This window comes from Trachypithecus francoisi, unplaced genomic scaffold, assembly GCF_009764315.1.
Source record: "Trachypithecus francoisi isolate TF-2019V2 unplaced genomic scaffold, Tfra_2.0 Contig01603, whole genome shotgun sequence".
NCBI lineage: Eukaryota > Metazoa > Chordata > Mammalia > Primates > Cercopithecidae > Trachypithecus > Trachypithecus francoisi.
The window spans coordinates 27,500-273,461 of record NW_022681445.1 but is presented as its reverse complement, the minus strand read 5'-3'; the positions used below and the strand labels follow the sequence as shown (position 1 = coordinate 273,461).

Here is a 245,962-nt window from a genome sequence, read left to right as displayed (position 1 = left end):
AAATTTCTAAATAGAAACAATTGAACAAATTATGTCACAGAAACTCTAAAGAATATCATTCTGCCATTAAAAGTGGAAGATTTTGCCAGGTGTGGTGGCTCCTGTAATCCCAGCACCTTGGGAGGCCAAGGTGGGTGGATCACTGGAGGTCAGGAGTTCCAGACCAGCCTGGCCAACATGGTGAAACCCCATCTCTACTAAAAATACAAAAATTAGCCGGGCATGGTGGCATGTGCCCGTAATCCCAGCTACTCGGGAGGCTGAGGCAAGAGAATCACTTGAACCCAGAGGTGGAGGTTACAGTGAGACAAGATCGCACCACTGTATCCAGCCTGGTTAACAGAGTGAGACTCCATCTCAAAAAAAAAAAAAAAAAAAAAGAGGATTTTGAAGCACCTATGGATGTAGGCCGATGCTATTAGATGAAAAAGATTCAAATCATATTATCCTCAGAATAAAATTATGCCATATAATTATACATGGGGCCATGGGAAAACACAAATACAAAAGAAATAGGTGGAAATTTCAAAGTAACAGGATGATGCAGAGTTTCTTTCTTAAATTTTATTATCATTCATTCACTCATTTCCTCCCCTGCTCCTCTCCTGGACACAGCCACCATCATTTCTTGCTGGGATGATGGCAACCACTTCCTAACTGGTCTTCATGCTCTTCTTCCCCTGTTCAGCCACAGTCTATTCTCAACACAGCCAGAGTCATCATGGAAATCACAGGTTGGATCTTGTCACTTTTCTGCTCAGAAGTCTCCAATGGCTTCCCATCTCACATAGAGTGAAAAAAGAAGAGTTCTTACAGCAGCCTGTATGACCATGGACAAGCTGAATGTTGTTTTCATCCTGACATCATCTCATTCTGCACTCTTCCTTGCTCGCTCTGCTCCAGCCACACTAGTCTCCTTGCTCTTCTACAAATGTCCTGGGACGCTCCTACCTCTAAGTCTTTGGACTCACTCTTGCCTCTGCCTAGAAGGCTCTTCTGCAAGATAGGTTCTTTGCTCAAACAACTTCCTGACCATGCTATTTAAATTTGCAACACTCTGACATCCACATATTATATCCTCCTCTCTCCTTCATAACAAGTATTACCATCTACTATATCACGTTTCACTTATTTATTTTATTGTCTGACTCCTAGAGTATAATCTCTATGGAAGCAAGACCTTCTATCTGTTTGGTTTACTGCAATATCCTCAGCAGCCCCTAAAGAGTGCCAAGCATATATAGTAAATGATCAATATTTATTGGTGAAATGAAGGAACAAATTTACTAAATGTTTTTCAAGGGCCTGTTATTTTTAAGACCCTGTGCTGAGTGCTAGAAATATAGTAGTGATACTAAAAATATAGTAATAAACAAAAGAAAGGCTTATTTTTTGTTTTGTTTTATTTTAGGGACAGGGTCTCACTGTGTCATCCAGGCTGGAATGCAGTGGTGCAATCATACCTCACTACAGCTTCAACCTCCTGATCTCAAGCCATCCTCCAGCTTCAGCTTCCTGAGTAGCTAGGACTACAGGTATGCTCCACGATGCCAAGCTGACTTTTTTTTTTTTTTTTTTTTTTTTAGAAACTAGGTCTCACTATATTGCCCAATCTGGTACCAAACTCCTGGCCTCAAGCAATTCTCCCACCTTGGCTTCCCAAAGTGCTGGGATTACAGGTGCGGGCCAACATGCCTAGCCCAAGAAGAAGTTTTAATATCATGGGACTTACAAGACAGTGGAGGAAGACAAACAATAGGAAAGAAGAGAGAGAGGAAAGGAGGGAGGGAGGGAGGAAGGAAGGAGAAAACTAGCAACAGTGGTAAGATCTATGAAGGTGCGAGCCAGGTGAGGTGACAGACCACATAGTTAAGGGGTCTAACTTCAATGAAGTTATGTGAAAGACATGCAAAAAGCATTTCAGGCAAAACAGCAAAGGCCCTGAGACTGAGAAGATAGGAGAAAGTTTAGTAAATTTATAGAAACAGAAAGACCACCAATGTAGCTAGAAAAAGGCTATGAAGAAGTGACAGCAGAAGCAGAGAGCCAGGTCCTGTAGGCCCTTTAAGTCAGGGAAAATTGTTTGGATGTTGTTGTAAACACAACGAAAAAAATTGCTAAAGGTTTTTTAAGCAGAGGAATGACAAGGCTGTTATAATATTGTTCGTGAAGTTTTGGACTAAAGTCACCAGAGTCCTGGATTACTCAAATTGCAATATGACAACTAGCATTCTGCCTCATGTGTTGCAGGCAGACGTTAATGACAGTTGATTTCTTTCTTATTCTAAATATCACTTAGTACATATCACCAACTGACCTAGGTGAGGGAATACCTTTATTATTACCACCTTTTGTAGTTTTAACATGCTGAATGTTTTAAAATGGTTTTTATTCAATGCTTATAATAAAATTGAGATACTGAACATTCTGTTCCTAAAAAACCATTTATCCTTAAAAAGGTTTTTGATTGATTTCTTCCCAACAAGCTCTGTGCATTAACTCAAACTCAATCTGCACCGGAGACTCTATGTGTGTGCAAATGAGAGTTGAAATGTGAATCTCCAAGGAGCAAGCTTGGCCCTTGTTGATATGTAAAAATTTCCTCCAGAGCATTTGTGACAAATCCACTCTAGCATTCTCCTAGATGTACTCCTAGGCAGCTTTGGAAGGTACACAGAGATAGGTTCCTTTCATCTCAAATGAATTCTCCAAAGGCTAAGTTCTATGTCTTTAGGAGAAATGAAAAATACCAAATATTCATGTGTGTTTATTTAATGAAATTAGCTAAGAAAAAATAGGATGGGTTTCTGTGTTAAATAAAATCTCCTAATATTCAACAGTTTAAAGGAAACTTTAGACTCTTTAGTTACAGACATTACTGGGGAAAGGCAATAATTCCATCTAGAACTGTATCTATAGCAGCATTTCTTTCCAAATAAATTTTTATTAAATATCCCCATTAAAAAATGAAACGTAGACTTCCAGTTGAATGTAGGAGACTCGGATGTAGATCCGCTCACCCTCTCACACAAAAAAGCTAAAAATATATTTTTTGAAAGGTATAAGCCCACATAGACAAAAATAATGAACCTCCTACTAGAAGCAAACTGAAATACTCTGTAGAATACCAGAAAGACTTAGGATTTGGAAGCTCTAGGTAACAGTAAATGTCAGAATGCATGATAAAGCTACAAGTGCTGGCAAGGATGTGGAGAAAAGGGAACCCTTACACACTGTTGGTGGGGATGCAAATTAGTACAGCCATTATGGCAAACAGTATGGAAGTTCCTTAAAAAATTAAAACTAGAACTACCATATGATCCAGCAATCCCACTACTGAGTATATACGCAAAGGAAATGAAATGAGTATATTGAAGAGATATCTACACTCCCATGTTTATTGCAGTACTGTTCACAGTAGCCAAGATGTAGAATCAACCCAAACATCCATCAAGGCAGGAATCATGTGGTATATATACACAAGGGAAAATTATTTAGCCTTAAAAAATAATGAAATTCTGTTACGTGTGACAACATGGATGAACCTGGAGCACATTATGTTAAGTGAAATAAGCCAGACAACAAAAAGATAAATACTGCATGATGTCACTCCGGTGAAATCTCAAAAGTGGTTCTCATAGAAGTAGAGAGTAGAATAGTGGCTGCCAGAGACTGGGGGGTGGGGAAATATAGGGAGAGGTTGTTCAAAGGATACATAATTACAGTTAGATGGAAGGAATTAATTTGAAAGATCTATTGTACAGCAAGGTGACTGTAGTTAATGATGATTTATTATGTTCTTGAAAAATGCAAGGAGAGTGAATGTTAAGTGCTCTCCCCACAAAAAATAACTGCATGAGGTAACGCAATCATTAATTAGTGAGATTTAACCATTCCATAATGTGTATATATACTTCAAAATATCATGTTGTACATGATAAATACACACAGTGTTGTCAAATCTTAAAAAAATTAAAAAGAATGCATCATAGAGTCAAAACCAAGGTGATTGCTTAAAACTCTCTCACTACTCATAGGCAGGACCACAAAGATTTTGTTCTCTGGAGAAAGTAACCTGCAGACTTTTCGGTTGCAGGGACTGAACAGAGAGGGTGAGGGTAATCATGGGGCTGAACACAGGTAGATTTCAGGGAGGTCTGCCAACTGAACTGAGGGGATGCCCCAGCCTGGACATCCAGGACTTAGAGTCACCATACTTAATGTTTGCCTAAGAAAGCACTCAGACCAACTGGATTCAAATCCACGCTGCCAGTTGCTAGCTAAATGATCATGAATGAAATCATTATCTCTTCAAGCCTCAGGTCTCTTACCTGTAAAGTAGAGATAATAATATGTATCCGAGTTGTTGTGATAATTAAATTAGATAATATAAATAAAGTATTTAGTACATGTTTGGCACATTATACATAATAAATGGTAGCAAGCATTATTAGTAAAGAGCAGGGTCTAGAATCCTTTCTGAAGGACTTGAAACTACCATTAAGTATATGTAAACTGACTTCTTTTTTTTTTTTTTTTTTTTTTTTTTTTTGAGGCGGAGTCTAGCTCTGTCGCCCGGACTGGAGTGCAGTGGCCGGATCTCAGCTCACTGCAAGCTCCGCCTCCCGGGTTCACGCCATTCTCCTGCCTCAGCATCCCGAGTAGCTGGGACTACAGGCGCCTGCCACCTCGCCCGGCTAGTTTTTGTATTTTTAGTAGAGACGGGGTTTCACTGTGTTAGCCAGGATGGTCTCGATCTCCTGACCTCGTGATCCGCCCGTCTCGGCCTCCCAAAGTGCTGGGATTACAGGCTTGAGCCACCGCGCCCGGCCAACTGACTTCTTTCTTTACATTATTTTCTAACAGATTACTATAGAAGTATAACCTGAAGTCTTCAGTAAGTCACAGGTTACAATCACGTTTGGTCAGGAGAACATTCGAGAATGGGCTCTGAAGTTAGACAAAATTGACTATTTCTGGGTCTTGCAATTACTAATGTGATCTGGACAAGTCACGTGTTTCTCACCTGTGAAGTTGGAATAGCAATAACTATGTGCAAGATTGTTGCGAGGATTGGCCATAAAGCAGGCATGCCCCAGCAGAGTGCCTAGGACATAGTGGGTGTCAACAAACAGAAGCCATTTTCACTATGATTATTATTAGGCCAAAAAAAAGTATAAATGCCAATTGAAATCTGATCAACTTTGGAATAAATATGCTTTGGGCTATTTTTGCCATTCATCAAATATCACTGGGGTGGGAGGGTTGTCTGACTGTTATCCAAGTACTGGGATTCCACTGACTTCTAAATCAATTTGGAAATTAACACAGTGTACTTCTAAATGGTAAACTATACGTCTTTTTTTGTCTAGGACATTTGCCGACATTTCAGCCAAACTGGCAGGGAAAATGATACTCAATATTTTAGGTAGCTTTTTACACTGGGATTTTAACTTATGCAGTTTTTCTTTCTCTGTAAAGTGGAGTTTCTGGCCAGAATTAATTAGAACAGCACTTTTGTGGCTTGTACCATGGACACTCATCTTCATTTCTTGGACTCTGAGCCTCAATTTCTCATTCAAGTGGAGAAAGCATATAACAAGAATATGGTGAGTAGTATTTTTCATCTCATAATCAATGGAGAAGTAAAAACTATTATATTTAAATTCTCTGAAAATACTGGAAAATATTGCACTTTCAACAATATTTTGTAGGATATTTTAGTTACTTTATCAATGGTATATATTTTAAAAGCTTAGAACATATTATAAATTCATGGCTTTGCCACGGATTCTTATGTTCAGTTACCTTCTAATTGAACCAATTAACAAAACAAAATACACATTCAAATGAAACATGTATCTAAACCATTTAGGAATAACTAAAATTATAGATCAGGTTTTCTTTCACTGATCACAAATCATGGTAATGCTTTTGTGGTGCTCATTTCCGGGCTCACTTTGGTGTGTTTATTAAAGCACAGTATTGTCAGATCACAGGGAGTATCTCATTTTCATTTTCATATCTCCAATTCTAAAGGGAATTAAATTATCCAATTAAGCTGTTAATAAAAAGACTCCTACAGAATAAACTGCAGGCTACCAATGGCATTTTCAATTTTCATTGTGCTGTGTTCAAAAGCAATTTTCTAAATCAAAAGAACTCAAAGTTACTGCCCCGTACTTCACTTTATAAGGTGTGACTGGGAATGCTCCCTGAGAACTAAACCCATTTGTTCTTCATTCTGGGCACATAGCTAGACTACATGTCCCAGCCTCCTCTGCAGTTAGATTTAGCCAATGGAATATGAGCAGAAGTAATGTAGGCAACTTCAAGGACTATCGCAAATCTTTCACTCAATATCTTCCATGGCCTTTTTCCCTCCACTGGCTTCTTATAGATGAGCATACTTCAATCATGTGTTGAAAATGGCAGAACCATAATATGGAAGGAGACTGGGTCCCTGAGTCACCAGTTAGAGGAGAGAAACTCACTGATAATTAATACCCATTGTGTGTGTAATGAAAACAAGAAATAAATTGGGTTAAGCCATTGAGATTATCTGTTTCTACAGCTAGTGTGATCTTCATTTAAAAAAAAAGCAAGTGAACTTGGGGCGCATGCAAATATCTTAAACCTAATTGGAAATAGCCTCTTGCAAATTTTGATCAGGTCCACTTAGATACATATCTAACACTGTCATTTATGTGCATCTTTCCTTGTGCCACTTCCCTATACACAAAAATTCTCATTTCATGGATCAGCTCAGAAACTAGAATAAACTCTCCAAGAAGGGCACAACAGGCCATGCTCAGCGCTTATGACCCACAATCTCTGTGCCCTGTGATGTCCATTTCCTGTACATGATGATGGTATGAGCTATGACATAGAAGGGCTGACTGGGATCCTACAAACCAGTACTTTTCCAGATCTTAGAACATATCAGTGCCAGAAAGGTGTTTAAAATAATCAACAGGGACTCAATTTGCACTGTCAGCATAACCCTAAAAGACACCACAGAGAAATCAGTATAAATTCTATTGTACGCCTCTGGATTTGTCTGAACTCAGGGAGGCAGTCAGGCATGCAGAGTCCCATACCACTCAGTCATTGTCTAACGGTCACCAGACACTTCCAGTTCTCTGAAAGTACACTGGGCAAAGAGGCTCCAGTAGCATGAGGGTAGCCATCCTAGAGAGTCAAAGCAATTAGAAAAAAAAGCAGAGCGAAGATGAGGTAAGGGCACCCAGTAAAAGGAATTTGCTGGGATCTGTGCAGAGGAAACACCAAAGTATCCACCAGACAAAAGCTGAATAATTCTTTCTCTGTGTTCCAAACCACAATCTGATTGACTTATATATCATAATCACTCAGTGGGGTTATTGAAACAGTTTATATATCCATCTCCCATGTTAGACCAGACTGTTCACTGAAGCCCAGACACTGTATATTATCCACCTAAATATAGCTAGTTTGGTGATTTAAATATGAGTGCTCAGTTACTGTGTGCTGAATGAATAACTATAAATCGACTGGATTGTTAAAGAATGATGATAACACAGAGATTCTTTGATTGATAGTAACTGTGATGTTCATTGTCACTTTTGTGAGATCAGCTCTATCCCCTATCACCGTTGATAATTTCCTCAGAGGCATCTCTTTCTCTATAGAAATATTATTACAAAGGCAATAAACCATATCTGCTGACTTACATTCTGGAAGAAATATAATGACAACCTCATAAATGCTTTCTTGTCTATGGAGAAAGTTACTGCATTCAAATCCCACTTTCTAAGCCAAGAAAGCTAGTATAGTATAGTTATTGTACACTTTATTGGCAAATGTTGTGTAAAACAGGATGGAATAGGTTAACAGATCTAATAGATTTTAATATTTTTAAAAAAGAAAGACACAGAAAGCCTTCAACCAACTTTTTATTGTCCTTAAAATGATTGTTTACATCGTTTCATGAGTAGAAGAAAATACAACCAGTCTCACATAACCATTTAGATATAAAACGTATAATCCAAGAACATCTTTCTTCAAACCAGTAGGACACTGTCATTGGTGATGAGAATGTTGTTATATGAAGCAATCGTATATTCTTCCATAATTTAATATGCAACTGAGGCATTATGTTAAATGTATCAAGGAAGAAGCCTATCAAATGCTAAGTGATTATAGAAATACTGATTGAATAAATGTATTTAGAAATGGGATAATCTAAGGGATAGAGGTTAATCCACAGGTCAGTAGACCAAAGCCCAAAGACTACATTTCCTTCCTGTGGGATACTTTACAAGAGATTTCAGGCTTCTCCACTTCTCTGGCACAAGCATAATCTGTCTGGCAAGCCATAGTTCCTAGCTGCTTCTTAGTGATGCTCCAGGGCTAAATAAGATAAAATTTATGTGCTATGCTGAAGCTCCATTGAGGCAAGGCACTAAATAAACTTCAGGATAATTTATGAATCGTGTGTTTGCATTAGTGACGTCCAAGTCCATCTCATAAAATGAATAAATGAGAACAGGAGGCCAATGCTGAGCACTTAGTGAAAAGCTCAGTATACTTTACTTTGGGCAATGGTGATGAGCCCAAATAAAACCACTTTATATCTAAAATAATTTTTTACTAATCCAGGAGATTTTCACAAACACAAAAACCCTAACTCCTTCCAATGCCCAGACAATAGTTCATGGCAGAACATCTGGTGTGTGAATCAGAGAACTGTATTATAGCAGCCCTAGTCTGGTATCTAATATCTAATATCCTTTTAATTTACCATAATTTTTTTAAAAACTTTATGGCTCTACTCCAGTGAATGTGCTTAGCAAGGAATGCCAAAATCCTGTCTTCTCTTCAGAGTCACATCCATAGGCCAGCTTCTCCCTACTTTTTTCTTTCCAGTTGCATTTTACCTTTCTCTTTCTACCACTTAATCAGTGTCTGTTAATCTTAGCAATCTGTATCTAAGAGAAAGGACAATGAGAATGTAATTGGAAGAGTTAAACATGAGCATATATTTGGAAATTCAATCCTTCCAATTGTTCTAGCTAGTAGTGATGATTTGGTATTGCTGCTTTTGGTTTGTTGTTTTGTTTTGCTTTGCTTTGCTTTGTTTTAGTAATGGACATCCTACCTACAATTTTCAGTAAAACAGTTACAGCAAGTAAAGTGAATCAGGATAAGGTAAGCTTCTTATCTAGAAACTGTGAGGGCCCCAACTAATCACCGACCACTTTTGCTAAACCAACAAGTGACTTAATTTCTGTTTCCAAAGCCATAATTCTATGCTTTTATCAAACACTTTCTCTGACCTGCAGGAATGTGTTTGTTTGGAGTTTCTAAAGGAAATCTAGAAGGAAAACACTATTCATATAAGCATGACAAACCTCAGCTGATTTTAAACACCGAAGTGCAGGAATAAAACAGAGTATGTTATATGTCTATAAACTAAGTCAGAATGCTTCCTCCAGAGAAAAGACACATACATTCCCAACCTAATACTGCTTCTTTTTAGAAATACAAACTAAGGTCACATTAAGCCAGGTTAAGAGGAGGAGAAGGTAGCTGCCCTTCACAAGTTTATCCATTCAGAGAGGAAGAAGTCAAGGGGAAAATCGCTCTCCTCTGACTAATGCAGTGTAATTGTTTCCTCATGATGGTGCCCCTCCATTTTTCTCCCTTCAAACGTTCCCATGGCTACAAAAGGACATGACACACACACACACACACACACACACACACATATATATATATTTTTTAAAGAATCACAAATCGCAGGGACACAAAATGGCTTCCTGTGGTTAATCTGAATTTGTCATTTTGCTTTTGAGATTTTCCTATTGGCCCACTTAACCCAGCACCTCATGTATAATGAATAATGTAAAGGGGGTATGGGGATGCCTATTTTAAGAAACCAAAAATGCCAGGTAACAACTTTAAGGCCATTACAATTTTATCCTACACACACACACACACACACACACTCACTAATAAGAAAGGAGTTCACTTAGAAGGATAATGCTCTAAGGATAAAACACATAGTACTGTTCTTTCTCATAACTCTTTAGATGACTTGAAGAGTAAAAATTATGTTTATTTGGACTATGCAGGGAATTTTAAATTAAATTAATAAATTCCAGAATGTCATCAAGAAATGTTTAAAAAGAATTTTTTTAAAGAGAGGTAACATTAAGCTGAAACAGAAGGGCACATTTCTCCCTCCTCAATGTGATGTTTGTTCCTTTGCACTAAAGGGAAGTGAAAGTCGTATGTTCCTAATGGGGAATCAGAAAATGTTTTCTCAATGTCTGCTCATTTCAAAACAGTACAATGCACACATATGAAGCTAATGAAACAAACAAGAATTAGACTTAAAAAAGTGTCTAGCAGACAATCACTGCAGTTCATACAGATTGGACAAAATTTTGGAGATTTCATCTCCTAGTTTCCCTGCTGTTCTGTAACCAGGAGGTTTTACTTCTTCTGGGATCTAAAGATATATCCTCATTCCCTTTTTTCTATTTAATAAACTCAAATCCGTTACCTAGTAGCCTTTCTGCCAGCTTTGTTCATGCTGACTGAACAGGGCAATCTGCTACATCAGATGCAAGCTGTGAGACACGTTTCATTCAATAGACTCCAAAGCTGAAGGCAAGAACTTCATCAAAAATTGTAAAATGGAGATCAATGTATTTCTAATTTAACTACCTTAGAGTTGAGGAATGCTGGTAATTACTGTCCATAAAAACTTGCACTGCATTCCATAGAGCAGCAAGCCCTCCCAGGTGTTCATGCACATGTCTTCATCGAGAGGCTACAAGTTTAATAGATTGAACTTTTAATGGATACATCAATTTAGGCTTCCCACAAAGCGATAGATTGAAATGGTATGTACCACATACCATTTATTATGTGTTAACTGTGGCTAACACACTAAAATGGACAATAGCAACAATTTAGCAGATAGCATTTTAACAAAAGTAGCCTAGGGATTTATTTTTGTTGGTTTGATTTTCTAAAAACACATACTTGGTTCATGCTTGTATTCCATTTTATAAGCCCTACAACTTTGAACGGATGCTGTCTAGATCCAAGCAGGTCACCTACCCAAATAATGAAAATGCACTAAAAATGAAAGTCTCCAGGCCTAAAGCAATGGGCGATGAAGGCTCAGTGCAGCCTCTGCTGGCACTGTGCAACTGTCTCAGGATGCCATAAACCAGCGTCCCAGCTACCAGAGTCGGCAGGAGTCCATGCCTCTGTTCATCGTGGAATTGGGTGGACAGTTAAACGCTTTCTGGAATTCTTCAAAGTTACTAATTGCACCATTGACCCTGAAAAAAGGTATGTCAAAGCATATGTCATACAATTCTTGCACATCAACAGGTTCTGTATAAAACTATAGCAGAATATCGCTAAAAAGAATGTTGGCATTCTTTTAATCTGTTTACAGGGAGACAACTAAAGCCCAAAATGATTAAGTAAATTTCCAAAAACAAAGAACAGACTAGAACCAGCATCTCCTGAATGCCAAGCAAATGCCCCATTACTCTTCCAACAGTCTTCAAATTCTTATAAAACTGTATTGTCACCAATATTAGTTTTTCTAACTTTTTAAAAACTTATGGAAAATATAACTGACATAAAGTATACAAAATATTACATGTAGAACTTGACAGTTTTTTGTGTGTATGTGCCCGTATTACTACCTGCCAGATCAAGACATTCCAGCACCCAGTAGGCTCCCGCCTGTTCCATACCAACAGCATCTCCAAAGATAACTGCTATTCTGACTTCTATTGCCATAGCTTTGCCTGATTTTGAACTTCATGTGAATGGAATCCACAGTATGTACTGTTTGGTCTTTGACTTCTTTCACTGAATATAATGTCTGTAAGAGTCATCCATGTTGTTGCATTTCCCGCTATTTTTAAAGAATTCATTCAATCTACAAAAACATTTTCTCTGAATTAGTGTTAGGTATGGAAGCTCATAGTTGCCCAGAATTTGATTAATGCAACAATCAATGAATGAATGGTATCTAGTTATTACTGATGAGTAATTCTTCACTGGAGTTAGCTCCAATATATCACATTCTTATAGGCTTCCAACTACAGTAAAGACTGGATTCCTGCTCAGTACTTTGATTGTAGCTGTCTTTTGGAAGTGATACTGCCGTTGTGTGATTTCTGCTGCACTCAAAATCTACAGTTACTGCAGACCTCAGTAACAAGCCAGCACACACACAGAAAAACTTCCCCCCTTCATCTATCTTACTCAACTCCATGTTCAAAGGGTTGACTAGAGACTCAGCATTCTCAGTCACTATTTCTTCCCTAATGACTTTGTTACCTACGGGCATTTGAATAAATGTAATGCACTATATCCAAAAAATCCTCATAACCGCTTGTGTTTTAGCTGAATATATGGGTAGGGATGTATATTTCATAGTGTGATTCACCCTAGGCAAGTGTTAAAGATGGAATATAGCTGATAATTAGTAAGCATACACTGTAAAATTCAACATTACAGGCAACTAGTTAAAGGAAATCAGTTTCTGAAAACTTTTATCTGTTGAGTAATTAATCTACTGTGTGGTTTCATCGGCACCATTTGTCAGTGGGAACACATTTTAGTACATTCGAGACCGTCAGCCTTCATGACAGTTTAGCCCAGTGGCGGAGAAATTTCCAACACACTGATTAGATTTTTATGCTAGTGGGTATTTATAATAAATTTCTGAAGCATTTCTAAGGCAAGATCTTAGGAATAAGATTTTAAAATATAGAAGAAATTTTAGATGGCTTTCTTGCAATATGCTAATGGATTCATTTAAACATTAAATATAAAGATATCCAGATATAATGTCCTAAACAAAGAATGAATACATTAAATTATTATGGTTTTTGCATTCTCATCATACTTATCTTTCCCCTACTACAGAAAATTGCTGTCAACCTACAGGACTGAGTACAGGGTGAGTAATATTAACTTTAATTTTATTTGTACTTAATGTTTTATACATTCTGACAAATAAGACTGTAATTCATAATCCTCTTCCCTTTTGTATAAGCTACTGTTTCAAATATGATCCAAAGTGTAAGCCAAAATGTAGACTCTCTAACTCTAGATATAAATTATAATTGCTAAATAATACTATCTATCTCCTTTGTGTTCAGAGCTATTTAGAAAGTGGCCTCATTCATGTTTGCTGGTTGACTGTGTGAAAGAACAAGAGGTATTAAAGGGGATATTCTTTACAACAAAATAAACCAGAGCTCTAGGTGTTTTAAGGCAGAGTACATCAAATCTCATCCTTGCCTAAGACAATCAAGGCTATTTTTTTAGACCAAAACAGTAAGCAGTTGAGTAAGTCCAGTAATGCAGTTTACTGAGACTCTTTCAAAAACTGGAAGATAATGCGATGTAATACTAAAGCTATGATTTGGATTCTAAATTACCTCTGGAGTCTTGTATAGTCTCATTGGCATTTAATGTAGCACTAGACTAGAGATATGTACAAGTACCTACCAGCAGAAATTCAGGTGAGAGAGTGCTGACTAAACCAGCTTACTAGTAATGAAAGAAGATACTTAGTTTCTGTGTGGCCAGATATTTTTTGGCTGCAAAATGGAAATCATACAGTTCACAATATGCGATTTTTTTCAGATCACCTATCTGGTAGAGCCCTTGGATGGCTGGGTGGGGGAGAAAGGGGGGAGACGCACTGTTAAAAACTGCCGTCACCCATTTGCCCATTTACCTAAACTGAGGGGGACTGTGAGCACCAATTTGGACTTGTTCTCGGGCAGCTTCTGGTCTGTAGGAATTGCACCTCACCTAGAAGACAAAAGCATCCCAACAAATGAGCTTTCATTCCAATTATGTATTTTCTATGTCTTAAATGCTCCAAATGATACTGAAGAATCATTTTAGAATCAATGGATGACAAACAGTTTTAGCAGCTCAGATAAAAGCGTCATTGGTAATAACATCTATTATTCTGACCCCAGAGTAGAAGGTTTTAGCAATGTGAATAATTTCACAATTTGAGTAAGTGAGAAAGGTTTTCAGACAAGTGCTTTAAATCAAGAGAATCGTATATGTGCCCAGGAATCGACTAGGGTATTCATTCAATGAATTAATGTTTGAAATGGTCCTCCTCAAATGTAACCATACTCATTCAAATCAATAAAATGAATCAGCCACCCATTATTGAGGATGGTGATGAGAAGTTAGTAGTCTGCCCCTGAGTGCCTTGCTCGCCTCACCCTAGTCTGGGCCTAGGATTGATGTACACTTCTCCGTCTCCTTTGAAGTGGGCATGGCAATATGGCTTGTTCTGGCCAATGAAGTGTGAGCAGAAGCAGAAGTAATATATGTTACTTCCTGGCAGAAGCTTTAAAACCTGACAGAAGTTTTAAGAGCCTTAAGAACAATTTAAGATGCTACACTAACGGCCAGTGCACATGTGCACATATCCTTATCTTTCTTTTCTACTTCTGTGTTATCCACAGAAGCACATGCCAAGATACAGACCCTAACACCCAAGTTTTGTGTTTGTTTGTTTTGACATGGAGTCTGGCTCTGTCACCCAGGATGGAGTGCAATGGCACAATCTGGCTCACTGCAACCTCCACCTCCTGGTTTCAAGCGATTCTCCTGCCTCAGCCTCCCAAGTAGCTGGGATTACAGGTGCACACCACCAAGCCCAGCTAATTTTTGTATTTTTTTTATTATACTTTAAATTCTGGGGTACATGTGCAGAACGTGCAGGTTTGTTACATAGGTATACAAGTGCCATGGTGATTTGCTGCACCCGTCATCTACATGAGGTATTTCTCCTAATGCTATCCCTCCCCTAGTCCCCCACCCCCTGACAGGCCCTGGTGTGTGATGTTCCCCTCCCTGTGTCCATGTGTTCTCATTGTTCAACTCCCATTTATGAGTGAGAAAATGTGGTGTTTGGTTTTCTGTTCTTGTGTTAGTTTGCTGAGAATGATGGCTTCCAGCTTCATCCAAGTCCCTGCAAAGAACATGAGCTCATTCTTCTATATGGCTGCACAGTATTTCATGGTGTGTATGTGCCACATTTTCTTTATCCAGTCTATCATTGATGGGCCTTTGGACTGGTTCCCAGTCTTTGCTACTGTGAACAGTGCCGCAATAAACATACGTGTGCATGGCATCTTTATAGTAGAATGATTTATAATCCTTTGGGTATATACCCAGTAATGGGATTGCTGGGTCAAATGGTATTTCTGGTTCTAGATCCTTGAGGAATCCAGTTTCAGTTTCTGCATATGGTGAGCCAGTTTTCTCAACACCATTTATTAAACAGGGAATCATTTCCCCATTGCTTGTTTTTGTTGAAGGTGTAAGGAAGGGGTCCAGTTGCAGTTTTCTGCATATGGCTAGCCAGTTTTCCCAACACAATTTATTAAATACAGAATATTTTCCACATTGCTTGTGTGTGTCAGGTTTGTCAAAGATCAGATGGTGATAGATGTGTGGTGTTATTTCTGAGGCCTCCGTTCTGTTCTGTTGGTCTATATATCTGTTTTGGTAGCAGTACCATGCTGTTTTGGTCACTGTAGCCTTGCAGTAAAGTTTAAAGTCGGTAGTGTGATGCCTCCAGCTTCGTTCTTTTTGCTTAGGATTGTCTTGGCTATATGGGCTCTTTTGGTTCCCTATGAAGTTTAACGTACTTTTTTCCAATTCTGTGAAGAAAGTCAATGGTAGCTTGATGGGATAGCATTGAATCTCTACATTACTTTGGGCAGTATGGCCATTTTCACAATATTGATTCTTCCTATCCGTGAGCATGGAATGTTTTTCCGTTTGTTTGTGTTCTCTCTTATTTCCTTGAGCAGTAGTTAGTAGTTCTCCTTGAAGAGGTCCTTCACATCCCTTGTAAGTTGGATTCCTAGGTATTTTATTCTATTAGTGGCAATTGGGAATGGGAGTTCACTCATGATTTGGCTCTCTGTTTGTCTGTTATTGGTGTACAGGAATGCTTGTGATTTTTGCACACTGATTTAGTATCCTGAGACTTTGCTGAAGTTGCTTATCAGCTTAAGGAGATTTTGGGCTGAGACGACGGGGTTTTCTTAATATACAATTATGTCATCTGCAAACAGAGACAATTTGACTTCCTCTCTTCCTATCTATCTGAATACCCTTTATTCTTTCTCTTGCCCGATTGCCCTGGCCAGAACTTCCAACACTATGTTGAATAGAGTGGTGAGAGAAGGTATCCGTGTCTGATGCTGGTTTTCAAAGGGAATGCTTCCAGTTTTTGCCCATTCAGTATGATATTGGCTGTGAGTTTGTCAAAAATAGCTCTTATTATTTTGAGATACGTTCCATCAATACCTAGTTTATTGAGATTTTTTAGCATCAAGGGGTGTTGAATTTTGTCGAATGCCTTTTCTGCATCTGTTAAGATAATTGTGTGATTTTTGTCATTGGTTCTGTGTATGTGATGGATTGTGTTTATTGATTTGCATATGCTGAACCAGCCTTGCATCCCAGGTATGAAGCCAACATAAGCTTTTTGATGTGCTGCTGGATTTGGTTTGCCAGTATTTTGTTGAGTATTTTCGCATCGATGTTCATCAGGGATACTGACCTAAAATTTTCTTTTTCTGTTGTGCCTCTGCCAGGTTTTGGTATCAGCATGATAACTGGCCTCATAAAATAAGTTAGGAAGGATTCCCTCTCTTTCTGTTGTTTGGAATAGTTTCAGAAGGAATGGTACCAGCTCCTCCTTGTACCTCTGATAGAATCTGGCTGTGAAGCCGTCTCATCCTGGACTTTTTTTGGTTGGTAGGCTATTAATTGCTGCCTCAATTTCAGAGCCTATTATTGGTCTATTCAGGGACTCAACTTCTTCCTGGTTTAGTCTTGGGAGGGTGTATGTGTCCAGGAATTTATCCATTTCTTCTAGATTTTCTAGTTTATTTGGATAGAGGTGTTTATAGTATTCTCTGATGGTAGTTTGTATTTCTGTGGGATCGATGGTGATATCCCCCTTATCATTTTTTATTGCATCTATTTGATTCTTCTCTCTTTTATTCTTCATTAGTCTGGCTAGTGGTCTATTTTGTTGATCTTTTCAAAAAACCAGCTCCTGGATGCACTGATTTTTTGAAGGGGTTTTTGTGTCTCTATCTCCTTCAGTTCTGCTCCAATCTTAGTTATTTCTTGCCTTCTGCTAGCTTTTGAATGTGTTTGCTCTTGTTTCTCTAGTTCTTATAATTGTGATGTTAGAGTGTCAATTTTAGATCTTCCTGTTTTTCTTGTGGGCATTTAGTGCTATAAATTTCTCTCTACACACTGCTTCAAATGTGTCCCAGAGATTCCGGTACGTTGTGTCTTTGTTCTCATTAGTTTCAAAGAACATTTTTATTTCTGCCTTCATTCATTTTGTTACTTACCTAATAGTCATTCAGGAGCAGGTTGTTCAGTTTCCATGTAGTTGCAGAGTTTTGAGTGAGTTTCTTAATCCTGAGTTCTAATTTGTTTGCACTGTGGTCTGAGAGATTGTTTGTTATGATTTTTGTTCTTTTGCATTTGCTAAGAAGTGTTTTACTTCCAACTATGTGGTCAGTTTTGGAATAAGTGCGATGTGGTGCTGAGAAGAATGTATATTCTGTTGATTTGGGATGTAGAGTTCTGTAGATGCCTATTAGGTCCACTTGGTCCAGAGCTGAGTTCAAGTTCTGGATATCCTTGTTACTTCTGTCTCGTTGATCTGTCTAGTGTTGACAGTGGGGTGTTCAAGTCTCCCACTGTTATTGTGTGGGAGTCTAAGTCTCTTTGTAGGTCTCTAAGAACTTGCTTTATGAATCTGGGTACATATACATATAGGATAGTTAGTTTAGGATAGTTAGCTCTTCTTGTTGCATTGATCCCTTTACCATTATGTAATGCTCTTCTTTGTCTCTTTTGATCTTTGTTGGTTTAAAGTCTGTTTTATCAGAGACTAGGATTGCAACCTCTGCTTTTTTGTTTGTTTTTTTGCTTTCCATTTTCTTGGTAGACCTTCCTCCATCCCTTTATTTTGAGCTTATGTGTGTCTCTGCATGTGAGATGGGTCTCCTGAATACAGCACACTGATGGGTCTTGACTCTTTATCCAATTTGTCAGTCTGTCTTTCTTAATTGGGGCATTTAGCCCCTTTATATTTAAGGTCAATATTGTTATCTGTGAATTTGATCCTGTCATTATGATGCTACCTGGATATTTTGTCGATTACTTGATGCAGTTTCTTCATAGTGTTGATGGTCTTTACAATTTGGTATGTTTTTGCAGTGGCTGGTACCAATAGTAGTGCCTCCTTCAAGAGTTCTTGTAAGGCCGGCCTGGTGGTGACAAAATCTCAGCCTTTGCTTGTCTGTAAAGGATTTTATTTCTCCTTTACTTATGAAGTTTAGTTTGGCTGGATATGAAATTGTGGGTTGAAAATTCTTTCTTTTGAGATTGTTGAATATTCGCCCCCTCTCTCTTCTGGCTTGTAGCGTTTCTGGAGAGAGATCCACTGTTAGTCTGATGGGCTTCCCTTGTGGGTAACTCGACCTGTCTCTCTGGCTGCCCTTAACATTTTTCCTTCCTTTCACCTTGATGAATCCGATGATTATGTGTCTTGCAGTTGCTCTTCTCGAGGAGTACCTTTGTGGCGTTCTCTGTGTTTCCTGAATTTGAATGTGGGCCTGCCTCACTAGGTTGGGGAAGTTCTCCTGGATAATATCCTGCAGAGTGTTTTCCAACTTGGTTCCATTCTCTCCATCACTTTGAGGTACACCAATCAAATGTAGATTTGATCTTTTCACATGGTACCATATTTCTTGGAAGCTTTGTTCATTTCTTTTCACTCCTTTTTCTCTAATCTTGTCTTCTCGTTTTATTTCATTGAGTTGATCTTCAATCTCTGACGTCCTTTCTTCCACTTGATCAATTTGGCTGTTGATACTTGTGTATGCTTCACAAAGTTCTCGTGCTGTCTTTTTTAGCTCCATCAGGTCATTTATGTTCTTCTTCTCTAAACTGGTTATACTAGTTAGCAATTCATTTAACCTGTTTTCAAGGTTCTTAGCTTCCTTGCATTGGGTTAGAACAAGCTCCTTTAGCTCGCAGCAGTTTGTTACCCACCTTCTGAAGCCTACTTCTATCAATTCATCAAAATCATTCTCCGTCCAGTTTTGTTCCCTTGCTGATGAGGAGTTGTGATCCTCTGAAGGAGAAGAGGCATTCTGGTTTTTGGAATTTTCAGCCTTTTTGCACTGGTTTCTCCCCATCTTCGCGGATTTTCAGGCTCCTCTGCTGCAGGTCTGCTGGAGTTTGCTGGAGGTCCTCTCCAGACCGTTTGCCTGGGTATCACCAGCAAAGGCTACGATTGCTGCCTGTTCCTTCCTCTGGAAGCTTTGTCCACAGAGGGGCACCTGCCAGATGCCAGTGAGAGCTATCCCTGTATGAGATGTCTGTCGGCCCCTACTGGGACTTGTCTCCCAGTCAGGATACATGGGAGTCAGGGACCCACTTGAGGAGGCAGTCTGACCCTTAGCAGAGCTTGACCGCTGCACTGGCTGTCAGACAGGGACGTTTAAATCTGCTGAAGCTGTGGCCACAGCTGCCCTTTCCCCCACATGCTCTGTCCCAGGGAGATGGGGGTTTTATTTATAATTCCCTGACTGGGGCTGCTGCCTTTTTTTCAGAGATGCCCTGCCTAGAGAGGCAGTCTGGTCACAGTGGCCTTGCTGAGTGCTGTGAGCTCTGCCTAGTTCAAACTTCCCAGTGGCTTTGTTTATACTGTGAGGGTAAAACTGCCTACTCAAGCCTCAGCAATGGCAGACGCCCCTCCCAACTGTAAGCTTAAGCATCCCAGGTCAACCTCAGACTGCTGTGCTAACAGTGACAATTTCAAGCCAGTGGATCTTAGCTTGCTGTGCTCCATGGGTGTGGGACCTGCCAAGCCCTGTACTGCAGGGAATCTCCTGGTGTGCCAGTTGCGAAGACTGTGGGAAATGCACAGTATCTGGGCTGCAGTGCACTGTTCCTCCTGGTACAGTCTCTCATGGCTGCCCTTGGCTAGGAACGGGACATCCCCTGACCTCTTGTGCTTCTGGGGTGAAGCAATGTCCCACCCTGCTTCGGCTTGCCCTCTGTGGGCTGCACCCACTGTCCAACCAGTCCCAGTGAGATGAACCAGGTACCTCAGTTGGAAATGCAGAAATCACCCACCTTCTGTGTCAGTCTCACTGGGAGCTGCAGACCAGAGCTGTTCCTATTAGGCCATCTTGCCTAATTTTTGTTTTTTTTTTTGGCGAGACGGGGTTTTGCCATGTTGGCCAGGCTGGTCTCAAACTCCTGACCTCAGGCGATCCACCCATCTCGGCCTCCCAAAGTGCTGGGATTACAGGCTGTGCCCAGCCCAAAACCCAACTTCTTGAGTAAAAACTACAAGAGCCCCACTGCTGACTCATGTTGGACATGGAGACTGAACAAGAAATAGACTTTTATTGTGTTGTTTCTGCAGCATAACCTACTTTATCCTGCCTTGCCATATGACTTGAGATATGATATGGTCTTAAAGTATGAATTAAACTAGGACACATAAATATGGAAAAAATATTCTAAGTGGAGGGGGAAATGAAGCAAAGATATGTTTGAGGGGAAAGAGAACAAGACATTCAGCTAGGCTGGAGTATATGGTGCATAACGGGCAGCAGTGGGAGAGGAAGGACAGTGTCAGGTTTCTGAAGTCCTGAGCAGCTGGCCAGAGTGTTTAAACTATATTTAAAAGTCATTCTTGAGTAGGAATATAATAAAATCCAGATTTTTAAAAAGATTTATCTAGCAGGGGTGTACAATGGAAGGAAGAAATGAGAGACTAGTTAGATTATTTATAGATACCAGGAAGAATGGATATCCACTAAATAAGCAGAAAATAGAACGGAAAGAAGTAGAAGGATTAGAAGAATATCTGAGAAAAATGAGAGGTCTCAGCAACTGCAGGGATATAGAAAGCAGGAAAGGTGATATGATGTTGTTGCTTTTGATGAAGATAAACCACCAGTCACATTGGTTCTGAGTTTGACTTTGAATATGTTTTGTAATGTGATTCCTTAATTTCCTCAGAAGCTGGCTAATGTGAAGTAGTTTCTGGCATTTGATTTTGCCTCTGTTCTTATATTATTTATTCTTATATTCTTACACTATAATATAGTATTGTCTTTGCTTAATATATCACTTAAGAGACTTCTGAAAACACATTATGCCTGCTACTGTTTTCTTACTACCTTCCCAGGAAGGGAAGTAATTTTACTCCTTATAAGCAGACTTACTTTAAAGTGCAAAAGATTGCAAAATCTCCTCATTCTGTCAGTGGGAAAAGATCCAAGATAGATAAATTTCTCACCAGTGATATAAAATAGCTGTCCACTCCCCGCCCCCCCCCCCCCACCAAATCTCTTTCGTTTAAAATAAATCAGATATAGTTTGGTATTAAATCAGATATAGTTTGGTATTATATCTGGAAACATTTCAGAATTATAAGTAACATCACTATCAATTAGTTTATTTTTTCTACAAAGAGATATTGTGGGCTAGGATGTAAATAGTAAGAACTGATAGATCACTGTACTTTGTCCTCTAGAGCAGGGTTAGCAAACTTTTTCTGGAAAGAGACAGATGATGGTAAAGATTTTAGGCTTTGAAGACTATAAGGTCCCTGTTTCAGCTATTCAACTCTGCCACTGTAGCACAAAACCAGCTACAGATCATGAATAAATGAAGCAATGTGGCTGCTTTCCAATAAAACATTATTTACAAAAACAGCAGGCCATATTTGGCCCTAGTTTGCCAATCCCAACTCTAGAAAGTTCTATCTATGAAAACTAAAATTCTTGAACATTTGGAGAGCAGTTAAGTACTCAACTGCATGGTAATGAAAGTAAGTGTAAAAGGAGTTGAAGATAAAAGAAAATAATAAGGACTGGAGTCCTTGGGAAGAGTTTACAGAAGATGTGGAGGTAATGGAACTCAACATGGATCCTGAAGGATGAAGCTTACATTGAATAATCTTACACTGAATAATCATCTGAGGGGGAAGAGTATAGAAGGAGAATCAGAAGCAAAGCCAAAGAGACAGTAATGGGCATGACATTGTAGGGTAGAAGTGAGGATACTTTCCCCATTAAGGCTGAGTTTTTTTCTCACCCAATGGAGTTATGGGAACTTGAATTGGATTGGGTGGAGTTGGATCATACTGAAAAAATTTGGGAAGCCAGATGGAGGTGTTTGGCTTCAATGTGGTAGGCATTTGGGAGCCACTGTAGTTCTTTCAAGCAGGTTGGTAATGAAATAAAAGTGGGATTTCAATGGTATGTAAAACAGTGGTTAAAAAAAAAAAAGCTGAAGTCAGATTAACATTCCATAAGGCTGTTGGGATAATCCAGAGTAGAGGATATTAAGATTATGCCTATATATGATGAGATAGGGTAATGGGGATGCTATGGACTAAATGTTTCTGTCCCCCAAAATTCTTATGTTGAAGCCCTAATCAATGTGATGGTATTAGGAGTTGGGCCTTTGGGAGGCAACTAAATCATGAGGGTGGAGCCCTCATGAATGGGATTAGTACCCTTATAAGAGGCCAGAGAGCTAGCTAGCTCTTTCCACCGTGTGAGGACACAGAGAAAAATTGGCAGTGTGCAACCCAGAAGAAAGCCCTCACCAGAACTCGATCCCACTAGCACTCTGATCTGAGACTTCCAGCCTCCAGAACTGTGATAAATTTGTTATTTATAAGCCACCTAGTCTATGACACTTTTACACTTTGTTATTGTTATAGCAGCCCAAACTGTCTAAAACAGGAGAGAAGATGTTGAATCTGAAAAGCACTTAAACGTATAAAACATCGAGAAGAACTAGAAGATGGCCAAATAGGAACAGCGCCGGTCTGTAGCTCCCAGCTAAATCAACGCAGAAAGTGGGTGATTTCTGCATTGCTAAGTGAGGTACCCAGTTCATCTCATTGGCACTGGTTGGACAGTGGGTGCAGGCCACAGAAGGCGAGCCTAAGCAGGGTCTGGTGTCACCTTACCCAGGAGGTGCAAGGGGTCAGGGAATTTTCTCCCCTACCCAAGGGAAGGTATGAGGGACTGAGCCTGAGGAACCGTGTACTCCAGTCCACATACTGCACTTTTCTCATGGTCTTCACAACCTGCAGAACAGGAGATTCCCTCCGGTGCCTACCCCACCAGGGCCCTGGGTTTCAAGCACAAAACTGGGCGGCCGTTTGGGCAGACCCTGAACTAGCTGCAGGAGTTTTTTTGTTGTTCTTGTTTTTCTGTGTGTGTGGTTTTTTTGTTTGTTTGTTTTGATACCCCAGTGGTGGTGGGAACGCCAGCAAGACAGAACCATTCATTCCCGTCAAAAGGGGTGCTGAAGCCAGGGAGCCAAGTGGTCTGGCTTGGTGGGCCCCAACCCCACAGAGCCCAGCAACCTAAGATCCACTGGCTTGAAATTCTCACCGCCAGTACAGCAGCAGTCTAAGATCGACCTGGGACGCTCGAGCTTGGTGGGAGAAGGGGCATCCCCCATTGCTGAGGCTTGAGTAGGTGGTTTTACCCTCACAGTGTAAACAAAGCCACTGGGAAGTTCGAACTGGGAGGAGCCCACCACAGCTCAGCAAAGCCACGGTAGCCAGACTTGCAGATGTCACCTCTCTGGGCAGGGCATCTCTGAAAAAAAGGCAACAGCCCCAGTCAGGGTATTATAGATAAAACCCCCATACCTCTAGGACAGAGCACCTGGGGGAAGGGGCGGCTGTGGGCACAGCTTCAGCAGACTTACACGTCCCTGCCTGACAGTTCTGAAGAGAGCAGCAGATCTCCCAGCACAGCGTTCGAGCTCTGCTAAAGGTCAGACTGCCTCAAGTGGCTCCCTGACCCCTGTGTATCCTGACTGGGAGACACCTCCCAGTAGGGGCCGACAGACACCTCGTACAGGAGAGCTCTGGCTGGCATCTGGCAGGTGCCCCTCTGGGACAAAGCTTCCGGAGGAAAGAACAGGCAGCAATTTTTGCTGTTCTGCAGCCTCTGCTGGTGATACCCAGGCAAACAGGGTCTGGAGTAGACCTCCAGCAGACCTGCAGCAGAGGAGCCTGTCTGTAAGAAGGAAAACTAACAAACAGAAAGGAATAGCACGTCCACTAAAATACCCCATCCGGAGGTCACCAACATCAAAGACCAGAGGTAGATAAATCCACAAAGATGCGGAGAAACTAGCACAAAATGGCTAAAAATTCCAAAAACCAGAACACCTCCTCGCCGGCAAGGGAACAAAACTGGACGGAGAATGATTTTGATGAGTTGATAGAAGTAGGCTTCAGAAGGTGGGTAATAACAAACTGCTCCAAGCTAAAGGAGCTTGTTCTAACCCAATGCAAGGAAGCTAAGAACCTTGAAAACAGGTTAAATGAATTGCTAACTAGAATAACCAGTTTAGAGAAGAACATAAATGACCTGATGGAGCTAAAAAAGACAGCACGAGAACTTTGTGAAGCATACACAAGTATCAACAGCCAAATTGATCAAGTGGAAGAAAGGACGTCAGAGATTGAAGATCAACTCAATGAAATAAAACCAGAAGACAAGATTAGAGAAAAAGGAGTGAAAAGACCAAATCTACGTCTTATTGCTGTACCTAAAAGTGACAGGGAGAATGAAACCAAGTTGGAAAACACTCTTCAGGATATCATCCAGGAGAACTTCCCCTCCCTAGCAAGACAGGCCCACATTCAAATTCAGGAAATACAGAGAACACCACTAAGATACTGCTCGAGAAGAGCAACCCAAGACACGTAATAGTCAGATTCACCAAGGTTGAAAGGAAGGAAAAAGTGTGAAGGGCAGCCAGAGAGAAAGGTCGGGTTACCCACAAAGGGAAGCCCATCAGACTAACAGAGGATATCTAGGCAGAAACTCTACAAGCCAGAAGAGAGTGGGGGCCAATACGCAACATTCTCAAAGGAAAGAATTTTCAACCAGGAATTTCATATCCAGCCAAACTAAGCTTCATAAGTGAAAGAGAAATAAAATCCTTTACAGACAAGCAAAGGCTGAGAGATTTTGTCACCACCAGGCCTGCCCTACAAGAGCTCCTGAAGGAAGCACTAAACATAGAAAGGAACAACTGGTACCAGCCACTGCAAAAACATACCAAATTGAAAACATACCAAATTGTAAAGACCATCAACACTATGAAGAAACTGCATCAACTAATGGGCAAAATAACCAGCTGGCATCATAATGACAGGGTCAAATTCACACACAATAATACTAACCTTGAATGTAAATGGGCTAAATGATCCAATTAAAAGACCCAGACTGGCAAACTGGAAAAAGTCAAGATCAAGACCCATCGGTGTACCGTATTCAGGAGACCCATCTCACGTGCAGAGACACACATAGGCTCAAAATAAAGGTATGGAGGCATATTTACCAAGCAAATGGAAAGGAAAAAGCAGAAGTGGCAATCCTAATCTCTGATAAAACAGACTTTAAATGAAGAAAGATCAAAAGAGACAAAGAAGAGCATTACATAATGGTAAAGGTGTCAACACAACAAGAAGAACTAACTATCCTAAATATATATATGCACACAATACAGAGCACCCAGAGTCATAAAGCAAGTTCTTAGAGGCCTGCACAAAGACTTAGACTCTCACACAATAATAGTGGGAGACTTTACACCCCACTGTCAATATTAGATAAACCAGACAGAAAATTAACAAAGATATTCAGAACTTGAACTCAGCTCTGGACCAAGTAGACCTAACAGGCAATCTACAGAACTCTACACCCCAAATCAACAGGATATACATTCTTAGCACCTCATTGCACTTATTGTAAAATTGATCACATAATTTGAAGTAAAACACTTCTTAGCAAATGCAAAAGAAAATCATAACAATCTCTCAGACCACAGTGCAATCATATTAGAACTCAGGATTAAGAAACTCACTCAAAACCACACAGCTACATGGAAACTGAACAACCTACTCCTGAATGAATACTGGGTAAATAACAAAATGAAGGCAGAAATAAAGATGTTCTTTGAAACCAATGAGAACAAAGATACAATGTACCAGAATCTCTGGGACACATTTAAAGCCGTGTGTAGAGAGAAATTTATAGCACTAAATGCCCACAAGAGAAAACGGGAAAGATCTAAAATGACATCCTAACATCACAATTAAAAGAACTAGAGAAGCAAGAGCAAACACATTCAAAAGCTAGCAGAAGACAAGAAATAACCAAGATCAGAGCAGAACTTTAGGAGATGATAGACACATGAAAACCCCTTCAAAAAAAATCAATGCATCCAGGAGCTGTTTTTTTTAAAAAGATCAACCAAATAGATGGACCACTAGCCAGACTAATAAAGAATAAAAGAGAAGAATCAAATAAATGCAATAAAAAATGATAAAGGGGATATCACCACTGATTCCACAGAAATACAAACACCTCTCTACAAATAAACTAGAAAATCTAGAAAAATGGATAAATTCCTGGACACATACACCCTCCCAAGACTAAACCAGGAAGAAGTTGAATCCCTGAATAGACCAATAACAAGTTCTGAAATTGAGGCAGTAATTAATAGCCTACCAACCAAAAAAAGTCCAGGACCAGACGGATTCACAGCTGAATTCTACCAGAGGTACAAAGAGGAGCTGGTACCATTCCTTCTGAAACTATTCCAAACAATAGAAACAGAGGGAATCCTCCCTAACTCATTTTATGAGGCCAGCATCATCCTGATACCAAAACCTGGCAGAGGCACAACAAAAAAAGAAAATTTTCAGGCCAATATCCCTGATGAACATCGATGCAAAAATCCCCAATCAAATACTGGCAAACCAAATCCAGCAGCACATCAAAAAGCTTATCCACCATGATCAAGCTGGCTTCATATCTGGGATGCAAGAATGTTTTAACATATGCAAATCAATAAACATAATCCATCACATAAACAGAACCAATGACAAAAACCACACGATTATCTCAATAGATGCAGAAAAGGCCTTTGGCAAAATTCAACACCCCTTGATGCTAAAAACTCTCAGTAAACTGGGTATTGATGGAACATATCTCAAAATAATAAGAGCTATTTTTGACAAACTCACAGCCAATATCATACTGAATGGGCAAAAACTGGAAGCATTCCCTTTGAAAACCAGCATCAGATACGGATGCCCTCTCTCACTACTCCTATTCAACATAGTGTTGGAAGTTCTGGCCAGGGCAATCGGGCAAGAGAAAGAAATAAAGCGTATTCAGATAGGAAGAGAGGAAGTCAAATTGTCTCTGTTTGCAGATGACATGATTGTATATTAAGAAAACCCCGTCGTCTCAGCCCAAAATCTCCTTAAGCTGATAAGCAACTTCAGCAAAGTCTCAGGATACTAAATCAGTGTGCAAAAATCACAAGCATTCCTGTACACCAATAACAAGACAAACAGAGAGCCAAATCATGAGTGAACTCCCATTCCCAATTGCCACTAATAGAATAAAATACCTAGGAATCCAACTTACAAAGGATGTGAAGGACCTCTTCAAGGAGAACTACTAACTACTGCTCAAGGAAATAAGAGAGAACACAAACAAACGGAAAAACATTCCATGCTCACGGATAGGAAGAATCAATATTGTGAAAATGGCCATACTGCCCAAAGTAATTTAGAGATTCAATGCTATCCCCATCAAGCTACCATTGACTTTCTTCACAGAATTGGAAAAAAGTACGTTAAACTTCATAGGGAACCAAAAAGAGCCCATATAGCCAAGACAATCCTAAGCAAAAAGAACGAAGCTGGAGGCATCACACTACCTGACTTTAAACTTTACTGCAAGGCTACAGTGACCAAAACAGCATGGTACTGCTACCAAAACAGATATATAGACCAACAGAACAGAACAGAGCCCTCAGAAATAATACCACACATCTACTACCATCTGATCTTTGACAAACCTGACAAAAACAAGTAATGGGGAAATGATTCCCTGTTTAATAAATGGTGTTGAGAAAACTGGCTCACCATATGCAGAAAACAAACTGGATCCCTTCCTTATACCTGATACAAAAATTAAGATAGATTAAAGACTTAAACAAACGTAAGACCTAACGCCACAAAAATCCTAGAAGAAAACCTGGGCAATACCATTCAGAACAGAGGCTTGGGCAAAGACTTCATGTCCAAAACACCAAAAGCAATGGCAACAAAAACCAAAATTGACAAATGGAATCTAATTAAACTAAAGAACTTCTGCACAGTCGAAGAAACTATCACCAGAGTGAAGAGGCACCCTACAGAATGGGAGAAAATTTTTGCAATCTATCCATTTGACAAAGGGCTAATATCCAGAATCTACAAAGAACTGAAACAAATTTACAAGAAAAAAACGAACAACCCCATCAAAAAGTGGGCAAAGGATATGAACAGACACTTCTCAAAAGAAGACATTTATGCAGCCAACAAACATATGGAAAAATGCTCATTATCACTGGCCATTAGAGAAATGCAAATCAAAACCACTATGAGATACCACCTCATGCCTATTAGAAAAGTCAGGAAACAACAGATGCTGGAGAGGATGTAAAGAAATAGGAATGCTTTTACACTGTTGTGGCAGTGTAAATTAGTTCAACCATTGTGGAAGACAGTATGGCAATTCCTCAAGGATCTAGAACCAGCAATCTCATTTGACCCAGCAATCCCATTTGACCCAGCAATCCCATTACTGGGTATATACCCAAAGGATTTTAAGTCATTCTACTGTAAAGATGCCACGTACCCGTATGTTTATGGCAGCACTGTTCACAATAGCAAAGACTTGGCACCAACCCAAATGTCCATCAATGACAGACTGGATAAAGAAAATGTGGCACATATACACCATGGAATACTATGCAGCCATAACAAAGAATGAGTTCATGTTCTTTGCAGGGACATGGATGAAGCTGGAAACTATCATTCTCAGCAAATGATCACAAGAACAGAAAACCAAACCCCGCATGTTCTCACTCATGAGTGGTAGTTGAACAATGAAAACACATGGACACAGGGAGGGGAACATCACACACTAGGGCCTGTTGGAGGGTTGGGGGCTAGACGAGGTATAGCATTAGGAGAAATACGTAATGTAGGTGACATACCTAATATAGGTGACGGGTTGATGGGTGCAGCAAACCACCATAGCACATGTATACCTATGTAACAAAAGTGCACATTCTGCACGTGTACACCAAAACTTAAAGTATAATTTTTAAAAAAGTATGAAACATCTGGCTTCTGGAATACATGTTATAAAAATGAGGACAGATGCATCAAATAAGACGTAAGAATCCAGGCTTTCTAACCAGGAAGATCTAAATATGGGATGAGATGATAGACACAGGAAGACTAAAAGGTCATGTTGTTGACTAGAGTTTGTTGACATTAGGATGCTAAATAATTTATTTAGTTTTTTTATATTAGCTTTAAGAAATAAAAGACCCCCAGGCAAGCAAGAATCCTTTGACCAAAGTGAATTATAGAAGACTTGTGTGAGAATGAGCTTACTTAGCAGTGAAAGCAAAGACTTAGGAACAAAAGGTTGTACTGATGAAAATTTTTGTCTAGCTTTGAGCATACACATACACATTTGCCCACTGTGAGGCCATTCATTAGAAAACCTTTATTGACCCATCCATGACTTCTTTGAAAAGGTTGCCTGTATGTTTATGACATGAACCAGTGTAACAACTAATAAAGATTGGCACTTGCCTCATTAGCCAGAGACTCAAACTCAGAAGTGTGCTGTATTTCATGCACATCTTCCTTTCAATTTCTGCTCCAAGAGCCTGTTAAACTCACAAAAGAGTGACATGACTCTCCTTGCCTTTGTTCTTTTTCAGCTCTAGGGGTCTCTGCATATGCATTAGACAGTTGGGAACATGACCCTGAGGGTCCCCCACAGGCTGAGAGTGGTGGCATAAAGTCAGCAAATGAGGCAAAGGAGAAGCAATATAGGAAAGGGCAGGCCCGTGAAAGCCAAAGAACAAGTTATTAGAAATGGTTACAAATAGTATCAAACACATTAAGAAATCAAGATACATTGAGGAACTATCAAATGAATTACCGCAGGGCTAGTAACTCATTTGATTTAAAAAATACCAATACACCTTGATTCAATCAGTTAATTATGTACTATAGAACGTTAAGAAGGTGAGATTTACCCTAAAAATAATCAGCAAGATAAAACTTTTGCTAAAAATCAAAGTCATACCATTAAACTTTTTGAAATCTTTGATCAAGGGAGCAAACTCAAGTCCTGCATCTCATCCCTGATGCCCATTCCTCCGTCTACTCACATGAGCATAACTCAGGAAGAAGAGCTGGTTGTTGGTGAATGTGATGCCTGGTAGAAGAGGTTCCTCAACTCCCTGCCTTCTGTCATTTATCCATTTCCTGTAAGCCTGGTGAGAGAAGAAGAAGAGATGAGTCTCTGCAATGGTGGGTTTTTCTCTTTTCTCATCTAGCATAGGAATAGTAATATCTACTCCTGCCACATGCAAAATGCATCATGTCAAAATTTTCTTTAAGAAAAGAAACACCTGGAAACACAAGTCCATGTCCTATTGCTTACCAGTGAGGCAGGTACACCTGCAGAAAGGCCTTATGCTCAATGTATACCAAAGCAGCTGGACCAAAGCGTTCAGATATTAAACAACTCTTGGGGAAAAAAAGCTGTTCTTTCTCTTCATACCAGGGGACAAACAAATCTAATACAATGGCAAGGCCCCATGGCAATACATTTTGGGGTCTGCATATCACCTTTTTTCATTTTATCACATAAGAGAAAAACTGTCATCTTCTAGTGCCCTCATTTTATAAAATAAAGTATATTTCAACTAGAATATAGGAAGGATATAACTGGGAATAACAGTCTGGTCATTAAATTGAATGCATTTAGCTTTATGAAATCTTTCTGCATTATCCTTATGCTTCTTATTTGACCACAAACTAGTGGATGATGAAAACGTGATTATGAACTGTCACTTGGCCCAGTGTATGAGAACCACTGCCCTCTGGTCATAATTTAGAAGTTGGATGTTTTCAGAGAAATTGATAGGAGGACTACAGAAACACCTGTACTCAGGAAAACAAATGAACCTAGCCCCAAGGAGATTGCTGTAGCATGCTTCGATCTGATGGTGAATGTATTTTCTAACAGCTATTCTTTAAATACATGATTCTTAATAAATATTATTCTTTAGGGTGACTTTACACCCCAAAAAGAAAGAAATAGAGTTCTATTTATATAATAGGGTCAATAGGAAGACACACTTCTATTTACAGAAATTCCATAATATCTAACTCCTCAAGAACATGGCTGCGGTATGAACTGAGGGACACCATATGGTGTTTTATGGCTTGATTTTTAGAACCACAGCAAATGTAGCAGTGCATACCCTAAAAGCTTCCCGCAGGCCTCCATTATCAGCAATATTTTCTCCAGGGTCCTCTTCCCCTTGACCTAACAGAAAGAAAAAAGGAAAAAAAAAAAATGAGTGTTTCATGCTCAACTATCATTCAGCAAGGGGCATGAGTATTATAGCAAGAAAAGTATCATATTGTAAAGAGAAAATCACATCCAATAAATCAGAGGTAGGCATAATATATTGTAAGATGGCCCACTATCCTCAGCAAGGTGCTCCTGAATATAATACTTTCTATTTTATTATGCTACACACTTCTTTGTCACCTACTTCTTCATTCTAACCAATCTAGCCAGCTCCAATAAAATGTTAACAATATTCTGAGTGACTCTGGTTTAATGGGAAAAAATAGGAATGTCAATACACAGGTTACTTTCTCTGATTAACTCACATAATTTCAGTATTCTTCTCATTGTGCTGTGTTTCCAAAAATTTACCATCCACACAGGAACAAGATTTCATAGACCAACTATCATCATTTTACCTTCAGCAATTTCCATGAAAAATTAAAAGGAAAGTGGTTCTCTCAGGGAACAAAAATCAAACAGAAGGAGTGCAGATCACAAGGTTGAGGTCTGCAATATGTATGACAACCAGCCAAGCATGGTAAAGAAATTATTCCAAATATTCAAGATTGTTTCTTAAAACTTTAAATGAGCTAGGACAAAAATATTCTAAACTAATACAGCCCACAAGCCAAATCCAACCTGCTCCTTGTTTTTGTACAGGCTGCAAGGTAAGACCGGATTTTACCTACTTCAACAACTGGGGAAAAATCAAAAGAAGAAGAATATTTTGTGGCACATGAAAATTATATGAAATACAAGTTTTGGTGTTCCTAAATCAAGTTTTATTGGGACACAGTCATGCCCACTCATATATGTATTGTCTATAGTTGCTCTCTTCCTACAGTGGCAGAATTAAATATTGTAACAAGACCATACGCCCCACAAAGCCTAATTTTTTTACTATCTGGCCCTTTACAGAAAAGTCTTTCAACTCTTGTGTAATAGGCAGAATAATGGCCTCCCAAAGATATCTGCGTCCTAATCCCTGGAATCTGTGAATATGTTACCTTATTCACTGCAAAGAAAGATTCAAGCACAGAGGAATGGTCCCTACAAAATGAAGCTGGAAAAATAAAGCATGGCAAAGGAGACTTACATGAGGTGATTAAGTTAAGGATCTTGAGATGCAGACTTTATCCTGGATTGTCCAGGTGGACCCAGTGTAATTACAAAAGTCCTTACAAAAGGAAAAGGGAGGCAGGAGAGAGAGTGTCAGAGTGATGCAACATGAGAAGACTCCACTGGCCATTGCTGGCTTTGAAAAAGGAAGGGGCCATGAGCTAAGGAATGTGGGCAGCCTCTAAAAGCTAGAAAAGGCAAGGAAGCAGATACTCCCCTACAACCTCTAGAAAGGAATGTGGCCCTGCTGACACTTTGATTTTAGGCCACTGAGATCCATGTCAGACTTCTGACATACAGAACTGTATGCTAATAAATTTATGTTCTTTTAAGCTACTAAGTTTATAGTAACTTGTTATAGCAAGCAGCAGAAAATTAACATACCTTGCTTGAAACTTTCAAGCCATGGATCTTACCAACTCTTTACTTTTTAGCTAGCCCAGTCACCCAGGTATCAAGCAATATCAAGGAATAAAAATAAATCTTTGGAAAATATTATTCACTGTAATCACTCAGGACCCTCCTAGCTTCAGTATACAAAAGCTATCATTCCTGCTTTATGTATATTCTTTGTTATCCACAATCCTATGAGGTAAGTGCTAATTACCACCATCCTTGCTCAACAAATGAGGATCTAAAGCTCAGAGTGTGTAGCAGATGTCAATATCCCACCAGATCCCCTTTTCTACCTAAACTGTACACCCATTCCCACAACTGCCAACAGCCAGATCAGCCTTAGCTTATGGAAGTCACCTCATCTGGAGACTGCTGGGAGGTTATAACCCACCTTCCAGTAATTGACTGATGTGCAGTTTAAACAGCCCAGTACCTGGGCTGAACAATTTCTGTGGTGCACTTCGTGCTCCAGAATCCTCTGTGGAATCAGGGTGAGGCTAAACATTTCCTGAAACCAACAGGTTTCCCTCATTCCATTATAGGTTTTTCCTGAAACTACTTTCTGAATAAATCACTGACCTAGGCTGGCTGCAGTGGCTCACACCTGTAATCCCGCACTTTGGGAGGCTGAGGCGTGCAGATTGCCTGAGGTCAGCGGTTCGAGACCAGCCTGGCCAACACGGGGAAACCCCGTATCTACTAAAAATACAAAAATTAGCCAGGCGTGGTGGCTGGTGCCTGTAATCCCAGCTACTGGGAAGGCTGAGGCAGAAGAATCGCTTGAACCAGGGAGGCAGAGGTTGCAGTGAACCGGGATCACACCACTGCACTCCAGCCTGGGTGACACAGCGAGACACTGTCTCAAAAAAAAATCAGTGACCTAAGGAACCCCTTCTTGGGCTCTGCTTCTAGTGAACCTAAGTCAGAGTGATGAAGTAAACTGCTCGCATGTCACTGGGATTCAAACCCAAGCAGTCTTCTGTCTCCAGAGCCTTTGCTTCCTAATATGCTACCTTCTCAAGTCCTAATTCCTCTTGGCTCTTGAAGATTATGATTATATCCACTCCTGCTTAAATTTAATCTCCTTCCTTTTACTCTGAGGTTTTTGTGTGTGTGTGTGTGTGTGTGTGTTTTGCGACAGGGTCTCTCTCTCTGTCACCCAGACTAGAGTGCAGTGGTTTGATCATATCTCACTATAGGGTACAAGCAATTCTTCCACTTCAGTCTCCTGAGTAGCTGGGACTACAGGCATGCACCACTACACCCAGCTGATTTTTTTTAAAATTTTCTGTAGAGACAGGGTCTCCGTATGTTGCCCAGGCTGGTATCAAACTCCTTGGTTCAAGTGATCCTCCCACCTTGGCCTTCCAAAGTGTTTAGAATACAGGCATGGGTCACTATGCCCAGCCATTCAGTCTAAGCTTTATATCTAAAATAGAGCCTTTTGGAGCAGCCTCATCCCTCTGGCTCCTTGAACTCTGGTCTGCCTCAGTAGACCACATGGCCCTAGGTTGGACTCTCAAGACTCAACAGCTACAAAAAGGAACAACAACAACAAAAGACTCAACAGCTGCTGACAGTCTGCATCTGTAGTGCCCCATCTGAGCTCCCCCGAATTCATTACAAAGCAAGATTTAGGCACAAAGGAATGGCTCCTATAAATGAAGCCAGAAAAATAAGCATGGCCCTTATATCCACAAAGGAAGCCACCTACTCTCTTGTGGGAATGAAACTGAAGCTGTTTTCTGATGGTTAAGTGGATTTATGCTAAGACAGGCATGCCCTTTCTATCGTCCTTGTGACAGAGGTACACATTTGTCAGAATTAAGTTTCAATCTCTGACACTTTGGCCAAAATGAATGGTAAAGAGCAGTCCACCCGCACATCACCCAGATATAAAATGAATTTAAAATAAGAACCTGAGCATGATATAGGGGAAGGAGTATGGACTTTGGAGTCGTACAGACATAAACTCTAATCTAGACTCTAACATGGGTTTTAATCTCTTTGAACCTCAGTTTAATTTCTTTGAACCTCATATGTAAAACGTGTACACTTAATAATATCTCTATCTCTCAGGGCTAGTATGGGGGTACATTTGTTTCAATTAAGTGAAAAGTTTCATCTTCGTGCCTGTATATAATAATCAAAAGGAAATATAATTCCCTTCCCCCAAGAAAACTGTTCTATTTTGGGGGGAGGGGCTTAACTCAAAAATCTTTGGCTTTGTTTTTTCCTGGGATAAGGTACTAATGAGCATGTCACAAAGGATCAGGAATATTAACTATCTTTCATTGATCACTTGCTTTGTCGCATTGCTTTGCTCATTTAATTCTTACAACAAATCAATGAGTTCAGAAACATTGACCATTTCACAGATGAAGATGCTGAGACTCAGGAACATTAAGTAACTTGCCCAAGTTCATAAAACTAGTTGAACCTAGATTTGGACCCATGTCTGACTCTAGAACCCTTTCCTGCTATGCTTTTCTTGAAGCAACATATACTCCAGATAAATTTTCACAGTGTGAAAACCCCTGCACTATATGGAGATACACAGAAGCACCCATTTTAGTTCTTCTCATGTCACAGTTGTAGATATTTAAAATATATAGGTAGAGAAATGGCTGTCCAGGACTGATAAAAGAGCTAGACACAATTCACGGTTACTGACTCTGGTTTCTCTGCCTGAATGAGCAGTGGTCTCACTTGGGCTGAGCATGGTTTAAGAACCAGGAGAACCAAGTCAGTGTTTATAAACATTCCCTTTAAGAGAAGCACATGGATTTTTACCTAAATTCATCTACAAGTATAATAGATTTGAGGCATAGCAAGGATTGAGGTATTTTTCCAGCCCTAGCAATATATCAGGACAAAGTTCATGCCTGGTTAAGGGATGACCAGGCCCCAACCCCAAAGATTCTGATTCAGTAGGTATGGGGTAGGACTCAAGAATGTTCCCAGGGAAGACAGATGCTGTTGATCTTGTAAATACGCTTTGAGAACCAATGGTTTAAAGCAAGCTAATGTCCAAATGAGGAAAAATGAACCACAAGGTGCCCCCTTAGCCACAGTTGTACTCACATTTAAGCCAGCTTTCTTCCAATAATAGTTGCTATACTGGTTAATCATGCACTTTGTTTTTTCCTTAAACTTTTCTTCTGATTCAGTAGACCACCAAGGATCCAGGTTTCCATTTTTATCATATTTTCTACCTAGCAAAAAAAAAAAAAAAAAAAAGTTCGAAGACATTTGTGTTATTTATGGAAAGTAAATTCATCTTCCCTTTCCCTCACCTCGACAAGCCTTCAAGAAACAGTCATAACAGCAGGAACTCGCTTCCTGAGATCAGCTCCTGCATTCTCTCCAATGTCACAGGTTAATTGTAAAAAGGGTGAAAAGGATAAAGACAATTGAAGAAGTGCTTTCCTTCTAAGGAACAAAGAGCACCTTAAAAATGAGATTCATCAATTTATTACATATACTAGTCTTATCCAATCTTGGATTCTGTGTCTTCACCTGATTTGACCCAAAATGTTCACTGGATTATGAAATAAATGGCTTCATTCAGAAAGCCCATGGAGGCAATCAGAGCATTACTACCAGTGAAATTCCAAACGATCCATAGGAATAGCCCCAGTGAGTCATCCATACTGTGCGATCATAGACCCTGACTCAGCCCTATGAGAACCTATTTCCTCCAAGTTGCCAGGAGCCGAAAGACACATAAAACCTCTGTTATGAATCATTCCACAGCCACTAGTGTGGATAGAAGACCCATCTGTCCTGCTTAGACAAGGAAGATTGCTGTAAAAAGAAAACTTGGAATAAGACTGAAAATCTCCAAAACATAACGGGAAGAAAGATTATACATGCTTTCTTGCTATGTGCTCACTCTTCATTTTCTCTACATCCTTTGAAACAAAATTGGATGCTGCTAGACTGTCTTCTGTATTCAAGGTTACTATGAGAATCAGAGGCATCGTTTAAATTTTATTACACAGCTTACAAAAAAGTCCCCTAAGTAAAGCTGTTAATTGGAACAATCCAAAACTCTTCAGCAAGGCCAGATACTACTAACACCACCCCCTGGGATAGTATGGAGTCACTGTCCTCTACCCACTAACCAACCAATCATTAAATAGGTACCGGGCACGTACTTATATGTGCAATGCACTGTTCTAAGCATTGGTTACAGAGTGAAATTGCCACCATTAGATTCAGTCCTTTGAGAAAGACTCCAGAAGTTCTCCAGAAGGTTCTGGGGAGGAACTGTACTTAAATTTCCTATCAAGAGGCCCAGAATGAAGAAAGGACTATTAGCTTTTGTTTCTTAGCTAAGACTCTCATCTCAGATAAACCAAACACCCAAAGGCAGAAAGTCTAGCTCTGCAGAGTCAGATAACTACAAGTCAGCCACATTTTAACAGAGAAGGGAAGACCAGGGGAGCAAAAAATCTAGGTGATTAAGGAAGGGCTAGTGGGAGTACAGGAAGACTTTTCTAGAAGAGCCAGAGGGTCTCTGGCCCTGGGGTAGACATCCAGGAAAGGATGTTAGAGATACTACAGGGATGGAAGAAAGAGGTCCCCTTCTATATAACGTTGCCTTAGGACAGCTGGTTCCTGAGACTGCCTGTAAATCATTGTGTGGGTGTGGATGTGACAGTCATTTGCTACTAATCCATAAGTTTCAGAGATTTCATGTGGCCTTCCAATAATACTCCAAAGTTAAAGGAGAAGAGTGCTGATCAACAATGATGAGGACTCTCAAAGTAAGCCATTTCTTTAGTTTATGTCATATTCTGCTTTTTCCTTTTGTTTAAATGTCATCAGGATACAAAGTATATACTATTACATAGATTATTAGGAAAGTATAGACTTTAAAATAATCAGAATAGGCTGGGCGTGGTAGCTCACACCTGTAATCCCAGCACTTTGGGAAGCCTAGGTGGGCAGATCACGAGGTCAGGAGATCAAGACCATCCTGGCCAACATGGTGAAACCCTATCTCTACTAAAAATACAAAAAATTAGCTGGGCATAGTGGCACATGCCTGTAATCCCAGCTACTCGGGAAGCTGAGGCAGGAGAATCACTTAAACCCGGGAGGCTGAGGTTGCAGTGAGCCAAACTCGCGCCACTGCACTCCAGCCTGGCGACAGAGCTAGAGTCCGTCTCAATAAGGATAATAATAATAATAATAATCAGAATATAAGCCAGTGTAGAGAAAAATAGAGATTAAGCATTGCATAATTTTCGAAATCGTAAAAGGGAACCAGTCAGACAAGCTCCAGAGTCCTAACTCAACAAGTCCTAACTTGGCAGCATGTATAATCGTCGTTGGAGCAGAGCTTGCTCCTCCAGGGAGAATACCTCAAGACGATGAATAAATGACAAAGGGAGAAGCTATAAATCAATCCCTGTAACTATTGTGGCAGCTACAGCAATCCTGATCTAAATGCAAAGCTAATTTTATTGAAATTACAAGGCTGCTTTTTAAAGTCTACCCCGATCACCAATGGGAACAATTGTTTATTTATTGCAAGCCATCACAGCAAGACATGAGGAAAAGTTTTCAATCAGCAATCATATTGCTTTGGATAATCTTCAAGCTATGATGCTGCTGCTATGCAAAGACAATCATAACAATTAACATCCATATAGTCAACATTATTATAAAAGCAGCAGCTTAGAAAATGAACCAGTACTTACCATTATTATCAAATCCATGTGTAAATTCATGTCCAACAATTACTCCTATAGCACCATAACTCAGAGATCTGTGGCATAAATACATAATTTGGAGACAATTACAAGCATGAATCTCAGAGCATAATCCTTTAATTTTTTCAATTAAACTGCTTTTTCAAGATAAACTGCTTTCTAGTCAACCATGGTAATAACAATCTAATAACCATACCCAAAAGCTGTAAAAAATCTAAACATACCTTCCAATTGAAATAGACAAAGAAAATATAAATTCTAACATTGTCATTATGACCACATATGAACCTTAGTGCCCTACTCTGTGAAATTAGGGATGTGAAAGATATGATTTCTAAAGTCCCTTTCAGCCTTAAGATTTCTATGGTTTTATATCTGCTGTAGCTATATATTTATGAACACCTAAAACGGGGCAGAAAAGATCCTGTCAGTAAATATATAATTTATTTTTTATCTGGAAACTTGCTGAGAAGTCACTATAATCTTAGAAGTTAAACTGTTTTCCAAATGTAGTCATAAAAAAAGGAACAGAGTAGAGATTAAAAGGGATCACTCTATTTTCAAAGGTAGTCACGTTCCTCTTTCTGTTGTAGACAAGATGACAACTGAATAGCAAAGATTTGAAAAAGGTGCCACTTTATTTCTCTTCACCTCGGAAGAAATATGTGGTAGATTATCTATTTCTCTTCACCTCGGAAGAGGCATGTGGTAGATTATCTATAAAACGCACCACCAACAATTCTACCTACCCCTGAATGCATATATCCCCTCCTCCCATCAAGAGGCAATCTGTTTCCCTCTGCTTAAATTTGGACTGGCCTTAGGGCTTGCTATGACCAACAGAATGCAGTGGAAGGGGTCAGGTATGACTTCTGGGTCTAGGCCTTAAGAAAGTAGCTTCCATTTTCCACCTTCTTGGAAGTCACCTGCAAAGAAGTTCAACTACCCAGCTAGAGGGAATGAGGCCAAATGAAGAAAGGGAGAAACCCCAGAAGTTGAGAGACTCCAAAGGAAGAGAGAGAGGCCCTGCCATGTCCCAGCCACAAGAGCCAGCCCAACTGGGGCACAGACAGGTGAGTGAAGTCGCCTTAGTTCCTCCAGCCCTCGTTAAGTGACCCCGGCCAGCACCATACAAAGCAGAGACCAGCTGTCTCAACTCAGTCCTGCCCAAATTACAGAATCATGAGCTAATAAATGGTTGCTTGGTGGTGCTTTGTTACATAGCAAAGCATATTAAGAATATATGAAGAAATCAATAATGGGGTTTCCATATATGTGCCTGGGATTTTCTCTCTCAAATATAAGTTCTATTGAGGCCACTCCCTTAGCTACTTGTTCATTGCTAAATCCTCTATACTTTGTGCAGAGTAAGAAAGTAACAATGATTTAACTAATTGATTAGTTAACTTTACCATCTCATGCAAGTGACAGATCTATATGTATCTTAATTTAGTCATTTAACCTGTGGATGAGAATTACACACCACTTAGAATCCTTATTGTGAAGATTCTTCATGAGATTTGCAATAATGCTAAAAATATCTCACAGGTAGTTCCTGACATGCAACATCAAAGTCACCCAGCAAATAGATAGGACCCATAACTGGAAGGAATGGAAATTTTTAAAGTGGCATGTTATTACAGGACATAATGATCCTTACCATGCTAATTGTTTGTCTCAACTACACCCAAGGAAGTGGTGTAAGATTTAATTTTTCCCCTTGGTGGTAATTCTTTCCTTTGTTATTTCTTTCCTGTAAGGTAATTTGCATTTGAAAAAAAATGCTTCCTACTGTTTTTCCATCATTGCAAACCTTCATTAAAGAAGTAAGAGTGAAATTATGCATTTCAATCATAGAGCTATCATAGCAGTGTGGGACAAACTTGTAATTTTACATAGTGTTAATTTTTGAGGCAGTAGCTATCAGTGTGCAGATTGCAACATTTAGTTTTTCCAGATCTCTCAGCTCTGAGAATAAGTACTTGGTCCTCTACAACCCTCAGTCAATGCTGTTGACTGGATGAATTGAAGGCATGAACAATGGAAGCTTATAGAAATTGCTGTGCAATGAATGTCCTTTAAGAGGGGCTGCTCCAACAAGCTTCCTATTTGCAAAAGGTAATAGAGAATTTAGAAAATGATTGAATCATTGTAAGTTTCAATTGTCAGTTACTTAATCACCATCCTTTGGACAAGAGACAAAGAAAAAGTAATTTTATATGACTAAGCCTGACAATAATAATATTTCATAATATTAGATTCATGTCCTCTATTTTATCAATGAAGAGTATTTAAATTAGCATGTCATTGGCCAGGTGTGGTGGCTCACGCCTGTAATCCCAGCACTTCAGGAGGCTGAGACGGGCGGATTACCTGGGGTCGGGAGTTCGAGACCAGCCTGACCAACATGGAGAAACCCCGTGTCTATTAGCCGGGCATGGTGGTGCATGCCTGTAATCCCAGTTACTTGGGAGACTGAGGCAGGAGAATCGCTTGAACCCAGGAGGCGGAGGTTGCAGTGAGATCACGCCATTGCATTCCAGCCTGGGCAACAAGAGCAAAACTCCATCTCATAAATAAATAAATAAGCATAAAAAAATAAACTCTCCCTTTTAAAACGCAACCGTGACTGGCTGGCCAGAAACTGGAAGATTTCTTGCATTGAAGATCTAGTCTTCCAAAAATCAAATAGAGAAGACACCACTTTTACTACCTACTCAGTTTCTCTTTTGTTCTTATTACTCAGTGGGTTTAACATATGCACACAGATTTGCTGTCAACAACAAAACAACTATTCTGCTGTCTAGATTAACCATGATCTCACACTGTTATCAAGAAAGGGTTGCCCTATGCCTGAATCATAAATTCATAAAAATTTCTGAGTTGGAAATGGCTTAGAGGTCATCTACTCCAACTTCCTACTACAGAAATGGGGCCCCTCTAGAAAAACCCGTTCAAATGGTTGGTCCAACTTCTTACTAGAGGAATGGGCCCCCTTTAGAAAAACCCATTCAAATGGTTATAATACTCTGCTTAGGTATTTCCAATGACCAAGAGCTCATCCCCTTCTAAGGTAACCCATTCCCTCTTTGGGCGGGTCTAAACATAATAGCTCTCCATAATGCTGATCTGAAATGTCTTTTCTATGGCTTCCATCTATTGGTCTAGTGTAGCCTCTAACTGAACACCTGCTGAATCTCCTGAATATAATAAGTCATTCTACCACCTTAACTTTCCTTCAAAAATATGCAGACAGTTATGAGGTTCCCCTTCAAGTGTTATTAATTTCTTTCAACTCTTATTCTTCAGTCATGAATTCTAGATCAGCATTTCCCAAAACGTAGGGGAGTTTGGGAACCTCTACATTTCGAAGGATGGTTACCAGAGTCTGGGAAGGGTCGGGGGGGGGCTGGGGTCAGAAGTGGGGACGGTTAATGGGTACCAAAAAGGTAGTTGTATTAAACACATCTAAATAGGTTTCTTTCTTGCAGAGCTTCTAGGAAACTTTTATGGTGATAATTATTATGATTCCCCAAAACTGAGGGAAGGGGAGGATGACTTACCTCTCTTACTATTTCATGGAACACACACTTTGAGAAACATTGTCTTCAACCATTTACAGTCTTGATTCTCTCCTCTGGAAATAATTCAACTTGTTCATGCCTCAGAATTAGACTCAACACTCAGGTGAGGACTAAGCTGAGCACTGTGAGCAGAAAAGATACCCACTCCCTTGTTTCTGGAGGCTATTTATTAATACAGAATAGATGAACGTATGGGAAGCCATCTCACTGGACCGTGACTCCCATGTCTTTAGCATCTTCATATTCCCAATGCTGAGTACCCAAATGATACATAATAGCTATTCATTAAGTGGATGAGGACAAAGAAGTCTTTAGGAAAAAAAAATTCTCTTTCACACTCAAGTATTAACTATGACCTAGCCTAAGGTACAAACAAATAGACACTAACATTAACTCCTATGTTTCGAAGATCTTAGCTTTTATATCAGAAAATCATGCTCACAGACCCAATAAACAAATCACTTAATCAGTAACTCCAAAAATCTAACCAGACTGTTTCCTAATCTCCAGCTATATAACCACGGTAATAGAAGCTCAGTTAAATTGTCAACAATAAGCAGAATCAAAGAATTCTAGGACTTTTTTAGTTTGAAGGGAACGTAAAGAATATCCTAAACCTTTAATTTTTTAGAAATATATTTATTTATATATAATATATATTTATACTTATTTTATAAATATAAATTTATATTAAATTTATATATTATATAAATGTAAATTTATATTAAATTTTTATATTATATAAATGTAAATTTATATTAAATTTTTATATTATATAAATGTAAATTTATATTAAATTTTTATATTATATAAATGTAAATTATATTAAATTTTTATATTATATAAATGTAAATTTATATTAAATTTATATAATATATATATATATTTCTAAACTTAAAAGCAGGACAAATTGATTCCAAACATCTGAACACCAAAGAAAACTATGCAGCTGAGGCCTGGGATACTATTAATATATTTGGTTAAATAAGAACCTGGAATTTTTATTTATTCTAACAATGGTGCTTCCCTGTAGTAAGCTTTATCAATGACTGCCCATGTCCTCTTAGCCCTATTTTTGAGCACACCAATCTGACAGCCTTCAAATGTCAGCACCTAAAACTAGTGGCCTAAGGACTTTCTCCAGCCACTAGAGCCCTCTTGGCCTAGGATGGGCACTGCCAGGTACCCCTGGTAGGAGTCCTCAATCAATGATGGAAGGTGAGTTGGAGGATAGATAAATACCCCAGCTCCCATGTGCCTGAGGTGGGATCACTCTGAAGCATGTTTTACAGTTCCCCAGCAAGATTGAGGTCCAGTTGCCCATGGTGATAACTGACTTTGTAACATACATGTGGTAGGTGGAATAATGGCCTACAAAAGATGTCCATATGCTAATCTTTGGAACCTGTGAATATGTTATGTTACACAATAAAGGGCAATTAAAGCTGCAGATGGAATTAAGTTTGCTAATCAGTTGACCTTAAAACAGGAAGATTATCCTGAATTATCTGAATGGTCCCAATGTAATCACAAGGGTCCTTATAAGTAGAAGGGAGAGACAGAAGATGAGTCAGAAGGAGATGTGACTATGGAACTTTAAAGATGGAGGACGAGGTCATGAGCCAAGGAATGTGGGCCCCCCTCTAGAAGCTAGAAAAGGCAAGAAAACAGGTTTATCTCTAGAGCTTCCAGAAAGGAATGTAGCCCTGCTGACACCTTGATTTTAGCGCAGTGAGAACCAGTTTGGACTTCTGACCTACAGAACTATAAGCTTATAAGTTTATGTCATTTTAAGCCACTAAGTTTGTAGTAATTCATTTTGGCAGCCATAAAAGACTCATAGGACACAATTCATTTGGCTTGTTTCTCTCACTGTCTCAATTCTCCACTCCCCTGCTGGTGTTTCCTTGTACCACCTCCCAAAAGAACTAATTGCACTTGAATACTTACCACAAGGTCTGCTACTGGGAAAGCCCAAAGCCCAAATGAAAACATTGCCAACATATCTCTCTTATTGATGTATTTATGGAAATCTATATCATTTAAACCTACATAATTATTTTTAAATTGTCATATATCCAAACCAAAACACAAGCGACTCACTCAACTTACAGAATCAAGACTAAAATTTTCCATGAATTAAAACACCAGAGCAAGTAAAAAGTATATAATAAAAATGGTGAAATTATTGACATTATCAGAATCTCTACTATGTATGGAAATTGTGAATTACATGAGTCTACAATCTGTTGGTATTAAAATGACCTTTAAACTGGTATCCCTAAGTCCATACACTACCAATTTTGACTTATTCTGTAGCTACACAGGTTATGTTTCTAAAGATAAATTCAATTATCTAACTTGCTCAAAACTTTCAACATTTTCTATTGCCTATTAGTATCCAAGCTCCTTACCTGACATGCAGAGCCCTCCAATATCAAACCTCAATCTTCTTTTCCACTACGTCCTTTCATATACCATTTAGGCTAGCCAAACTAGACTCTGCCATTATAGAAACACTTTTTCCTCCATATCTCACATTGTTTCTTCTATCTGGAATGGTTTTAGACTCATCCCATCAATTCAAATCCCAACAATCCTTCAATGTCCAAATGCTGGTAGTATGAGTTAATGGGTAAGAGAATAAATGCATAAAAATGAAAGCCACCTATGTGTAAGTTGGCCTTCCTGTCCAGTCATACACCCTGGTAATAAGGATCAGAAAACAAATACCCAAAAAGAGTACAGCCGACCCATGCCAGATTCCATGGCATCTTTCTGCTGAATAACCATTGACTTTGTTTCTTCTGTCCTCTACCAAAGCAACATGTTGTTCCCAATTGGTCGGTAACTGGTTTCTTTACTCATTTACTCACCGAGGATATTCTGTTCCCCAAAAGAAAGGCTTCTGGAGCTCTCCTGCTGGAAATCCTATGAGAAAGAAAAAATGTTAAGAGATATAGAGAGAGTGATTCAGTGATGAGTACCTGGTTCTAGCTATAACATTGAGGTTTCAAAGACCCGTCTGAAAGGCACTCCTCCTGGCACTGGGAGCACTCTAAGAGATCCAGCTGTCTCAATGATATCAATTCAACTGAGGTTGAAATAAGTGTATTAAATGGTTTCAGGGAAACCATTTTGCACTGGTACACTATTGGCAATGTCCAGCCTACTGTGAGCTGGGCTCCTTCATACATGGCATGCTCATGAGGCTTCAGGCTGTCCAGCAGCTTTGCCTGATACAGAAAGAGCTGGCTCTGTGGGCGTGCAACCTGTGTAGTCACACAGGCCCCACACAGAAAAGGGTTCTGCACTTAGTTTAATCCTCTCCTGCCACTGTCTTGAAATTCATAATGATTTTATCTTTGAACTTGTATTTTTTTAGTGGAGCCCGAGGAGACAATGGAACATGTGTGTGTGAGCAGAGAAAATGTGCACAATATGTGTCTGCTGTTCCTAGGAGCCCCATTTTTCACACAGCATTCACAATGCCCCAGGAGCACAGGACTCCATCAGGCCCACAGTGCGTAGGAGTTTAGTGAGTTGCCAAACAAATACAAGGTAAATATGATACATCTAGAACTGAGTAAGCTCTGATAGCCCTAAGAGGCCATACTTTTCATTCGAACCAGAATTTGCTTCAATGACCAAAAGAAGGTAGTGGCATTCTAAGAAACATGACTGTCCAAGGAATCCTGTCATAACCTTTCTTATACCTGTTACTTCCCTGTATTGGCCAAACACCTACACTGAAAATCATGACATAAAAGGACAGAGAAAGGGTGAATTATATGGTTTGGCTGTGTCCCCACTCAAATCTCACCTTGAATTGTAATAATCCCCATGTGTGAAGGGTGGGGCCAGGTGGAGATAACTGAATCATGGGAGTGGTTTCCCCCATACTGTTCTCATGGTAGTGAATAAGTCTCATGAGATCCAGTAGTTTTATATAGGGGAGTTCCCCTGCACACGTTCTCTTGCCTGCCACCATGTAAGACATGACTTTGCTCCTCTTTTACCTTCCACAATAATTGTGAGGCCTCCTCAGCCATGTGGAACTGTAAGTCCACTAAACATCTTTCCTTTATAAATTACCCAGTCTCAGGTATGTCTTTATTAGCAGTGTGAGAACAGCCTTATACAATAACCTATAGTTTCTTTTCCTTTTAGTCCTTCCTTACTCATCAGTAAACCAAAGGTAGAGAGTATTGGTAGAATGAACATGTATTAAGAAGTGAAATAAAAACAGTTGAGTTTTGTTCAGCATTTCCTCCATGCTGGTAAGAACAAAATACATATGCACATACAAGCTACAAAATACAAACTCTGTAATTTTGGTGATTCCGCGTACAAGTTAAATGCTCTTATGTTTGCATTTAAAACTGACATTGCACAATATTGAGATGAAAAGTAACACTCATGCTAATGACTTACGTCTTTAATTTTTCTTATAGTAGCATTGAATAGCAACTACAACAATACCATGACAAGTTGAAAGAGAAAAGCCATGAAAGATAGGGCAAGGCTTTATATTTTAGCACCCTCAATGGCATTTTTTCCTGCTTTTGGAAGAAGAGGCCCCACATTTTTATTTTGCACTGGGCTTCCCAAATTATGTACCTGATATTGAGTGCAGATGAGTGAGAGACATGCTTTGCTTTGCCCTTGCAACTCACCACTAAATTTTGCACCCTGGGTTGATCTTAGGAACTGTACTTACAAGTCATCACAGCTGATAGAGCAAAGAGTCATGACCAAAGAGAGGGAAAGAAGCCTTCTATAGTGTCCTTCACTGCTCCAGAGCAACTGTTCTAGGCCCTATGAGACTGAAAGCTCTTTTATAAGTCAAAATGTTCTTCCTCTCTCTTCTTTCTCTCTCTCCTCCATTTTCTCTCTCTCCATTTCTCCACACATGAGGAGAAATGAGGACAGGAAAGCAAGTCCTTAATTTAGAAGGGAAATGGTGGTTCTATATAACCCTCATATATATTCTTTATATTTTATTAATAATGTCATAGTTTGTGATTTCAAGGTGCAAAAGCCTAATTGCAAAACAGAGATTGTTCTGGCTACTAGTTCTCTGCCATTTTCACATAAAGGAAAATGCATCTAATATTATTTTGAAGCGGCAACATCATAATAATCTTCATAATTTCTACATTTCCTTAAATATTTTTGGCATATTTACATCAATATTGCATCCTCTTTTTTTTTTTTGGTGATTACTTTTAGTAAGTCATTCTGACTCAGATATATATATGTGCAAATATATATTACATATAAATGCAAATCACAGTGCTTATATGAAAACTCAGTTTCACATAATAAATCATCAAAAAGCAATATTTCCTAATAAGAACAATGATCATAAACCAATGTGATTTCATTATTAAATCATTATGGCTCATCCTGCCTGGTAATGTGCTCAGCTGGAAGCATTTACATCCATTGCCAACCTCTTTACAGGAAAACATCTGACACCTGCATGAGCCACTATTTCTGTCACTTTTGCTGTTAGAAGCCCCAGACTCAAGAGCTGAAGCCATCACATCACTCTGTTCAGCTGTATCTGCTGAGCTTGTTGGGGCCAAGGAACCCAATACTGATAAATAGAAGAATCTGATACCCTTAGACATGTTTTGCTGAAGTGAATGGATTAATAGTGTAAGCTGCATTTTTGGAGACGTCAACCAGCTAGAGTGATAGATGGAATCCCTACAGGGTCAACTCAATATCTTATCTCATAAAGTGGATAAGATGTATTTAGCAAAGGTGGAAGTGAAAAATAAGTAGAAAGGAAATTCCTTTTCTCTGCCTTTTTAATAGGTTTTTATGTTTTCTTTCATATCCTTTTTTTTTTTTTTTTTTTTTTTTTTTTTTTTTTTTTAGCATTTCAACACCACCTCGCCACCTGTTTCACACTTTTAAAGTTCTTTTTCTATCAGTGTACTTATGAGAGGCATTCCTCACAATGTAAATATCTCTGTGGAGGTGGGGGAGAAGAGAGAGGGAGAAGAGGGCGGGAGAGGAAGGAGAGAGACATTTAACTAGTGGTTGGCAAAAGTTAATAAATGTGATAATAGGTCATATTGGCCAAAGTGTAGGAAGCATGTTGATGGGAGTGTAGGTTGTTGCATTTTGGAGATCAAATTAGTCATCTCGTAATGCTTTAAATGCCATTTAAAAAAATGAGTAACTATGTGGTGATATGGAAAAAGCTCTAAGAAATATTAAGTGAAAAACAGCATTCAGTACAGTGTGTGGAGTTATTTTGTGTAATGTATGCAAAAGAGTCAGCATCCATACATACAGCTATGACACCTGTATTGAAAAGGCAAATTTATTCCAAGGAAATTGATACATGGGGGGAAAATTTGAACATAACTCCAATTTCACATTTGCTTATCCACAAGAAATGCTAGGGAAAAGCAGAAAACTGCACCCAAATGGACTGAGCCATATAGGAATACACAAAATGCACACACGCACACACCTCAACATGACCAACTGCCTCAGTTCACCACGTGGGGTAGGAGCCACACTCACCACATCTGGTGTTAAACCAACTTACCTTCCAATGTCATATAACCCTCCTTCTGCCGCTACCCAAAAACTCACAGGGGACAACCCCTCCAATACCAACTTACACAAGCAAAGTTCTGGTCTTTTCAAGGGAAGGTGCCATATTTACTGTAGCATTTGTGTCTTTACCCATTTAACATGTATAAAACCGCGCTTTCATTTTTAATGGGCTCCCAGCTTTTGTTTTTAATGTGTCACTGATAAAGTTTTTAACTGTTGTGCCCCAACCTCATTTTTCTCATAAGCCCTGTGGCCTTTTAGTACATACTTTTGCATAGCACAGTGGTGTTTAAGAGCACACGTTACATTATAGAACTGACTGTATCCACACATGTATGTCTGTATATACAGACATACCTGCCAGTGGTTTTCAAATTTTATAATGCATCAGATTCACCGGAGGGTTTGTTAAACTACAGATTGCTGGACCCCACCCTCAGTTTATGAGTCAGTAAGTCTAGGGTAGGGCTAAGAATTTGTATCTAACAAGTTCCCAGGTGATGCACACGCTGCTGGTCTGGGTGCCACAGTGAAAACCACTGCCCAGTCACTTGCACAAGGGCACTACAGAGTTCATTGCTGCATGGCTTGTAGTTGAGAAGTGTGCAACAAGCTAAATGTCCAAATAAGATAGCAATTAATTATGGTATAACCATATTGTGGACTGCTATGCAGTAAGTGAAAAGAAAGAGGTAGCTCTTAATATTCCAGCATGGGAAATAACCCCCAAGACATGTTGTTGGCATAAAGGTACAGATATAGATATATAAATACCATTTATTTTCTTACATAACTATCCTACCAGTGTGAGCATATACATGTATTGTGTGTATATGTGTATACATATGTAAATTCTTTAAAAGTCATAAAATACATATCAAAGTGATCACAGTGGTTACCTTTTGAAGAAAATCAGGATTTGGGGTGGTGGCTGATAAAAAGGGCTCTACACATAAATGTCATGTTTTAAATTTGATTATCCAAAGATAATCAGCTTGTGTAATTAAAATTAATTCTTTTAGAAATAAGTGTGTGTGTACATAGGGGCCTGTCGGCGGTTGGGGGGCTGGGGGAGGGATATAGCATTAGGAGAAATACCTAATGTAAATGACAAGTTGATGGGTGCAGCAAACCAACATGGCACATGTATACCTATGTAACAAACCTGCATGTTGTGCACATGTACCCTAGAACTTAAAGTATAATAAATATAAATAAATAAAATACCCCCTGGATTTTCAAGCCTTAGTATGAAAAAAGAATATAAAACATCTCTTTAATAATTTTTGTATATTGATTACATATTAGAATGAAAATATTTTGGATATATTGGGTTAAATAAAATATATTACTAAAATTAAAATAAATAAATTTGAGAATTAGTTTTGTTTAGATTTTGCTTTTAAGGGTGACAATGTCAGGTTAATTTAGTTAACAGAGTAATTTCATATGATGACAACAGTATGTATAAAAACCTCCTATTTCTTATTTTAGTTATTTGTTTTCTCATTTACGTATTTTCATGGAAATTGTACCCAAAAAACTAATATATTCTTATCATACAAGACTTACTTTAATAATTATTACACAGAGGTAGATTTCATCAAATAGCTACACAGTATGACAGTATGTATGTAACAAACAATTATTAAAATTTATTTTAGCATCTCAAAAAAAAAGTATGTGTGTATTATAGAAAATTCTTCTAAAGACTATTGAAAAACAGTTAACTAAGCTTACATAGTATTATTTTGTTCTTGCATTTGTTAACACCAGCAAATTCCACTCCTATTTCAGGCAAAAATACAAACTGTGGTTATACCATTTCAGTGATTAAAATTCTGACAAAAGAAAATATTGGTCTTTGTAATAACCTAATTACTTATTTATTAGTAATAGTGTCTCTTTCAAATCTGCACCTGGGAAAGCCACAAGAATCTGCTTTTGGTTTTCTACTGGGGTCAACCTCTCGTTTTTACTGGTGTTTCTCATTACAATTCTCCTATCAGTAAATGTGGAGTAACCTAGTTGGAGCTTAGCAAAATGCTGACCATAAAAGACAGAGTGCTTTTGTTTAGGACACAATTGCCAAAGAACCAATCGCATTCACTGGGTGACTACCCCAGGTTCAACTATTTGACTTTTATAGTCATAAATCATACGCCGACGGTAGCTACAGCTTTCCCAGAAAAGTTAAATGCCTCAATGTGTCCGGGTTTCGGTACACATTATTGTCAGCTGCATTAATTAGAGTTTTTTTAGTACAAACAAGTATAGAGAAGAAAACAAATGTAGCCCATTATTCCACAGCTCAAACCTCAATAAAACAAATAAATATACTCAGGCCTAGCAAATTCACACTGGATAGAAGGACATGGAAGAAAAGGAATAATCTTCCTTTTGCCCTACCCCTCTCTTCCCCTAACCTAGAACCTACTTTCCGCCACTATCTGTATGGCTCGCTTCAGGTATGTAGGCTAAGATCATCTTTTCATTAACGCCTTCCCTAGTGCTTTTTTAAGGGGCAGGATGTTATCCTACCCACTTTCCTGCTTTGTAACTCATCATAACACTTAACCACCATGTAAGATACTTTACATTTGACTTACTTTGTATGCATTTTCTGTCTTTCCCTGACTAGAATGCAAAATCCATGACAAAAGGGATTTTTATTTTTTACTATTCTTTAATGGTGGTATCTTCAGAGCTAGAACAATACCTGGTTCATGGTAAGCACTCAATAAATACTTGTTGAATGAACTGATTCTGTATCTTGTGAAACTCAGACGGATGACTGGGGTTGAAGCATTACCTTTCATTATGAGTACATTTTGTTAGCCAAAGTTTAAAACCGTACATGATACTATTAGTAGTGCCAATGTATTACTTCTCGAATTTTCCACATTCAGTACCAGATCTGAGATACATTCCATTATTCAAGCTCTGGTTTTCATTTTCTTTCTAGATGAAAGAATTTGTTGGTTCCACTCTCTTGCTGTCGTGGCAGAACTAGTGTCGTTTTGAGATCAGCACATTTTTCCAATAAACTTTCAATCGCAATACAGATATTAACAAGCTAAAAAGTCCTGCCCACTTTTATGCAAATTCCATCAATCCTGTATCCTCTAAGCCCTCCCAGCTGACCCCCAATAAAAGTGGAATATTCTTCCTTTTTATGTTTGTGATATATGCTGGAAAGAGAAAATTAGACAAAATATTGATCAAAGGCCTTTGGCCTGGAGAATATTGAACTAATTTAATCCATTTTCCCTACATTCATTGTTGCTTTCACTTTACTGCAGCATTAAATTTAAGTTCCATATTCATAAGTGTATGGTTCAGAAAAGTTATGCAGAAAATGTTTTTAAAACATTATCTTCCAAAATTTTACGTTATTTGGAAGTTTTTTATTTTTTTAATATTAACCCTTACAAATGCTGATGATGTTAGATAACTGTGAACCAGACTCAGACATCTTTTCCTGTTATTTCCATGTTTGGTCAGATTTTACAAAATAGGAAGCTTCCAACTTTCATTGCCAGGTCTTCAGAAACCCAGACCATGTGCTTTTTCCCTTTCTCTACAGCAAACTTTTTTAAGTATAGTAACACAATGCAAGACAACTTGAACTCATCTACCTAAATTCAACATCTCTTTTGACTCCTCTGAAGGAATTAGCATTATTGACTTTTTTCATTTAGGATCCCTCCAGCAGCCTCTGGTACAGAAGTGACAGAGCCAGGGGCAAATGACAAAGTAAATTAAGTCCAAAAAAAGGTGACCAAGGGAAAATTCCAAAGGAAAATTAAATGGGCTTGAGGATTTGTGGACCAGCATACACATTCAGCTATTTATTGAACTAAATCTGTTTCCATATTTGCCGTGGCTGCTTTCTCCAGAAATATACTTGGGTTTTTCATTAAGTGTGTACCTGTATCTGTTTTCTTTCAGTGCGGATGTTTGTGATAGTTTTGTTAAGGGATGGACTATGTCAATACATTCTATTGCATTATTAGTTTTGTCAAACAATGGGATATTTGGTCGTTTGCGTGGATTTTTTGATGTATGAATGTGGCTTTAGCACAAGCTGTGACAGTTATTTTTTTTCAAAAGCCTTAAGTGTGTGCTTGTATTACTAAACTACTCTATGTATCAGTCCACATTTCAGAGCTACTGCTGATATATCATCTTATCTACATTATTGTACTTCTTGGTGAAATTCACTTGTAGTTACCTTCTGCTCACTTCTTTATTTTACTTGTCCTGTGCAATAGCATCCACTTCACTAACTGAATATATTTTATGATCCTAATTTTGGAGTGTCAGTCTATTTAAAGCCCATTATAAAAACTATTGGGAATAGTAGGGTTGGTTATGATGATGCAATTTCTATGCATAACCATTGACTACTGACATTTACTGAGCACCTATGATGTTCCAAGCCACATGGGCAAGCTTTGAACATACAAATGTCCTCAAAGAACCTACAATCTAGTGGGGGAGAAAGGATACCACTAGACAAATAATCCTATTTTGCAAGACCTAAAGAGGAAGGTAAACCTATACCAAGCTTTCTAAAATATGCTTTTTAATTGAAATATGTTTTAAACTCAGTAGAGAAAAAAAATACCAGATACGTGGGAGTAGATGTGCAGAAATGTTTTGAGAGGGAGTTATTTATTCACATGTCTAGCTAATGGGTGATAGATGTGGTTTGTACGATTATTTGGGGTTTTGAGTAGGAATGGTTTAGGAAACTGGTGCTCAAATCTTGGTCTGCAGACCAGCAGCATCAGCATCACGAGGGCACTGCTTAGAGATGCAAATGTTTGCACTCCCACCTCCCCAGACCTACTGAATAGCACTTCAGGCCATTCTGGTACATGCTAAAGTTGGGACTCATTGGTTTATGTCAGGGTAAGTACAGTATTCTCAACCCCAAATGCATATCACCTGGGGAATTTTGTTTGTTTGTTTGTTTTAATATCTATGTCCAAGCCCCTGCTTCAAACCTATTAAGTCACAATCTCTGGGATGGAACCCTGAACATAAGCATTTTTTAAAAGCTCCCCAGGTAATTGGACTATGAAAACAGGTTCAGAACTGTTGATTTAGGAAAAATAAGGAATTCTGTATGTTTAAGTGATCTATAAATTGGCCCTCCTGTCTTTCTGTCATCAACACCATGCATGTAACAATGTAACATATGATTACTTTTATTACAATTTTGTACACTGTACTTTCAAAACTGAAACTTTACATGCCTTATACATTATGACTGTAGTAAAGAAGAAAAAGAGTTTAAATTGCACCTGCTTTAGAAAATCCAGGATGAATGCTTACTCTAAGAATGAATGTTACATCTTATTCAGGATTAGTTCTTGTAATCAGATAAGCTGGACACCATTCTAGAATCTGATGCCATCAGTCAGGACATGGAAATTGCTGCAATTACAAAGCACTTTTGGTTATGGTTTTTGCTGTAAAATGATTTCATTGTCATCACTGCTAAGATTAATCATGGGTTTTTTTTCAAGTTGGCATCTTGCAGTAGTTTGGTGAATGCCAACCTTCCCCTTTCCAGAAAGTATCAAGTTCTAACAGCTGTGACTCCTGTCAAGGGATTCAGCAAGATGCCTTAGCCATCTGCTGGCTTCCTGCAGGTAACCTCCTGCCACCACATCTATCAGCATAGAGCTGACAAGCAGAAAGCAGCTTCTGAAATCTGCCCTCCATCTTGAAACCTTCTCTGCTGGCCCTTCTATTCTTTTTCTGCCATAATTACCTTTAGGCTGCAATGAAGAGAGCCTTCCTTCACCCCGCCACCCTTTACCAGGGTGACCAACCATCCCTATCTAGCTGGGACAGAAGGGGCTCCTGGATGCGAGACTTTCCGTGCTAAAACTGGGATGGTCCCAGGCAAACCAGAAGTTAGTCACCCCACCTATACCCAACAAGTCTGACCTCTTCTGCCTTTGCTGCATTTTTATAGCTCAGTGTTTCTCAATCTTTGGCATCTTGCAGAAGTTTGGTAGTTAAGATCTTGTTAAAACATAAATTGCTGGGCCCAAATCCCAGAGTCTCTGATTCAGTAGGTAGGGCCAGAGAATGCCCATCTATCACAAGGGATGCTGATGATCCAGGGACCACATTTGGAAAACCACTGCTATAGTTCAACATCTGGCAAAGAAAACACTCATTTCCTTCCACTATGAAGCTCAGTGTCTCATATTCTACTTATATTCCAGCAGGTCCTCTCATTTACTGATTGCTGTACTAAGTATGTGAAACTAACACTAGCAGCAGGGATATTCAGCCCAGTCCTGGGAGCATGGTAGGTACTCGACAAATGCTTATGTGGGTTCACTGAACGGTATCTGGTTATGCAATAATAGTCTCAAGAATGAAATGTGACTAACATTTTCCCCATATCAATTAGACAAAAAACTAAGTCTCTCTATTTATTTCCTCCAACAGTACCTTTAAGATGCAACTCATTAAAGGTTAAACCATCTCATCTGTTGTTAGTGGTAATACAAATTTGTACCACTTTCTTGAGAGAAGTTGGGTAAGACGCATTTCAAAAAACCCTCAAATGGGACACACCATTTGATACAGGAAATCCTCCACTTCTAGGAATTTACTCTAAAGAAATGGTCTCAGATTTATACAAAAAGTCACAAAACTCATCAATACAGAATGTTAACAATAGGGAAACAGCCGAAATGTCCATTAGGAAGTAATTAAATAAGGTGTTTTCTCAGCTGAACACTACACTCGATGACTTAGAATATGTAATAAATGGAAAAAAAAAATTCATGTTACAATGTTCAGTGGGGAAAAAGTAGTACTATTGGATGAGTCCGTAGTTAAACTGTAAAACATTTGTAGATAAACGTACATTTCAGTGGTATTCAAGAAAAGTATTAACCATGACTATCTTTAAATGCTACTAACTTTTTAAATTTTTTTAGTTCACCTAAAATTTTTCTAGATTTTCTACAATAATTATGAACTACTTTTGTAATAAGGGTAAAAGACAATTTATTTTTTAAAGAGAAGACAAATGAGATTGTGACCATCAAGGTCAATTAATGAGATTTCTCCCTGACATCCTGTCTCCTGTTCCCATGGCTGGTTTTTAGGTTCCTATGCTCACCTCACCCTGGCTTACTTACATCCAGGCAGTTGCCAGTGAGTGCCCCACTCACACCCTGTCTTTAATCAGGGTGACTCTGATAATCATTTCATGCTTTCCTACTACCAGCCCTGCAGCCAACCTGCCCAGTGCACTGTGTCTGAAAATGGCATTTATAAATACCCTATAAGTGGCAAATTGCATCCTTACAGGCATTGGTTCTGGAACTTACCATGGTAACAGGAATCCCATGAGACTGCAGAGCTTTCCAGATGAGGCTACCTTTGTCCTCCTGTGATACTATACAGAACACCATTCTCAGAAGCCTCCTTGGTTAGGCTTCAGAAACTGGGGGGCTGTATCAGGACCTCCAAATTCCTCAACTAGACCAGGACAAGAATGCCTTAAAATAGGTGTAGCAGGGCTGGGCATGGTGGCTCACGCCTGCAATCCCAGAACTTTGGGAGGCCGAGGCAGGTAGATCACTTGAGGTCAAGAGTTTGAGACCAACCTGGACAACATGGCAAAATCCTGTCTCTACTAAAAATATATATTCTAAAAAAATAGCCAGACATGGTGGTGAGCGCCTATAGTTCCACCTACTCAGGAGGCTGAGGCAGGGGAATCACTTGAACCCAGGAGGCGGAGGTTGCAGTGAGCCAAGATCGCGCCATTGCACTCCAGCCTGGGTTACAGAGTGAGACTCTGTCACAAAAACAAAAACAAAAAAAAGTTGTTGCGGGTGTTCCACAACCTTGCTAAGTGCATCATCTGCCAATTTCGCAAACTATTCAAAGTTTGTTCGTGACTTCACTTAACAAAACTTTTAAAATCTCAGTGTAAATTTTGGAAAGTAAAGCCTTTTGGGGGAGTATATCTAAATACTCCTTTTAAGCTAGCTTATGGAATAACCCCTCCTCTACTCTTCCCATAAGCTAAAGACCCAAGGAGATCACAGGCTTAGCCAAAAAGCTTGCAGAGAACAGCCCTCTTAGAAGAGGCAATAATGAACTGCTCGATGCCACTGCCCTTTTGGACATGAAATCAGTAGGACTTGGGGACCATCTGAATTTCTCTCACCTCCTGGCTGCCCTACATTCTATATCTTGTTTCCATACCAGAAGAGAAACAATCCCCCAACTAGTGAAAGAGCAGCATGGGTGAGGGGATGATATAATAATGATAATTCTAACACATTTATATCATACCCTTAACCTTTTCAGAGTGTGTTCATGTATATCATCTCATAGCTATTTTTTATTTTATTTATTTTTTATTTATTTATTTTTTTGAGACAGAGTCCCATTCTGTCACCCAGACTGGAGTACGGTGGCACGATCTCAGCTCACTGCAACCCCCACCTCCTAGGTTCAAGTGATTCTCATGCCTCAGCCTCCTGAGTAGCTGGGATTACAGGCACTGGCCACCATGCTCAGCTAACGTTTGTATTTTTAGTAGAGACAGGGTTTCATTATGCTGGCCAGGCTGGTCTTGAACTCCTGGCCTCAAGTGATCCACCCACCTCAGCCTCCCAAAGTGCTGGGATTACAGGCGTGAGCCACTGCACCTAGCCTATCGCATGACTGTAATTCTCACATTTCCTATCCAGTTTTGAACAGTGTAGTGTGACGATAAACAGGATGCAATCAGATAAGCTGGGTTATACTCTCAGTTCTGCAATTTGCTAGTTGTGCAGTCTTTTGCAAGTTACATCACCTCTCTGAGCTTCAGTTTCTTCTTCTGTAAAATGAGCCTATAATGCCAAGTTTATAGAACTACTGTGAAGATTAGAGATAACATACATTAAAGCACCTGGCAAAATGCTTGGCATATTAATGGTTTCTCAGCAAAGTGTAGCTGCACAGAACAGTTATAATCTCTGTTTGATGGAAGTCTTGCAAAGCCCTAGTGGAAAAGTTCGAAAATTACAGTAGTCCCCTGCCTTGTCCTTGGGGGATATGTTCCAAGACCCCTGGTGGACACCTGAAACCTCAGATAGTACCAAACCAATACACACACGTACACAATGCACACATTTATTTTTCCTCCACAACTTCATGTATAGAAGATTTGTTCTTACTGTAGATCTTAGCAACCTCAGTATATGATTTCTTTTTAAATTTCCTCAAGTGGAGAACTTCCACCTTCGCACTGAAAGGAAGCTTCTCTTTGGCACGCCTGAATTGCCAGCATCACCACTCTTATGCTTTGGGGCCATTATTAAGTAACATAAGAGTTACTTGGGCACAAGCACTGTGACAGTTGATCTGATAACTGAGACAGCTACTAAATGACTAACAGGCAAGTAGCATATACAGCATGGATACACTGGACAAAGAGATGATTCACGTCCCAGACGGCACAGAGCTGGACAGCAAGAGATTTCATCATGCTACTCAGAATGGCACACAGTTTAAAACTTAGGAACTGTTTACTTCTGGCATTTTCTACTGAATATTTTCAGAACTTGGTTGCCCCTAGGTAACTGAAACAATGAAAAGCAAAACCATGGATAAGGGAGGATCACTGTGCTATCTGCATTATCATTATGCAGTTATTTGAGAATCATCTCCTAGAATTTGATTTATCCACTTCCTACTCCTCCCCCTCACCCCTGTCATCGCCTAAATTTCTTTTTAAATTCCCGTCCTTCTCTTGAGTCATTTGCAAAACTCCTAACTGGTCTTAGTGGCTGCAATCTGTCCCTCTCCAGGCCATGATCTCTAATACTAGGATTAAGGAAGTTGATATGGTTTGGATGTGTTCCCACCCAAATCTCATCTTGAACTGTAGCTCCCATAATGCCCACATGTTGTGGGAGGGACCCAGTGGGAGGTAATTAAATCATGGGGGCAGGTTGTTCCCATGCTGTTCTCATGATAGTGAATAAGTCTCATGAGATCTGATGGTTTTATAAATGGGAGTTCCCCTGCACACACTCTCTTGCCTGCCACCATGTAAGACATGCCTTTGCTGCTCCTTCTCCTTCCACCATAATTGTGAGGCCTCCCAGCTATGTGGAACTGTGAGTCCATTAAGCCTCTTTCCTTTATAAATTACCCAGTCTTGGGTATGTCTTTATTAGCAGTGTGAAAGCAGACTAATACAGAAGTAAAACTTAAGTTATTTATGCCCCCCTCCCCCGACAAAAACTATACTAGCTCTCTCTGGCCCATTCTTTGACACAACCCACAAAGCCTTCCTTCTGCATATCATCTCCCATCATTCCCTTTGCTGTCTCTTCCACCAGTGTAAGCTGTGCCCCAGCATTTGTGGCCATCTCACAGCCTGTTCCTGTGCTATGTTCCGCCATGTCTGCTGCCTTTGCATCAAACAACAGTGCTTCTTCCTGAATGCCCTAATCTCACTTCTCTGCCCAGAGAAATTTCATTTTCTTTACGAAGTCCACTCAAACATCAGTTTCATTGGGAATCCAATCTTGACTCCCCAAGGCTTAACTGCCCCTCCACTGTGGCTCCCAGAATGCATTGCACACCCTTCTGTTGCACACTCACCATGATGTCCTCTAAATGACCTGGTAACAAGTCTCTCTCCCAGCTCCTCAAAAGCAAGGACTAATAGCTAATGTTTATTGAGTGCCTACTATGAACCATACTCTATGCCAAGCATTATATTCATATATATACACATATATAAAATAGTAGTAACCATCCTATAGGGTTAAGATTAAATGATATTGTATATAATAACATATAGAAGTTATATATAATTTAATATATACTTATATATTACATATTGATATATAAATATTATATTATATATTATATGTATAATTTATAATATATATTAATATTAGATATAATTAACATTATATATTATATATTGTATATCTAATATTAGATTATAAAATGTCATACTAGATAACATTAGATATTATATATATAGTATCATTTAATCTTCACAACAACCCTATAGAATGGTTACTACTATTATCTCCATTTTACCGATAATTAAACTGAAGCTTAAAGATGTTAAGTAACTTGCCCAAGGTTGCAAGTTATTAGTGGCCAAGCCAAGATTCAAAATCAAACTGTCATACTTCAGAGCTCACACTCTTAACCACTACACCACACAATGTTATATACCCTCCTACCAAACTCAGTTAGCACCTGGGCATGCTCTAATAGCTATATTAGTTACCTCTTGCTGTGTAACAAATCATCCCCAGATATAGTTACTATCTCCCCATCTCTCTGGGTCAGGAATTTGGAAACAGCTTATTTGGGTGGTTCTATATCAGTGTCTCGGGAGGTTGCAGCTAAGATGTCAGCCTGGGCAACAGTCATCTGAAGGCTTGGCTGTCCTGGGGATCTACTTCCAAGATGGTGCACTCACATGGTGCTCCTAATGGGCAGGGGGCCCCAGTTCCTTCATATGTGGACTTCTCTGTGAGCTCCCTGAATGCCCTCACAATGTGGTGGTTGACTTCCTCCAGAGTGAACAATCCAGAAAACATGACCCAGCCTCAGAAGTCGTAGTCTAGAATTTCCCATAGCATCCTATTAGTTACTGTGGTAAGCCTTACTCAGTGTGGCAGGGGACTAGACAGGGGCATGAATACCAGGAAGTGAAAATCACTGGGGCCTTATCAAGTGAATAACTGGAAAAAAACTACTAAGAATTGCTCTGAGTGTCAGGATCTCTTTTAGGTAATGAGAAATTTGGATGAGGTGACCACTAAGTTTCTTTCTAGCTCTAAAAACAATGGAAGATTACTCTCAAATTCTGTATATTAGCCTTATTTTCCCATGTCCCCAAATGGAACATCAAGTGGATTCAAAGATTTAATTTCATTACATTCCAAGAGAAGCCACAGGTGAGTATTTGCTAACTTAGCTTTTACTTTATGGTTTCAGGTAGAGCCAATGAAGTATGAGAAATTCCCCCAGTTTGAAACACAGTTATTTCCTTAACAGCAAAACAAATCTATGTTTGATTTCCAGATTAATTCCATAATTCAATGCCAGCATAAGCCCAGCCTCTGGACAAAGGCTTATCTTCTTTAGCAGAATATCTGTGATTAAACGGAGGGGAAAAAATCCCTTGTGTATAACAGCAAAGATAATAAAATCATTGGTTTTAGCCCTTAGGCCATGCTTGTTTTCAAGCCAAGATCTTATCTGTTTAAAATACTTCTTTAACTTGATTTGAGATGTACGAAAATACAAACTAAATACTTAAATGAGGTGCTTTTCAAATATTCATTGATATTGAATACTTACAATGAATTTTCTTCTAAAGATCAATCCATGTTAGTAGAAATGAAAACCAAATATGAGCTATTCACTCTTCCCACCACTGCCACTACCTGAATAGATCCAAAGAACCATGGAAGCTGAGTCAGGACACTCCTCAATGGCACACTGGAGCCCATTCTCTCAAAGCATGCTACTCTAGGGGCTGGCAAACTGCAGCCTTGCCACCTGTTTTGTAAATAAAGTTTTACTGGAACACAGCCAGGCTCATTGGTTTATGAATTGTCTATGGCTGCCATGGCAGAGTTGAGAAATTACAACAAAGACAGTATGGCTTGCAAAGCCAAAAATATTACTATCTGGAAATTTACAGAAAAAGTTTGCCAATCCCTGGTCTATACCTCTAGAGACTTAGCCTGAGGCAACCTATTATTAGCTCAAGATGTCCATGCATACGATATGCTGTTCCAAACATTGTTATGGAGAAAAGGAGCAGTGTTCCCATTTATTTTGCGGTGTCTCTTAACATACAGTAAAAGCATCAAGTTTTGTTGTTGTTAAAGACAGGATCTTGCTCTGTCACCCTAGAGTACAGTGCCATAATCATAGCTCACTGCAGTCTCAAACCCCTAGGCTCAAGCAATCCTCCCACCTTAGCCTCCAGAGTAGCTGGGACTACAAGCGCATGCCACCATACCCAGCTAATTTTTTGTTATTTTTTTGTAGACACAGGGTCTTGCTATATGCCCAGGCTAGTCTCGAACTCCTGGGTTAAAGCAATCCTCCCACCTTGGCCTCCCAAAGTGCTGGGATTACAAGCATGAGCCACCATACCCAGCCAGACACAAATCTTAATGATAGAACAGAGTGAGTTTTTACTCTTGTATCACCTGTGTAACCACCTCTGAGATCAAGATAAAGAATGTGTCACACACCTCCTCTCAGTCAATACCCCCAACAAAGGTAGTCATTATTTTACTTCTATCATATAGATTTATCTGCCTGTGCCTGAACTTTATACACATGAAACAGAACAGTATTTAGTCTTATACCTGGCTTCTTTTACTCAGCATTTAGTCAGTGGCATGCATACATATTATAATGTGGAACAGTTCATTTTTTCATGGCTGTATAAGATTCAGTTATAAGAATATACCACAACTTATTTACCTCTTCTGTTGATGGACATTAGGTTTTTTCCAGGTTTTTGCTGTTATGAATAAAGCTGCTCTGATCACTCCTGTACATGTCTTTTGGTAGGCATACAGATCTGCTTATTTTATTGGGAGTGGAATTTCTGGGTAATAGGAGATATCAACAAACTGTCAAACACTTTTCCAAACAGGTTGTGCCTTATTAATATTCAAAAATGTTGTTTGAATATATGTCTTTTTTTTTTTTTTGAGACAGAGTCTTACTCTGTCGCCCAGGGTGGAGTGCAGTGGTGCAATCTCGGCTCACTGCAACCTCTGCCTTTTAGGTTCAAGTGATTCTCCTGCCTCAGCCTCCCGAGCCTGGCTAATTTTTATATTTTAATAGAGATGAGGTTTCATCATGTTGGCCAGGCTGGTCTCGAACCCCCAACCTCAGGTGATCCACCTGCGTCAGCCTCCCAAAGTGTTGGGATTACAGGCATGAGCCACCATGCCCGGCCTAAGATCTCTTGAGGGCAAAAGTTTGAAATAATCCCCCCTGCCAATCTTTATATTTTGCTGTTTGTCCTGTGACACAATGGTTATCGCAGGGATTCCTGGCATGCCAGGTTTAGATATGCAAGCCCTGAGCTTGGCAATGTGCTGGCACTTTACGAATTCATCTCATTAAATCCTCCCCTAAACCCTATGGGCTAGATAGCCTCAACATGTGGCAGACAGGACAATAGGGGTCTGGAAGGATAAAAACCTCGACTAAGGCCATACAAACTAGATCTCCCATTCATGTTCTTACCTTGCCCCTCTGAAAAGCAGCGAGATCAGTGTCACAGTTACCACAAAGTTAGGGTTAAGCACCAATCATCTCAGATCTTTGTTTTCCTCTTTAACCACTTTATTCAAATATAATTAAATTTGATGACAGCTACTGAGTATAACTCCTCATACAGCAGATTTAAATCATTATAATTTCACACTATGCTCCATGTCTAGAGACGTTGCTACCCAGCTTGACAAGGGAAGAAAAATAAGAAGTTGTAACCACCCTGTAAAAATCCAACATTGAAAGATGGCCACAAATCATAGGGTTCCACACAAAGGCATGGATTTGAAAAAAAACAAAAAAACAAAAATACAGGTTTTTCTATTTTCTACTCAAGTCTCTATTGCATGCAGAAGCAGATTTAAGTGGCATAAATCAGAAAGTGATAATGGGAACTGAATGAAATTGTCATAAATCACGTTACTAAGTATAGTTACATCTTAGATGTAAAACCCAATGAAACAGATGGCCACATGCTGTCAGAATCAGCCCCTAATCAATAAAGATGTTCATTTTAGAGAATCACCTCAATTTTTCACTTCTTCAGTGAAGCAAAAGTAAGGCAGTTGTAGGGTGGGGGGGTCCCAGGAAACCCAGTGGGGAAATGTGTAAGAAGAAACTCCACCTGTCTTAATTTGTAGTCCGGAAAATCAGAAAGGAGAGAGGGGGAAAAAAAAAACTCCCCCAAAAGATTCCTTGTCATCTTGCCTGGGAATGTAATTTACAAGAAGAGCAAGCACTGGTCATTAGGAAAACAGAAACAGCTTGAATCTCTTAATTACAATACTGTTTCAAATTGTTCATGTTAAAAACCCCTGTGTCCATGAGCTTTCATGAAACCATTGGTTTACCCTGAAATGGCTTCTTCCTCAGTAAACCTCTGATAGGATTAGCCCTTCGCAGGCAAGAAAAAGGCTGAGCAGGGGCGAACCCTGATGGAACTATTGTTAGACACACTTAAGTACCCTAAGGAGTAGTCAGCCTTCAGTGACATTTTAAAGTGGATGTGGAAACATTGGCTTTTCTTGCATAAGAGCTGATCTCTTACACTCGCTAGACTGGTGAAAATTAAGTCTACCAATGCCAAGAGTTGATGAAAATGAGGAACAACAGAAACACTTCTGTATTTTGGAACACCAGCTTTGGAAAACATTTGATGTTATCTGGTAGATAACTTCTTCCTGTCAGCCAATAATGCCATTCCTGGGTGTATACCCTCAGACACTTGTTTCAAGAGACAGTCACAAGAATATGCAGAGCAGCACTGTTCATAAGCAAAAACCTGGGTGTGGGGACACATAGGCTGGACAATAGAAGAATAAACAATTTGGGGGTACAGTCATGAAATATTATACAGCAGTGAACATGAAAACAGCCTACTATCACATGCTACACAGACAAATCCTAAAAACATATTGACTAAAAAAACAGTTGTTTAAGATTGCATACAGTAAGGTACCATTTTTACTATACTAAGAAACAAGTAAAAATAAACAACATATTGTTTAGGGATACCTATATAATTAAAGTTTTATTTTTAAAAACAACCAAAAAATGATAAACCCTCAAATCAGAAGACTGTTACCTCTGTGGTTAGTGGGAGGGATGGTTCCTGATTGGGTGAGGGCATCATAGGCACATATTAATTTTGTCATGTTTTCATATATTCTTTATAACTTACATGTACCAAATATTAGACAATAAAACGTTTTAAGTGAATAATCTAAACGATTTCTATTTCCCAATAGAATATTGTAAATGTGATTATAATAATATATTAAATTATTATAAGTATTAGTTATAATTAATAACTCAAATGTCATAAGTTCCCATATAACATATGCAATTTAGTTCTCAAGTTGGCATTTAGGACCTTAAGAAAGCAATGGTAGCTTAGTGATAATGAATATTTATATAGTAAGAAGTGACATTCAAAATATTTAACAACTTACTTGGTTATGTAAATTAACGTATAAATTAAAAAATCCCGCCATCTGCTTGTCTGTCTTCTTTCTGTTCATTTCTCTCTCAGACCAAAGTCGGGCAGAGACTGCTATTCCTAACAGTGGCCACACGATGGCGGCTCTAAGAAGATGTGCCAGCTAGTAGTGGGCAGCCACAGCCTTCCAGCTGTCCCCTCTGACCAGAGTCCTGTAGGAACAACAGCCAGTATGGAGGACCCACGGCAGACTGGCTGACTGGCCAGAGGGAAGGCAGGATGCCTCCCTGAGGTGGCCTGGCCTTTGAATAAAGATTTGAAGGCAATGGGAGCATAAACCAGGCAGGTCACTTGGGGAAGTTTTCCAAGAGAAAGCGAACCCCAGGTATAAATATCCCCAGAGCAGAGCGTGTCAGATGTGCTCTGCAAACACGAAGGAGGCCAGTGTGGCTGGAACAGAAGGAGGGAGGAAGAGGGAGAGTAGCAGGAGTTACGGGCAGAAAGATAACAGACCTTAAGGCCATTATAAATAATTTGGTTCTTTCTCTGAGTGAGATGGGATGTTGATAAAAGCTTTTGAGCAAAGAACTGACATGATGTGATTGTAAAAAGTCTTAAAATTGCTACAATATTATATTTAGAATAGACTGAAGGGGGGTAAGAACAAAGCAGGGAGGCCAATGAGAAATGTATCCCATAATCCAGGTGGGAGACAGTAGTGGTATGAACAAGGGTGGTAAATTCCATCCCCTGCATTCAACACCATAGAAATGTGATTAAAACCATGAGATTAGATGTTATCACCAAGCAAGTGAGCAAAGATGGAGAAAAGAGAACAGAAAAGGTGCAAGGACTGAGCCTTGGGGCATGCCATCATTTAGAGCTATAGGAGATGAGGAGAAACCAGCAAGGATTTGAGCAGGAGTTGCCCACCTTCCCCAAGACAAGCCACCACCAACCAGAATTTGGTGTCTGTCATTCTCATGAATGTCTTTACACTTACACTGCAAATGGATGGACCGCCAAACAATGTGTAGAATTGTTCTGCATGAGTTTCAACTTTATTTATATCATATATCATACTTGATATATTTTCCCAAGTTGTATTTTTCTGCACAACCTAATACTTGTGAAATTCATCCATGTTTATATTGCTCATTTTTCACTGCTTTATGGTATTCCTTTGTGTGAATATGCCACATTTGACTCATCTTCCTGCACAGGAATACGTAGGTTATTTTGCTTTTTCTAGTATTATAAATACTGTTATGAGCATTTTCGCTTGGGCTTCTTTATGCCTTGTGCAAGAGTTATCTAGGGTAGCTGTTCCCAAACTTTAGCATATATTACAATCACTTGCAGGTTTTATTGCACCAGATTTCTGAGCTCCACATCCAAAGTTTGATCAACAGATCTAAGGTGGGGCCTGGGAATTAGCATTTCTAACAAGATCCCCCATGATGCTATTACTGCAGGTCCAAGGACCACATTTCAAGAATCACAGCACTAGAGCACATTCCAGGAGCACAGGTCACGGTCACAGGTACGCATGGACATCTGCAGCTTTTTGAGATATTGTCAAATTGCCCTGCAAAGTGGATGAGCTAATCTATCTTGCCACCAGCAATGAGTGTGTGTCCTTACTGCCAAGGCTGGATGCTGTCAGACTTTTTATTTGTGCCAAACAGATCTTAATAATGTTTTAAGGCCAGGTGCAGTGGCTCACGCCTCTTAATCCCAACACTTTGGAAGGCCAAGGTGGGCAGATCACTTGAGGCCAGGAGTTTGAGACTAGCCTAGTGAACATGGCAAAACCCCATCTCTACTAAAATACAAATAAAAAAAATTTAGCTGGGCATGGTGGTGCACACCTGTACTCCCAGCTACTCAGAAGGCTGAGGCACAAGAATAACTTGAACCTGGGAGGCAGAGGTTGCAGTGAGCCAAGATCACACCACTAAACTCCAGCCTAGGTGACAGAGGGAGACTCTGTCTTGAAAAAATAATAAAAATAATAATTTTTAAAATTTATCATGGTATTTTTAATTACATATACCTGATACATGTAAGTAGAAAACCTCAAGACATAACTTCCTAGCGTTAATAAGAATATTTCCAAGCTTCTTTCTTACATACAGATGGTCCTCTCAGGTTCTACAATCTGCTCAGTTACCTGCTGTTTCCCCCACCAATCCTAGGAACGAACAAAATGGTATGAACAAAATCAGTAAGGCCATTATGAGAGGAAAGTGGAAACTTGCTCCTTTTCATGGCAAACTTCATTATGGTTTAATTTGGTTTACTGTAGTTGATTTTTTTTCCATCAATGGTGACATAAAGCTTTTAAAAAAACTAGTAAGGTGAAGAGAGTGAGGAAAATTTGGCATATAGGTAGGAAAACAACCTTCCTTCACCAGCATACCCTGCCACTTTTGGGGGAAATAAGGAATGCCTTACCCTCCATCAGTCATGGAAAAGCTCCTTCCATTTTATGCCAGATTACCAAGGAGACAAGGAAGCAGTACTCACGGATCTGGTTGGTGGATGCACTGTAGAAGGCATTGACGGTCGTTGGATTTGTAAACCACCTGTAGAAAAAGAAACAAATGCCAGAGAGTAATCATCATTATACAGGCAGGAGGCAAGCAAAAACAGACACAGCATGGCTGGGTTTATTAGCAGATAACCACGGAACAATGGGGATGTTGGACATGAGGGGAAATTATTCCCTCAGTTTAGGGTGACTGTACTGCTCAATGAACAATCTCATCCTAAATTGAACATGGCTCAATGAAAACATATTAACATGCACAGTTATTTATTGTTACTAACCTAACAGAAAAAAAAAGTCAGCATACCAGTGCTTTTGAAAAGGTTTTAATGAGAAATTCTAGACTCTAAAGGGCTCTCCCTGAAATGGAAACACAGCAAGTATATATTTGCCAGGCCCTATTCAATGGGTTGAATGGACAACTGTGTTTCTATGCTGCATCACCGCTGGCCTGTCCTTTAAAAAGTTCTGGATTGGTGACAACACAGAGGTCCATTTAAAGAAAGATGAATAAAGTCCAACTATGCTACCCAGAGGGTCTGCCTGCTCCAGTGGAAAGTGTACTGCCTCTATCACTAACTAGCTGAATTGTGTGGGAAGAGTCACCTACTTTCCTGGGGTTTCGTTTTAGCTATAAAATTAAGGCATTGCATTAGGACATCTTAAGGATCCCTTCTATCTAAGGGGAGTCTACACCCAAATCTTAAATGCACAATAGGTTACTTGGATCAGCAGTCAGCAAATTTTTTTCTGTAAAGAGTGAGATCGTAAATATTTTAGGCTTTACAGGCAAAGAGGCAAAATCAAGGATATTACGTAGGTACTTAAGAGCAAATTGTCCACAAATTTTATTGATGAAATTCAAAAAATAATAATAGTAATCAAGTACAATTATTTCTTTTTTTTTTTTCTTTCAGAGACAGGGTTTCAGCATGTTGGCCAGGCTGGTCTCAAATTCCAGACCTCAAGTGATCCGCCCACTTCAGCCTCCCAAAGTGCTGCAATTACAGGCGTGAGCCACCATGCCCAGCTGAGTACAATTATTTCTAATACAGGCCTATTAATGAAAATAATGGAATTATTTTGGGGTGAGATAACATTTTGCTTAATTGGGGTTCTAAGTTATTCTTATCCAATTTGCAGGTTCCTCAAAAAACTAAAATAGAGCTACCATATGATCCAACAGCCCTACTGCTGGGTACATATCCAAAGGAAAGAAAAGAATTGATGAGATATCTGTACTCCCATGTTTGTTGCAGCACCGTTCACAATAGCCAAGATTTGGAAGCAACCTAAGTGTCCACCAACAGATGAATGGATAAAGAAAATATGGTACATATACACAATGGAGTACTATTCAGCCAGAAAAAAGAATGAGACCCTGTCATTTGCAACACATGGATGGAACTGGAGGTCATTACGTTAAGTGAAATAAGCCAGGCACAGAAAGACAAACATTGCATGTTCTCAGGTATTTGTGGGATCTAAAAACTAAAACAATTGAAATCATGGAGATAGAGAGTAGAAGCATGGTTACCAGAGGCTGGGAAGGGCAGTAGGGGAATGGGGGAGAAGTGGGGATGAGTAATGGGTACAAAAAATATATAGTTAGAAAGAATGAATAAGATCTAGTATTTGATAGCACAACAGGGTGACTATAGTCAATAATAATTGTACATTTTAAAATAACGAAAATAATATAAGAGGATGTTTGTAACACAAAGGATAAATGCTTGAGGGGATAGGTACTCCCATTTTCCATGATGTGATTATGCATTGCAGGCCTGTATCAAAATATCTCATGTACCCCATAAATATTTACAATTACTACATACCAACAAAAATTATTTTAATTAAAAAACAAAAACAAAAAACCAAATGAAGTTAGGGCTTCCCCATCATCAAACCAACTGCAAAAATTTATCTCTAAAAATTATTCTTAGCTCACGGGCCATACAAAAACAGGCAGCAGGTGAGATTTAGCCCGCAGGCATAGTGGCCAACCCCTGACTTAGATGGTTGTAAGTTTCAGTGACTGCTTGTTATGATTAAAACCAAGCAATTCATCTTAAGCTAAATTGCTAAAAATAAACTCATAAGCCCAGCAATGGTATGCAAATATAGTTTCAGCTACTTGGGAGGCTGAGGCAGGAGGACTGCCTGAGCCCAGAAGTTCGAGTCTCTAAAAAAATAAAAAAGGAAAGAAAGAAAAAAATATGTGTATAAATCCCTTTCTAGAACAATTGTTTTACTCATTTATCTCTAATAAAATAATTATGTCAGACTAACAAATTAATTTATGTCAGGTTAATATGAAACTAATGCGAAATCCAATTGTTGACACTAGTTGATAAACTCATACCTTCTCCCCAACTGTAAAGAAGTCTAAGAATATGTCATTCTGTTTTCATTGTCCTTATTATTAGCTAACATTCACTGAGCACTTACTATGTCCTAAGCACCTTCTATTCATCAGTTTTTCCCCACGGCAACATAGGAATTATTAGCCCATTTCACAGATGAGGATAATGAGACTTGGGAGCATTATGTACTTGCACAAGGCCTGGTCTGTCTGACTTCAAACCAGTTCTCCTAAGCATTATATTATACTGTAGACATTACTGGAAATCAAGAAAGAGTGCCTCCTCTCTTTTCAAAACCGAAACCTAGACATATTTCCATAAAATGCATATTCTTTTCCTTCAAATTTAGGGTATTTCAATTAAGCCCTAGTGTTTAACATAAACTTGCTGGTCGGCCTACTTTCCTGAGGAAACAGTGAACGGGAAAGCACCTCTATTGACCTAACTTGGCTACCTGCAGTAGGTAAAATTATGGCCAACTCCTAATCCCTGGATCCTATGAACATGTTACATCACATAGTAAGAAGGACTTTACAGGTGTAATTAAGCTTAAGGACCTTAAAACAGAGAGATTATCCTGGATTATTCAGGTAGGCTCAATGTAATCACAAGCCTTAAAGAATCACAAGCCCAAACAAGGTTGTCTAACCTTGTTTGGCTGGAATCAGAGAGATGCAACAGAGGAGGAAGTCAGAGGAGCCACTGCAGAGCAGGAAGGCAGGGATAGTCCGGGGTGAGAAGGATTTGACACTCTGCTGGCTCTAAGACGTAGGGGCAATGTATGAGGACTGGATAAAGCCTTCTGAGAACAAAGAGTAGCTTCCAGGCAATAGTCAGCAAGGAAGTAAAGACCTTACCCCTACAACCAGAAAGAACTGGATTCTGCCAACAACCTAAATCCCCTTGGAAGGGGATTCTTCCCAGAGCCTCCCCATAAAAGCCCAGCCGGCTGACACTCTTCATTTCAGCCTTATAAAATCCAAAGCAGAGAAACAACCAAGCTACCCCAGACTTCTGACCTAGAGAACTGTGAGATAATAAATCTGTGTTGTTTTAAGCTGCTAAGGTTTTAGGAGTTTGTTACAGTAGCAATAGGAAACTAATACACTATCCTAAGAATCCAACATTTCTAAGTCAAGAGGGGAAAATCCAGGTGGGTGCCTTGGCTTCTAAATAGCATTGGACTGAATCATAATATATACAAAAGATAATGTGTATTCCTAGAGCTTGTCCCTTCTCTTTTTGTTCTTCCCAACTCTCCTCTCTTTAAAATAACAAACTTTTAAAACATTCAGGTAAGGGCTATGCAGGGAAAATGTTCCTAACTGCTGGTAGACAAAGGTAGACAAAGCAAACCAAACAACCAATCTCTGAAACTAGAACTTAATGCAGCTTCTGAAGCTTCAACAAGAATAACGAAAACATCTTATTTCAGACACATGATCTTACCATTCCTGAGCTCCCAGGGCTCTTATTGACTCTAGGGCACGTTTGGAGCCTTGATAATACCCAGAGCTGATATTAAGCAGCTGCACCAGTAGATCCTACCAGTTGTTGATGCTGTTATTCCTTCTATTTGCTCAGGGCCCATGCCAAACCAGCTGTTAAGCATTTTGTATATCTCCCGTATTACATCCAAGTTTATTATATATTTAGTTTTACTATTCTCTAATGTAAGGCTACATGTGCTAGTTTTAATATGTGTTTGTGAACTTTTTTACACTCCTCCCATTAAGAGATGGAATCGAAATTCCTCTCCCCTTGATTATGGGTTAGCCTTAGCGACTCACTTCTAAAGAATAATATGCAGCAGAAATGACAGTGTGACTCCCAAGGCTAGGTAACGAAAGGTGATACAACCTCCCCCTGATGCATACAAGCACACCCTCCCACCCTCCCTCCCTCCCTCTTTCTCAGAAAAGCTGCTCTTTGAAGTTTCTATATCAATCAACATGCTGTAAGAAAACCCAACATACATGAAGAGGCCATATGTAGATGTTCTAATCAACAGTCAGCATCAACCATTAGCCATGTGAGAGAGGTAGCCTTCCATATGACACCAGCCCCAGCCACTATCTGACTGGAACTACATGAAAGACCACAAATGGCCAGGTGCAGTGGCTCACACCCGTAATCCCAGTGCTTTGGGAGGCTGAGATGGGCAGATCACCTGAAGTCAGGAGTTTGAAACCAGCCTGGCCAACATGGTGAAATGCTGTCTGTACTAAAACTACAAAAATTAGCTGAGCTTGGTGGCGGGCACCTGTAATCTCAGCTACTCAGGAGGCTGAGGCAGGAGAATCACTTGAATCTGGGAGACGGAGGTTGCAGTGAGCTGAGATCACGCCAATGTACTCCAGCCTGGGTGACACAGCCAGACTCTGTGAAAAACAAACAAAGAAAAAGCAAAAACAAACAAAAAAAAACCCCACAAACAAGAACCATGCAGCTGAGCCTAGTGATCCCCAGAACCATGAGAGAGAAAAATAATTACTGCTGTTTCAATACTCTAAATTTGGGGGAGGTTTGTCACACAGCAATAGATAAATGGAGTGCTGAAAAGTTGGCTATCCACAGACTAAGTCCAACCCAACGGGCTGAATCTTCCCAGAAAACTGTTTTGCTTGCCGAACACAATGGCTTAACAAACGATTGAATTGGAATTTATTTAAGTGGTGTGTGTAGTTACTAGTTTTCCACAGTCCCCACCACTCCCTGTTGTTTACACCCATGTAGGTCAACCATTTGTTAACTGGCTGGCCCCTGAAGGCATCTGAGTTTGCACAGCTTATCTCCCAACAAGATTTTAAGTTGCTTATGGGCTTTGACTGCTGGTTGGCCTACTTTCCTGAGGAAACAGTGAACGGGAAAGCACCTCTATTGACCTAACTTGGCTACCTGTAGTAGGTAAAATTATGGCCAAGTCCTAATCCCTGGATCCTATGAACATGTTACATCACATAGTAAGAAGGACTTTACAGGTGTAATTAAGCTTAAGGACCTTAAAATAGAGAGATTATCCTGGATTATTCAGGTAGGCTCAATCTAATCACAAGCCCTTAAAGCAGACAACCTTGTTTGGCTGGAATCAGAAAGATGCAACAGAGGAGGAAGTCGGAGGAGCCAGTGCAGAGCAGGAAGGCAGGGATAGTCCCGGGTGAGAAGGATTTGACACTCTGCTGGCTCTAAGATGTAGGGGCAATGTATGAGGACTGGATAAAGCCTTCTGAGAACAGAGTAGCTTCCAACTGGACAACACATTGCTGTCCAAATGGTATGTGCTGAACAGAAGATCACAAATCCATTAAAATGAACTTATTGCTATGTATACATCCACTTGAATAAACACAGAATATCATTCAAGTGCTTTAAATTCTTCTTACTATGTCTTTAGGGTGCTTCTGCAGTGTGTGTTTGAGAAAGGATTTGGTGGATAAGGTAGGGAGAGGTCTCATAGAAATTTCAAATCCCAAAATAATGGGGACGAAATTATACTGGAGAATGTGATACATAAAAGGAATATAATACCAAAATACAAGAATCTGAAGAAAAAGACATTGGTACCCCTATTTCTTTGGACCATATAAAATAGATATACATCAGGCTAAAGTTTTACGTTTTTCTTATCAACTCTTACAGATAGTCTAGGGAATATGGAATGGAAAAGCCATAGTGTATTTATTGCTTTCTTATTAATATCCTGCAGATTATATCACTCCCATTCCATGCCATAGATAATGCTTTTGCAAACAAAAGTTCTGGGCAGGAACATAATTTATAAAGACATTTAATATATCTTTACATTTTTTTCAAAAGATAGAGAATTCAGACATGTTTGGTCACAGTAGAATGAGAGTGAGTTAATAGTGAGACTGACTTAAAATAATTTCTGTCAAAGAAGGTGATCCTGAGGGAAAGAAATTACTTTCAACTCAAGCCGAGCAGTAAGTAAATCCTCTATTTTTAAGCAAGCTGATGAAGTGACAATTCTGTGAACCAACCCCTAAATATGTACCTTCAGGGATGGCCACCCAATTAATTTCATTCTTGCTGACATTTCCCATTGCCTTAGAAACTTCTTAATGCACATTAGTGCAGCTAAAATGGATTCCATGAGAATGAAAGATAAAGGGTCTTTATCTCTTACACCCACAAAGAAGCAAAATGTTATTTCAGGGCTTTGTGAAAATATAATCGTGATGTGCTGTTCAAAGTAAACTAGTGTAGTAGAGCTACTCCAGAATCATCCCCACTCGATTAACTCATGAATTTTCAGAACCGAAAGATGTCAATTCAAGCCAATGAGTATCATGAGGCTAAAATTCTCTACAATGCCTGAAAAGGACCAGCCAGATGTTTCCTTTAAAAAAAGAAAAGGAATTTACTCATATCCCTTTACTATGCAAAGAAGACCTTAAATTCCTAAATGTTATTTCCCTGAAATAGACATATAGACTGAGGAAACAAGAATTGTAAGCATTGCACTGATTTTCATTTCTGGAGAACTTTTCCCAAAAGTTAACCAATTTAACACCCTTGTGAAAGAGCTATTTGTTTTTCAATGACAGAAAAGAAAACCACACAAATCTCAGTTTGCCTAAGCGACAAAGCAGTATATTTCTAAGGCATGAATAAAATATTAGAAATAGTTAAGACCATTAGAATCTGACAGTTCATTAGTATCTCAGGATGATGTTAAAGATAATACATTTAGAAGTTTTTCAATTACTAATCCAGGCCTTTCTACACACCTAAATGAATAATGACATTTTGAAATCAAAGAATTAGACTGGCTGTATTGCCAATATGCAGGAGCCCCTGAAAATTCACCAAAAAATTGGTGAAACCCTTCAATTTTCCACAGATTTTTTTTTTTAAAAAAAGAGTTGGAACTGATCTGAAGCAAATATTAAAGGGCAAGATTATACAGATCTGTGACTACCGTATTACATGTAGATGGTCATAGGGATACTGGAAATCATTTGCCGAAGTCATCAGAGTTGAGTATTGGATTTAAGAAGTCTAAATCTAAAACTACTGAATAATTTAGATTGGAATGAAACAGGACAGGTGGACTGAGAAATAATGTGATGACAGGAAAGAACCAAAGACAGTGGAGCAAATGGCTTTAAACCATTGTCTATCATTTTTCAAAGCAGTTCTAAAGCCTTCTGCTTTTTTCCTTTGTGCTTTTGACTGGAGTCAGGGATAGGTATGGGAGAGATTCAGCTTTAGGCCTACCTCTTCAAGTCAGTAACTGCCAGTGAATTCTTCAGGTGCATATTATAGGAAGGTTTGAAAGACAGAGATCAGGGATGGTCGGATGGAAACATAAGAGGGAGAAGTGGTAATCATCACTTAAGCCAAGGGAAAGCACGGGGGCTCAGAGTTTCTAGAAGCCAGGACAGAACAGGGACTTGAAAGGGAGAGTGGCAAGAGACTAGGGAGCATAAAAAGAACCAGTCAAAGATCGAGAAATCAGAATATTAGCCAAGGTTAAAAAGTGGACCATGAAAAAAAATGGTAACCCATGGAAGCCAGGCTTGCAGTTATAATGGCACGAGAAGGTTGACAAATCATTTCTACAAAAACCAAGTATAAAACTGGACAACACTGTCAACAAACAGCCATTTTAGGAATCTGGGAATTGATCAAGGAGGAGCAATAAATTAAACAAAATTTAATATTTAAAAACTGCTACAGCTTGGCATTAAGTAGAGCAGGCACTATGGCCTTTTTGCCTGAGACTACTCCTGTCCCTCCTAGCTCATTGAGACCTTAGATTTGTCAGAAAAAGGCTGGCTGGGAAATCAGCAGCTTTGCTGCCCCAGTGGGTAGACTCAACTGGGGGTGGGAGTGAAAAGCCACAGCTTTGTCAGTAAAATTGGCCAACGTAGAGGATGAAGTAGAGCAAGAAGGTTGAAGAGAAACCTCCAGCAAGTGTCCTCCCTGCAGGAACATCAAACTGAACAACTAGCCACACAAACACACGCTCGCGCGCACACACACACACAAAGCATCTTCATAAGAACCAAAATCCAGGTGAACAATCACAATACCTGGTTTTAACATCACATCAAAGAAAGAGGCACTGAAGAGGGTAGGAAGCCAGTCTTGAACTGCCTACACCACCCTTCCCTCACTCCCTGGCAGCAGCAACATGGGCACAGAGAGAAAAATCTGTGTGCTTGGGGGAAGGAGAGTACAGTGGTTGTGGGACTTTGCACTGGAACTCAGTGCTGTCCTATCACAGTGGGAAGAAACACAGGGCATATGATCATGTAAATTGATGCTAAAGAAGCATTTAATAAAATCCAACATCGTTTCAGGATAAAAACCCTGAAAAAACTGGGTATGGAAGGAATATACCTCAACACAGTAATAGCCATATATGACAGAGCCACAGCTAGTATCACACTGAATAGGGAAAAACTGAAAGCCTTTCCTCTAAGATCTAGACAAGACAAGGATGCCCACTTTTACCACTATTATTCAACATAGTACTAGAAGTCCTAGCTAGAGTAATCAGACAACAGAAAGAAATAAGGGGCATCCAAATTAGAAAGAAAGAAGTTGGCCGGGCACAGTGGCTCACGCCTGTAATCCCAGCACTTTGGGAGGCCGAGGCGGGTGGATCACGAGGTCAGGAGATCGAGACCATCCTGGCTAACACGGTAAAACCCCGTCTCTACTGAAAACAAAATACAAAAAATTAGCTGGGCATGGTGGCAGGCGCTTGTAGTCCCAGCTACTGGGGAGGCTGAGGCAGGAGAATGGCGTGAACCTGGGAGGCGGAGCTTGCAGTGATCAGAGACCATGCGCCACCGCACTCCAGTCTGGGCGAGAGAGCGAGACTCTGTCTCAAAAAAAAAAAAAAAAAAAAAAAAAAAGAAAGAAAGAAGTCAAATTACCCCTGTTTGTAGACAATATGATCTTATATTTGGAAAAATCTAAAGACTCCACCAAAAAACTATTAAAATGATAAACAAATTGAGTAAAGTTGCAGGATACAAAATCAACATACAAATATCCGTAGGATTTCTATTTTCTAAGAGAAAGCAATCTGTAAAAGAAGTCAAGAAAATAATCTCATTTACAATAGCTGCAAATGAAATAAAATACCTAGGAATAAACTTAGCCAAAGAAGTGAAAGGTCTCTACAATGAAAACTATAAACACGTCGATGCAAGAAATTGAAGAGGACACAAAAAAGTAAAGCTATTCCATGTGAATGGATTAGAAGAATCAATACTGTGAAAATGCCATACTATCTAAAGCAATCTACAGATTCACTGTAATCCCCATCAAAGTATCAACGACGTTCTTCACAGAAATAGAAAAAAAAATCCTAAAATTTATATGGAACCACAAAAGATCCAGAATAGCCAATGTTATCCTGAGCAAAAACAACAAAACTGGAGGAATCACATTACTTGACTTCAGATTATACTACAGGGCTATAGTAACCAAAATAGCATGATATTGGCATAAAAACAGACACATAGACACAAAGATCTGAATAGACATTTCTCAAATGAAGACATACAAAAGGCAAACAGGTATATGAAAAGGTGCACAACATCAATGATTATCAGAGAAATGCAAATCAAAAATTACAATGAGATATCATCTTACTCCAGTGAAAATGACTTTTATTCAAAAGACAAGAAAAAACAAATTCTGGTGAGGCTGTTGAGAAAAGAGAACCCTCAATACTCTGTTGGAGGGAATGTAAATTAGTACAACCACTATGGAGAACAGTTTGGAGGTTCCTCAAACAACTAAACATAGGGCTACTTTACAGTCCAGCAATCCCACTGCTGGGTATATACCTAAAAGAAAGAAAATCAGTATATCAAAGAGACATCTGCTCTCCCATGTTAATTGTAGAACTGTTTACAAGAGCCAAGATTTAGAAGCAACCTGTGTGTTCATCAACAGACAAATGGATAAAGAAAATGTGGTACCTATATAAAATAGAGTACTATTAAGCCACAAAAAAGAATGAAATCTTGTCATTTACAAAAACATGGGTGAAACTAGAGAATATTAAGTGAAATAAACCAGCCCCAGAAAAACAAACTTCACATGTTCTCACTTATTGGTGAAAACTAAAAATTAAAACAATTGAACTCATGGAGATAGAGAGCAGAATGAGGCTGAGAAGGGTACTGGGTCGAGGTAAGTGGGGATGGTTAATGGGTACAAAAATATAGTTAGATAGAATGAATAAGATCTAGTATTTGATTGCATAACAGGGTGACTACAGTCAACAATTTATTATAGATTTAAAAATAACAATAAGTGTATAATTGGACTGTTTGTAACATAAAGAAAGGATAAATGCTTGAGGCCATGGATACCCCATTTACCCTGATGTGGTTATTACACATTCTATGCCTGTATTGAAATATCTTATGTACCTCATAAATATGTACACCTACTAGGTACCCACAATTTTTTAATTTTTGAATGACCAACTTAGTAAAAACCATGAGGAAAACCCAGTCAGAAATTTAAGAGAGAGATCCTGTAACTGACATAGTAATAGAAGAGCTGAATAAGTACTCCACACATCCCTGGCTGACTGGGAAACTAGGCACATGTGCAGGGAAGACCAGTGAGGGCCTAGTGGAAGGTGAAATTGAAGGTGGACTGAGAACTGGCTGTAACTTTGAAGGTACTCCCAACCCACACACAGAGCAACTGGCAGAGGGTAGAAACCCTAGAGACTCAAGGTGTTTGAGCACAAGCTCTGACCTAATCACTGAGCACTGAGCTATGTAGACACAGGCACAACCATTAGGAAGTGAGGCTAAAACCTAAAATAAGAGTTAAAAACTCAGCAGAGACATCGACAGCTGCATACTACAGAGAAGATCTATTCTGTAGTATAAGTTAGGACAGTTACTTTAAAAAAAAAAAAAAAAAGCCCCAGAAAAATAAATCAGAATCCAGAGTTGCTACAACACACAAACTGTCATTAGCAACAACAAAAAAAATGTTATGCAAAGGAAAAACTGTAAAAAAAAAAAAAAAAAAAGCAATCAATAGAAACTAACTCCAGTTAGTTGAGCCCAGATATTAGATTTAGCAAAGACTTGAAAGTGGCTATTATAGATGACTTTAAAGAACTAAAATAAATTTTATTCAAAGAATAAATAGAAAAATATGATGACAATGACTTAACAAAGAATTACAACAGAGAAATAGAAACTATAAAAAACAAATGGAAATTCTGGAGTTGTCAGCCATAAAAAGGAATGAAATAATGCCATTCACAGCAACCTGGATGGAATTGGAGACCATTATCTTATGTAACTCAGGAATGGAAAACCAAACATTGTATGTCCTCACTCCTAAGAGGGAGCTAAGCTATGAGGACACAAAGGGGTAAGAATGATACAATGGACTTTGGAGACCTGGGGAAAAGAGTGGGAGGGGGATGAGGAATAAAATACTACACACTGATACAGTGTACATGTAGATGCTCAGGTGATGGGTGCACTGAAATCTCAGAAATCGCCACTAAAGAACTTATTCATGTAACCAACTACCACCTGTTCCCCCATGTAGGGAGACCCCCTGAAACTACTGCTATGGAATAAAAGATGAAATGTTCCTGATTATTGTAAATATAAGATTGCATGAAGGATTGTGTAAAGAAAATGCCAGGTTGGACTGCCAGAATGAGCCAACAGTGCGTGATGTGCTTCCCCCTGCAGACAGCCTATGAATGGACGTGCCGTCAGGGAGGTTTCACATCACCAAGATTCCTATCCCAGAAAAGCAGATGTTCATAGCTCTGGGAATGGAATGTGACCCTCGTGGAGAACCTATAAATGGATGCATGGGGGGCGCCTGTCCACATGGATAAGATAGGGCTATAAATGCCCTCATCTTGCTGCGGCTCTTCTAGGCCTCTTTAGGGTTAAGGCATACTCCCTTCTGAGAAATTCTGGTCTAACCAGTTGTCTAACTTCACATCTGTCTCTATGAATTGTTTGTAACCAGCTTTTGCTGCAACTGTTACTGCTGATTAATATCTTGCTAATCATAGATTATGGAAAGACTGTGTTCCTGTTTTAAGGCTCTGTTAGAAATTAAACTTCATGTCCTGTTTCTATGAATTGTTTGTAACCAGCCTTTGCTGTAACTGTTACTGCTTATTAATATCTTGCTAATCATGGGTTATGGAAAGACTGTGTTTCTGTTTTAAGGCTCTGTTAGAAATTACTGATGCACACACTATACTGTAAATTCTTATCTCTGTATACTGTACTTCTGCATACAGATGTTACGTTAAAGAATTACTTCATCCCCATGTGACCATCTCACCTCATAATCAAATGACCCTAAATCCCTCACCAACCTACCCCCGCCCTCACTAAACTTAATAATAAATGCTGGCATAGCCAGTGCATTGTTGGCACCGCGGGACCAGAAGGCAGTGACCCCCCTGGACCCAGCTTTCACTATCTTGTGTGTGTCTATTATTTCTCGACCTGCTGATCCCGCCTGGAAACAAAGAGAGAGCCCCGTTGCATTGTGGGCTGCTGGCCAGATCCTGCAATACCCCCAAAACCTATTGAAATAAAAACTAAGTTTAAAAATAATAATACAATTAAATTAAAAAAGAAATTCTGGAGTTGAAAACAGATCAATAGACATCATCCAATCTGGAGAACAGAGAGAAAAAAAGCATTGGAGAAGTGGGCCTTAGCACAACAGAAACCAGTCCCAGGAATCAAAAGCACCAGCAGACAGAACAAAACGTGATCCAAACCTAAGCTGAAGAATTTCTCAGTTGTAAGCCTTTTATTTTCCTGTAAAATGGGGATAACAGTACTTATACCATGCAGAATTCCTATGAGGATAAAATGAATTAAAAATTGTAAAGCACTTTCTGGTATGATGTAAACAAATAATAATTGTTTGCTGCTACCATCATCATTGTCATCATCACTGACATTTTGCTAAGGGAAGAAATCATAGCTGGTGGGCCCTGGGCCTAAAAGTACCTAAGGAAACCCTCCTATCTGTAGGAAAAACTCCTATAGGCAGCTGAGAGGAAGGCAAATAAACCATAACTGCTATTAGATAAAAACAGTATAGCTATCAGTTCTTTGATAGGCATTACCTCAACAAATATTTTCTAGTTGCTTCTATACATTTGATTTGACGTTTCTAATCCTAGTTTTTTTTAAGTATTTATAAGATATTCGAAAGTGACTACATGAATGTAAAAATCCAGAGAAATTTTTCCCTCTCTATATATTCATAACTAGATCTAGAAATAACTTTAATGTTTGCATCCTAATAGCCTTCTCTTGATATGTGTTAATGCTAGAAATGGGGGACCTGTAATTAGACTTAAGATCTGAATCACATAATATAAAAAATAAGAGTTGGCAAAACATGACACAGATTTTGCTAAAACAAGTTAACTGGCAAGCCAGCTACTCTGACTTGAGGGGAATTACAAAGTTTAATCTAAAGAGACTCCGCTTCTCACCAATGTATTTATCTGTTTAACTTTTTTTTTAATACTCACTCTGTTTTTGGAACGGCTTTTCTTAGCCAGAAGAAATCAGACTGTGCTAAATACTTGCGAGTTTGTAGGACGTTGCCAAAGTAGTCGGATTCTGAAAACTTGATCTGAATAAAACAAACCACAACATCATTGTTCTAAGTAAAGATAAAAGATGGCTCTAAAAAAAAATTATTCAGCATAGGAAGAAGCAACTAGCAGAGAAGCTGCAGCAGTCACAGCCTCTCTCCGCTGTTACCAGTTAACCCAGAATTCACAAAGCCATGAAATGTAGTCTCAGTGATTTTCTTTTAACGTAAAAACTTCAAAAATCAATACAGTCATTTCTGGATCACAGTAAAAACACAAGAGAGGCTGCAGTCATTTACAATGCATTCCATTTACATTCTAATTGAAAAATCTACTTTAACTTTTACAAAACATTATCTTTGGTTTGAAATTTCTTGGCTCATGAGTCCTTGATCTTTTTAAAATGTGTACTTTATTTATTTGTCACATAAGTTTTTTTTAGTAACATGCAGTTTAGTTGGCTGAAAACTCATTTAGCTTATAGACAATGATTTAGTCAAATAATTGGTAGTTGTTCATAAAGGAAAAACATAAATGTGATTCAGGGACCTATTTTCTACCATAAGCACAATGAAGTCACCAGAATAATTATTAACAGAATGTATCTTTTAACACTCAAAAAGTCTCTGGTCACTAAATATTAATGAAATTACAGAGGCAAATCATAGATTATAGCTTGCATGGGAACACCGGAAGTTGGTACCAGCTCACAACAATGTTGTCTATTAAGACAGGGAAACAGATATAATTGATTTTAGTTCCTTTTCTTGTTTTGGAAGGAGAATGGCAGACAGTTTCCATTCATAGGCACTCCATCTACAAAACTAGCAATACCTAACCTAGCTATTTATTGTAAATAAGATCTGTGGAGCTGTTAATGTAGTAGTTTGTAGTGACCTCCAGTGCTTTGGTTTTTAAATATATTACTATGGAAATTAAGAAAAATGCCACATTGAATAAGGAAATAACCAAAGGTAACCAAATTCTTATTAACTGTAATTTTTATAACTTTAATAGTCTTTTAAAAGCAAAAAGTAAAATATGCATGTATATGAAATTCCCAGGCATTACATTATAGACATGAATGTATATATGCAATTTGATAGTAATAGGCTTGACAGTCACCTGTTGTTGACCAATGTCTGGCTTACATTTAGCTCCTCCCTAACACAGCGTGGGTACTCATGTCTGTGGAGAAGTTTTTGTTAACAAGTCATCTTAACAATCTTTCCAGGAGACCAAGCCAAAATATAAAGGAGGGAGTAGAATAACCGAAGGCACATGGAGAAAGGCAGAAATAAAAGTATTGATTCCTGGCATCGTCTGTGTTCTGCTTGGCCAACAAATTATAAAGCTATGACTTAAATTGTACCTCAAACTGCTTGCACGGGGAAGAGGGGCTGATAACAAATTGTGGTATATTCACATAATGAAAGGCAATACAACAGTTTAAATGATTGTTCTGTATGCATGAACATGAAATAATCTTAAAAAGTATGCAGAGTGAATAAGGTAAGTTATATCTACGAGGAATTTAAAGTTTTTAAACATGAAAAACAACACTGTATGCTGTTTATGGACATGTGCCTATGTAGCAAAAGCATAAAGAAAGGCATGGGAACAACAATGATAAGACTGAACTCAAGGTACTGTTTATATGCAGAGATGGAGATAGATGCAGAGGAAGGAGACTAGATCAAGGAAGATTACAGACAAAATTTCAAACGCATCTCTTTCATTCATTTAAAATGTGTGTGTGTATGTACAAAGCTAATATGGCAGTATGTTTAATATGTGCTAAAATAGATGTGTTCAAATTATTTTACTCATGTTCCAACATTTGAAATGTTTCATAAAAAAATCATATATATATATACATATATATATATATATATATTTTTTTTTTGGAGACAGAGTCTCACTCTGTCACCCTTGGACACCTAGAGTGCAGAGATGAAATCTCAGCTCACTGCAACCTCCACCTCCACCTCCACCTCCCAGGTTCATTCGAGTCTTTTGCCTCAGCCTCCTGAGTAGCTGATATTACAGACATGCACCACCATGCCCAGCTAATTTTTATATTTTTAGTAGAGATGGTGTCTTGCCATGTTGGCCAGGCTGGTCTCGAATTCCTGGACTCAAGTGATCCACCCGCCTTGGCCTCCCAAAGTGCTGGGATTACAGGTGTGGGCCACCACGCTGGCCAAAATCTTATAATTGATTGTATTTTAAGATAAAGGTTTCTTTTAGCCCGAGAAGAAGCAGAGTAAGCACCTTGTTATAGAAAGCAACCTTACTAGCAATCCTAAGACATTCCCAGATCATATGGTTAAAAGATGTGTCCACTGTTCAACCCTTTGCCTTTTTCGACTTTTGTTTCCAAGACAGCTCTACCAAAACCTTCAGAATATGATTGTAACCGATAGAAAATTCAGGTATGTTCTCAGCTTCACAACACATTCTGGGAAATTCTCTCAGAGGAATTTCCTTCAAAAATATTAACTTTTTAAAAATAATATCATTGGGGTCAGTTTTTGCTTTTAGAAAGCTTGTTAATTGTGATACTTTCATTACTATTCCATCTGAAAAAAAAAATCCCTTGACATTCAGGTTGGTCTACAGACATTAAACAGAAAGCCATCTCAAAACTTTCTAAAGGGCCAGGCGCAGTGACTCACACCTATAATCCCAACACTTTGGGAGGCTGAGGCTGGTGGATCACTTGAGGTCAGGAGTTCGAGGCCAGCCTGACCAACATGGTGAAACCCCACCTCTACTAAAAATATGAAAATTCACCAGGTGTGGTGGCACATGCCCGTAATCCTAGCTACTCGGGAGACTGAGGCAGAAGAATCACTTGAACCCGGGAGGCAGAGGTTGCAGTGAGCCAAGATCGTGCCACTGCACTCCAGCCTGGGCGATAAAGCGAGACTCTGTCAAAAAAAAAAAAAAAAAAAAAAAAACACACTTCGTAAAGAAGAAAAGGGTCCCAAGTCTAAAAATACTTTAGATAAGTAAGGACCTACCAGAACCCTGAAAATAATTGGGGGAAACAAAACTCAGAGGTAATTAATTATAATTTGCCATAGCTTATCTATGTTTAGAAAGATAATCTAAAAATTGTTTTCATTATTAAGTTGAGAGTATGAGCCTGGTTTAATTATCTATTCCATTTATTTAATGGAAATCACAAGTAATAGAGGACAGGTCTTACTTTTTTTCCTTGAGACAGGTTAAGTGTTTGGGGGTAGGCAGGGGCCAATCACTGTTATTCACATATGATAGATGGGAAACAGAGCTAAGGAGATTATGGAATTTGGCAAAGCTACACTGTCCAAGTCATCTGGCTCTGACTCCAATGTTATTTTCATTGGTCTTAATAAGTAAACCAATGATTCAAGGACAAACTAAGATTGAGGATGGGAGTAGAAGCAGTGATTAAATAAATCATGACACAACTTACTTGAAATACTATACAACTGTTGAAATAATGGTAACAAAGGCTATAAAGACAGTAACAAAACAATATGTTAACTGTAAAGGCTGGTATACCAAACTATATAGAAACATCAATTACAGCTGTACAGAAATAGAGAAAAACAAATTAATAAACTGTAACAGAAGTATATATTATGTAGCAATATTATGAGTGTGTTTTCTCTATTTCCCAAATTTTCTGCCAAAACCTTCAGAATATGATTGTAACTGATAGAAAATTCAGATATGTTATTGGGCTCAGAATACTTTCTGGGAAATTTTCTCAGAGGAATTTCCTTCAAAAATATTAATTTTTAAAAAATAATATCCGTGGGATCAGTTTTTACTTTTAGAAGACTTGCTAATTGTAATAATATTTTGATAATTTTAAATATTTCAAAAGGCCCTTGGATGAGAAAAAGAATTGAAGCCCAGCAACTATTAGGAAAGTTCTGTTTGTTGTAGAAGTAGAAACAAGAATGAATTCCCATGAATATTTTAAAGCCGCCTGTAATCTCCAAAATGAAAAAATTAAATTCGGCAAGAGACAATACTTGGCTCAAAAGCCTCTTGTCCTTTCAGTTACTAGAAAAAGTCTAGGTCAAGTTGATCACTTTCAATCAATTCCATCTCTTGACTTTTCGACTGCGTGACCTTTGGGGAATTAATTGGGACTCTCGTGTCATTTCCTAGGGACAGCTGTCCTGATCATAAAATCAGCAGAGCCTACATTTCTCTTCTTGAATATCCCATCCCAGATCCACAGACTAAATGGAAGAATAAAGTTATTACCACCACCACCACCCCAAAGATGGGGAACCTGTAATAAGCACATAACAAGGAAACATGTTCAGCTTCTCTGTAGGATAAGTACATGTTTATAAGACAGTACATAGGAATGCAAATGATCTGTAGTATAGCCCTCGGCCTACATGTAAGAATACGCAGATGAAAAATACTGAAGCACCAATTGTGGTACTTTCCTTACTGTGCCAGTAGGATGTGTAAATTCTAGGACACCTTTCATTTAATTTAAATCCATTTAAAGATACTCAGAGATATATCCAAATATCTATTAGAAAGATTTTGTGTTCGGCACCCAAAGGATTTTCTGAATACTTAATGGAATTCGTATTTCATATCTACACGTTCCTTTATTCAAACAACAAATCAATATGCAAGATGGGTGTGTTTGCATGGCTTTGCCCAAAGGTAATGTGTGTCTGTACATGTAGACATACTTAGTATGTTGGTGCAAAAGTAAGTGCAGTTTTGGGCATTAAAAATAATGACAAAAGGCCAGGCGCGGTGGCTCAAGCCTGTAATCCCAGCACTTTGGGAGGCCGAGACGGGCGGATCACGAGGTCAGGAGATCGAGACCATCCTGGCTAACCCGGTGAAACTCCGTCTCTACTAAAAAAAATACAAAAAACTAGCCGGGCGAGGTGGCGGGCGCCTGTAGTCCCAGCTACTCGGGAGGCTGAGGCCGGAGAATGGCGTAAACCCGGGAGGCGGAGCTTGCAGTGAGCTGAGATCCGGCCACTGCACTCCAGCCGGGTGACGGAGCGAGACTCCGTCTCAAAAAAAAAAAAAAAAAAAAGACAAAAAACACAATTACTTTTGCACCAACCTACTATATACTGGGGTGATGTTCAAAATGTTTAATAATCCACATATACAGTGTACCATGGAGGATGTAATTCCCACAAACAGCTATGTGAAGGTGGGTCTGAGGGAGTTCCAGCCAGCACACTAGCACTGGAACCAGATGTCCCACCTCCACACTGGGGCTGGTCTTGGTCTGCTCTGATGAGCGGAACAGTCTGGATAAAGGCCAATGTGAGAGAGTTACAGAGGTCTGGCTGGAAGGTTGGGGGGCACCAGGGTGCCGCACCTCCAATGCCCACCCTTAGCTCTCCAGTGCCATGATGGCCAGGGGTCCCTTGAAAGAGCTGAGTGCAATGTTTTGTGTTTTTTAACAAATAGTAAATAATTATTTTAATATTTTAACAACCTCTTTTTCTGCAGCATTCCATCTGAATATCACCTCACTCTTGCATAGTAGCACTGTCTGATGTGTACACACACACACACACACACACACACGCACATACACACTAGCGTTTCACTGGCCAAAGCAGACCAGATCCACCCCAGAGAATCTTACATAGGTTCACATATCTGCATATCCCTATACGCACATTATATGTATATATGTGTGTATCACTCACCAGAAACTTTGGCCTCTGAAAAATTTCTCATTTCCAATTCTCCTAAGTAAATGGAGGTCAGCCATAATTCTGACTTTAGTCCTTACTGCAATTCTCCATTGGCTTTCACAAGATTGAGTAATGTCCTTAATTGTGCTGGTTATTTACCTATAGTTTTTCAGCTACGTGCTGCCTACCCTTTCACTCTGTTCCGTAATGCTGGGGACTGGAAATCTGAAAACTGTTTCCCAAGCTCCTTTGCCAATTACCTTCCTGCAAATAGGAGGCGCTAGAGGAATCAGTGGGTTGCAGGAGGGAAATGGGTGCTGTGTTGCTGCCTCTCACTCTCTCTCCCCATCTACTCCCTCCCTTTTCTTTTTCTGACAATGACTCTGGAAGAATCTTTAGTTCCTCCTGCAAAGCTCAGCTCTGGAGTGGCAGTTCTCCTCTACTCTTCTAAGTGACGGTACCATCACCTCCTCCCTTCTGTGACCCTAGACACAGGAGTAGCAGCTGCTTTCTAAAGTTACTAATCTGTGGTTTATCTCATTTTTCCCCTTCTTGCCTTCCAACACATTTCATGTATTAAATTCACTGTTTAAAATACCTAGTGTGCTTTTTGATTTCCTCGCTAATATTGAGATATTTCCAAAACTGGTAGAAACTCACTGCTTGAATCTATTTCTATTAAGAATCAACGAAATGGAATACTTTATTAGGCTGATTTGAAAATGGGCCGATGCCTACCTATTTAGGCTAATAGGTTTTCCTGCACGTTGATGGGGATTCAAATAAAGGGCATTTTATTTCTTCTTGTTCTTTTCCAAAACTACAGGATTGTTATTCAGAAATGCTTTGCTGAGTACCTCAGTTTACCTTGTCATCCTTAAAGAAACAAATTTCTGATTCTTTTGCATATTTACCTCTTAATTCTATCTCATTTGCTTTTATTTCCACATGAGCCCAACTTCCATTTTCAGCATTTTTCCTTGACCTTCATCTGATCCAGCAGGTAATTTCGCTCCTCTTTCCTTTTGCATTTGTGCCTGATGAATCATACCTCCACCTGTCTCAAATGCAGCATGCTGTTTTGCATTTGTAACAGCCTCTCATGCTCAGAGCTCCTATTACCAGAAATTTCTCATAGGAGTCCTTATCCACATGTTTCTTAAAACTGAAAACAGTCTCATTGTGTACCAGGAATACTTGAGTCTTTTTGCGATTGCCCTCAGTGACAATATTGCAATGTCATCCTTTACCTTTTAGGGTGGGTTTTATTCATTTCATCTATCAGTGATATGATCTGGCTCTGTGAGAGCCAGAGTCACGGGAGTAGCACAGCTGCTACTCCTGTGTCTAGGGTCACAAAGGGAGGAGGTGATGGTACCGTCACTTAGAAGAGTAGAGGAGAACTGCCACTCCAGAGCTGAGCTTTGGAGGAGGGACTGAAGTCATTGTCAGAAAAAGAAAAGGGCAGGGATTGAGGGGGAGAGAAAGTGAGAGAGCCCAAATCTCTGTAATCCCCATATGTCAAGGAAGGGAGGTGGCTGAATCATGGGGGCAGTTTCCCCCGTGCTGTTCTCATGATAGCGAGTTCTCACGAGTTCTGATGGTTTTAAAAGTGGCAGTTTTTTCCTGAACTCTCATTCTTCCCTCCTGCCGCCTTGTGAAGAAGGTGCCTGTTTCCCCTTCACTTTCTGCCATGATTGTAGGTTTCCTGAGGCCTCCCCAGCCATGTGGAACTGTGAGTCAATTAAACCTCTTTCCTCTGTAAATTATCCAGTCTCATGTATTTCTTTATAGCAATGTGAAAATGGACTAAAACCATCGGTTTCTGAATACAAATGTCTTTTTACTTCATGTACCTGGAACTTTTTTCACTGTCAGGTTTTTAAACTGTTAAAACTCCTGGGTGTAATTGTGTCTGTTTTGGCAATGAGTCAGATGAAAGCCATTTCTTCAAAGAAGTGATTAAAAATCTTGGTGTGTAACAGCTTCAGTTCAGGCCCCAGAGAAACAAAGAAGCATAGCCAACATGGCATCCTGTTTGGCATCCGGTTTCTTTTCACAAAAGATATTGCATTCAATGGGTCCTTAAATTTGGGGCTCTCAACTTAGCAACAGAATGCCAACAAAACTTGATCAACTAAATATTGTGAGTAAGCCTTAAGTGCTACCTTATTCAATTAAAGCTTGAGACTGCTCCATCTGTATACCCTTTTAAATCAATTTGAGGGACCTGGACAGTGTATGAGTTAATTCATGAGGACTTTTTCAAACCAAAATATCCACTACCACAAGTGTGAATTGAGGATGTCATAGCTAACACTTACATTGTGCTGATTGTATGCTCGGGTTCATTCTAAACACTTTAAAGATGTTAACTTATTTGATCCTCCCAGAAATGCTATATGGGAGGGATTTGTATCACCTTCATTCTTCAGATGAAGAAAGGCACAGAGAGGATACATAACCTACCCTAGGTAACACGGTAGTACATGGTAGACTGGGGGGGTTTTACTCCAGGCACTTTGACTCCAGGGTCCCTATTTATAACCACTACACCAAACTGTCTCTCAAACCTTCTCATCCACATCCTGACTCAGAATATGTACCAATTGTATGGAGTTACCCAGGTTCTCCTGCTAAGGTACTTTGTGCCCTGGTGATATTCTTCTTATAGCAACAGCAGGTTAACCTGTGGTTTATCTATTTTCCCTTTTCTTGCCTTCCAACCTATTTCCCGTATTAAATTCCCTGTTTAAAATACCCAGTGTGCTTTTTGCTTTCCTGTAAATTCACGCTGCAGTCTATTTCTATTAAGGATCAATGAAATGGAATATTTTATAAGGCTGATTTGAAAATGGACCACAAATGGTCCATATTAAAGCTCCCCCTTATAGGGAGTAGGCCATACTCTGTGTCAGAGTATTATGCCAGGTGCTTTTATGTTTATATAATCTCATCTAATCTTCCCAACAATACTAAGACTTGATTATGATATTTCCAGTAGCCAGATAACCAAAGGGAGGCTAACTGAAGTTAAGTAACCTACACAGGATGAAACAGCTAGTCAGTGGAAGAAGCAGAATTCAAACCAGGCCCATGATACTGGAGCCTGTGCTCTTAACCGTTTGATAATATGGCCTTCCCTCTGCTCTTCTTCCAACAGCTCTGGTCACACTGTCCCCACCAAGTCTCCCCCCTGATGCTTCTGTTCCTCCAGCACAGCTGCCTAAAAAGGACCCTCAAGAACCCCTTCTCTGATTACAGGCAGAGCTTCCTGAGCCCAGATTTCAGTCCTGGCTCTGAAACTCTGTGTGGAACTGAGGAGCTCACTTAAATTATTGAGTCTCTCTGTCCTTTTCTGCAAAATGGGAATGAACATCATCTATTTCACAGAATCACTGAAGGAATTAAAAGTTAATGTACATGAATATGTCAAGTGCTTCAATATTTTTAGTTATGATAATAATAATGGAATTTTCAGCATCATCAAAACAGTGTATAATAAGATAGACTGTCTGAGTTTTAGGATGCTATGAGACATAATTATTTTCTTCCAGGGCAACTGTATCAATATTTTGGGAGGCCATATCTTAGAGCCCAATGGAGGAAGATTCTAATTAATGCTTTCTCTCACTTTTGAATAGTCTTGTAAAATTTTGATGCTCGTCTACAAAGCTGGGATTGCTTTCACATATGCCACTTGTTGAGCCACAATTTCAGGAAAGAGCTATACCTCAGAAGCATAGTTACTTAAAGAATTTCAAAAGACTACGTTTTCAAGACAATCTAGTGAATGGTAAAAACAGGTTTTTTTAATGAGGAAGAAAAATCGTTTATCAGAACTATTTGTAGAAGAGGAAGTAACAGTCGTTGTGATTAGAAAGGCCTGTAATTAATATACCTACTGGAAAATACATGTCCAAAAATATTGGAATAAAGAAGAATTATGACTATTTTTCATCAGTAACTTACTGCAAATACACAATCCAATTCACAATAAATTACAGAGTCATATGTATATGCACTTAATTTGCCAAAACACTCATAAAGTTTAATGAAGTTAAGTCCCAGTAGGCAGATTTATTACTATTCATTTAATATGAATGAAGCAAATAAAAAGTGTTTAACAACAAACATGATGCATTTGCCATTAGAACATGCTCACTAATTGTAAAATACTCAATTTGCTTAATTCTTTCTTTTATGATCAAATTAGGCCAAACCCAAGTCCATTTGTTTTATGGTACCCACTCAGCTATGCATCGTTTCTGCCACTTCCTTTATTTTGAATCTGCCCTAAATCTTGTGATCTGCCTGGCATAGTCAGGCTCATATCTAGCCAAGGAATTAATCAAAAGTTGGTGTTTTCTGGCATCACCAGTTTTAATTGCTTGGACTTGGGTTAGTTGAAAGGCACAAGGCCAGTAAAACTTGCCAGAAAAAAAAAAAAAAAAGTACAATAATATAGCACTTACTGCTTTGAGGTCTTCATTAACATGAGTATCATTCATTATAAAGTCTGGATAGCCAACTTTTGCCAAAACAGCTCTCGCCTATAAAAAGGAAAAAGAAAAATAATGTCAGAGTTTCAGCACTTAAATCATTAATAATCACAAGATGTAGAAATGCGCCCTTCATCTGAAAATTCCATTTACTGAATATCTACTATGTGCGAGCCACTGTGAAGGGCAAAAGTAGATAGATATATACTGAGAGACTTCGGTATCCTAAAAATGTAGTGAATGGAGCAAATAACTGTCTAGTACACTGTAAACAAAATAAACATTTTAATAGAAATAGACAATATTGTTATCAAAGTCCAGAACACAGACTGTTTCTGCATGGAGAAAATGCTTCATGGAGGCGGTGACTGAATCGAGTCTTAGAGAATGGTTAGGATTTCAAAAGGTAGAGCTAGAAGAACATTCCAGGAGGATAAACAGGGGCAAAGATGGAGGCAGAAATATGTACAACCATACATCTGATAAAGGGTTAATATCCACAATATATTTAAAACTCAACTCAATATCAAGAAAGCAAATAACCTGGTTAAAAAATGGGGAAAGGAGGTCGGGCACAGTGGTTCATGCCTGTAATTCCAGAGCTTTGGGAGGCTGAGGCAGGAGGATTGCTTGGGGCCAGGAATTCAAGGCCAGCCTGGGCAACACAGTGGGACCCTGTCTCTATAAAAATGAAAAATAAAAACAAGCCGGACATGGTGGCACCTGCCTATAGTTCCAATTACTTGGGAGGTTGAGGCAGGAGGATCACTTGAGCCTGGGAGATAGAGGCTGCAGTGAGCTATGATCACATTACTGCACTCCAGCCTAGGTGACAGAACAAGAACCTGTCTCAAAATAAATAAATAAATAAAGTAATTAAAAAGGGAAAATAAAATGAAAATACATTTCTCAAAAGAAGACATACAAATGGCCAACATTTTTTTTAATGATCCACATCATTATTCATCAGGAAATGAAAATTAAAAACACAATGAGATATTACCTATCACCAGTTAGAATGGCAATTATCAACAATACAAGAGATAACAAGTGTTAGCAAGGGTGTGGAGAAAACGGAACTCTTGAGCACTGTTGATGGCAATATAATTTGATACAGTCACTATGAAAAACACTATGGAGGCCAGGCGCGGTGGTTCACGCCTGTAATCCCAGCACTTTGGGAGGCCGAGGCAGGCGGATCACAAGGTCAGGAGATCGAGACCATCCTGGCTAACACGTTGAAACCCCGTCTCTACTAAAAATACAAAAAAAAAAAAAAAAAGAAAAGATTAGCTGGGCGTGGTGGCGGGCACCTGTAGTCCCAGCTACTCGGGAGACTGAGGCAAGAGAATGCCGTGAACCCAGGAGGCAGGGCTTGCAGTGAGCCAAGATCACGCCACTGCACTCCAGCCTGGGCGATAGAGTGAGACTGTCTCAAAAAAAAAAAAAAAAGAGAAAAGAAAAACACTATGGGGGTTCCTCTAAAAATTAAAAATATATCTACCATACGAAGCAGTAATCCTACTTCTGGGGATATAGCCAAAGGAAATGAAATCAGTATGCTAAAGAGATATCAGCGCCTCCATGTTCACTGAAGCACTATTCAAAATAGCCAAGATATGAAATTAGCCTAAATGTCTATCAACAGAGGAATGGATTAAAAATGTAGTATATATACACAATGGAATACTATTCAGCTTTAAAAAAGAAGAAAATCCTGTCACTTGTGACAATGTGGATGAACCTGTAGGGCTTCATGCTAAGTGAAATAAGCTAGGCACCGAAAGGCAAATACTGCATGATCTCATTCATGTGGAATTTTAAACAGTCAAACTCATAGGAGACAGTATAGTAGGATGGTGGTTACCAGGGGTGGAGGAATGGGTTAGGGAGTTGGTCAAAAGATACAAAATTTCAGTTAGATAAGAGGAATAAGTTTAGGAGATGTATTGTACAACATAGTGACTATAGTTAATAACAATGTATTGTACACTTGAAAATGGCTAAGGGAATAGATTTTAAATTTTATCACAAAAATGATAAATATATGAGGTGATGGATATGTTAATTTACCCATTCTCTAATGTATACATGCATCAAAACTTCATGTTTTACATCATATATATATATAATTTTGTCAGTATATATATGTAGTCAGTTTAAATACATAAAAATGAAAAAAACTACGAGGAGATAGCAAACACACACGATAATGGCATATTGAAGAGAGGGCGAGTAATTTAATGTAGCAGGACTATAAGTACATGAGGATGGAGAGCAGAAAATAAGGCAGGAAAATTGGCCTGGGGTCAGATCACAGGGATTCCTGAATGCCATGTTAACAAGCCTAAATTTTATTTTACAGCTAAGAGAGAGCTAAATATGTTTAGCATGGGAATAAAAGGAGATGAGTCACGCTTCAGGAAGATTATCTTTGCAACATAATGAAAGATGGCCAGGATGCCAGGAAGATTAGAGGCAGTGGTCTAGAATAATTTAAGATACATCATAATGTCGTAACCATCATTTAGACAGACAAAGGTACTAATTATCCTCTGTGTTTTATAACAGATAGGGAATAAATAAAGGAAAAACAAACTTAGGCACATATGAAGAACCTCAAGAGCAGAGATTTGCAAAATATGGTCCCTGGGCCAAATCCAGCTACCCTACCCCTGTTTTTATAAATAAAGTTTTATTGGAACATAGCCACACTCATTTGTTTACCTGTCATCTATGGCTGCTTCTGCAGTACAGCTGTAGAACTGAATAATTGGGTCAGACACCCTGTGGCCCACAAAGCCTCAAATGTTTTATCTGGCCCTTTCTAGAAAAAAGTTCGTCAACCCTTGCTTTAGAGAAACTTTACAGTTCCATGTGAAAAATTTCTCTCTCCCTTCCCCAGATTCTGGGTTTCATAAAAGCAAAAGAGAAGCTTACAAGTACACTGTCAGGGCTCTGACCAGATTCCGTGGGATCCCGTTTATAACTTCTGTGCCTCCCTCCAGCATCTGGTTCTCTTTTCTAATGGCCAACACCTGAGACTTTTTGAAGGCCTGCCCTAGGAGCTACTAGAGCTGCTTGCCTGCAATCAAAAACAGCTAGTTCCCGGGAGTTTATTTGCCTTCTACCCACCCTGCCCGCACCTGCACCTGCACCTGCACCTGCCCCTGCCCCTGCACCTGCGCCTCCGCCTCCACCTCCGCCCAAGCGGCCCTAAGCAGCAGTACGAAAGCACAGCCCCCTTGCCTCAATTCAGGACAAACTCTTGAGGTATAATTTGTACTTCCAAAGTTCCCTGCAGGATCAGACTAGTTCTGAGATGTCTCCTGAAATTGGACTCTCACCCCTCCCTGTCTTGCTTCTCCCATTCCCTTACTGATTTCTCTTGGGAGTATTTGTTTAGTAAATCACTTACACAGGAATTCTCATCTCCAGATCTGCCTCCAGATGACCTAACGTAAGACCTAGGCAACCCCAAACACATTGGTTTTATTCCAGCAAAGCCGCAAAGCAAAACCAGTGACCTTTGGACGCTGCTCTTGGCAACGAGTTCTTTCCTTTAGTCCCTTTCAATTTTCCTCACTCAAGAAATAAACAGAATAAGATAGTACAGTTTCCTTATCTTCCTTGAAATAATTCAAATATTAAACATCAGCAGAATCCTGAAACTCAAGACTTAGGATTTTACAAGGGCTGTAGGACACAGTCATAATGGGTTTTGCTGTTTCAGAGACTCAAGTATAGCACAGATCAAATTATACCTTCAAAACCCTGTGAGTTACACACACTAAAAGCTTGATGTGACCCAGATAGCAGATAACTAGAGGTTACAACTCTACCCCCAACACCAAACTAGGTCGTATGTCTACAGGTTACCTCATTCTGAGATTATTCTATTATTTCCTGCATTGTATTTAACTTTGCACTATATTTTATCAGCTCACTATAAGTCATATGCATAACTATAGCAAGAATTCCAGATAGTTTGAGAGAGAGAGAGAGAGGAGAGAGAGAGAGAGAGAGAGAGAAGAAAAGAAAGAAAAAGAAAGAAAGAAAGAGAGAGAAAGAAGGAAAGAAAGAGAACGAAAGAATGAACAAGCTGAGTCATTCACAATTGTTTTCTGAAGACTGGTCTTTCCAGAGCATGCTGGTGAATTATGCATTGTTTTTTAAACCTCATCTCTGGGACACCCCACTGCACCACAGAGCCTCACAGAATATATTACCTTCTGCACCATCTATGCAGGTTATTGAATCCTTTTTTATTATTATTTAGCATCACCATAACTTGAAGAGAATCAGATCAGAACAGATACAAAGAATCCCTATTTACCTCCCAAAGATACATACCTAGAATAAGGTAATAATACTAGTAGCAACACTGCCAACATCTGACTAGAGTGTTCTTCTTCCTAAAACGTGCTATATATGTACACCTCTATTCAGACTCAAATGTTTTTTTCTGCCACAGACTTCGTTGTCAATTTCTCCTCATCCTACATTTTTCCCTGAGAAGCTTCAGAACTACATCCTGCAATATCCCATGGCTCCAGGTTAGACTGCCAATGAGAAGCACTCATAGGCAATTCCAGAGGTAGAAGAGGAGATGCCATTCATTTGCTGTTGGTAGCCATATACAGACATGTGGGCATCTGCAGACAGCAGATACAGCCCTTTTCCAGAAACTTCTAGGCATTCTCCTTAGAAAGACCTCTTTGGTGTACAAGCAGCAGAGATCATTGGCAGACTCTGCTCTTCATTCCCCAGCCCTCTGAGTGTTGCCTAAGCCTCCAATTCCCTGTATTAAATGTCTTGCTGGTTGATATACTTAGAAGAGTGTCTGTTTTCCTGAATGAACCCTAAGTAAGGCAAATAGTAATCACATCGCTTTTTAATTTTTCAGAATGGGAGAAGTGAAGCACCAATAGTTTGATGGCTTGAAGGGCAAAGTATTAGTGAGTCAGGTGTGAGATTAATTACCCTATTGGTTACATGGACAAAAAGGAAAGGCAAGTCCCACTGTAAATACTGAGAGAGCAGTGATATAAATATTTAACAGATTGCATATTATATCCTGCAAGAAGTATTTCCTAGGCTGTTTGTGGCTGATCAAAAACTCCAGGGCTTTCCATACCCAGTGCATGCATTTTCATGCTTTATTCATACAGACATCTGGAGAGAAGCTGCACTTGACAGCTGGACATCCTTCCTCAATAGAGGAGGTTTACGCAGCTGCTGATCTTCACTACCTCTGCGACCTTAGGGAGAGTACTTAACTTTTGAAATAAACACTGCCTACTGTCTACCTAATATCTATTCTCCCTTTCTTCCCTTACTATCAGGACTCCGATTCTGCTTAGGATGACAATGGACTCAACAACAGCAACAAAATAGCTATGTTGCCCAGTTTTCTTTACAACTGGAGTCAGCTACGGGATGAAATTCAGGCCAATGACATTTAAGAAAAACTTCTTGTTGCACTTCCAATAATCCATTTTAAAAGGGGACAGATTCATCAGCATGTGCTTTCTGCCTTGAGTCCAGGCTTTCTCAACACTTTGGACCAGATAATTCTTGTTGTGGGGGTTGTCCTGTAACTTGTAGGATGTTTAGCAGCATCTTTGGCTTCTACAAATTCGATGCCAGGAGCAACCCATGCCCCCCTCCGCAAGTTGTGACAACCAAAAATATCTCCATATATTGCCAAATGTCCCCTGGTGGCAAAATCACCTCCAGTTGAGAACTACTGCTTTAGTCTTTCCTCCTCTTCCTTTCTGGAATGCTGATGCCATGCCAGAGGCAGAGCAGCCATCTAGTAATCAAAAGGCAACACATATAAGGAAAAAATCTACATGCTGAAGATGGTGGGATGAAAAGCTGATGGCATTTGAAGCCCAGCATATTAGACCTGGACTGCCTCCCTCTTTCCCCTTCATGACATACAGAAAATAAAGCCCTATTTGTTTGAAGCATTATGTGCCATGTTTTCCAATAGCTAATGTAATCCTAACACACTCTCCTTTACATCAGATGTTGAGGGAAAAAACACTAAAAATTAGTACCTACTTCACAGCATTATCTGCAAGAGTTCAGGATGACAATGCATGTAAAACACTTCTTTTCCCTTGGTCCAGAGTACATGATGAGCAAATGTTAGTTATAGACTACACCAATAAAGTAGAAACATGACTTCTTCCAAGGATTTGGAATAACTGTTGTGTGTCTGTTTGGAGGGTCTTCCAGAGGAGTCCAGGTCATCTTATACTCCTAACCAAATAACCTGAAACCCCTGAGAAATAATGTCACTGTCTTAGTCATACGTCCACTTTCAGAAGACCACACTTGTAGTGAGAGAAAAAATAATGAGAAAAGAAATGCCTAGGGAGAAAAGCTATTGACACAACCCTCTTATCAATGGAAGACAAATGTACAACCTTCTTGGAGCACAGTAGGAGATTTTCCTAGCAAAGCCAGACTCTGCATATGAGTCAAAAGAATCCAGGCTATTTGCAGCCCCCCAAAAGTTGGAGGACTCTTTTGAGAGCCACTATTGGCACACCTCTGAAAACAGACACAAGAAACACTACCAAACCTAACCCTAGAAAAAATTAAAGATACAGGTTGCCTTTAGCACTTGCCATCTTGGTTTCTGCCTTCCTCCTCTTTCCCTTTCTTGTATCTGTTCCTTTCAATACCTAGCAGGTCCTATGTGTTCATACCACTTGCAATACCATCATACCCTAGTTGGCCTTTCTGTGCTCTGTGCTCCAGAGATATCTCCCCTTCCCTTCTCATCCATCAAACTATTAATTTTTCAAGGTTGCTAATCCACTAGCCTCCATTGGGGCCTCAAACTAGTTTATAATAGAATGTAAGTGACTAATAGCAATCTAATATATTTACTCTGGAGAAATACTTTTATTTAAAAGAGTAGTTTATTAGTCAAAGGAATAAATACAATTAATGAGAGGTTCTGTAGCTGAGAGAATCTTCTAATACTATTCAAATTAAACCAATAGCCTATTCCACCTAATCACCATGTTACCACAGGTAACATAGCAAGTGACCAATACTCAATAAATATTAATTCATATAATGAATAATTTGATAAACCCACTCTGATCTATGTCATCAATAGTATCAGAAAATATAAAAGGCTAGATTTTACATTTAAGCTTTAAATATAAGAGGATTAACATATGATCATAAACATCATTCAGTGCTGTTCACACCAAGGTACATTTCCCCGGGTTTTGTTGTTGTTGTCTTGAGACAGTCTCATGGTGTAATCCAAGCTGGAGTGCAGTGGCATGATCTCAGCTCATTGCAACCTCCAACTCCCAGATTCAAGTCATTCTTGTCCCTCAGACTACCAAGTAGCTGGGATCACAGGCATGTGCCACCATGCCCAGCTAACATTAAGGTATATTTCAATATTAACTGATCTTACCACAGGAGAGAAAAAAAGGGGAAAATGAGAGATTTTGTGAGAACATATAAAACATTCTGGAAAATTAAGCAAGGTATAAAGTTCATTGCAATTGATTTTTTTTTTTTTTTTTGAGATGGAGCCTCACTCTGTCGCCCAGGTTGGAGTGTAGTGGCACAATCTCAGCCCACTGCAACCTCCACCTCTTGGGTTCAAGCTTCTTCTGCCTCAGCCACCAACCCCCCACCAAGTAGCTGGGATTACAGGCATGCACCACCATGCCCAGCTAATTTCTGTATTTTTTAGTAGAGACAGAGTTTCATCATGTTGGCCAGGCTGGTCTTGAACTCCTGATCTCAAATGATATGTCCACCTTGGCCTCCCAAAGTGCTGGGATTACAGACATGAGCCACCACAGTCAGCTTCCAATGCAATTAATTCTTGGTGGCAAACAAAACTATGTATTTTTTGTAAGCTATTTCAATCAATCAACAAATACTTACTCACATGGTTTGGCTATGTCCCCACCCAAATCTCAAACTGTAGCTCCCATAATTCCCACATGTCATGGGAGGGACCCAGTGGGAGGTAACTGAATCATGGGGATGGGTCTTTCCCGTGCTGTTCTCTTGATAGTAAATAAGTCTCAGGAGATCTGATGGTTTTATAAAGGGGAGTTCCTCTGCACATGCGTTCTTTTTTTTTTTTTTGAGACAGAGTTTCACTCTTGTTGCCCAGGCTGGAGGGTAATGCCACAATCTCAGCTCACTGCAACCTCCACTCCTGGGTTCAAGTGATTCTCCTGCCTCAGCCTCCTGAGTAGCTGGGATGACAGGCGCCTGCCACCACGTCCGGCTAATTTTTTGTATTTTTAGTAGAGATGGGATTTTACCATGTTGTCCAGGCTGGTCTCGAACGCCTGACCTCAGGTCATCCACCTGCCTCAGCCTCCCAAACTGCTGGGATTACAGGCATGAGACACCACGCCCAGCCTGCACATGCTTTCTCTTGCTTGCCTGCTGCCATGCAAGTCGTGACTTTGGTCTTCTTTTGCCTTCTGCCATGATTGTTAGGCCTCCCCAGCCATGTGGAACTGTGAGTCAATTAAACCTCTTTCTTTATAAATTACTCAGTCCCAGGTATGTCTTTATTAGCAGCATGAGAACAGACTAATACACTTACTGAACATAAAATCTAAGCTCAGGACTCTCCTTAATGCTAAAAGAACATACAAACGTAATATTATCCATTACTTAACTGCATTTTTATTTAAAAAGCTGAGGAAAACTATTCTATAACAAGTTATCATCATCATATAAGGTATTAGCAATACCTGAATTTTCTGAATCTCTCTGGTCCTCAGTTTCCTCATCTGCAGAATATGGATACATTTAGTTCTAATACCAATAAAGTGAAATACAGAGTTGAGAGAAGTATTCAGATAATAAAGGAATTATGAAGTTTACCTTACCCAGATCAAGAATAAGCAAACGTTTTCTGTAAAGGGCCAGACAGTAAACACTTTAGGCTTTGCAGCCCATATAGCCTCTGCACAACTACTCAGCTCTGTCATTGTACCTGAGAAAGCAGAAACAAGCTAGAACAACACATAAATGAATGGCTGTGACTCTGTTCCAATAAAACTTTATAGACACTGAAATTTGAATCTCATACACTTTCATGTATCATAATATATTATTCTTTTGATTGTTTACACTTGGCGTGTTTTTTGTCCTTTTTTATCATTTTGTTGTTGTTGTTGTTTCTTTGTTTGTATTTTTCCTTTTTGTGGAGAGCAAGGTCTCACTACGTTGCCCAGGCAGGTCTCAAACTCCTGGGCTCAAGCAATCCTCCTGCCTCTCCCTCCCTAAGTACTGGGGTTCCAGGCATGAGCCACTGTACCCAGCTGATTTTTTAAAACTATTTAAAAAATGTGAAATCCATTTCTAACTTGTGGTTCACACAAGAACAGGCAGAATGCCAAATATGGCCCAAGGGCCATAGCTTACTAAGCCAACACAGATCATTAAATAAAGCTAGGTTATTCACTGAGTTGCCTCAATTCATGACACGGGGCTAGTACACAGTAAGTGCTTAACAGTGCTTCCAAACTGATCCATGATCAACAGCATCATCTGTGTGCACGTGTGTACACGTGCATGCACGGCTTAGCTATCAAGAGTTTTATTTGTTTCTATTCTGCTCTTTGCTATTACTACCATTTACATGTAACAGATCTCAGTTGCTTGGGAGTTGACTCCCTGCCCTAAAGTCTTAGGGCTAGAGCTTTAAAAATCACAATTAATTTCCATGGAGACAACAGAGAGTTTGTAAAGATTATTATTCGAAGAGAGAGACAGTAGCTATCACAAATGAACTCAGAAAGATGAGGAACATTGAAAACCTAACATACAACATGATTTAAACTCTCAAATCACCCCCACCTTCCCAGAATTTTCAGTACGGTATACTACAACTTGATAATGTTTGTGGTAAGAACAGAATCAGGCATAATTCTGCTTTATTTAGCGGTGAGCTCTGAAATGGCATCTACTTTTTATACATGTGAGTGAACTGATTTAAAGATTGGCTAGGTCGACTGCTTTACTCCTGAATTTTCAAAGCCACTTAGTATTAAGCTGATCTACAGAAAGGAAGACAGAAAGCTCATTTATTTTAATCCCCACTGACTTGGCTATTTAGGAGAGTCAGATAAATTCTCAAATGTCTTGCATGTATCACATCAAAGAGATCCCTTTAATCACTTAATTAAATAGCTGTATGTTTTGTATACGTGGTTAAGTCTCATAGCATATTTTTTCTTTTTTATTAATTTAACCAACATAAGAAAAAAATGGAACAACTGATCACTGTCCTTTCATAAAAAATTTATAGGGCAACTTTCCTAAGCTTGCAGTGGCTTTGAAAGCTTCAGTCAGGCTCAATCATGCCAAGGCCTCATTTTCTCTGATGAGTTCTGTAATAACTATTAAACATCAATCAAAATTCTGAGCTTTAAGCACCCAGAAGTTCAGGAGACTATACATGAATTACACTATCATTCAAAACAATGGCAGTTTCCATAATGCCAAACAAATGATTGACTAGTATAGATGCCTTAGCTGAAGATATTGTCCTAGGCAGAGCTAATGGTATCGATGAAAATTAGTCAGGGGAACAGGCTTTAATATCCTCTGGGTCTATCAGGATCCCACAAATAATAACAATGCAGTTATCTGATTAATCAAATTGTATTCTCTTGATAAAAATTGCACTGATTTATTATGAGTCTTCAAAAACTTTAATTCTGCAAATTGCTTTTGGGTGTGGTCCACAAGCAGATGCATCATGCAGGGGTAGAAGATAGATAAGCACTTCCATGACTCAGAGGGCTAAGTGAAAATCACAGTTCTAATTGTACAAGAACTAGAAGACAGGAAAGATCAGATTTCAGGTCATCCACCCGCAACCCTATGTGAGTAATGCCCCAGTATAGCAGAAAACCCTCATTACTCTCTGAGATAGACAACATTTTACGAAGGCATGTTCCAAATTATAAACTAGCACCATCCATACTCTCTCCTAAAACATCAACTCAATGTATCTTGGAGGTGGGCAGTTTCTTCAGTCTGCAAAAGGAAACTACTCTGGCACAAGTACATCTTAACTTTGCCATACTGGCACTAAACATTTCCCTGGTGTCTTTGTGATGCTCCTCGTACTTGGGTGAACCCTGTACTGAACAAAGTTAAAGAAAGAAAGTAATATTTGAGTTTTCTTGGTAAATAGATAGAGCAGGTAGTAGCAACAGACTTTAGAACCCAAAGCCACCTTATGACTAATTAATAAAACAACACACCCATCTTCCTGAGAGTGGTAGCATATTACCTTAAAAACAGAGGCAACTGTCATTTATTTCCTTTATTTATTTGTTTGTTTGTTTAATATAGACAGGGTTTCACCATGTTGTCCAGGCTGGTCTCAAACTCCTGGACTCAAGCAATCTGCTCACCTCTGCCTCCCAAAGTGCTGGGATGGCAGGTGTGAGCCACCATGCCCGGCCCATTTATTTCCTTTAAAACTGGGCAGAAGCTGGGCACCATGGCTTACACCTGTTATTCCAGCACTTTGGGAGGCTGAGGCAAGTGGATCACTTGAGGTCAGGAGTTCCAGCCTGGCCAGCATGGTGAAACCCTGTCTCTACTAAAAATACAAAAATTAGCTGGGCGTGGTGGCTTGCACCTGAAATCCCAGCTACTTGGGAGGCCGAGGCAGAAGGATCACTTGAACCTGGGAGGCAGAGGTTGCAGTGAGCCAAGATTGTGCCACTGTACTCCAGCCTGGGCAACAGAGTGAGACCTGGTCCCAAAAGATAAAAATTAAAAAAAAAAAAAAAGATGAAAAGAAACTGGGCAGGACAGTGGCCAAATAATAAATTTTTAAATCAATGTTTTTATTAGTTTTGATTATATGTGGTTAACTGCTCACAAAGTTTGCAAATAGAACAGCTGCTAGGCCTATTCAAATGAATACCCTAAGCCTCCATTAGCTAAGCCCATTTATCCAGACATAACCAAAATGATAACAGTCCAAGAGTGGGAACAATCCTATATCACATTTAGGCTTTTATATGAGCCAAAATAAATTATGTTTGTCTCTGTTTCACTCACAGGGCTCTATATCAGGGGTCAGCAAACAACAGCCCAAGCCAGTCTACCACCTGCATTTTGGAAAATATTATTGGTCTAGAATACGCACTGTAGCAAAGGATTATTTTGTGCTGAAGGTATCTGAGAATCAACACAAGCAGAAAGAGGCTTTCTCCATGCTTCCCTTATCTACCTACAAGCAGAGCCTTCCAAAAGAATTCAACCGTCATAAATCCCCCTTTTAAGAGAGACTTCCTGCACCGGGGGAAGGAATAACTCCTCTCACCAGGGATAAAGAGCTGGCGCCAGGATGAGAACTTACACAAACAGACGTTATTAAAGCCAGCCTGACTTTGTTTGGTCCTCTCATATATTTCCCAGTCATTTCCCACCATTTATTGTCCCTTGAAATCCTAGCCCTACCTCTTCTTAAGACAATATATGAGCCTCCAATTCTGTTTCTTTGGGCTCTGTTTTCTGTAAGCTCTCATGCAGGTTAGTGAATAAACTTTGTTTTTCTCTCGTTAATCCATCTTTTATAGTTTAATTCACAGGCCCTGACATTAAACCTAAAGTGGTAAAGGAAAAGTTTCTTTTTTCTCTCTGACGACAGCCACATTCATTTAAGTATTGTTACTGCCACTTTCATGCTACAACAGCAGAGTTTGAGTAGTTGCAACAGAAGCCATATAGCCCACACAATGCCGAAGATGTTTACTATTTGTCTCTTTACAGAAATGGTTTGCCAACCCCTCTTCTACACAAGAGGTTTCCCCATTTTTCAAAACCAATAGTAAAGATAGCAAGGGAAAAATGAGGCACAAAAGTTAATCTTTTTGGGAAGTTTCATCAAGATAGAAATATATAATTAAATAATACCTAAATAATTGTCTAATTGGCTGTAATACTCATATATATTGTGTTGAGGTAAATATCTACATTTAAAACACAGCCAATATAGAAATATTAACCAAAATGGGAATAGATACTATGAAATAAATCAATGCATTTTTGGGGAATGGGAAAAAAGACTTACAAATTATTTTAAAACATTTTCAAACGTCAAGGATGAAAGGGCTTAGAAACACACCTGAAATACCAAGGCCCTAACACCTAACATTTCTCAGAGAAATTTAATCAGCTACTTAATCCTCCTCCAATTGTTAAATTACTTATTTGAACAGGAGGCAAGATGGAGATTAACTTAGATAAACATATCCCCTTGTCTCATCAACAGTTCAAGTGGGAATTGTTGTCATTCTTTCCTTTAAGGTTAGCTCTTATATGAACAATTCTTTACCACCTAAAAACCTTGTGAAGTACCTCCCTCATAAAGTGGTGGGGAGAGATCAAATGAGATAACTTTGGCGAATCATTAAATTAGGCAAGTGTGGGCTGGGCGTGATGGCCCACACCTGTAATCCCAGCACTTTGGAAGGTCGAGGCAGGTGGATCACCTGAAGTCAGAAGTTTGAAACCAGCCTGACCAATATGGCGAAATCTCGTCTCTACTAAAAATACAAAAATTAGCCAGGCATGGTGGCATGCACCTGTAATCCCAGCTACTTGGGAGGCTGAAACAGGAGAACTGCTTAAACTCGGCAGGCAGAGGTTGCAGTGAGCCGATATCATGCCACTGCACTCCAGCCTGGGCAACAGAGCAAGACTCCATCTCAATCAATCAATCAATCAATGCACGTGGGAATTTTCATATCATTTTTCTAAAAGAGGGGAATGTCATAGAGCCAATGCCCACATATATGGCTTGTTCCTTTGACATTGGCATCCTCTAGCTTAGGGCTTCCCAAAGCTTTGTCTTTGGACTGGCAGCATCTGCGTCACGTGGGAGCTCGTTGAAAACACACATTTGTGGGACAACGCTAGATCTCTTGAGTTAGAATGCCTCTGAACCGGGACCCAGGAATCTGCATTATAATGAGCCTTACCGTAAGGCAGGGTTTCTCAACCTTGGCACTATTGACATTTGGGAAAGAATCATTCTTATCTATGGGGACTGTTCTGTGGATTGTAGGATATTTAGCAGCATTCCTGGCCTCTACCCACTAAATGCCAGTAACACCCTCTGTCCCCCCAGTTGTGATCAAAAATATCTCCAGACATTGCCAAATGTCTCCAGGTGTGTAATATCACTCTGGGTTGAAAACCACTACTATAGGGGATTCTCATGCCTGCTCAAGTTTGAGATACTCTCTGCTCTAGATCATGGTACTTGCCATGGTACCAAGGCTGCCAGACCCACTTCTGAGAACCCCCAACACTGTGTTATCAGCTCAGAAGTAGGGGATTCATCCTCTGCTTCAATAATCCTTAGGGATTTCACTAACAGTCACCACTACTAAGCTAGTAGGTGCACTTTATGGAGAAAACACCACCACCTTCCCTCCCACTCATTTTTTTTTTAGTTTTTGTGGGTACATAGCAGTTGTACATATTTGTTTTCTAATTTTTATTTTTAATTTTTGTGGTACATAGTAGGACATCGATTTTCTAAGGTGCCTCAGGCACTTGTAATTCAACCCAATTTCTGGCCAATGCCACCTAAATCCCAGGATGATAAGGGACAAAGAATAAAAAACTATTGGAAAGTGCTTTGCAGCTGTAAGTCAGGATATAAATACACCTCAAGATCTTAGAGATGTTTAGATTAAAAGTTCTAATAACTTTTCTCTCAGTAACTTGGCAAAATCTATTTTTAAGTACTTTCAGGCATCTAAAAAGCCATGTTAATACAATTACAGTTCACTGAAAAATTAGCACGCAATCCAGTTTGAAAGCAAAAATCAGTCATAGCAGGGTAATATTCCGTTTAATTATAAAGATTAATTCAACCTTCATTTAATTGTGCATGTGTTTGGTCTTTCCATTTTTCATAGAACACCCGAGATTCTAATGCCATCTGGTAGAATTGCCGCACAAGTGTCAGTAGCATCTATTAGAGTTGCAGATTTTATTTCCAAGTAGAATTGATAAAAGACAAAGGGAGGGTGGGAAAAGAGGGGCATATATGCAATAGACAATCAATTAAAAATGAGGGTTTCCACCAGCCTGATGGGATGTATCCCCACTCTGTGTCCCCTGCCCTGCCACCTGCAAAAGCTGTCTGAAATTGCAAGTCCTTTCATTTGCATTTACTATATTTTCTGAAACAGCTATGGGAAGATTCAAGTAGTGCTGTGAATAACAGCGTGAATTCGGGCTACAAATTAAGAACTATGTCTACCATGTTCTCCAAAATGTACGCTACATCTTCCTTAAAATTTGGTCTTGGTCACATGGTGATTAAGATTAACCACTTAGGGCCAGGTGTGGTGGCTCACACCTGTAATCTCAGCATTTAGGGAGGGGCTTGAGCCCAGGAGTTCAAGACCAGCCTGGGCAACATAGGGAGACACCGTCTTTACAAAACAATAAATTAGTTTGGCATTGTGGTGCATGCCTATAGTCCCAGTTACTCAGGAAGCTGAGGCAAGAGGATCTCTTGAGCCCGAGATCAAGGCTGCAGTGAGCTATGATGGTGCCACTGCACTCCAGCCTACGTGACAGAGCAAGACCCTGTCTCAAAAAAAAATTGACCATTTACTTCATCATGACATCCATTAAATATTCCACCTTTTACTGAATGATCACCAAAGGGCAAATAAGCCCTGCATACTGGGAAACATCTTTTAAAATTTTTATTGCGCTATAACATACAAAGTGTACAAATACTATCAAATATTTTTTAAAACATACACACATCTGTGTTAGTAGGTCTGAGACAAGATTTAAAACATTTATGGCATCCCAAAGACTCCCCTGGGTATCTCCCCAGTGAATAACCCTTTTACCTTCAAAAGAACAACTATCCTGATCTCTATCTCCATAAATTACATTTTCCTGTTCTTGAACTTCAAAAAAAAAGTGTATACTCTTTTGTATTTGGCTTCTTTCACTCAACAATACATCTGTGAAATTTATCCATGTTGTTGTGTTCAGAAGGAGTGAAAACACACAGTTTAATGAACTGGATTTCCTTCCTTCAGGAGTTCATATTTGGTCATATGTAGAGAATGGGATGCAAGAGATAAAACAGAAGAAGGTAGAGGATGAGATGGGATGGATGGGAAGGGAAGGGCTTGTGGAAAGGACATTTTCAAAGAGGAGGAGATCTCAGAGCTAAACAGAAACAGAAACAATAGACATAATTTTTTAAATAACAAAAGTAATGCTCTTCATTAAACTCTACTATATACCAGGTACTGTGCTAAGTTCTTTACTTCATCATCAGGTCCAAATCCTACCCTAACTGTACAAGGTAGGCACAGATCATCCCCATTTCACAGCTGATAAGCTGAGACTCAGAAAATGAGCATAACTCACCCCAAGTCTACACAGGCAACGAGGGCCAAAACCAACTTCTCACCCAGGTTAATTTAGCCTTAATCCGACTTCAAAGTTCAACATATATTGTCTTCTGAGGGATTAAAAATAATATTCTATTATGTAATTATTATTCATTTTTTATAAATCAAAACCAACTGAATAACATGTAAGGCACAGACCACATCTGCATTATAACCATATTCAACATGCCAAGACAAATAATATTCTCAGATGTAAGGATGAAAAGACACACACAGATAGAACTTTAAGTATGCTTTTAAGAGGTTCTCCCTCCCTCTCTAAAAGTAATACCACTGAGCTTTCGGTTCTGGACATCAGTGGGACTAAACTTTGACCGAGAGCTCCTGGAAGACAAGACTTGGCCAAGGGGGAAGGTCAAAACAGAAAAGGACAGGCAAGAAAGTACAAGAATGATAAAGAAGCAGAAAGGAGAGAGGACAGGCTCTCCTGTCAGGAAATGTCAGAACATTTATTTTGCAGACCAGTCAAGGCACTAAGGTAAATTAGATTTTACCAGCAGAGAGAAGGCGGTATTCCAGAAAATGGCACCTCAGGGAGAGAAGGGTCAATCTCATGGAGGAAATTCCCAGCCAAAACCACGCTGAGAAATGGAGTCTACCATTAGCATCCCTGACCCAAGGATTCCTGGCCCACATCCTCCCATTTCAGAAGAGGAGTAACACCTCTCCCTTAGGAATCCTAGCACTGTCATAAAGATAGATGACAGTCTGTTTCCGTTTTGAAGCAATTAAACTGAAAACTTTCCTGAAGCTTAGGCCTGACTTTGGGGTTTGAAATGCAGGAAATTTACCATGACCAGCAGACCAGGAACTTTGCACCTCACTCCTGAAGCCCACAAGACGGAACTCTTCTGAGCTTTGAGTCTTTGGTTCCAAATTTGGGTCCCCCCAAAACTCTGACAACTTGGTTCTGTATTATCTACTTATTAGAATATATTATCAGCAACATTTAATCCTCTACTACCATTAATAGCCATATCTGGGGTATGACCTATCTCAACACAAACTGTACATGTCCAGGAACCTCTCTGCTCTGTACCTCTCAGATAGCCAAAATACCAGCCTCTGTCGCCTTAGACAAAACTCCAGAGATGAGTTGTAGAATGCAGGTCAAGGAAAAGTGACGTGAAGCCAGCCTCTGCCTCCACAGTTCAGACCTGGTTATTTATTCTGAGATACCCATGGGCCACATTTTAGAATAAACCCTAGCTCTGTTTGGATCCACCTCTGAAGAGGCAGTCTAGGGAGAGAAATCAGAAAGGCCACTTATACTAAAGGCAAAGCAATGAGCCACAACCAAGGGACAATTGGGGCTGTTTGTAAACACAGCCTAAATGTCATCATCAATTATTCATCAGTTCAACAAAGCCACTGAGTAACCTCTTTCAAAACCATTTAATTCTATCTAAGATTCAGCCCAACAAAACAGGGAAGAAGCAAGATATTGGTCAAAAACTTGAGACAAGGAAAGCTCTAAACCAAGTTGGCAAGTCACGGTCTGTAAAATAAATTCAGGATACTGCCTGGTGTTATAAATAAAGTTTTATTGGCTCAGGGTCTGTAAGACAAATTCAGGATACTGCCAGGTGTTGTAAATAAAGTTTTATTGGCACACAGTCACACCCATTTGTTTGTCTGTTGCCTATTGCTGCTCTGTACTACAGGTATATTTGGGTTGCTGCAACAGCGACCACATGACCTGCAAAACCCAATATATTTACTCTCAGGCCTTCATATGTGAAAAGTTTCCTGCCCTCTGCTCTATATTCTCAAAGTATGGTCCACAGTCCATTGTCCAGCAGCATCGGCCTCCATTGGGAGCTTGTTAGAAATGCAGACTCTCAGGCTCACTCAATCTGCATTTTTAACCAGGTCCCCAGGAGATATGCATGTACATTCAAGTTGCAGAAGCACTGCTCCAGTAGGGCTCTGCTTCTCAAACTTGGCTGCTCATTAGAATCACCTAAGAGTTTTTGTTTGTTTCTTTTTTTTGTTTTTGTTTTTGTTGTTTTTTTTTTTTTTAATATTAATGACCTGGATCTGAAGTGACATCAGGCTGGAAACTTCATAAGAGCTTCCAACTCCTACTCAAAAGGTCACATGGCATCCCACTATGCTCTCATTCTCATTAGATGCTGATAAAGGATGCTCAAATAAGTAACCGGTGATGAGGGGGGCTTGGGGAAGAAGACAGAAAAGAGACTTGCTTCTTTTCTATTCTGTCAATTTTTCTCATTTCAAAAGTGGTCTCTCTCTCTCTCTGATGAGCTTATTTTTTCATGAATCATTTTTAATGGAAATCAGAAATTACTTAGAACAACTCATTGGCCCTCATTAGAACATGATATATTACAGATCTATACAAATCACTTTGCCAAAACTTAACCTTCATTTTCTTTTTTGAGATGGAGTCTCGCTCTTGTCGCCCAGGCTGGAGTGCAATGGCGTGATCTCGGCTCACTGCAACCTCCGCTTCCTGGGTTCAAGTGATTCTCCTGTCTCAACCTCCCAAGTAGCTGGAATCACAGGCAGGCACCACCATGCCTGGCTAACTTTTGTATTTTTAGTAGAGACAGGGTTTCACCATGTTGGCCAGGCTGGTCTCGAATTCCTGACCTCAAGTGATCCACCCGCCTCACCCTCCCAAAGTGCTGGGATTACAGGATTACAGGCATGAGCCACTGTGCCCAGCCTTAACCTTCATTTTCAAAAGCCTGGAAGAACAAGCTGAATTGTTCCATAAACTTCTAAACTAGATTTATAGCTTAACATCAGAGTTGAGTAAAGGTTCTGGTCTGTGGTCCTAAAGGACTCAATCTCACTGTTATCCTCGGCTTCACTTTTCCCTGGAACAGGTCTATTCCACTCAGTTCTAATCCTCACAAACCTCTGTGAGGAGCTCTCATGAGCCTTCACTAAGACTGCCAATGAGAGAACACCAAAATATACCAGGGTGGCAGACCTGTCCCCTTCACCTTAGCTAAGCAAAGACACAGCGTGGAGCATCACCTTTCCAATGCTGAGTCTCTGGTTATGGTGTACAGGACCCCATAAGTCAGTGGAGGGGGTATCTATATTGGAAAGTAAACTTATTTACTAATGAACTCAAATATAAAACTGGAAAATGATTTGCCTTCTAGGATGGGTTGGGTCTCTCATGGCCTAGTCCAGTTCTGGGACCTAAAACTTAGTAGTAATTTCTTATACCTGTACACAAAGGTCACATATCCCAAGGCTGAATCCTTTCCCCATCACAGTTCAACAATGATTAGGCTTACTCAAATACTTCTGTGAGTCGATGTATACACTGGTCTTGAGCTAAGCAGAAAAAAATAATTCAATCAGTAATGAAAAATAACCTATTCAACCAAACAGGAAAAAAAGAGAAAAAATATGCTAAGCAAAACACAGAAAGAAAAATACTGGGCCGGGCGCGGTGGCTCAACCTGTAATCCCAGCACTTTGGGAGGCCGAGACGGGCGGATCACAAGGTCAGGAGATCGAGACCATCCTGGCGAACACAGTGAAACCCCGTCTCTACTAAAAATACAAAAAAAACTAGCCGGGCGAGGTGGCGGGCGCCTGTAGTCCCAGCTACTTGGGAGGCTGAGGCAGGAGAATGGCGGGAACCCGGGAGGCGGAGCTTGCAGTGAGCTGAGATCCGGCCACTGCACTCCAGCCTGGGCGACAGAGCAAGACTCCGCCTCAAAAAAAAAAAAGAAAAATACTGTATAATCTCACTTATATGTGGAATCTTAAAAAGTTGTTCTCACAGAAACAGAGAGTAGAACACTAGTTCTACCAAAGGCTGGAGGGAGGGGGGAGATAGGGAAAGGGAAGATTTTGATCAAAGGGCACAAAATTTCAATTAGACTGGAAGAATAAGTTTTAGTAACCAATTGTACTGCATGGTGGCCAGAGTTAATAATAATTTATTATATATTTCTTTTTTTTTCTTTTTTTTTTTTTTTTTTTTGAGATGGAGTCTCGCTGTCGCCCAGGCTGGAGTGCAGTGGCACAATCTTGGCTCACTGCAAGCTCTGCCTCCCGGGTTCACGCCATTCTCCTGCCTCAGCCTCCCGAGTAGCTGGGACTAGAGGCACCTGCCACCATGCCTGGCTAATTTTTTGTATTTTTTAGTAAAGACGGGGTTTCACCATGTTAGCCAGGATGGTCTCGATCTCCTGACCTCGTGATCCGCCCACCTCGGCCTCCCAAAGTGCTGGGATTACAGGCTTGAGCCACCATGCCGGCCTTATATTTCAAAATTGCTAAAACAATAGATTTTTAATGCTCCCACCCAAAAAAAAAAAAAAAGTTTGTGAAGTGATGGATATGGTAAGCAGTTTGATTGAATCTTTCTATAATGTATATGTACATCAAAACATCACATTGTACCCCAAATATATATATACAATTATTTTTCAATTAAAAATAATTTTAAAATGTTATGGTGAGATGTTAAAGGAGGAGGTGAAGATAGTTAAAAATTCTCTAATGTAATCAAAGAAAAACTAAACACAGATGAGACAGCTGAAGGATGCTGATTGTACGTAGGTAGTTTCCAAAGATGGCAGTAGACAACTCCTCCCCTCCCTGTGTGCACATACTGCTTCTCACATCAAGAGATAAAGCCTATTTCTCCTGCCCTTGGATAGGCTAGGACTGACCTTGTCCCTGGCTTTGACCAGAGAATACTGCATAAGAAATATTCTGGGACTTCTGAGAACAGACATTAAAAGGACCAGCAGCTTCTGCTTTCTCCTCTTGGCCCTCTTAGCTACCCTATAGGAGTACCACAGCACCCTGTTGAGAAAGCCACATGAGGAACACTGAGGTGCCAGACACATGTGTGAAGAAGCCACCTTGGACATCCAGCCACAGCCACCATCTGACTGCAACTGCCTAAGAGACTCCAGGTAAAACCAGCAGAAAAGCCACCCAGTTGAGCCCAGCCAACTCACAGAATCATAGGAAATAATCAAATACTTGTTTTAAGCCAGCAAGTTTTGGGGTAATTTGTTCTGCAGCAATAGATAACCAAAACACAGACTACAGTAATTGAGTCGTTCTACCTAGATAGAAAAAAAATAAAACCTACTCTGTTCCTTGGGCCTTTCACTGATCCAGAACCAAAAAAAGAAGAAAAAAAAAAAAAAAAAGCACAAAACTCCAAAATCTTCTATGAGTAATCCTTACATAAATTTCATTTTTTAAAAAAAGAATTTTGTTCATTTGAAACAGCAAGAATGATGGTATTTAAAAATGAAAATTAAATTTATTTTGCAAAGTTGTCAGCACCTCTATCAGAATACTTGGTCATGTCATTTCTTCCTAACACTGTTTCCTCTGACTTTTTCAACCCCAAATCTTTCCCTTTTTTCCCAGTATATTTCACTCTTTCTTCTCTTTCACTCTTTCTTCTCAGGCTGTTTCTCCAGTTTGCATATGAGATTCTGTCAGAAATGGATTTGCTGTCATGCCCTCTGCTTGCCTTTACCCAGCTATGCTAGGGTCTCAAAAATGACAACTCAGAACACTGGGTTAAATACAATTTCTCTCTCTTCACCCATTTTCCACTATCTGCCTGTCCGGCCCTGGGGTTATTAATGGAACTGACATTCCTGTACAACTGACTGAGCAGGACCAGCAGCCAGATAACAAGGGTGCAGCTGACAGCAGCAGACGCAACCTTAGAGATAGCACAGAAGCAGACACATTGTGGTTATTAGTTTCATCTTGGGCCAAAGAGAATGAGCAACACAAAATATACACAGAAAACCTGAACATTCCTAAAGGACTCTTTCCCCCATGAGATTAAAAGTCAATACATCAAAACTGATTATTTTTATTAAACCAAAGTAAACATGTATTTTTAAGTGAATTCCTCACAGAATTTGGATTTGGATTTGGATAAGGGAAAAAAAAAAAAAACAAGAGACAGGCATTAAATCACCACCACCCACCCCATGAATAAAATAATAAATATCCGCCATAATTCTTAAGAGGCATCTCTCTGCTTTGGGTCTCTAGAATTTTATCCTCAGGCTATTGTGGCATTTCCCAACTGCTTTCAAAGTCCCACAGACAACCAGTCTCTTACATACCCTTAAAAACAAAACACTTTTACAGTGCATGTTTAAACTATTGCTACTTGTTAATATTAGAATTTTTAAGTATTTACTATTCCAAGTTTCATCTTTTATTTTTTAAATTAACTTATTTATTTTATTTATTTATTTTGGAGACAGAGTCTCACTCTGCTGCCCAGGCTGGAGTTCAGTGGCACAATCTCAGCTCACTGCAACCTCTGCCTCCTGGGTGCAAGCGATTCTCCTGTCTCAGCCTCCCAAATAGCTGGGATTACAGGTGTGTGCCACCACGCCTGGCTAATTTTTGTATTTTTAGTAGAGATGGGATTTTGCCATATTGGCCAGGCTGGTTTCAAACTCCTGGCCTCAAGCGATCCACCCACCTCAGCCTCCCAAAGTGCTGAGATTATAGATGTGAGCCACCACACCCAGACTCATCTTTTAACATAGTCCCACTGTTCCACAAATTTGAAATTAGCTATATTCCTCAATACTAGCATTATTTGTTTTTAAAATATATGACACGGTTTATACATATTTGTATTCTTGATGATCAACACTGAAAATGCAACACTACAGAGGTTTTCAAAAACCACGGAGTATATATTACATGTATTTCTGTTGATATAAGCTATTGTCCCTTACAAAAGATAATTTACATCAGTCTCTAACAGATATTTCTGCAAATTTGCTCATTAATGAAATGCTGCATTTCAAGTTGGTAACGTACTACCCTTTCCCCGTCAGAAAAAAAATCAATATACTGCTCATTGGTGGGAGAACTAATTTAGGCACTGATTTATAAATTGTTCAAAACAGCTTATGATTAAATATAAGTTTAACATTAAAGAGGATATCTTGTGCCTAGAGGTAAAGATGCTTTCAAAAACAACTAGGGTCATGTCAAAATTCACTAAAGGAAGAGCTTCACATTGGCCAAGATGGGACAATTTGAACTTCAGTGAATGATGATCATAACAAATTCAAACACATCAAATACCTAAGATTCCCTGAGTTGGTGATACTAAAAAGTAAACTATTTTGGCACCTCCGGAGGTGCTTAGGGCACCAACTTGTGAAAATTAATCAAGACAAAGATAGCCATTTATTCTGCTTTCTTGTATAAACTATATGTCAGAGTATTCAAGCGGTTGAGTAGGAAAATCCTTTTTTATAAAAAGAGCCTAGCTAGTAAATGCAAAAAGAATGATAGAATTTGAAAATCAAACACTGCAACACTGAATGGAATCATGAATCAATGAAATATTATCAATGACCACTGAAACAATTAAGCCAGTGGTTTCAACCCTGGCTGCACATTTGTACCTCCTGGGTAACTTTTTTCTTTTTTGAGACAGACTCTTGCTCTATCACCCAGGCTAGAGTACAGTGGCATGATCTTGGCTCACTGCAACCTCCACCTCCTGGATTCAAGTGATTCTCCTGTCTTAGCCTCCCAGGTAGCTGGAATTACAGGCGCATGCCACCACGCCTGGATAATTTTTGTACCTTTAGTAGAGATGAGGTTTCACCATGTCAGCCAGGCTGGTCTCGAACTCCTGACCTCAAGTGATCTACCCACCTTGGCCTCCCAAAGTGCTGGGATTACAGGCATGAGCCTCTGCGCTGGGTCCCTCCTGGGAAACTTTAGAAAATGCCTGTGTCCCACTCCCAAAGAGTCTGATCTTCATATGGGGTGTGGCTTGAACCTCAGGACGTTTAAAAAGCTACGCAGGTGATTCTAATGTACAGTCAAGACACAGGATGGCTGCATGAGGGTTGCTAAGAAAGTTCAGATGAAAGGATCAGACTGACAACACCTGAACACACAGTTCGCCCTTCACTTTGGAAGTGGGACAATGTGGGATTGTGAGCCTCTTGATAGATGCAACAGGAAGCTCACAGCACTGTCTATGAAGTCTTCTTGCCCAAAGAAAATTGAACCTGAATCTAATCAAACCTCTAGATGGAACTACCAATTACAGAAAATGTAAGAGAGAGAACAACATGTTAAAAGACAACATTAGGAAATAACCAGCAAAACAAGACTGTTGAAAATTCTACCAAATGACCCAATTACTTTCATAAATAAATTTCATGGATGGAGAGGGGGTACTCTTAAAATTTAAAAAGCTTTAAAAGATGTATCTATTAACTGCAATACATAGACCTTGTCTGGATACTGATTCAAATCAACCTTTTTTTTTTTTTTCTTTTTCAAAAAAAAAACAGAAGCAAACAATTTTGAGATAATTATAGAAAAGTGCACACAGACAGGATACTAATAAGGAATTATTGTTAATATTGTCAAGTATGTTAATGGTATTATAGTTAGGTTTTTAAAATTCCTTATCTGTTGGAGATACACAATGAAATATTCATAATAAAATGGTGTCAGAGATGGAATCACAGTAAAATGATTTCATAGATGGAATTAGCTTTAAAATTCTCAAGCATAAAAACAAGTAGGGGAGTAGATGAAATCAGCATGATAAAATATTACTAACTGTTGAGTCTGGGTGATAAGTATATGGGGATTAGTTATGTACATTTTTGTGTACATTTTAAAATTTCCATAAAATTTTTTAAAATATTAGAGTAAAGGTTAATAAAATTCTATTTTGTACTTCTGCCCCAAAGAAAACAATGTAATTGGCATCACTTTTCATTCTCAATTTTAAGAGACTATAATGGAGCATGTTATTTAGTGAGGGGGGCAGTAAGAGGAAACTTGGAAAAAAACGAACATGTCATCTTACTAATACTGAGCACTTACTCTGTGCTAGCCACTGCACATATATTGTTTAATTTTTCCACTCAGTAAAAATAGGGATGAAAGTATTTGTTCCCGTTTCATGAGTGCGGAAACTGAGGCCCCCAAAACTGTCCATCTTGCCTGAGGTCCCATAGCTAGTGCTTGGTAAAGCCATGGTTCTTACTAAGGTCTGCCAGTAGTCAAGAATGGAGCATCACATCTACATTAGGTTCTGAAAATACAAAAATAAAGCAGTTGGACATACTTATTCCCTTACAGGGATTGCTTCAATTCAGTAATACATATCTGGGTTATAGTTTTTCAGCTATGAATAAACACTATGATGCTACTGCAAAAAGTTCGGAGAAGACAGGAAAGATCTCACTATCAGAAATGCTACAAGGGTTTATTTTGCTATTCTTTTTCCAAGACTATCCATGGGGATGCTGATTAAACAGAATGAGAAGATATATGCTACAAAGTGGATTAGTCTTGAAAACAATGCTAAGTGAAAGAAGCCAGTCACAAAAATCACCTTGTTGCCTGATCTCATTCATAGGAAATATCCAAAGTACATGAATCCATAGAAACAAAAAACAGATTGGTAGTCGTTAGGCGCTGGGCGAGTGACTGCTTAAGGGGTACAAAGTTTCCTTTGGGAGTGATGAAAATGTTTTGGAACTGGAGAGAGGTGGTGATCACACAACACCATGTTCTAAGTGCCACTGAATTGCTCACTTTATTTTTTTCTTTGATACATAATATTTGTACATATGTATGGGTACATGTGAGTATATTTTTCCTGCATAGAATGTGTAATGATCAAATCAGGGTATTTGGAGTGCCCATCACTTTGAATATTCATTATTTCTATGTGTGGGTAACATTTCAAGTCCTTTCGTCTAGCCGCTTTGGAATATACAATATACTGTTGCTAACTGTAGTTACTTAATCTGCTATTGAGCCTTAGAGCTTATTTCTTCTATCTAATTGAGAATTGTTCACTTTAAAATGGTTAGTTTTACACTAGGTGAATTTTACCTCAATTAAAAAAAAAATGTTTAAGGATGAGAAGCTAAGCGGGGGTGGGGATAACTAAAACAGAAATGGTATAAATTTGAGAGCTGGTAGAAAGAAGCGACAGGATTTGTGCTTACAACTTGGCTAAAAGGAAAGACTGAGATTTCTGATTTGGTTGTCTGAACAGCTGGCTGTTTTCACAGAATGATATAATCTGCACTTAGGTAACACGGGACTTCAGAAAAATGAGAACCCAGTGAAGCTTTGTTCATTTCCTCAGGTTTCTACATTTTTTTTTTTTTTTTTGAGATGGAGTCTGGCTCTGTCGCCAGGCTGGAGTGCAGTGGCTGGATCTCAGTTCACTGCAAGCTCCGCCTCCTGGGTTCACGCCATTCTCCTGCCTCAACCTCCCGAGTAGCTGGGACTACAGGCGCCCACCACCTCGCCTGGCTAGTTTTTTGTATTTTTTTTAGTAGAGATGGGGTTTCACCGTCTCTACAGGATGGTCTCTATCTCCTGACCTCGTGATCCGCCCATCTCGGCCTCCCAAAGTGCTGAGATTACAGGCTTGAGCCACCGCGCCCGGCCAGGTTTCTACATTTTAAACAGAACAACACATTGGTAAATTAAGGAATGCCCTAAATACAGTATAACCGGATGATATCAAGGCATTGCTAAATATCTCATGGTCTCCTTGCAGGCAAAATGGAGAATTTAAATCATAGTTCCATGGAGTTTATCCAAAGTAGAACAACTAGACCAAAAATCTATTAGTCAAGTGAACTGACTGGCACTTAACAAAAGACTCACTGCTTAGAAGTTTCTCCCTGAATATTTCTGTTCAATAGATAAACCTGGAAGGGTATCTCCAAAGGATAAGCAAATTGGCTGATTCCAGTTCCCTTTATTTGAGAATGTCCATTAATAATCCCCCCAAAATAATAAAACTAAAAAACAAACTTATCTTAATCCAGTCTGTCACTGATGGACATTTGGGTTGATTCCAAGTCTTTGCTATTGTGGATTAAGCAAATGTGGCACATATACACCATGGAATACTATGCAGCCATAAAAAAGGATGAGTTCATGTCCTTTGTAGGGACATGGATGCAGCTGGAAACCATCATTCTCAGCAAACTATCGCAAGAACGGAAAACCAAACACCGCATGTTCTCACTCATAGGTGGGAATTGAACAATGAGATCACTTGGACACAGGAAGGGGAACATCACACACCGGGGCCTACTGTGGGGAGGGGGGAGGGATAGCATTAGGAGATATACCTAATGTAAATGACGAGTTAATGGGTGCAGCACACCAACATGGCACATGTATACATATGTAACAAACCTGCTCGTTGTGCACATGTACCCTAGAACTTTAATAGTAAAATAACAAACTTATCAAGTTATGAATGATATACAGATAGAAACAGCAGTTGATACACTGAATGAAACAGGAGACATTTTTAAAGGTTGTCTGAGATGCCCTTCTAAGGAATTAGTCCTAAATTTAGGGAGAAGGCATTATGAAAAAGATGTTAATCATAGTAATAGCTATAACAACACAACCTAAATATGCAACTAAGGAGAAATGTTTAAGTAGTATCTCCTGTGCCACCACTAGAAGAATATATAATAATAGTGAATATTCTTTTTGTTTGTTTGTTTTGTTTTTTGAGATAGAATCTCACTCTGTCGCCCAGGTTGGAGTACAGTGGCATAATCTCAGCTCACTGCAAACTCCGCCTCCCAGGTTCAAGTGATTCTCCTGCTTCAGCCTCCCAAGTAGCTGGGATTACAGGCGCCCGCCACCACACCCAGCTAATTTTTTGTGTTTTCAGTAGAGACGGGGTTTCACCATGTTGCCCAGGCTGGTCTTAAACTCCTGACCTCAAGTGATCCACCCACCTTGGCCTCCCAAAGTGCTGGGATTACAAGTGTGGGCCACTGCGCCCAGCCAATAGTGAATATGCAATAATACAAGAAATGCTTATAATAAATGTTAAGAGAAAAAAGAAGAACTCAAATTTTTATAAACATCATTGTTCAAGAACGCCTTTCAAAGCCTATGTATGGGAAAAAAGTCAAGGTAATACATCAAAATGTTAGCAGCAGTTATGTCTGGGTAATGGAACTATAATTTTTTTTGTCTTTCTACTGTTGCACTTTATTTTCCAGATTTTTTAAATGAGTATAGATTTTTAAAACAATAATAAACATGTAGGAGGTCCAGAAATATATTTTTTGAAAGCCAGAGCCATGAACCAAAACAACTAAATGGATTTTAATAAGAATAAATGTGAAGTTGTGGGATGAGGAGTTTTTTTTTGTTTGTTTGTCAAGTTTAGGACTAGAGCAACAGGGCTTAACAACAGCTCCTATGAGGGGGAAAAAAGACCTAGAAATTAACTGACTAGAAATTCATTATGAGCCAACAGTGAATGGCTGAGGGGAAAAGATAGCCATAATATAAACTTTGGATTTCTTAATATAATTCATATGCAAGACAAAGGCAGTAATAATTTCCCATTGTGCTGTGTGAGTTACACTATACCGAGAATATGGTGTACAACCTTGAACTTAAGCTTCTAAAAAAGATATTGAAAACTGGAGAGCAGCCAGCAGGATGAGGTATCAGAACCATACCTTAGAGCAGTGGTTCTCATACTTGGGCTGCATCAGAATCACCAGCAGGACTTATTAAAGTACAGATTCCTGGGGCCTCTTCCAGAGTTACTGATTCCATAGATGTGGGATAGAGCCAAAAATCTGCATTTTTAGCTAGTCCTAGGTGATGGCGATGCTTCTGGGCTGGAGACCACACTTTGAGACCCACTGGCACTGCAGATAAAAGCACAGACTGTGAAACCAGACCGCTAGGGAGGGAATCCCAGCTCTTCTACCTACTAGCTGTGTGACTTTGGGTAAGTTTGCTCACCCTCTCTGTGCTTCAGTTTCCTCATCTGTATTAAAAAAGAAAAAAAAAGTACCTACCTCATACAGATATTATGGCATTGAGGCAGCTAATATTTGTGAAGCATTTAGAACATCCAGTCTGACTGTAATTTTGGTTAATTTAATATGAGAAACACTAAAGGTGTTGTATCTGAAATAGAAAAAACAGCTGGGCGCGGTGGCTCACACCTGTAATCCCAGCACTTTGGGAGGCTGAGGCAGGTGGATTACTTGAGGTCAGGAACTCAAGACCAACCTGGCCAACATAGCAAAAATCCATCTCTACTAAAAACACAAAAATCAGCTGGGCACGGTGGCGCACACCTGTGGTCCCAGCTACTCGGAAGGCTGAGACAGGAGAATCGCTTGAACCCAGGAGACAGGGGTTGCAGTGAGCCAAGATTGCACCACTGCACTCTAGCCTGGGCCACAGAGCAAGACTGTCTTGAAAAAAAATAAAGAAAATAAAATAAAGAAAAAAGAAAACATTTAAACATCTTCAAACGTTGGAAGGGCTTTTATGTGGAAGACTTAACCTGGGTGGTTCCTGGGGACAGATGTGGAGTCAAGGGGCAGAAATGACCAAGAAAGAGCCTTTGGATCTCTCTCAAGAAGGGCTCTTAGCAGAGACAGCAATGGTAGAGTAGGTGGCCTGGCTGGATTCTGGGTGTCCTAGTACTCACTCAGGGGACCCACCTGTGAGAAATGGTGAAAAGGGGACTCCAGTGAGAGGTAAGACAATAACTTAACGAACATTATACCCTTCTATTAACACAGACTTGGCATAAGGAAATATTTACTTGTAATCACCTAGAGCTCTCAAAGCACAGGCCCCAGACCAGAAGCACCAGAATCGCCTGAGAACTTGTCAGAAATGCAAATATCCAGGCTCACCTCAGCCCTACCGAATCAGAAATCATAGGGGTGGGGCTGGCAATTGCTGTTTTAACAAGCCCTTCAGATGGTACTGATGCGTTCTCAAGTGCGAGAATGAATGACCTAAAGCATCCCCTTAAATGACATTTACATGAGGCTCTAGAGCATGGAAACTCACTCCGATAAGATATCACATGTACTATGCCTTTAATAAATATATGTTGGCTGGGTGTGGCAGTGGCTCACACTGTAATCCCAGCACTTGAGGAGGCTGTAGCTGGCAGATCAGTTGAGGCCAAGAGTTTGAGACCAGCCTGGGCAACATAGTGAGATCCCATCTCTACAAAAAAAATTAAAAGAAGCCACTTAGCTTGATGTGGGGGCACACAACTATAGTTCCAGATACTCAGGAGGCTAAGGTGAGTGGATCGCTTGAGCCCAGGAGTTTAAGGCTGCAGTGAGCTACGACTGTAACACTGCACTCCAGCCTGGGCAACAGAGCAAGACTTTAACTCGAAAAAATAAATAAATATATGCATCAAACTCCCCCTTATACCAGATATTTACTTTTGTGTTTAAAATATCACAATGGCAATACTGAATTTGTTCAAAACCACAAAATCCAAAATCCAGAGAAAAGCAATGCATCCCCTCCACCACCCTCTCAGCAGGGGCTGCTCACAAATATCCCTCCTCTCACCATCTGGTCCAGCCAAATCCTCCCCTCCCAGAGGCACAGCCGTTTGGACCAAATGGCTGACAACTTGGGGAGCCTTTCTCACGCTCCAGGCATTCTTCTAAGTACTTTAGGCATACTGGCTCTTTTAATCCTCATAACAAATCTTCTGAGATAGGGACCAATCTCCCCAGTTTACGGACGTGAAAACTGAGGGTGGAAGAAGTTAAGTAATTTCCCAAGGGTCATACAGCCAATAAGGTGTAGAAGTTGGCCTGGAAACTAGGCAGTCTCTCACCTGTCTATTCTCCTGACCTCTATACTGTACTTCCTGTTGAGGCCAGTGAGAGGAAAGAGATACAAGTATGAAGGCCGCCATCTTGGCCTGCATGTGTGTGAGAGAGACTGAGAGACATGGAGCCAGAGAAAAGGGACAAGCTTGGGAAGGTGGCACATGGGAGGGAGCCACAGCCCTCAGTTTCCATGTTGGTCTACCAGTCACTGTCCCTGGTGAGCCCTGGAGTGGATGCCAGATGCAGGGTGACTGCATTCTTGAGCGGTTATGCAAATATGCTAGAATCTGTAACTGGAAAGGTCAGAAGGCAGTTTGATGAAAGCCCTTCCCTTTGTTTTCTCCCACAAAACAATTTAAAATGCACAGTGAGGCGAAGCAGGAGTGAAGGTACCCAGGGGAAGTGACAGCCAGATGCGGAGTTGGGATTAGTAAGGAAGGAAGAGGAAGACTTGCCACAAGGCTGCAAGACAGGATGTGGGAACAACACAGAGGAAGAGAAAAAGGGGCAGAGTAGGTACTTCCCAAGTAAGGCGCCCTCACATGTCATGTTTGGGCTCAGCAAAAGCCTCCCCCCCTAGACTCCCAGGACCACTTTGCATCTCCATCACATTACCTAATACTTCTCTAGGTCAGCCCTGCATCCGTGGCCTCCTGTGCTCTCCTGGGAGCCTGAAGGCCCCCGCAGAAAAGGGACTGCGGCTGCTCATCTCTGAGTCCAAATCCTGGCTTGGCACCTGGCATGCTGTTGGTGTGCTAGAAATGTTTGTGGCATTGAGCCTGCTGAAGCGGGGCTAGTAACCAGACTCGGTGAAATTTGCTGTTGCCTTACAGGCAAGGAAGCATTAGGAAAACGTATACCCCCAGGGGCTGTGTCCTAGTTGGGAATCCCCCAGAAACAGACTCTAAGACAAGGATTCAAGTGCGAGCAGTTCATTTGGGCAGCAAAAGAAACACTGGTAGGAGAAAGAGGAAATATGTAGAGAAAGAAAGGCAGTCAGCAACGAGTATCTTAGCTAGTATAAGAGCTCTAGCTCACTGGAAAAGCTCCCAGAGCCCGTGTGGAACATGCACTAGAGGGATGAGGGAGCGGGGGCCACACAGAACAACTCCCATCAACTGTTGGGTGAGGACTTCTGAGGAAGGTGTGGCCATTCCCCATCCTTTGGGCCCTCTTTATGAGTAGCAAAGCAGGCTGTGGCAGGGAGAGGATGCTCTTAGCCAAAATGCAGGTGGCTGCAGCTGGAAGTCAGGCAGGTGTGCTGTGAAGTGGTAAGGACAAGGCAGGGGTTCCCAACCTTTTTCATGCAGCAGAATCACCAGGTAAAACACAAGACACTGAGCCCTACTCCCAGAGCTCAGCAGGTAGGGATGCAAAAATGTGCATCTCTAATGAGTTCCCAGGGACCACTGCTGCTACTGGTCTGGAATCACACCTTGAGAACCACCAGGCTCGGGATATACCTGGGAGAAATCCAGTACCTAGGCCTGGTAGAGCTTAGAAACAAAGCCAAAGAAGTGAGCTACACCTCTGTTTTGCCCTCTGCCAGAAAACGCTCCCCACCTCACTCAAAGCCTGTGTGTGGGAGTTAAATGCCAATAAACTTAGGACCATGCAGCCGACTTCTCTGCACCTGCTGTGGCCAAGGTTAAGGCCACTCCCTCACAGCATCGTTAGGATGCCACCTCCCTGTGAGTCCCATCCTGCTATTTTTCTTTGGATGTGACCTGACAAACTTAGGTCCCGGGGCAAAGAGCACAAAGAAACAAATAATCCCGAAGGGATCCAGCTTTTGGTGATATAGTCAAATCCAGCTGCAGATAAGCCAAGCTCAGGAAGTTGCTCCTCCTGATCTGACGCTTTCCTGCCAGGCCTCAGTCAGAATCCTGATGTAGCGACCTTGAGATCCTCCTCTTCTACTCTGGCAAGGGCAAATCCTCCAGGAGACACCCCTAAAATCATTATTTTATCACCTGACACTCATTCAACAGCTGTGGTCACCAGAAAAATAACAGAGGCCCTGTCCTGTGCTGCTTATTTACAATAAGAGCACATGCTTGCAGGGAACAGGGGGTGCTTATTTCACAATACTGAATTTCCACTTGAAACCTACATCATCAGTTTCACTATACAAAAACCACTCATGACCTCTTAAGAGATGAGCAGGACAAGGCAGGGAGACACAGATAACAAATTTACCCTTCACGGGAGCCGAGGCGTCCTCATTTATCGTTTACAGTGATCACCCCTAGCAAAGAGTACGACAAAGCCACATCCACACACTTCCATTTTGAGACGAGGTCACTGCTACAAAAGCCAAGGTATTAGGCCTCAGAGCACTGCAGCTTTCTGTACCTGCCCGGTTCAGGAGGTCGGTCACTATGGAATGCTGAGGTTAACACTTCTTAGGAGGCTCTGCAATTAGCTGCGGTCCAGAGCTTCATGGTGAAAGAAAGAAAAGCTTCTCCCTTTCACAAATCAGAACATTTTTCCAGCTTTCCCAATGGGTTGCCAAGTGACTCAGCATTGGCCCAGTGTGGGCACTATTATTGATGAGAAATCTTCCGCCTGGGTGATATACTGCATACAACACATGCCCAAAGAACAGTGCCAAGTCATACCAGGAAGAGCAGGCGAGTTATTCACCTCCACTTCAAATGCAGGCAAATCCTTTCTTAATGCAGGGGCTACTCAGTATCAGAAAGACAAAGCCCTAAGATAGTGAGAGATTTCCATCTAAGATTCAAGGAATTATTAGGCAGAGTCTCTCCTTTATTGTTGACTATTAAAAGGCAATCAAATCGAGGACAGCAGAGAAAAAGGGCAAGAAAAAAATTTTTTTTCAAAAACAACCCCGGAGTAGAAAGCTGCATAAAAGCTTTCAATGCCGCAAGTGTTCTTTGTGAGCACCACGAGCTCCGCCCAGAGGTCATTTTCAGAACTGCATGTCCATTTAATTTTGAAAAAAAAAAAAAAAAAAATTATATCTTCTGGGGGTCCCGGGAAGGACCTACTTCAGAGAACTGCTGAAATTGCTTCGACAACATCCATCTTTCTTGCATTTCATTAAAGAAACTTCTCTGAACTCTGAAATGCAAGATATAGTCAGGGAACTTTGTGAGATCCAATTTGCCTTTGATATTTGCACCTGTCGTGGAACTAGCAGAGTTCCTGGCAGGTTGAACTCAACTCAAAGAAAGTAGAGTGTTCAAAGAGCGCTTTCAGAAGAAAAACTGACAGCTCTCATTGAAATAAAATAGAGGACTGGAGAGCAACTCGGGAGGCAAACAGGAACATGTCTAATATTAGAAGAACTGAGAATAGTCCTGCTTCAAGAAGGACCCATGGGCCACTTGCCGAGAAGGGCCAACTGTGAGGCACCCACTCCCTTATGCAACTCAGAAGAACTCCCTGAGGCAACTGCAATCCATACTGCTCAAAGAACTGACTTCCCAGAACATTCCCCTGGCATCCAGCTATTCATAACACATTACCCCCAACACGCATACATACACATACACTCCACCCCACCCTCCACCCTGGTGGGCCTGTACTAATTCATGCAAGCACCTATTCAGTCCATGTGAGGTCAGGCGAGGATAAAGAGCCCTTAATACACTAAGCGCTCAACTGCCCAGGGCAAGACACATCCTGTTCCACAGCTAGCTTGTGGTAACAAGCTAGCTCAGCAAATAAATGAAGCCTTCATAAAACAACAATATGTTGGTGTTGAAAGTTGTCTACTATCTGGAGAGTTTCCCATCACAGCCCATGTGCTCTTGCCTTCATCAGCTTGTGCCTTATGTGACTGAAGATAGCTTTGACAGATTTTTGAAGGGGAAACAAAAAATCAAAACTACCCTTTGTCTTCCTCCAACACTGCCTTGCCACCTACCATTCCAGTTTTTCCTTCATTATAAACACTGAACAAACAGCCTTTTCACATCTATTGACAAAAGTATCTATGGCAATGTTTATCCATCTTCAGTACCATGAGTTTAAAGCACTAGAAAATATCCTTGCTAAACCTCTACGTGTTCTCTTTTCAACAAGGTTAAGCATTCCCAGAATACTGTCCCCTTTGTTTCTTGACCATAAGGCAAAAGTATTTGTGCTCAGTATGACTCAATATGACTCCAAGCAGTGTTTCCCCAGACCTGCCTAGGGATAACAATCACCTGGAGACTGGCTAAACTGACAGATGTTCAGCCTGCATCCATGATCCATTAACCCAGGCCTTGCTGGGAAGGGGCCCAGAAAGCCAGAGCGTCCAGGCAACCCAGGTGATTGCTATACTCAGGAAGCTTTCAAAAATACCTCTAGATACAAGAAACATTCCTCATTTCAGAATCTCTCAGCTGCAGAGTAGCATCCATCAAGAGTCTAGCAGGTGTGCTCTACCCACTTGAATTCCAGCTCTATCAGAATCTCTCGAATTCAAAATGCGTCCCATTCATTCATTTATTCAGAGACGGAGTCTCACTCTGTCACCCAGGCTGGAGTGCAGTGGCACGATCTCAACTCGCTGCAACCTCTGCCTCCCAGCCTCAAGCAATTCTCCCGCCTCAGCCTCCCGAGTAGCTGGGACTACAGACGCATGCCACCACACCCAACTAATTTTTTGTATTTTTAGTAGAGATGGGGTTTCTCCATGTTGGACAGACTGGTCTCAAACTCCTGACCTCAAGTGATCCACCTGCCTCAGCCTCCCAATGTCCTGGGATTACAGGCATGAGCCAGTGCGTCCAGCCCGTTTTCTACTTTTAAATAGCATGGCTGTCAATACTTTTCTCCTTTATTCCCTTATTGTGTTGCACAGTATCAGAAAATTTTACAAGGCCCAGCAAGTGTCCACTTCTATTAGGAAATACTTTTGTAGTCCTAAGCAATGGTAGAACACTGGTCTGCAGTTTAGAAGTATACTATTTGGGTCATTTGTGCCAAATGATGGGTCAGGGAGGAGATATGCTTGGTTACAGGAAAGGATTTGCCCCAGGACATTTGCACGCATCATGCACAGAGCAGAAGGACATGTGGCCAATATGGGTTTTCTTCTTCTTGGTGTCTTAGGGGCTCTTCTTCCAGCTGCTCCCTGTGACTCCCCACTGCTCTGCATTCTGCCATATACAGTGATGGTTTATGACACAATTCAGCAGGCAGCAAGCCATGTGCCTCTTACAGACGGCAATTAGGAGAAAGGAAAGGCAGAATTACAAGGTATTTGAAAATGCAGTTCGAAAAATGCTGGTATTATTTTCTCTTACCTCCTGGTGAAAAAAAAAATCTATATATTCATCCAAAAGTAGACAGCTAACTCTGGGGTCATTCAGAGTCAACAGTTCAGTCAATATAAAAACCAACTATACAGTCAATGTCAAGCATGAAAATCCATTAAACCAGAAGTCTTATTGTTTTCATCAAAAGGAATCCTTACCTTTTCTTTGGCTTTCCTTTTCGTTCCTGCATCCATCCACTCATTTTCTTTCTCTAGCATGTCAATAAAGGCCCAGCGAACGCCCTCAATCAATTCCTCCATCTACAAGAAAATACCCAAAGAGGGAACGTCAAAGCCAAGAAGTTTCAGTTGAGGTTTTCTGGAACAAAATTGGCTTGCATGAGAAATGACTCAATACTCAACATGGTAAGTAAGGGGTTCCTTCAGCTTGACTCCATGCTCTGGTAACACTTCTTTTTCCAGGAAAATTCCCTTTTTTCCACCACTAAAATATAACTAACTAAAATTATATTATAAAATATAATATAAAATATAACTAACCCAGCACGGTGGCTCATGCCCGTAATCCCAACACTTTGGGAGGCCGAGGCAGGTGGATCACTTGAGCCCAGGAGTTCGAGACCAGCACGGGCAACATGGTGAAACCCCATCTCTCCCAAAAATATAAAAATTAGCTGGGCATGGTGGCTCATGCCTGTAATCACAGGACTTTGAGGCTGAGGTGAACAGATCACTTGGGCCCAGGGGTTCAAGACCAACATGGGCAACATGGCAAAACCCCATCTCTACAAAAAATATAAAAATTAGCTAGGTGTAGTGGCAAATGCCTGTAGTCTCAGTCACTCAGGAAGCTGAGGTGGGAGGATTGCTTGAGCCCAAGAGGTAGAGGTTGTAGTGAGCCATGACCGCACCACTGTACTCCAGCCTGGGCAACAAAGCAAGACCCTGTCTCCAAAAAAAAAAAAAAAAAAAGATGATAACCATTTCTTTCCATGAGAATAATGTGATGGCCCAGCCATAAAATGAATTATACAGGTATACAGGGACGGGAATTCACCATAGATTATGACAAACCAATAACTTACCTGTCTGTAGCTACTAAACTGGTTCATCCTTATCAAAGTACCAACTAATTTTAATCATTTAATAAAGGACTGAGAGAGACAGGCAAAGGCATGGGCTGTGCATTTCAGATAGGTATTGCAGAAGAAAGCGAACAGTGAAAGAGGTAACTGTTAACACAGAGAAATGGGCAGGGAGAGTTAGCACCCCAAAGGACACTTCACCAATATGAATCACACTTATGTCAGGACCCCAGTTCTTTCCAAATTAGTTCCGTGGGTTAAAATAAATGTTCGGCTGTGCTATATCATCTTCCCACTCTCCTCTCTACTCCTTGGCAGCTCAGAAAAGTCTTGTTATTTCAAATTTAAAAGGGTAGGTATAGGCCAGGGGCAGTGGCTCACCCCTATAATCTCAGGACTTTGGGAGGCCGAAGCGGGAGGATTACTTGAGGCCAGGAGTTCGAGACCAGCCTGGGCAACACAAGAAGACCTCATCTCTATAAAAACAAAATTATTTTTAAAAAGCTGGGCATGGTGGCGCCTGCACCTGTAGTCCTAGCAACTCAGGAGGCTGAGGCAGGAAGATCACTTGAGCTCAGGAGTTTGAGGCTGCAGCGAGCTATGATTGCACTACTATACTTCAGCCTGGGTGACAGAGTGAGACCTTGTCTCTAAAAAAATAATGAAATGAGATGGTAGGCCTAAAGAGGAGTGCTACAGAAAGGTGGTCTTCTGAAAGACCTATTGCAAAGCATTTGAACAGTGAGGCCACACTCATAGTGAGGATGTGTGTGCCTGGCTTTGCTGCCAGTGTCTGTGGACCAAAAGAGAGGACTGGAGGCAAGGAGCTGCTGACATGTCACATTAGAGGCCACCTGCAGCAATGTGAGGAGGCCCTGCCTGTTCATGGATACGAACCCCTCAAAATCCAGTTGTCCTGCAGAGACGCTTTGGCTTTCTCAACGGGACACCCAAGAAAGAAAAAAATACTGGGTTTGGCCCCAGAATGAACTTTTCCATTTGAGAGTATGGTGTTGTAAATCAATTGTTAACATTAATTCTAGAAGAAAAGACGTTGAAATGTTTCCTTGGTTCTATAATAGTCAGCACTAAGCTTAAAATAATGTTTTTCTGTTTAATAAGTTTTCAGCTATGTTTTCAGTTCAATAACAGTTGTGAGGGAACCAGAGCTATAAATCAGTGGGCTGGGTTCCATCATATGTAAATAAGAACAAACAGCAGATGGAAGGGGGTCGGAGGAGCTTCACAGCTATTTCTTCCCAACTTGGCAAAAACATTAAAAGAAGAGAAACTTCAACTTGGGATAAAACACAAACTGTTAGAAGAGCAAAGAGCAAAAGGTCCTTTAAAACTCATTAAGTCAGTGGTTCTTAACTTTGTCTGCCCATTAGAATCTTTGGAGGAACTTTAAAAAAATACCGACAGCTGGGCGTAGTCACTGACGCCTGTGATCCCAGCACTTTGGGAGGCCAAGGTGGGCGAATCACTTGAGGTCAGGAGTTCAAGACCAGCCTGGCCAACATGGTGAAACCCTGTTTCTACTAAAAATACAAAAAAATAGCTGGGTGTAGTGGCAGGCACCTGTAATTCCAGCTACTTGGGAGGCTGAGGCAGGAGAATCGCTGGAATCTGGGAGGCGGAGGTTGCAGTGAGCTGAGATCACACCACTGCACTCCAGTCTGGGTGACAGAGCGAGACTCTATCTCAAATGAAAAAAAAAAAAAAATGCTGACAAAAAAATTTCTAAATAAAATAAAAAATCCTGAGACCTGGGCATCGGGATGCTAGTATCATTGTTCTGAGGTCCAGCCTGGGCACTGGGAGGGTTTAAAAAGTTCCCCAGGTAATTCTAATGTGCAGTCAGGGCTGGGAGCCACTGGACCAGGGGAAACCATTTATTTGACAGATAAGGAAACTAAGGATCAAGGAGTCTATGATCTGCTCAAGCTCATACAGCTAATGAGGACCAAAGCCAGGACCTGACCAAAGAACTAAAATAACAGTAGAGGGCTCAGAGCCTCCAGTAGAAACAGAGGATTCCTCCCAAAATCAGAGGGAAATGCCAGGGAGTAAAAGGGAATCAACTGAGACATGCAGAAGTCACCATTTCAAACAGAAGACCCACATCAGGAGGATATTAAAATGACAAGGAAATCTCCAGGAACTAGATCTTTTGCCTATTGGCATGCCTAAGTCTTTTTTTTTTTTTTTTTTTTTTTTGAGACGGAGTCTGACTCTGTCGTCCAGGCTGGGGTGCAGTGACGCGATCTTGGCTCACTACTCACTGCAACCTCCACCTCCCAGGTTCAAGCGATTCTCCTGACTCAGCCTCCCAAGCAGCTGGGATCACAGACATGCACCACCATGCCAGTTAACTTTTGTGTATTTTTTTTTTTTTTTTTTTTTTGAGACGGAGTCTTGCTCTGCCGCCCAGGCTGCAGTGCAGTGGCCGGCTCTCAGCTCACTGCAAGCTCCGCCTCCCCGGTTCACGCCATTCTCCTGTCTCAGCCTCCCAAGTAGCTGGGACTACAGGCGCCTGCCTCGTCGCCCGGCTAGTTTTTTGTATTTTTTTAGTAGAGACGGGGTTTCACCGTATTAGCCAGGATGGTCTCGATCTCCTGACCTCGTGATCCGCCCGTCTCGGCCTCCCAAAGTGCTGGGATTACAGGCTTGAGCCACCGCGCCCGGCCAACTTCTGTGTATTTTTAGTAGAGACAGGATTTCACCATATTGCCCAGGCTGGTCTTTAACCCCTGAGCTCAGATGATCCACCCGCCTCAGCCTCCCAAAGTACTGGGATTACAGGCATGAGCCACCGTGCCTGGCCCGAAGTCTTGAGGACCTCACCATGTAGCAACACGCATTGGCTGGTCCGTCAGGTTCGCAGAGAAAAGTAAACTATATCTTCCCAAATTAGGGAGGGGCAATGGGGAGGGAAAGAAGTGGGTGGACTCAAAGGAGAGATTTAGTGAACAAACCAATGGAAACAGGTAATTCATTTTATGTGGGAAAGTGAGGAAAGTACAGTCAGATTCATTCCTAGGCTTCAGAAAGGTATGGGCAACCACCACCATTCAATAAGACTGAGAAAGCTGGAAGAAAAAGAGGGATGGGGACAGAAGCCAAACTAGTGGGATGAAGAGTGTATGGGAAGCGAAGACAGCAAGTCTGCTCAAATTAATTGAGTTTGTCTATGAAAGAGAAAAAGCAAAGATAGGAGAGAAGGAGATGTAGGGTTAAGGGAAGGGTCTGAGGGTTTGGAGTTTGGGTTTCATGCATATGCTTGCTGATGCTGCTCCTACTGTTTTTGTTGTTGTTGAACAGCTGCGAGATTTGACTATGTTTAAATACCAATAGAAAGGATCCAGCGAAAAGGAAGAGACTGAAAATATGGGACAAAGAAAGCCATGAGTGGTATCTCAGAGGGCAAAAGAGGTGAGGGGATCCAGAGACTATATGGAAGGATTCACCTTATACATGAGACAGACTTATGAGAGGAGAGAAGATTAAAATGATAGACAGGCATGCAGAAGAATCTAAAGATTAGATGTAGAAGGTTGAGAGTCCTGGTATAAAGGTAGGTCTTTCCTCCATGAAATAGGATTGAGACCTTCTGCTTAAAGGGAGGTTTCTCTAAAAAATTATATTTCTTCACACATGGCTATGTGCATCCTGGCAGCATGAACATATTACCAGGAAGAGAGGTACAGTAGTAGCCCCTTATTCATGATTTTGCTTTCCATAGTTTCAGTTACCTGTGGGCAACTGTGGTCTGAAAATATTAAATGGAAAATTCCAGAAATAAACAACTCACAAGTTTTAAATTGCACACCATTCTGATTAGTGTGATGAAGTTTCACGCCATCCCAACCTGTCTGGCCTGGGATGTGAATCACCCTTCATTTGTCCAGCATCTGCACCCTGTATATACCCACCCAATAGTCACTTGCTAGGTATCTTGGTTATCAGACAGATCATAGGAAGTACAAGCATGAGTTCAGTACCATAAGATACTTTGAGAAAGAGAGACCACATTCACATAACTTTTATTACAGTATATCGTTATAATTGTTCTATTTTATTATTAGTTAATAAATAACTAATGGTTATTAAAATGGTGTTAATCTCTTACTGTGCCTACTTTATAAATTAAACTTGATGATAGTTATATATGTGTAGGAAAAACATAGTATATACAGAGTTTGGTACTATCTCCAGTCTCATCCACTGGGCTGGGCGGCGGGGTCTTGTAAAGTATCTGTCTCAGATAAGGGGGAATTACTATATATACAGATAGGGACAAAGAGGACAATAAAAGGTTCCCTCTCAATACGTTGGCCAGGATGTAGCAATAATAGAAAGCACCCAATAAATAATAAAAGATTGAACATGTCCAAAGAAAATATTTATTTGGGATAAAGTATACAAAAGCAAAACATTTTATTATGTTTTAAAATAAATTAATTCGTCAAAAAAATAAGCACTCTCCAAGCTAAAAAGATCTTTGGCAAATTTTGGAATTTTTGGATTCCTATGATGAATCTTAAGGTCATTTTGCTTCTGTTCTCTTTGGGGCATTTTTATGGAGTATGTGGTTATTATTAAAATGGGGCTGAGTGTTTCCAGATACTTCTCTCTAAGCAGCTTGGTTTCACAGGACCCTCCCCGTCCAGCATCTCCTAGGCGTTAAAATGGCTATCAAATTCATTAAAATGTAATGCATTTTGAAAAGATTTTCAGGACGGGCACAGTGGCTCACGTCTGTAATCCCAGCACTTTGGGACGCTGAGGCGGGTGGATCACCTGAGGTCAGGAGTTCGAGACCAGCCTGACCAACATGGTGAAACCCCATCTCTACTAAATACAAAAAAAGAAATTAGCCAGGCGTGGTGGCACACGCCTGTAACCTCAGCTACTTGGGAGGCTGAGACAGGAGAATCGCTTGAACCCAGGAAGCGGAGGTTGCAGTGAGCCGAGATTGCACCACAGCACTCCAGCCTGGGCGACAGAGCAAGACTCTGTCTCTAAATAAATAAATAAGAAAAGGTTTTTAAAGTTCTTTGTCTGCAACCCGTTGATTGGCATTCTAAATGAAAATAAAAAGAGGCAAAAAAGATTTCAGCCCACTGCCAGAGTGAAAAATGACAAATAGTTTATTCACATGCCACTTCCTTCCTCCTCTGCCTTTTCTTCCACCTCCTCCCCTGCCACCACCACCTCTGTCTTCCCTGAATCCACACTTTGGTAACTCACTCTCTTTGTGGCTGTCTCACATTTGTCAAAACATGGGTAAATCACTTTTTGTTTTCTCGTGAGCCTCAGCTGCTCTTTGCCCTTGTCTTCTCTGGCACCTCCACTCCCCATAACATCCCCCATCTCAGGTTCTCAATTTTTTTCTTTTTCTTTTTTTTCTTTTTTTTTCTTTTTTTTTTTTTTTGCAGACTTTACAGATTTATTGTATAACATTTTCTGTAAAATGGTGTTGAACTACCCCAGCAGACTTCAAGAACAAGGAAAATCTTTGAAAGTGATTAATTTCATTGGTTGACATGTCAATGCAAATAAGAGAAATAATTATTTTAGCATGCTGGAACTAGGAAGATAAATCACTGAACACTTCTGATTTTTATCTTTAGACTACTCTACAGCATCACATAATAACATTGCCTTCAGTCAAGTCAAAAACCTGCTGTAATTTTAAAGTAAGAAGAGAGAAATAGTATTTCTTCACTAAACTTTGACCTCATACCTCAACCAGGCAGCATATAACATTAATAGAAATCCCTTAAAAGTGGAAGTCTTAAGGTGAAGTTACCCATAGGAAATATTTAGAGCCAGTCAAAGGTCAAAATATAACATATAAAAATTAACTCAAGTGTTATTATGGTAAAATCCGCCATATTCAGGCTAAGAGCCCTCTAGGCAAAGCAACATTTTGTTAAATATCTATTTATTTCAGGGGCAGGGTGCGATGGCTCCCACCTGTAATACCCAGCACTTTGGGAGGCCAAGGGTGGGCGAATCACCTGAGGACAGGAGTTCAAGACCAGCCTGGCCAACATGGTGAAACCCCGTCTCTACTAAAAATACAAAAATTAGCCAGGCATGGTGGCAGGCAACTATAATCCCAGCTACTCCAGAGGCTGAGGCACAATAATCGCTTGAACCCGGGAGGTGGAGGTTGCAGTGAGCCAAGATCACCCCACTGCACTCAAGCCTGGGTGACAGAGCAAGACTCTGTCTTAAAAAAAAAAAAACAAAAACAAAAACAAAAAAAAAAACCACATTTATTTCAGAGTTTATGGAACCACACTATAAAAATATGGTTCATTTGGTTGATCTATGGGCAGTTCTTAGTTCTTTTCCTCAACCAGTATTATCTAAAAACAGGTTCTTTCTTTTTCATTCTTTGCACCCCAGGATTTTGCCCATAGTGTTCTGCATCAGACACCAGACACTGGTAAGTCACATATGCATAGGCACTTGTTACCCATCCATCCAGGGCTTTGCTTTAGTGAGATGGTTAAAGTAAAGCCCTCTCTTTACTTTAAAGAGAGGGCTCTTCTCTTGCCCTCTCCTTACCCTTCCTCCCATCACATGGATGTAAGAATTCTGTACTTTGTATAAATGAGTCATGATGGTTCTATTAATACATTTGAAGGGACATATGCCAACATTGCTTTAAGGAGGGGTCAGTTTGCCCCATTATCAGTTGTAGTTTTCTTCAAAGCTTTGTCCCTGACAATAAAGAAATCCCACAAGGCAACTCAAATCCCACCTCATACCTATGAATCCCAGACACTTAAACCCACACTTTCAATTCCCTCTCTGAGTTCCTGGGAGGCTTAAAATCAGAATAATACATATATGTGTGTTTAATTGTTGTCTTTTCATTTATATTTATTTGGTCTCCCTAACAAGACCCATAAGCTTTGAGAACAGGAACCATGATTTAGATCAAATGAGATCATGAATATGTAAGCAAACAAAAAAGTATTCTGCTAATTTAAAATTTTGTTTTATGATTTCATATCTCATGTGATGTGATTTTTCACGATATGAGTCCATATCTCACATTCACACCTAATATTAAAATATAGCAGATGCTCAGTAAATACAAGTTGATCAATTTATGCTTTTTGAAACCTTCAATTGGTACCTAGCAGAGTTGAAACTGAATCAAATATCTTACATATATGCTAACAGATAACAGTTATTCCAATAGTATAAAGAGAAAATATTAACAAACTCACTCATAGAAAATATGGTGTTGTACAGATATGATCATGAGATTTAACAACATGAAAGCTGAAAAAGGAAAAAAAAAATATATGGTACCCTTTTTAGGTGAAGTCATTTTTGAAAAGAGAGACCTACTCTGATTTAATAATTCAAAGCCTGAATCCATGAATAGAACTTATCAGTGAGTAGCAAATCCATCTTTATATTAGGGGACAAGGTTCACAGCAAATGTCTCCGGAATGACTGTAGCCTACTACCAAACACAAACGTTAGTGGAAATCAAATGACTCAGTAAGCTAGCCTAGTCCATTCTAAGATAGGTGATGTCAACATGGTACAGCTAGGAATGGTTTAAAAATACAGTACATATCTAGGAGGAATAATTATAGGCTAAGAGTTCTGAAAAAGGAAAGAAAGGAAAAAGAAAAAAATCAGTAAGGTTGATTATGTGCATTAACCTTAAACTAATTTAATGTTAATAAAATTCTTAACAAAAAGGCTTAATGTTGAGTAGGCTTTCCTCTTTAATATAGTTAGAAGTTATAATATCTGGAAAAAACCATGAGATTAAAATGTTTCCAGTCTTCCCATTGCTCTAGAACAGGGCAAGTTTTCTTGAGCTGTAACCACTTGATTAGTGGAATGTGAAAAATGGAAATCATTGTTAATAATTTATGTGGATAACCCTGAAGAAATAGGCTTTAATCTCAGGGGGACTCTTAAAAACTTTTCTTTCTGGCAATTGTCACTTTACTAGAAACACAGACATTAAATAAATGTACCAATAAATAGTAAATATTAATTCATTACTTATACTGTAACTATTTATAAAAATGACCTTGGATTGGCTCCTGATAAAAAATAATGGCAACAAAATAAGTAAAAAGTGACCTATATTGAAGTGGGACATGTGGTTAAACCAGAAAAACTAAGGATAGTTAGAAAATGCTGAGGTTTCTGGCAGCCAAGTGAGTGAATAAATCATATCAGTTTGTCAGGATTAGCAATGTTACATACCTATTAAACATTTTGGCAAAAGAAGAAAAAATCAAATTATTTGGGCCCAAGTCATGCTATAACGTGGGTTATTCTGGTGGTACAGGAAGAGTTTCTCATGTCCTTTTATCTAAAGGCATATATTCATAAGACTCAGGTAGATATTTATATTTATATTTGCTGGATATGAACATATAGGCTGTGTTCTAATTTTATAACTCATCTTTTCCTGTTTTCCACTTTCCAACTTTAAGAGAGGATGAATCAGAAACCAGAATAATATTTACAAGTCAATCGGTCTCAAATAGTCTAGCCTTTGGCTGTGGGTAAATTCTCCCCAGCAAGTAACTGTGTCTGGTCACTTCCAACATTCAGATCTGTTGAAAGGCATAAATGTTTTCTTTAGGTAAATGAATTTCTAATACAGGGTCTTCACATTCCATAGGTCTGACCAGATCTGCTTGACAAGACTGTGGCTGATAATATGTGGCAAAGGCAACACTGCCCAATGCTAGCCAGAAATGGAGAAAACAAGAAAGGTGAGCCAATGTGTCATTGTCATAGCAGCATACGCAAGGACAAGGACAAGAGTAAATGTTCACACTTATTTCAAAATAATTCCCAATGAGCTATCTAAATTACTTGTTTTGCTGGATGTTACTTGACCAAAGATTGCATAAATGAGCTGTCACGACTGGGACCTGTTATTTGTTGCAACAAGATTTAGCCTGCAGAGGGTTGTGAAATCTGGACCTATTCTAGAAATTATACGGCTGGGCACAGTGGCTCATGCCTGTAATCCCAGCACTTTGGAAGGCCAAGGAGGGCAGATCACGAGGTCAGGAGATCGAGACCATCCTGGCTAACACAGTGAAACCCCATCTCTACTAAAAATACAAAAAATTAGCCAGGCGTGGTGGCATGCACCTGTGGTCCCAGCTACTTGGGAGGCTGAGGCAGAAGAACAGTGTGAACCTGTAAGGTGGAGGTTGCAGTGAGCCAAGATCGCACCACTGCACTCCAGCCTGGGCAACACAGTGAGATTTGGTCTCAAAAAAAAAAAAAAAAGAAAAAAGAAAAAAGAAAAAAGAAATTATATTTGGCTCCTCGAGTAATTTCATGAGACTCTTGTGTGAGCCAGACTTGGCATTAAATGATAGGGTGGGTTCTGGAATGTGGCCAGGGCACTAGCATGAAAAGGATCTTTATTCCAGTGAAAGCTACTACACTAGGCATGTATGGAGGAGTAGCAACAGCAAAACCCCCCAGGCACCTCCCTCACTCTACGATAAATTTAAAAGAGGCAATCTAAATGCAGAAGTTGCCACAGTCCATGCCAGGAAGTTGATGTTATAAATTCTATCTTAATTATTAACATTAGGCACGGCAATATTAGCAATAAGAGTAGCTGACATTCACTGAGCACTTGTTGTATACCAGGTATTTTGCTAGGCCTTCTACATAGATTACCTCATTTAATTCTCACCACAAATGAAACAGGGACGTACTACTTTTATCCCTATTTGTGATACACAGCACTGAGAGCTTTAACGCCATAACCTTCATTTATCCACTCCCTTTACTGTGTGACTTTGCAGATCCTCTCATTAAAAATGCAGTTACAGGTGGCTCATACCTGTAATCCCAACACTTTGGAAAGCCAAGGAAGGCAGATCGCTTAAGCTCACGAGTCCAAGACCAGCCTGGACAACATAGCAAAACCCCGTCTCTACAAAAAAGACAAAAATTAGCCGAGCATCATGGCGCACACCTGTAGTCCCAGCTACTCGGGAGGCTAAAGTGGGAAGATGGCTTAAGCCTGGGAGGCGGAGCCTGCAGTGAGCAGAGATGGCACCACTGCACTGCAGCCTGGGTGACAGAGCCAGACCTTGTCTCCAAAAAAAAAAAAAAAAAAAAAAAAAAAATGCAGACCCTGTTTCCCTAGTCTGTAAATCTGGGCCAGCCTTATGACTTGCTTTGGCCAACAAAATGCAGATATTACATTATGCCTGTTCTGAGCCTAGGTCTCAGGAGACCTCACATGTTTCTACTTGCTCACTTGAACTTCTGCCATCACCATGAGAACATGCATAGGCTAGCCGGCTGAAGGAAGTAAGGCACATGAAGCAGAGCCGAGTCATTCCAATCACCTCTGCCAAAGCCAACCTTGATCAGCCAACCCCCAGAAATTCAAGCCAGCCTGGCCAAAATCAGCAGAGCTGCATGGGGGCCGCCACTGACTCCAGATGCATCAGCAGTAACTGCTTATTGTCAGATGCCAGTGAGGCTTTGTGATTGATTGTTACACAGCACTACCATAGCAACAGAAACTCTTGCATCATTTATAAACAGGAAAACAAGCTCAAAGAAGTTAACTGATTTACCCATGTTGGTAAGAGCAGAGCTGGGCTATGAGCTATCAATGCAACTTTGCAGAAAACCAGACATAATTTCTTCATTAGGTCAATATTTTATAAATATATTAAAAAGCCCTTAAGAAAAACCAAATCATCATGGTTTGCCTTAATTTGGACAGGTCTTCAGCAACGTTTCTCTGGAAAGTGATCTTGATAATAATAATCAACACCACTTACTAGACAAACAGAAACAGGAGTATTTGGTAGCCAAAGAGAATATCCTTTCTTTCACCGTTTGTGATGAAGGGACCATTGTCTTTATCTGTACAATGGCCTTACTGAGAACAACCCTTGTGAGCAGCTGAATTTGCAAGGAACGAAAACCCTTCAGTATAAGGGCAATGCTATAATGCATGACACTGACTTTCATGTGACTTCTGCCATCAACGTTATAGTTACATCTCATTTACTCAACCACTGAGAGAAACAGTGAGCGAGGGAATTGGAGAATTTAAAGAATATTAATGGCAGTACATCAATTCAATTATCTTAGTTCACTAATGAGGTGAACTTCTAGTGTATTGAGGTTGCAAGTTCAAACTCTGCCACTGCAATTGGACCCACGTGGGTATTTAAGTCTTCGACACCAGATGTAGCAGTATGCGGTGGGAGGAGAATTCTTTCCTTAGGATAAGAATTACTACTGCAATTGCTCAGGCAGAGAGCAGCTCAGAAAAAATGGAAGATATTGTAGGTCATCCATGGCATTACTTGGGAACATGAACAATGTCTTCAAAGAGAAATAGAATAGCCGGCTAGAGTGCAGGAGGAATTAGTGAATTGTTTTACATAGGGAGTCAAGTTTTAGTTCTTCACTTAATAAAGTCTAAATCTGAAGTGTAATAGATTTGCTCTGCTTTAACTAGATTAACCTTCTGCATATAGAATGTTTTAACATATGATAGGAGATCAGTGACTTTAGCTTTGATCTGAGAGCTGACAAAGACTCTCTCCTTGACTAAAGTTTAGTCAGGCTCCTCTGAGCCCTCTTCTCAAGTATGTCTTGCCCTTACCCTCCTCTCAGCCTCCCACCCCCATCCTATCCTTGTCAAGCCTGCCTAGTCCAGTTGTAGCAAGAATCCTGCCAAGTCACTTTAGAAAGCATCCCCATCCTGATCACCTTGGCCTGCCTTCCACAAGAATCCTGTTAAGTTGGTTTAGCAAGAATTTCCCTTCTCCTGATGTCTCCTCTTCATAATTTTCCATCCACTGACCCCCTCATTCTCCTCACTGGCTATAAATCTCCAGCTGTCTTTGCTGTATTTAGAGTTGAGCCTAACCTTTCTCCCCTGTTGCAATAGACTTGACATCTCTTGCAATAGTCCTGAATAGTCTTCATTACTATTTTAACAAGTGTCAAAATAATTATTTTCTTCAACTGGGTTTACTCTATAACAAAAATGCAGAAAATTTGAGGGAGCAGCAAAAAATATCTACTGGCGGAGATGAGATATATGAATAAAGGTAAGTAGTCCGGGGACACAGTGTCTACAATGAAACAAACCAACACATGGTTTATACAGAAGAACTTAGCCCAGCCAAAATGTTCACATGGGAACTTCAACTTTACTGAATTTTCTAGAAACTGTTAAAGCAACAAGGCCTTTTTTCCCATCAACACAATAGAAAAATTTTTCTTTGATGTATGTATTCACATTTCTGCCTTAGTAGAGAATGGTAAACATTTTTTTAAACTTTGATAATAAATCTTACAGAGCCTTTGGGTTACCACCGCAAACATGAGGGATCACTCCTTAGAATGACGTATGTACAAAATATGAGAAACTGAGCTCAGTGTGCAGACTGAGCCAAAGATATAGCTGCAAAGTTGTTCTTAGATTAAATCAATAGTAGCTTGCTTCTTATCATTTCCGTCTTTCTCCTGAGAATTATATGAATGCAAAAACATGATGTCAATTGGTTGGATTTGAATTAGGTTTCCACTATATTTATATTTAAAATATTGAAATACCAGAAGCCCAACCTATTCCAACTGTTTCCTACCTGTGAAATGTTTAAAAAAATATGAAATGTGCGCCTTTTTAAGATCTTAATATTAGAATAATTAATTTGCTAACAAGGGTAATTATAAGATAAGCCATTAAGAAGGGTCTGGTCTCCTCATATTCATAAAATTGGCAAAGATTCAAGTGTCTTCAGATTGAAGCAAGGAACTGGAACATTGGTTTCCATGTAGATTGTCTGTGCTTGAACCCCAAAGCCATTTTCAAGCTGTATGACTCCAGAGAATTTACTTCAACTCTCTGAGCCTGTTTCCTCATCTGGAAAATTAGGGCACTAATAGCAGTAACAGGGTCATTGCGAGGATAAGTGAGTTTGCACACTGAAAGCACTTAGAAGAATACCAGACGCCTAATTAAACCTCAGTGAAAGCTAACTGCTACTGTTATTATCATCACCACATTTTAAAACCAATATATCCTGACCATCACAGTCACAACTAGGCCCATGGTGACAATCCCTTCATTCCCTGGCCTTCGTTGGAATCTTCACCTGCCCTACATGGACATGAGTATCTATCTGGGGCACTTACTTCTACATTACAGATATGAATAATAATAATAATAATCAAACAAGGCCAGGCACAATGGCTCATGTCTGTAATCCCAGCACTTTGGGAGGCTGAGGGAGGCAGATCACTTAAAGTCAGGAGTTCAAGACCAGCTTGGCCAACGTGAGGAAACCCCATCTCTACCAAAAAAAAAAAAAAAAAAAAAATACAAAAATTAGCTGGGCGTGGTGGTGTACACCTGTAATCCCAGCTACTCAGGAGGCTGAGGCACAAGAATGGCTTGAACTCAGGAGGCAGAGGTTGCAATGAGCCAAGATCATACCACTGCACTTCAGCCTGGTTGATGGAGCAAGACTCTGTCTCAAAAAAAAAAAAGAAAGAAAGAAAAGAAAGAAAAAGGAAAAGACAAGAGTATTAAAAAATAAAAATAAACAAAAGAGAAAATTAGCAATTGATAACTTTAGACATCCTTCCTGAACACAATTAATCCGCTCTCCTGCCATTTAGGTCATGAGCATATGGATCAGGGCTTGTCGCAGTGGAACGAGAGCATCATCTCTAGTTATGGTGATGATACATCATCAGTTCTCTGAAAGAGTCCCACTTTCATGTAACTTTCCACAAAAGTAATATTAAATGCTTAGCTAATGGAATATGTTTTAAAATTATAAATAATCTTCATCTAAATAAGATAAAAAATTAAAGAAGTCCTCTAATGGATGAAGTTATGATTTTTAGTTTTGGAGAATGGGGGAAGAAAGGGAGGTAAGGAGGGAGAAAATGTTAATATAAAAGTCGATGGAGGCCAGGCACAGTGGCTCACACCTGTAATCCCAACACTTTGGGAGGCCCAGGCAGATGGATCACGAGGTCAGGAGTTTGAGACCAGCCTGGCCAACGTGGTGAAACCCCATCTCTACTAAAAATACAAAAAATTAGCTGGGTGTGGTGACACGTGCCTGTAATCCCAGCTACTTGGGAGGCTGAGGCAGAAGAATTGCTTGAACCCGGGAGGCAGAGGTTGCAGTTAGCTGAGATCGCACCACTGCACTCCAGACTGGGTGACAGAGCGAGACTCCATCTCAGTGGGGGAAAAAAAAGTCAATGGCAATGGTATCCGCAGGACATATTTAATTTGACCTCCAGAATACTGACCAAGATTTAAAATATGAGAGATTTCACATAAAAATCCAGATATTTAACTTCTCCCAGAGAACAAACCAGAAACCTGTCTAGCCCCCAAAGCCCTGCATTTCTGCATGAAAATAGTTGACTGGAGACAAGTTGTGGCTGAATCTTGGATAGCACATTCACCACCCCCACGAGCGAGCTTCACTAGTATTGCGTCCCAGACACCAAGGTCAATGGCAATTACCATTTATTATTGTACTTGCCCTGGTTTTTGCCTATACCCAGTCAGTGTTATTCGTGAATGTTATTTAATGTTACTCCCTGACCATGAGGATATTTGAGCTTGGAACCCCTGGCTTCGGCTTGATGGATTCCTTTGTACCTCCAAGGCACTGAACATCTTAATTTGCAGACTACAGTTCATGCAGTCCCTGAGCCAATGAGAACTATGCCTTTGAGGTGCTTGCCTCAGAGTAGGGTCTGGAATTTGTTTCTGCTTCTAAGCTGGTATTCCAGAAAACCTGAAATATCTTCACCAACTAGCACCTTGACTCTAATTCCCATTCCTGTTCCCAGACCGTGAATCCTAGTGTTGCTTGAGTGAGTCCTGCCTCTCCGATATTAGAGCCCCGCTTGAAACAGTTGGCCAGGGACCAAAAAGCGCCACCCTCCCAGTCCCAGTTACTAGTACCCTCTCACCTAGGGACTGAATCCTGCCATGCTGAGCTCAAGGGATCCTTCTTATGTAGACCCGCAACGTTTAATATCATAGTCACTTAGCAACATTGAAATGTGGCTAGTCCCAAATGAGATATGCTATAAGTATAAAATACACATGGAGTTTAAAAGACAGTATGAAATAAGGCCCATAAACTATTACATTAGTAATTTTACTGTATTTTTTTGAGAAAGGGTCTCACTCTGTCACCCGGACTGGAGTGCAGTGGCATAATTTTGGCTCACTGCAGCCTCAACCTCCCAGGCTCAAATGATTCTCTCACCTCAGCCTCCTGAGGAGCTGGGACTACAGGCGTGTGTAATCTTGCCCGGCTATTTTTTTTTTTTAATTATTTTTTGTAGAGACGGGCTCTCACTCTGTTGCCTAGGTTGGTCTCGAACTCCTGGCCTCAAGTGATCCTCCCACCTCAACCTCCCAAAGTACTAGGATTACAGGTGCGAGCCACCATGCCTGGCCTCATATTAGTAATTTTATATTAATTATGTGTTGAAATGACAATATTTTAGATAAACTGGATTAAACAAAATATATTATTAAAATAAATTTCACCTGTGTTCTTTCACTTTTTTATTGTGGCTACTAGAAAATTTAAAGTCACATATGTGGGCTGGGTGTGGTGACTCATGCCTGTAATCTCAGCACTTTGGGAGGCTTAGGCAGGCAGCTCACTTGAGGTCAGGAGTTTGAGACCAGCCTGGCCAACATGGTGAAACCCAATCTCTACCAAAAATACAGAAATTAGCCAGGCATGTTGACAGGTGTCTGTAATCCCAGCTACTCAGGAGGCTGAGGCAGGAGCATCCCTTAAACCCAGGAGGCGGAGGTGGCAGTGAGCCGAGATCATGCCACTGCACTCCAGCCTGGGCAACAGAGTGAGACCCTACCTCAAAAACACAAATGTGGCTCATATTCTAGTTCAATTGGATAGTGCTATTTTGGACTGCAAAGACAAAGCAACATTTGCAGCCAATCCCACATGAGTTAAGGCTCTGTCCCACTAGCTGGAAGGCAAGGGAATGTACTATATGACCTCTTTTGGTGGCTTTCTGTTGAAGGACTCTCCTTTTCTACATGCTATTCTTCTCATTTCTAATTAAATTTGCTAAATTCCCATGGTTACGTGGGTGAATGAGTATGAGAGTGTTGGTGTATCAGTGTGTCCAAATGCACACTTGGATGTGGGAAGTCTTAACGAAACAGTAATGTAGAATTATGTGTTTTCCCCAGTGAAAAAGAGGAGAACCCTGATAGGCAGGAAACCTCAATGTGAACTGCTGTCTCCTACTCACTCTCTAGAACAAAAGGTGCCAACCACAGGCAGTTGGGCCAACTAGGTCATCAAGAGGTTCTAGAAACAGAGATACCAAGGGGAAGTGGGGTGGGAGTCTCTTCGTAAAACCCAGGTATCAGTTTTCAAAAGATAACTACATAGTTGGTGGGTGGGGAACTAAGCCTGGAGGTCCTAAGGCAGGGTTTTTCACAGTCCATTTAAACCAATCTGAATTACAGAAACTTTCAATGATCTGAAAATTAAAGCAGTTACCTGCACTAATGCAACCAGATTTGGTAAATTAAGTATTGCTATTCACGTCAACTGGCCTGGCCTGCTCTTGTGAGTCACCAGGGCTTTTTTTTGTTTTGTTTTGTTTTGTTTTTCTGGTGCTGTTTACAAACAAATGAATCATGAGAAGACCTTGCTGCTCCAAGTGTGGTCCGCGACCAGCAGCAGCAGTCGCACCTGGAATCTTGTTAGGCAAATTCTTGGGTCCTATCCCAAACAAAAACTTTAAAAACAAAACAAAACAAATCTTGTTAAAATGCAATGAGAATCTGCATTTTAACAAGCAGATGCTCATGTGATTTGTGTACACATGTAAATATGAGACATATCTGAAGTTTAAGCTTCTGACTGTATTCATTTGCTTAACAGACTTTTTTGGTAAATAAACAATGGCAGCCTTCCATCTGAGTTAGGGTCTCTGGAATTTGCCCCTTTGGGGATCTTTCTGTTTTTCTTTTTCTTTAGACTGTAGCTAATAATACTGAATGTTTTTCAAGTAAATCAGTGGTTCCAGGTGGTTCTTGGATAGGAGCCCTGTAAAAAAAAAGGCTATAAAAGGCCAGATAATTTTCTTGTAAGTTTCCAACTTAAGTATTCCCTGAGGCAAACAGCTTCAGCACAAGGGAGGCAAATAATTTTACATTAAAGAGATGAGTATCTGCCTAACTACCACACTACCCCCATGTACATCAAAATACATCAAAATAAGAGGAGAGATTGCCAAAATCAACTTTATTTTAGAATGTCACACCCTGACACGAGGAAAAGGGACTTTCACACCAAAACTGAGGAAAACAAGTTTAATCCACATACTTTTCATATTAGTTAAAATTCTTCTACTGCCAGAAAACCTCCTGCTATAATTTTTTAAATCTTTCTTTATCCTTTGTTTTTATAGCCTTCCCAGAGCTTATAATATTACCACTGTGATTATCTGATATGATCTCAAACTATTTACTCTGACCAAGGAGCAAAAGAAAACATGCAATGAGAATATCGAGCATTTTGAAATAAGCCATTAATTCTTCAGAGGAATTGTTTGCAAGAGAACTTTCAGGTTCAAACATAAAGTCTCATACTTAGACAGTAAAAACAAGTTAACATAGGCCAATTTGTTCCCAGACCAAACTGAGGGTCAGGCTGCTATTTCTCACAGCCCAATAACAAGATGCAAATGAACTGGGGAAGAAGAGAGTTTTATTTTCTGCCACTGGTTACAGGAAGAAAGCCTGGAAATTATCACCAGACCAACTCAAAATTACAAAGTTTTCTAGAGCTCATATACCTTCTAAACTATATGTCTACGTGTAAGTATGCATTTGTCGAAAGACATAAGTGATAAACTTCTTTTAATCTATAACTAGGTCTGAGTCTTGAAGACCTTCTTCTGGAGCCTCAGTAAGTTTACTTAATCTAAAGGGGTCTAGGTGCTGGGTTGATTACCCTTATCTTGTCTCCTACTAAATCATAAAGGTTTGGGGAGTTCCTTTAGACCCCAATAAACTTGTTTATGGAGGCCTGGGGCGTTTCTTCAGACCCCCAATAAAACTTGTTTAATCCTAAAAGGGTCCTGTTGAGAATTCATTCATTGTCTTGTCATGCTTCAAGGCCCAGGAAAAGCCTAGGCAAAACTCTTGGTGGGCTCTTCGTTACATTCCAGCCTTTGTATATGGGCACTGGCTCAATCAGCTTTTAATGTTTAACCTAGCTACTCAGTTCGTGCTGGGACAGTTGTGATGGAGGCCTGTGTTAGTAAGACCTGGCCTACCACAAATGTACTTAGATATGGTATTGCAAAGCAAACTTCAGTGCATAAAACATAATCATGTATTATGTATCAATAATGACTATGTACTGACACATAATACCAACCATTGGTATTATTATGTATCACCACATGACACCAATCATTTGAACAATCATGACATTACAATGCCTTTGCCCTTAAAGTCAATGTTTATTGACCAACCTGCACCCAAGCTGCTCATATATTTGTATCTGATTGACTACATGGATTGTTATTAATCATGCCTGGATCTTTTACTTCATGACATTTGTAAAATATAATTCATCAAAAATAAAATGCAGACAAAAAACCTGGCCAAATCCAAATTCCTAATTCAAAATACACCCTCTCAATAGTGAAAAAACAAATAACCTGGTTAAAAAATAGGCAAAAGATCTGAATAGACATTTTTCCAGAGAAGACACATAAACAGCAGGTTTATGAAAAGGTTTTCATCACTAATCATCAGGGAAATGCAAATCGAACCATAATGAAATACCACTTCACTACCTGTTAGGATGGCTCTGATCAAAATTTAAGAGGTAAGTTTTGGCAAGGTATTCCTGGAAAAAAAGGGAATGCTCATATGTTGTTGGTAAGAATGTAAACTGGAACAGCCATTATGGAAATAGCATGGAAAATCTTCAAAAAATTAAAAATAGGACTACCATTCAATCCAGCCATCCCACTACTGGGTATATATCCAAAGTAAGTAAAATCAGTATATGGAAGAAAGATCTGCACCTTCATGTTCATTGCAGCATTATTCATAATAGCCAAGATATAGAATAAACCTAAACACCCTTCAATGGATGAATACATAAGGAAAATGTGATGTATTCACATTTTGTGAATGGAATATTCGGCCATAAAAACGAAGAAACGAAGAAAATCCTGCCTTTGGCAACAACATAGATAAAGCTAGAGGACATTATGCTAAGTGAAATAAGCCAGACACAGAAAGACAAATATTATATGATCTCACTTATATGTAGAATTTTTATAAAAGTTAAAATATAGAAGCAGAGAGTAGAACAGTAGTTGCCAGGGGCTGGTGGCGGGGAAATGGGGAGATATTGATCAAAGGGTACAAAGTTCTAAGATGAACAAGTTCTGGGGATCTAAAATATGGCATGGTGACTATAGTTACTAATTATGTATTGTATACTTGAATTTGCTAAGGCAGTAAATCTTAAGTGTCCTCACACCCCCTCCCCCCGCCATACACACACACACAATGGTAAATAAGTGGGATGACAGATGTGTTCATTTAATTTTGGCAACCATTTCACAACATATGTCAAATCATCATGTTGTATACTTTGTTTGTTTGTGTTTCTTTTGAGACAGAGTCTCGCTCTGTCGCCTGGGCTGAAGGGCAGTGGCACCATCTCGGCTTACTGCAACCTCCGCCTCCTGGGTTCAAGCGATTCTCCTGCCTCAGCCTCCCAAGTAGCTGGGATTACAGGTGCCCGCCACCACGCCCAGATAATTTTTGTATGTTTTTAGTAGAGATGGGGGGTTTTACCATGTTGGCCAGGCAGGCCTCAAACTCCTGACCTCAAGTGATCTGCCCGGCTTGGCCTCCCAAAGTGCTGGGATTACAGGTGTGAGCCACTGCACCCGGCCGTATACTTCGAATATATACAATTGTTATTAGTCAAATGTACCTCAATAAAGCCGAAAGAAAAAAAACACACCTTTTCCTCCAGTGCAGTTGAAACAGATGGGGAAGAACACGTTGCCACAGTGATGAGACCCTCTTTGAATTCATGACCTCGAACCTCACCTACATCTGGACATGCCGCCTTCAAGCAGCTACACTACATTCCCTCAGTTTATTCACTTGCCCAGTCCCCTGGACAACTACACACATTCTCTCTCCTCTAACCTTCAATACTTGCTAACTCATCCTCACTCTCATTTGATGACCTTTCTTCCTATTTCACTTAGAAGTTGAAAGAATCTGAAGACAATATTCACAGGCCCCTACCACCTGGAAGGCTGACATTAGCCTGCTGAATATACCCTTATCAGATCTGGCTAAATTGTCATGATTGTTTGCTAGCTGGGGAGCACCACTTACCATTTCCTTCTTATCTTCCTGGAAGTACACATCTACAAACATCTTTCCAACAACATAAGGGAGGGCACTTTCAATAAAGTTTACACATTTGTCCCACTGAGGCAGCAAAGTTGTGGTCCCCTGGATTACCTGTAGGAGATAATTGATCCAGATTAAACTTCATTTGGATAAAATCATGGCTGAAAAAAAATTCAAACAACCTGAAGAAAACAGTCAACAAAACATTGCATACCCTAACCCATATATATGCATCAGATAGCAGAGGCAAAGGTAAAATAGATGAGGAAAAAAATTCTGCTTGTCCCCATTATATTTCAAACTAAATGTAAATGTTTTAGGCCGGGCACAGTGGCTCACATCTGTAATCCCAGCACTTTAAGAAGCCCAGGTGGGCAGATCACCTGAGGTCAGGTGTTTGAGACCAGCCTAGCCAACATGGTGAAACCCCGTGCTTACTAAAAATACAAAAATTAGCAAGGCAGGGTGGTGCATGCCTGTAATCCCAGCTACTTGGGAGGCCAAGGTGGGAGAATTGTGTGAACCCAGGAAGCGGAGGTTGCAGTGAGCTGAGATCGGGCCACTGCACTCCAACCTGGGCAACAGAGTGAGACTCTGTCTCAAAAAAAAAAAAAAAAAGGAAGAAAAGAAAGTGTTTTAACAGTTAAAATAATATATTTATCCTTTCTTCCCAATTTTCCTCATTAACAAAGAATCTGGAAAATGGTATCATCACTTTTCTGCAGTCAGCAGGGACATGAGAAGATGCTATCCAAGTGTCCAGATAATATTTAATATCTACTGAGAACTAAAGTTCCACCAACAAGGTCTAGATTCAGTGGGTGAGCAAAGTTCCTGCCCAGCGAAGGTTTCCTTGCTCCGAGTAGCACTCAACAAGGCAGACCAGGAGAACACGGTCCACCATGAACAACACAGGGAGCATATTTACATTGTGTCACAGCAAAAAACACACTGATGAACAAGCAAAATACAGATGTAAATGCTGTGCCCATCTGTCCCAGTTATACCATTACAAGAAAACATTTACAAACAAGTAAGAAGGTTCCCGAGCAGGACCTGGAAGGGTCAGAGGTTTACTCTTGGGGATACAAGCAGAGAAATATAGTGTAAGTTGCCCTTGGAAGTTGGGGGTACAGGCAGGGAGGAAGGGAGGCCCTGAGAACGGTGACCAGAAGTGTCCTTTGCACAATGTTAGACCCAGGTTGTTTTGAGGAATGGGATTAAGGCTTAATTTCATCTATTCTTCCTCTGATTTCTGGTAACCTCTCTCAGAGGTAAGGGATGAATCTATTTTTAAAACCTCTAGAGAAAGAGATCCTACAACCTTCTTCGGCAATTCAATATTATATTTAGCACTTCGTGCTCAAGAAACATCCCCTCATACCTAACCTTAAATGTTCACACACTGCTTCTTACACCTCTCTCATTCTCTTCACAGTAGGGGTGGAAAGCAGCTGGGCATCATTTATGTGATTCATAGCAGTTAAAACACACACACACGCACACACAATCTACTTGCTTTGTATCTTAACCCATCAATACGACATATATATATATATATAGTCGTTTTATGCTGTTCTCTGGAAAAAGACTTTTTTTTTTTTTTTTTTTTTTTTGAGACAGAATCTTGCTCTGTTGCCCAGGCTGGAGTACAGTGGTGCCATCATCTCAGCTCACTGCAGCCTCCGCCTCCTGGATTCAAGCGATTCTCCTGCCTCAGCCTCCCAAGTAGCTGGGACTACAGGCGTGTGCCACTACGCCTGGCTAATTTTTGTATTTTTTGTAGAGACGATGTTTCACCACCTTGGCCAGGCTGGTCTCAAACTCCTGACCACAAACAATTTGCCTGCTTCAGCCTCCCAAAGTGCTGGAATTACAGGCGTGAGCCACTGCACGCAGCAACTTTATATGCTAGTGACTTTATAGGGTCAAAGCATATCCAAAATAATTGCACTACTCTTCCAGAGTAATGGCCCACTAAGAATTTCTATATTTAATAGTTCCTCTAATAACAAAAATGCCTCTTGAATGAAATCATAGCTTACAAGATTCACCATTCACTTCACTTTAAATTGATAGAAAAATAAAAACTGTTTCAAAGATACAAAATCCTTACGGCCTCTAGTGGAAGGAGAATTAGTCAGATATAAGCCTCAAAAACAAAGATGACAGTAACATGGCTATAAAGTGGGAGGCGAGCCAAGGGTGGGAGAGAAGCCAAGATTAAAGAGCCAGGTGAGGCCTGACACAGTGGCTCATGCCTTTAATGCCAGCACTTTGGGAGGCCGAGGTGAGAGGATCATTTGAGCTCTGGAGTTCAAGACAAGCCTGGGCAACATGGCAAGACCCCATCTTGAATAAAAATAAATAAATAAAGAGCCAGGTGAGCAGGTGAAGGAGGTCTCAGAGAAAACTAAATTAGAGCCTCTTGGACCTAGCAGAGGATAGATGCAAAGATGGAAGGTACAGGCAAAGTTTAAGACAAAATTCCATTGCCAAATTGAAAATGAAATTCTACCATCTAATATCTCTATCATGCACATTTTAAATATTCAGAATACTGAAAATAAAAGATAGTTACAAATATATGACAAAGAAATGTTAAAACTATAATTACAGTGACCCAGTTAAAAACTCTGGGGGAAAATGGGAATCCACTGATAAGACGGGGAAGTTTGAAAACAATGTGTGGCCTCTAGCATTTCTCTAAATATCTTCATATAACCCATCAAAGTAGAGCTTGAGTGTATCTTATCGTATGTAATTTATACCTAAATAAAAATAAATAAGGCACACACACAAAAACAAACAAACAAAAAAAGCAATAGAGCTTGGGCTACAAATGCCCTCTGTCTAATCCCTGAAGATGATTTTTATTGGATCAGTTAATATATGGACGATTCTAGCATGAAAGTTATCCAGCGATGTAACGTTGCAATCTTCTTAAACTTACCCTTGAGAATTCCAGCCATCTATACTGAAAGCGCCTGCTAAGGTTTGGAATTCTGGAATAAACCATTCTCCACACCAAATAGTTGGCAATGGTCCTGTTAACAGAGAGAGATGCTCATTTATTGTATTTTAGGTCAATATCTGATGCTCTGCAGAACACCTTGAGAAAAACAGTTGGCAAAGCTCCACCGAGGGACCTCTTACTCATACAAAAATGCAGAACTTTCACTTGAGAAATGACATAAGATGATAAATGTCAATAAGCACAACCAAAATTGGCTTGCTTTTCACCATCCAACAGAGATAGATGAAGAAAAGATTCCAGCCCCAGCTCTCAGAGTGAACATTTTGCTTTCACTCTCAGGGTATAAAGTCCACTGTTACACAGCCTTTCATGTCTGGAAATTGTGAGTACCTTCAAATTACAGCAGATCCTCAAATAGCATCATTTCATTCAACATCCTTTTGTTACACACTTGATACGAAAAAAATCCATTCTGGGCCAGGGTCACTGTCTGTAGAGTTTGCACAGTCTCCCCAAGTCTGCACAGGTTTTCTCTAGGTACTGTTGTTTCCTCCCACATCCCAAAGATGTGCCTGTTAGGTTAATCGGCGTGTCTACACGTTCCCAGTGTGAACGAGCATGGTGTGTGAGTGACTGCACCCTGCGACAGGATGGCGTCCTAGCCAGGGCTGGTTCCCGCCTGCTGCCCTGAGCTGCCTAGATAGGCTCCAGCACCTGCAACTCTGAACTAGAATAACTGGGTTAATAATCATCTTACTTGCTTTTATTCATCTTTCTTAAATGTATGTATGGCTCACATGTATTCAATGTTCAATATTAGAAGCATTTTGGTCTTTATTTAGAAGTTTGATGATGTTTTTGTGAGCAGGAATATGCCATAGGAACTTAACTCTTGTTTACATCAATTAGCCTATGGTAAAACTGATTTCATTATCTGTCATTTTGCTTAAAGTCACAGTTTCCAAGAACCTATCGATGATGTTAAGTGAGGACTTACTGGATTAGGTGACTTGATACCATGCCTATGTATTCTTTGCCTTTGGAAACTAACAGCAAAATATTGGCTAATACCAATTATCTAACTTTGCACCCTCATTCTATACTTACTAAATATGTGAGTTTGGACAAGTCACTTAAGGTCTGTGATTTTACCTTTCCTTGTCATACAATGAGGATCATCCCCACCTTACAGGGTTGTTGTAGGGTTTAAATAAATAACAAAATGCTTGACAAATATATTTCTGGGGTTTTGTCTTTCACTTCCAATGTATGAATAAGCTCATGTAATGCCTATAATACATATCTTTAAAAATATGTTAAATTTGAAGGGTTGCCTTTTTCTATAAGCAAAAGATGACCTGACCTCATAAGAATGTGTGATCTGAGTTAATTTCTAACCCAATAGTGATGATGGATTTTTAATGATCCATTCCCCTCCCAGCTATGCCATTACCATGCTGAGTAATAACACACATTCCTGAAATGGCTTTCTGGTCAATCATGTGAGAGCAGTGTGACATGATGACACTAAAAGCCCATCAAGAACAAACCACACTCTCATTTGTATGACATTCTGACAGTGGACATGTGCTCCTACTAGTAAAATATTTTTCAGCATACATACCCAATACATGGATGTTTAATTTCTACAGAGATATACTAATAGACTAATATATTAGGAATATTTTTAAATACAAAAACGGAAATTTCAAAAGATGAGGTAAAATGAAATTAAAAATCTTCAAAAGTCATTAATCCTTCAAACACCATTGGGTTAATTCTTCAAGACATAGTGTCCATATAGGATTTGGTTAATACAACGACAATGAATATAAATCCACATTTCTTAGAGTCTTCTTGACTATTTCAAAAATTTATGGCATGTCTTTGTCAGATTACCACTGTGCTTGTTCTTGTTAGACTACCATTGTATTTCTCTTGCCATCTGGCTAACCAACATGGCGTACCAGCCTGGGAGAAAGGGTCACTTCTGCCAATTTCTAGCTGTTCTCTTGTGCTTACATCATCAATAATCATTTCAATTCCTGTTTCTCTGGAAGAATTTTTAAGCCACTTATCTACACTGTATGTAGTAAACTAGACAAACTAGATAATAAAATTCATAAATCCACAGATATATGTAAACTGCTCAAGATTTTTTTTTTTTTTTTTTTTGAAGATGGAGTCTCGCTCTGTCACCCAGGCTGGAATGCAATGGTGCGATCTCCACTCACTGCAACCTCTGCCTCCTGGGTTCAAGCAATTCTCCTGCCTCAGCCTCCTGAGTAGCTGGGATTACACGTGCCTGCCACCACGCCTGGCTAATTTCTATATTTTTAGTAGAGAAGGGGTTTCACCATGTTGGTCAGGCTGGTCTCAAACTCCTGACCTCAGGTGATCCTCCCGCCTCAGCCTTCCAAAGTGCTGGGATTACAGGCATGAGCCACCGCACCAGCTGAGATTATTTTTAATACATTGAACGAAAACAAGCCAGTGAGGGTAACAGTGGCCCTCTCACATGTTCCACGCAGATCAAATGAAGGGTCCATAGCCATCAATATAGAACTCAATAAAGCATAACTATTTTTCTTAAAAAGTTTTTTTATTTCAATAGCTTTTGGGGATATAAGTGGTTTTTGGTTATATGGATAAACTGTATAGTGGTGGGCCGCGTGCGGTGGCTCAAGCCTGTAATCCAGCACTTTGGGAGGCCAAGACGGGCGGATCACGAGGTCAGGAGATTGAGACCATCCTGGCTAACACTGTGAAACCCCGTCTCTACTAAAAAATACAAAAAACTAGCGGGCGAGGTGGCGGGCACCTGTAGTCCCAGCTACTCGGAGGCTGAGGCAAGAGAATGGCGTGAACCCGGAGGCTGAGCTTGCAATGAGCCGAGGTCCAGCCACTGCACTCCAGCCTGGGCGACAGAGCAAGACTCCGTCTCAAAAAAAAAAAAAAAAATTGTATGGTGGTGAAGTCTGAGATGTTATAGTGCACCCATCACCCAAGTAATGTACACTGGATCCAATCTGTAGTTTTTTTAATCCCTCATCCCCTTCCTACCCTCCCTGCTTCTGAGTCTCCAAAGTCCATTATATTACTGTGTATAAAGCTTAATTATTTTTAAATTTAAATAAAGATATAGAAGTTCTAAAATGTTCTTCTCAGACCCAATGGATCTTGTTAGGGTATGCACATTCCCCTAAGATACCACTGCCCTAATCAGCAAATTCTGGCCCTTGTCCATCTCTGTTGAGGCCACTAAGTGGTTTGGGGTCATTCCTTTGGCTCTTTTGCATTCACATCTCCACTCCTTAATAGGATAAGAAGTGCTCACTGAGCACTTATTGTGGCCAAGTATTGTGCCAGATGCCATGAGGAACGTAAAGAAATAAGAACCTAGCACCTCCAGTTAGAGAACTCAAAGTCCAGCTGGGAACACAGGACTTCAGACTTCAGCTTGTTCATGTAATTGGGTTGTTTAATTGAAGGGACACACGGTAAGTATATAAGGGATCTTTCTTTCATTCACTCAATCAACACATCCTGAGCGCCCACACACATACTAACAGTTCTACGTGCTGGGGAGATGGATAGTCCCTGATTTCCTGATGCTTTTAGTTGAGCAGGGGAGATGAGGCAAGTGCATAAATGATGATTTGGTAGACTCTAGCACCGAAAAGTGCATACCAGACACTTCACTGTAAGGATAGTACATCTCAAACTGAGGGCTAAGGGAAGGCTTCATGAGAGGAACATGCCGAAAGGTTAAAAGGCTTTGGTGTTACAAACAGGAACATGAACTGTGGACCGGCTAAATAATGGTCGAATCGGCTGATGTGTTGGAGAGGATGGTGAACAGGATCATCACTCAAGAAAGTGGGCAGAAAGGCCAGCCACACTGGGGAGATGCAGACAGTGACCAGGGCATGGTCTCTAGCACATTCATGGGCCAATCTTGGTCTTAGTGCAAGGACTTTATGTTCTTTGTCTCTAAAATACCTCTTGCCAGGCGTGTGAACCATGCTGGATCCATAGGTGGAGACAAGAAGGAAGTCAACAGCCAGCGGATGTCCTTTCATCAGTTCAAAAGATATTCCCTCAAAGGAGTGGTGATGAGCCAGAGTAACTGGGGAAGTTGTTAGGGGGCCCGATGGGGGCGGTGGAAGAGGCAATATGGCAAAGTATACTGGGGTTTGAGAAGTAGGGGCCCTTCCAGCTCCCCTGAAATCATCCCATTTAGGCATCTCACATTAACTATGATCCTCACAGTGCTGCTGTAACAGAGATGTTATTATACCCATTTTACATATGAGGAAACTTCAGGCTTAGAACCATTAAGTAAACTCACAATCACATATTTGATGAGTCTCAAACTAGAATCACCTGCGGAAGTTGTTAAACGTCCACATGCCTAGGCCACCCCAGGCCAATTAGGTCACAATCTCTGAAGTGGTACCCAACATAAATATTGCTTATAAATCTCCTCAGCTAAGTCCAATGTGAGGCCAAGTTGAAGAACCACTGTAACAAACAATGGAGGCCAGACCAGACCCAGGTGTGTCTAACTCTAAAGCCTGCATGCTTTTCGTTATGCCACACAGTGATGAATTAAAGCCTCTAATTTTTTTTTTTTTTTTTGAGACAGAGTTTCACTCACTCCTGTCACCCAGGCTGGAGTGCAATGGCACTATCTAAGCTCACTGCAGCCTCGACCTCCTGGGCTCAAGGAACCTCCTGCCTCAGCCTCCCAAGTAGTTGGGACTACAGGCACGTGCCACTGTGCTCAGCACATTTTTTTGTATTTTTGGTAGAGACAGGGTTTCACCATTTTGCCAGGCTGGTCTCAAACTCCTGGACTCAAGCGATCCATCCAATTCGGCCTCCCAAGTTGCTGGGATTACAGGCGTGAGCCACCATGCCTGGCCAAGCCTCTAATTCAGCTAAGATTTCCTGGCCAATCACAGAGACCCCAAAACACTCCAACAAAGATGCTTCACAGAAATCTAAGGGCATAAAAATTATGAGGACTTCCTGGACAAGGCATTACAAAGGGTGATAGCATAACAACCAGACCTCTGCAAGCGGGAAGCTGGAATGCTGAGAAGTTCACACAGCGAGACAATGGCACTGATGAGTTTCTTCAGTGTGTTATAAATACACTGACAGAATGCTATGGAGCACAGCTTTGGAGTGCTAATATTACCACGCCAGGAACAGATATAACCATAATGACTGAATCACTGTCACCTAATGCTCAGATACATCAAAAAGTAAAAATCAGACTCAGCAACAGTCCTTGAAAATAACACATAATATCCTTTTTTCCAAAAAACACATTTTCAGCCATATGGTAATTTCCCCAAGTGGCAATAAATAAAATAGAGAAAGGCCAAGCGTCTCAGAAGAGAACCCACAACAAAGAGAGCAACATGAAATCATTTCCTAAAGCCTCTGACTTGGAAGATTTTTTTAATTTTTAGATTTGGGATGCTCAATTGGTAAGTACAATGCAAATATTCCAAAATCTGAATAACTCCAAAATCAGAAACACTTCTGATCCCAGGTATTCTGGATAAGGGATACTCAACCTGTAGAGGCAGCTTACATTTGTATTACATTTCAGAGATCATAAAATACCTTCTTTGATTTTTATAACAGTGCTGTGAAGTGATTATTATTATTATCCTTAATTTCAGATGAAGAAAACAAAGGTAAGAGGTCAAGGTACTTCCAAGAATGTATCAAATCTAGGACCAACATCTGGGTTTTCAGATTCCAGAGCTTGCATTTGCTCCTCTCGGTCATACTATCTGAAGCGAGCCACAGAGGTTCTTCTTAAAGGTTCTCAAAGCCAGAGATCTTCCTAAATCCTACAGGCTGCCCAGAGGCATATGTAAGGCAGTGATTCTGAAAGTGTGTCCCTAAGCCAGCAGCTTCAGCATCATCTGAGAACTTGTTAGAAAATTCCGAGGCCTTACCCCCAGACCTGCTGAATCAGAATCCGTGGGCCGGGGGGCCAGCAGACTGTATTTTAGCAAGCCCTCCAGGGGATTCTGATCCGTGTCAGTTTTGAAAACAGCTGGTCTAGGAAAACTCCATCTCCTCATCATTCTGCACATACAGCTCAACTAGGACTTCCTAAATCCCACATCAGTGCTTCTGAAACTTGAATGTATATATGAGTCCCCTGGGGGTCTTATTCAATTTCAGCCTCTGACTCAGTAGGTCTGGGGCAGAGCCTGATAGGCATTTCTGACAAACTCCCCAGTAATGTCTCTGCTGCTCATCTGTAGGCCATTCTTTGACTAGCAAGACCCTAGATCATTCTCAGAAGAGCTGGCCCCCAGGAGAGGTCCACATAACAGCACATTTTCCAGGTCATCCTTTGGGAACATGCAACAAGAATCATCTTACTTTAATGTACATTGTACTTGCTTTATATGAAAAGAAAACTAAGACAGGAATACTTACAGGGTCCTTGACAAAACTCCAAGGGTTTGCTCTAGGCCAGTCTGCTAAAAAAACAAAACAACAACAACAACAAAAACAAAAGAAAAGAGTCCTGGTGCAGATGATCTCCATGGGGCCAGGCCTGGTCTAGAAGAGGAAACCACAGCAACTCCTCCTGATGCCAACCTTCCTTGGCCTCTCCTCCTCCCACTCTTACTCCTCAGATAAAAGTAGATGGGAAGTGTCTGAGGCAGCCTCAAGTCAGGAGTGAGAAGGAGAATTGAGGGTGGACAGAAAGGGAGGGAAGTCTATAGAGCTCCTCACCCAGTGATGTGCTAGTAAATGTTACCAACTGCCTTGTTGAAGAAAAAAAAATTATTTGTTACATTTGCCAATTTCCATGGTGTCAACATCCCCCATGGTTGAATTCAAACTATCAACATGAGATCACTGAACATGTAGTTAGGAAGAGATGCACATAACATGAGAGATCATCACTACCTCCTTACCCCCTTTCCACCTTAAACACCAGCTCTTGTTCCCCACAGGCAGCCTCCGGCTCATTCCTCCAAGGGTCCCTCCCTGGCCACCTACTCCCTTGGACTGCAAGGTTTGGCACCACCACCACTAATGCGGTTTGGCACCACCACCACTGGAGGATCTCATTGCTCTAATTCTGTACCATGCACCACCTACCAAAGAGTCAGTGCCACTGTCCCTACAGCCACTCAGTCAGAGAGAGAGGCCTAATCCCCTAGACTGGCAGTGGGAGTGATATAAGAAGGGAGAAGCAGCAATTGAGAAATAAACAGCTGAAAGAAAAAAAAAACAAACAATCCCATCAAAAAGTGGGCAAAAGACATGAATAGACAATTCTCAAAAGAAGAGATACAAATGGCCAACAAACACATGAAAAAATGCTCAATATCACTAATTATCAGGGAAGTGCCAAACCACAATGAGATACCACCTCACCCCTGTGAGAATGGCCACAATCAAAAATAAAAAAATAAGAGATATTGGCATGGATGCAGTGAAAAGGGAACACTTTTACAGTGCTGGTGGGAATGTAAACTAGTACAACCACTATGGAAAACAGTATGGAGATTCCTTAAAGAACTAAATAGAACTACCGTTTGATCCAGCAATCCCTCCACTGGGTATCTACCCAGAGGAAAAGAAGTCATTATACGAAAAAGATACTAGCTCATGCATGTTTATAGCAGCACAATTCACAATCATAAAAATATGGAACATACATAAATGCCCATCAACCGACAAATGGATAAAGAAAATGTGGTATATATACACCATGGAATACTACTCAGCCATAAACGGGAAGGAAATAATGGCATTTGTAGCAACTGGATAGAGCTGAAGATGATTATTCTAAGTGAAGTAACTCAGGAATGGAAAAATATATAACGTATGTTCTCACTTTCAAGCAGGAGGTAAGCTATGAGAATGCAAAGGCATAAGAACGATATAATGGACTTTGGGGACTCGGGGAGGGTGGTGAGCAATAAAAGACTACACACTGGGTACAATGTACACTGCTCAGGTGATGGGTACACCAAAACCTCAGAAATCACCACTAGAGAATTTTTCCATGCAACTAAACACCACCTGTTCCCCCAAAATTATTGAAATAAAAATAAAAATTAAAAAATAAGAAATGAACAGCTGACACCAACACAAGATGGCTTTGAACCCCTGAAAATTGCAGGAGAATTGCCAAAGCTAGCAATATCTAACTATCTGAGGGTACAACATGCTAGTATCTCCAAAATGAGCAGTGAAGCATCTGAAAAATATCTCTTTTCACACCAAGACATTTACGGAAAAAAAGAGGTGAGACATAGAAATGAGGGTGACCCCATTTAGAATCTCAGCTGTTTCCTCTTAGAGGTGTGATCTTGGCCAAGTCACTTAACCAAAGCTTCCTCATCTGTAAAGTGGGAACAACACATAGAATTGTAAAAATCAAAGATGTCAACCATAATGGTTACCTGTATATGATTTTCATAGGCAGATTCTCAAAACAGAGGCACAGCAGAGATGCCCAATGTGAGAAGGCTTGGCTGGCTTTTTCTTCAATGGTGCCTCCAGGGGAAAGGTAGGAGGTGGGAGGATCCTCATAACATTCATCTGATGCCTTTCCTCTACATATCCTGAGCCCAAGCTGGCCCCTCAGCTCTCTAGCCCCCTGCCTTGCAGGTGACACCCAAGTTCATGCTAGTTCCACCACTCAAGATGCTTACCATCCCCTTTTCTCCATTCTCCCGTACCTAGAAAATTCCTCTTTATCCTTTGGGGTTCCATTCATATGTCACCTCCTCATGGTGGTGATGGGGTATCTGGTTAACTTCTAGAATTTTTAAAGTGTCTACCACGTGAGAAGCACTGTGCTAGGCCACAATGCTTAAAAGAGCAATCACAAGAGAGCCTGCCAGAAGCAACCTAAGTGTCCATCAACAGATAAATGGATTTAAAAAAATGTGGTACATATACACAACGGAGTACTATTCAGCCATGAAAAAGAATGAGATCCTGTCATTTCCAGAAACATGAGTGGAACTGGAGATCATAATGTTAAGTGAAATAACCAGGCACAGAAAGACAAACTTCACATGTTCTCACTTATTTGTGGGAGCTAACAATTAAAATAATTGAATTCACAGAGATAGAGAATAGAAGAGTGGCTATTGGAGGGTGGGAAGGGTAGCAGAGGAGAAGGAGGGAAGGAGGGATGGTTAATGGGTACAAAAAAATAGAATGAATAAAACCTAGTAGTTGCTAGTACAACAGGTAACTATAGTCAAAAATAGTGTAAATGTACATTTTTATAAATAACGCAGTATAATCGGATTGCTTGTAACACAAAGGACAAATGCTTGAGGGGATAGATACCCCATTTACCTTGATGTGATTATTATGCATTGCATTCCTGTATCAAAATATGTCCTGTACTCACAAAAATTAAAAATTTAACAAAGAGTGCCTGCCATCAGGTACCCACAGTGTCATAGAGGTAGGCAGCACGGAAGCATTTGCCATTGAGAGAAAAGTCGTCATTTCAAGAAAATGAGATATGCTCTTTGATAAAGGCATGTCTAGGGAAACTCCAACTCCTTTTCCTCCTGGGCATATAGCTAAACTATATTTCCCAGTCTCCCCTACAGCTAGATGAGTCACAAGACTGAGTTCTGGCTTATGGAATATGGGTAAAAGTGACATACCCCAGTTCTAGGCCTTCCCACCAAAACCTATACAATCCTCCACCCTCTCTGTTTCTCCATCCTCCAGCTGAATAGAGAAGATGCCAAACATCCAAGGGAAAGCAGAGCCACAAGATGAAAGGAGTCTGGGTTCCTGAGTCACTATTTAGAAGAAAGCTCTCTTACACGGACATCCATGTTCAGACTGTTCCATGAGCAGGGGGTACAATTTAGCCAATGAGTGTTTAGAGGTGCTGGTTATAGCAACTGGCATATCATCATCAATAGAAAATGATCATCAATGGAAAAACATCACCATAGTATGCAAATAAAATACTGTCAGACTTCTCATGATGTGTACATTGTCTTGAAATCTGACAAGAATACACAGAATACAAGTTGCTTTTTTATGAACTGGTGGTTGAGGGATAAACTGTGTGAAAGATATTTGGGTTTTGGCTTTACTTTTATTTTATTTATTTTTTAAGACAGAGTCTCGCTATGTCACCCAGGCTGGAGTGCAGTGGTGTGACCTTGGCTCACTGCAACCTCCACCTCCTGGGTTCAAGAGATTCTCCCGCCTCAGCCTCCCAAGTAGCTGGGATTACAGGTGCCAGCCACCACACCCAGCTAAATTTTGTATTTTTTTAGTAGAGACAGGGTTTCACCATGTTGGCCAGGTTGGTCTTGAACTCCTGGCCTCAAGTGATCTGCCGGCCTCAGCCTCCCAAAGTGCTGGGATTACAGGTGTGAGCCACCGTGCTTGGCCAATTTTTGTCTTTATTTTTAAATGAAGTTGTATATGTACATAATGTCTAAGGTGATTTTTCCATCTATGTTTTTTCTACTGTTGTTCACTATGTTTACATTTGTCCAAGTTATCATTTTGACAAGAATCAGAGTAAAATCTCCCTCCAGTCGTGGTCTTTTCCACTGTTACAAAAGGTCCTGCAATTACCAAGTAAAATCATCACAACAGAGATGCTTTTTCTAATAGAGTAAACCAAATTCCAATCTATCCCCTGATTGTAAATTAGGCTTTTTTTGGAAGTAAAATTAATCAGTGTTCAGAAGTACCTACTCTTTTAACACAGACACTAGAAGACACTGACTCACGAGGTGAAGGAGGAATCTCTAGCAGGCCAAACTCCATCTTTCAATGGAAATTACCACCAAAATTTAAAATGTGCTCCGTAACTCAACGGCATATGAGTAGAAAATCATTAGGGTCATATTTTATAGTATTTGAGAGCTAGGAAGTACTTACAAAGAAATTTCCAAATACAGTGATCCCCTTCTGCTCCCCTAAAAAAAGTTAATCGTAAGATTCTCCTGGGATACTTGTTTAAAATAAACATTACTTGGCCTCCCCTCCAGCTCTACTGTATCAGAATCAATGGAGGAGAGCCTTGGAATCTGCATTTTTAACAAGCACCCGAGGTGACGCTGCTGACATTCCTGGCTCATGGATCAAGGCTCTACCCTGCAATATAATTACCTACCTCTAGATTCAATTTTCATTTAGAAAATTTTCGAAGAATCCTGGCTTATCTCTAAATGACATAATTTTAAGTAAATTGTTTCTTCTCTCCCTTTTCTGTATGTTTTCCTCAATGAACACAGATTACTTTTCTCATCAGAAATTATCTTAAAAAGAGCAGCAGCTCTTCTCAGGTGTCTAAGTGTTTCCGTAGGGGATAAATGCTACATTTTATTCCTAGAATTGTTGGAAGTGCCTTTTTTAAAAAACATAACTTCTGGCAACATAGCCTTGTCTGAGTCCAAATAAGAAAATATTATTTTAATCATGGGCCAGCAATTAACTCAGTAAAGTGTTTTGTAAACTCATTGATTCATTTTGTAAACTCTGTGATTCCTTTTCTGTAGTCAAAGCTGAATGCCTTAATGAACCTGTAAAATTCTCCTTCCTGGAAATTTTGAAGATTTTTCTTTGTACTACTAAACTAGCAAAGCAACAAATTCTAAAACATTCTTTAAAATAAGAAAAACCTGGCAGTTCCTAAAGTTGTTTTATCAGTGCAATTTTTCTACCGCTCTCAAAGTGGTCTTGTGTCTTTTCAATACAGATACTTTTGTTTATTGCCACAAAGTGACTTACTGGTTAAAAAGGAACCAGAAAAAAAAAAAAAAAAAAAGTAGCAAAAGATTGAGAATGAACTGGGGAAAAAAAGATGTTCACACAGAAATTTTAGAAAATAACATCATTATATAACTTGTTCCCCAAGCTCATAAACAATTTAGGATCTCGAAGAGAACAGCACGGAGAAAGACCAGAAATAAAGGACAAAAACATTTGTTATCATTGCAGCAAGTAAATTACACCAGACAATGGTTTTGGCCAGTTCATCACAAAGGATACCGGGATTTTCCCTATGACTCTTTTGATGTAACATTCTTTAAAAACAGTTTTCAAAGAATGTGAGAAGGGAAGCCCTTATAATTTAAAGAAAACACAAAAGTCACAGTAAAATTCACATAAAGTTCTTACTTCTTTCTCTCGGACCCTAATATCCTAAACAAATCTTTAAAGTACTGCGGGACGCGGACCACCACATTCTCGGAGGGGCTGATGTCTTTCAGGTGGGGGTAGAGTCTGGTGTCAATGACCTTCTTGATGTAGCCCAGCCAGTCGAACTGAGGGGAGAGAGAACAAAACAGAATGAGAGAACCTCTGTTAGGTAGCAAGTAAGAAAGGCAAATAGAATAGATTGAGCGTCATTCATTTCTTTTGATTTCACACCTAATAATTCAAGATGCAACTACTCAAGTCTAGAAAATAAACTCCTGATCATTGCTATTCAGACCTATTGTCCTTTTTTTTTTAGACAGTCTTGCTCTATCACCCAGGCTGGAGTGCAGTGGCATGATCTGGGCTCACTGCAACCTCTGCCTCCTGGGTTCAAGCAATTCTCCTGCCTCAGTCTCTGAGTAGCTGGGATTACAGGCACCCACCACCACGCCCGGCTAATTTTTTTTTTTTTTTGTATTTTTAGTAGAGGTGGAATTTCACCATGTTGGCCAGGCTGGTCTCGAACTTCTGACTTCAAGTGATCCACCCACCTTGGCCTCCCAATGTGCTGGGATTACAGGTGTGAGCCACCGTGTTCGGCCTGACCTATTGTCTTAATCACAAATGGAGCATGTGTTCTGTACCATCTACATCTGGACAACACACATACACACACACACACACACACACACACACACACACGAACACAGTAATATGCAACCTCACTCCCTTGGCCCCCTCTAGCACTCTTCCTCCTTCCTGAACTCTCCCCTCTGTCTTTCTCTCCCCATTCTGCTCTCTCTCCCCGTCCTGTACTCTTCTTCTATTCTATACTCTTTTTTCCTCCCGTACTCTTCCCTGCTTCTCTCTTGCATTTCTCTTTCTTCTTCTAAATTCTTTCTCTATAGTGTACATTTTCTCTCCCTCCCTTTCTCTGTCCTGTACTCTCCCTCACTCTCATATATACACAGAAACAGATGCCCCAGTACATAACTAGTCTCTGTGACACAGCCTTTAAAAAAAAAAAAGAGGAAATAAGCAGCAACAGAAAGTAAATGCGGTCAGGTATGGTAGCTCACACCTGTAATCCCAGCACTTTGGGAGGCCGAGGCAGGGGGATCATTTGAGGTCAGGAGTTTGAGACCAGCCTGGCCAATCCCGTCTCTATTAAAAATACAAAAAATTAGCTAGGTGTGGAAGCAGGCACCTGTAATCCCAGCTACTTGGGAGGCTAAGGCAGGAGAATCACTTGAACCCGGCAGAGGTTGCAGTGAGCCAAGATCACGCCACTGCACTCCAGCCTGGGCGACATGGCAAGACTATGTCTCAAAAAAACAAACAAAAACACAGAAAGTAACATGCCTCCATTCTTCAGAGCATCCCTATCTTACCTAAAACACCGTATGGTGTTTCTTAGATTGGCTACTCTAAAAGTCTTTTCCCAACCTTTTCTCTGTTACCTGTGTCCACTGTTGAAATGGAAAACCAGTTACTCACTTGCCCAACCTCCCCGGTGGTTAGGAATGGCCACGTGACCCAATACTATTCAATAAGAAATAAAGGGAAGACAGGCCGGGCGCGGTGGCTCAAGCCTGTAATCCCAGCACTGTGGGAGGCCGAGACGGGCGGATCACGAGGTCAGGAGATCGAGACCATCCTGGCTAACATGGTGAAACCCCGTCTCTACTAAAAATACAAAAAACTAGCCGGGCGAGGTGGCGGGCACCTGTAGTCCCAGCTACTTGGGAGGCTGAGGCAGGAGAATGGCATAAACCCGGGAGGCGGAGCTTGCAGTGAGCTGAGATCTGGCCACTGCATTCCAGCCCGGGCGACAGAGCGGGACTCTGTCTCAAAAAAAAAAAAAAAAAAAGAAAGAAAAGGGAAGACATCTGGAGATGTTCTGGAAAAGTCTGTTTGTTTTTCCTAGTAAAAGAGTTAGACACATCACTGGCCCTTTCCCCTTCTTCCTGCTCTGACACAGATGTGATATATGGAGCTGTGATGGCTACCTTGCAACCGTGAGTCATCAAACATGAAGTCAAAAAGCCAACACACTAAACAGAGTAGGATGCAAAGATAGGAAGAACTTGGGCCTTTGACAACACTGTTAAACAGCTGAGCGAATGCCAACAATTACCTATGTCTAGACTTTTGTCATGTGAGAAAATAGGCTTTAAGTTTCTAAGCCACTGTTGGAAAGATGTTTTGTTCCCTATAACAGAAGGCATCCCAATACACAGACAAGGGATATTTTATGTGATTGTTGACAAAGACGATGATAACCAAGACTGAGAGTAGGTTTTACAAGACAGAAATTTACACACAGATGAAATCCAATCCCTTCTAAAATGACTAGTTGAGAGAAAGTTTTCTGGATAGTTTTCACCAACCTGGGGAATCATAGCACTCAGTTCAGAAATGTTCATTTTGTTGTACATGGCCTCACTGGTTCGGTTTTCATGAGGAATCATTATCTGTTGGAAAGAGATTTTGGTTATTTTTTTTTTTCAAGTGAACCATTTCTTACTGTATGATTACTTCCTACATGTGCCAAAACATCTGCAGAGTATTATAAAGTTTTTCAAGGCTTTGGTGTGGTGCCCAACTTCGAGGGAGAGAAAAAAAGACATAACTTTAGGCAGGATTAAGAAAATAAACTTTCATATCCTCCTCTGCATCAAATATTGTCCCCAGTACAAAAAGAACTACCCCAAATCTCCCTCCCAATCTATAATGTGGATGGGCAAAATCTATTGCTGGCTCAATTTTGACAATTAAACTTAAGTTGGACAATTGAGGTAAACATCCCACTGTCACCTGTGGTCTCCAGATAATGATCTCAATATTTCATGAACCATCGACCATCCCTTCATCTCTAGGGGCAAATTTTCACTGATGACCACAAGACTATCTGAATGCCACTGTTCCCCGTGATCATTCTGTCAACAGCTCATTCCCTCATTTCCCCTCTTGTTTCTTTGACCTTGAGATTTCCCTAGTCCCATTGCTGGGAGTATGGATTCAGTCACCACCTATTCACACATTTCAAAACCTGCCTCTCTCCAGCCCTGACTCTATACTCTTTCCATTCCCAATACTCATGCTCTTGGCCATTTGGTCAACACCAAATCTGAGCTTCTAGCCTCCACTATGTTTAACTTAAGAAGAACAGCAATGATTATCTTCCTCAAGGATCATCTTAATCACTTCCATTGACCAGCAGTAGCTCCCATATCCACCCTTCAATCGTGTCATGACTTTGCCTTCGGGCCTTCCATCATCTAATTCCCTTGCATTAAACTTGCCACCTTCCCACTGCACACATGACTCTCCTACTCTTGCATCTCCTATCCACCATCACCACCTCCATGGTTTGAACTATGACTCAGGACTGCCCAAGATTCACTGCTTCTAGCAAGCCTTTCCAATTACACTCCACTTGGTTCCAATCACAAGGGCTACTCCATCAATAAGACCTCTCCTTGTGCACACATCTCTCTAGCTGGATTGGCTAAGTATATGCTTCCACGGCTGTATTTACAAGGACTTATTTGTGCTAGACTGGACTGTCTTGTCTTCTCAGCTTCAGAAGTTTCCCTAGGACTACGTATCCCACTAATTTTGAAAGTACCTAGTGATGTGTAGTGTAAGATATGGAGGTAAGCATTACTAGCAGTGATTTTTCAAGGTAAATATTACAGAGGGCTTACTGGCAGACGTCTGCCCCCTCTTTGCTAAATGCTTCAGTGTCCTTAGCTTCCCTTTCTTCACCCTCCACAGGAGAGACCACATGTAACTTACAAACAGCCTCCTGGCTCTGTGTGAATCATTGCCTCAGAGAATATCCACACTCCTCTTCCACCAGCCCCTCCTCCGCCCTCCGAGTCTCACAGCCCCAAGTTGGAGACCTTTGGCCTCAGAGCTGTTTTCAGCTCTCTGCCAGCCACTCCCCTCCACACAATAGATTTGTCACTTCATTTAGCCTCTTGACAATTCCCAGTCTTGCCTCAGCCCAGCTGTTTTTAGTTCCCTTTTTGGTCCAAATCCCTGGCTCAGGGCAAGGCCTTCCCTGCTGTTTCAGAGTTTTAGTCCAAATGAGAGCCCTGGGCCTCCTATGTGCCTGGAAAGAGAATTCAGACAGACTCTAGACATGGCTCAGAGGCACAGTCATGGACCTCGGGATATCTGCAGCAGTCTTCACAGTCTTCAAAGGTGACATGCAGGAGTGAACTTCTTGCACTACAAGTAGGAGTTTGGAGAGAGCTGTACACGAACATCATCACAGCAAAGACAGAGAGACCAATGCCTCCTTACCCTTATCCTTCATCCCTACTCCCATACCTCAACACACCACCACCACCTCGCCAGACAAAACCAATCAACATTTGGACTCTTATTCACCTTGAGATTTTTACTAACTTCTCTTGTAAAAGATTTCCAACACATGTGCAAAAGTTTCTTGGTAAAAAGTATCATTTTCTTTCACTACAGGGTTTCCCCAGAAGCAGATTTTACCCCATTTGTTCCCTCTTGGCCTAGGAACATATAGAGAGATTTTTACACTTTGTTTCTTCTAGAAAAAAGTTACTCCATAAACAAAGCTAACCATTGAGGAGTTCTCATTATTTTGCCCATAAGCTTGTTTTTACATCTTTTTGTCTCTACAATGAGGCAAAAAGAAGGTAAGGTAATTTATGCAGACATGTAGTTCTGTGTCATGCATATGACACAATGATATTCATTAAAGTAGGGCAAGAAAAGAATGAAAAACAGAGGCAGATACAAAGTAATACCAGAAAGGTCATTTAAAAACGTTTGCCAACATGTCCTACCTACTTCTATATCAACTTTTATATCCAGTATTGGTGGACAGACTTCCCTGAGCCCAGAACTTAAGCCAGAATGACTCTGAGTGGGGATAGCATAAAACATGGACTGGATTAAAAGCAACCTTCCATTCAAGCCAGATTACTAAGGATTTAGTAAACATCTATCTTCTATTTAAGCCAAACATGAGTTTCTCCAGGAAAAACTGTCAAAGGGTCTCTCTGCTGCTATTCTTTGGCCACAGCTGAGCAACATATGGACACTGAATGGGCTTAAACCAGGGAGGTGGAGGGAATGAAGAGCTCTTCTGTCGCAGTCCTTGTTACTTCCCAGAGGGAATGCTACTAGTTCTACCTTAGGCCCAAAGGGTAATGATACAAAATACTATTATTTGGTTGCAATTTATATTTTCATTCAGAATATACTGCCTTTAATATAAGGAAAAGAAAAGAAAGTAAAGGAAAGAAAGATTTTCAGTGAAGACTTACCTCAGCTATCTTAATTTCCAATCTAAGCACTGACTTCATGTCATGCTCTGCTCTGGAACTGTTAGCTCCTAAAAGCACGGCAGTATCCACCATGAACTTGTAAAGGGCCTCCCGATACTATAAGAAATAAAGAGCAAAGTGACCATGACAATAGCTTATTAGAAAATATGTTTCGGAGACACGGAAGAGCAGAAATAGCAGGCGGAAATAAATGTCTTTTATTTTCACTCTGTACGCAAAGTATGGTGCAGGCATTATGCAATACCAGCCACCCACATAACACTTTGGGAGAAAAAAGAGTGATGGCTACTTGGGTACTGTTTCCATGACAGACAGAGATGCCCAGCCATCAAGCATCAAGAGAACTAGTTTTCTGGCAACCGTCGATATTATGGATACATGAAATAACTCCAAATGAGACAAGGATAGAAAGTTAAAGGTCAGACGTCCTCTTTCCAGACAAGTGAGGCTTTAATAAAATAATGGGAAAGAACTGTTTCTAAAAGCAGGAGGCCTGATCCATAAAGAATGGTGGGAGGTGTGATTTATTCTCTTGCAACTCAATTTACCCACCTTCACACTAAGAAATAAAAGACCAGTGACAGCAGCCCTGTGTCTTTTCAGTTTTTTACAGTTTTCACAAAGTTCTGCTCCCTAGCTCAGGAAAAAAAGGAGAAAAGAGAGGAACGATGATGTGAACCTACCAAATAGCAAATATAGAATTTCCTTCCTACATACTCATAAACCCATTTTGGGGCTACTCATATGTCATTGGGTGGGGCGGGGATGACCTTACATCATGGGAATTAAAGAACTGCCTTAGGCCCACCTCTCATTTCAGACGTATTTGTGAGATCTCAATGCACCAGGTATTAAGTGACCTCCTTCTCATGCACTGGGAATAAGATTTACTAACATATACCTTGCCTCTGTAAGCTATTCTTACTATGTGTGTGACCTTAGGACCTATATGGTACTTAGACTATAGCAGGCCTTTAATAAATATTTGTTGAATCAGTAAGCAAGCTTTGAAAATAGTCTTAAATAGGCCAGGCGTGGTGGCTTTTGCCTGTAATCCCAGCACTTTGGGAGGCTGAGGCAGGCAGATCACCAGGTCGGCCTGGCCAATATGGTGAAACCACATCTCTACTAAAAACGCAAAAAAACTAGCCGGGCGTGGTGGCGCACTCCTGTAGTCCCAACTACTCAGGAGGCTGAGGCAGGAGAATCGCTGGAACCCAGAAGGCGGAGGTTGCAGTGAGCTGAGATTATGCCACTGCACTCCAGCCTGGGCAATAGAGGGAGACTCCATCTCAAAAAAAAAAAAAAAAAAAAGAGGAAAGAAACAAAATAGTCTTAAATAGAAATAATATTTTGCTATTCCCAGTTCAATTCAAAACAAAACATATTTATTGGCTGGGTGTGGTGGCTCACGTTTGTAATTCTAACACTTTGGGAGGCCGAGGTGGGCAGATCACTTGAGGCCAGGAGTTTGGGACCAGCCTGGCCAACATAGTGAAACCCTGTCTCTACTAAAAATACAAAATTAGCCCGGCATGGTGGTGCATGACCATAATCCCAGCTACTCGGGAGGCTGAGGTTGCTGAGAATCGCTTGAACCCAGGAGGCATAGGTTGCAATGAGTTGAGATCGTGCCACTGCACTTCAGCATGGGCAACACAGTGAGACTCTATCTAAAAAGAAAAACCAAAAAACGTATTTATTGAGTACCTACTCAAATGTACAAGGTGGTTTAGTAGGCCCTCTGCGCATATGTTAGGAAAGAGTTGTACTGACAAAAATATAATAGGTGTCTGGTTCCCAAACAGTGAGGGAGATAAACATGTAATTATTAACTATAACATTAAAGACATCAAAATAACTTCCTTAATAAAGCTGCTACATGCTTGGAAACTGAAGAGCTGGAGAGAAAATCTAGCCTGGAGAAATTGGGGACATAGCATTTGAGGGAGACTGGTTCCGACGCAGTGAAGAGTCCTGTGAGGTAGGTGATATGGTTTGGCTGTGTCTCCACCCAAATCTTACCTTGAATTGTAATAATCCCCACATGTCAAGGGTAGGGCCAGGTGAATATAATTGAATCATGGGGGTGGTTTCCCCCACATATCCTCATGGTAGTGAGTAAGTCTCATGAGATCTGATGGCTTTATAAATGGGAGTTCCCCTGCACAAGCTCTGTTGCCTGACACCACATAAGACGTGACTTTGCTCCTCATTCACCTTCCGCCATGATTGTAAGGCCTCCCCAGCTATGTGGAAGTGTGAGTCAATTAAACTTCTTTCCTTTATAAGTCACCAAGTCTCAGGTATGTCTTTATTAGGAGAGAGAGAATGGACTAATACAGTGGGCAAGCTGCTTTTGTTGGGGGAAGAACAAATCCAGATGAGATAGGAAAGATGACTTGGGATGAAGTCATGAGGCAGCCTTGAAAGCCCTCTAAAGAATTTAGACCCTGTCTTGGGAGCAAAGGCATGCTGGGAGCAGTGCTTTGAGAACAGAACTTGCCAACTGGTGCTAAGGAGACCATGTGATGAAGGAGAGGCAGTAACAGTTAAAAGGCTACTTGTTGTAGCCAAGGCAAGTTAACAAGAATCTGACCTATAGTAGTCAGGATAGAAAAGAGGGACCAAGCGGATGGAAGAGATATTTTTAAGGTGGAATCACTAGGACTTGATTGATAGGTTATGCGGGAGATGACTTTGAGCCTAGTTGCTGAGACTCCATGAAAACCAGGGGTACACCTTCCCCCCATTGGCAAATGTTCATTCTGTCTACTTTTAGGAAGGTAAACTTGCCAACCCTCTTTGACGAGTGTCCTCGGCAAGAAAGCTGCCCAGCATCTTAGTTAGCGTCCCTCCAGAGCCTTCTATGTATAGAAGTTAGTAACAGCATAGACCCAGGGGACCTAGGTCTGAGGCTTCTTTGGAAGTTCAGTGAAGTTTCCAAAATAAATTGAAAGTGTCAGAAATGAACTAGCTCTTTCCAATATTCAGGAAACTGCTAGATTTCTAAGCCAACCCAAGAAGTCTAACTTGATGGATCCTTTCTGATTCTTATTAAACCTTCATTAACCTGGAACACCTGTTAAAAATATAGATTCTCAGACCCTACCTCAAGTCTACTAAGTCAGACTCTCCAGAGCTGTGACCCAAGAAGCAACATTTAATGAAAGACTCCCAAGTGATTCTAAAGCAGTACAATTTGGGAACCATTTGTCTCCTGGGTATCCCTTCCGACGCTTTATTTCTGCAACTGATAGTGAGCTCTCTGCACTTCTGAGGAATGAATGACTGCAAGCTCATTTCTTTGTTATTTCATTTGGGCCTGCTCTCTCCCAAGCTAGATAATAAGGGCATTGAGTACTGAGACTTGTATAGCCTTGATGAGCAGACTTCTAGAAAGACAGGGAGGGGAATTTATCTGTCTGAATAAAAGTCTTCCTGTCTTGGGAATATGGTCATTGAATAGCCACACGGCTCATTTCCAGTAAAGAAGCAGTGACCTTAGAACAAGTAATGGAGCTGACAGCAGTCTGATAAGGCACATAGTTAAATATGAGTAAAACTTACAGACTTGGCTTCTGTACTGTTATCAAGGTAGTCTTCCCTCACGGCTAGGGAGAGTGTTGCTTGGTCCAGCTGTAAAAACAAAAACAGAAAGCGTTCTGCTAGCACTGCAAATTCTTACATACCATGTTAACAAGAGTGATGAAATCGTCTGCATCCCAGCCATATTTTGAGCTCATGTCATCATTACAAAAATAATTCAGTACACTCAGAACTACATGCAAATAGGCACTTTGGCAATGACCGCTATAATAAAGTATCAGAGACCTGCCCCTCCTTTTCTAATTTATGTTTTCTAAACCTTTTGAGGTCCTATCAACACTGAATAACAACAAGCTATTCAGTTGGAATAGATCTTAGAGATTATTAGCTATTCCCCCTTATTCAATGGAGAGAAAAACAAAAGCCAGATAATTGATGTGACTTTCCCAAGGTAAATGATTGGGCAGAGCTCAGACTAAAATCACTGTCCCCTATCACCAGATCCAGTATTTTTCTCATTGCAGTATTTTGCAAAATGCCAATCTGGATGGAGTTGATTAATCAGACTTTTCCAACTCCTTATCTCTATAATAACATATGTCATTGAATTTTTTTTATTTGAATGGAATCGAGTAATAATTTTGTTTTGAGAAACTTTGCAAATGTTAGAACCCTCTCTGGAAGGTTTAGGATAAGTGATAAAAACACAAATGATAACCAGACAACTAAATAAGTAGAATTATGATGATAGAAAAGATAGTATAAATTCTGAATTAAAACTTTCAGCACCTTAGGCTGGTGTGGTGGCTTACACCTGTAATACCAGCACTTTGGGAGGCCAAGGCGGGTGGGTCACTTGAGGTCAGGAGTTCGAGACCAGGCTGGCCAACATGGTGAAACCCTGTCTCTACTAAATACACAAAAATTAGCCCGGTGTGGTAGCATGTGGCTGTAATCCCAGTTACGCGGGAGGCTGAGGCAGGAGAATTGCTTGAACCCGGGAGGTGGTGGCTGCAGCGAGCCGAGATTGCACCACTACACTCCAGCCTGGGCAACAGAGCAAAACTCTGTCTCAGAAAACAAAAACAAAAACAAAAACAAAAAACAACTTCCAGCACCTTAAAGGTAAAGAAAAGAAAGAAGACAGTCTTTTCAAAAAGTGTGCTAGAAAAACTGGACATCCAGGCCTTGTGTGGTGGATCACACCCATAATCCCAGCACTTTGGGCGGCCAATGCAGGCAGATCATTTGAGGCCAGGAGTTCAAGGTCAGCCTGGCCAACATGGTGAAACCCAGTCTCTACTAAAAATACAAAAATGAGCCAGGCATGCTGGCACACACCTGTAATTCTAGCTACTTGGGAAGCTGAGGCAGGAGAATCACTTGAACCCAGGAGATGGAGGTTGCAGCGAGCTGGGATGGCACCACTGCACTCCAGCCTGGTGACAGAGTGTGACTCCATCTCAGAGAAAGAAAAGAAAAACTGGACATCATAAACAAAAAGAAAATAAACCTTTACCCATACCTCACACCTTATTCAAAAATTAACTGAAAATAAATCATAGCCCTAAATGTAAAACCCAAAACTATAAAACTTCCGGAAAAAAATATTGGGAAAAATTTTTGTTACTAGGGGTTAGACAAAGAGCTTTTAGACATGACAATAAAATCACAATCCTTAAAAGCAAAATTAATAAATTAGACTTTATCAACATTGAACAATTTGTTCTTGAAAGAAACTTAGGCCGGGTGCGGTGGCTCACGCCTGTAATCTCAGCACTTCGGGAGGCTGAGGCGGGTGGATCACGAGGTCAGGAGATCGAGACCATCCTGGCTAACACGGTGAAACTGCATCTCTACTAAAAATACAAAAATTAGCCGGGCGTGTTGGCGGGTGCCTGTAGTCCCAGCTACTCGGGAGGCTGAGGCAGGAGAATGGCGTGAACCCGGGATGCGGAGCTTGCAGTGAGCCGAGATTACGCCACTGCACTCCAGCCTGGGGGACAGAGCGAGACTCCATCTCAAAAAAAACAAAAAAAGAAACTTAACAGAATAAAAAGACAAGCTACAGAATGTGGAAAATATCTGAAAATCACATATATGACAAAGGATATGTATCTAGAATACATAAAGATTCCTCAAAACTCAACCATAAGAAAAGAAACAACTCAATTTAAAATTGAGGAAACGATTCTAACAGACACTTCATCGAAGAACATATGAAGATAGAAAATAAGCACATGAAAATATGCCCAACATCATTAGTCATTAGGAAAATGTAAATTAAACCGCAATAAAATACTATAGATCTGTTAAAATGGAAAAAAAAAAAAATCTGACAACTGCTGGGTGGGATGTGGAAAAGTTGAATCACTCATGTATTGTGGTAAGAATGCAAAATGGCACAGCCACTTTGGGAAGGAAAACAATTTTACAGTTTATTATAAAGTTCAACATACATTTACGTAAGGAGCCAGCAATCCTACTTCTAGGTATTTATCCAGGAAAAAAATTAAAAGTCACACAAAAACCTGTATGTAATTTTATTCATAATCACCCAAAACTGGAAACAACTCAAATGTCCTCCAACCCATGAAAGCATAAACTGTGGTATACAATGGAATAGTACTCAACAATAAAGGAGAATGAACTGATACAACATGGGTGAATTTTACTAACATCCTGAAAAAGCCAAACTTGACAGGAAAAGGGACAAAGTGATGGCTGACAGGGTTGGGCAGAGGAGAGGGCTTGACTTAGCAAAGAGATAACATGAGGTATTTGGGGGTGGAGGATGGGGGACTATTCTATTTCTTGATACAGTGGTGGTACATGACTCTATGATTGTCAAAAAACAGAGTACATCACAAAAAATGAATTCATGTAAATTTTAAGATACTTTAAAAACATTTCCAGCACCTTCTCTAAATCTATGGTTTGTTCTTTCTTGAGTATCAGCAACTGACTAAAGATGAACAAAATGAATCTCAAGAAGAGTAGATTTTTCCAAATTAAATCTCTAATTCACACATTAAACATTAAGCCAAATAAGAAACAAAATCAAATAAAAATTAAAAATTAGTAGTATCTGAATAAAAACTGAACCCTACATGCCCATACCATTAGTTTATATGACTTTAAATTGTGTTGATCCATCTCCTCCAGCTTCTTTTTCATCTTACTATAATCTTAGATATTTTATTCTTAAATACATAAATTTGTATAAGATTATAGTTTTCCATGAAACTGCCCTTAATATACAACAAATTTTACAAAGGCCACGTTAAGAATTAGTGATATTACGAAAAATTCCAGGAAAAACTAACTCTTGTTTCAAGGGAAAAAAGGCACTTTCAAAACATCCATCTTGTCTGGTATACTGCTGAAATCCTCTAATTATTTTGTTCAGCCCTCTCTAATTGGCCTGAAACAATGAAAGTCACAGCCTTCCTGGTTTGTCCTATTGCAATTCCCAATGTGCCACTATTTCTTCCAAAAATTAAGCAAGCCACGATCATGAAACACAATATTATGATTAAGACACTTTGGCTTTCCATTAAATTTGGACCACTTGAAGAATCTTTTGAGATTGAGTCTCATAGGAAAGGAAACTGTGTAGACATTATCAAGAAAGCCAAAGTTTCTCTCTCATGAAATAAAGTTAAATCCACTTATTGTGAAAGTTTAGATAATTCAAGTGAGGTTACCAGACCTTTTATAAACTTTCAGATTGTTATGGTTTCTAGGGAACATTTTCAACACACCAACCAACAAATTGATAAGGTCAGTCAAATAATCTCATTAGAAACATACAAACTCTTGAGGCAAAAGACTTCTCATGAAGCCATCAGGACACTGTTATTGAGATTTTTAAATCCTTGCATTTACAACTGATCTGAATACTGTGAACAAAATAAATACTACTTTTTTAGGAAATCCAACACATTTTAACTGAAAAATATAAATGTTTTCTCCAATTACAACTGGCATTCCAGTGATATAAACTCAAGTTAGAAGACAAAGTAGTATACAAGAAGAAAGAGCTTACAAATTCAGGTAGGAATGGAGTCTGGACTTCAGGTTTCAAAACGGTGGTATAGACAGAACCTGGCTTCCTCCCCACCCCAACATTACCCAGGAAACTAAACAAATATACAGCACTAAGATTCCACCGCAATATCCAGAACTCAAATAAGGATGAATCGTTGCTGAGGCCACAGAGAAGTGAAAAAACTCCAAGCAAGAAGAATCAAATTTCTCTATGATGCCCTTCCAACCAATCTGTCCAGCAATAAGCATGCAGAAATTTTCCTTGACTCATAGTTTCTACACTGGAAAAACTGAGATCAAGGTGGACAACCAGCTTCCCAACCATCTTGGGTTCTTTGACAGAAGACCTGCCCATACCTTAACCCACAGAAGGCATCATGAATGCCTGAAGGGCGATATATTCCTGAAGACAGCAAGAGACAAAGAGGGGAGATGGGACTACCATACCCAGCCCTGGAAACTCTGCTCCATAACTTGTCAAAGGAGACACCAAATCAGAGTGGCTGTTCAGCAGCATTATGCTAGAGGAGGTTCATTCCACAGGTCACCTGTACACCAGCCGCCAACCAGCTTTTCCACACTGCCAGGATATCCTCTTTAGGATCTCCCCTATATCTGGACTGGGAGTGCTCTGATCTTTGGCTAGAGTCAAAGCAAAGGTAGGTTTAAGGCGCCACTTAGTGCCAGAAAAACAGGCAAGGACCTAGTGGAGAGATAGTAATAATATTGCCTATATCAATAAATACCTATGCATCTAACACTGGAGCACCTAAGTATATAAAGCAAAAATTAATAGATCTAAAGGGAGAGGGAGACTGCAATACAATGATGGGGACTTCAACACTCCATTCTCACTAATGGACAGATCATCTAGACAATCAACAAAGAAACATCAGCATTAAGCTAGACACTAAGCCAAATAGGCCTAACTGACATTTACAGAACATTTCACCCAATTGCTGCAGAATACATATTCTTTTTATCACCATGTGGAACATTCTCCAGAATAGATCATATTTTAAGCCACAAAATGAGTCTCCACAAATTCAAAGCAGTAGAAATCATATCAGTTATCTTTCCTGACCACAATGGAACTAAAAATCAATAATAAGCGGAAACTTGGAAAATACACAAACATATGGAATTTTTTTTTTCTTTCTTTCTTTCTTTTTTTTTTTGAGGTGGACTCTCGCTTTGTTGCCCAGGCTGGAGTGCAGTGGCATGATCTCCACTCACCGCAACCTCCACCTCCCAGGTTTAAGCAATTGTCCCACCTCAGCCTCCCGAGTAACTGGGATTACAGGTACCCGCCACCATGCCTGGCTAATTTTTGTATTTTTAGTAGAAACAGAGTTTCACCATGCTGGTCAGGCTGGTCCCGAACTCCTGACCTCAGGTGATCCACCTGCCTCGACCTCCCATAGTGCTGGGATTATAGGCATGAGCCATCATGCTGGCCAAATACGTGGAATTCAACATATGCTCCTGAAGACCAATGGGTCTATGAAAAAAATAAAAATAAAATTTAAAAATTTCTTTAGACAAATGAAAATGAAAATACAACAAATTAAAATCTATGAAATACAGCCAAAGGAGTACTGAAAAGGATTTTATAGCAATAAAAGCTACATCAAAAAGGTTGAAACACTCAAATAAAGATTTTATAAACAATCTAATGATACAACTCAAGGAACTAGAAAAATAAGAACAAACCAAACCCCAAATTAGTAGACAGAAAGAGATAAGATTAGAACAGAAATAAAGAAATTTAGACTATAAAAACACACACACAAAATCAATGAAACAAATTTGGGTTTTTTTTGTTTTTGTTTTTTTTTTGAAAATCAACAAACCTTTAGCTAGACTAAGAATAAAAGAGAGAAGACACAAATAAATTAAATCAGAAATGAAAAAGAAGACATAACAACTGAGACCACAGAAATACAAAGACTTATAGAGACTATCATGAACAACTATATGCCAACAAAGTGGAACACCTAGAAGAAATGAATACATTCCTGGACATATGCAACCTACCAACACTGAACCATGAAGAAGTAGAAAACCTCAACAGATACCTAGTAACAAGATTGAAGCCATAACAAAAGGTCTCCCATCAAAGAAAAGCCCAGGACTTGATGTCTTCACTACTATTCTACAAACCATTAAAGAAGTCATACAAATTCTACTCAACCTTCAAAAAAAAAAACTGAAGAGAAGGGAATACTTCCAAACTCATTCTGTGAGTCCAGCATTACCCTGATACCAAAACTGCACAAGGACGCAAGGAGAAAAGAAAACTACCGGCCAATATGACTTAGGAACATAGATGCAAAAATTGTCAGCAAAATACTAGCTAACCTAATTCAACAATACATGAAAAAGATCATTCACTATGATTGAGATTAATCTAGGGATGCAAGGATAGTTCAACATACACAATCAAGACACGATATGCTGGGTGCAGTGGCATGCACCTGTAGTACCAGCTACTCAGGAGGCCGAGGCTAGATGATCACTTGAACCCAAGTCCAGCCTGGGCAGCATAGTGAGATCCCATCTCAAAAAAGAATAAATTAAATGGAAAATCCAAATGCAAGTAACTAAATATAAACACATCACATTAACAGAACCAAAAACAAAAATCACATAATCATTCTAATACATTCTGTAAAAGCATTCAGTAAAATTCAACATCCCTTCATGACAAAAACCTCCACAAACTGGGTACAAAAGGAACACACCTCAAAAAGTAAAAGCCATATCTGACAAACACATAACCAACATCATACTGAATGGTGAAAAATTAGAAGCCTTTCTTTTAAGATGTGGAACAAGACAAGGATGCCTGTTTTGTGCACTTTTGATTCAACACAATATTAGAAGTGCTGGCCAGAGCAATTAGGCAAGCGAAATAAATAAAGGGCATCGAAACCGGAAAGGAAGAAGTCAAATTAGCCTTGTCCCAGAACATCATCTTATATTTGGATAAACTAAAGGCTCTACCAAAAAACTATTAGAACTGATAAACAAATGTAGTAAAGTTGGAGTATACAAAATCAACATACAAAAAAGATCAACAGCATTTATATACACCAAAAGCAAATAATCTGAAAAAGAAATCAATAAACAATATCATTTACAATATAAAACACCTAGGAATCTATTTAACCCATGAAATAAAAGATTCATGTAAAGAAAACTATAAAATGTTGATGAAAGAAGTTGAAAAGGACACAAAGAAAGGAAGGAGATCCATGCTTATGAATTAGTATAATATTGTTAAAATGACAATACCACTGAAAGCAATCTACAGATTCAACACAACCTCTATCAAAATACCACTGACATTCTTCACAAAAGAGAAAACAAATCCTCAATTTTTACGGAACGAAAGACCCCAAATAGCCAAAGGAATCTGGGCAAAAAGAACAACGCTGGAGGAATCACATTACCTGACTTCAAAATATAGTACAGGGCCTATGTCTGGAATGGCATTTCCTCGATCTTCTTCAAGGGTTTTCACAGTTTAGGTTTTACATTTACATCTTTAATCCATCTTGAGTTGATTTCTGTATGTGATAAAAGTAAGGGGTCCAGTTTCAATCTTCTGCATAAGGCTAGCCAGTTATCCTGGCACCATAGTCCTTTATTCATGCTTGTTTTTGTAGACTTTATCAAAGATCAGATGGTTGTTGGTGTGCAGCTTTATTTCTGGGCTGTTTCCATTGATCTATGTGTCTGTAGTTGTACCAGCCACACTGTTTTGGTTACTACAGCCTTATACTATAGTTTGAAATCCAGTAATGTGATGGCTCCAGGTTTGTTCTTTTTGCTTAGAATTGCTTTGGCTATTCAGGCTCTGTTTTGATTCCATATGAATTTTAGAATAGCCTTTTTCTAATTATGTGACAATGTCATTGGTAGTTCGATAGAAATAGCATTGAATCTGTAAATTGCTTGGGCAAGATTTCATGATGAAGACGCCAAAAGCAATTGCAACAAAAACAAAAAATGACAAATGGGACTTAATTAAACCAAAGAGCTTCTGCACAGTAAAAGAAGCTATCAACAGAATAAACAGACAACCCACAGAATGGCAGAAAGTATTTGCAAACTATGCATCTGACAAAGGTCTAATATCCAGAATTACAAGGAACATAAACAATTTATAAGCAAAAACCAAACAACCCCATTAAAAAGTAGACAAAGGACATGAACAGACCTTTTCAAAAGAAGACATACATGTGGCCAACAGCATATGAAAAAAAGCTCACCATCACTTATCCGTAGAGGAACGCGAATCAAAGCCACAATGAGATACATCATTATCTCACACCAGTCAGAATAGTTATTATTAAAAAGTCAAAAAATAATAGATGTTGGCATGGATGTAGGGAAAAGGGAATGCTTATACACTGCTGGTGGGAATGTAAATTAGTCCAGCCACTGTGGAAAGCAGTTTGGTGATTTCTGCAAAAACTTAAAACAGAACTATCATTTGACCCAGCAATCCCATTATTGGATATATTCCAGTTACCATGATTTGATTTTATGAATGTATAAGATTATCACATGTACCATGAAAATGTGTAGTTATGTATCAATAAAAAATACAAGAATAAAATAAAATTCTAGGTTCTGTCAGTTCCTGGGAAAAAAGGAAAAGGAAAGAGAAAGAAACTTTTCAAGTTTTCTTAGAGTTTCTCCTTGCTATTTTTTACGAGTTTTACTGAGAGCCAGAAAAATGCGGGCTGTTGAGAGATGATGACTTTAAGTTGTTGTCTTCATTAACTAGTAAATACACACTGGGGCAACCCTGGCCTTCCAAATACTCTTTCAGGATCACATATACTCACGTCTTTTATTGTACCTTAAATCCTCATACTTACTATCTCCTGACATAGAATAAATCCAAACATGTGTAGCAAGATAATGTTTTGGTCACTAACTTCTATTGTTTTCTGTATTTTTGAAATCCCTTTATCTCATTTAAGCCTGTAGCAAACCCTGTGTCATTTCGCCACAGGGGAGCTTTGCAGAAGTACGTTGTATAGATTGGAGCAATCCCTGCTGGCCAAATTGCATGTCTTTGGCATGGGGATATATCTACCCCTTAGAAACGGTGCCTCTTTCTTCACCCAAAGGCACCATCTGCTCACCCAAAAGGATGCCCACAGTGCTGTGCCTGCCCAGAAGGCCATTCTCTTATTCCTGTGGGTTTGTGGGATTAGAAAAGCTAGGCAAACCGAGGAAAATTGAATTTGATGGAAAAGGAAGCCTAAGGACATTGACAGAAGAGATTTTCGGGTAAGAGGGATTTCCCCCAGAGCAGAAAGAGGATCTTTCAAGCCGCAAAAGAAGTCAAGGATTCTCATAAGCAGAGGAACTGATCAGTGTCCCCGAAACATGGCAGGATCTGAGAAGGAATGGGAGTCGCAGGACCTCAGCATCAGAGGGGCACACTTGAAGGGGCTACATGGTTCCATAGTGGATTTCTTCCCAGAAACCAGATAACTGGTATTGGAGTTTCCCAGTACCCTAGGAGAAGGCTGAGAAATGGGGCCACCAAGAGGGGAGGTAAATGCCTAGACTAAGGTTCAGTTTCCCACCAAAAGGTTGGGTGGGAGCTCAGAGTCAAAGATTAGGTCGACTAAACAAAATGCCTATTCCTTGCACAACTGAATTTGAGCTCTGAGAGGCCTATCGGGTACACATGTCAAAGAAAAACATTCTCCAAATGGTCCTGACCAGTTGCTCAGTCATCCTTGAAAAGTAGGTTCTGAACCTTGTATCATGTGCTACCGTGGACCAGTATCTACCATGAAAACTGTCACAAAAGTCAATTCCTTCGAATCTCAATGACAATTAAAGTAATTCTAATTCACCCTTCCGTACACATGGGAAAAGTGAGATCAGGGAGGTGAAGTAATTTGCACAAGGATATTCAGTAAGTAAATCACAGAGCTAAACTGCGAACCTCAATCTTTTAAATACCAAAGCCTATTTTTTTTAACTATCCAGTAGTTTTCAAACTATGTTCCATAAAACCTGTAGAGAGGGCTCCAAATGTTCATCCAATTAGATTTTGTCTTTTATAGTTGTAACTATTTTTAAATGAATAAAAAAGCAACACTTGCAATTCTACAACTTTGGCAGCCACCAGTACGCTAATTTTTGTATCAGGTTCGTTGGGTTTCATGCAGCTCTCAGAATAAAGCTTCTCCTACCACCTCTAGATACATGCTCGAACTCTTGTAAATGTGTCATCAGGAAGACTATAGTTACATTGTATCTGAGGGAAGGCAATTAGTTCAGATATGTGAATATTCAGTCATGTAAAATGGTACAAACAGGAACAGAACTTAAGCAAACGTTTGCCGCACTCAAATGCCAAACAACGTTAAATACCAGTTTGGAACAAGCTGCCATCTTGGCAAAAGAGAGCAATAATAAGTACATGGGTGCCTCCTTACATTTGGAAAGTATTCTATCATTGACATTTTAGCGTTTCTAGGATCAGTTTAATTGAATATTAAGTATACAAGGCAAGTTATTAAAAACTGGTTACCATGTTTCTCTATTCCTCATGTTTTCTGTAAGCTCATATTAAAACTAGAGGCTCAATTGTGGGGGCACAACAACATCACTGGTGATAGCGTGCACTTCCAACTGATACCAGGAGGCACACAATATCCAGTTGCCCCACTTGTAGCGATGCTATCATTGATATTAGGGTACAGGTGATATCGGTCTGCTCTATCATGAATTTCTCAATCAACCATTTACCTAATAGTTTTAAGCAGCCATTGATGACAATTACCAAATCCATCCTTTCATTAGGGATTTTTTTTTAAATAGATAGCTTCCTATTATTTATTCTGCATTTTTAAGCTGTGATTCTCCTGTAAACAAGAAGTTTTGTCAGCTTTTAGATTACCCTGAAAACAGTCAAATCAGAATGTAAGACAGTTTACAGGAAAAATATTCCAGTTTCTTCAACAAATAAATGTGGTTTAAAAAACAAAAATAGGGGGATCCCTTGTGGAGTAAAACAGACATATCAACTAAGTTCACCTGTGATTCTTATTTGGAGATTGAATCAAAGACCAACTGTTTTGTTTTTTTAAGGACATGTTTAAGACAATCAGAAAATTGAAAATTAACTAGTTATTAGATGTTAATTATGGAATTATGATTATCTTTTTGGTTGTGATAATAGTCCTTTCCACTAGCTAAGCACTGAAGTATTTACTGTGCAATGATATATTTTTGATTTGCTATAAAACGTTCTAGCCATCTCCTCAAAAAGGAGGGGTCTAGATTAAAACATAACTGCAGAAAGAAACATAACAGCAGAAGGTTGAGAGTTGTTGAAGTTGGTTGATAGATACCTGGGAGTTTATTATTCTATTCTTTAATTTTGTATCACATTTTGATAATAAAAACTTTAAAGAAATAAATTCAATTGAGTAGATCCAGAAATAGGTGAGAAAGATAATAAAATGGCTACCACTTGCAATTATTCATCAGTGTGTGAATCAAGATCTTCTATCACTCAGTAGAACGCATAAACTTAAACTCAAGTTTGGAAAACAGCCTTCAGTTTACTTCAAAACACCACTTAAGGTGTTTGAAAGAACATCATAATAGTTCTGGAATTGATAATGATAGTCTTAAAACCTAGTTTCAAAAAATGAGTGATATATCAACACAGTACAGAGATCAGATGGGTTATCATCATTGTGTCTTACATAGCACATCTTATCCTGATAGCATTAGAAGATGGCTCATTTCATCACCAAACATAGACACACAATTGTCTCTGGAACTCAGAATTTCCTCCCGAGTAGAGGGAGTCCTTTCAATGACCAAGATTTTTACTGAGAATTTCATTGTCTAACCTAGAGGTGAGAAAACTACAGCCAATGGGCCAGCCCGCCACACAGCCATACTTTGTTGTCCACAGTTGCTTTCCCAGACACAATAGCGGATTAAGTAGTTGCAACAGAGACTAGGTGGCCTGCAAAGCCTAAAATATGTATTATCTGGCCCTTTACCCAAAAAATGTGCTAACCTCTGGTCTAAATCAAAAGATGAACTTTAAGATTTGGATTTTAGAAGGTTAAAATACATGAGATGAGGGCAACACCTGTCTAAAATTTGAATATCAATATTTCATTAATATTTTCTGATTTGACTAAGGACAGAATTGGGGAGAAAATCAGTCATGCAATAACATTTTCATTATCAGTCAAAGTAACTGTGGAAGTAAAACAAAATAAAACCCAGCAGGATCAAAGCACAAAACTATTTGACAAATGTTATTTGAATTCTTGCATAGCTCTTTCATTGGTGAGTCTTGAGCTGTTGGTAGTTTTTGGACAGGCTCCTGATTTTACCAATGTGATCTGCCTCAGGGTATGTCCATGTGGCCCATTGCTTTATGGAAGACATGGTAGTCTTCCAACAGAAACGCAAGCAAGTACTTGGAACAGAACAAGTTTTGCTGCATCTTTGAAAAGGAGGGAGGAGATATTCAGAGTGAATTTGATAACTAGAATTTAGGTGTGTGCACAAGAAAATGTTAGTGAAAGAGGAACGAAAAATCATGGCATGTGTTTTCTCCTGTCAAGAGAAGGCGGAGGCAAGGACAAGAGCAGGGCACAGAAAGTCTCTGCTAACAACAGGAGACCTGTAGCCCCTTCCCACTGGAATTTAGGAACCTTAGACTTGCTCTGAGTAGGCATATGAGGGCTAGATCACAGATCACTTGAACTAATTCACTAGTTTTCCAAAAGGCTTACAAAACTTGTGTGGTAATGGCATACATTCTGCAAATCCAGGAGAAGGGAATATTCTAGATTCTACTAGTCAATAAAAATGTTTTATGTTATTATTTCACTAAGGCAGCATGAGTCTCTTTCTCCAGGATGGCACCCCAAAAGGCTAATTTAGGACTGAGCAAAGAAGATGAATGGGTCCTCATTGTACCTTCAAGATATGTTCATTGGATGACTTGTCATCAGGGGACACATACAAACGGATGAACACAGAATTGCTGTATTGACCACGAAACGTTGCAAGTGTCTGCAGAAGGCTGAACTTTCTCTCTGACCAAACCCCTTCAGGGCCAATATTAGATTCAAGCACGGGCCAGCGGAAAGGTGAATGCCGTAGGATGTGTAGCAGTGGCCTGGCATCTGCTTTTTCAATCGCTTCTGAAAGGGAGCAGATATGAAGAGAAAGTTAGAATTGCAAACTGGATCAACATACTAGAATTCAAGTGCATCTTCTCAAGACAAAATTCCCATAAGGCTCCAACTTAAAATTTCAGCCGTTAGGGAGTAGGTAAAAGAGGTGGGGTGAGATGAGTATAACCACAGAGACAGAACTACCTATGATCCACACTTCAATGTGACCGTCTACACCTAGTGTTCTTGCCAGGACAGCTGACCAGTGAAACTGCTGGATATTCACTACAATAAACATGGACTCTCCACATGGAACCCAGTCAATGAATAATACTTGGTGGGACTAAGGTACAACCCTAACTAAAGGAATGCCTCAATAAAGCCAATCACTACCCAACGAAGAAGAAGTGATGCTTCAGATTCCTGTCTTTTATTGCTCTTTTCTAGCTCACCACATGACACCCCAAATCCTAGACCAGTTGACACACTTCCACAGGCACTGGCTTCTTCCTGCAATGGCCTTGAGAAGGCAGACTAGGTAAAGTGACCAGTATCTGTTCTAATTCCAATCAGACCCAAGGTGTTGAGACAGGGCTAAGGACCCAACAAAGATGCCTGTTAGGCTGACACAGTAACCTGGCATGCCTGGGAATCTGGATTTCTCTAGGCTCTAGTAGGTGCACTCCCTCCCAGTCTCTTTCTCAAGCCAGACTTGGCCTGGCTTCTGGCTTCTGGTTTCTGAATAGATACAGTAGAGTTTGCCCTGTTGACTTTTTCTAAGTTTCTCAGGGAGTAAATGATACCCAAAGAATCCAACCCATATAAATAAGATTATTTTCTCCACCAAGCCAGTACCAACATTAACTAAGATGGGAGTAGTCAAAATCCAGTCTTTGACAATCATTCCTTTAACACTTTTAAACATTAATAGAATTCTTAGTAGTTCTCTTCTTCCTCAAACAGTATATTAAAACATTAATAGAACTCTAAAGGATAGGTATGGTAAATATTTTATTTAGTTTTCTTCATCACTCACTCTCATTCATGCAGGATGAATAAAGGATTTTGGCTTTCTGTATGGCTTCGGTGTCCCGCCTTCTACTGATCGATTTCTCCAAAAGTTCTGGGAAGGTTAAGAAAGGATTCATTAGTATCCACCCACATGTGCTGCCAAGTTGGAAGTCATTTGATAATCACAACTCCAACCTCCAGAAAATTAAATATAAAGACAGACAACCCTGGAAAAGACAGATCTATCAAAGATATGCAGACAACAGAACAGTTTCCAAGTTGCATGAGGTTCAAATAAAAACAGTTTTACATTCTCTTATCCAGGGCATTCCTAACTCAAAAGAAACCAAAAGTTCAATTTCCAACTGAGACTGGATCTTCTACAGGGGTCAATTTCTTCAGCCACCTACACAAAAGGAAACAGAATTCATTTGTTCAAGAATCAAAAATAACTGAATTCTGTCCCTTGTTCCTGGACCAAGTAATATTCTCAACGGAGCTAATTTCATCGGGGTTGTGTTTCTTGAGATTTCTCCACAGCCCAGTCTCTCAGGGAGGTCACCCGGAAGAAATTTCCCATTAGAAGTTTTATCCAATGTTGAATAAACATGCTGTGGACATGGAAGAAGTTCTTTAGACAGGAAATGGAGAGACAAGATTGGAAAATCTACCTGAATTGCCTGAAAACTTGCCCATTTACACATGCAAAGTCCTAGACATCTAAAAGAGTCCATGTGTATACAACGGTAGCCAGCACAGACATAGGCCCAACTGGAAAATAATTTTCTATTTATAAAATCACTAATAATAATGTTTGAAGGTAGAAAATGATAGTTGTCACTATTTCCTTAAATAAGGAAAGAGGAAAGCCAGGACTCAATGAAAACAACCATCTCCCGAAAAGAGAACCTGGAACATACTTGAGAGTATCAGTCTACCAACGTAAAGCCAAGATGAAAAATCCCTGTGGTGACTGCAGCACCAGGGCACTGCCTTCACCGAACTATGTCAAACTGCCTTGTCAAGGCATTTGGGGAAACAACTAGCAGCCATCATAACCATAGTATAACAGATGTTCCCATAATACTCTGAATAGCTTCAAGACAAAATGTACAGCACTAATTAAATTAATACATAATTATGTATCTCCTGAAGAGGAATCTTCCTTCTAAACTAGAAGTTCTACAGTTTAAAAAAAAAAAAAAAAAATGCAACCCAGAGCTCCTGTCCAGTTTTTTAAAACTAAGCACCTATACCTAAAACGAGTCCATATAACTAGATAGATTCCAGTGAAATATGTTAAATTGGGTTGGATGTATTTTCAATTATTTCAGATTGTTTGGTGTTTTTTTCTTGTGTATCATCATCATAATAAAATCAAGACAACTAGCCCCAAGGATTTTTTATTTCTTTTTTTTTTTTTTGAGACAGAGTATCACTCTGTCGCCCAGGCTGGAGTGCAGTGGCATGATCTCAGCTCACTGCAGCCTCCACCTCCTGGGTTCAAGCAATTCTCCTGTCTCAGCCTCCCAAGTAGCTGGGATTACAGGCGCACACCACCACACTCAGCTAATTTTCTGTATTTTTAGTAGAGATGGAGTTTCACCATGTTGGCCAGGCTGGTCTCAAATGCCTGACCTCAGGTGATCCGACTACCCTGGCCTCCCAAAGTGCTGGGATTACTGGAGTGAGCCACCGCACCAGGTCCCCAAGGATTTTTTAAAGGAGACGTTTTTTAATAGACTAAAAGATCTAAAGCCATATCCACATATATTTCCATTCAAATCGGCTCCTGTGCCCTTCCACTATATTGCTTACACAGTCATTAGACTGTTTGGGAAACATACTTAGAAGTAAATAATCCAAATTTCATTTAGGGTTGTGATGATGTTCTGATGCTATAAACACTCCACGGGCTAAAAAGCATGAATGCCCTAAGGGCCAAACAAGCCACAGGAGCAAAAAGAACTAAAAGCATGAAATATTTACCTGTGTCTGCTCCCAAGGCGTGCTATCTATCACAAGGAGGGGAAAAAGAGGACCAGCATATGCTAAATAGGGCAATCGCAAAACACTAGCCATGCCCGAGTATCAATAATTCGTGTATGTCAAAATTCTGGTTTCTGTACCAGAATTTGGCTTTTAAAACAGATTCGGCTATCACAAGTTCCTTATCATACCCTTTTCCTTCTCTGCTTTCCTTCTCTGTTAGCCCAAGCAGACAGGAGAGCATTGATATGCAGACAGTGATGTGGCAATCAGTTGACAGCATCCATTTTACGTATCTCTGCATGTGAATTAGCAGTAAGAAGAACAAAATGTAGCCTGGAGAGTTAATGAGTAGAAAACAAAGCCTGCCTACCACAGGTAATTACTCAGGTTATTAAAATGTCCCCAAAGCATTGAGAAAGGCTCGTGGGTCACCCATACAGGGGCATTCCAATCATAGCCTGTGTTGTTTCTTGGAGGATTTCTCAATCCCCAACCCACCCCACCCAGGTATTTCTTACCACCTTACAACCGCAAAGGACAACTGCAGTTCATAAAACTGCAGGCCAGGCACGGTGGCTCATGCCTGTAATTCCAGCACTTTGGGAGGCTGAGGCGGGCAGATCACGAGGTCAGGAGTTTGAGACAAGCCTGGCCAATATGGTGAAACCCCGCCTCTAGTAATAATACAAAAATTAGCCAGGCATGGAGGCGCACACCTGTAGTCCCAGCTACTCGGGAGGCTGAGGCAGGAGAATTGCTTGAACCTGAGAGGTAGAGGTTGCAGTGAGTCAAGATCTCACCACTGCACTCCAGCCTGGGTGACAGAGTGAGACTGTATTTCAAAAAAAAAAAATACTATAGCACAGCAAACCTCAGACTTTAAAATTGGTTTGAGAAGTTCTTCTGATCATCAAATTTGAAAACTAAGTATTTTTCTCCTCACTATGTTCCATCAAATAAAAAAAATTTTTTTTAAAGGCAACATAATAGACATGTGGAGGGGGGTGCTTTGGAATCACACAGACATGGGTTCCAGCTGCAGCTTGCTGCAACTTGCTAGCTGGAATTCTAGCGAGTTATTTAATCTCTCTAAGCCCCAGTTCCTTAATCTGTAAAGTCAAATAATAAGAGTACATGCTTCCCAGGATTGTGCTGAGGATTAAAAATTTTTAATACACAGAAAGCCCCCATCTCGGTACCTGGGCACATGATAACGGGGATCAATAAGTGGTGACTTAAACAGGATTACAGGCAGAATTAGCCCTATACAAAACTGTCAAGTAATCAAGCTTGTTTCCAGTGCTTCCTCCATAATTGTTTTTGTTCTCCTGCTTGCTTCTCAGGATATTGGTGACCAAAGGACTTACGCTAACCTAAGACACTGCCAGGCTGTGTGTAGGACTATTTCACAAACTGGACCTGCTCTAGCCACCTTGCAAAGCCCCATGCTCTCAACATTTCCTCTGCTTCTATAGTAGAGGCAGTTCTAAATGGGGAGACATATTTTGCAATCAGTGTTAACCTCCAAAAATATTTTGCTCACATTCTTCATCCTGGACAACAAAGCATTTTCTTTTTCTTTTTTTTTTTTTTTTGAGACGGAGTCTTGCTCTGTCACCCAGGCTGGAGTGCGGTGGCTGGATCTCAGCTCACTGCAAGCTCCGCCTCCCGGGTTCACGCCATTCTCCTGCCTCAGCCTCCCGAGTAGCTGGGACTACAGGCGCCGCCACCTCGCCTGGCTAGTTTTTTTTTGTATTTTTAGTAGAGACGGGGTTTCACCGTGTTAGCCAGGATGGTCTCGATCTCCTGACCTCGTGATCCGCCTGTCTCGGCCTCCCAAAGTGCTGGGATTACAGGCTTGAGCCACCGCACCCGGCCCATTTTCTTTTTTTATATAAACTTTTTCAATGAAAGTACAGAGAAGTACACAAATAATACAACATGCAGAAAAGTACACAGATCATAATGTGAAGAATGTTCACAAAGTTAACACGCTCAAGTAACCAGCATTATTAATTACTGGAACCCCAGAAGCCCCTTGTGCTCCCTTCCAATCACTACCCTCAACCAAGAAAACTAACATCCTCTATGGTAAAATACTTATTCAAGTCTATATCACATATTTATAGAGCAATCTACCTTTTTGTTATTATTTTGTGGAAGCGCTTTCTATATTCTACATAAAAGTCCTTTTGAACATATTATAAAATATCCCCTATTACATAGACTTCATTTTTAATGGTATCTTGTAATAAACTGAAATCATTTAATTAGTTCAACTTGTCCATTTTTCTCCTCCATGGTTACCACATGTAACCATATCCTGTTCAAGAAATCTCTGCCCATCTCAAACTCAGAAGACAGTTTACATTTTCTTTTCTTTTTTTTTTTTTTTTGAGATGGAGTCTTGCTCTATCACCCAGGCTGGAGTGCAGTGGCTCGATCTCTGCTCACTGCAATCTCCACCTCCCAGGTTCACGAGATTCTCCACCTCAGCCTCCCAAGTAGCTGGGATTACAGACACGTGCCACCACACCCGACTATTTTTTTATTTTTTGTTTTTGTTTGTTTGTTTTGAGACGGAGTCTCACTCTGTCGCCAGGTTGGAGTACAGTGGCACGATCTCAGCTCACTGCAACCTCCGCCTCCCGGGTTCAAGAGATTCTCCTGCCTCAGCCTCCCGAGTAGCTGGGACTACAGGCATGCGCCACCATGTCAGGCTAATTTTTTGTACTATTAGTAGAGGTGGGGTTTCACCATGTTAGCCAGGCTGGTCTCGAACTCCTGACTTCAGGTGATCCACCTGCCTCAGCCTTCCAAAGTGCTGGGATTACAGGCATGAGCCACCACGCCCAGCTTGTATTTTTAGTAGAGATGGGGTTTCACCATGTTGGTCAGGCTGGTCTCGAACTCCTGCCCTTTGGTGATCCATCCACCTCGTCCTCCCAAAGTGCTGGGATTACAGGCATGAGCCACCGCGTGCAGTGACAGTTTATGTTTTCTTCTAAAATCTTTATTGTTTCACATTTAGATCTATAGTCCATCTAAAATTTTTTTTGACCATGGTGTGGACAACCATGCCTTTGTAACACAAGCCTAGTCTCAAAGGGGATGAAACATGTGAGAATTTTAATAATAAAGATATTTTTGGTCATTGGGACTCAAATAATATCACCAAGAAATACTTTTGGTATAAAACACTGGCATTAACAACGGCTATACTCCATTAGATTGAATACTCTTTTGGGCAGGGGCTGGGTCACATTCATGTTTGAACACCCAGGACCCAGAGCTTGGCATGGTTGGTGCTTAGTTAATGTTCGCTGAGTTGAATTCCTGACAAGGAAAGTCTGAGAGAGACTTTCGTCCAGTTGAAAAAGAACTATGAGAAGCTGGACTACTTTTATTATTTCTTTTTACAATCAGCAATGCCCTGATCATACTAACACCACAATCTCTTTTTTTCACATCTCAGTCCTTATATCATACAATGAAATCCAAGATTTCATTCATCTGTTTTCATGAATGCCAGTTTTAAGGGTACCTACGTTTTATTTTCATCAGTGGTCTCAGCTTTATCATCCATTCCCAATGCCCTGCTCTTCTATACTGGGGAGAAAAAAATACTTAGTTATGCTCGGAAGCTGAAGGAGGACTATCAGTCCTCATTCAATTCTGCTGCTCAGACACGACATTTATTGAGTGCTCTAGAATACAAAAAGGAAATTCCAAAGGAAGGATGAGGCCTTTGAGGATTTTATAGTACCCTGCTTAGTCAAGAGTTCATAACAGCCATCTGGAGCTCAGGCCAATCATTTAAAGTTTCTACAATATCTAAGACATATCCACCTAATACATTTCTCAAAAACTCCACATATGCAAAGTTTTAGGCCTGTGAGCAACAATCTACCAAGAACCTTGATGTTGAGCTGACATTTGAATGAAGTGGCTCAGGAGCACAGGAACTCTTAAAAAGCACCCTCCTTTGTGTTCTTTCTCCTGACCCTACAATATTTCCATGTGCCTATTCTAAAAGGGGTCCTCTGGCTACTTGCTAAGAGACCAGTGAATCCCGGAGCCATTTGCTTGATTTGCTTAATGGGTACTTTTAGAGACAGCGTCTTATGTGTCACCCAGACTGGAGAACAGGCATAATCACAGCTCACTGAAGCCTCAACTTCCTGGGCTCAAGTCACCCTCTCACCTCAACCTCCCAAGTAGCTAGGACTACAGGTGCACACCACCATGCCGTGGCTAATTGTTTTATTTTTATTTTTGTAGAGATGGGGTCTCGCTATATTGCCCAGCCTGGTCTTGAACTCCTGGCCTCAAGTGATCCTCCCGACTCAGCCTCCCATAGCACTGGGATTACAGGCATGAGCCACTATACCTAGCCAGCAACTGCATTCTAAAATCTTCACATCAATGTCACCAAGGTAAATTCTCAATTTTGGGCAGATTATGGTAACATTTCTCTTTTGGAAATTAGAGGGAGTGCCCTCTGATTCTGGTGAAAGAAAGAACATGGAAAATTAAAACTCTGGAAAACCAAATCTACACTTGAAGCTTCCACATCTACATAATGAACAGGATGTTCTCTAGACCTACACTTTTTAAAAACTTATTATATCATGGCCTGCTTTCTCCTTTGGTGGTACTTAGAAACTACCTTTGGATGGTCTACGGTTGAATGTTGCCTCTAATCCTATTTTTAGCCCTTGTTGATTTTCTAGGCTACAGATTTCAATTTGGTTTCCAGGTTCCTCAGTTTATTTACTATACTGAAAATTTTCATTTTTCTAACTCGCACTGCGTGGGTATTAAAGGTATTAAACCCTTATGCAGTTAAACCTGCAGACTCTAAATCAGCTTGCAAAGCTTGTTGTTATTCTCATTAAAAAATAAAACTCAAGTTAACTAAGTCACGGCCCGTGGATCCTGTAACTCTCATATACTTTCACACGAATTGTGTGACGCTCAGCTTGGCAGTTCCTCAGCCCCACGGCCAGCCACACATGGGATTAACTGCATCTGTTTGACACACTGAAAAGCCAATAAGAGCTGTTATTTCTCATTCCTCTAGAAAACTCCCACCTAAATATAGGGATAGAAGCTGTCAGAATTATTTTCTCTGTTCATTTTTTATGATCATCTTATAAATGATAATTGTCGTTAAGCATCAACTTAAGAAAAAGGTGCAGAGATGATTTTAAGAAGATTAATATCCTCTAAATCAATCTAAATCATGGGTTACCAAATAACACAAAAATGTCCCCTTTTAACACAAAAGACCTCTTTGTCCATAATGAAAATAATTATATAAAATTGCTAGATACTACAAAACTCTAACAGAAGGTAACTCTTTTATTATGTTCACTTATAAGTGAATTTATAAGAATTATCAAGGTGATACTTCAAAATAATTTCATTTTTAGCATTATTCTTTGATAGCATAGCATTATAATGAATCTGCCAATCTGATGTTTTAACTCAATATAAATAGCTTTCCTATTTAGATATTTGTATCTTAGCAGATAATTCCATGTAAGGTCTGTGCCAAACTTGAGGTTTAAAATAAATCTATCCTGTTTTTTCATATCACATTTTTACTACTAACTCTAATTATATATATTTTTTCTCCTTCCTATTTCTTTTGAGACAGTCTCACCCTGTCGCCCAGGCTGGAGTGCAGTGGCATGATCTCAGCTCACTGCAACCTGTGCCTCCCGGGTTCAAGCTATTCTTTGCTTCAATCTCATGAATAGCTGGGATTACAGGCACTTGCCACCATGCCCAGCTGATTTTTTTGTGTTTTTAGTAGAGTCGGGATTTCACCACATTGGCCAGGCTGGTCTCAAACTCCTGGCCTCAAGTGATCGGCCTGCCTTGGCCTCCCAAAGTGCTGGGGTTACAGATGTGAGCCACCACACCTGGCCTCTAACTCCTATTTTATCCATCTTAACATTACAAGGAAAAAGCCGTGTGTGGTTATATACTCCCTGCAATGGTCCCTCCTGAACAATCCTAAGATATCCAAGGACCAGTAACAACAGTGTTCATTTTTTAAGCGCCAGCTCTGTGCCAGGTGTATTATATTAATACACAACCTCAATTAACCTCCCCAGCAATCCTAAGAAACATATATCATAACTCCATTCTACAGGCAAGAAAACTGTAAGAACTTGTCCAAGGAGACTCAATCAGTAAAAGTTAGAGCTTGGATTTGGACTCAGGTCTCTGACTCCAGTTAATTCAACCATCAGATACCCAGAAAAATTCTGCAAGTTGCTTTCCTGGGAGAGTGGGCCCCCAGTGGCTAAACAGAGGCAGCTATGCCCTCATGGAATTCCCCGACAGATCTCTCCACCATAACTGAAGGAAAGACCTTCCCTGGTTACATCATAACTCTTTTTGCAGTGGTGGAATGACTTTGTCATGAGCCATCTACTCTGTTTGTCCTGTCATCCTATTTTTGACCAGGGACACACATTCCTGAGGCACCTAACCAGAGGTAGGAGGCCTAGTGAGGTTAGAACAGAACAAAGTTGGCTGGTCCTCAAGGCTTGACCTCACATTTTGCTCTAGTCTAAGCCAGTGGTTTCTAAACGTGAGTGTACATTGGAAAAATCAAGAGACCTTGTTAGGCCAGGCGCGGTGGCTCATGCCTGTAATCCCAGCACTTTGGGAGGCAGAGGCAGGCGGATCACCTGAGGTCAGGAGTTCGACACCAGCCTGGCCAACAAGGTAAAACCCCATCTCTACTAAAATTACAAAAAAAAAAAAAAATTAGCTGGGCGTGGTGGTGGGTGCCTGTAATCCCAGCTACTCAGGAGGCTGGGCAGGAGAATCGCTTGAACCCGGAAGGTGGAGGTTGCAGTGAGCCAAGACCGTGCCATTGCATTCCAGCCTGGGTGACAAGGAAACTCCGTCTCAAAAATTTAAAAAAAAAAAAAAAAAGTGGGGGGGGGAGCTTGTTAAAATGCAAATGGCTGTGTTTTAACTTGAGTGTCTAATTCAGTAGGTCTGGGGGGGGCCCAGGATTTTGCATTACTAACAAATTGCCAGGTAAAGTTGATGCTGCAGGTCAGGGGAATACACTTTGAGAATCACTACTTTAAACCAACAGCACTCACCAGTCTTTCTTGATGCCTGCAATCCCAGGAAACATCACCAGCCCAGATTCCCACCTCTGCCATTCCTACCCTACCTCAAATCAAGAAAGGAAGTTTTGGCCGGCGCGGTGGCTCACGCCTGTAATCCCAGCATTTTGGGAGGCCGAGGCAGGTGGATCACGAGGTCAGGAGATCGAGACCATGGTGAAACCCCGTCTCTATTAAAAATACAAAAAAAAATTAGCCAGGTGCGGTGGCAGGCGCCTGTAGTCCCAGCTACTCGGGAGGCTGAGGCAGGAGAATGGTGTGAATCCGGGAGGCAGAGTTTGCAGTGAGCTAAGATCACACCACTGCACTCCAGCCTGGGTGACAGAGTGAGACTCCATCTCAAAAAAAAAAAAAAAAAAAAAAAAAAAAAAAAAAAGGAGCTTTTGTCCTGTCTTTACTGATTTCCTCACTCTGCAGCTCCATTTTAACTTGGTGTCAACATTCTTCAAGGAGGACACTAAACACTTTGTTTTGTTTTGGAAACACTCCCTTGCATTGGCCCATTTAGGTCTAAGTTAGTTTCTCAGTTCTGCCAACCTCAGTTTTAAAAAGTTCTTTTCTTAAACGTAAAATGCAATAGGGGTTTGATGTGAGGGTTGATTCACAGATTCAAGAGTGGAAAAAATATCAACAGTATGCCAGAAAGACTCTCAAAGTGAAAGAAAGAATACCATACAGGGTATTTCTTTTTCTTTTCCCCGAGACAGGGCCTCACTCTGTTGCCCGGGCTGGAGTGCAGTGGTGCGATCCCGGCTCACTGCAACCTCCACCTCTTGGGCTCAAGAGATTCTCCTGCCTTAGCCTTCTGAGTAGCTGGGACCACAGACATGTGCTCCAGTGCCTGGTTAATTTTTATTTTTAGTAAAGATGAGGTTCCACCATGCTGACCCGGCTGGTCTCGAACTCCTGGGCTCAAGCGATTCACCCACCTCAACCTCCCAACATGTTGGGATTACACGCATGAGCCACCACGCCCAGCCGGCTATCTATTTTCAATTCCAGTTTATACCACACCCTCAAGAGAGGAAGAGAGATAACATCACATCTCTGAAATCCTAAAAAATCTAAGCTTCAGACAATTCCTCCCTCGTCTATGAAAGTGGCATCAAAACACTGTAAACATAGGTTTAAAAAGCCACTTCCCAACTAGCCCCTGTTTTCACTCCCACCTTCTATGAGGAGGTGAGAGAAGGAGGGGTTCTATTCCTGGCTGTTCAAACCACAATGTGTGGTCGAGGGAGACTACTCCTCCAGAACTGGGTTTCTGACAGTGAGAGATTAGACGTAAGCGTTTCTTTCCTTCTCTATCCAGAATCATCTCCCCCAAAAGCGGGGAAGCAACATCACCTTTGGCACAAGCCGTGAACCCAAAGGGGCAAAAGTGCTGGTAGAACGAGTGCTAACTACCATGCCCACCAGTAGCTGCCATGGCTTCCCTGGAGGATTTTGCCCCATGAGTGGGGGTGCTTGCTTGACAAAATACCTTCCTAAGTTCAAAGAAATCAAGGGCAACAAAGAAGAAGCAATGATCTTTCATGTTGACCTAAGGAGAAAATAGAAAAAAGGATAAACAATTATGCCTTGGTATTTCCTGTAACAAGGAAGTCAAACTCTACCTTCGTTTGGATATCAAGCTAGAAAACAGGTCAGTGTGATGGGGCCGGAAAAGCATGAATTGGTCACCATGTGTCAGCTACCTCCTCCAAGCCATTCTCCACAGACAGCAGCACGCTCTAGCAAAGCATATTGCTCATTGCATCCCTCGACATGACATTTACAAACACCTTCCCATTGCCCTAGGATAGAGTCTAAAATCTTTACATGGCCTACAAAGCCTGTATGCTCTGCCCCCGCCTTTCTCTTCAGTTTTGTCATTTATCCCTCTTCCCTTCCAACTCAGAGCTCCAATCACACTGGGCTTCTTGGGTTTCCTCAAAGGCACCAGCTAGACAGAGTCTCTGCGCTTGCAACTCTTTCCGCCGGGGTTAAAATTGGAGACATTTGAAATGAGAGACCCATAATCTGTGGGGGACAAATTATATGGCTGGATCAGTTTAGGCAAGTCACATAATCTTCTTGACCTTCACTTCCTCAGATATAGGGCAAAGACAGAAATAAACAATGGTGACTGCTGACATCACAGAATTAGAGTGAAGACAATAGAGAAAACAAATGATTCTCTAAAGAAATAAAATTAATATCAAGAAACGCTTGGACCGGCCGGGCGCGGTGGCTCACGCCTGTAATCCCAGCACTTTGGGAAGCCGAGGCAGGCGGATCACGAGGTCAGGAGTTCGAGACCATCCTGGCCAACATCGTGAAACCCCGTCTCTACTAAAAATACAAAAATTATCAGGGTGTGGTGACGTGTGCCTGTAATCCCAGCTACTTGGGAGGCTGAGGCAGGAGAATCGCTTGAACCAGGGAATCGGAGGTTGCAGTGAGCCGAGACTGTGCCACAGCACTCCAGCCTGGCAACAGAGTAAGACTTCGTCTCAAAAAAAAAAAAAAGAAAAGAAAAGAAAAAAGAAAAAAGAAATGCTTGGGCCTTGAGGAAGTGGACTTATGAATTTAGAATAGACCAGCGGTAGCAGAAGCAGTTCAATTCGGAACTTAATCTAAATGGCCACTATAGGAAGTCTTTCTGCCTAGTGACATAGGCAAACTTGTGAGTATATTAACACATATTTGTGTTTGTGCTGCTCTCTTTCATAAATGTCAGTCCCTACACCTATTTAACTGTTCATGAAAATAAAATTTCCTTCTCATTTTACAAATTAAAAGATTCATGAATGTTTTTAAAAAGTACCTCTCACTGTGCAAATATCAATACTAATGAGGCTTTCCAAACAAACATATCTTGTTTGTGACAAGCTATTATCCAAACAGCATATAATTAATTTTCCTGTTACGGGTAATGCCTTTTTACATGGAATGTTCTCTTGACACTTTAAAGCAAATAGTCCATCATTACAAATTCATTAAGTATTCACATAGATGCTATTAATCATGATGAACTAATGTGGTATTAATGGGTAGGTTATTAATCTGCAATTACATGCAGATTTCCTAATAAATTCGTTTCCCAAGTTTGAGAAAGAGAGCAAAGGAAAAGGAAATGAACAAATCTTTCATAAAACAAATTAAGGGGGAAAAAAATCTCTCTCCCTGTACCATAACATCAGACATACAAAATTCCTGCTGTCTTTGTATTTACCCAATGCAAGGCAAAGAAATTTGCAATATATATGTTTTCATCAAAATAATAATACAAATGGAAGAAAAATTAAAACATCCATGTACCCTGGAGAGGTACTGAATTTCTTCAGGGACATACTATGTCCTTAGACATACTAAAGTCTAGCTATTAAATGTGTGGTCCCCAAACCAGCAGCATGGGCATCACCTGAGAACTTTCTAGAACTAAAGACTCTCAGGTCCTTTCTCAGACCTAGTGAATCAGAATCTGCATTTTAACAAAATTCCCAGGTAGTTCATGTGTACATTAATGGTTGGGATGAACTACAAAGCTGCAAAAGTACAGCTTTGTAGCTACAAATTGGAGTAAGTGGAAGAAGGAAGTGAGGGAGTGTTGTTTATATACCATTGTACACTAAAGCGAAGGTATGCTGAGGCAGGGAATCCCACAAGTCTCAGCAAAATTGCTTAAAGCAAATAAGCATGGTGAATGTGACAAGCAGTTGGAAAGCCTGGATTCTCAGAAATATAATTTACATGCCATATTTCATCAGTTTTAAGATGCACATTTATTTCACATCTTAACATCACTGAAATTGGAATCCATCTTCAAACCATCCACCAGGCATAGTCACAACGTAGTTACCATTGCCTGTCCATACAGGAATTTGATTATAGCCATTCTTAGTGTCGGCATTTCAAATGAGTTGGGTACATGGCTGGTAAATTGCCACTTAAAATGTCTTCAGGAAAATTTCATCATGACTTGCAATGAAATAAAAACTTACTGCATATCCAAAAAGGCCATCTTGGACAAAAATCCCTGAGGCAGTTAGGGAGTACTTTTTCAAGAACTGTTGAATCGCCACTGTTCTTGATGAGAGACAGAGAGCACAATATTTTGTGAGAAAACAAAAACATTGATGATTTTAAATCAAAGAGACTGTGAAGAAATTTTAGAAGTACTTCAAGCAATCTTTTTGCTTTTGTTGTCCTTTTTAATGGATGTAAAACAATGATAAATATTAATATCTGACATGCACACACATGTTTATTGCAGCACTATTCACAATAGCAAAAACATGGAATCAACCTAACTGCCCATCAATGATAGCCTGGATAAAGAAAATGTGGTACACATACCACAGAATACTATGCAGCCATAAAAAAGAATGAGATCATGTCCTTTGCAGGAACATAGATGGAGCTGGAGGCCATTATTCTCAGCAAACTAATGCAGGAACAGAAAGCCAATACTGCATCTTCTCACTTATAAATGTGAGCCAAATAATGAGAACACAAGGACAGAAAGAGGGGAGCCACAGATACTGTGGCCTACTTGAGGGTGGAGGGTGGGAGGAGGGAGAGGTCCAGAAAAAAAAACAACCATCAGGTACTATGCTTAGTGTCTGGATGACTAAATAATCTGTACACCAAACCCCCAAGTCACGAGTTTACCTATATAATGAACCTGCACATGTACCCCTAAACCTATAATAAAAGTTAAAATATTTTTAAAAAGTAATGTCTAAGTAAGGCTAAAAGAACTTCAATGAACACAAAATAAAATTCCAAGTGATAAAAAGGCATCATGTAATAGCTTACTCTTTAGCTCATGTGAAACAATGGTACATCTTACAGTTGACAATATTTTTGATTTGATGAAATACAGTATTAATTTTGGTAAGGCTGTGGAAGACTCTGCAGTGTTTGTATATTCTCCGGCTTAATTTGAAGTCAAATAAACATAACTAACAAAATTGAATATAACTAAATAGGTACCACTTCAGAAGACCTAGTATTTTCATTCTGGAAAGTAATAAATATGTCAGAAATATTGAAGTTATATTTGGATTTAAATGAAAGAAGCCAATATAGAAATTATTCCAATGACTTCAAAAGCATTATAAGGGCAACTGAACCTCCGGGTGAGATGAGACATTTTAATTCTTGAGTATTGGGTTTCATATCCAGGGTTCAGGGGCAGAATCAAAAGTTTGGTCCAGTGGGAAGGTGGACACGAGGCCTCTGGCGAGGGCAGCTTTGTGAATGTCCTGAAACACAGCGGGCTGTGCAGCCTTCAGACCTCAGGCGAACCACAATTGCCTCCCCTTTCTTCACCCAGCACCTCCCACGCATTCCCCACTAGACTTGTCTCATTCTGGCAGCCACCTGCAGCTTTCAAACCCCAGCTTCCTCTTCTCCACAGCTCAGAGATTCCAGGCTGACACCAACACCTTTGACCTCAATTAAAAGAGTAGAATTTTATGTCTGAATCTACTTTCAGTGGTATGTATCCAGAGCAATGTGTAAATCAGCAGGAGAAAAAAAAAATCTCTTCTCTTCTTATGTTATTCTGGGGACTTGGTCAACACGTTGGGGAATGTAAATGGAGAGAAATTAATAAATTAGCTAGGGCACTGCTTGGCATTCATTAATGTCAACTAGCAAAATATACTACCAGAGTGGTCATTTTGAATGATTCTTATCTCAGAAAACTCACAGAAACTTAGCCAATGTACAAAGGTTACAGTTTTCTTTTCAGTTAGTTTGGGCATGCCTGGTGGGGAGGGAGGTGGTTAAAAATCCTCACATCTAGCCAGGCGCAGTGGCTCACACCTGTAATCCCAGCATTTTAGGAGGCTGAGGTAGGCAGATCACTTGAGGTCAGGAGTTCGAGACCAGCCTGTCCAACATGGTGTAACCCCGTCTTTACTAAAAATACAAAAATTAGCCAGGCATGGTGGTACACACCTGTAATCCCAGCTACTCAGGAGGTTGAGGGATGAGAATCGCTTGAACCTGGGAGGCAGAATTTGCAGTGAGCCGAGATCACACCACTGCACTCCAGCCTGGGCAACAGAGCAAGACTCTGTCTCAAAAAACAAACAAACAAACAAACAAAAATCCTAACAGCCAAGCAGCACCCCAGATCAATTCCATGAGAATCTTTGCGAATGGGCCTCAGGCATCTGTGTTTTATAAGCTCCCTAGTAATTCCACTGCACAGCCAGGGTCAAGAACCACCACTCTAGAACTGTTCTTTTCAGTAGTCCTGTGAGGCTACTGGGTACTTGCAATCTGGCTGGTCCAAATGGAGAAGTGTTGCAAGTTTAAGATATGCACCACATTTCAAAGGCTTAGTAGGAAAGAAAGAAGAGAAAATGCCTCATGGATAAGTTTTCTACATTGATTACATGTAGAAATGACAATATTTTGGATATATTGGGTTAGATAAAATATATAATTCCAGCTGCTACTATTTTTACTTTTTAAAATGCGGCTCCTAGAAAACATAAAATCACATGTGACTTGCATTTGTGACTCACATTTTTATTGGACAATACGACTCTGGAAGTTATCTTTATCGGTCACTAGCTGTGTGAATATGGGTAAATTACTTAACCTCTTGTTATGGTTTGGCTCTGTGTCTCCACCCAAATCTCATCTCAAATTGTAATCCCCATAATCCCCACGTTTTGAGGGAAGAACCTCATGGGAGTGATTAGGTCATGAGGGCATTTTTCCCCCATGCTGTTCTCATGATAATGAATGAGTTCTCAAGAGATTTGATGGTTTTATAAGGCAATTTTCCCTGCTCTTGCTCACTCTCTCTCACCTGCTGCCATGTAAGACATGCCTCCTTCCCCTTCTGCCATGATTGTAAGTTTCCTGAGGCCTCCCTAGCCATGCAGAACTGTGAGTCAATTAAACCTCTTTCCTTTATAAATTACGCAGTCACAGGTATTTCTTTATAGCAGTGTGAAAACAGACTAATACACCTCTCTAAGCCACAGTTTGCACAACTGTAAAACAGGAATAATATCACCTTTCTAGTTTTCAGGGCTTTTACCAGGCGGTAAAGGTCAAATGGCCCAAATCTAATCCTGGCTCAATTGCATATCAGCCGTGTGACCTTGGGCTAGTTATACTGCTTGGTGCCTCTGTTTTCTCATCTGTAAAAGGCAGATAAATCTTACATCTTACCTGTTGGGAGCTCTGTGCAGAGTCCAATAAATGATAACTAATGATATTATTAAATAAGGTCACCTCAATAAAGTGCCCAGCCCTGTTAGGTCCTTCCCTAGGTGATATACTCTTACAATTTTTAAAATCTATTAAAGGCTCACTTCACAGTAATGAATTGAAATATCTCCCCATTAGTAGTAAATCAGAGGAGAAATGGGGATTTTGTCACATTGTAAAGATGCTTGACCCCTCCACACCTCAGTCACAGTTGAAAAGTTCTCAGAATTGGGGGTGAGAGCATAGCTGAAACCATCTAATCAGAGAGTATGGAAATACAAGGATAAAATTTTCAACTCGGTTCCACTATGAATGCTAGCATGCAACCAACTTTTTAATTTTTATAGCGCTTCCATTCTGCCATTGACCAACTCAGAGCATGGTAAAGGTAGGGATTCACCCATCTCTCTAAGGTGCAGGACATCTGAATCATCTGCTTCTGCTGTGAAATCTGGATGCCCCTGAAAGTTCTCACTAAAATCCCATATTCTCAGTTCCATTATTATTCTGGCTTCTGGCAACCAACAGCAGGGACACGTGGATCCTTGGAGAAGCTTCAGGAATTGTTACCACCAAAGCTCACGTGGGTATGCCTCCCAACTGTTACCACCAAAGCCAACTAGGATTTTTCTTTCCTTTCCAAACAGTCATCCTCTTTCAGGAAATAGTTTTTCAAAAATATGCAATCCTTCTGAACAACTGTAAAGTAAAATACACTTAAACATACCAACCTTGTAAAACAGGACCTGGGTGTGGGCAGGTGGAGAAGTGTCATTGTGGGTGTATATGTCTTTCTCAGGATGCACATATCCTGTGTCATTAGTCATGCTGAGGAACTTATATTTAGTCAAAGGAACCTAAATTTAGTCCACAATCTTCTAAAGTGAAATGTTTCTTTCCTCCTACAACATTCAAGCTAACTCACAGGAAACTTTTCATAATGTGTGGCAATATTTATGCTACAAAAATGCCCCCTTGTCTGCTTTCCCATTCATTTTTTTCAGCCAATATTCCCATGCATAGCATTTTGCAGGCTGTTGCTCCACTTCTCAGAAACCTTAGCATTCCCTGCTGCAAGTCAAAAATCTCGCCAATGGATTTCAACATCTTTTATCTCCTGGCGTCTCTCACCAAGGGCCCTGTTCATTCCTTCCTTCCAACAAAGCCAAGCTATATATATTGGGTCTGACCCTTAGGACTTAGCTCCTAGCACCTCCAGGTTTGCAGTTCCCCCACTCCCTTACTCCCCAACCTTCTAAGTTCAGTCAAGAGCCCCTGTCTTCAATATTGAATAACAAGCTAGCTCTTTTGTACACCATGTATCTACTTATGAATAAACACTCTACTTGGTGTATTACTATTTTCAATCACTTGTGCTGTTCACAAATATTATTAATTACACCACAGCAAAAGCTATATCATTTTAAATAAGAATTGACCTTTTTTTTTTTTTTTTTTTGAGACAGGGCTTTGCTCTGTCACCCAGGCTGCAGTGCAGTGGCAAATCTTAGCTTACTACAGCCTTGAATTCCTGGGCTCAAGCATTCCTCTCTCTCCAATTTCCTGGGTAGCTGGGACTACAGATGTACACTGCCAGGCCCAGAATTGACCTTTAATGCCCTGCTTTCATGATAAGCACATGGCAAACCTTAGTAATTTCACCTGAAAAGATACGGGTTCCATGGCATAGACAATCATAAAGCCTGCATTTAATCAGTTCAAGGGTTGTTACTGGCACAAACTCCAGTTTCATCTAATATCCTCATAAACACATACTAACTGTCAGTAACATTCTTATTACCCAGGGAGTCTAGACAGTGAAGTACTCAAAGATTTGGGCATGAGTGGACCCATGAGGCCATGTAATAGCCAATGCCACTCCAAGCACCTGAATTAAGATGGATCAAGAAGCTGGAGCTAAATAAAACTATGCCTTCTTGAATCTTGCTCCAGCAATCCTTATATACACTGGGGTTCTTAATGATTTTTTCTGCCTACATCTCTTGGGCAGTCTGTTGAAACCTATGGACCATTCTGAGAATAATGTTTCTAAGTGTATAAGAAACATAGGCTTACAAAGGAAAACAGGTATTTCAAAACACGGCAAAACATTTTTTACTGTGTGAAATTATTAATATATATATGCTATTTGATTAATTCATTAAATGCCAAGCCCTAATGAGTCTGGCAACTACTATAATTTTGAAGTAGTGATGCATGTACATAACATTTCAAGATACCTGCAACATCTGCAATAAGGTAGAAAAATAACCACAATTGCTGTTGGTAACAAAGTCACAGGCACTGCTAATAGCACCAGGGTTTGTTGCCTACATTCGTAAACAAAATGCCAAAATTCTGTGAGAGGTTAGTGAAAATAAAGGTGCAATTTTTCCAATCCCTACCTGAATTTTATTGACAGCCCTCTTGTGGGAAGACTGTGGACTCAAGTTAAGGATCTCCTAGCGATGAGAAAGAAGAGGGAACAAAGGGAAACTGGGGCTGCGCACGCTGGCTCACACCTGTAATCCTAACACTTTGGCAAGCCGAGGCGTGTGGATCACCTGAGTTCAGGTGTTTGAGACCAGTCTGGCCAATATGTTGAAACTCTGTCTCTACTAAAAAGTACAAGAAATTAGCCAGGCATAGTGGCAGGTGCCTGTAGTCCCAGCTACTCGGGAGGCTGAGGCAGGAGAATGGCGTGAACCTGGGAGGCAGAGCTTGCAGTGAGCCGAGATCTCACCACTGCACTCCAGCCTGGGCAACAGAGTGAGACTCTGTCTAAAAAAAATAAATTAAATTAAAATTAAAATTAAAATATTAGCGAGGTGAGGTGGCAGGCACCTGTAATCCCAGCTACTTGGGAGGCTGAGGCAGGAGAATCATTTGAATCAGGGAGGCAGGAGAATCATTTGAATGAGTGAGACTCCGTCTCCAAAAAAAAAAAAAAAAAAGGGAAATTGGTAGCAATTTTTTTAAGTGACATCCAGAGAAGCTCTAGAGAAGCATAAGAGAATACTTGTTCTTTTTTTTTTTTTTTTTTTTTTTTTTTTTTTTTTTTGAGACGGAGTTTCGCTCTGTCGCCCAGGCTGGAGTGCAGTGGCCGGATCTCAGCTCACTGCAAGCTCCGCCTCCCGGTTTACGCCATTCTCTCGCCTCAGCCTCCCGAGTAGCTGGGACTACAGGCGCCCGCCATCTCGCCCGGCTAATTTTTTGTATTTTTTTTAGTAGAGACGGGGTTTCACCGTGTTAGCCAGGATGGTCTCGATCTCCTGACCTCGTGATCCGCCCGTCTCGGCCTCCCAAAGTGCTGGATTACAGGCTTGAGCCACCGCGCCCGGCCACTTGTTTCTTATTTTTACCAATTCCCCTTCCTCTTCTTTCTCTTCCTGTAGGAGTGATTTAAAAATCATATGGCCTCCAATGAATGCGTTATCTGACAATTAGATTATCAAAACTGTCCAGGGTTTAGGGTCATGACCTAAGTCTGGCAACGAAAGTTGGGAATATGTACAAATGTCCTCATCTGCTATTTTTTGTCTCCAGCCTTGCTTCTTTCAGAATCAGCTTCCTTATTTACAGGTATGTGGGGAGTTTGAGAAAAAAAAACTAGATCACAATATTTTAATAGTGATGTCAAGGTCTTCTTATAAGTTATTTTTATTTGACTGGAGAACATTTCTTAAGCATCTACTATGTGCCAAGCGCTTTTAAAACATTAATTTAACCCTTGTGAAATTAACAGTAACGGATTCCATTTATTGAACTTTGTGTAGAAGACTTTCTACACATCTCACTGGATTTGTCCAACAGTATTACCAGATAAGAAACTGAGGCTCAGAAAGAAGTAGTTTGCCCATGGCCACACAGCTGATAAGTGGCAGAATCCTTTCTTTTTTTTTTTTAATTTTTTCAGAACCCAAACTTGAACCACATCCTGCAAGTTATTTTTCTTGTATGTAGCTTGCATCAGATCCCACCACAGAGAGTCTTAGAAGGGCCCAGGCCTGTCTCATTGCCCACATCCCTGTCCTGCCTTCCTGAGGCCCAGAACACAAATGGAAAATGACTGATGATTTTGCTTCCCCTCCTTTCAGGGGCAAGCCCCAGTTGCATCTCAAGAGTCTTCCGGGACTATGGGCACAGGAGGAGACGGAGTGAAAGGGAGAAGAAAAAGCCACTCCTCTCTACCCAGTCAACTGCCCCGACAACTGCATTCAGCCAACCACAGAGGGCACATTCCTTTTCTCCTTTCTTTAGGAAGTATTCACTGAGCACCTCCTATGGCAGGCACTATGCTTGTGATGCAGTCACAGTGACACCCAAAATGGAGTTTCTCATGGAGTTTAACATCTACAGGAGTGGGGGTTGGGTGTAAGTGAGAAGAACAGCAAGCATGTACACAAATGAGATCATTTCAGATGGTTATAAGGACCACAAAGGACACAAATACAAAGGGATTGGAGATTGGGTAGGGGACTATTTTTTTTTTTTTCTTTCTTCTTTTTTTTTTTTTGAGATGGAGTCTCGCTCTGTTGCCCTGGATGAAGTGCAGTTGTGCAATCTCGGCTCACTGCAACCGTGACCTCCCTGGCTCAAGTGATCCTCCCACCTTAGCTCCTGAGTAGCGGGGACTACAGACATGTGCCACCAGGTCTGGCTAATTTTTGTTGTCGTTTTTTATTCTGTTGGCCAGGCTGGTCTCGAACTCCTGGCTTCAAGTAATCTGCCCACCTTGGCCTCTCAAGTGCTAGGATTACAGCCGTGAACCACCGCACCCAGCCAGAGGACTATTTTAAATCAAGGTGTTCTCTGAGCTTTCTCTAGCACTGAAATCCATCTGACTTATTCCCAGATAGTTCACCTTGCTAATAGCCTGTTCAGGGCTCTAGAGCAATGCTTTCTGGTAGAAATATTACCCAAACCACGTATGTAATTTTTAATTTTCTTGTAGCTAAATTTAAATAAGTAAAAAGAAACAGGTGAGATGTTTAATGGTATATCTTATTTGCCTTACTATAACTCAGAATATTATTTCTACATGCAATTACTTATTATAATGAAACCATCAATTTATTAATGAGAGTGCTTTCATTTTAAAAAATGAAGTATTTAAAATTTGGTGTATATTTTACACTTATACTTCAATTCCACCTAGCCATATTTTCGAGTACTCAAAACCCACAGTGGCTAGTGGCTGCCATGCTGAGCAGGACAGCTCTAGAGCATTGATTACAGCACCTATGGAACACTCGTGAAGTGCAGATTGTAATTTCCATTAGGATAGTCTAGGGGACCTTATTATTATTATTATTATTATTATTATTATTATTACTATTATTTTGAGACACAGTCTCGCTCTGTCACCCAGGTTGGAGTGCAGTGGAGCGATTTTGGCTCACTGCAACCTCTGAGTAGCTGGGATTACAGGTTCCCGCCACCACACCCGACTAATTTTTATATTTTTAGTAGAGACAGGGTTTCACCGTATTGTCCAGGCTAGTCTTGAGCTCCTGGCCTCAGGTGATCCACCCACCTCAGCCTCCCAAAGTGCTAGCATTACAGGCATGAGCTACCCCGCCCAGCCTAGGGGACCTTATTAATCTTTGTACTTCTATATCCCTTCTGTCTAACACAATGCCTCTTGCTAGATATGAATGAGGAAGTATAAATTCTGGTTATTAGCAACAATCTCATGACCAAACAGACTTAGAAGAAAATATGACATGGTGGATGTCAGAGTAGAGACAGGAAGAAAAAAAAAATGTGATCCTTAATGTTCAGCTGCTGGATCAGCCCTTACCTGAAGTCTACATAATTACTAGATTTTTTGGTTACATGAGTCAGCATATTTTATTGTTTAAGCCAGTTTGAGTTGGGGTGTCTGTTACTTATGGCTGAAAGCAATTAGTGCCAGGAATAAAAGTAAATGCTTGGTAAACAGGACTATTTTCACAGATCAGTTAGTACAATCAAAATGCTGTGCATTTCAATCTATTTGAAGCAGTGAATTTCCCCCAACTGAACATCATACAACTTAGAACAAATGTAATGAACAGAGCTGGTTCTTATCAAGCATACCCAACTTATTTGTAGTAGAAACCACTAATGACAGAGGAGCTACATTAAGCAATAGGGGAAGAGATCAAATCTTAAAATGGAAGGCTAAGAGCAGACAACAGTCAAAAAGTAAGACAAGGACATGCACTGAGGGTGGAAAAGCACACATAAGAAGAAAACCTGGCCGGGAGTGGTGGCTCACACCTGTAATCCCAGCACTTTGGGAGGCAGAGGCAGGTAGATCACCTGAGGTCAGGAGTTTGAGACCAGCCTGGTCAACACGGCAAAACACCATCTCTACTAAAAATATAAAAATTAGCTGGGCATGTTTCATGTGCCTGTAACCCCAGCTACTCAGGAGGCCGAGGCAGGAGAATTGCTTGAACCGGGGAGGAAGAGGTTGCAGTGAGCCGAGATCACGCCAGTGCACTCCAGCACTCCAAAAAAAAAAGAAAAAAGAAAACCTGACAGGCTGTCAGAACTACCAGAACACAAGCTTTTACACACGGTAGTCATTCTGATGGCCTCTTTAGTTCATTTAGCTATTTAGAAAGAGAACATATCCTAGAGATACACTCACATTTTCCACAGAGCGCTCAGAAAAAAAAAAAAAAAAACTTATTTCTATATTTTTCCAGTTTTCCAATTTTTAATGTTTATGGATATAGTTTACATATTTATAGGGTACATGTGATTATTTGATACAAGCATACAATGTAATGATCAAATGTGGGTAATTGGGATATCCATTGCTTCAAACATTTATCATTATTTTGTGTTGGGAATATTTCATATCTAGCACTAGGTCTGTTTTTGTTTTGTTTTGTTTTTTTGAGCTGGAGTCTCACTCTGCTGCCCAGGCTGGAGTGCAGTGGTGCTATCTTGGCTCACTGCAACCTCTGCCTCCCGGGTTCATGCAATTCTCCTGTCTCAGCCTCTGGAGTAACTGGAATTATAGGTGCCCGCCACCATGCACAGCTAATCTTTTGTGTTTTTAGTAGAGATGGGGTTTCACCATGTTGGCCAGGCTGGTCTCGAACTCCTGACCTCATGTGACCCACCTTCCTGGGATTCCCAAAGTGCTGGGACTACAGGCATGAGTCACAGCCCCCAGCCCTAATCTGACAACTTCTTACCTTCTCCTCACACTCCATGCACCATGCACACCTACCGATACTCAAATGGTGTATGAGAGCAGGAAAACCCTGTACAACAACAAACTTTTCAAGTAAAATTATTTCATCTCACATTTGGGCCTTCAATACAGGCCCAAATCTTCATGTAGCACCGCTTTGCACATATAGGACTGTAGTGATGTATTTGTAACTTGGCAATTGGTTGCTTCCTGTGTGGCCACATGAAAAAGAGCCAGCATGATCTGAGAAAAATGGGACTCTTCTCTGAGGGGGTGCATCCAGTTTACATAGGAGACTCACTCAAAATTACAGAGGCTGAGTTTTCACTAGTAATAAAAAGCCACCACAATGGATGGTTGGTCCTTAGCACTTCCCCGCTGCATCCCCACATTTACCAGTCTGCTATTTGTTTCAAAGAACTTCATGAAGTAGCCGGGTGCAAGTGGCTCACACCTGTAATCCCAGCACTTTGGGAGCCTGAGGCGGGTAAATCACCTGAGGTCAGGAGTTCAAGACCAGCCTGGATGACATGGGGAAACCCTGTCTCTACTAAAAATACAACAATTAGCTGGGCATGGTGGCAGGCGCCTGTAATCCCAGCTACTAGGGAGGCCAAGGCAGGAGAATCACTTGAACCTGGGAAGTGGAGGTTGCAGTGAGGCGAGATGGCGCCACTGTATGCCAGCCTGGGCAATAAGAGTGAAACTCCATCTCAAAAAATAATAATAATAAAATAATTTAAAAATTAAGAACTTTATGAAGTCAAAGCTCTACTATATATACAACATGAGGAAAATGACAATTCACTGTCTTCAATAATCTGAACTTCCTAATTACTAAATGACGTTACAGGAACTGAAGTTTTCAGTTTCCCATTGTCTGCAAAAGATGATTTGGCTAGGAAAAAAAGATTCTTTGGAGTGGGGGGTATTTAATTACGAGAACTATTTGAATCTCAGTCAGAAGGTATTTACAAATAAATGGTCTATGAATCACAATCATCTCTATCTGCTCATTAATGCAGAGTCCCTACTTCATCTTACTGTTCTGCTGAAGCTGTGTTTGAAAATAATATATTGCATTTCTTCACAAAATATTGGCAAAGATAGCTATTCCGTAATAGAGCTGATCTGGCTGTACCTTGAGTCATCTGTCTTCTATGTGACATAAGTGTTCTAGCTCATTCATTGCCTCATGTTTCATAAGTGCTCATTTGTTACATTTCCATCTGCTCATCCATAAGCAATGCATGCTGTGTCTTCTTCATGGTCACATGAAGACAAATTTGGGGGGGTTACAGAATGTGGATCTTAAGACAAACATCTGATTATATTCGACTTTTTAAAAAAATCTCACTTCTTGGAGAGAAGAAGAAGTAATTTTATTTGCCAAGTAGGAATCGGAGTCTTATATGCCACTTAAAGAAAAAAATTCACAAAGCCAGGTTGCTCACTTCAGTAGAGGGCAATTTTTCATCAGCCAGGTCTGTCAAGTCCATTTTATTTCACAAATTTGAACAGCCGTATCTGTGTGTTTCCTATCAGCCTTAAGAAAATGGTACTCTTTTGATTGGTAGTACTGGGTTTTATTTTGGGATGTTCTCTCTTTTTATCAAGAGTGAGGAAAAATATCTTGACAGTATTCAATACTTTTGAAAGCACATGATATTTACACAAAGGATAAGACCAGAAGAAAACTGAAAGCATTTGATAGACATTACTTCATGAATCTTAGAACTATCTTTGAAACAAAGTGAGGAACAAAGGACAAATATTTACGGAAGGTCTGCTCTGTGCCAGGAACTGGACTGGGTAATTCATAGAAATCATCTCCTTCAATCTTCACAAAACCTCTATGATATGGGTCTTCTTTTTTCCAAATATATATATTTTTTATTTCAATAGCTTTTAGGGCACGAGTAGTTTTTGGTTATGTAGATTAATTGGATAGTGGTAAAGTCTGAGATTTTAGTGCACCTGTCACCAAGAAGTGTATTTTGTATGCACCCTATAGTTTTTTTATTCCTCACCCTTCTCCCACCCTCCCCCTTTTGAATCCAAGGTCTATTACATCACTCTGTATGCCTTTGCATACCCGGATATGTGTATTCTTATCTCCATTTTAAAGATAAGAAAACTGAACCAGGTGAGATCAGTAATTGGCCCAGAGTGACACAGAGGGTAAATGAAAGGGAATCAGGATTCAAATCCAGCTCGATGTTTCTAAACTCATGCTCCAAGGGGCTTACAATGAAGAAAACATTAAAAATAACCTCAATAACACAGGCATTGATTAAGTAATTACAGTATATTCGGCTGGGTGTGGTGGCTCACGCCTGTAATCCCAGCACTTGGGGAGGCTGAGGTAGGCGGATCACCTGTGACCAGGAGTTTGAAACTAGCCTGGCCAACATGGTGAAACCCCGTCTCTATTAAAAATATAAAAATGATCTGGGCATGGTGGCACATGCCTATAATCCCAGCTACTTGGGAGGCTGAGGCATGAGAATCACTTGAACCCAAAAGGCAGAGGTTGCAGTGAGCTGAAATTGTGCTACTGCACTTCCAGCCTGGGCAACAGAGCAAGGCTCTGTCATAAATAAATAAGTAAATAAATTAATTACATAGAATGTATTATATGGTCCCTCAGAAGAGATACGTAATTTTATGTCTATATTTGCATTTAAAAAGTTGTTACTGCTGGGTGGCGAAGTATACTTCTTTTGTTGTTTATTTACGGTTGGTCTACAGTGAGCCTGTATTACCTGGATGGAATGATAAATGAGTAGATAGTTGGATGACAAGGCAGATAGACTGACAGACACATAAATAGATAGATGTAGAATATATTAAAAGATATAGATACAATTTAAAGAGTCAGTGTTTCAGGAAAAGAAGTAAGATTTTTAGCACATTTGACATTTGAAAACCTCTATACACTTTAGGAATATCTAATCATCTGTAACATACCTGCAGAGTTCAGAAAAAATCTATATATCTGTATCTATATCGATATTTATCTATACATTTATAGACATATTTTATCATATACCATCTGCCCATATATATAAAAGTATATAAATGTATAAGTAGAGGATGATACACTACATATACATTTACAGATGGACAATGAAAGTATATATATAATAGAATAAATGTAGTAAATGGTAATAATCAGGGAATCTGGGTAAAGGGTACATAGATGTTCCTTGTGCTATTTGTTCAACTTCTCAAAGTTTGAATTATCTCAAAATAAAAAGTTTATAAATCTAATAGATATTTTGTGTAGTTGTTTTTTGTTTTTTTGAGATAGAGTTTTACTCCGTCACTCAGACTAGAGTGCATTGGCATGATCTTGGCTCACTGCAACCTCTGCCTCCTGGGTTCAAGTGATTCTCCTGTCTCAGCCTCCTGAGTAGCTGGGATTACAGGCGCCCGCCACCACACCCGGCTAATTTTTGTATTTTCAGTAGAAACAGGTTTTCGCTACACTGGCCAGGCTGGTCTTGAACTCCTGACCTCAAGCGATCCACCCACCTCGGCCTCCCAAAGTGGTGGGATTACAGGCAAGAGCCACTGTGTCCAGCTATTTTATATTTTACCTATTTTTGTTACAAGATACTAAGTTTAAGAGACCCTCTTCCACCATTTGCTCTCCTTCTTGACATTTGAAACAAGAATCCCACAATCAGTTTGTGAATTTGGCCTTTACAGTGCTTGTCATAGAGTAACTTGGGATTTATTGAATTATGTCTTTCCCAGAGCATAGAAACATATATAGGAAGCCTCCCACTTTGTTTGACTATGCCAGCACAATCTTAACAACAGAATTTGACAAATCTGGTACACAAAACAATCACAAACCAATATGAATCATAAATATAGACACAAATGTGTGAAACAAAATGCTAGCTTCTTTAATTCTGGTAATGTCTTAAAAAAATACAAACCATTAATAGGCAGGATTTATTTCAAAATTATAAGTTTAGTTCAGCATGGGTAAATCAAGATAAGGTAAAAGAGATACTCTATCTGAGTCTCTTGATAAATGGCAAAGAGGCTTTTTTCTTGGGCAGCACCTTTTTGCAAACTAGGAACAACAGAACACACACAAAAATAGCTATCTAAAACAAACAAACAAACAAACAAAAAGTGTATGTTTTCAGGGGAATACTGGAGGCATTACCACCCAAGCAAGGAATAAGAACTTACGCCCATTATCACTGCTATTATTCAACACTGTTCTGGTATTTTATTTTTTTGAGATGAAGTCTCACTCCGTCGCCCAGACTGGAGTGCAGTGGTGTGATCTCAGCTCACTGCAACCTCTGCCTGCTGGGTTCAAGCAATTCTCCTGCCTCAGCCTCCTGAGTAGCTGGGGTAACAGGCGTGAACCACCATGCGTGGCTAATTTTTTTTTATTTTTAGTAGAGACGAGGTTTTACCATGTTGGCCAGGCTGGTCTTAAACTCCTGACCTGAAGGTGATCCACCTGCCTTGTGTGATCCCAAAGTGCTGGGATTACAGGCATTAGCCACCACGCTTAGCCTGTTCTAGTATTTCTTACCTTTATTATTAACTATCTAAGAAATCCAAAGAAGCTACCAAGGAGCTATCAACTAATTAGGCAGTTCTAATTGAATCTAATACATACATTCAAAGCTTTACTTTGTACTAGGCATCAGGGACTGGCAAACTGTCTATAAAAGTCAAACAATAAATATTTTAGGGTTTTTGGGCCATCCAGTTTCCATGGCAACTATTCGGTTGTGCCACTGGAGGGCAAAAGCAGCCACTGATAATGTACAAGTGAATGGATGTGGCTGTGTTCCAATAAAACTTCCAGGCAGTGGACTGGATTTTGTCTACTGGCCATGGTTTGCTGACTTCTACTTTATACCACAGAAAGCAGTTGATGGGAAAAAGTTATCCTTTAAAACATCAAAAAAAAAAGAAATATAAAGACCCAGAAACAAACTTTTTTTTTTTTTTTTTTGAGACAGAGTTCAGAGTTTCACTCTTGTTGCCCAGGCTGGAGCGCAATGGCACGATCTCGGCTCACTGCAATCTCTGCCTCCCAGTTCAAGCAATTTGCCTGCCTCAGCCTTCTGAGTAGCTGGGATTACAGGCACTACCACGCCCGGCTAATTTTTTAATTTTTAGTAGAGCCTGGGTTTTGATATGTTAGCCATGGCTGGTCTTGAACTCCTGACCTCAGGTGATCCACCCGCCTCGGCCTCCCAAAGTACTGGGATTACAGGCATGAGCCACCGTGCCCAGGTGAAATAAACTTTCTAAAAGGCAATCTGGCTATATGCATCAAAAATGAAATCTAGAGTACTCTTTCAACCCAGTAATTCCATTCTGGGAATTTATCCTAAGGATACATTTAGATCATTTAGATAAGGACATAAAGATGTATACACAAGGATGTTTATTACAGTGTTATTTATAATAAGAAAAGTTGACCAGGTGCGGTGGCTCACGCCTGTAATCCCAGCACTTTGGGAGGCTGAGGCAGGCCAATCACTTGAGGTCAGGAGTTCGAGACTAGCCTGACCAACATGGTGAAACCCCATCTCTACTAAAAATACAAAAATTAGCCAGGCATGGTGGCAAGTGCCTGTAATCCCAGCTACTCAGAAGGCTGAGGCAGGAGAATCACTTGTTTGAATCCAGGAGGCTGAGGTTGCAGTAAGCCGAGATAGTGCCATTGCACTCCAGCCTGGGTGACAAGAGCAAGCAACCAAGAAAGCAAGAAAGAAAAGGTATCTACTGACATAATCTATGTCTATGAGGAATGCATAGTTTCTGAAAATAAGTTAGAGTAGTACGAATAATATCAGCTAATTTTAAAAATATATAGGTGTGCATATGAAGTTATGCATATGGACCCACACGTGCAACAAAACCTGGAAAGAAATATCCCCAACTGCTTTATTAGCAGTTATTTCTTATGATGGATTTATGAGCGACCTTTCTTCTAATTTTTGCTCTCTTTTTATTTCTTCAATGGAGCTGGGAAATAAAATTTTTGATTTTTAAAAGGAAGCTAGCAAATACAAAAACCCTGTGCTAAACAATTTACTCGCATTTCTATTGATTTTGAAGGAGCCTATAGACAGTACCCTCCTCAAACAAAGCATATTGATATACTGATTTTAACTTTTATGTTAAAATTCCAGACACCCCTGAAAAGTTACTTAAGTTATCGTTAACCACTTCATGTCCTGCAGATAGAAATCTTTGGGTTATAACTAATGCAAAAGGAGCATATGTCTGGAAATCTTGTAGTTTTCTTATCCTTCAGTAATGTTTCTGCACGCACGACTGTGCGTGTGTGTGTGTGTACATGTGTGTGTACACATCTGTCTATTGAGTAAGAAAAGCAAGATAAGGTAAATAGGAAATGGACAAGAATGGTAAATCAAAGACCAACATGAATTAATGTCCTACAGGGAAATAAGTATTAGTAAACTCACTCCTCAAGGTCTTATTTATGATTTTATAGTATGAGAATCTTCCTTTGGGTTTAGGAGAAAACCCTGATATCCTTGTAAATTCTCATATATAATTTACCAAGACTGAATTTGGGTCTCCTAATAGAAAATATTAAATCCATGTGATTTATATCTAGTTGTGAAATTTAAGCACATTTTTCCTCATAATTGACAATAGGTATCTATTTATTTTGCCAAGAGTTTTACTTATTGTAAAATGATACATATTTAATTTTCAAGTATTTAAAATCTTGGGAAAATGTAAATGGGAAGGGAAAATGATTTTTGTAACTTCTCAGGAGTTCTTTGTAGGTGTTACTGAATGCAAGTTACATGGTGTAACTCACAGTTGTCAAAAAGAGCCAAAAAAAAAATACTATTTTTGCCTTCTCAAAACAATTACCTTATCTGGCTTTGAAATCTTCCTACTTCCCTCCTGAGGTGGCCTTCTCCAATAACTTAGCATAAAAATTAGATCCAATGCTAACAGAATATCCTCCAATAATAGACATTTCCAACTTTGGCAGGGGGCGGGGGGATTTCTTTGAGCACATATGTATGTTTGTGTGCATGCACGTGTGAGTATGTGTGTGTGAGCTTGTCATTGCTAGAGTGGCCATGGGAGAAAAGTGAATCTCCCTAGAGCCAACTTAGAAGTTAACAGGAACAATATGACAACCACAAGGTCATCCAGAGTTCTCAAAAGTGATGTCAAAAGATGATGAGGTGTTAAGTACATTTTGTAAGCCATGAAAATCCAGGACACAATCAGCAAGAAATGAAGTTTGCTCTGAATACGACAGACAAATGAGTATATTGATACAATTTTCATTAACTATTCCTTTGCTTGCAATCTCAATCAAATGCTCTTTATCCTTCAGCAGAATTTACTATTACCAAACATGAACATAACAACCTACATTCGTCTTATGTTGAGATCTGGGAGATCAAAATTCTGCAAACTTTCCTTCCAACCTTTCATTTAAAAAATTCTTGGAAATGAATTTAAGCATAGTTAAAAAGTGAGAAGTCATGCTTCAAATCCCAAACTATGTTTTTCCTGTCAAATATTGCTCTCTGTAAAGTGTATCACCAAACCCCAGTAGAAACTTACCCTTCAACTTGAGGTCAACATTATGTCTCAGCCAAGGATAAACCCCATAGCTTGGCATATCTTCGGGAATTGGATTATCGCTTATCCAGCCATCACAAGCGAACCGGAAGAAATTATCACAAGGATCCACAGACAGATTTACTTTACTTAAGATAGCAGCAGCTATTTAGAAAGAAAATCATAGGATTAATGATAAGCACTGAATGTTGTGTACTGTTCTTTTCCAAATTAAACAACGATTTCATATCAACCAGTTTCCAAGCCTTGGCATTTATATTTCCCCTTAAAAAAAACTCTCTGAATCTACCTCACTATATGAAATGACTACATTCAAAGTGAATGGACAGGCCGGGCGCAGTGGCTCACGTCTGTAATCCCAGCACTTTGGGAGGCCAAGGCAGGTGGATCACCTGACGTCGGGAGTTTGAGATCAGTCTGGCCAACATGGTGAAATCCCATCTCTACTAAAAATACAAAAATTAGCCAGATATGGTGGTGCATGCCTGTAATCCCAGCTACTCGGAGGCTGAGGCAGGAGAATTGCTTAAACTCAGGAGGCAGAGTTTGCAGTAAGCCAAGATCGCACCACTGCAGTCCAGCCTGGGGTGACAAAGTGAAACGGTCTCTCAAAAAAAAAAAAAAAAAAAAAAGTGAATGGATAAAAGTTTGGTGGTATTATCATTACTGGCTTTTGCAGGATCATCCCTAACATCTGTGCGGTATGGGACAGGAACACAAATAGAATGTGTGGTCAATTATTTGCAAAGATAACTGTGACTCTTTCTTCTATCCTGCTTGTCCTTCAGCAAAGTGACCTTGCTGCTCTTCCCATCAAGTGGTAGAGTCTATTTCCCCTGCCTTGAATTTGGACTGACCTTGTCACTTGCTTTGACCAACAGAATTGGCAGAAGTAACTTTCTGTGAGTTTCAAAGCTAAGCCTTAAGAGGCCTTGCACCTTCCATATTAACTCCCTTTGAATGGAGCCCTTTAGCTGCCCTTTGAAGCAGCCTCCTGGAGGACAAGAGGCTACATAGAGAAGAACCAAGCCAGCACAACTGCCAGACGTTGACTGCGGCCATCATTCACCTTCCAGTCCAGGCGCCCCTCTAGCTGAATGCAGCTGCACAAATGAGCCTAGGCAAAAATCAGCAGAGAAACCATCCACCAAACCCACAGAATCATGAGAAATAGCAAATGATTTTTGTTCCAGGCCTCTATGCTTTGGGTGGTTTGCCTCACAGTGAAGGCTAATGGAAACAGAAGTCCATATGTCATCTATCTAAACATTTAAAAATTATATTTACAATATACTTTCAAATTCTTGAGCTCCTTGATATTCAGTGTAGCTCTCAGAGAAATAAAGCCCCAGAAGAGACCCACACAGATCCTGGAAGGGAGCTTGGGGCCATTGGGCAGGGAATTCTGGGGTGTAGAAGGAAAGGGCTGCCTACTTGGCTCCACAGACGCCTTGATTGGAGGAGAGGCATGGCCAGAGGAGGGCCAAAGTAGGGTGTTCTAAATGAGGGACCCAGGTCTAGCGGTAGAACTGAGTATGTGTATAAGTTAACAGAAAGACACAATAGACTGATCTACCATTTTTTTTCCTCTTTCATAAGCCCATACACAATTACATATAGAAGACAGCCCATAGGTAGATGTGTGCATAAATACGTAACCATGAGCTTTAAAAGAAAACCCTTCATTACAAAATGAGAAGTTTCCAAAATTCCCAATATTGAACTCCAACGCCCTTCCAACTGCCATACAATTGCTGGCTACCACTCTAGCACAAAGATATGTACCAAATGACTTTTTAAAAACTAGCCAATATTTTAATGACATTGGAAAGATGACATTCTGGGCAATTTTCATACTTTAAATAATGCCAGAATATATTTTTGTTGAAGTAATGAAAACCCAATGAGATTTCAGCTAAATATGAATGAACTGCCCCAAAAAAGTATAATCTGTGCAAATTTAGATACATATCTTACAGTTTGGTTACATGTGTGGTTCCTTCAGGTTAAAAATAAGGCTAGATATTTCTCCAGCCTAGATTTTCTACAAAAATTTCAAACAGCCTTTTGTCTTCAATGAAGTGAATAATAAAAAAAATTCTAATTTCTATAGGCCCTCAAAATCCCCACCATTTTCAAACCTCCCCCAATAACACAAAAGAAAAAAAGAAAAAAAAAAAAAATAGCCAAAAATTGGTTTAACGGCCACTCTGGCTCATGCCAGTAATCCCAGCATTTTGGGAGTCTGAGGTGGGCAGATCGCTTGAGCCCAGGAGTTGGAGACCAACCTGGGCAACATGGCAAAACTCCGTCTCTACAAAAAAAAAAAAAAAAAAAAGACTCAGAAGTTTGATAAATTTCAAATTGGCTTAACATTTTCATGCTTCAGAACTAGCATCAGTTGTCTCTAATTACATTTTTACTTACTGCTACTATTTTATCATTAATATTTAATGTGCAAATGTGCTAGGACATAAAATCTTTCTTTTGGTTGGTATTTATTTTTTTTTTTTTTTTTTTTTTTTTTTTTTTTCAATGAATCCTACGTTGGGAGGAAGCACTTTAATCAGATGGTAGGGGATGGTAACACTGTACAGGGAGCACTCACAGCTCCAAGAGCTTCCTTCCAAATTATGACGAAGTTCCTTTAAATAACTAGATTTCCTAGAGCCTGGTCCTCTGCCCATGGGAAGAAGAGAAATGGATGTGAAAGCATTGTGGCCTGCTCTCCTGTCATTCATAGATCCAGTTCTGAGCACAGCTCATGTAATCTACCAGTTCCTCAGGGTGAAACCACAAGCCGATCTCCTTCTCTGCACTCTCCACGGAATCACTGCCATGTATAATGTTCCTGCCAACTTGTATGCAGAAGTCTCCACGGATGGTCCCAGGCTTGGAGTCCGCAGGGTTGGTCTCCCCGAGCATGACTCGGCCTGTCTTCACCACATTCAGCCCCTCCCAGACCATGGCAACTACCGGCCCTGAGTGCATGTATTTCACCAGGCCGGCAAAGAACGGACGGTCCTTCAGGTCAATGTAGTGTTCCTTGAGAAGATCTTCAGAAGCTTGCATGAATTTCAGACCAACAAGGCGGAATCCTTTCTGTTCAAAACGCTTGATAATCTCTCCGACAAGACCCCGCTGGACCCCATCTGGTTTGATCGCAATGAAGGTACGCTCACAGTTGGCCATGGTCCCTTCCAGCTGCTTAGGCTTGAACCTTGGTTGGTATTTATACATATATATTTATATATACACTTACTGTATGCAGCCACAGAATGAATCTGCTATGTGACACCTCAGAGACATGGATCACACGTCTCAGACCCACACAACATTTACAGTTACACAGAGGAGCCCTCACATGCATTTTTATCCACATAAGTACACTGTTTTCAGGCCTCCTTCTCAAATTTTCCCTGCCCCCAACCCTCAAATGTATCCTCTCCATCTCGCCAGTATTCTTGCAGGTACCTAGAAAAACTGCAAGGTCAGCTCTGACCTTGGCCCTGATACAAAAGTTGGGGAATACATCACTCACATTGAATTTGGAAAGAAGCCTGCTGAGTGAGAAAACTCTAGCTTCAGCCTCCCAATCCATCATTCACAACTCACAGCGGGGCACAGGGCTGCACTTTCTGCAGGGGAACTGTGACTTCAAATTGCAAGGGACCATAGTTGTCAAGACACCGAAACGCATTTCCCCCTACTCAGCTCCATGGAGAAAACCCAGAGTCTTGTTTTAATAAAAGAAATATGATGATGAAGGAAATCTGTGAAAGCTCAGGCTGCGTACTCTTCCAAGTCATTGTATATAAGGTTAATTGTTACACAGTCTCCAGCTGGTGTTTATGTGGTAGCGGTGGAGGCATCCTAAATACCAGCCTCTGTTTTTAGATTTAATCAAGGATGAAGGGAGACAGTAGTAATAATAATTAACAATAATAAAATCACCAATATTGAGTATTTCCTTTTTGCCAGGAACTATGCTAAGCCCTTTTTAAGCAATATGATATCATGGCAAACTCTAGAGCCAGACCACTTGTGTTTGAATGAGAGAAACACCATGCAGTAGCTAAGACACCTTAGGCAGGTGATTTAACCTGCGTCTTAGTTTCCTCACCTGAAAATGGGGATAATAATAGCACCCCATAGAATCATTATGCAAATTAAGTGTATGTAAAGTGCTTAGAATTAGTGCTGGGCACATTACCATATAAATGCAGGATGCCCGGTAAAGTTTGAATTTCTGACAAACAACCACCTTTTAGAATAAGTGTGTACCAAATATTCCATGGGACATACACCAAAAAATGTAGTCAGTGTATATCTGCAGTTCAAATTTCACTGAGCATCCTGTATATATGTATGTATGTATTTAGCTAAATCTGGGAACTATAATTCTACAATCACTTATCTGAAACTCTTGAGGCTAGATACATTTCAGAGCTCATAGATTTTTCAGATTTTAGAAAAAAAAATACATTGCATATAACCACCGATCATGTAATACTTCAGCAATGGCTGGAGTGGCAGGCCTGAAGCCAGTGCATTAATATTTCCATAGGGAAACATATGCAGATTCTTCTAAGTAGGATAAATGAAATCTGAAGCAGCCTCACGTGAGTTAAGATCCAATTTTGCCATCAAAGGAATTGAGATCAGGCCCCCATCTTGCCAACTGAGGGTTACAATATTTTCTGGGTTTGGGGTTAAGAATTAGCATTGTGAACCTAGATTACCGCTACTACCATTATTATTTTCTTTTTCTTTTTTTAATTTTTGGGTTTTTTTAAGACGGAGTCTCACTATGTTGTCCAGGCTGAACTGCAGCCTCCCCCTTAGGGCTGAAGTGCAGATTCAACCTGCAATCTCGGCTCACTGCAACCTCCACCTCCCAGGTTCAAGTGATTCTCCTGCCTCGGCCTCCCAGGTAGCTGGGGTTACATGCGTGTGCCACCACGCCTGGCTAATTTTTGTATTTTTAGTAGACAAGGGGGTTTCACCATGTTGGCCATACTGGTCTTGAACTCCTGGCCTGAAGTCATGTCTGCCTCGGCATCCCAAAGTGCTGGGGTGGCAGGCGTGAGCCACCAGGCCCAGTCTATTATTATTTTCTTTTATTCTCACAACTAGTGTAAGTAAAAACTGTTATTCCCATTTCACACGTGGTGAGACTGAGGCTTAGGGTGGCTATATATTTAGCCCAGGATCATGTGGCCTGTAAATAGCTAGATCATGCTTCACACCCAGTCAGTCTGTCTGCCCTTATCTGTGATCATGAGCATGCATACCCTTTCCTTGTTTCTTTGCATTCTTCATTCAGCTCTTGTTTTGAAAGAGGGATTAAAATAAGAGGACACAGAGAAGAGGAGAGTTGAGAGGAGGCATCTCAGAAATGGTTGGCACCTGCTCAGAAATGGTCCAGAAGGCGATCAAACACTCTAGTCTTCTGAACTTTCAGCATGCACGCCCACGCACGCACAGCCTCTTGTTTAAGGCCCTGGCTTGGCCGCAATTCTCCTGTCATGCGTACTCAACAGCTGTTCTGCAGACCCCTGGGCACACTGAGGCTCATGCTACACTAAAGAGAACTGTGTCTTTGGTGAGCCTTTCACTACAGAAACAGCAAAATCAATATATATTTTTTCAACATTAGAAAGCCATTCGCCAATGTGAAAATTAAAAACAGGACAGCAAGGCAAAACACACTAGCTGGCAGGAGGCAACATCTTTGAATGTCAGTCTGTAAGTTTTACACTTGTATTATTATGATGTATAATACACAACTAAAACTCACAAAATAAGTGGCCTTCCATACCAAAAAAGTGTTCTAAACTCAAGTTGAAAATTTATGAGCTCAAAAATTCCCATTTCACACATCTGCAAGAACCCTACCACAGTCAAAGCACCAGGTGACATAAACTCTAAAACCTGTCCTGATAGTTCTACCTGCTCTCTCACCCTACTCCATGACATCCTCTCGCCACTGGAGAAAACCCCAGGTCAACTACTCAAGCCTGGAGCAGGAAAGGGCCGGGGAGTTCCCAGATCGTTCCAGGGCCAAAAAGAGTTGCCTGGCATGGCCCCATATCACCAAGGAAAAGATGGAAAGGAGCCAGACATGGACACGAAGTCCAGTTCTGCTACTAACTCAGGATGAGACCCTGGACAGTTATTTAGCCTCCAGAAGCCTCCATTTCCTCATCTGGAAGTGAGGATGGTGATAGCACCAACTTCAACGGGGATCTTTTGAAGGTTTTATGAGATGGTGCCTGTAAGTCACTCAACACACAGCCTGGTTAAAACAGATATATTGATCATTTAGGAATGGAACAAAAAGAGAACTCTACTAACATAATTATCTAAGCCACTACCTTTGTATAAGGTCTCAGAGTTTACAAACTCTTTCACCTAAGTGTTTCCCATCTCAACAAACACCACTGCCCAACCATCACCAAAAATCTAAGCATCACCCACAATTGTCTGCTTTTGTTCACAGCCCAAATCGAATCCTTCAATAGGCCCTCTACCTCCTAATCCTTCCCCCATTCTCCCTCTCCATCTCTTGAATTCAAGACAGTATTGCCTCTCACCTGGCATACGGAAATAAACCCACCTGAGTCACCTTCTTCTATTCTTGTTCCTATGGCCTCTTCTCCATCAAGAAAGACTCCCTCTAATGGAGCCCTCCACCGAGACATCTTTTGAAATGCTCATAAGATGTACTCTCTTTCATAAAAGCCTCCAGAGGCTTTTGAGTGTACTTAAGGAAAGCCCAAACTCACTGGCACTTGGGCCCCCCATTGACTCCTCATCGCTTGCACCTCACCTAGCAAAAGCTCCTCCCGTTCCTCAAGTGCACGCTTCTATCCACCCTTTGCCCCATCTGTTCCCCCCACCTGGAAAGCCCTTGCACAGTCTTCACACAGCATTTCCCTCCTCATCATTCAAAGGTCACCTTCAACGTCATGTCCTCAGGCTTTTCAACCTAGCCATCCTGTCACTTGCTATCACATTGTTCTATGTGTTAAATTTTCTGTATAACGTGTTCCACTGACTGATATTTCTTTCTTTCTTTCTTTCTTTTAGAGACGGGGTCTCACTAATTTGCCCAGGCTGGCCTCCAACTCCAGGGCTCAAATCTCAGCCTCCCAAGTGGCTGGAACTAAAGGCGTGTGTCACCACGCCCAGTTTCATAATTTTCTTATTGTATTAATTGCCGTATTGTCTTTCTTCCCATACCTGGTTCACTGCTCTATTTCCAAAACCTAACTCAGTACTTGATGTGCAACAAATATTTGGCGAATTTGTTCATTAACCTCTTAAGGCCAACAGGAAAGTGAAAGGGCCACATGCTTAACTTGTTTGATGACTCTCCTTTTGCAAAAAGGAAAAAAGTGTCCCTGCCCACTTAAAGAATGAGGGTGAGGGCTGGAATCTGGCTCCCTCAAATCTAGGCCCTAACACTGATTTAGGAGGGAAATCTAATAGCTGTGTGTGGGACCCCCAGGTATCCCTCCTCCTCCCACCCCGCCGCTTTCGGTGTCCTAACCAAAAATTACAGAATACCCTGATCACTCTGTGACCCAGCCAGCGGCAGGTTTGTTTTGTTTTGTTTTGTCTTTGAGATAGACGTTCCCTCTGTCACCCAGGCTGAAGTGCAATGGTACGATCTCAGCTCACTGCAGCCTCCGCCTCCTGGGCTCAAACAATTCTCATGCCTCAGCCTCCCAAGTAGCTGAGATTACAGGCATGAACCACCATGCCAGGCTAATTCCAGCTGCAGGTTTTTCCCAGCAGGCTTAGGCCCAAACTGGACCCTTGAACATTCCCAGGCACTGATAAAGGTATCGAGGTTGATGCACAAAACACTGAAAGAAACCAGTACTGGCTCTGAGCCAAATTCCTTAAACCGTCATATAGTCTCCACACCCTAATACCCTAAGTAGAACACCCCTTTTCTCTCTGTCTTGAGGATACACTGCAGCACTTTCAACATAAGCTGCACTAATAAATGCTTTGGACTGACCAGCTGCCCTGGCATTTATTGAGTGCTTCTTTCTTTGGAATCCCAACTGGCCCCATCTCGGGATGGGGTACTCCTTCAATGGGAACTTCCCTGTCACTGCTTTTGGGGCAACTCCAGCCATGAGCTCGATGGGATAAGACACTGTGGCAAAACTGCGGCAACTTTAAGCAGTTCATCTTCACCTTGGATACCCACTGATACACAGCCTGGTCACCTTAAGAGAAGTTTGGGCCGGGCGCGGTGGCTCAAGCCTGTAATCCCAGCACTTTGGGAGGCCGAGACGGGCGGATCACGAGGTCAGCAGATCGAGACCATCCTGGCTAACACGGTGAAACCCCGTCTCTACTAAATAATACAAAAAACTAGCCGGGCGAGGTGGCGGGCGCCTATAGTCCCAGCTACTCGGGAGGCTGGGGCAGGAGAATGGCGTGAACCCGGGAGGCGGAGCTTGCAGTGAGCCGAGATCCGGCCACTGCACTCCAGCCTGGGGGACAGAGCAAGACTCCGTCTCAAAAAAAAAAAGAGAAGTTTGACTTGCAACATGTGACACAAAAAAGGATCCCAGCCAAGCACAGTGGCTCTCGCCTGTAATCCTAGCACTTTGGGAGGCCAAGGCGGGTGGATCACTTGAGGTCAGGAGTTCGAGACCAGCGTGGCCAACATGGTGAAACTCCGTCTCTACTACAAATACAAAAATTAGCCGGTGTGGTGGTGGGCACCTGTAATCCCAGCTACTAGGGAGGCTGAGGCAGGAGAATCGCTTGAGCCCAGGAAGTGGAGGATGCAGTGAGCTGAGGTCGTGCTAGCCTGGGTGACAGAGCAAGACTCTGTCTCAGTTTTAAAAAAAGAAAAAAAGGATTCCCACTGGCAATGGAAGCATGGATTTATTTACAAAGGAGCCTTGCTTGGAGGCAGGCAAGTCAGACCCACAGACCAGAAAATATGCAACTGCTTAAGCTAAAGAGGAATCTATAGCCAGTGGAGCCATAGGAAGACCAATGTTCTCCGCCTGTGGGTCTTAAGAGAGGCCATTCGGCCTTCCAAGCCCCTTTTCCTGATTCCCTTGCAACAACGCTTAGAATACCACAGCTGTTTTTTGCAAGGAAAAAGAAAACAGGAAACCTAAGATCCACTATTTCACACCAAAACTTGAAAATAAACTTAAAATTTCTTCAAAATTGCATTTCGTACTTGGTAAACCTCAAGCAAACAGAATACTAAAAATACCACCTGTCTTCTCTTCCACTTCCCAAGGTACCATAATTATAACTTGACACAGGATGGAAAACTGTGACTTACCAGCTTCGATGCATTCTGGCTTCAGGCAGTACTCCTGTTTAGCTTGGAGACTTAAGAGACCTTGACTCACTGAAAAAACAGACCAAAATAAATGGCTGACTTGTAGCAGACCACCATCCGGTAAACCACCCTCGGAAACATATGCAACACATTTGATATCAGTTCATCCTTCTCAGTGTTGACACGGTATTCCAAAACCCAGTTGGTTCAATGTCACGAAACCAGACTCTAGTTGCTAGCTATATAACCTTGGTAAGACTCTTGGTTGCTTTGAAACTCAGTTCTCTCATATGTAAGATAAGTGAGTATAACTAGACCAGAGCTCCTAAGAGTGTGGTCTCTAGAGCAGCAGCAGCTGCTGCTGCTGCACCTGGGAGCTTGTTAGAAAGGTCACTCCAGATCTTGACTCAGAAAACCTGGGGGTGGGGCCCAGCCAGCTGCAGTTAACAAGCCCCCCAGGTGATTCCGATACTTGCTCAAATGTGAGCACCACTGGGCGAGATACTCTCTAAAGTCGTTTCAACCTCCAATTATCAGTGGTTGAAGTCTCATACTTTCACTCTATTGGTTATAACTCCATGCCCATGTTCAAGATGGGAAAATGGAAACTTAAACTATGTCATTTGGAGGCAATCAGAGTGGAAATAGAAAGCTAGCATGTATGGCTTTTAGAGTTCTGGATCTTATCTAAACCATCCATACACATATGGACCAAAAAAGGGGTAGGGGTAAAGAATATACTGAACATTTACAGTCACTTTTGTATTGGATTTTTCTCAAGACAACATTAAATTAAACAATAGTTTATTCAGCTGTCAAAAAATAAATAAATAAATAAATAAATAAAAGAATATACTGAACATATCTCAATCACCTATTAGTAGCAACAGTCATTTTCCGCCTGCCCTGAACCCCACAAACCCTCCGCCCACCAGGCCCAGCTTAGCTACCAGACATTTGCAACTCTGTGGAACAAGCTTCCAGCTATTTCCTCCTTCCCCGCTTCCAAAAAAAAAAAAAAGTCTGAAATTGAAATGGCTTTTCACCAATGGCTTAATGTCCCCATCTGGCTGGCAACATTATCTAAGTAGGTTTCTGCACAAGTACAGAAGGGTGCCCATTTGTCAACCCCAGGTAGCGCCTGGGCATTAGCAGACGTGAGGTTAAGATTTCAAAAATATTTGTGGTAGCTGAGGAAATTCTGGGGAATTCATTCTTGCTGTGCTCTGTGAGCAGAAACAATGAATCATTTGGAGATGTGGCCATGGGGAGAGGGATGGTGGGAGGTGAATGGGGACCAAGGCCCTCTGTGGCAGGATCAGAAAGCTCGGCTGTACCTATATTTCTGCTAGAGATGGAAGACCTATAGATTACTAGCCAGTGTGGCAAGTTTTTGTAAATGGAGCCTTCTTTTCCTTTGTTCTTTTCTCTGCTGCCATCCTCCAAGCAGCCTCTTTGCATTGTGTTACATTATAGATTCAAGAAAACTGCCTAGGGAACATCTCAGTCCAATTTTTTTTTTTTTTTTTGGAGACGAGTCTCTCTCTGTCGCCCAGGCCAGAGTGCAGTGGCGCCATCTTTCTCAGCTCGCTGCAAGCTCCGCCTCCCAGGTTCATACCATCCTCCTGCCTCAGCCACCTGAGTAGCTGGGACTACAGGCACCTGCCACCAGGCCCGGCTAATTTTTTGTATTTTTAGTAGAGACGGGGTTTCACCATGTTAGCCAGGATGGTCTCGATCTTCTGACCTTGTGATCCGCCCACCTCAGCCTCCCAAAGTGCTGGGATTACAGGCGTGAGCCACTGTGCCCAGTCCATCTCAGTCCTATTTTTAAGAAAATAAGTTTCTTAGCAAAAAGGTATGTTTTGATTTCTGTATAAAGCAAAAAAAAAAAAAAAAAAAAAAGGTAAAAATACATATATGGGCAGCATAAAGATTAGTGTGCAATATTCCACTATGCCTGGGTGGTAGAACCTCAGGGGGAATTTTCCCCACAGTCAATTTTTATATGTTCATTTAATTTTCTTTAGTGAGCATGTGTTCTTTTTTATAATGCAAAAATAAGCTTTATTGTAAATAATAATAACATTTTTATAATTCTGGACAATAGCTTCTTGATCCTAGCCTTATTTTAAAAAACTAAAGAGCTAATAAAATCATTAAAGATTTATTCCTTTCATGAGAAATAATTCTTGACCCAAAACCTTGAAGAAGTAAAATCAGGTATCTTATCTAATGATGAGTAGAAGGAAGGTTTTAAATATAACTAATTAGGCCGGGCACGGTGGCTCAGGCTTGTAATCCCAGCACTTTGGGAGACCGAGGTGGGTGGATCACCTGAGGTCAGGAGTTCGAGACCAGCTTGGCCAACATGGTGAAACCCCGTCTCTACTGAAAATACAAAAATTAGCTGGCGTGGTGGTGCGTGCCTGTAATCCCAGCTACTCAGGAGGCTGAGGCAGGAGAATTGCCTGAACCCAGGAGGTGGAGGTTGTAGTGAGCCAAGATCGCACCACTGCACTCCAGCCTGGGTGACAGAGTGAGACTCAGTCTCAAAAAATATATATATATACATGTGTGTGTGTGTGTGTATAATTAATTAATTGGGACACTGACAGACCCAACCCCTCAAGGAAGAGCATTATCTCCATGGATGGGGTTATTTTAAAATCCTCCAAATAAATGAGGATCAACAAGCCCAGATAATGTGAAGGTGTAAGTGAATGAAATAGAGACAATAAAGAAATATTTTTAATATAAAAATTAAGATGTTACTTTTAAATGGTTAGGAGCTTTGAAAAATACATGTAAATAGCAGTTTGGTTTCTCATTGTAGATTTCTCTATAACCAGAGGAAATGTCCTCAGGATGCAGTGGAGTCATCCACAGATCAAGAGCATAAGAATGGCCAGAAAGCAGGGGTCAGCAAACTATGGCCCGTAGGCCAAATCCACTGCTTGTTTCTGTACAGCCCATGAGCTACGAATGGCTTTGACATTTTTTTTCACGGTTGGGGAAAAAAAAAAGAAAAATAATATTTCATGACATATGAAAAGTATATAAAATTCCAATTTCAGTGTCTAGAAATCAGATTTCCTTGGCACACAGCCATGCCCATTTGTGTACATATTGTCCGTGGCTGCTTTTGTGCAACAACAACAGAATTGAGTACTTGCAAGAGGCCGTATGGCCCACAGAGTCGAAAATATTTACTATCTGGCCCTTGACAGAAAAAGTTTGTGGGCCAGTGCATCTGAGAAACAGATTGTGGGGAGGAAAGAGAGGGAAAGAGAAGAAGAAAGGACACTTGGAAATAAATAAACTGGTTACAGGCATATATGTTTTCCATTCCGGTGCCATGTAGCTTCTCTGAAGCCACCGCAAGGCCACTGGCAATCACTCTTATTATAGAAGCACTAAGGTTTTGAGAAAAGATTATCCCGGAGCCTCAGATACAAAGATGAGTAAGAAGGGATGCTAGAAATTGCAGGCATGTAAGTGAATGTGGACAGGCAGAGAAATATACCGCAAAGTCAACCAGGAAGCCCCCTGAAGAGAAGACGACCCTAACTAGAATATTGTCATGAAGAGCATTGCCAGGCAGGTCCCTGGAGCTTGTCAGACAAGCGCTTTGCCTGGGTGCAGAGTGGAGGTGGGTGGCAGAGTTGAGGAGAGGGATGGGGAGAGGGGGTAAGGGGGTGATTCTAAAATAGTGCAGAAATATTTAACAAAAAGAAGTGTCCCTGAATGTATACATCCAAATAGATGTGGTTACCTAAAGCAATGCTTCTCAAACCTGTATTTGCAAACAATCCCCTGGGGGTCTTGTGAAAATGCAGATTGTGAATCAGCAGGTCTGGGGTGGAGCTCAAGCTCTCCAGTGATGCTGATGCTGCTGGTCCACAGACCCCATTTTGAGAAGCAAAGTTGTAGAGGCCACAGCCTTAGTTTGCCCTTATTCTCTAACATCATTTGAGCTCCTCTTAGAGAGTCAAGGTGAGAGCCAGGTTATTGGGCACGCTGGAAAGTTCTCTTTCATATGTTATGCAGGCCTCCTATCCGTAATAGTAGTGTCTGGCTTGATGAATTTTACTTTGCTCTAAGAACATCAACACTGTTTCCTAAGAATAATTTTCTCTGGAAGAACAAAGATTTGCTGCCATGGAGAATCTTTCAACGGATATGCCACGGCCTCAGGATGTAATCATAAAAGTAGAGCTTTGTAAAAGTTTCATGCAGTGGTAATATCATTAAAAAGAGTACATATTTTTACATAAACAATAATTATTTGGATTTTTAAGTTTGGGAGCATTTGCAAAACCTAACCTTGCAGTCACGTTGCACATAGCATGTAGTCTTTTGGCATGCTCATAGAATTTTCCTCTCATTTTGAATTTCAGCAGAGGACACTTATCTGAACCCGAAGTACTGAGAAATCTCACAAGAGTTTTCAAGAGCCACAGATTCAGTTGCAGGAGTAGGAGATTTAGCTTTACCAGAAAGCAATAAACCCATCTAATTCCTAAATCTTCAGCCACAGAAAACAGGGAAAGATGGTTTGCTCATTTTAGCAGAGTTTTCAACCACACAACCCTAACTCTTTTAAAGTTTAATCACTGGTTTACCCCTGCCAAAATAAACATGGCCTCCTGCATCCTGTATATGCCAAGGAAGGTTTCCAGGTTTGCTGCATTTCAAACTGCACCTAGAATCTCCTCATTCCTACATAACGTTCAAGCTAATGAAGTATTACGTGTTGTATGAGAAAAATTAAAATGGTAATAGTCAAGGGTTCAGCAAGCCTAGAATTTTAGAAAATCCCTCACTCCTTTCCAAGATATTTGATTCTTTTTCATAGGAATACACTTCTATCATCCTATATACTCTCTGGGTACATCATTCTCACCAAGAGTCATTAAAATAACTGAATCACAATATCGTTCAAATCTTGGGGGAAAAACCTCTGTTTTCCTTCATATTAATTGTAAAGCAAATTGTATCTCAGCAGAGTCACTGGATAAGAAAGGAATTGAAGAATATCATTAAAAGTACACTTTAAATGACTGATTTGTGTTTTGTGAATTAAATTTCATGATTCGTTCAAGCAAACATTAATAAAAGTCAAATGGAAAGACACTCCAGCATGATTTTCATCACAATGTAAAGTCTTTCCTCAAAATATAAATGAACTATGTGACTATGAATTCATAAACACTGATTTTGCTAAATGTGCCACAGAAAAACTTTTCCGTCCAATGCAACAGAATCAGCCAGCTACACGAAGCCACTTACACCCACTTTGCCTTCTGGACTATACATTTGGTACTTGGGTGTATTTATTTATTTAGGCTCCTTAAAAAAGCCTTCTTTATCATTTGCATATTTGATAGAAACTAAAGATGCACCACCTAGGAACGCAGGCAAACAGCCCTATACCTGTGTTATGACAAGTTTTGCTACAATAAAGCACAAGGAAACTTCTCGACACACACCCAGTTCCCCCGGCCTCCTGCACTCCACTTACCTAGAAAGAGGATCGTGCCCAGAACTAGGGTGCCACCGACAAACACGACCAGGGCAATTCGAGTGCCTCTGTTGGCCTTCTTTCCAGTCTCCACGCTGCTCCCTGTTTCTGCTTCATCAGAAGGGCCGTAGAGAGCACACGAGAGGAAAGTCACTTTTCGTGGTTTGGTGGCTGGTCTCAAGAGCGAGGTGTTGACATCCAAGGCTCTCTTGCTCTTCTACTAATGGACAGCTTAAAAAACTCCCGTCAGGAAATCTCCCCTCGCCACCCTTTCTCAAATAATTCTTCACAAATGAAAATTATAAAAACCAAAATATTGGTTGCCTTGGCTTTCCCCCTGACTAGACAAAACAAACAACGTTGCTTTATCTTGGTGCTCTCCCTCAGCAAAGTCTCTCTCAACCGATTGTTTGGCAGGCTTTTCTCTCAAGCGTTCCGAGTATACATGTTTTACTATGTTGCTGAACAGATGTTTTAGCTATTTAAATGTATAGTCACTTGGGGGAAAAAAACAATTGTTTTATCAAAACTGGATTCTCGTGAAACTCCCCCAAATCATGATAAGTTAGGTGGCCAGGATTCACCGGACCCACTTCAAGTTCTCAATTAATCATGTAATTCTGTTGCAAGAATCATTCTGCTTGCCTGAATTGTCTTCATCAAAGATATTCTTTCAGTGTGTGAGTCCCTTTTTAAAGCCTTCTAAGAGTTCCTAGGATATCCTGGAGCATTTTATTTTAGGAACTTTGTGTATGATAGCATGTGCCAAAAATCAGTCATAGTCCAGTGCAGTGCAAAGTAGCATTAAGACAACCTACAGAGGCTGATGGTTTGAACTGGAACTTTTTCTTAAAGGAAGGAGAAAAAGCGCTTCCTCTTTGTGGCACTAAGAATTGTACAAAAAAAAAAAAAAACCCCACAAAAAACACAAGCGCGTGAATTAGTTTATTAGCAACTACAAAAGATATCATGAAAAATTTTTTCCTTGCATGTTTTTGATGAAAAGTGCACCATGTGTTTTGTCTGCCACTCCTACTGAGGCAGCCATTCATTAGGATGTTTTTGTGTTTACATAAAGTGTCCACTTCAGCAGATTCCCCAGGATGAATTCAAAGGCAATTGGTTTCAGGCCGGGCGTGGTGGCCCACGGCTGTAATCTCAGCACTTTGGGAGGCTGAGGCAGGGGGATTGCTTGAGGCCAAGAGTTCAAGACCAGCCTGGCCAAGAAGGTGAAACCTTGTTTGTACTAAAAACACAAAAATTAGCCGGGCATGTTGGTGAGCACCTGTAGTCCCAGCTACTCAGGAGGCAGAGGTGGGAGAATCGCTAGAGCCTGGGAGGTGGAGGTTGCAGTGAGCCAGATCTCGTCACTGCACTCCAGCCTGGGTGACAGAGACCCTGTCTCAAAAATAAACAAACAAAAAACAAAGGCAGTTGACTTCACTGGAAAGACTGATGAACGACTGGGTCTTTGATTTTTTTATTATGATAATGATTTAAACAATAACAATGTGCTTTCTTCATGGGGAAGGGCAACTGATATTCCAATGCTACCATTGAAATGATACAGATTTTATTATCCAAAGATATAGATATCATTAATTCACAATACAATTACTACCTACCTGCTTTTGTTTTGCTGGAGGTCATAGGGCAGTGGGAGTAGGGGTAGAGAACTCAACTATACCTAGAAACCGGTAGAGCAATTATCTCAATGCAAAACTTGTGCACATGGCTTTAAAGGTGACACAGGAGTTCAGCAGGTGCTGATGAGCTCAGTATAACATGGCCACACATTCATGGTCCTGTCTGGCTTGTCTTGGTCAGGGCTTAAGCCCTTAGCATGGAATTCTCTCAAGTTTTGGGGCTTATTCCATAACATACCTTACTTTCTGCTCATTTCGTGTTGCGCCAAAGTCAGGGGATCATGTCTTTGTCCAAGTTATGACATCATGGTGTGTTGAAGTTATCCTGTGCTCATTGGTTGTTGATGTTACTTTGTTGCTGTTATTCCGTAACCCATCCTAGCAGGCCTTTGGCCCCTAGTATCAGATTCCCCCAAGAGTTTTTGGACTTGACTCCAGCATGCATCTTAGACCATGAACTCCACAAGGTCAGGAACCATGTTCAATGTTGCAGCTCTAGCATCAACATTTCCTGCCCTTCACAGTGAAAGGGAGAAATAAGAGCAATACAAATCATCCAAGTTAGCCCTAGCCACTAACTCTTAAAAACCAGCTTCAGCTGGGCACGGTGGCTCACGCCTATAATCCCAGTACTTTGGGAGGCCAAGATGGGTGGATCACGCGGTCAGGAGTTCGAGACCAGCCTGGCCAACATGGTGAAACCCCGTCTCTACTAAAAATACAAAAAATAGCTGGGCGTGGTGGCAGGTGCCTGTAATCCCAGCTACCCAGGAGGCTGAGGCAGGAGAATTGCTTGAACCCGGGAGGCGGGTTGTAGTGAGCTGAGATCATGCCACTGAACTCCCGTCTAGGTGGCAGAGCAAGACTCTGTCTCGAAAAAAACAAAAACAACAACAACAAAACAAAACAAAACAAAAAACCAGCTTCAGGGCCAGAAGTGGTGGCTCACACCTGTAATCCCAACACTTTGGGAGGCTGAGGTGGGCAGATCACTCTAAGTCAGGAGTTCGAGATCAGCCTGGCCATTGTGGCGAAACCCCATCTCTACTAAAAAATACAAAAAAATGGCCAGGTGTGGTGGCACGTGACTGTAATTCCAGCTACTCAGGAGGCTGAGGCACAAAAATCGCTTGGACCCAGGAAGTGGAGGTTGCAGTGAGCTGAGATTGCGCCACTGCACTCCAGCCTAGGGGACAGAATGAAACTGTGTCTCAAAAAAACCAAAAGGCCAAGGTGGGTGGAGCACTTGAGGTCAGGAGTTCGAGATCAGCCTGGCCAACATGGTGAAACCCCGACCCTACTAAAAGTTTAAAAATTAGCCAGGCGAGGTCGCAGATGCCTGTAATCCCAGCTACTTGGGAGGCTGAGGCAGGAGAATAGCTGGAACCCAGGAGGCAGAGGTTGCAGTGAGCTGAGATCGCACTACTGCACTCCAGCCTGGGCAACGGAGCGAGACTCTGTCTCAAAACAACAACAACAACAACAAACAACAACAAACAACAAAACCAGCTTCAGCTTCAGGAACCTCACATGCTAAGCCCTAATTATTCCTTCTAAATGCTCAGCTGACAATGATACTTCATATAGGCATAGAACATTTGCTTTAACCTCATGGTAAATCTACATACTTGATAGCAAAGGTATTTTGACTCTGCTTTACAAATAAGGACCCTGAAATCAAGGAATGGCCTCAGGTGGTGTGGGAAAATCACAAATGGATAGATGGGAGATGGGATCTTTGCCATACATGGCATGTCTGCAGCTTGACAAAGCTTCCTGTGCACAGCGACAGGACAGTCACCCAAGCACGACACCAGGACTCACTTCTTTCCTCTTTCCTTTCTCCTCCCAATCTCTTCACAACTTTCAGCGTCCCCACTCACACTGAATAGTGGCCGTGAGTTCCTAGCTGAAGTAGCCTTCACCTGCCTTGAACTTGCAATTCCCCCAGAGGTGAGAGCAATTTAGGGATTCCCCTGAAGTTAGACCTACCCATCACTTACCAACAGGAATTCATTCTTGAACGGTCAACTGCTGAGTGAAATGCCATTAAACCAAAAAAATACTTTCATTAATTGTAATAGGAAAATTATGATGTATTCTATCACAAACTAAGATATGCAAACACAGACAAAAAAATGTATTCATTGAACTTAATTGTACATTTTAAAATAACTGAGGCCGGGCGCGGTGGCTCAAGTCTGTAATCCCAGCACTTTGGGAGGCCAAGACGGGCGGATCAAGAGGTCAGGAGATCGAGATCATCCTGACTAACACGGTGAAACCCCGTCTCTACTAAAAAATACAAAAAAACTAGCCGGGCGCAGTGGCGGGCGCCTGTAGTCCCAGCTACTCGGGAGGCTGAGGCAGGAGAATGGCGTTAACCTGGGAGGCGGAGCTTGCAGTGAGCTGAGATTGGGCCACGGCACTCCAGCCTGGGTGACACAGCGAGACTCCGTCTCAAAAAAAATAAAATAAAATAAAATAAAATAAAATAAAATAACTGAAAGACTGCCATTGGATTGTTCGTAACACAAAGGATAAATGCTTGAGGGGATGGATACCACATTCACCATGATGTGATTATTTCATATTGCATGCCTGTATTGAAACATCTCATGTACCCACAAATATATACACTTGATACGTACCCACAAACGTTAAAAATTAAAATAAGTAATTTTAAAATGTATTACTTGAACAATGAAAACAAGTCTATAAAAGTAATACAGAACTGTTGAAATATTGAAAATAAACATAGTTTGTGTAATGTAATGTAATGTAATGAAGCTTTCTTTTATTCACCAAAGGAATAAAGGAAAACTTGAGAGCGGCGGGATTGACAGAGCAAAGGATGTAGGAGAATCATTCATTATAAGGTACATTGTTCATTCTGTGCCATTTTCTGCATTAATTTTTCAACCTTTTAGGAGATGATGATTATCTTGCCCTCAAAATAAACCACACTTAAAGCAGCACAGAAAAAAAGAAAAGAAAGAAAAGAAAGAAGAACCCTTTAGGGCAAAATAAAGAAGTTCAAAGCACAGGGAAATAATAGGTGCTCACAGGACTAAAGCGGGGGTCTGCAAACAAGAATACATGGACCAAATTTGGCCCACTGCCTGTTTTTGTAAATAAAGCATTTTATTTTTCAACTTTTTTTTTTTTTTTTTTGAGACAGGGTCTCACTTTGTTGCCCAGGCTGGAGTGCACTGGCGCAATCTTGGCCCACTGCAACCTCCACCTCCTGGGTTCAAGCGATTCTCCTGCCTCAGTCTCTCGAATAGCTGGGACTACAGGGGTTGCGCCACCACGCCCACCTAATCCTTGTATTTTTAGTAAAGATGGGGTTTTGCCATGTTCCCCAAGCTGGTTTCGAACTCCTGGGTTCAAGTGACCCACCCGCCTCGGCCTCCCAAAGTGCTGGGATTACAGGCGTGAAACATCATGCCCAGCCTGTAAATAGTTTTTATTGGAACAAGGTCACACCTCTATTTGTAGATTGTCCATAATTGCTTTCATGCTGCAAGAGCACAGTTAAGCAGTTTTGCAACTGAGACATTTTGGCCTTCAAAGCTTAGAATATTCACTCTCTGGCTCTTGACAGGAAAAGTTTACCAAGCTCTGCACTAAAGAGTAGTAAAAGATGCTAGCTCTAGCCGGGAGCGGTGGCTCATGCCTGTAATCCCAGCACTCTGGGAGGCCAAGGTAGGCAGATCATGAGGTCAGGAGATCACGACCATGGTGAAACCCCATCTCTACTAAAAATACAAACATTAGCCGGGTGTGGTGGTGCGTGCCTGTAGTCCCAGCTACTTGGGAGGCTGAGGCAGGAGAATCGCTTGAACTTGGGAGACGGAAGTTGCAGTGAGCCGAGATCACGCCACTGCACCCCAGCCTGGTGACAGAGTAAGACTCTGTCTCAAAAACAAAAAACAACAACAAAAAAGCTACATCTCACGCCATCTACATGGCACACAAAAGAAAATGTTTATCCACACTTGACTTGTAACTCAAAATTGTTCCATTCGAGATTCTTTGAACAGAAATTGCTGTGTCAGGGAAACTGGTGAATGTGTCTTTGCCTGAAACTGTAATATTGAAACTGTGATTTCAGTACTATGATTTAGCATACAATTTAGTGTGATTTGGAGTGAGAAGTCATTACTCTGGGAAATAAAAGGGGAGGGGCGTTATTCTAAAAATTTTTACAACTATTCTAGAGCTGTGAAAATTACTTAACTGAAAAGTAATTATGCAAGGTAAGTCTGTTAGTACTCTGCTGTACACTCACCTATTTCAATTAAGAACATTCAGGACTATCTTGGACATTCACTGGATTAATCGATGAATCAACAGAAGTTTTTTGAGCATTTCTCAGGTGCCTAGCCCTGTGCAAACCCTTGTGAAGCAAGACCAAGAACTCATGCCGGAGGTTCAGGACTGGTCAACAAGGATGAAAATACTGTATAGGAAACCCGACTTGGCCACATAACCCTAAAGCATGCAGGCCTGACCATAAGGGCAGTCAGTGCCCAGAGAAGCAGAAATCCCTGAGTGGTAGATTTGTTGGGAAGACTTCCAGAATGTTTGCGAGAATGGGCAACTTGCAGGACAAGAGGAAGGCTTCCAGATGGGCCGAGCCCCACCCCAAGAGGGGACTTGCACTGGGCATTTACCACTCTCCCTGCAGGACTCACAGGTACAATGATTTATCCCGAGGTAATGGAATCCAGTAACAACGGCCCAAGCTGCTAACGGGCCGGGATGACAGCTGAAGCCGTCTTTATGCTAGACATGAGTGCATCTGGTCATTATTTGGATGTGCAGGGTCCTCTGTTTCAAGCAGTAAAATCCCATGTGGGCCATAATTTTAGTGAGAAAGAAGGAAATGATTCAAATTCTGAAAAATGTTTTCATCCATCCATTGGAAGGAGGAGGGAGGAGGGAAGAGGGAAGGGAGGAGAGGGAGAGAAGAGCTATGAAAATAAATAGTGAAAGCTCAGATCTGGGGATTGTGGTGGGCTCTGTTACTTACTGGCAGGTCCTTCAGACTAGAGGAGTTCAAATCCCAGGCCTTTCACTAATGAGATACATTACTTACATTGTATCTGATCTTTTTAAACATCTTCCTTAGGTAGGTGTCCTTATCTCCTTTTACAGATAAGGAAACTGAAGTTTGAAGCTATTAAGTGATTTGCTGAAGGTCACAGGGCCAGTATTTGTCTTAAGGCCAGAATGGTTTCAAATTCCAACCTCTTGTCTCTCTGCTGTGGTTCTTGATAAGTTTGCTTATCGGGTAATTAGTGAAGGTGGGTGTAGCATCTCAAAGTGACACTTGAGCAGAGGCTGAGTGATAAACTATGCTTCCTTTAATTCTCTTGTTTAAAAGAGTAATTATCAGGTTTTATTTCCTTAACAGGAACAGCAGCCATCATTTAATATGGGAGTGGGGGGACATTTTTCAGTTGAGGAACAAAAATAGCAATACATGAACTATCTCCTGATGTGTTGCTGCTAGTAATTGAACATGAGGCAGGATATATACATCTGAGAGGCTATCTATCCATGTGTTATACTTGTTCATTTCTGAGCCTTAAGGGGGATTTTATCCATTGATTTTTCTCACCTCTTTTCCACACAGCTACTATTTCCTCAGTGCCTACTCACTTTATGTGTATTATCATCAGTCCTTAGAGCAGTCCTACAATATAGGAATCTTTTGCAGATAAGGACACTGGAGCCAGCTGAGGATAAGTTATATTCCAAAGGTCACATAATGGGTAAATGACAGAGCCCAGTTGGAACTCAAATCTATGTGGCTCCTGTGTTGAAATGTACTTGGACTTTGTTTTAATCTGGTATGGTTAAGATAACAAACGTGGAGGCCGGGCGCGGTGGCTCAAGCCTGTAATCCCAGCACTTTGGGAGGCCGAGACGGACGGATCACGAGGTCAGGAGATCGAGACCATCCTGGCTAACACGGTGAAACCCCGTCTCTACTAAAAAATACAAAAAGCTAGCCGGGCGAGGTGGCGGGCGCCTGTAGTCCCAGCTACTCGGGAGGCTGAGGCAGGAGAATGGCGTGAACCCGGGAGGCGGAGCTTGCAGTGAGCCGAGATCCGGCCACTGCACTCCAGCCTGGGCGACAGAGCGAGACTCCGTCTCAAAAAAAAAAAAAAAAAAAAGATAACAAACGTGGAGACAGCCCTTGAAAAGGGTTTATTACAGTTTCGAAGATGAGAGGGCACGCTGATACAGACAGGAGACAGGGAAATACTGGGTACAAGAGGGCGCTTCCCTGGTAAAGGCCCCACCCTCAAGCATGAAGACCAGAGGTCCCAGTGAGGACAGGCATTTCAATTTTCACACCCAAAAAGGTGCCTTTTGGTCCACCATATCCCCTACCCTGGCCCCATATAAACCCTGAACCCTAAGCTCCAGAAGAAAGAACCCCAAGCAAAGAGAGGAGGAGGCAAGCAGACCAGCAGACCAGTGACGGCAGAATGACGCAGCAGAGAGAGAAGAGGAGGGACATCTGGATGCCAAGGGCAGTTCGGCCAGGGGCAGTCAGAGAAGAGGGGAAGACCACCTTCCCACTCCATCCTCCCTTCCGGCTCCCCATCCATCTCACTGAGAGCCACCTCCATCACTCAGTAAAACCCTGCACTCAACCTTCAAGCCCACGTGTGATCTGATTCTTTTGGGACACTGGGCAAGAGCTTGGGATACAGAAGGCTGTCACACTCGCCCCCTGCCCTTGTGATAAGGCAGAGGGTCCACTGAGCTGATTAACACACAAGCCATCTGCAGATGGCAAAGCTAAAGGAGCACACTAACACATGCCCACTTGGGCTTCGGGAGTCACAAACACCCACCCACAGATGCTGTCGTGGGGCCAGAGCCCAAAAGCACTCACCCTGGTTCCTGCACCTGCCCATCTGCATGCTCCCCCTCCCATAAGGGGTCTGAAATGCGGGGGCCACCAAACAGGCAAGTCACACTCCTGTCTCATATCCTGCAAGGGGAATCAGGGAACTCTCCCATTTTAACGCCTTGCCACACAGGGCCATATGTGGGAGCATCAGGGAGCAGAAGGAGCAAAAGGAACCATAGGCACTTTAGTGTGGTTTTCAAGGAAAGGAATGGGCAAGGCAGGGTAAGGAGCTGAGCAGGTTTAGGATTGGGTGGATAGCATGAATAATTTCAGCAGGCTGTGGTCTCTAGAGGTGGTCTCCAGTGCTCTAGTAACTAGCCCTGGGATGATTTGGGGTGGAGAGGTAGGGGTATAGGGTCCTCCACTGCAGAAGTCTGGTAAAAGGCAGTGGGGGGTATATGAACATGGATTGGTTGATTTGCATATCAAAGGCATGCTCACAGGCAAGTTGGTTACTATCTCTAGGAATTAGCTAACCCTGGGAGGGACAGACCTTCCCTGGGTCTGCAAGGTGCCAAGATGTCAACACATCATAAAATATAGAAAATAAAAAAAAAAAGATTGATACAGCTCCCAAACCCATAATATTAATACCTTTTCCAAAGCACTCCACTGCATAACGATTTTAAAATGTAATAACTATTCTTCCAACTAGTGTTTACTTGCTGTGTCCTTAAACTGGTCACACTCACCCTACTCATTGGTTAGACTATTAACCTATAGAAGTTTGTATGCCCTTGATTAATAACACCCTGTTGTTCAAGGATGGCTTACCTAGATGTTTATGAGGGCAAGGGGATTAGAGAAGCGGGTCTCAAATTTGAGTGGGCACCAGAATCTCCTGGAGGGCTGGTTAAAACACAGACTGTGGCCAGGCATGGTGGCTCACACCTGTAATCCTAGCACTTTGGGAAGCCGAGGCAGGTAGATGGCTTGAGACCAAGAGTTTGAGACTAGCCTGGGCAACATGATGAAGCCCCGTCTACAAAAAATACAAAAACTAGCTGGGTGTGGTGATGAGCTCCTGTAGTCCCAGCTACTCAGGAGGCTGAGGTGGGAGGATTCCCTGAGCCTGGGAGGTCGAGGTTGCAGTGAGCCTTGATTGTGCCACTGCACTCCAGCCTGGGTGACAGAGTGAGACCCTGTCTCCAAATTAAATTAAACTAAATTAAATTTAAAAACAGATTGCTAGGCTCCATCCCTAGAGTTTCTGATTCTGTAGGTCTGAGATGGGCTGAAATGTAAATTTCTTTTTCTTTTTTTTTTTTTTTTTGAGATGGAGTCTCGCTCTGTCACCCAGGCTGGAGTGCAGTGCCGCAATCATGGCTCACTGCAACCTCCGCCTCCTGGGTTCAAGTGATTCTCCTGCCTCAGCCTCCTGAGTAGCTGTGATTACAGGTGCCCACCATCATGGCCGGGTAATTTTTGTATTTTTAGTAGAGACAGGGTTTCACCATGTTGGCCAGGTTGGTCTTGAACTCCTGACCTAAGGTGATCCACCTGCCTTAGCCTCCCAAAGTGCTGGGATTATAGGGGTGAGCCACTGCACCTGGACTGAAATTTGAATTTCTAACCAGCTCTTGGGTGATGCTGATGCTGCTAGTCTGGGGACCACATTTTGAGAACCACTAGTATAGGGCAACGATTAAATCTCTCTGCAATATGGTAAAGTGGACTGAAGAACCAACAGAACTAAACATTAAACTTATGTAGTGAAAACGGTGATGCCATTCAAAATATTTAACAACCACCATGGCATGGCACTGACTAGGGGATTGGGACCCACTTCAGTGGCACCTACTGTGCCAGGTACTATCTTAGTTGCTGGATCTGGAGGGTTCTAGGAGACAGGGTGGATTGGATGAGGCTGCAGGTGGCCCAGACAAGCAGCCATCCATAGCTAGTAAGGAGATACTTCACTATTTCACAACAGCAGCAGCCACACTGGTATGAACCAACTGAATTGCAGTCCTGAGTCAAATTTCAAATGGACTTTCGATGTTCTTAAAATCCTTCAGTGGCTGCTGTCAGTTTTTAGGAAAATGTAACAATGCTTCACACTGAGTTCCTGCATGATTGAGGTCGCGCAATCCTCCAGGCTCACCTGTGCATGGCTTCTCAGTTTACACCCTACACACCAGTCATTCTAAACCTCTTCAAGTCCTCAAATGCACTAAAGTTTACCCAGCCTTTTGCGCTTTGAAAACATTTCTCCTTTTGCCTGGAAAACCATTTATTTAGGAAACTCAGGTTCATCTTTTAAGACTCAGCTCAGATTTTACCTCCTGGAGAAAATCTTCCCAGACCCCTCTTCTTAGTAAGGCCACAGGGTCACAGGATGTCTGGTTGTATTACAAGTCTCTGGAGAAGGCTGCCCCATTAGTCTACATGTAAGGTGAGATCAGACATTTACTATATCTTATCAATTTTAAGAGGGACTTTTTTCAAGCTTTAACATTTCTAGAAGTAGAATGTACCTCGTAAGTGGTGATGTGGCATAATTTGATGGTATTTTTCTTTCTCAATGGTATTATTATGGTGGTATTATGGTACATCTTACAATCAATCGAATCTTAGATTCAGTGAAATGTTTTTTTCTTCCCTGTATCCACGTTTTCTTATGCAACACTTTCAGCCCCACTGTGACCTTCTAGTGTGTTCAATGTATGGTTGGCAGCTGGAAGCCCACGAACTACATTTTCCAGGCTCCCTTGCCAGCTCAGTTCCTGTTAGACTCTGTCAAGGGAAGGCATTAATAGGAAATTCAAAAATGGGAGGAATGCAGAAGCCTGGTTTATTTTTTCTTTACTGATCCTGGCTGGGTTTATCCAGGGCTCCAGCAGGAAACTCCGGGATCCTACAAAAAGACCACATATGTGACAGCCGCAGGGGCACATGGCTGCAGATGACTGCAGACTCTGGTAGCATCAGTGGGATTGTGGCTCCTGGAGTCCCACTCAGCAGCAGCAGCAGC

The 245,962-nt window shown here is 40.5% G+C and overlaps 2 protein-coding genes across 2 annotated transcripts; both read right to left on the bottom strand.

Moving 5' to 3' along the window:
- Positions 1-7,921: 7,921 nt before the first annotated feature.
- PHEX (phosphate regulating endopeptidase homolog X-linked) lies at positions 7,922-235,110 on the bottom strand. The gene is given in 23 exon segments (XM_033195320.1): positions 7,922-11,339; positions 13,769-13,845; positions 30,427-30,531; positions 31,528-31,574; positions 31,577-31,592; positions 36,222-36,352; positions 38,849-38,916; positions 45,321-45,375; positions 67,823-67,881; positions 81,762-81,865; positions 91,999-92,076; positions 128,634-128,735; positions 150,012-150,140; positions 152,983-153,076; positions 165,187-165,332; positions 167,598-167,681; positions 170,523-170,639; positions 174,114-174,182; positions 187,137-187,363; positions 188,373-188,459; positions 219,533-219,694; positions 228,882-228,950; positions 234,406-235,110. Coding segments are annotated over 21 exon segments (1,956 nt in total). The 5' UTR covers positions 219,591-219,694; positions 228,882-228,950; positions 234,406-235,110; the 3' UTR covers positions 7,922-11,236.
- LOC117074101 (nucleoside diphosphate kinase A) lies at positions 222,091-222,769 on the bottom strand. Its single transcript, XM_033195325.1, has one exon. The coding sequence runs from the start codon at positions 222,740-222,742 to the stop codon at positions 222,284-222,286; it is 459 nt and encodes a 152-aa protein (XP_033051216.1). The 5' UTR covers positions 222,743-222,769; the 3' UTR covers positions 222,091-222,283.
- Positions 235,111-245,962: the final 10,852 nt, after the last annotated feature.

Bases quoted from the DNA above. Each gene is read 5' to 3' on its own strand.
- LOC117074101 (XM_033195325.1), bottom strand. From the start codon at position 222,742: ATGGCCAACTGTGAGCGTACCTTCATTGCGATCAAACCAGATGGGGTC.